The sequence below is a fragment of the Bubalus kerabau genome, chromosome 2 (assembly GCF_029407905.1).
Source record: "Bubalus kerabau isolate K-KA32 ecotype Philippines breed swamp buffalo chromosome 2, PCC_UOA_SB_1v2, whole genome shotgun sequence".
In the NCBI taxonomy this organism is placed as follows: domain Eukaryota; kingdom Metazoa; phylum Chordata; class Mammalia; order Artiodactyla; family Bovidae; genus Bubalus; species Bubalus kerabau.
The window spans coordinates 134518014-134789663 of record NC_073625.1 but is presented as its reverse complement, the minus strand read 5'-3'; the positions used below and the strand labels follow the sequence as shown (position 1 = coordinate 134789663).

The 271650-nt window shown below is 39.9% G+C and overlaps 1 protein-coding gene, 2 long non-coding RNA genes and 1 other non-coding gene across 5 annotated transcripts; 1 reads left to right on the top strand and 3 right to left on the bottom strand.

Annotated features, from left to right (window-relative positions):
• Positions 1-36439: 36439 nt before the first annotated feature.
• On the bottom strand, positions 36440-256973 carry LOC129643856 (uncharacterized). Of its 2 annotated transcripts, none has more exons than XR_008710543.1 (3): positions 256893-256973; positions 206024-206048; positions 36440-36599 (listed from the first exon to the last, which is right to left on the bottom strand). It is a non-coding gene; the product is annotated as an uncharacterized LOC129643856 (long non-coding RNA). The 2 variants fall into 2 exon arrangements; XR_008710542.1 differs by lacking the exons at positions 206024-206048; positions 256893-256973 and adding exons at positions 56127-56219; positions 84415-84480.
• Positions 157005-198488, top strand: KCNMB2 (potassium calcium-activated channel subfamily M regulatory beta subunit 2). The gene is made up of 4 exons (XM_055569000.1): positions 157005-157060; positions 179512-179682; positions 182625-182820; positions 198204-198488. Exons 1-4 carry the CDS (start codon positions 157005-157007, stop codon positions 198486-198488), a joined length of 708 nt encoding a protein of 235 aa, XP_055424975.1.
• A 512-nt stretch (positions 256974-257485) lies between the features above and the next one.
• LOC129643854 (uncharacterized) lies at positions 257486-264085 on the bottom strand. The gene is made up of 3 exons (XR_008710541.1): positions 263943-264085; positions 263198-263289; positions 257486-257637 (listed from the first exon to the last, which is right to left on the bottom strand). It is a non-coding gene; the product is annotated as an uncharacterized LOC129643854 (long non-coding RNA).
• Positions 264086-268857: 4772 nt separating this feature from the next.
• Positions 268858-268930, bottom strand: TRNAG-UCC (transfer RNA glycine (anticodon UCC)). The gene has a single exon. It is a non-coding gene; the product is annotated as a tRNA-Gly (tRNA).
• Between the last annotated feature and the right edge of the window lie 2720 nt (positions 268931-271650).

The following is a 271650-nucleotide window of genomic DNA, read 5'->3' as shown; positions in this document are numbered from 1 at the left end:
GGCATCCTGCAATCCTCTCCACACCAGGTTCTCATCCCTCACAATGTAGCTCTGCCTGGTCTCCTTCTTCACAATTCCTTTCTCAGTCAGGCTATGTGGTCAGTTCAGACAGATGGTAAATTTTACATTCAGATACACATTCTGTTTCTTTCACACACATATCATTCATCCTTGAGTTCATAAGGCCACATTTAAACGTTTATATTTTGGTGTAAAATTATTTTTTAGTTCATTATCATTATAAAAATCACTGGTAAATGTTCTATTATTAAAAAAACTTTGGTTTTAGCTCATTACCTACTCATTCATAGTAATTAGTATCAGAAACAATTATTATTGCTAGGGGTTCATAATTATGTTCAGAGAAGGCAATGGCACCCCACTCCAGTACTCATGCCTGGAAAATCCCATGGACAGAGGAGCCTGGCCATGGGGTCGCTAAGAGTCAGACACGACTGAGCGACTTCACTTTAACTTTTCACTTTCCACTTTCATGCATTGGAGAAGGAAATGGCAACCCACTCCAGTGTTCTTGCCTGGAGAATCCCAGGGACAGGGGAGCCTGGTGGGCTGCCGTCTATAGGGTTGCACAGAGTCGGACACTACTAAAGCGACTTAGCATAGCATAATTTTGTTGATATTGTTTTTTTTAATTTTTTTTATATTGGAGTATAGCTGATTAGCAATGTTGTGATAATTTCAACTGAACAGTGAAGAGACTCGGCCATACGTATACATGGATCCATTCTTCCCCAAACTCCCCTCCCATCCTGGCTGCTATTTATCACTGAGCAGACTTCCCTGTGCTCTACAGTAGGACCTTGCTGGTTATCCATTTTCAATATTGCAGAGTGTACATATAGATCCCGAACTCCCTATCTCTTCCCCTCATTCCTCCCCTTTGGCAACCACAAGTTTTACCTTTAAGGCCTGTGAGTCTGTTTTGTAAATAAGTTTATTTGTTTGGTTTCTTTTTAGATTCTTCATATAAGGGAGTTGACTTCACTGTTTTTGAGATACAAAAAGGATATTCCATTTGTACACCTCATGTAGTTTGTAGTTTGTTCATTTTTACTGAACTACAGTAATACTGGACTTCAGGCTTAAATTAGATATAATAATTCATTGTTTGAGTATTTTATGTGATTTATAATCTGTGACTCAGATATGACAGTAAATCTGTCTCATTTCTTCCCAATTCTCCAACCCCAAGCTAGAGTCACAGCAAATTACTTCTCACACAATATGTTCCTTCAATTTAAATGAAATATGTTTTTCAGAGGTATCATTTAAAATGCAAATAGAGGGACCCATTAATTAATTGCTGTATGAGATCACTGTCAGGGACCTAAAAATATACATGATCAGAAAGAAAAACTCCACTCCCTCAGCCTCTTGGTACCTGACGCTTCCAGTGTTGTATTCAATTTCAGGTGGAACAATTATGCAAAACTTGCCTAGTTCAGTTCAGTCACTCAGTCATGTCTGACTCTTTGTGACCCCATGGACTGCAGCACGCCAGGCTTCCCTGTCCATCACCAACTCCCAGAGTTTACTCAAACTCATGTCCATTGAGTCGGTGATGCCATCCAACCATCTCATCCTCTGTTATCCCCTTCTCCTCCCACCTTCAATCTTTCCCAGCATCAGGGTCTTTTCAAATGAGTCAGTTCTTCACATCAGGTGGCAAAACTATTGGAGCTTCAGCTTCAGCATCAGTCCTTCCAATGAATATTCAGGATTGATTTCCTTCAGGATGGACTGGTTTGATCTCCTTGCTGTCCAAGGGACTCTCAAGAGTCTTTTCCAACACCACAGTTCAAAAGCATCAATTCTTCAGCTCTCAGCTTTCTTTATAGTCCAACTCTCACATCCATACATGACTACTGGAAAAACCATAGCTTTGATTAGACAGAACTTTGTTGGCAAAGTAATGTCTCTGCTTTTGAATATGCTGTCTAGGTTGGTCATAGCTTTTCTTCCAAGGAGCAAGTTTTAATTTCATGACTGCAGTCACCATCAGCAGTGATTTTGGAGCCCAAGAAAATAAAGTCACTATTCCCATTGTTTCCCTATCTGTTTGCCATGAAGCAATGGGACCGGATGCTATGATCTTAGTTTTCTGAATATTGAGTTTTAAGCCAACTTTTTCACTTTTCTCTTTCACTTTCATCAAGAGGCTCTTTAATTCTTCTTTGCTTTCTGCCATTAGGGTGGTGTCATCTGCATATCTGAGGTTATTGATATTTCTCCCCACAATCTTGATTCCAGCTAGTGCTTCATCCAGTCCAGCGTTTCTCATGATGTTCTCTGCATATACATTAAATAAGCATGGTGACAATAAACAGACTTGATGTACTCCTTTCCCGATTTGGAACCAGTCTCTTGTTCCATGTCCAGTTCTAACTATTGCTTCCTGACCTGCATACAGGTTTCTCAGGAGGCAGGTAAGGTGGTCTGGTATTCCCATCTCTTTAAGCACCTGAGGAAATCATCTGGGGCCTCTTTCCAAGCACCATCTTTCTCTATCATTAGGGTCTCTTCTGAATATTGTTTTTTATTTTCCTCAGGACAGAATTTTCTTGTGACATGCCAGTAGTTGTTTTTCAGTTGCTAAGTCATGTCCAATTCTTTGTGACCTCATGGACTGCAGCATGCCAGCCTTCCCTGTCCTTCACCGTCTCCTGAGTTTGCTCATATGGGTGAGCAGAAGTATATTATGATACAAGGATGGTATGGTGAGAGGTATCTCATGACACAGCAGAACTGTCACTGGAAGAGGACAGGGGAATATGTTCTTCATCAATATCTAATAACATTTAAAGGTTACTCAGTGACATTGTGGAGAAGGCAATAGCAACCCACTCCAGTACTCTTGCCTGGAAAATCCCATGGACAGAGGAGCCTAGTAGGCTGCAGTCCATGGAGTCACGAAGAGTCCAATACTTACTTGGCGACTTCACTTTCACTTTTCATTTTCATGCATTGGAGAAGGAAATGACAACTCACTCCAGTGTTCTTGCCTGGAGAATCCCAGGGACAGGGGAGCCTGGTGGGCTGCCGTCTATGGGGTCGCACAGAGTCAGACACAACTGAAGCGACTTAGCAGCAGCAGCAGTGACATAGATCTTTAGTTTCCTCATCTCAATGATGAAATTAGAGAAGTTGAAAATGTCTGAGGTTCCACACCATCTGATTCTAATAGTCTTTGGGCTGGTGAATGTGAATAATCTAACATAAGTAAAATGAAGATCATACAGGGAGTGTTTATAAAGAAACCATTAAAAAATTCATAGCCGGAAACTGGGGACACTATTCAGTCACAATGATGATAGAAGAACCCCAAGGCTCATATGAACCCTGCAGGTGGTGATTATTTTCCATCTCTGATAAACCATTATTCCCCCTTTCTAACATCTTATGGGATCTTCTACTTGGAGGTTCTATAAGATGGACTTTAAATTTGTGATGTCCTACAGTGCTTTCAGCATTTCTGTTGGTTCTGCTCCTTCTACATTCTCTGTTTCTAATGAGGGTTCCCAGCACTCTCTTAGCGACACAGCTTTGAAATGTGTTAGACTCCTCTCTGTACCTGAAAATTCATCCAAACATGGCATGATCCTGTTGGTTTTACTCCACAGGTCCTTACAGGGGTGCCATTTGCATCATCAGCAGCTTGTTACAGCCCTCATTGTGGATTTCCACAATACCTTACTTAACTCTTTATCACTTTCCTTTCTCTTGCAGCCCAGTCTGTAAATGGCCACCAGAATTGTTTTCCAAAGGGCAGGTCAGAGCCTATTATTCTTAAACACACTCAACTGTACCCCTTAGCCTCTACATAAAATTCAAACTCCCTAGACTGGTTTTGATCCCCACAAACTGATTTCAACAAAACTTTTTTTGTTTGTTTTTCATTGTCATCACTCTATATTTGTCCTGTTCTTATTCCCTTCTAGATAGCCTTCACCATTATCTCCATACGCCTAAATCTACTCTTAGGTCAAGGCACAAATCAAGTGCCACCTCTCTTCTAAAGCTTTTTCATATCCTCCTGCTGGAAGCAATCTTTTCTACCTCCTAACACCTACAGTGTTTAATCTATACCTCTCTTATAGCACTTCTCACTTTTATGTTAAAATATTAAAAAAAAAAAACTTCTGAGAAGAATGTAAATTCCTTGAGCAACTAATGTAGTTAGTTATACGTGGTTATATATGTTGTGGCCCCAGTTCACATGTAGATTTAAGTTAAGTGTTTTATTGGAGGAGACAGATACCAAAAAAGTTACATTTCATCTTGGAAGTATATTGGAAAGAACATATGAATTAGACAGTTTAGATGGGCTATTCTCTTACAGACTAACAATTGTTGTAGAACACCTCCCATACAAGCCTTCTAAAATGAGACTGCTTGGTCATTTATTTATGGCCCTTTCCAAGATTGGAGCTCTTGTTGAGATTTTTTTTTTTAATGTCTGTGAATCCAAGTAGCATCTTACAATATTCTTTTCTCATTATGACAAAGCAAGGTCATGTTAGAATAATTCTGGCTGATGTGTATTGATCTTTTATTGTGTACCATACAATATACTAAAGTCTTATTATGTTTATTTAATTCTCACAGCAATCTGATGAGATCAGATGATTTTTACTATTTTTCATATGGGAATTTTGAGGCACAGATTTGGTGAATGAATTGTACAGGGTTAAATAGCTAATGGGGGTTTCCCCAGTGGCTCAGCAGGTAAAGAACCTGCCTACAGTGCAGGAAACAGGAGACATTGGTCAACTCCTGGGTCAGGAAAATCCCCTGGAGGAGGAAATGGCAAGCCACTGCAATGTTTCTTGCCTGAAAAACCCAAGGACAGAGGAATTTGTAAGGCTACAGTCCAAAGGGTCTCAAAGAGTCAGGCATAACTGTGTAGACATGACTGGCTGACTGACTGAAACAGCTAATAAATGGAAATCCCAGAAAGTAATCCAAAGTAACTTGACACTGGAGTCTATCCATTAAATCATTATACTACGCTGCCTCTGGTAGAGAAGAAAGAATACTGGGGTGGAGTTAGACAGCTATTTAATTCTGCTGTTACCACTGGTTCTGTGATTTTGAAAAACAAGCACTTATCCTGTCTGAGACTCACTTCATTGTCTATAAAATGGTTAAAATAACACCTACTTGGCAGACTTCTTAATAGAAATAAAGAAGAAAACATCTCTGTAACCCAACTCCAGGTTCCTCACCCTCAAAAGTAGCATTGCCCTTTGGGAAAAAGAGCCTCTTCTCAACCTAATCCTAAATTGTCCATTTTCCTGCTGCATGTTCCTTCCTAACTCCCACTGACATGAGTCATCACTAACATCTAAGGCCTCCTGGAACATTAAAAAAAAATGGGACTCACTATAGCACCTTCATAGCTATATCTACCACTTAGTTCTATAAAGTATCAGAAGAACCTTTGAAACTGAAGTTTTTCACTATTTTCTGGTCAAATTTTTTGTGTATCCTACAGAATGTTCTCCTGTTATTTCTGTATAAAATGAGGGATGGAATCAGTGAACGGTATGAAGATATATTAACCTCATGGCTAAGATTTCCTCTTGCAATTTTATATTGCAGTGTCTAGTATGATGCCAACATAGAACAGATGTTCAATAAATATCAATTGCCTTGCCTTGCCCTAGAAGGAAAATGTACCATGTAATACTGAAATATTAAAAAGGAAAAAAATCACCACATACTCGTTCACTTTGTATATTGCAATTTATTACAATCCAATGAAACGGGCACAAGATGCAACTGTTGTTGATAACCCTCAAATGGCTTGAAAGTTTTTTCCTTTCCTTGTTAATATATATTTGAAAATTCATTTGGATTAAGATTTTAATATTACTTACAACCAAAAATTAATTCCCAACTCACAAAGCCGAAGTGCTCGTTCTTCAGAACAATACAACATATCAGTTTGTCCTTTATGGATGGCTCTTTGGGGGCTGTAACTAAAAACTTCTCACTAAATACAAGGTCACCTAGGTTTTCTCCTATGTTTTCTTCTGGAAATTTTTTAGCTTTGAGTTTTACATTTAATCTATGATTCACTTTGAGTTAATTTTTGTGAAAGATATAAATTCTGGGTCTGGGTTTATTTCTTTGCATGTAAATGTTCAGTTTGTCCAGTAGTATTTATTGAAAAGACTACCTTTTCTCCACTGAATTGTCTTTGCTCTTTTGTCAAATATCAGTTGACTATATTTGTTTAAGTTTATTTTTGGGCTCTCAGTGTATTTATAGATATCTAGATATACCTTTATTTCACCAATATCACACTGTCTTGATTACTTTAACTTTACAGTGAGTCTTGAAATCAAGTAGTGAAAGCCCTGTTCTTCAGTACTGTGTTAGTGATTCTAGGTTTTTTGTCTTCTCATATAAACTCTCATTAGTTTGTCAATATCTACAAAATAGCTTGCTGGAATTTTGACTGGTATTTTATTAAAGCTATAGATGAAATTGGGAAGAACTGATATCAATCCTGAGTCTTCTAATCCTTGAACATGGAACATCTATTTATTCAGATTTTCTTTATTCATCAGAGTTTTGTAGTTTTCCACATAACAGTTTTTGCATATATTTTGTTACAGTTATACCTAAGCATTTCTTTTTTTTTTTTTTTTTGGTTGTATATTAACTAGTATGAGTTTTCTATATTTTTAAATTAATTTGTTTATTGCTGGCATATAAGAGATAATTGGTTTTTGTGCATTAACCTTCTATCAGCAACTTGGCTATGATCACTTATTAGCTTCAGGAGGTTTTTGGACAATTCTTTGGGATGTTCTGCATAGACAAGCATATCATCTGCAAAGAAAGTTTTATTTTTTCCTTCCTGCTGCTGCTAAGTTGCCTCAGTCGTGTCCGACTCTGTGCGACCCCACAGACGGCAGCCCACCAGGCTCCGCCATCCCTGGGATTCTCCAGGCAAGAACACTGGAGTGGGTTGCCATTTCCTTCTCCAATGCATGAAAGTGAAAATTGAAAGGGAAGTAGCTCAGTCGTGTCCAACTCTTAGTGACCCCATGGACTGCAGCCCACCAGGCTCCTCTGTCCATGGGATTTTCCAGGCAAGAGTACTGGAGTGGGGTGCCATTGCCTTCTCCGTTTTCCTTCCTAGACCTTCCTATTTTCCCTGCCATCCTAAACTCTAGACCTTTAATTCTTTTTCAGGTCTTATTTCAGTAGCTAGGACTTTTCAGTAAAATGTTGAATAAGACTGGTAAAAGAAAATTCTACCCTTGCTCCTGATCCTAGAGGGAAAGCAACTGATTTCTCATCATTAAGTATGATATTGTATATTTTCTGTATATATTCCTTAGCAAGTTGAGGATATTCTCTATTCCTAGTTTACTGAAAGTTTTTTTCATGAGTGAAAAGATATTTTTAAACACTCAAACTTCTCTCTTAACTCTTATTTTTTCATCTCTGTATGTTTCCAAATTGTGCTTACTTATCCATTTTTATTTTTATACACTTGGTTTCTAAAATGGTATAATCAAGCCATCTGGAGATTTTTTTTATAAAACTTAATAGCTGGGATTTTGCCCCCAGGTAAAATAAATTACTGAAATCATGTATAATAATATACAGTAGTTTATTCTAAGTATCTCTAAGATTTGTTTGAGGAAAATCAATCAAGATGGAGCTTCTGGTTTTTACAAACATATGATTTTCAGCAAGTCAATGCTGTAGAAATACATACATGGGATAACTTTGATGTTGAGATTGTGAGACTCAAATGATGAAAATAGTCTCCAAGTAAAAAAGAAGAGATTTCTCCTTTTTAAAAAGAGTTTACTTACACATGAAAAATAGCAGTCTAACAGGTTGAATGTAGAATTAAAATCAGAGTTGGGACTTTCCTGGCGGTCCAGAGGTTAAGACTGTACACTTCTACTGAAGGAGGCATGGCTTCCATCTCTAGTCGGAGAACTAGTGTTCCATATGCCACATGGCCACAAGAAAATATAATAAAAAAATAAAGTAAAATCAGAGTTCTAGCCAGATTCATTCATTAGGCAGTTATAAAAGCTTGGACAAATCATCTGACATCTCTCGGGTTCTGAGGTCTCATTTGCCAAGTGCAACGACAATAACACGTACCACCAACCACCACTGTGTGCTTCCGCCTCATAGCATCACTTCAGGGCTGACGGAGATGGTGGCTGTGAAACCGCCTCTTTGTAATGTTGAAGCGCAGCAGAAGGGAAAGCATTATTATTATTAGAAGTGTAAATTAGGAAGAAGGAGTTCTGACATTCTCTTATCAAATTTTTACACTTAAATTCCATCATTAATACAGTTACACTTTCTAGGATTTCAAGTTTTTAGGTGAACTTCACTGCCAGGATAAAAATTATTCAGGGTGATCAAGACACTAAAGGTTGATGTTTTCAAAATGAAAGTGAAAGTCACTCACTTTCTTTGTGATGACTTTCCTTGCATTGTCGACTCTGCAACGCCATGGACTATACAATCCATGGAACTCTCCAGGCCACAATACTGAAATGGGTAGCCTTTCCCTTCTCCAGGGGATCTTATCAACCCGGGGATCAAACCCAGGTCTTCCACATTGCAGGCAGATTCTTTACCAGCTGAGCCACAGGGCAAGTTTTCAAATGTATTATCAATTATAAGCCTGGGCAGATCACATTGGCATGCAAATTTCAATTTGTGTCAGTTTGTCTTATTTGATCTACTTTTTCTCCAGTCAAATGAGGTGACTGTTCATTTAGAAGAACTCACAGTGGTAGGTTTAAGTCAGAAGATCAGAAATTTGGCTCTGCTAAACGATGTGGAAATAAACTGCTTTAGCTTTTCCCACTCATGCAAGGCATTTGACACAGCAAGTTATTTGCAGAGTCAGTTATCCCTTCACATAGTTGACACTGAGCTCCAACCACATGCCAGGTACCATGCAGGACATACAGAAATAAAAAGACAAGGTCTCCCTGTACATATAGATCATGAAATATAACTCAGCAATAAAAAGGTAAAAACTACTGCAGGCAACAACCTGGATGAACCTCAAGGAAATCATGCTCAGTGAAAAAATGCCAATCTCCAAAGGGTATCTACTACATGATTTCATGGAATAATGTTCATGAAAAAATGTAATCACAGAGTTGGAGAATGTATTAGTGATTGCTAGGGGATGGGGATGGGAATAGAAGGGATGGAGTGACTATAAAAAGGTCACATGAGAGGGTCTTGTGATGGTGGTACATTTAAGTATCTTGATTGGGATGGTAGTTACACAAACGTGTGATAAAGTTATGTAGGCTATATAAACACATCCATGGGTACATACATACACAAGTGCATGTATAACTGATGGAAACTGAATCAACTCTAGGGATTGTACCAATGTCAATTTCTTGGTTTTTATATTGAACTATATATAAAATGTATAAAATGCTAACATTAGGGGAGACTGGGGGAAGCGTTCATAGGACTTTCCTGGACCTTTCTTTGCATTTTTTTGTGAATTTATAATCATTTCAAAGTATTAAGTTCAAAAAAGAGAAGATCCCTTTAGAATATACAATACCAAGAGTGAATGATAATGTAAACTATGGATTTGGGGTATTTATGATGTGTTTACGTAGATTTATCATTTGTAACAAATGTACCACTTTAGTGAGTGATGTTTATAATGAGGGAGGTTGCGTAATGTGTAGGGGTAGGGGATGGTCAGGAAATCTCTGGTACTTTCCTCTCAATTTTACTGTGACTCTAAAACTGCTCTCTGTTGTTGTTCAGTAGCTCAATCGTGTCCAGCTCTGTGATCCCATGGACTGCAATGCTCCAGGCTTCCCTGTCCTTCACTATCTCTCAGAGTTTGCTCAAACTCACATCCATTGAGTCAGTGATGCCATTCAACCATCTCATTCTCTGTAGCCCCCTTCCCCTCCTGCCCTCAATCTTTCCCAGCATCAGGGTCATTTCCAATGAGTCGACTCTTAAAAAGGCTCAATTTTTAAAAACATCAAAAGGAGAATAGAATTTTGTGATGTGAGAATTACAGGAAATTTAAATGTTAGCAATCATAATAAAGTTTTATTGGAACACACATACACATTCAAAGAGACAAAGGTCCCTCCCCTCCAGGAGTTAAAAGTCAGCTCTTATCAGTCTCCTTGGCTTGTAGGAACCAAAAATTTCCAGTAACAGAAAAGGCTCAAATGTTCATCCCTCCAGCCTCACCCTCTCTGGGTCATACCATGCTATTTCTGAGAGCCCTTCAGGGGCTCCTCACACATGCTCCCTTCTCCCTTAGCAATCTCCATTGCTTATCGAGTCACCACTGTCTACTTCTCAGATCTAAGTGCCATCATCCCTGAAGAGCTCAGACTTTGTCCATGGACCTACTAGCAGGATAGGCTACTGTCTTCACATCCCACACCTCTACACATCCAAGCAATAGCCTTCTCACAGACCACTTCCCCCAGTTCACACCAGCATGTAACATACACCCGCAAGTGTGTCTACCAATTCCACCACTTTGCTGACTGAATCTGATTGTCAGTTCTTTAGGGTCTGATAGGAATGATAATACCCAAAGTGAAAACAAGTACTTAACTAGAGTACCCAATCAGGGAAGCCATCCAAGAAGACAGGGCTTGACTGAGACATTCAGGTAAGGGAAACTCTTCAGGGAGAAAGGAGGCAAGAGAGAATTTCAGGCAAAGGAAACCTGTGTGATAAGACACTGAGAAAGCACACCGTGGCCATGAAAGGGACACGGTGCATCATTGGAGTATTGATACTGGGGGAGCCCAGGTAGAGATGAGGACTAAAACTCAGCCCTAGTGATTTCCAAGGCCCATGTCCCCTGTGTTGCCATGTGACTGAGGAGCATGCTCAGACACAACTTCACGAGTACCACTGTACTCTGTCACATCTAGGACTTACATCCAAATTGAGATGTCACATCCATCTAGATCCATTCGAACCAGCCTAATATGGCAGCCCATCCTCAGCACGAGAGCAGCAGTGAGAGTACTGAGACTGAGAAAAGACTGCTTTCACTCCAGTGCACTCACAAGCTGGCCTTAAACTAAATGCACGTGTACGTGTGCCTCACCAGCTTTACCTCTTGACTTTCTGTTGGTTTCTGCTGTGGACCCACCCTTCTTTCTACACTCTATTCAAAGCAAAGCAGCAGACAAACATGGTGTTATATAGGCCTTGGAACCAGATGATCTCAGTATGAGCCATACTGAGTATGATCTCAGTATAAACTACGTCCTTTACAAGCTATGTGCATTTAGTAAGTTCATTTTACTGGGCTTTATTTTACCCATCTGTAAGATGGGGATAAGAGTCTTTCACACAGGACTCTCCTTAAATTAAATGAAGTACTATAAGTGAAAATGCCTTTCATGGGGCTTTGCCCCCTAAGAGAGATGGTCTCGTTTTTTTTTAGAATTTGGCTTTTCTTTTTCTTTTTTGTTCCTGTTTTGAATGTAGCATTATTTACTCACTGTCCAAAGAAATTCCTCTTGAATTGCTATGTAAAACAGAATACGTACATAATTAGGTTCACAAGCAAAGTGAAAGAAAGTGAAAGTGAAGTTGCTCAGTCGTGTCCGACTCTTTGCGACCCCATGGTCTGTAGCCCTCGAGACTCCTCCGTCTATGGGATTTTCCAGGCAAGAATACTGAAGTGGGTTGCCATTTCCTTCTCCAGGGCAAAGGATGAGCTAAAATAAATGTTTACTGAGCACTTTCTCTGTGCCTGTATGTGGCCTCGTCAACCAGCACCACCCTTTGAGATCACTGTCATTGTTACCCTCACAGGAGAGGATTGAGAGCTCAGAGGACCATAGAGATACTGTGGATGTTGCTTAGCTTGCCCTGTGGGCAGATTGCTTTTCTTTTTCTAATGATAGTTCCTCTCCCTCCAAAGGCAAGCTAAGCTCTCAGAGGTACCGTACCTCTGAGCTCTCATTCCTCTCCTATGAGGGTGACAAGGACAATGATCTCAGAAGGTGGTGCTGAGACTTCCCTAGTAGCTCAGATGGTAAAGAATCTGCCTGCAATGCAAGAGATCTGGGTTTGATTCCTGGGTTGGGAAGATCCCCTGGAGAAGGGAATGGCAACCCACTTCAATATTCTCGCATGGAGAATTCCAGACTGAGGAGACCAGCGGGCTACAGTCCATGGAGTCACAAAGACTCAAACACAGCTGAGTGACTAACACTTTCACTTTTACTCCTTTGCTCAAGATCCAAGGTTCTCACATGTTATCTTACTACAGCTCATATTTGAAAATCTCCTAAAGCAAACCTCTGAGAAGTGGTTTTAGTGCCTCTTTTAGTGCCAGTTGTCTCTTTGGGGGGAAAAGAACATCTGTGGGGTGGGGATCACTAATTAAGACTGGTAAGGAAGAGCAGCCAATGAAGGGGCAACATCAGCCTAGCTACCTCTTTAGATCACTGGTGTAGAGTCACACCAGGAAAACCCTAGAAGCCAGTAAAGAAGGACACTTCAGAGAAAGAAGGAATTTTTTTATCCAGTCACTGGTTAAGGGTGCACCTACTAGAGTAAAATGTCACTTCTTAATGGAACTTCTGTCCTGCTGAGCAAGCCCATAGGGAATACACAGTTGCTCACAGCAAGCAGTTGGAAGTTGTGCCCTGAAATGGTAAGAGAGGGGATTAGGGTGAAACACTAAGCATGAAAGGGTCTGAAAAACACATGTGTGTCATGGTAATAAGTCTTAGTGTGTACATTTACCTTCCATAAGAAGAAAACTCAGTATATATTTGACAACTCTAAGAGCAGCTTTTCTGGCACATTTGGGGTGGGGAGAACACCAGGTGTTTTATGGGGTCCTCCTGGAACCACATCATGAGGACACATATTTTTTCCAGTAGAAGTAAGGCAGGCCTCCATCTGTGGCATCCATCTGCATGCATTAACCTGCATCCAAAGTTATCATCACTTTCAAAAGAGACTTTCTGATAGGAGCACAAGAAAATGTGGTTTGTATCACAAAAGGTGACAATGTCCAGAGAAGTGGGTCTGGGAACATTTGTTTCCTGAGGGCATCTGTCTCCCTGCCTAGATGATAGTCCTGGAGAGACAGTTTCAAGATCACAGGGAAATCAAACAGCTGTAGGGCAGAGCCCAAGGCACATTACCACCTGCGCTGGGCTGTAGTCTCTATTAAGAATCTGAAAACAGAAATGGATCTGGCAGTAGCTCTCTATATGTAACACAAGTTGTAATGAATAATCACGCAGGTTAATTTTTTCCTCTGAATTATAAAGCTTGGTTTAACTCCTGACTTCATTTTGGCCCAGATGTAGCATAATTTAGCTGCACAGGTCAGAGAAGAGTAGACTGAGTCTCTGAGGGGCAGATGGCATCTGATCTGACTTAAAGGAGAATGGGAAGGAAGTAGTTTGGGGATGGTGGGGTGTAGTTCAAGGAGATAGTAACATTCGCCTTAAAGTCAGGATCTGCTATTGTGCTTCAGCAGCTCCTGCAGGCCAGCAGATTGGAGCATTAGTCAGATAGGCCTGCAGAAGAGAGAGTGGAGGGAGCACTCTCTGGAATCCATCTTCCAAGCTACAACTCTGAATAGCAAGCTAACCGCGAGTCAGGCTGTTAATGAACTTGGTCTGGCCATGGTGACAAGAGTTCATTAGAGAACATTTATCCTCCACTCAAGAAGGAGAAAAATGACTTTAATAAAAACTATGCCAGAGCCACAGATACATGATCTTTATTAAAAAGGCATTTTCAGTAGTAAAATTCATTACACAGTCATATAAGTAATCTGGATCCACCTCTCCCTTCACTATGTTATTGTTGGAAAATGCTAGTAAGTTTTAAGGAAAACAAATAAGATCCTACAGCCATACTGTAATTGAAAATAGAAGTAATAAAAAATATAGCTATAAAGTATGTTTATATTTTGATTCTTCTGGGTCAATTTATAATCTATCAAGATCAAAGTCAAGGCCCATCCTGTCTTCTGATGAATTGTTCTGCACTGCATGTATACTGATATCCATGGAAGAATAAACTAAAAGGAGAATATTCTTCTCAGGCAACTAAAGTTTGTAACTTATATGCTTTTTCTATCTTTCCCTTTTTATATTCTAGAAATAGACTCAAGGCAAAATTTGGAAACCAAAATGAATGAGAAAATAAGAGTACATCGGGATCTGGCAATGTCTTGTAGAATCAAAACAATCTGAGTTAAAATCTTAGTCCTACCACTTTAAAGTATAGAAAAATTGTTTAAACTCTCTGAACCCAAGTTTAATCCATTTATGAGACACAAATGAGAACGCTCACATCAGAGTGCTTTGAGGATTAATTGAGAATATATATTATTTACCTATAGTATGTTTGGGGCTTCCCTGGTGGCTCAGATGGTAAAGAGTCCACCTGCAATGTGGGAGACCTGGGTTTGATCCCTGAGTTGGGAAGATCCCCTGGAGGAGCGCATGGCAACCCACTCCAGTATTCTTGCCTGAAGAATCTCCATGGACAGAGGAGCCTGGCAGGCTATAATCCATGGGGTAGCAAAGAGTCAGACATGACTAAGTGACTAAGCACAGCACAGCATAGTATGTTCAGTGCCAATACTTTGGCCACCTGATGCGAAGAACTGACTCATTGGAAAAGACCCTGATGCTGGGAAAGATTGAAAGCAGGAGGAGAAGGGGACGACAGAGGATGAGGTGGTTGGATGGCATCACCAACTCGATAGACATGAGTTTGAATAAGCTTTGGGAGTTGGTGATGGAAAGGGAAGCCTGGCATGCTGCAGTCCATGGGGTCGCAAAGAGTCAGACATGACTGAGCAACTGAACTGAACTGGGCTTCCCAGGTGGTGCTAGTGGTGAAGAATCCACCTACCAATTCAGGAGATGCAAGAGATGCAGGTTCAATCCCTGGGTCAGAAAGATCCCCTGGAGTGGTGGTGGTTTAGTCACTAAGTCATGTCCAACTCTTGCAATCCCATGGACTGTAGCCTGTCAGGCTCCTCTGTCCATGGGATTCTCCAGGCAAGAATACTGGAGTGGGTTGCCATTTCCTTCTCCAGGGGATCTTGCTGACCCAGGAATCAGATCTGGGTCTCCTGCATTGCAGGCAGATAATTTACCAACTGACCTATGAGTAGGAAATGGCAACCCATGCCAGTATTCTTGCCTGGAAAATTCCTTGGATGGAGGAGCCTGGTGGGCTACAGTCCATGGGGTCACAGAGTCAGACATGACTGAGCACACTGTGTTTAGTGCTTAAAGACAGTTAAGTAGGCTTAACTTCATGTTGTTTTGGATGACCTAGTCAGTTTATTCAAATAAGCTTTACTGGACATCTAGCATGTAAAGTTTTAGGTTCTGGGGATATAGAATTGAACAGTATGCACATGATCCTGACTGCCTTAAAGTAGAGAAGATAGTCATTGAGAAAATACTTACTAACAATTCATGAAGAAAAAGCATCTTGTTTTAAGCTGTATGATTAAAGACATAGTGACCTATTATTATTATTTTCAGGCATAGAAGTATCAGTAATGCTTTAATATAATAATATATTAAAATAACTAATTCCATTATACAGTATACATTATTTTTTCTTGTCTTTGTTTTCCTTTTTGACTTCAAATGTACAAAACTGAATTAATCATATTTCTCAGTTCATGACACATTCTAAGTACATACAAGAATCTGTTTTTTCACTTAACCTCTATCAATACTCCCATTCCTCTCTTCATCATAGGCACTCACTCTAAATTATTTAATATGTGTCCATTCACGCCATTTCTACACATTCAATTAGAAATAGATGTATTCTTAAAATATATTGGGTTGGCCTAAGAGTTCATTAACAGTTTCCATAACATCTTATGGAAAAACTTGAACAAAATTTTAGGCCAACTCAATACATAGGGTTTTTCATATGTGATATACTTAAAAAGTATTGTTAAACATAAGTTGTTTCTTTGTCCACTTAACACTCTTCTAGAGAGAAGTATTCCTGTTTTCACATTAACCTAACTTACTACCAAATGCTGCTTAGTATTCCATAGTATGCACAGATCACATTTTATTGATCTGTTTCCCTAGCAGTGGGCATCTGAGTTGCTTTCCCTCCTTGCTGCTATAAGCAATGTGACAAATAAACACCATCACATCATATATCCTTATGAATCTGTTAAAGAGCTTCTTGGTACAGACACATTTCCAGGCATCAGATTTTGCACACTCAGTGTCACAGATGGATTGCTGTATCATTTTCCAATTCTCCATATCCTTGCCAAAGCATTGCATTATTTGATGTGCTAATATTTATGTTATCTGATGGATAGAAAGTAGTATTTCATTGCTTTTTAAATGTGCATTTCTCTAAATAGTTGTGATATTGCTCACATCTTATCAGGTAAATTATATCCCTCATTTCATGGCACATAGTTATCCCACCTTCTGAACAACATTGCTCATGCTTCTAAGAGATTTCCTGCCATTTCTGACTAAACTGTAATTGCCTATGTGGTTTAGATGTTAGTATTCCTTGTCTATTTTAAACTTTGAAAAACATTGCTCTTGGCATGTCATCTTCTGATAATTTGCCTATGGATTATATTCATTCAAAATAATCCATGTTATGATATAAGTAAACCTCTCACCTTTGCCCTTTATGTTTTAAGCTCTGGTCTCGTTTAAGACATTCTTCCCCCCTGAAAATAAATAGACAATAACTGCATATTCTCAAACACTGTCATATAAAATACTTTTATGTTTTTACTGCTTGCATTCAGAACTTATTTCAAATAGAGCTGTTTTTACATATGATGTAGGTAGGGACCTAACTTTTTTTCCATTATAATGAGCTAATTCTCCCAACATCAGCTATAAAATCTGAGATAATCCATGAGATTAGTTGGAATATTTTCCCTTTTATTCTATTTTCTAAAAATATTTCCATAAGTTAGAAACTACCTCTTTCTTGTAAGTTTTGTCTCATTTGTAAAATAAGCTGAACCTACAGACTGTAGGTTATAGGTCCAGACAAATCTCTTTTTTTCTTAGGTCAATTTTAGAATTACATACTTTTCCAGAAATGCATCCATTTCCTTTCATTTGACTTTATTGGCATGCAATCATTCATTATATACTTTTATTTATTTTTAATATATCTTTTGTCCTGATCTTTGAACTTCAAGTATTTTTATCTTCTTTAAAAATTAGTCTTACCATAGGTTGGTGTCTCTTGTTTGTCTTTTCAGTGGTCTTTTTTAAGCACGCTTATAAAGTACTTTAAACTGAAGGATAGTAAAAGTATCTCATGTCAACATATGAAGGACATAGCTAAAACAGTATTTATAGGAAATTTTATCATTTTTAATATATTTATCATAAAAAAGAAGGACTGAAAATTTAAACTGAACATTTCAACTCAAGGGAATAATATAGACGACCCAAAGAAATAGGAGGAAAGAAACAGTAAAACTAACAACAAAAATCAATGGATATAGAAAGACAACAAGAAATAGTGAAAATCAATAATTTATTCTTTTTAAAATGCTTTTACATATGTGATATTTCTTGAGACATGACTTTAAACTGTAGACCTGCAGTTGGACTTAAAAAACTCAGATTTTTGTTATTTGCCTTCACTGTTTTTTTTTTTGTTTTTTTTTTTAAATATTGAGCATTTAGTTGAGGAAAACCATAGAGGCAAAGATACTTCAATCAGCAAAAAGTAAAGCTTTATTTCTATTCTTATTGAAAGATGGTATGAAAGTGAAAGTGTTAGTCGTTGACTCATGTCCAAATCTTTGCAACCCCATGGACAGTAGCCCACCAGGCTCTTCTGTCCATAGAATTCTCCAAGCAAGAATACTGGAGTGGGCCACCATTCACTTCTCCAGGGGATCTTCCCAACTCATGGATCAAACCTGGGTCTCCTGCATTGCAGACAGATTCTTTACTGTCTGAGCCACTAGGAATGTCCCTAGAAGATGAATACTTATTTAAAAGACTTGGCTCTGTGTTCAGTCCTGTTTGGTTCTGTCACTTCTTCGCTAAAGAGACTTCAGGCTCTTTAAGTCTCAGATTTCTCGTTTGCAACATGAAGAGGATAATGGTTTCTACCTCAGAGAGTACTTATAAGAATTAAATAAAATTTTAAAAGTAGTATACAAAGTGCTTAGCATAATATTCAATAAATGTTAGCTCTCTGTGGGTCTTACCAAACTGTATTATATTTAAATACCCTCTTCCATGAAAAAGAAAACCTTGGACAAACTAAGACTGTATACTTGAGTATTAATTTTAATTCTCTCATAAATGTGATCACACTGTGTAAATAAGAATATACCCATATCCAGTCTTCAAGTGGTGTAAAGCAGCCTCAAACCATTGGTGAGAAATTCAATGACAAAGAGCTGATGCAGCATAAGTTTAAACCACAGGTAGAGAGCTGAATGAGAAATTACACATCCCAGGTTCAGTCCACATGAAGTGCTGAGAAATTGAAAGGGACTGCTTTTTAGAGCAATTGGAAAAGAACCACATACCTACAAAGGCAAGTAGAAACCTTCCCTTGATTGATTTTCCTTTAAGTTTCTGCAATGTTTTCTAGAGTATTCTCAGGAAAAGACAGAACAAGAAGAGAGAAATGGGGAAATGAGACAGCCCCACAAAAGAGGTGACAGTGTTGTTGTTTACTGGTCCAAGGACAGGGGTTTCCAGAGAGGCAGGGAGGTTCAGTCCCTGGGATCCCGACAGTACCAGCTAAGAATGCCCTGCTGGGTGATCCTCAGCCCCAGAAAACATGTTTAGAAGCAGATGCTTCAGTCCTCTGAGACTCTCCTGCAGAGCCCCATGCTGGAGAGTTATTTCTGTAAAGCATGAGGAGCCTAGACTTCTCAAATTTCACAACCTGCCATCAGATTCACTTTCTTTACAGGGAAACAAGGTCTGCATCCCAACAGCTGTCAGTCCCCTTTAACAGGAGATGGAACAGTCACGAAACCTAGCGGGACTGGCACATTCTCCACAAAGGAGCCTGCAAAAGGCATACTCTTACCTTTTTGAACATGGCAGGAAGCGTCCCATATCCAGACATGTAAATATACTACAAAAATGGTAGAAAGTGCCAACTAAGACCTCTATTATATTACGTTAATATAAACGGGAATCTCTGTATAATTTCTTCTGAGATATCTTCGTGGTCAACTAAATGTGAATGAAACTCTATTTCTGACAACTACACTCCAGCAGGAATGAAAGTTAAGAGTTTCAGAACTGGTTCTGCAGGAACAGGCAAGTTCTTTTTTTTAGTAGGTTAATGAGCATTAATGCTAATAAATGTGGAATTAAAATGATATTCTTATAAAGTGAAATTACCTGAGAATTCATCTGAATAATGGCATTATATAATAGCATATGTCAAAAATGTGTTCATCAGTCTGATAGAAAAGGTGACAGGGTGTTCTCACAACTATCTCAACAATGCTGTAGTCAGCCAATATTAAGTCTCATGTGTAGAGCTAAAATAGCATATATCAAAATGATTAAAACATGCCTTCCTTGAAGTAAGAGAGACAAGAAGCAGGCACAGCTGGGAAAAAATTAAAAAGTACTCAGTGAAACCCAAACGCAGACTTTATCTAGTTTACACTGAGCATCTACTGTGCACTGGCCCTCTGCTTGTCTGCAACATGCTCTCTGTCTCTCGGTCCCTCACCCGTCACTCCAACCCCACAAAATGCAAAAAATAAGGCTCCCAGTGGGGAAGCAACTTGCCCAAGGCCACACAGCCAGGATGTGGCAAGGCACTTACTGATTCCAAGGCCTATCTACTTTCCCTCTGCTATGCTGCCCCCAAAATGGCCCACGGCACACATGACAGGCCTGTGAATTCATTTGTCCAGATTCCCAGGTTTCACAGCTCAGTGCTCTGCATCCTTTGTAAGAGTTGTTTTAGATGCTAGTCCTCAGTCCCTCCAGCTTGGATTCACGGTCTCTTGCTCTCAGCCTAGGGCTTAACCTTTGGAGTTGGACTGTTGTTGTCCAGTCACCTAGTTGTGTCTCTTTGTGATCCCATGAACTGCAGCACGCCAGGCCTCCCTGTCCCTCACCATCTCCTGGAGTTTGCCCAAGTTCATGTCCATTGCATCAGTGATGCCATCCAGCTATCTCATCCTCTGATGCCTTCTTCTCCTTCTGCCCTCGATCTTTCCCAACATCAAGGATTTCCAGTGAGTCATCTGTTCACATCAGATGACCAAAATACTGGAGTTTCAGCTTCAGCATCAGTCCTTCCAGTGACTAGTCAGGGTTGATCTCCCTTAAGATGGACTGGTTTGATCTCCTGCTATCCACGGGACTTTCAGGAATCTTCTCCAGCACCATAGTTCAAAGGCATCAATTCTTTGGTGCTCTGCCTTCCTTCCTTTCAGAGCTCTCACAACTGTACATGACCACTGGGAAGACCATAGCCTTGACTATTTGGACCTCTGTTGGTAGAGTGATGTCTCAGCTTTTCAACACACTGTCTCGGTTTGTCATAGGTGTCCTGCCAAGAAGCAATCGTATTCTGATTTCATGGCTGCGGTCACCATCCACAGTGATTTTGGAGCCCAAGAAGAGGAAATCTGTCATTACTTCCACCTTTTCCCCTTCTATTTGCTATGCAGTAATGGGATGCCATGATCTTAGTTTCTTTAATGTTTAGTCTTAAACTAGCTCTTTCACTCTTCTCCTTCACCCTCATCAAGAGGCTCTTTAGTTCCTCTTTGCTTTCTGCCATTATAGTGGTATCATCCACATATCTGAAGTTGTTGATGTTTCTCCCGCCTATCTTGGTGGACTGACCTGGGAACAAACCCCACCTCTCACCCATGTGATGTTGTTTAAGCTATATCATCTCTCTAAGATTCGAGCTTTCTCCATTTTATAATGGAGACAGCAACACCCACCTCATAGGAGTCCATTTTAAAATGAGGTAACTTGGCACACAGAAAGCTTTCCACCAATGCATGAAGGAGCCCATTATGATGGTAGCTCTCATCAGCTATGCTTTTGCTCATAATTAACATTTTGATCCATACTTTCCCAAGTTGCTGACCTTGGCCTGCCCCCATTTCACCATTACTTCCATCTTGGAACTAGTACTTTTAGAACCCAGTTCTAAAAGTCCAGGAAAGAGAAATAAGTAAAGCAAGAGAAGAAAAATAAGAGGATGGGAAGAGAAACAGCCATTATTGGCTTCAAAACCTAAGATCTTTCCCAAAATGCCACTTTTCTGGCCCATTTCTCAGACTTCCAAAGTATACACTCTAAGAAACAGGTTTTCCTTCTAATATCATCAGTAAGTTGCTAGCCTTTTCATCACTGAGGAAGTTAGTCAAAGCCATCTGTTCATGAGTGAGAAGTAGACCTTTCTTATTGAATCAAGATAAAGTTACCCCTTCTTTATAGCCTGCTCTCCTTTTCTCAGGCATCCAACTGGAAGGTCCACCTTACCAATTACTCCAGGGGACTTTTCTAGGGCTTGTGCTGATCCCTTTCTTCTGTTGTTTTCCCTTTTCCCTGAACATTTGTGTCACATTCTCCAGTAATGGTTCAAAAGCTGAGTTACTTCACTGATTAAGTGGTGTATGGTTGGTTGCAAGCCAATCTAGATGGAATGCATGCCAGCCAATGAAAGGCAAGCCCAGGGGCCATGCTTTCTGCTTTCATTACTTCACCCCAAGCCTCCTATAGCTGGTACATAGCGTGAACATAGTATATTACTCTGTTGATGATGCTCAAAACAATAATAAACCTAAAGGACTGTTCAGACAACTATACCAAAGGCTTATGATATGCCCAGAGGTTATCCTCTTGAATTAGGATAACCTCACTAAGTCAGGTGCGCACAGTGCTGAGTGAATAGGAATCATGCTTGGCAGACAGCTTCCACCCCATCAGACCACTGCAAACACCATGTTACTTCTTCAGATGCATGAGTTTGGGCCTCAATGGAAATCTAATAGTGAAATGAAGGACCCTCAAAAGTCATATATTTCCCTCTAGTCCCTATTCCTGCTAAAGGAGCTTTGCAAAGCAATGAGCTAAACCTTAACATTTCAAATAGCAAAGTCCGTTCATCCGTGAAGCACTCACTCTGGAATTCTGTACATGTTTCCAGCATGGAAGCCAGATCCAATGTGACAACTGCCAGGTGAAAATCACAGAAGCATAATATTATACAATTTGATTTCAAGGCAGAATGTTCTGAATCCTCAGGTTGCCAGCCAGACAAAACATCTGTGAGGAATAAATCCACATTGAGACATGGAGGTTTCTCACCTTTAAATATTTGGATGAATGTTATGAACTCTGAAAGTTAAAGCTTTCAACATGTTCCTAAAAACTATCATTCTTTAAAGTTTAAATTTCTCCAAATAGCAATATTAGTTGTTTGGCATAATTTCATAGAATCTTACAACATTAGATCTAGTATATTCATGAGATATTATTTGATGAAACTACCTTTGTTTACAATAAAGATATTAAAACTTCAGTTCAGTTCAGTCGTTCAGTCGTGTCCAACTCTTTGCCACCCCATGAATCGCAGCACGCCAGGCCTCCCTGTCCATCACCAACTCCCGGAGTTCACTCAGACTCATGTACATCGAGTCAGTGATGCCATCTAGCCATCTCATCTTCTGTCATCCCCTTTTCCTCCTTCCCCCAATCCCTCCCAGCATGAGAGTCTTTTCCTATGAGTCAACTCTTCGCATGAGGTGGCCAAAGTACTGGAGTTTCAGCTTCAGCATCATTCCCTCCAAAGAAATCTCAGGGCTGATCTCCTTCAGAATGGATGGTTGGATCTCCTTGCAGTCCAAGGGACTCTCAAGAGTCTTCTCCAACACCACAGTTCAAAAGCATCAATTCTTTGGCGCTCAGCTTTCTTCACAGTCCAACTCTCACATCCATACAAGACCACTGGAAAAACCATAGCCTCGACTAGACGGACCTTTGTTGGCAAAGTAATGTCTCTGCTTTTGAATATGCTATCTAGGTTGGTCATAACTTTCCTTCCAAGGAGTAAGCGTCTTTTAATTTCATGGCTGCAGTCACCATCTGCAGTGATTTTTGGAGCCCAAAAAAATAAAGTCTGACACGTTTCCACTGTTTCCCCATCTATTTCCCATGAAGTGATGGGACCGGATGCCATGATCTTTGTTTTCTGAATGTTGATCTTTAAGCCAACTTTTTCACTCTCCACTTTCACTTTCATCAAAACGCTTTTTAGTTCCTCTTCACTTTCTGCCATAAGGGTGGTGTCATCTGCAGATCTGAGGTTATTGGTATTTCTCCTGGCAATCTTGATTCCAGCTTGTGTTTCTTCCAGTCCAGCGTTTCTCATAATGTACTCTGCATATAAGTTAAATAAGCAGGGTGTTAATATACAGCCTTGACGTACTCCTTTTCCTATTTGGAACCAGACTGTTGTTCCATGTCCAGTTCTAACTGTTGCTTCCTGACCTGCATACAGACTTCTCAAGAGGCAGGTCAGGTGGTCTGGTATTCCCATCTCTTTCAGAATTTTCCACAATTTATTGTGATCCACACAGTCAAAGGCTTTGGCATAGTCAATAAAACAGAAATAGATGTTTTTCTGGAACTCTCTTGCTTTTTCCATGATCCAGTGGATATTGGCAATTTGATCTCTGGTTCCTCCGCCTTTTCTAAAACCAGCTTGAACATCAGGAAGTTCACGGTTCACGTATGGCTGAAGCCTGGCTTGGAGAATTTTGAGCATTACTTTACTAGCATGTGCGATGAGTGCAACTGTGCAGTAGTTTGAGCATTCTTTGGCATTGCCTTTCTTTGGGATTGGAATGAAAACTGACCTTTTCCAGTCCTGTGGCCACTGCTGAGTTTTCCAGATTTGCTGGCATATTGAGTGCAGCACTTTCACAGCACCATCTTTCCAGATTTGAAATAGCTCCACTGGAATTCCATCACCTCCACTAGCTTTGTTCGTAGTGATGCTTCCTAAGGCCCACTTGACTTCACATTCCAGGATGTCTGGCTCTAGGTCAGTGATCACACCATCTTGATTATCTTGGTTGTGAAGATCTTTTTTGTACAGTTCTTCTGTGTATTCTTGCCACCTCTTCTTAATATCTTCTGCTTCTGTTAGGTCCATACCATTTCTGTCCTTTATCGAGCCCATCTTTGCACGAAATGTCCCCTTGGTATCTCTAATTTTCTTGAAGAGATCTCTAGTCTTTCCCATTCTGTTGTTTTCTTCTATTTCTTTGCATTGATCATCAACTGAGGAAGGCTTTCTTATCTCTTCTTGGTATTCTTTGGAACTCTGCATTCAGATGCTTATATCTTTCCTTTTCTCCTTTGCTTTTTGCTTCTCTTCTTTTCACAGCTATTTGTAAGGCCTCCCCCAGACAGCCATTTTGCTTTTTTGCATTTCTTTTCCATGGTGGTGGTCTTAATCCCCGTCTCCTGTACAATGTCATGAACCTCAGTCAATAGTTCATCAGGCACTCTATCTATCAGATCTAGGCCCTTAAATCTATTTCTCACTTCCACTGTATAATCATAAGGCATTTGATTTAGGTCATACTTGAATGGTCTAATGGTTTTCCCTATTTTCTTCAATTTAAGTCTGAATTTGGCAATAAGGAGTTCATGATCTGAGCCACAGTCAGCTCCCGGTCTTGTTTTTTTTGACTGTATAGAGCTTCTCCATCTTTGGCTGCAAAGAATATAATCAATCTGATTTCGGTGTTGACCATCTGGTGATGTCCATGTGTAGAGTCTTCTCTTGTGTTGTTGGAAGAGGGTGTTTGCTATGACCAGTGCATTTTCTTGGCAAAACTCTATTAGTCTTTGCCCTGCTTCATTCTGTATTCCAAGGCCAAATTTGCCTGTTACTTCAGGTGTTTCTTGACTTCCTACTTTTGCATTCCAATCCCCTATAATGAAAAGGACATCTTTTTTGGGTGTTAGTTCTAAAAGGTCTTGTATTTCTTCATAGAACCATTCAGCTTCTTCAGCGCTACTGGTTGGAGCATAGACTTGGATTACTGTGATATTGAATGGTTTGCCTTGGAAACGAACAGAGATCATTCTGTCATTTTTGAGATTGCATCCAAGTACTGCATTTCGGACTCTTTTGTTGACCATGATGGCTACTCCATTTCTTCTGAGGGATTCCTGCCCGCAGTAGTAGATATAATGGTCATCTGAGTTAAATTCATCCATTCCAGTCCATTTTAGTTCGCTGATTCCTAGAATGTCTACATTCTCTCTTGTCATCTCTTGTTTGACCACTTCCAATTTGCCTTGATTCATGGACCTGACATTCCAGGTTCCTATGCAATATTGCTCTTTACAGCACTGGACCTTGCTTCTATCACCAGTCACATCCACAGCTGGGTTTGTTTTTGCTTTGGCTCCATCCCTTCACTCTTCCTGGAGTTATTTCTCCACTGATCTCCAGTAGCATATTGGGCCCCTACTGACCTGGGGGAGTTCCTCTTTCAGTATCCTATCATTTTGCCTTTTCATACTGTTCACAGGATTCTTAAGGCAAGAATACTGAAGTGGTTTGCCATTCCCTTCTCAGTGGACCACATTCTGTCAGATCTCTCCACCATGACCCGCCCGTCTTGGGTTGCTCCACGGGCATGGCTATAGTTTCATTGAGTTAGACAAGGCTGTGGTCCTAGTGTGATTAGATTGACTAGTTTTCTGTGAGTATAGTTTCAGTGTGTCTGCCCTCTGATGCCCTCTTGCAACACCTACCATCTTACTTGGGTTTCTCTTACCCTGGGCGTGGGGTATCTCTTCACGGCTGCTCCAGCAAAGCGCAGCTGCTGCTCCTTACCTTGGATGAGGGGTATCTCCTCACCGCCGCCCTTCCTGACCTTCAACGTGGGATAGCTCCTCTAGGCCCTCCTGCGCGCTTATGCAGCCCTGACTCCTTGGATGTGGGGTTGGTCCTCCGGGCCGCCGCCCCTGGCCTCCAGCGTAGGGTAGCTCCTCCCGCTGCCGCCCCTGGTCTCAGGCTTGGGGGTGTTGGGTAGCTCCTCCTGGCCGCCACCTCTGACCTCTTTCGCAGGGTATCTCCTCTCAGCCGCCGCCCCTGACCTCACACTTGGGTAGCTCTTCTCAGCCGTTCCTGCGCCGTCGCAGCCTGGCACTCTTAGCCGCTGCCCCTGACCTCCGACATGGGGTAACTCCTCTTGGCCGCTGCCCTTCGGGCATGGGGTCCTTCCGGCTTCTGCCCCTGACCTCGGACATGGGGTAGCTTAGAGAAACATAATTTATCCAAGCTCATCCAGTTAGCCAATATCAGAGCGAAGATGTGCTTCCAAGTTTGTCAGTCCCTGTGTTCCATAGCTCAGCAGATCTGCACATAATGTAAACCACATGGGCTTTGTGAACAAGCTACTCAACTTCTATGGGAATGTGTAATTCTTATTTCATAGGGAAATTATGTTAATTAAGTGAGACCGTGGAAGTAGCACATGGCCCATCACAGTACTTTATAAATGGTAGTTATTGTTAACTTCATTATCATTACAGTTATTATCCAACCTACAATTTAAGTCTCACACAATTTCCTGTCATGAGCAAGCCCGGTTGTATTTTTAGGAGACCCCCTTTGAGCAGTGAATGGAGCCTGCAATTTATGTTCCCACAATTATCTAGAGTTCCAACAGGTCTGGCACTAGTCTCTTACCAAGCTGCAGCCCTCCTCCTAGCCTACAAGAGAGCCTCATGGACTCAAGAAAGACCATAAGGTCTTTCTTGAATCAGAGAGCTCTGAGTCTTAAATCCAATTCTGTCACTTATTACATGGTAGACCTTGGATTAATTACTTAATTTTATGAGCCTCAGTTTTCTCCTTTCTTAAGTTAAGAAATTTGCATTACAGAGTGTGTAAAGAAGACTAAATAAAGTAATATAATGAAATCACCAATAGGGCAAAGTAGATCATTCCTAACTTTATTCTCCCTCACAAGAAGAGCAACTAACAATTATTCAAGTACAAGACAATCCTAAACACAGCGGGGAAGGTGAAGCACCCCCGGCCACACAGAGACCAGCAGAGACTACACCAGAAGGGTAAGACAAGCAGCCACACGGTGACCAGATTGCCCCTCCCCCAGGCCACCGCAGCACCCCATGGAGAGATCGCCCCTGAGCCTCTGGTTCCTCTAGTGGGAAAAGAGAACCCAGGGGGAACAACCATCCTTGGGGTCAGTTGGCGGGAGCCCATGTTCTGATTTCATGTCACAGGGATTGCAAAGAATCTTCAGGCTCAATCTCCAGGAATCCGACTGTGAGTGAGAAGGGTAGAGGGGCTTGCAACAACCAACATGTGGGTCATGGCTGACTGAGTTCACACCTGCAATGCACAAGTAGTAATCCCAGTCAGTGACTTTGCTCATCTGCAGAACCAAATCAAGGACACACTCTGACCAGGAAATTTGGCAGGATGCAATATGCCTTATTCAGATCCTCAAAGGGAGAGTTTATCCAGCCCTAGAGCCTGGCTTGCCTTTTCTTATTGTTATGGAGTTCTCAAAACAAGAGACAATTCATTGGAAAAGATACTGATGCTGGGAAAGATTGAGGGCAGGAGGAGAAGGGATTAACAGAGGATGAGATGGTTGGATGGCATCCCCAACTCAATGGACTTGAGTTTGAGCAAACTCCAGGAGACAGTGGAAGACAGGGAAGCCTGGCATGCTGCAGTCCATGTAGTCACAAATAGTTGGACACAACTTAGTGACTGAACAACACAAGAGCCTGGTTTGCCCACACCCAGACAAAGAAGCTGAGACAGAACCTCACCCACTGTGGAAAATGTTTTCTAGCCCCTTATGACCAGAAGGGCTGGTGGCAACTCCTGGAAGCTATGTGGCCCAGTGGTGTTCCAGCCAAAGGTGGGCAGGCAGAGCTGATAGCCCCCTAAGCAAAGCCAGTACCGAGGTGGAGGGTTCACATGCTATGCACAGGACTAATTTATAGCTAAGGCTAGCCAAGGCTGAATGTAGCTCCTGGAAGCTTTCCCAACCAAAGAGCCTATTGGAAATTGAGAGCAACCTGGAACAGCCTCTCCCCTTTGTGCCCTGGCTGAGATACAGTCCCATTGCTATGAAGAATGTCTTCAGGGCCCATCAGATCAAAAGAGCAGCAACTCCTGGAAGCTGTGCAGCCAAGTTGTTCTCAAGACTAGAGAAAGTCGGGAAAGCTGATTATTTGCAAAGAAAAGCCAGTGGCTCTGTTCAACCAGGGAACCTGAGATGTAGGTCAGCTTGAGTTAAGATAACAACGAGATTTACAGGCTTTAGAGCTGCCTCCCTCACTGTGCCCAGGCAGGGAATTTGTGGCCCCACAGGTTGGTCAATACAGCTTTCAGCCTGTCCGACCTAGAACTTAACCAGAACACACAGGAAACTGTGTAGCATATTCAACAGCCCTACATACAGTGGTATTTGAACAGAGAGCACAGTCTGTGGCCTCCCTCACCTGCAGAGCAAAATCAGTGGCCTCACCTGACTAGGGAATTCAGTACACACTCAGGTCCAATTTGGTTCCCCAAACAATGAGCTGTACAGGACCTGGGTCCTGTCCTGCTGCCCTGACAAGGAAGGGAAGCTAATTCACATCCTATCTGCTACTAAGCATAGTACTCCAGCCCCAACCATCTAGTACACCTGACCAGAGAATCCAGACTACTAAAAAGCACATCGTCCAGCCTGACTTGGGTAGGGAACAAACCAGCAATTCTGTCCAGCTTCTCTTAGCCAGAGGCACACCCACCATACCTGTCCTTAGAGCTCAAACAGTGGCCTATTCTCAAAACGGACAATAATAGCAGGTCCCACCTGCCCAAGGTTATTACCAGCAGATACACCCAGGACCGCAAACTGAATTGACTGGTAAAGAACAGTCTCTGCCAAAGCAAATGTGCCAAGTCTGGAAGAGGAGACTGATATATCAGATGTACAGGTAACAACATGAGGAATTAAGGATGCGCACAAAAAAATAGGTAAATATGACACTGCCAAAGGAAACTAATAAAGCTCCACCAGCTGCCTCCAAAAAAATAAAGGCCTATGAACTGTTTGACAAAGAATTTAGAGCTTCCTCTTAAAGAAGTTTAGTAAACTATATAAAACACAGACAATTAAATGAAATTTGGAAAACAATGCATGAACAAAATGAAAGTTTGACAAGAAAATAGCAGCCATCAAAAAATAAATAAATAAAACAAACAAACTTTCAAAAGTAGACTTGACAATGCAAAAGGAGGAGTCAGCAGTTTGGAGAATAGGAATTAGAAATTGCCCAGGCAGAAGAGCTAAAAGAAAAAAAGAGTGAAAAAGAGTAAAGAAAGTCTATAAGAATTATAGGACACAATGAAAAGGAATAATGTTTACACTACGTGAATTCCAGAAGGAAAAGACAAAGAGAATGGAACAGAAAGTATATTTAAAACAATTATGGGTGAAAACTCGCCAAACCTAGGGAGAGAAATGGACATCCAGATCCATAAGACCCAAAAGATCCCAAATAGGCTGAACCCAAATAAGGCTACACCTAAATATGGCTACACTGAGACAGATTATAACTAAATAGTTAAAAGTCAAAGACAAAGAATTTTAAGAGCAACCAGAGGAAGAGAGAAGTTATATAAAAGGGAACCCCATATAATTATCAGAAAATTCTCGACAGAAACTTCCCAGTTCAGTAAAGAATTAAATGGTATAATCAAAATATTGAAAGAAAATAATTGTCATCCAAGAATTTCACACACACAGAATCTATCTTTCAGAAACACGAATTAAAATCTTCCTGAACAAACAAAAGCTGAGGGAGTTCATTATCACCACACCCACCTTACAAGGAGTGTTAAAAGGAGTTCTTTGAAAGGAAAATAGGAAAAAATTGAGCCCAAAATTAGCAGTAGAAAGTAAATAATAATGATTAGAGCAGAAATAAATGAAACAAAGGATAGAAAAACAATAGAAAAGACAGTCTGTTCAATAAATAATTCTGGAATAATTGGATATTCATATATAAAAGAATGAAAGAGTATCTATATCTTACCACTCACAAAAATTAATTCAAAGTGGATTTAAGACTTAGATGTAATATCTGAAACCATGAAACTTCTAGAAGAAAGCATAGGAATAAAGCGTCTTGGCTTGAGTCTTGGTAATGATTTTTTGGATATGACCCTAAAGCATAAGCAACAAAATAAAAAATAAGCAAATGGGACTACATCAAACTAAAAAGCTTCTGCCCAGATGAAACCAAATACAAAATGAAAAAAACTCCAGAATGGGAAAAAATATTTGCAAACCATATACCTGATAAGGAGTTAATATTCAAAATATATAATAAACATACAATTCAAAAGCTAATAGTGATAATAATAATAACCAAATTAAAAATGGGCAAAGGATCTGAATAGACAAGTCTCCAAAGAAGATATACAAAAGGCCAACAGGTACATAAAAAAGATGCTCAGCATCAATAGCCATTCAGATCAGATCAGTCGCTCAGTCGTGTCCGACTCTTTGCGACCCCATGAATTGCAGCACGCCAGGCCTCCCTGTCCTTCACCAACTCCCAGAGTTCACTCAGACTCACGTCCATCGAGTCAGTGATGCCATCCAGCCATCTCATCCTCTGCCGTCCCCTTCTCCTCCTGCCCCCAATCCCTCCCAGCATCAGTCTTTTCCAATGAGTCAACTCTTCACATGAGGTGGCCAAAGTACTGGAGTTTCCATTAGGGGAAATACAAATTAAAACCACAATAAGATATCACCTCCTAGACTGTCCATTGTCAAAAAGATGAGAATTAACAAATGTTGCTATGGATCTGGAGGAAAGAGAATGCTTGTGCGCTGCTAGTAGGGTTGTAACTTGGTATAGCCACTATGGAATACATTCTGGAGGCTCCTTAAAAAATTAAAAATATAACTACCATATGATTCAGCAATTCCACTTCTGGGAATACATCCAAAGGAAACAAAAACACTAGCTTGAAGAGATATCTGCACCCCCATGTTCATAGCAGCATTATTTACACTAGCCAAAACAGAAAAACCTAAATACCCACTGAAATTGTGGTATCTAGACACAGTGAATTATTTTTAATTGAAAAATAATTGCTTTACAATATTGTGTGGTTTCTGCCATACATCAGCATGAATCAGACATAGGTTATACATACGTCCTCTCCCTCTTAAACCTCCCTCCCACCTCCGATCCCATCCTATCCCTCTAGATTGTCACAGAGCCCCGGCTTTTCCCTGAGTCATACAGCAAATTCCCAATGGTTATCTCTTTTACATATGGTAGTGTATATGTTTCCATGCTACTCTCCGCATTCATCCCACCTTCTCCTTCTTCCCACCCCAGGTCCATAAATCTGTTCTCGATGTCTGTGTCTCCACTGCTGCCCTGCAGATAGGTTCATCAGTACCATCTTACTAAATTCCCTACATATATACATATATATATATACACACACACACATTAATATACAATATTTGTTTTTCTCTTTCTGACTTACTTCACTCTGTATAATACACTGTAGGTTCAGCCACCTCAGTAGCAGTGACTCAAATGTGTTCATTTTCATGGCTTAGTAATATTCTAACTAGATACAATGGATTATTATTAAGCCATAAAAGACAAGGAAATACTATCATTTACAACATAAATGGACCCTGAAGCCATTATATTAAGAAAAGCAAATACTGTAAGATCTCACTTACGTGTGAGATTTACAAAAAGAAAAAAAGAACCAAACTCATACAGAAAGGGATCAGACTTGTGGTTACCAGCAGCAGACAGTAGAGGGAAGGAGAACTGGAAGGAGATGGTCAAAAGATATGAACTGCCAGTTACAGATGAACAAGTACTAGAGATATAATGTACAACAAGATGAATATAGCTAACACTGATGCATAAGAGATAGGAAGGCTGTTGCATGTAAATTCTAAGTGTTCTCATCACAAGGAGAATTTTTTTCCTTTTTTCTTTTTTTTAAATTATATCTAAATGGGAAGATGGATGTTTGCTAAAAACCTACTGTGGTTATCATTCTACTATATATATATATCAGTTCAGTTCAGTTGCTCAGTTCAGTTCAGTTGCTCAGTGGGTCCGACTCTGCAACCCCATGAATCGCAGCATGCCAGGCCTCCCTGTTCATCACAAACTCCTGGAGTTCACCCAAACTCATGTGCATTGAGTCGGTGATGCCATCCAGCCATCTCATCCTCTGTCGTCCCCTTCTCCTCCTGCCCCCAATCCCTCCCAGTATCAGAGTCTTTTCCAATGAGTCAACTCTTCGCATGAGGTGGCCAAAGTATTGGAGTTCCAGCCTCAGCATCAGTCCTTCCAAAGAACACCCAGGACTGGTCTCCTTTAGGATAGACTGGTTGTATCTCCTTGCAGTCCAAGGCACTCTCAAGAGTCTTCTCCAGAACTACAGTTCAAAAGCATCAATTCTTCAGCACTTAGCTTTCTTCACAGTCCCACTCTCACATCCATACATGACTACTGAAAAAACCATAGCCTTGACTGGACGGACCTTTGTTGGCAAAGTAATGTCTCTGCTTTTTAATATACTATCTGGGTTGGTCATAACTTTCCTTCCAAGGAGTAAGCATCTTTTAATTTCATGGCTGCAATCACCATCTGCAATGATTTTGGAGCCCCCAAAAATAAAGTCTGACACTGTTTCCACTGTTTCCCCATTTATTTCCCATGAAGTGGTGGGACCAGATGCCATGATCTTAGTTTTCTGAATGTTCAGTTGTGTCCAACTCTTTGCAACCCCATGGACTGCAGCACATGGATGTTTCCCTGTCCATCACCAACTCCCGGAGTTTACTCAAACTCACATCCATTGAGTCGGTGATGCCATAGAACCATCCATCCTCTGTCATTCCCTTCTCCTCCTGCCTTCAATCTTTCCCAGCATCAGGGTCTTTTCCAATGAGTCAGCTCTTCGCATCAGGTGGTCAAACTATTGGGAATTTCAGCTTCAACATCAGTCCTTCCAATGAATATCCAGGACTGATACCCTTCAGGATGGACTGGTTGGATATTCTTGCAGTCCAAGGGACTCTCAAGAGTCTTCTCCAACACCATAGTTCAAAAGCATCAATTCTTTGGCACTCAGCTTTCTTTATAGTCCAACTCTCATATCTATACATGACTACTGAAAAAACCATAGCTTTGACTAGATGGACCTTTGTTGGCAAACTAATGTCTCTGCTTTTTAATATGCTGTCTAGGTTGAGAATACAGCTTTTCTTCCAAGGAGCAAGCGTCTTTTAATTTCATGGCTGAACCATCTGCAGTGATTTTGGAGCCCCCCAAAAATAAAGTCTGCCACTGTTTTCACTGTTTCCCCATCTATTTGCCATGAAGTGATGGGACCGGCTGCCATGATCTTCATTTTCTGAATGTTGAGCTTTAAGCCAACTTTCTCATTCTCCTCTTTCACTTTCATCAAGAGGCTCCTTAGTTCCTCTTCACTTTCTGCCATAAGAGTGGTGTCGTCTGCATATCTGAGGTTATTGATATTTCTCCTGGCAATCTTGATTCCAGCTTGTGCTTCATCCAGCTCAACATTTCTCATGATGTGCTCTGCATATAAGTTAAATAAGCATGGTGACAATATATAGCTTTGATGTACTCCTTTTCCTATTTGGAACCAGTCTGTTGTTCCATGTATATATATATATCAAACTATATATATATATATATATATATATATCAAATCAACATGCTAAGATGGGAACGTGGGAAGATGGATGTTTGCTAAACATATTATGGTCATCCTTCTACTATATATATTATATTATATATATAGATATATATATCAAACCAACACATTTAAACATATACAGTGATGTATGTTCATTATTTCTCAATAAAACTGAGGGGAAAAAAAGAAAATAATAATGCATGCAAAATGCTTAATAAAATAGTTCACAATGGTGGGCACTCAATTAAATCACCATGATTTTTATTATGATGGACCTTCTATCACTGTAATAAGACTTCTGTCTTGGGTTCTGAATTTTACCGTCATGACTGGAGCTCTGACGTGAAGTCTCATCCACGTGGCTAAGTCTAAGCTCTCATCGGGGCTGGCTCTTTCTCAAGAAGGACAATGTAGAACCAGGAAACAGTTACCCACATGACTCAGAATAATAAAAGCTGTGAATTCCAGCAGCCATGTCTCTCACAGCTGACAAAACTCTCTCCTCGGCCAATGCAGTAGTAATAGTTTCTTAGCCCATTCAGGCTGCTGTAACAAAATACCATAGACTAGGTGGCTTATAAACAACAAAATGTTGTTTCCCCCAGTTCTAGAGGCTGGAAGGCCCTCTTCTGGGCTACAGACTTCTCGTTGTGTCCTCACATGGCAGAACAGTCTAAGGAACTCTTCACAGGCTCTTTTATGGGGCACTAATCCCAATCTTAAGGATAGAGCCCTCATGACCTAAACACCTCCCCATCCCACTGTTATTTTCTACTCTGTAGCAGGTTAAGTGTTAAATATCTTTGTTACATAATCACATTCTCTAAAGGAACCTGTGAGCTGGTTTGATGAATCCCATTTTATTGATGAGCAAACTGAGGCTCAGAGAGGTTAAAATGACCAGCTCAAGGTCACAGCAGTAGTAACTAGTAACTGGCAGGGTCAATACTCTAATGCCTGCTCACTTGTCATCAGGCCTGTTGCCTTCTATATATATAGTGCCTGACACTCATGGGTCAAGTCACACCCACTCCCAACATCTTGCACTCCCTATACTGAGGCCCCGTGAGATCCATAGTAACCTGATTCCTCAGACAGATCATTCCGTCATCCTCTAATAGCATTACATCATCCTCACAAGGTATTATGAACTTACAGAGCTCTATGTCAGGGGTCAGTGATCTTTTACTGTAAAGAGCCAGACATTAAATATTTTAAGCTATGTGGGCTACACAGGGTCTGTTGCAACCACTCTACTCTGCCACAGAGACAATATATACACAGATGAGCATGGCTGTGGTCCAGTAAAACTTGACTTACAGAAACAGGCAGCTGGCTGGATTTGGCCTGTAGGCTGTAATTTACTGACCTCTGCTCTCTATGCTTAGTGTCTCTGGACCATAAGCACCAGCATCTTGTGGGAGCTTATTGAAAAGGCAGAATCTCGGATATCACCCTAAATCTATGGAGTCAGAATCTGACTTTTCAGAAGATCCCCAGGTGAATCACGTGCACGTTAAAGTTTGAGAAGTTCTGCTCTATTTGTCATCAGCTCACTGACTGCCGCCTGTAGTCCAAGCACTGTTCCAGTTGCAATCCACACTTGCTCTAAAACGCTCACAGCATGGCAAGGTGGCTGCTACTGTCCCACTTTACAGATGAGGAAACAAAAGTTCAGAGAAATTAAATAAATCAAGAAGACAACAGATGGCACTGAGATTTATCTAGAAATTAATTTATTTATAGTCATCTCAAAAATTGTCACACAGAAAATTTCAGAGACACAAACTCTGAATTTGAATAAATATTGCTTTCATGAATATGGTCACAGGTGTATTTATTCTAAGGGATGGAAAATAACACACACTCACAGAAATAATTTTCTACTCTTATAGATAATCCTTAAAATAGCATACACTTGAGCAAACTATTCCCTTCACCTACTGCCCTTTACTCAACTTTATCTAACACCCTAAACTCTTCAAAGGGCCATGTCTACTTAGGTAGTATTTTATGTATTTTTATATTGATTCTTTTTTCTAATGTCTCAAATTTTATAAAGAATTTGAGCTAACTTAGAGACACAGATAAAATACAAGATAAAAAATGAAATAAATGATGATGCAGATTATTGAGGGCTGTAAAATATGCCCAAGGATGAAGATTGTGTACAAAATGCATACCATAAGGCCCTGTATATTTTCCATGGTATTTTACTAAAAGAAAAGAGTAGCCAAGCTTTATCATCTGTTCCATAATACAAAGAGGCTACACTTGGAAACACTAGCCTATCAAGCTATCATTTAACTTCTATTTGCTCACATATTAAAAGCAGATAATAATATCTCAGAGTAAAGATATCAAATAAGAAATATAAAAACATTGTATTATTTCACTCCAAATTTTAGTGACTTTTTAATCCTTATAATAGTTACTGATATAAAATACAATATCAAAATAACTAAGATTTATTGATTTACTCATTGTGTTAAGATCTCTGAATGATCTCTTTGAATCATTACAACAATCTTAAATTTCTAAAATTAGCTTTATTTAAAAATGATAAAATGGGCCTAAGAAAAGTAACTTGGTCTTCCAGTGTATCAGGAAGGTATTGCTGTGTATACCACCACCCCAAAACATAGTGGTTAAAATCAATAATTATTTGTTCCCAGTTCTTTGGGTCAGTGGCTTGGGCTGGGCTCAACTGGTATGGTTCACCTCTGCCCCATGTGGTCTGGCTGAAAATAAAAGTGAAAGTGTTAGTCACTCAGTCTTGTCCAACTCTTTGCGACCCCGTGGACTATAATCTGGCTGGGCTCTCTGGTATATATCTAGGCGAAGCGGGACAACAGAGCCTCTCTCCAGGTGGTCCACGTGGTCTCTCATCTTCAAGGAGGCTAGTCCAGATGTCTCCATTTGGCAGAAAAAGGGATCGCAGTGAGCAGCCCCAAAGTTTCAATGACTAAGCAGTCTTCCAACCTCGTTTATATCACTGATGTCCCAAGCCTACGGTGAATATGGGATAGAACTCACAAGGGTATGCACACAAGAGGCATGATTCCTTGAGAGTCATTACTGTAATAGGCTACCTTTGTTGTTATTCAGTCACCCAGCTGTGTCTGACTCTGCAACCCCAGGGACTGCAGCACACCAGGTCTCCCTGTCCCTCACCATCTCCCAGAGTTTGCCCAAGTTCACATCAATTGAATCAGTGATGCCATCCAGCCGTCTCATCCTCTGCCACCCTCTTCTCCTCCTGTCCTCAATCTTTCCCAGGATCAGGGTCTTTTCCAATGAGTCAGTCAGCTGTTCACATCATGTGGCCAAAGTACTGGAGCTTTAGCTCCAGCATCAATCCTTCCAATGAATATTCAACATTGATTTCTCTAAGGATTGACTGGTTTGATCTCCTTGCTGTCCAAGGGACTCTCAAGAATGAAAAAGGCTACCTTAAGCAGCAAATAAATGAATGTTCTCTGTGTGGCCCTGAGACACTATAAATTCACATACCCTGTTCTTAATCACCCCACCATGCTTGCCTTCAAGAAAATTCCCCCTCATATTCTCTAGATGATGTCAATGTCTTTATTAATTCCTAAGCTGCCACCTCCTGCAACATGAAAACCTAGCTGATCTCACCTCTAAGTGATTTCTTTCTGACAGAGCTTCCATGAATCTCACTGTAAGTTTCACAAAGTACAAATTAAAGACAGATTATTTTTCACTCCTTAAGTCATTAATATTATTAGAAAGTGAATTCAACATAATTGCTCTCTAGGGACCTAGCTCATGCCAAAAGTGGCATCAGTGCATTAAAAGACAACAGTGTTACCTCACTTTGTGGAACACTTTAACTGTCAACACAGGACTTTGAGAGAGAAAATGCTTTTGGGCTTTCCATGGGCATCTGGAATGCTGGCCACATGAGAGGAGGTCGGGTTTGGAAAGTCACTCAGGAAACAGGGTATGGAGAGCTTGATACGCCACACTAAGGACTTGGGGAACTTTAATGAGAGTAAAGAATGAATGACACCATCAAAGTGGTATTTTAGGAAGATCACTCAGGCAACAGAGGGAAAGGTGGATTCCAGTGATCAGAGACAAGCATGGAGAACGATTAAGAGGTTTTACAGTTATCTGGGTGAACCCCTGTAAAAACTCGAGACCAAGTAACAGAGAGGATGGCTCTGATGTCAGACAACCTGGCCATACACTCCCTGTTTGCTGCAGATGTGGTTTTTTAAATCAGGAATGGCTGGATAACAGAATCATGGTAGTGAGGTGGAGAGGAAGAATACAAAGATTGATCTGTTTGCTCCATAACTATTAGGAATCCTTTGTACACAGAGGATTGAGAAAGGACTCCCCATACCCTGAAATTTATGTCCTCTACTGCCCTTAATATAAATCTTCCACAGTTAAAATTAAAAAAAAAAAAATTGCATTGTCATGTAAACAACATGTGGCATCCTTCTTGGAGAAAAATAATGGAAGAAAATTAATGTAGCATTAGATTAAGCTCTGTTAGTGTAATTATACAACGGCTGTCCTAAAAAGATATGTCACGCAGACAATCTTTACTGTCACAGAGGACAATCTACACAAAAAGAACAAAGGAAATAATTTTAATAAAACATTTTGCCCTGAGCAAGAAATGTGCTTCATGTATCATACATGAGAAGGCATAGTTTGCTATAAAATGGAACTGTGACCTTGCCTAAAAGGGTGTTCATTACTTAATGCTACAGAAAGTAAATTAATGGACTTCCAAAAGATGTAAAATTCATTCTGCTTTGTGGATGTGTTTGCTGACAGGGGAGTTTAGGAGCAATCTTTTCATGTGATTATTTAAACAAAGAGCTTCAAGGAATTCTTAGCAACCTTTCGAGTTTCACCAAATGGCATTTCTTACAAAAGGATTCATCTGAGAGGAAGACCCACCTTTGAAAGAGTTTATTAACAAGGAAATATGGGTTCATGTGCCACCTACAAATTCAACAATTTATGCTATAGCTATCTTCTTTTAGGTTTTTCTAATCAAATTCAACATTTGTTTGTTTGTTTTAAAAAAAAAAAAAAAAAAAGGAAGCTGAGTTGTGAGCTGGCAACCCAGGAAGTGAATTGATTCTTTTGAAGCATTGATTTGTACTTCACCAAGTCCGAACACTTTGTGTGACATTAAAGCTCTTCTTTATATATGTCTCCTTATCTTGTTTTCCTATCAGTCAAAACCACATCATCTTATAGTTGCTTACCTTATTCTCACAGGCCATTTTACCACTTATAATTGCGCTTACGTCTCATTAGATGTTCTCAATGACCTTGAGGTTAGGAAGAACAAATATTGGTATTTTCATTTGACATATGAGCAATTTTAGCTTCAAAGTATCTAAGTGGCTTGCTTAGTATCAGGAACTTATCTGATTGCTAAGCAATAGAGCAGCAAACAAGACAGGCAAAGTTCTTGCCCTCAGGGAGTTTGCCTTCTACAGTGAGAGTACACATAAATACACGAATAAATAAATATGTAATATAATGTCAGGAGAATTACAACTGGCAAGAATGCGACCACACGCGTCACCTGTCTCAGGCCTGAGCTTTTCTTAGCATCCATCTCTGTGTGCATGCATAGTCACTCAGTTGTGTCCAACTCTTTGCCACCTGGCTTCTTTGTCCATGGAATTTTCCAAGCAAAAATACTTGAGTGAGTTGCCATTTCCTACCCCAGGGGATCTTTCCAATCCAAGGATCAAATGCATATTTCCTGTGTCTCCTGCATTGGCAGAAGCATTCTTTACCTGGGAAGCCCAGCATCCATCTCTCATTAGAAAAATTATACAGTGACTGTCCTAGTACAACATTCACTATTAAGCATTTCTAAAATGGCAACCCACTCCAGTGTTCTTGCCTGGAGAATCCCAGGGGCGGGGGCGCCTGGTGGGCTGCCGTCTATGGGGTCGCACAGAGTCGGACACGACTGAAGCGACTTAACAGTATGACTCCAGCTAATCCCACTGCCCAGGGGACAGCTATGTAGCCCTCTACATTTTAGCCCTACTTGTCTATTCAATGTGGATGTTTAGGTGTCATCAGGGAGCTGCAGACCAGGGAAGTAGATGTCAGTGTTCCAGAAAGGTTACTTAAAATGTGGCTTGTGGACACTAGAGAATGGCGATTACGAGGCATCAGTATGGTTCACTGAGAACACGTCAGACAAGCCACAGCCACACTACTTGCATTTGCAGTAAGGTCTTGAAATAAAAGTAAAGATGAAACTAGAGACATGCTGTGTCTACATTAAAAGACCCACCCCAAAGTCCTTTTTTAGGAATCAGGTTGACGATAAACATATAAATGAAAATTTCATGAAGACCCTTAGTGAAATAAATGTGTAAATGAAACATTTTTGTGGAGAAATGTGCCTTGCATGGCAATAAAGTTAAGTGGGTTTAAAATTAGCTAAATAAACCTACCTAAAAATCATGGTCCAATGCTCAGCTCACAGGGCGGCTGCACAAGGGAAGGTGGCAATCCTTGATCATAGTGTTTTCAGTAATTATTTAAATGAGAATGTCAACATAAATCACATTTTAAAAGGTTGAGAGGGAAAGCTTATGTTCACATTGAAAGGAAATAATCAGAATCTTATTCCAGTGCTAAGTGGAGATTGTCACTCCATTCCAAGACATGTTTTAAATGCCATCAGGACTTACTTAGTGTGAAGGACGGCAGAGGCGAGGCATGACCCCTCCCCTTGGGGGCTCCTGCGAGCAGCCTCTGCGGTCCCACTGCTTCCGCACTACCACCCTTCATGGACTGCTTGTGTCCTCCCCAAAATTCATATGCTGAGGTTCTAACCCCCAGCACCTCAGGACTGACAGTATTGAAAACAGGACCTTTAAAGAGATAATTACATTAAAATGAGGTCATTAGGGTGGGCCCTAATCCAATCTGACTGGCATCCTTGTAAGAGGAAATTAGGACAGAGATACGCACAGAGGGAAGATGGGAAGACACTTAGAAGACGACTGTCTACAAGCCAAGGAGAGAGACCTCAAAAGAAAATACCCTGCCAACACCTTGATTTCAGACACCCAGCTTCCAGAATTGTAAATTTCTTACAATTGTTTAAGCAACCGTCTGTGGTTGTTATACCAACGCTAGAAAACTAGATACCAAAGCTCCATCAGAACCTCCACCATCTCAGGCCTCTGCCCTCAGAGCCTCACTCCTATAATATTGACTTTCCTGCCCAAACTTCCATTCCTCTCCCTGCTCCAGTGTTTCTGTTTCCCTGGCAGACAGAGCAGCTGCCTTCTGGGAAATAATTACTGTAAGGATTATCAATGAAGAAAGGTCCTCCTTTGCTCCTGGAATCTTTTAAGGAAATAAAGAATATATCTGTTTTCATATAAAAGCAATACGATATACAGATTAGTCATGCTGAGGTCAACTAACTTATAAATATCCATAACATAACACAACCCATTTAGAAAATTTGCAAACTCAGTTGTCTGTTCATTTCTTCAACATGCGTTTATGGAGCCCTTACTCTGCACCAAGCCATTTGCTAGTCCTTTTCACATTTATCACGTCATAGAAGGAAGTGTGAGGGCATGTCAAGAGGAAATGGGGACAGGCCAAGCCTTCCAGAAACAGGAAGCTGGCTCAAAGTCACAGAAGGGTCCCAGCATCTTCAAAGAGGAGAAAGAAGTTTGCCGCAGCTGGAGTAAAACGTGTGCTGAATACGGGAGCAGGACATGAGGCCAAGAGATATATTGGTGTGGTGTACAAGAGCTTTTTCTGCCACACTATGTGGTTTTGGGTTCCATTCTATACATAATGAAGAATCAATAGATAGTCTTAAAGGAACACAGGACGTGATTACTTTTAAAATTATAACCCTAGCAGAAGTGAGGTGAAATGGAGGTAGAGAAGTGTCAGAGGGCTAAGTTCTCAAGTTCTTTAGAAACTGAAATAATGAATCTCATTACTATGAGGTCCTAAAGTTATGAATCTGTGCATCCATCTAATAGAATTGCTTCAGTGTATGCATCTGAACCGCAACTTCTACATATATATGTGTGGTCATTTTGTGTATTTATGAGCTGACCTGAGCTTAATTCAATTCATCAGCACCAAAAATAAAGCTATTATTGCTTTTAGCAACTTACTGCAATTGTCCCTGTCTGCTGTTCCTCAATAGCAAGCGATTATAACATTAAATGGTTTATATATTACTATGATTTTAAAAATACTTAAGACTTTATAAAACAGCACATGTCCATTACCAAATCACAGGGGCAGAAGGTTCATTTTTCCTTCATAATGAAGCTCTCATCTCTAGAGGCCCAATTCATGAAAAGATATTTACATAGTTTAGTGAGGCTTTTTTCTCTTTCTTCTGTTTTTTTATGAGAAGAAAAGAGAAATAGGGAAGGAATCGAAATCACATGGAAAATTAAAGCCAAGGCAAAAATGAAATGAAAATCCTTAATGATTGGTAGAGTGAATTGGCTGAGTGGTGCGGTACAAAAGAAGGAAATCACAGGGTCTTGCAGGAAAACCTCTTTCAAACATAAATGAAGATGGATGGGCACGTGACCCACAGGGGAATTCAGTCCCGCTTCTTATTTTATAAATAGTAACTGTCACCTTTTGTTGCATTCCCAAAATAGCTTGCATGTCGCTAACAGAAGAGAACAGACAAGCAAAGTGTATCCTGGCAGATTTTGTCAATGAAAATAATTAACCTTCAACAACAAAAAAAAAAAAGAGAGAGAGAGAGAGGAGAGGCGGGAAAGTGGGGGAAGAGTGTGGAGGTTGTGAAGGTGGCAACTAAGAATATTCAAACAGCAATCCTAGCGCCACTGCAGTGGCCATGTGGGGTTACAGCTTAGTCATGGGGACACCCCTGTAACTCAGCAAACGTGACTGGGCCCTCCCTGTGTGCAAAATTCTACACTTGATTCAGATATGAATAAGAGGCACTTCCTGCCTTCCAGGGACTCATCATTGACGATAAGTGATTATACAAGAATATGGACACCTATAATACAACAGGATATGGGATGCATCATAAGACATAAAAGCATAGGGTTCTAGGAGTCAGAGGTAAAAAGGAAACACTCAGATGATTTGGAAAAGTATCAGGGAAGGAGTCATGCACGAGTCCTTTCCCACTTAGAGGATGAGTAGGACTTGAATACAGAAGCTGAAGGGGATGAGCCATAGAGGGAAGCAACATCCCAGGCAGAGGATCAGGTACGAAGAGGAGCAAACCCAGAGATAAGAAAACCAAAGCAGATACAGCCAAGGAAAGTCTTCTTTGTAGGCAGCCAGAGTAGATCTTGCTGATTTTTTTAGATTAGAAAAAAAAAAGAGTATTTCTTTGGAAGAGAAGAATGAAGTTAAGCTTTCCCACAGAAAAGTTAAGTACAAAATGGGCAACCACCCTCCTCCATCCACACACACTGAGCCAGTAGCAACACCGCTGCCAGTACACACTAATTTGGCAAAGGAAAAGAAAACAAATCTCCAACAGATTCTCAAAACAGTGTTTAAAATCCTTCTCCCTCCCTTTGAAGCAGAGTAATTCTTCATTGGTGGAAAGAAGCACCATCCTGTTCCCTGTAGGATGTTAGCAACACCTCTGGGCTCTACCCACTGGACACTGACACCAGGGGCAACAAAGAACTTCCAGAAGGGAGGGGGACTGAAGAAGTCAGGGATAATAAATAAAGTAAACAAAGGGAAAATCTTAAACTAAGATTCCTTGGAGGTATAATGATAATAACAACAACAACTAACAGTTTTAGTGATACATGCCAATGTTTTAGGAGAAGGAAATGGCAACCCACTTCAGTGTTCTTGCCTGGGGAATCCCAGGGACGGGGAAATCTGGTGGGCTGCCATCTATGGGGTCGTACAGAGTCGGACACGACTGAAGCGACTTAGCAGCAGCAGCCAATGTTTTAAATTCTTCTATATTAATACAGCGTGTTGGTTGCTCAGTCGTGTCTGACTCTTTGCAGCCCTATGGACTGTAGCCCACCAGGCTCCTCTGTCCATGGGATTCTATAGGCAAGAATATTGGAGTGGGTTACCATTCCCTTCTCCAGAGGATCTTCCTGACCCAGGGATCAAACCTCAGTCTCCTATATTGTGGGAAGTTTCTTTACCTCCTGAGCCACCAGGGAAGCCCAGGTGAATTTAAAATTAGTTGAATAAACCTACTAAGCCTGTGGCCCAGGGTTCAACTCATGGGAGGGATGTACAGCAGAAGGCCTCAATTGTTATAAAGTAGATACAATTAATATCCCCATTTTACAGGGGATAAAATTAAGGCCATGTACTTTGTAAGTTCTGAACCCAAGATTTGAACCAGATCATCTGATTTCTAGCCCAAAAGTTTAATCTCTCTGATGCATTGCTTCCACTGTAAAGCAGTGGATTGAGGAGGTGATGAGGTTTGCCCAAAGTCACCCATGTGGTAATAACTGTTGTGTGGCTAAAAGCTAGGTCTTCTGACTCACTCTTCCATGTTTTTCTACTGAAAAAGTGCTCCAGGGATGTGCTCACAGGAGATTGCTTCCTCCTCCTGGGAGACCTGAGTGTAGGGGAGGATGGGGCCAGTAAGAGGTAACAAAGGAATGGCCTCTGGAACAGAAAGCAGTTTCAGGTTAAATCTGAACCCATATTAAAAGAATTGACTCCTAGAAGTGACCGCACCTCCCCCCCACACACACACACATGCAAATACACAGGCTACAAGGAAATAGAGCACATGGTTGATACTGGTTTGAACTTGTAGAAATCTAAAGAGCTCTAGCAAGAGTCAAAATGCCCATATTATTTCTCAAAAACATTTAAACCCATTGAAAGAAAAACATTTTCATGATTACAGTCCAATTCAGGGTAATTTCACTAAAATTCTAATCTAAAATATAAAAAGACGCATTTTCAGTTGCTTTGAAGGATGACATAGATGTTTTGACTCTCCCTTAATTGTGCAACCCTGTGACATTTAGAAAGAGAAAGAGGGCCGAAACCACAACCACTGCCCAACCTCTGGAGAGGCAGGCTGCCTGCACCTGACGGGTGCTCCCGTCTGCGAGGCAGAGAAGATGAGCAGCCCGGACTCATTATCTCAGCCCGCAGTGTCTCAGAGTGGCAAGCTGAGTGTAGGGAGAAAACACAGAATACAGACAGAAGGTGAAATTGATGATCCACAGCACAGTTTTCTGGTCAATCAAAAGGGGCTTAATGAGGAGCAGAAAAGGGCTGCATTGCATGAGGAACTGTACATTTTAGTTCACCTCCCCCAGTTCTGTGTATATCCTGGTTGCCCTAAAAACCTAGAGCCCTGGAACAGTTATGTGCACCTTTATGAAACAGTTGTTTCTTGCTTATGAGCATTTATCATATCTGTGTGCTCTGGTTTAATCAATGTGTGATGTAATAGTGTAATCACTGACAACAGCAGCAGGAATTGGCAACATAACTTCAGCTCATTGGGTAACTAGGGAGACAGAGACATTGCATCTCATGAGCCACAAGTACAGAGGGGCAAACACTTTTGGCCAAGAGACCTCAAGAAGTCTGTTCTACAAACAGAAAACAGAATTGTTCGTTTATCATCTCTCACTGGGCATGTTACCACATCACTGGAGACCAGAATCAGCTTGCTCCTGATACCCTTTTTCTCTGAAGGACTGTCACACAGTACTGGGTGAGGTAGAATCATGTCACTCAGGAGATAACCCAGTCAAACATAAAGTTTTATTGCTTTCATGCAAGTAGTTAAATTTTACTAAGCATTATCCATGCACCAGGACTATACTGACCACTCTATCTGTGCAGCTTTACCTTATTAACTCTTTACCATATCCCGGTTCAATCCCTGGGTGAGGAGGTTCCCCTGGAGAAGGAAATGGCAACCCGCTCCAGTATTCTTGCCTAGGAAATCCCATGGACAGAGGAGCCTGGCGGGCTGCAGTCCACGGGGTCACAAAAGAGTCCATCACGACTTAGCAACTTAACAACATAAAGAAGTGTTACTGCTGTCCCATTTCATAGATGAGGAAATGGGCTCAAGTGTCTCTTCCAGGGATGCATGGCTAATGAGAGTCAACTGGGATTAGAACCCAGGTATGTCAGACTTCAGAATCAGTGTTCTGAGCATCTGTATGGCTGTGGTGCCACCCTCTGAGACTACTGTGAGTAGTGATAATGTCTTTGTCCTTAAAGAGGTAGCTGGGTTAGGAAGACAGATTTTACTTAAAAGAATGACTGCAATCTACTGCTAACTTCATAGAGCACAGAAGATCTTACAGAAGTATAGAGAAGAGGTACCTGATCCGCACAAAGGTCTGTTCTAACGTTCTTGTTGTTCAGTTGCTCGGTTGTGTCTGACTCTTTGCAACCCCATGGACTGCAGCACACCAGGCTTCCCTATCCTTCACTATCTCCCAGAGCTTGCTCAAATCCATGTCCATTGAGTCAGTGATGCCGTCCAACCATCTCATTGGTCACATGATTTCATGTACCCATAGTAACCTACCACAGTGAACATTTGCCTTCTGCATGCTGAGGAAGCTGAGACTGCATTCTAATCTAATGTTTTCCATATCTTCACTTAAGTTTGGAGAATTCTTTAAATTCTTAGCAATATTCAGTTTCTGAAACTCCTCTCCTCCAATGATGTCCACCTTCCTGTCTCAGCCACTAGCTCCCAGGTCACACCTCCAGTCATATCCTTAGCAAAAAATGAAACCCATAATCTAAATTTGAAGTATCTGACTGTGTGACCGCTGACTCCAGTCTCTCTACCTCATTTCCTCTTGCACTTTGCTAAAAACCATTGGTGGTACCAATATCTACAGTCCATTGTTCATACTGTCCTTTCCTTGTCTCTTGCCTCCTTCCTGTCCTTATTTTACCTTCTATCTTGCCAGCTTAAAGTCCACAACACATTATTTTTCATCCTTCCCTTGCATGCATACTCAGTCCCCTGCCCTCACATACTTCACCAGTCTTGGCAAAACCTCAAGCCTGATTAAATTCAGCTCTCCACTTATTTTGCACTTGTACTGTGCCCTTGAAAATAGCTGGATACAAACATACAACCATGGAAAATAGTCTCACTTTGTATTCACAACCATGAACCTCACTTGTGTCTAAGGGTGAGCATATCTGGTTTCCCTAACCTATTACCAAGTATAATATTCTTTTGATTCATATTTTATAATTTCTCATATCTCCAGCCACTACTCTTGCATTTACACTCTCAGCTCATGATTTTAACTCCTACTTCAATAGAAAACAGAAGCAACCAGGGACTTTCCTGGTGGTCTAGTGGCTAAGACTCCATACTCCCAATGCAGGGGGCCCAGGTTTGATCCCTGGTCAGGGAACTAGATCCCTCATGCCACAAATAAGACCTGGCATAGCCAAATATATAAATTAAATGTTTAAAATTAAACAAAAACAAAAACAGAACCAACCATGAGAGAACTCCTTCAAGTTCATACTTAGCATCTGTGGTCCTGAGTCCAGCTTTCTATCTTCTTACTATAGATTAACTGTCTGAACTCCTAAGAGAGGCCAAACCCTCACTTGGGCACTAGATTCCATGCCCACCCAAGATAGTGCTGCAACACTGCATCAGTAAGTTTTTCTTCTCCACAGAACCTTTACTATCAGCATAAAGGCGAGCTACTCGTCTTCAATCCTTCACGAGTTCTTCCCTGATTCCACCTCCCTAAAGCAACTGCCTTATTTTTCTGTCTTTCTTTACTATACAGCTTCTTTTAAAGTCTGTCTGTTCACTCTCTCCAATTCTTCTCGTCCCTGTCTTTCTTAAATTCACTTCAATGAGACTTTTGCCCATTTAACTCCACCAACCGTTTTCATCAAGTTTACCCAGACCTCTATTTGTTAGATCAAAATACCCATTCTCAGGCCTCATTTTATTTCCATCTCAGAAGCATGTGACACAGTTGATTTCATCCCTCCCTCCTCTTTTCTTCACTTGCTTCAGAACACCATGCTCTTCTGATTTTCTTTTTACTCCATTAAGCACTCAATCTCATTTATTTATTCCTCATCTCTCCAACCTCTTCTTTTCTCTTTCTACACTCACTCCCTGGATGTCTTAACCCTATGTCATGGCTTTAAATATCTTTTATATACTCCCAGCTCCTTATATTTCTACCCCAGACTCCAGACTCATAGATCCAGTATGACGCCTCCACTTGGGTACCTAATGTATATCTTAAACTAAACATTTTGAGTTGAAGACCTGATTTTCCTCCAAACCTATTTCACCTACACTTATTGCTTCTTAATTAACGGTAACTTCTCAATTGCCCAAGTCAAAAGTTTAGAAGAGCTCCTTGCTTCCTCTTTCTCATTTCCTTCACCTAATCCATCATGAAGTCTGATTGACTTTACCTTCAAAATAGAACCAGAATCCAACACCACGGTTTCCACCACACTAATCCAAGCTGCCTTATCTCCCACCTCAATTACTGCAGGTCTTTTTGCTTCTAACTTTTCCCACTATAATCTCTTACCAACAGGGCATTTGGAATGACCCTGCTAAAGGGCAAGGCAGGCTCCACTGTTCATGGGATTCTCCAGGCAAGAACTCTGGAGTGGGTTGCCATGCCCTTCTCTAGGAGATCTTCCTGACTTGGGGATAGAACCTTTATCTTTTACATCTCCTGCATTGGCAGGGGGGTTCTTTACCACTAGCACCACCTGAGAAGCCCCAGCTCATGACACTACTCCTCAAAATGCACCTCTCCCAAAATAGAAGCCCAAGTCTTTATGATGGCCTTCCAGACCCTTCACAATCTGGCCACCACAACCTTACCTCATCTACTGCTCTCTCCTTGCTCGTTCCAGTTCAGCCACCAGGACCTCCTTGCTGTTCCTAGAACAGGGTGGATGTGTTCCTGCCTTGGGGCCTCTTTTGCCTGCTGCTTTCCTTGCCTAGAAAGCTCTTCTCCCAGAATTCCACATGGTTCACTCCCACATTCTCAGCGAAGCTTTCTGACCACTGTAATTATACTTGCAACTCCTGCACTTCCTATCCTCATTTCCTACCTAATGTCTCCTTAGAACACTTATTACCTTCAACTCTAACATATAACGTGTATTTTCTTTAATAATCATTAAGACAGAAGGGAAGCTCCAGGAGAGCAGAGATGTATATTGTTTTGAGTCCTTGGCATAACAGGTCTGGCACACATATTCAGCAGATATATTTTAAATATGTTGAATGAAGGATAATATAACTTGAAATAAGATTTTGATTAATTTTTAATGCACTCATCAGCACGTCCTGTTATAAACGTCATTGGTATTTAAAAGCCTAATGAGCCTTTTAATAAGCAGTGGTGAAAAGTCTAGTGAATTTAAATTACAGAGAAGTAAACACCACCTAAAACTTGTAGAAACTCATGAGAATTAAAATAATAGAGTTATTCCTCTAGGTTCAATTGAGCTAATTACCAGCAACCATGTCGCTGAGGGCACTCTAAGAAGAACAAGGTGAAGTCAAGTTTAGAAGGCTGTACTGCCAGTTTCCCACCAGGGTTTTCTATAGATGTCAGGATTTCTGACACACCTCCTTGGAGTAGAGTCAGGGAAAAACCCAAGTAAAGGTGAATTCAGTAAATCAAGACTGAAGGTTAGCACTGAAGCACTTTTTCCTTAGGTATTAAAAAAAAAAGTCTGCTTTGAAAAATACAGGAAAGCCTTGATCAGAGTTCACACGTTTTCTTGGAAAAACATATATAAAAGTGAGACTATTTACTCTGCTCTAGACCATTACCTGATCTTTCTATGTGATACTACATGGCCAAAGTATCCACTAGAGGATGCCCAACGGTGGCCGGTTGGAGGGTCTCTTAATTATAATACTGTTTACAATTAGACCAGTTCTGTAGAAAACAAGGGAAATGGGTAGAAGTAGCATATGTGTTATTGGAGAAAGAAATGGCAACCCACTCTAATGTTCTTGCCTGGAGAATCTGAGGGATGGGGGAGCCTGGTGGGCTGCCGTCTATGGGGTCGCACAGAGTCGGATACGACTGAAGCGACTTAGCAGTAGCAGTAGCAGCAGACCATTTCTGGGGATAAGAGAATAGTCTCAGTTTTAGGCATCCCATTAATAGCAGAGACAAGAGTATAAATCAGAGCATCCACAGCATAATTAGGAAACAAGGACTGATACTGAAACTTTCATACCAAGTGGCTGGAGGAGTCTCTGACCTCCTGTCAGACACGTAGCAGCATGCTGGTTCTCAGGACCCTCTCATGTGGAATAACCACAATAATCATAATATCAACCATTTATTAACTACACATTATGGGTCAGGTCCATTAAGTACTTATATTTTCTCATAAACGTTCAAATCATATTATTTCCATTATAAAGATAACAAAATTTCAGTTCATTTCAGTCACTCAGTTGTGTCTGACTCTTTGCGACCCCATGAATCCCAGCATGCCAGGCCTCCCTGTCCATCACCAGCTCCCAGAGTTCACTCAACCTCATGTCCATCGAGTCGGTGATGCCATCCAGCCATCTTATCCTCTGCCGTCCTCTTCTCCTCCTGCCCCCAATCCCTCCCAGCATCAGAGTCTTTTCCAATGAGTCAACTCTTCACATGAGGTGGCCAAAGTATTGGAGTTTGAGCTTCAACATCAGTCCTTCCAAAGAACACCCAGGACTGATCTCCTTTAGGATGGACTGGTTGGATCTCCTTGCAGTCCAAGGGAATCTCAAGAGTCTTCTCCAACACCACAGTTCAAAAGCATCAATTCTTCGGCACTCAGCTTTCTTCACAGTCCAACTCTCACATCCATACATGACCGCTGGAAAAACCATAGCCTTGACTAGACGGACCTTTGTTGGCAAAGTAATGTCTCTGCTTTTCAATATGCTATCTAGGTTGGTCATAACTTTTCTTCCAAGGAGTAAGCGTCTTTTAATTTCATGGCTGCAGTCACCATCTGCAGTGATTTTGGAGCCCCAAAAAATAAAGTCTGACACTGCTCCTACTGTTTCCCCATCTATTTGCCATGAAGTGATGGGACCAGATGCCATGATCTTCGTTTTCTGAATGTTGAGCTTTAAGCCAACTTTTTCACTCTCCTCTTTCACTTTCATCAAGAGGCTTTTTAGTTCCTCTTCACTTTCTGCCATAAGGGTGGTGTCATCTGCGTATATGAGGTTATTGGTATTTATCCCGGCAATCTTGATTTCAGCTTGTGCTTCTTCCAGCCCAGCGTTTCATTCTGCATAAAAGTTAAATAAGCAGGGTGACAATATACAGCCTTGACGTACTCCTTTTCCTATTTGGAACCAGTCTGTTGTTCCATGTCCAGTTCTAACTGTTGCTTCCTGACCTGCATATAAGTTTCTCAAGAGGCAGGTCAGGTGGTCTGGTATTCCCATCTCTTTCAGAATTTTCCACAGTTTATTGTGATCCAAACAGTCAAAGGCTTTGGTATAGTCAATAAAACAGAAATAGATGTTTTTCTGGAACTCTCTTGCTTTTTCGATGATCCAGCGGATGTTGGCAATTTGATTTCTGGTTCCTCTGCCTTTTCTAAAACCAGCTTGAACATCTGAAAGTTCACGGTTCACATATTGCTGAAGCTTGGCTTGGAGAATTTTGAGCATTACTTTACTAGCGTGTGAGATGAGTGCAATTGTGCAGACTCTGAGCATTCTTTGGCATTTCCTTTCTTTGGGATTGGAATGAAAACTGACCTTTTCCAGTCCTGTGGCCACTGCTGAGTTTTCCAGATTTACTGGCATATTGAGTGCAGCACTTTCACAGCATCATCTTTTAGGATTTGAAAGAGCGCAACTGGAATTTTATCACCTCCACTAGCTTTGTTCGTAGTGATACTTTCTAAGGCCCACTTGACTTCACATTCCAGGATGTCTGGCTCTAGGTCAGTGATCACACCATCGTGATTATCTGGGTCGTGAAGATCTTTTTTGTACAGTTCTTCTGTGTATTCTTGCCACCTCTTCTTAAATATCTTCTGCTTCGGTTAGGTCCCTACCATTTCTGTCCTTTATCGAGCCCATCTTTGCATGAAATGTTCCCTTGGTATCTCTAATTTTCTTGAAGAGATCTCTAGTCTTTCCCATTCTGTTGTTTTCCTCTATTTCTTTGCATTGATCACTGAGAAAGGCTTTCTTATCTCTTCCTGATATTCTTTGAAACTCTGCATTCAGATGCTTATATCTTTCCTTTTCTCCTTTGCTTTTCGCTTCTCTTCTTTTCACAGCTGTTTGTAAGGCCTCCTCAGACAGCCATTTTGCCTTTTTGCATTTCTTTTCCATGGGGATGGTCTTGATCCCTGTCTCCTGTACAATGTCACGAACCTCATTCCATAGTTCATCAGGCACTCTATCTATCAGATCTAGTCCTTTAAATCTATTTCTCACTTCCACTGTATAATCATAAGGGATTTGACTTAGGTCATACCTGAATAGTCTAGTAGTTTTCCCTACTTTCTTCAATTTCAGTCTGAATTTGGCAATAAGGAGTTCATGATCTGAGCCACAGTCAGCTCCCAGTCTTGTTTTTGCTGACTGCATAGAGCTTCTCCATCTTTGGCTTCAAAGAATATAATCAATCTGATTTTGGTATTGACCATCTGGTGATGTTCATGTGTAGAGTCTTCTCTTGTGTTGTTGGAAGAGGGTGTTTGCTATGACCAGTGAGTTCTTTTGGCAAAATTCTATTAGCCTTTGCCCTGCTTCATTCTGTATTCCAAGGCCAAATTTGCCTGTTACTTCAGGTGTTTCTTGACTTCCTACTTTTGCATTCCAATCCCCTATAATGAAAAGGACATCTTTTTGGGGTGTTAGTTCTAAAAGGTCCTGTAGGTCTTCATAGAACCGTTCGACTTCAGCTTCTTCAGTGTTACTGGTTGGGGCATAGACTTGGGTTACTGTGATACTGAATGGTTTCCCTTGGAAATGAACAGAGATCATTCTGTCGTTTTTGAGATTGCATCCAAGTACTGCATTTCGGACTCTTCTGTTGACCATGATGGCTACTCCATTTCTTCTGAGGGATTCCTGCCCACGGTAGTAGATATAATGGTCATCCGAGTTAAATTCACCCATTCCAGTCCATTTGAGTTCACTGATTCCTAGAATGTTACATTTACTCTTGCCATCTCCTGTTTGACCACTTCCAATTTGCCTTGATTCATGGACCTGACATTCCAGGTTCCTATGCAATATTGCTCTTTACAGCATCGGACCTTGCTTCCATCACCAGTCACATCCACAGCTAGGTATTATTTTTGCTTTGGCTCCATCCCTTCACTCTTTCTGAAGTTATTTCTCCACTGATCTCCAGTAGCATATTGGGCACCTACTGACCTGAGGAGTTCCTCTTTCAGTATCTTATCATTTTGGCTTTTCATACTGTTCATGGTGTTCTCAAGGCAAGAATACTGAAGTGGTTTGCCATTCCCTTCTCCAGTGGACCACATTCTGTCAGACCTCTCTACCACGACCTGCCCATCTTGGGTGGCCCCATATGGCATGGCTATAGTTTCATTGAGTTAGACAAGGCTGTGGTCTATTACCAAGGCTCAAAAAAGATAATCAGCAGCCTAAACTCACCCAGCTAATCTGAGAGGAGATGAAGATCCAAACTCAAGTCTCCAACTGCAGGTCTATGTGAATGCTCCTATACTAGGCTGGAACAGGGGTTTTGAGAAAGCACTCCATTCAATGGAGAGGAGCAGGTTAGAGAAGCAGGCTGGCACTGTGACAGGACTCCGATCCCAGTAAGGAACAGGAGGCCACCTAGAGTGCAAATCTGGTCTGAGAGCCTGAACACACTTAGTGGTTCTAGTGACAAAACTAGTTGGGTGAGAACAAATGACCAAGCCTGCAGGCCAGTTTTTGGCAGACAGAGAGGGGGCCAGGCCATGGAGACACAGATACACAGAGATGGATAGAGTAGGCAGGGACCAACAGGAAGGCTCCTTGATTGCTCTCCTCTCTCCTTAACCTTCAAATTCTGCCTTCACATCCTCCTCACCATTCATTTTTCTCCTCCAGCTTCAGCCACTCCCTCCAGGCTCACCCCATTGCTTCTGCAAAAAGAGGGTCTTGGGCTATTTGGTTTGATTGTACCATCTCCCTCCTCCTTAGGAGACCCCTAGGCCTCCCCTGACTTCATCAAATATTCTACCCTAAGCTCCAAATTTTCCACTGGCGCCCAGGTAACAATAACCCACAAACAGAACATACCCACTTGAGGGAAAAGTAACCCCTCGCAGCAGATGTCTTGAAGGCAGTCCCTGAGGCCTGGCACACAGATCTGAGGTAGCAGAGTCCATATGTTTATACCCTAAGCAATCTCCTCATGGTTTGCCTGGCACTCACTTATTCCTCACCTTTCCACACCAGGGATAGGTAATACCTCTCATATGTTTAGCATTTTACAGGTTACAAAACACTTTCAGCTGCATCACCTCACTGAATCCTTCCAAGAGTGTTAGAGACATTATCCCCCAGGTCAGATGAAGAAATGGAGATTCAGAAAGGGCAAGAGGCCTGCCCTGGTCAGCCTCAGGCAGCAGTCAGACAGAGCCCAGAGCCAACTGCCCCCTTCACCACAGCCAAGAGACTGGCTCAACCCATCAGAGAAGAGAAGGCTTCTTCAGTCCAATGTCCATTTCCTCATGACATAACCTTTTTTCCCATCAGTATAAGCAAAACCAAGTTAAACAAAAACAGTTGCTAGAACTCTGGGAGTGGGAAATCAAACTCTCCTTGGCTGACATTAATTCACGATCCATGGCTCAGGGATTTTTCTCTATCCTCCATTTATTTGTAGTAGTTTTATAAATGATATTGATTTGTTGTGTGAAAACACTGGGAGCCATAAGAAGAAAATTTACTTGAAGGACAACTTAAGACTCTGGACAACAAAAGAAATCGCAAGAGTGAGGACAATGAGAAGGACAAGACATAAGAAGACAGAGGAAGGGGCTCACACACAGAAAGCCCAGAACCTGCAGGAAGCTGGGGCAGGACGTGGCCCTCTCTCTTCCTGGGAAGCAACCTGTGTTGGCTCAAACGAAGCACCACAGTCCCCCTTCCCCACCCCTGGCTTCATGTGCTTTGTCTTCCAACCAGTAGCTCTGAACTTCATTTCCCAGCCTTCTCCTGAAACTCCTGGCCTGTGGTCTATACACCACATAGAGAAAACAAGAGTTTATCAGAAATTAGCCAGAAAAGGCATAGAAAGAAGAAGAAGGTGGGGGAAAAAAAGATTAATATGTATATTCTTAAAAGAACTTAAAACCTAAAACTGAAATGGAGCTTCTTTTTGTCTGTCTTCACGGAATAGGAATGGCTGATCAAAATAGGGGTGCCTTGGGAAATGTTTAGAGCAGGCTGATCATCTCATCCCTGATGTAAGTCTACAACACATGGTCACCAGCACATGAAGACACAGAAGACCTTCCCCACTGGGATTCTTCTGACTGTATCAGAAAGACAAAGGGCAGAAATATATGCAAACATTTTTTGTGTTTTATGTGCAGGCACTTGAGTGGGGGAGGTGGGAGGAAGAGGGACCCACATGTCCTAGAATAATGTAGGGACGTGTAGCATTCTGTTACCCTAGGCTTCCCTCAGTCACTGGCATGACTGTGACTTTCCCATCACCTTACAAGGCTCAATTTAAATAAGACCTATTGACCTTTCCTGACCCCCTTTCTAAAATAGATCCTTCCATCATTCTCTGCACAGCACCATGTCTACACCTTTCTTAACACTTAACAATAAGCTGTAATGGTTTTGCTCATGTATCAATGTGTCTGTCGGCTTGCTCCCCCAAAAGATGTAAGCTACATTAGCGTGTCTACTTTCATTACTAATGTGATGTATTATTAAGTAAGGGCTCATTTTATACCAGTGGAATGAATGAATATTAAAATCTCTAGCACAGTGCCTGATTTTCACTAGATATTCCATAAACCCAAGTTTTCCTCTTAGAGCCTACAGTCTATTTGGGTGTATGGACACAAGGAAATACAATTCTACACAAGACAGACTGAATATCATGCTGGTTTAGAGCTAACCTAGGTGGCCCAGTGGTAAAGAATCTACCTGCAGGAGACACAAGAGATGAGGGTTAGATGCCTGGGTCAGGAAGATCTCTGGGGTAGGAAATGGCAACCTACTCCACCATTCTTACCTGGAAACTTCCATGGACAGAGGAGCCTGGAGGGATACAGTCCATGAGTTGCAAAGAGTCAGACATGACTGAGCACACACAAACACTTTGATACTGAAAAGAAAAGAACAGGTGGTGTGGATTACATTCCAGGTCAAGGAGTGGCAGGAGAGGCAATAGGCACATTTCAGGATCTCTAGAAACAGAGGGAAGCCATACCCAAGTTCATGCTCACCTGCTCTGCCCCATTTGACCTCTGTAGTTGACAGGTAAAACAGTAATGGCCAGAAATTAAAACAAAGGGGCCAAGAAATACCTACAAAAATGTTAAGATCTGAAAACTCCTTGGTGCAGTAAATCCTGGGCTGTGCCCTCACTATTTCAGGGCTCCCACCGTTCTATTTTGGTGTATATTTCCTTCATTTGTTTCTGACAAGGAATTGAGGCAAGGTGGCTTCAAATGCCCCGATTCATAGATGCTCTACCCTTAGAAACATCATCTAAAGATACAGCCTCCCCAAGTATCTGGAGGAGGGCATAGAGTCTGCCCTGGCCATGCATCAGTGAGGAAGGAAGGATAGGACCCACTCCAGGCTGCAGGAGACCCTGAGGAGCCCTGAAGCATCGCCCTGCACACAACTTAGCAGCTGACTGTTGCTACCCCCCACTTGCTCTCTTTCTGGAGTGAGACTGTGCATCTTCCCCATTCCCAATAAAGTTGAGGCAAAGCCTGTGGGAGGGAGATAAGGTCAGAGGGACCTAGAGATGACAGAAGGGTTGTGCCTTTCTTATTAATCCGACTCTGCCCGCGACTGCCTAGTGAGGCCCCAGAGGTCTCTTTAAGGCCTGTCTGGCTGAAGCACATTTACTCCAGAGCAGCCCATGTCTTCCAGCTTGTGTTGACAGCTTCTCCACATCCCAGCTGGGCTGTCTGGAGGCAGGCTGTCGCTCACTTGGGCTGTTCTTTATCCAAATCTTTTTTTTTTGGTAAGAGTTTTGTTTTGTTTTTTATGATTTGGGGAGTTGAAAAGGCAAGAAAACAGAAATAACTAAAATATTTTATATTTTACTGAAAAAAGAAATATTAGAACCCAGTTCCAATACCAGTAATTTTTTATTTCTTTTGACTCCTGAAGCTACTGAGGTTGTTTCTCTGACACCTCTCCCCTCTGTGCTGGCATTTATACATATCCAATCTAGGCATCCAAAATTCTCCCAGTTTTGCTCACTCCTCATTTAGCTATTTTATCAGGGATTCATTCCGTAATTCTCACCTTTCCATTCTCTTGGCAAAAAAAAAAAAAAGTGATTCAAGGAAGAAAGCAATAACAGAGTGGGAGTCTAAAAACTGTGTTAGACTATCTCTTGGGAAGGGGGCCCAGATGCCTTCTACAGGTGATCTAGGAACCCTTGAAGAGTCTGAACGACCGTCACTGAAAAATTTTTAGGCTGCCTAGTATTCCTGGGGATAGGATTGAGCCAAATCAGTAGAAGGTCCTCAAAGTAGATTTGGGCTATTCTAACAGTTAGAGCTCCCAGTTGCCTCATAAGACAACACGTCCCATTGATGTTCAAGAGCTTGCTAGAGCAGTGGTTCCTGAACTTTCATCCCTATTGCAATCTCTAGGAACTTTAAAAAAATATATAGACACTACTGTGATACCCTACCTCAGACACAGGACAAAATTCTTGGAGTTAGAGGCAAGAGCAAAGAACTTTGTATGAGAGAAAACATACATTTAAGGCCTCTTCCTTAATAAGAGAGTTACTTAATAAGAGGCCCTCTTACTTAAAAGAGTTACCAAAACTCAGAGCTTTGGTTTTTTTAATTAGGAAAATGTAACTAATAATGCCAACTTTACAGAGTTGTTTTAAGAAGTAATAATGAGCTATATGTGGCTCAATAGATGTTACTTTTAAAAATAGCTAATTCAGTTGATGGAATTCACATATAGACGCTACTATGGAAAAGACTCTGATGCTGGGAGGGATTGGGGGCAGGAGGAGAAGGGGACGACAGAAGATGAGTTGGCTGATGGCATCACTGACTCAATGGATGTGCGTCTGAGTGAAGTCTGGGAGTTGGTGATGGACAGGGAAGCCTGGCGTGCTGCGATTCATGGGGTCGCAGAGAGTCGGACATGACTGAGCGACTGAACTGAACTGAACTGAGGGATGATTCAAAAGCCTGACCACGTCTGTAGATTTAATAAAGGTCTCCAAGAAACAATGGTCCTTTACTTGTCTAACCCAGTAACAGCTGATAAATGTGTTTTCAAGTCAAGTACAGCACTTTACAATTCATAAGGCATACACATGGTTTCATTTCGATTTTGGTCCTTACAATAGCCATGAAAGGTAGGAAAGATAATGTTATGCTAACTTTACACAGATAAAAAAACTGAATATTAGAAAAACTAAGCAATTTTTACAAGGCCACACCACTAGTCATCCAGAGATCCTAGGTGAGAAGGAATTTATACCACCCAATGCCTGCTGCTGCTACTGCTGCTAAGTCGCTTCAGTCGTGTCCGACTCTGTGCGACCCCATAGACGGCAGCCCACCAGGCCCTGCCGTCCATGGGATTCTCCAGGCAAGAACACTGGAGTGGGTTGCCATTTCCTCCTCCAATGCATGAAAGTGAAAAGTGAAAGTGAAGTCGCTCAGTTGTGTCCGACTCTTAGCGACCCCATGGACTGCAGCCCACCAGGCTCCTCCGTCCGTGGGATTTTCCAGGCAAGAGTGCTGGAGTAGAGGGGCTTTTGTCTCCATTACCCTAGGCTTTGTTGCCAGGCAGTGGTTTCAGAGGCTTATTTCTTGCCTTCCTCAGTAGACAAGAGACTAGAAACTATATTTTATGATTCATTATGCCTCCCATGTTGCTTGTTTTACATACAGCAGAAGCACAATTAATATATGTTATTGGAATTAATTCACAGATTGGGTTTGAAGAGAATAGTGCTTTTTCATCGGGATAACCCCCAATGTGGGACTTGAGACTCTATCTCACCTCCCTCTATGTCTCCAGGGCTTTTGATTCTAAGGTTGGTTTAAGTCTCTTTTTTCCTTAACCATTTACACTGGGCTCATCACAAGGCCTGCTCATTCTTCCGCTGTAGCACTTACTCGGTGTCTCCCATCTCCAGAGTCGTGTCCCTAGAAGCTCCTACCATTCTTCTCCATTGCTCTGGTCAAATAAAAGGACAGGGAACAGATCTGTGTTTGAATTCCTAATCTTCCCTCATTAAGTTAATTTGGGGTAAATTACTTAGCAGCTTTAAACCTCAATTCTCCCATCTGTGAAATAATATTTATATACCAAGGTGGTTGTGAGGATTAAGAAAGATAATGGACCAGTGTGCCTGGCAAAAATCAAGGCACAATAATGATTATCAGGTATCTCTTCCTCTCTTCTGGTGGTTTCTGCCTGGAAATTTTTCTAGGCTGCGAAAGCCACAAAAACACAATCCTCAAGTACAATTTTCATTTTATCACTTACCTATTTAGATCTTTCTTTCAGCATCTCCTAAGTAATATTCCCCTCAAGTTCAATCTTTAAAGCAACACTGTCAAATAGAAGTATAACTAATGCAGGCCATAAATGTAATATATATGTAATTTTATATTTAAATATTTGTAAGTAAATTTTCTAATAGCAACATTAAAGAAAAATAGAAATAGCTGTGACTAATTTTTATTATTTTATTTAATGTAATATATCAAAAATATTATCATTTTAACTTATAATCATATAAAGTTCTTAATGAAATAATTTAAATTATTTTATACTAAGTATTCAAATGCAGGTATGTGTTTTATGCATACAGAATATCTCCATATAAATTAGCCACATTTCAAGTGATTAATAGCCATAGGTGACTACTGGCTATCATATCAGACAGAGCACCCTAAACTTCAGTTTAACCTTTGTGCACTAACTGCTTTCTCTTTGCTAATGACCCTGATTTCACACTCTTATTTATTTATCTGCCTGATATGATATTTATTTATTTATCTGCCTGACATGATGTATAAAATAGAAAGTCCTAATGATGCTGCCAGAAAACTACTAGAGCTCATCAATGGACTCAGTAAAGTTGATGGATACAAAATTAATACACAGAAATCTGTTGCATTTCTAAACACTAACAAAAATATCAGAAAGAGAAATTAATGAAACAATTACATTTACCATCATGTCAAAAAGAATAAAATACACAGGACTAAACCTACAAAAGATCTGATCTGATCTTATAGTTTTTGGAGTACAGGTCTTTCACCTCCTTTTGTAGGTTTAGTCCTGTGTATTTTATTCTTTTTGACGTGATGGTAAATGTAATTGTTTCATTAATTTCTCTTTCTGATATTTTTTTGATGAAAAAAAATTTTTAAACTATAAATAGATGGAAAGGCAATTGTGTTCTTGAATTAGAAGAATCAGTATTGTTAAAATGACCATACTATCCAAAGAAACCTACCAATTTCATGCAATCCCTATTAAACTACCAATGGCATTTTTCACAGAACTAGAACACAATGTTGTTGTTTTTTTTTAATTTGTATGAAAACACGAAAAGTTACAAATAGCCAAAGCAATCTTGAGAGAGAAGAATGGAGCTTGAGGAATCATGCTTCCTGAATTCAGACTCTGCTACAAAGCCACAGTAATCAAAACAGTATGGTACAAGCACAAAAACAGACATATAGATCAACGGAACAGCCCAGAAATAAGCCCATGCACTTATGGTCAATTAATGCATGACAAAGGATAAAAGGATAAACAATGGAGAAAAGATAGTCTCTTCAGTAAGTGGTGCTGGGAAAATTGGACAGCTACATGTAAAAGAATTAAATTAAAACATTCTCTAACACCATATGCAAAAAAAAAAACAACCTCAAAATGGATTAAAGAACTAAGTGGAAGACCAAATATTATAAAGCTCATAGAGGAAATCATAGGCAGAACACTCTTTGGCATAAATTGCGGCAATATCTTTTTGGATCCACTTCCCAGAGTAATGAAAATTAAAATAAGAACTAACAAATGGCACCTAATTAAACTTAAAAGCTTTTGCACAGCAAAGGAAACCATAAAGAAGATTAAGAGACAACCCACAGGATGGGAGAAAATATTTGGAAGCAACGTGACTAACAAGAGATTAATTTCCAAAATATATAAATAACTCATGCAGCTTAATATCAAAAAAACAAACAACCCAATAAAAAAATGGGCAGAAGACCTAATTAGACATTTATCCAAAGAAGATAAATAAATGGCCAGCAGGCACAAAAAAAGATGCTCAATGTCACTAGTTATTCAGTTCAATTCAGATCAGTTCAGTTGCTCAACTGAACTGTCCAACTGTGTCCAGCTCTTTGCAACCCCATGGACTGCAGCACACCAGGCTTCCCTGTCCATCACCAACTCCCAGAGCTTGCTCAAACTCATGTCCATCCAGTCAGTGATGCCATCCAACCATCTTATCCTCTGACGTCCCCTTCTCCTTCCGCCTTCAATCTTTCCCAGCATCAGAGTCTTTTCAAATGAGTCAGTTCTTTGCATCAGATGGCCAGTGTATTAGAGTTTCAGCTTCAATATCAGTCCTTCCAATGAACACTCAGGACTGATTTCCTTTAGGATGGACTGGTTGGATCTCCTTGCAATCCAAGGGACTCTCAAGAGTCTTCTCCAACACCACAGTTCAAAAGCATCAATTCTTCAGTGCTCAGCTTTCTTTATAGTCCAACTTTCACATCCATATGTGACTACTGGAAAAACCATAGCTTTAACTAGATGGACCTTTGTTGGAAAAGTAATATCTCTGCCCTTTAATATGCTGTCTAGGTTGGTCATAACTTTTCTTCCAAGGAGCAAACGTCTTTTAATTTCATGGCTGCAGTCACCATCTGCACTGATTTTAGAACCCAAGAAAATAAAGTTTCTTACTGTTTCCCCATCTATTTCCCATGAAGTAATGGGACCAGATGCCATGATCTTAGTTTTATGAACGTTGAGTTTTAAGCCCACTTTTTCACTCTCCTCTTTCATTTTCATCAAGAGGCTCTTTAAGTCTCCTTTACTTTCTATCATAAAGGTGGTGTCATCTGTATATATGAGGTTATTTATATTTCTCCTGAAAATCTTGATTCCAGCTTGTGCTTCATCCAGCCCAGCATTTCTCATGATGTACTCTGCATGAAAGTTAAATAAGCATGGTGACAATATACAGCCTTGACGTACTCCCTTTTCCTATTTGGAACCAGTCTGTTGTTCCACGTCCAGTTCTAACTGTTGCTTCCTGAACTGCATACAGATTTATCAAGAAACAGGTCAGGTGGTCTAGTTTTCCCATCTCTTTCAGAATTTTCCACAGTTTATTGTGATCCACACTGTCAAAGGCTTTGGCATAGTCAGTAAAATAGAAGTAGATGTTTTTCTGGAACTCTCTTGCTTTTCAATGATCCAAAGGATGTTGGCAATTTGATTTCTGGTTCCTCTGCCTTTTCTAAATCCAGCTTGAACATCTGGAAGTTCTTGATTCATATACTGTTGGAGCCTGGCTTAGAGAATTTTGAGCATTCCTTTGCTAGTGTGTGAGATGAGTGCAATTGTGCGGTAGTTTGAACTTTCTTTGGCATTGCCTTTCTTTGGGACTGGAATGAAAACTGACATTTATCCAAAGAAAATAAATAGATGACCAGCAGGCACATGAAAAGATGCTCAATGTCACTAATTATTAGAGAAATGCAAATCAAAACTACTACAATGAGGTATCACCTCACACTGGTCAGCATGATCATCATTTAAAAATCTCTATATAGTAAATGCTGGAGAGGATGTAAAGAAAAGTAAACCCTCTTACACTTTTTGTGGGAATGTAGATTAGTGAAGCCATGATGGAAAACAATTGGAGGTTTCTTAAAAAACTAAAAATAGAGCTATCATATGATCTTGCAATTGCATTCCTGAGCATATATCTGGAAAAATTCTAATACAAAAAGACACAAGCATGCCACTATTTATAGCAGCACTATTTATAGTAGCCAAGACATGGAAGCAACCCAAATGTCCACCAACAGACAAATGGATAAAGATGTGGTGTGTGTACACACACACACACACACACACACGAATATTGCTCAGCCATAAAAAGAATGAAATTTTGCCATTTGCAGCAACATGGATGGACCTAGAGATTATCATATTAAGTCAAGTAAATCAGACAGAGAAGGACAAGCATTGTATGATGCCACTTACATGTGGAATCTTAAAAAATGATACAGATGAACTTATTTACAGAACAGAGACAGACTCATAGTTGTGAAGAGCAAAGCTGTGGTTGCCAGTGGGGGAGGAGGGGTGAAGGAAATAGACAAATTAGGAGTTTTGGATTAACATGTACACACTGCTATGGGCCTCCCTGATGGCTCGGCAGTAAAGAATCTGCCTGCCAGGAGATGTGAGTTCAACCCTTGGGTCAAGAAGATCCACTGGAGAAGGAAATGGCAAATTACTTCAGTATTCTTGCCTGAGAAATCCCATGGACAGAGAAGCCTGGTGGGCTACAGTCTACAGGAGGGAAGAGTCAGACATGACTTAGTGACTAAAAAACAATTAATAGGATAGATAAGCAACAAGAATCTGTTGTATAGCACAGGGAACTATATTCTATGTCTTGTAGTAAACTATAAAGGAAAAGGATCTGAAAAATAGGTACACATATATATTTATAACTGAATCACTTTGCTGTACACTTGATATGAGCATAACATTGTAGATTATCTATACTTCAAATTAAAAAACACATTCTCCCTTTCCTACCTAAATAAATATATAAATCCTTCACCCATCTGGATGGAGCTTTCTCCTTCCACTTATACTTTTTCAGTACCTTGAATGATACTCTAGTTTAGCCCAATAAACTCACACTTGAGAATGCTTCTTCCATCAACTCTATGGAGTAACTATTGTCTTGTGACATTGAGGCATAGGGCTGCTGCCGCTGCCAAGTCGCTTCAGTCATGTCCGACTCTGTGCAACCCCATAGACAGCAGCCCACTAGGCTCCTCTGTCCCTGGGATTCTCCAGGCAAGAACACTGGAGTGGGTTGCCATTTCCTTCTCCAATGTATGAAAGTGAAAAGTGAAAGTGAAGTCGCTGAGTCGTGCCCGACTCTTAGTGACCCCATGGACTGGAGCCTGCTACGTTCCTCCGTCCATGGGATTTTCCAGGCAAGAGTACTGGAGTGGGGTGCCATTGCCTTAGCTTTTGAGTGGTAGTACCATGAAAAAGCAGCTGGAGATCAAAGCAGCTATTGCTCATCCTCACAGAACCAGCCAGTCACATTAACACTGGTTCCTTTTTTAAATTAAAAAATTAATACGTAATACTTCAGTCACCTTGCTTTTGCTAAACATCATCACATTGCCTCACAGGGCTGTTGGCATGCAGGTGGGAAGATTTCTGACCCAAAGTTATTAACGCCAAATCTAAATAGTCTTTCATTTCCTCAGTGTGAAGTTTATCAATAATGTCCCCGTAATCTGGCAAGTCCTGTCACTTTTAAATAGCATCAGTTTGAAGAAATAAGCCATGATACATAGAAAGCAAGAGAAGAAAACCTAGTTAAGCATTTAATAGCTCAGTCAATATTTTCTACATAATCTATTCCTTACCTTTTTAAATCAGAGATAAGTGCCACACAAGTTGCAAATTCTGGTTAAAGCAGAAACTCCCCTAGGCTTCTTGGAAAAGTACTGACCTTCATGACTCTATGTTCTTTTGAGCTTATTATTATGATATATAATTTAGAAACATAATTTTAAAAACACACTACCTTACCTTTAACTAATGTTCTCCCATAATCCATTCCTAAGCATTTAATCATGTTAGAGACAGAGAGACCTTGATATTCCCATGCTTCTGCAAATAGGAAACAATCACTTTTTAGTAATACCTCTTTAGGTAAGTCCCAGTTTCATATTTGTATAGGGTGTACAACTTTTAATTTGTTCATCTTTAATCAAAGAACTTTCTTAAAGTACAAATTATCAAAGAGATAAAGCTAGGGACCAGGGAGATTCCCTCATGAATCAGAGTGATATCTAGAAATACTGTATCTGTTTAGTCCAGGAAACCTTATATTTAAAAGAGGAGTAAAGTATATCCCAACCAACTGCGGATCATGAATTTCTACTGGAAAGAAGTACAGACAACTTTTTATTTAAATGGCAACTGACTCCAGTACTCTTGCCTGGAAAATCCCATGGATGGGGAAGCCTAGTAGGCTACAGTCTGTAGGGTCACAAAGAGTTGGACACGACTGAGCAATTTCACTTCACTTCACTTTAACCATGGAAGCAAATTAGCAAGTGCTCCTTATATGGAGTCTGTGAATAGATTTGGATGCATGGGAATATCTCTTGAGCATGTTTGATTTAGGAAAACAAATACCATCCAAGGACAAAGTGGCCCAGTGGAGGTGGCTAAGGATGCCAAATGCCAAAAAGCTTGGCACCCAGGAATCTGCACAAGGACGCTCTTAGAAATGGAAACTAAGAGACCTTTACATCTTTGGCTGCAATTGTGGCATTTTCCAAAATTAAGGCAGTGACACTAAAAAAGGGTTGACTCCTGATTTTCCTCTGGATGATGAGATTTAACTGCATGGCTAATTTGGAAAGTCAGATCAGATTTTCTGGTTTATGGCCTGATAAAAGGAAGATTAATGTTCCTATCCAAAAGTTTCTTCATTGATTCTCATCATACTTCTGTAATAAGCTTTGGTGTGTTTGTGAGTCTGGAATTTCTACATGGCTGCACAGTGGGAATCAAGTAGCTATTACAAAAGAAAGACTTTTGCAAAGATAACATGAAAGGTAAGACAGTATCCAGTGGCATGCTGAAGCTCCCGCTGTTTGTGGAAATTAGAATAATGCTTAGGAGTCATAAGCATAAAATAATTAGAGGAGGAGGAACAAATAACACTGAATAATAGGGAAGAAGCTTCAAAAGCTGTGGAAGTAACCATGTGTTTGTAAAATAAAGTTTGACTGCAGAACCTCAATATTTATTATTTACTTTGATGACTGCTGTTTTTATTCCTGAGCAACCAACACAGAATATTAGGAAAACATGATTTTGGAATTTTTAGTATTCTTATTAAATTACTTTTGTCTTATCTGAAAATACCCTTAAAAGGAAAACCCCACAAATACTTGGAAATAGAAGATTTCTATAAACTACTTATTTTTAAATAAACCTTCTTCCTAAAGTGGAAACTATTGATACAGATGAATATAATTGGAAGGAAAAATATCTTTGCCTGACACAAATGAAATCTTACTGAGACATTTGTGTCTACTATTGACACAGTAGCTAAGGTAACTCAATCAATTAAAGTTTGGGTGATATTCCTGAACTTATTAATAAAATATGAAAGAGGGAAAGGGATTAAGTTTAGGGTGAGAAAGATTGGGAATTAAGAACTAAGTGGGTTACAGCAACTCTCTCCTTTGCTTTTCACATTACAGATAAGAATTCTCAAAGCCCAGCAGTTTTGAATGATGAAGAACTAATGAGATTCTAAGTACTCAGGTGAAAGATATTTTATAGGACAACAATTTGAGAGTTAAAGTTATGACATAAATTTTGCTACTTCATTTCTAGAATAAATAAAATTTATGGCAGCTGCTAAACTCCGAATTTTTAAAATTCTAGTATAGAATCATATCTTTCTGACAACTTTATGGAATTTGTCATCAAATCTTATTGATCTATATGACCTCAGGCTTCAAATTAAGTGAGAACACAGTAAATAACATTATTTTAATGAAAAAATATGATGATGCTTTATAGAGGGAAGAACACATAGAACTAGAAATTGCACAACTTGTATAGCATAAAAACAGGTAAATGTGTTAACTGTGAGGCTTAGAACTCCCTAACAATGCTTTTGCATTTATAACTTGTTCTATTATATCTCGAGAGTACATATCTCAGAGATCTGTAATTATATTGTCCTAATTACAGGGACAATGAAAAGAAACCAAAAAAGTTACCTAAAGATAGAATTTGGAATGTTTAATTTTGTTTTTTACTATTGAACTTGTAGCTCAAATTTTGCCTTTATAAGATTTATTTATATTTGCGTAGTCTTTGATTCTTGTGGAAGGGACAAAAATTGTTGAATATGAGAAAAATAGAGTAAGACAAGTACATCTGGTGAACTCCCCTCATGTTTTTTTCAAAAAAATGTGAATATTATGTATATTATCTTTGCTTTCAGTGTGTATCCTTATTTGAACAGTGAATGTTTCAGTCTTCCACATGTAAAAAAAAATACTCTGTAAGATTTTAAAAATATAAGAAACAGAAAAAAGGAACCTTTAGCTCATCATCAGTTTTGGCTTAAGTCAAACAAAAGTATTCAGAACATTATATTATTGTCTATTACAAGGCTTTAAATGAAGTAACATTCAGAAAATCCTAAGAATATAAAGAAAAATATATGAGTGTAAAGAAAAGAGTATATAAAATAATATAAAGTGTATAAAAGAGTATAAAGAAAATACTTTGCGGCATATTACAGAGTACAGGATGGGTTGGATGAAGCACAAGCTGGAATCAAGATTACCAGAAGAAATACAATAACCTCAGATATGCAGACACCACCCTTATGGCAGAAAGTGAAGAGGAACTAAAGAGTCTCTTGATGAAGGTGAAAGAGGAGAGTGAAAAAGCTGGCTTAAAATTCAACATACAAAAATGAAGATCATGGCATCCAGCCCCATCACTTCATGGTGAATAGATGGGGAAACAATGGAAACAGTGACAGACTTTATTTTCTTGGGCTCCAAAATCACTGCAGATGGTGACCGCAGCCATGAAATTAAAAGATGCTTGCTTCTTGGTAGAAAAGCTATGACAAACCTAGACAGCATATTAAAAAGTAGAGACATTACTTTGCCAACAAAGGTCCGTCTAGTCAAAGCTATTGTTTTTCCAATAGTCATGTGAGAGTTGGACCATAAAGAAGGCTGAGCATCAAAAATTGATGCTTTTGAACTGTGGTATTGTAGAAGACTGTTGGAGAGTCCCTAGGACTGCAAGGCGATCCAACCAGTTAATCCTAAAGGAAATCAACCCTAAATATTTATTGGAAGGATTCATGATGAAGCTGAAGCTCCAATACTTTGGCCACCTGATGCAAAGAGCTGACTCACTGGAAAAGACCCTGATGCTGGGAAAGATTGAAGGCAGGAGGAAAAGGCGATGATAGAGGATGAGATGGTTGGATGGCATCACTGACTCAATGGACTTGAATTTGAGCAAGCTCTGGGAGATGGTGAGGGACAGGCAAGCCTGGCATGCTGCAATCCATGGGGTCACAAAGATTTGGACACAACTGACCAACTGATCAGCAACAATAGGGTTCATGTGGGGTTCCCAGGTGGCACTAGTGATAAAGAACCCACCTGGCAATGCAAGAAACATAAGAGACTTAGGCTGGATCCCTGAGTAGGAAAGATGCCCTGGAGGAGGGCATGGCACCCACTCCAGTATTCTTGCCTGGAGAATCCCATGGACAGAGGAGTCCCGTGGGCTACAGTCCATAGGGTCGCAAAGAGCTGGACACGACTGAAGCAACTTAGCATGCACTCATAGTGTACACATATATTCTTATAGTGAATTTGTGACATTTTCTCCTCCAAAATGGTAGTAAAAAATATAGATTGACCTGATAATGGTAAGCATCTTGGTAATCACAGATTTTTAAGAAATATCATTTTTTCTCATTTATTGTGCTTTGAGTAGTATCCAAAGAAGATATGCTTTACTAGTAACAACACATTGGCATTTGTATTGCATACCACTTTAAAAGTTAAAGAATGTAGTCATCCAAATGATCTTATTTGACGCCCAATGCCTTGGGAAATGCCCTGGGCTCCTATCAGTAGTCTACAGTGAAATATTACTGTGGAAACAAAAGGAAGAAAAGATGCATTAGGGGCTCCAGTAGAGGTTGAACCATTAGCTAAACTGTAGCTGGACCTTATAAAGAAAACTCATATGTTGAAAAAAGTTGAAAATATCTATTTATTCAAGTCTTTTCATTTTTTATTGCTTTCTTCTAGGCTGCTGCACTGTCATTATTAAAGTCTTAAGCTTAGCTACCCAGGTTTCCATGAATAAATTTTGATAGGCATTAGGGAAAGCCCCTGTTGTAAGAGTGGTAAGCACATGCTACTTAAAATGTAGTGTTATTGTCATTCTGTGCATGTTTAGATTATACAAATTTGAAATAATGTGACACAGAGAATATTAGTGGTTACTTTATTTACAAAATTGCATATAATGAAAATCTATATTTTTAAAAATCTGGAACCACACAATTTCAAATTTAGCAAGCCAAGTGAATTATAGGCTTATTAAGCTTTCACCAAATGGCATTAATAATTGATACTCTTTGCCAAAATCATGTGACCCATGTTCCTGTATGCATTAAAACTTAGCTAGATAATTCTGGTGACTATTTGGCTGTTATCTTAACAAAATTGCATATAATGAAAATCTATATTTTAAAAAATCTAGAACCACACAATTTCAAATTTAGCAAGCCAAGTGAATTATAGGCTTATTAAGCTGTCACCAAATGGCATTAATAATTGATATTCTATACCAGAATCATGTGAACCATGTTCCTATATGCATTAAAACTTAGCTAGATAATTCTGGTGACTATTTGTCTGTTATTTTAACATTCACTGTTATGATTATATGATTCTTTTTTATATACTATAACAATGTTTCTAATCATTCATCAAATCACAGTGTTAGTGCGAAAAAACAAAAACATAATAAATCACTTTGAAAGAAAGGTCAGGTATGCTAAAGCTCTTTAAAGAAGGACAAGCAAAGAGCCAACAAACTATAAGCTGCTGATTTAGGAGAGAGAGATCAAATAATAGATGATTATATATCTAGATATATAAAAGCAATTCTGAAGGGGGAGGAGGAGTGGCAGAGAAAGAAGAGGAAGAGGAGGAAAATGCAGAGGACAAAGGAAAACAGTAAAGCAGGAAGAAGAAAACAATGGAGAAGGAGCAGGGAAAGAGGAAGTAAGGGAGGAAATGCCATAGCAGTTGTAGATTTCTGTGCTTTGACAATTCACTCTCCTTCTTTACACTTAATAATCTGGAAAATTAGCCTTGTATTATTCAAAGCATGTATTATGCAAAGTCTTTAAGAACATGCCACTCATAAAATATGATTTCCCTTTGTAAAAGAATTCTATCATATTCAGCCCTATGGATAGTTCACCCACAGAAAGATTTAATGCTCACATGGTAGACTCAAGGACAGAACGAAACTTAAAGGTCATCTGCTCCAACCAATTTGGGGCAGTATATGGAATCTCCTCTAAAACATACCCCCAAAGTGATCAAAACAATCCAGAATCTACAGGGTCTATTAAAAGCCTTTGAATTTGCAAAGTATTTTCATGTGCATAAACTCATTTAATTGTCACAATTATTCTGTATAGTCATAATTACATTAATTTTACAATTAAAAAAACTCACTCAAAGTCCCAAAGAGTTTGTATTGGCTGCTTGTGGATACAAAATCAGCTAGAAAAAGACCAGGTTTTCTGACACCCAATTCAATACTTAGCTCCTGTCAATTAAATAATTCCACTTCACTGTCTAAAACATTTATCAAATTTCTTTTAAATTCCATTTTATGCCTCAACCTTAACCGGTAAACAATTTTTTTTTAAGTATACGGATAATCTCTCTTCCAGTTTATCATCCTCTCATCCAGGTGGTTAATTGTATCACCTGACTCCTGGAATTTAAACGTTCACTGAGAACAGTTATATAGCCATGCAGTGCTAGCCCAATGCCCTCCTTTCTCAAAAAGGAAACATAGCTTCAGGGAGGTGAAGAACATTTTTTTCATGTCATCACATGATGTTTCCTCACAGAACCTAAGAGTTCACAATATTCTTCCATATCCAATGGGACAGGTTTAGGAAGAGACATAGATACCTCCAGCTAATGGTACTCCCGATACAGAAACGAGAGCTCCCTTATTTTTCCACCTCATTCTCAACCACAGCATCCTCTTAATGAGTAGAGTTTCAAAAAAAAGAAAAGAAACCTAGGAAATTGTTCAAGTTTTTAAAATACTCAAAGTCTTAAAGCTGTAGAGAGTTTGCTTGGTTGAGTGTGACATTGAGTCCCACTGAGCTGTATTATAAGGGCCAAAGATTCTCCCTATAGGGTTTTACTGTGACAGCCAATCTAAGCTCACTCAATTAACACTGCTTACATTCTAGGTGGATTTTTTCAAAGCAAAAATAGATTTACTCTGATGATTTTTCTTTTAAATTCTAATAGCATTGATTTCTAAATAAGTACCAAAAAGTACTGAGAAGTGTTAATCAAGGACTATGAACCTAGCCAGAGTGCATCGTTGTCTAATCTCTGTGCACAGAAGCAGCTGGATGTAGGGTACACCGAGCACATAGTCCTTCCTTGCTGAATGGATCTAATTCCAGTGCCTGATATAAAGTGGGTGCTTGGCCATTTTTTATTCTTGCTTTCAGTTTTACCCTACAACTTTATCTATTTTAAAAATATAGATAGATATAGATTGGTAGGGATAACCAAAGATTTGTAGACTAAACAAAAGAAGGTAGACAAAGAAGAAAGAATGAAGAGAAGGTAGACAAAGGTAGTTACTTATACATACAGCCTTATCCCATTAAAGTTTTAAGGTTGCCAAGAAGAATATGAAAAAGGATGACTCAACAGAAAAGGAAGAAGGAAAATGAGGAAAACAAAAGGGATAGAGGATCAGAAAATAAATAAAAGAGACAAAGACAATGAAGTCTGGCCAATAATAACCATTTATTAAAGGGTTCTTGTTTGCTAGGTACTGAATACTCTACATTCTTACCTCTACAGATATTTGTATTCTCATTTTGTGCAAGAGGACAGCGGAGTTGGGCACAAGGTCACAGAGCTCTAATGTTTTTGGAGTTGGGAGTTGCCTATGTGCTTTCCACCATTCCACTATTCCCAAAGCTTTTAGGAAAACAAAGAAGTGGTTGGAAGAAAAGAAATAATGGAAGAATAGGAAAATATCTAGTTCTCTATTTGTGCCCCTTTTGCTTCAAGATGATCATTTCAGTTGAATGATTATGTAGGGACCCCAGTAAGTCCCCCTCAGGTGCCCTGAAAAAAACAACAGCCGTTCAAGCCCATTGTTTATGTTGAAATTTACAAAGAAAACAAGGATTTAATCCCAGAGGGAAAACCTGTTTTTTTTTTTTAACTAATGGCAATCAGTTAACATTGGGCCAAAATTTAACATTGGGCCAAAATTGTGGGAAAAAAAATAAACAAAAGCTTTGAGTCACATGAATATATAAACATTCTCCATAGGTCTTGTTCATAAAAACATGTATCTACTCACATGAGGGTATATATCTTGTCTCTTCCACATAGACCATTGCTAGCTGCAGACCCAAGCTCTTTCTAAATAATAAATACTTCAAAAGTAATTAATCTATGAGTAATTCCAAGCTTTTATTATAAGATGTTAAAGTGAAGAATAGAATGGTTTGAATGTGACATAAATTAACACAAATTTCCAGAGTTTTAAGCCCGAAAAACATTATTTGGTAGGTCTCTGGTATATTGCTAAGCAATAAAGAAAATGCTTTCCTTTATAGACTATGGACATTATGCTCTGAAGAAGAGAGTCTTCTCAATTTATAATGTTGGAATTTGAAAAATGTTTCTTTAGTCACTCATGAAGTGCTTTTATATTTAATTTTATTTAAAATCTCCATCTTTCATAGAAAACAACTGAGTTTCAAGTGCCATGATAAAAAGTGACATGCCCTATGCTTAATTTGCTATGTAAATTACACTGTCAAGTAAATATTCTCTCACAGTTCAAAACAGGGAGTCCCCAGGGAGAGAAGGCAACTAATAAGAGAGAGTCTCTTTCCTGTTTTATGCCATTTATAAAATATTTTGGGCATCACCCCATGCAAACATTCCAAACTGAGAAGCATACTCTGTTCCAAAGCTATCTAGGCCAGAACTGTCCAATATGATGGTCATTAGCCACCTAAGGCTGAAGTAATTAAATTAATTTTATTTCACTTAAGATTCTGTAGCCTAGTCTCATTAGCCACGGCTTAAGTGCTCAGTCTGAGCCAAATGTGGCCACTGTCTACTATATCAGTCAGTGCAGGGTCATAGAACACTTTCATCATTGCAGAAAATGTATCCTGGACAGTGCCACTCTAAATAAATATCCTCCCTTCACAAAGGTGAAAACTTTTTTTAATGGTACCTTTTCAGAAAGGAGAACAAAAAAATCTATCACTTTTCCTCCTTTCCAAGAATTTAAGAATGTGAGACTCAAATGTTTAACAGGCTTTCTCAAGGTCACAATACCAGTTCATGAGAGAACCAAGACTCAAGTCCTCCTCTCTTTATCATGTTCAGTCCCAATCCATTCACAAGACCTTTTCATTTAACGTGAACATGAACGTGAAGTCGCTCAGTCGTGTCCGACTCTTTGCGACCCCATGGACTGTAGCCTACCAGGATCCTCTGTCCATGGGATATTCCAGGCAATAGTACTGGAGTGGATTGCCATTTCCTTCTCCAAGGGATCTTCCCAACCCAGGGATCGAACCTGGGTCTCCCGTGTTGTAAACAGACGCTTTACCATCTGAGCCACCAGGGAAGTCATAGGCTAGGAATAAATGGCTTTCATTTAAGGCTAGGAGTAAATGGCTCTTTTGAGTGGCTACAAAAATTTCCAACCCGCATCAGTTCCTGACTTCTATGAAACAAAACTTCCACAGGTCTCCAGCCTCCTTCATTACTATTCTCACCTCCCTGGGCACCTACCACCACCATCCTTCTCCCCTCTTCAAACTCAAATCCAAGTTGGCACAAAGTCTCCTTTGATCTCCTCTCAGGCTTCCCCGGTGGCTTAGACAGTAAAGAATCCACCTGCAATGTGGGAGACCTGGGTTCAATCCCTGGGTTGTAAAGATCCCCTGGAGGAGGGCATGGCAACCCACTCCAGTGTTCTTGACTGGAGAATTCCATGGGCAGAGAAGCCTGGCAGGCTGCAATCTATGGGGTCACAAAAAGTCAGACATGACTGAATGACTAAGCACAGCCCCAATGTTCTCTAAGTCAAAAAGCTATGCCCTTTTCCATAAATCCATGGTCCCAGGTCTCAGAAGAGATCCAAACTTCCAACCCCAGCCCTCAAGCTGAGGTGCTCATCCAATCTTTTCTGGGGAACCCATCCACAGAGCCTATACAGCCCCTCTGCTGCTGCTGCTTCTGCTAAGTCGCTTCAGTCGTGTCCGACTCTGTGCGACCCCATAGACGGAAGCCCACCAGGCTCCCCTGTCCCTGGGATTCTCTAGGCAAGAACACTGGAGTGGGCCGCCATTTCCTTCTCCAATGCGTGAAAGGGAAAAGTGAAAGTGAAGTCACTTAGTCGTGTCCAACTCTTAGCGACCCCATGGACTGCGGCCTACCAGGCTCCGCCGTCCATGGGATTTTCCAGGCAAGAGTACTGGAGTGGGGTGCCATTGCCTTCTCCATACAGCCCCTCTAGTACCAACCAACTCTAAAGCAGAGACATGCCCTGAGTCCTTGGCCCTTCCCCTAGCAGTATCCATATAGAGCAGTTTCCTTGGGCATATTCCTAGGTGATCAATTCTGAGCCCTAGCCCCGTGACAGCCATGCTGTCACTGTGCAGAAGCTTCTTGGGAGTGGGAGATATTGTCCTGCCGTGGGCAGAAACCTGTCAATAATCAAGCTGGACTCATCTTCAGGCTATCCTATAGGCTAGGAGTGGCCTAACTAAGAGTCCATATCAGGATGGTGAATTCTTGATGGTATGTCATTGTCTACTTTCAAGTAATATAAATAAGACAGTGGATTTTATTTTTATGAAATTTATGACTTCAGAAATGTTCAAATTAATCACACAAGGAAGAAGGTCTGAAAGTAAGCCCCAGATGCATATACCTGCAAAAATACACATATACTACAGAAGAGTTACAATGTTTATATTGGGGGAAAGACCAAAAAAGAATGCTTTTTATAATTGTCTATAATTTTTTTGCTAACAAAACCTTTTAATTCATATTATTCATTCCTATGTTCTTTGAATTATTATTTAGATTTAGCACACCTAAAATAATTATAGCTAAAAAGAAACACAAAAATCCGAGTCAAAGCCATGTCCTCTTCTAGAAAATAGAATGCCAAGTACCTTGGAAGCAATGTTAAGAGGAAAAGAACCCCACCTCCCTTCTTCCAAAAAGAGTTTACATAAACACAGAAACAGAGGGGCAGAAGTACAAATGTGGAAGACATGCTTTGACCTTGGTTCTACCAAGTCCCTTCCTCCACCACCCACGTGTCAGGCCACAGGAGACACATTTAAGTATTTGGGGGGAGAGGGGAATGTTGGCTCACTCGTCAGATCTCTCAATCAGTTGTCTGTGGTTGAATACGAATATCCACTCCAAGATACCCACTAGTCAGCGGCCTCCTTGCCTTTGATGTTGACGGCCACAGTCAGGAGGCATTTGCTTAGTTCTCAAATCACCAGCTGCTTGATCTGCAGCAAAATACTTATAGTCCTGGAGATTCAGTGCTTTTATTTGTAGCAAGATCATGATAATTCCAACCTCATAGGATTTTTTTAGTAATTAAGTGAAATAATATATGCAAAGTGCCTGGCACACAGTGGGGCCTCCACAACAACAGCTGCTGTTCCTTTTGTGATTCCATGCTGCCCTTTATATGGCGACATTAGCAAACCTCGCTGACATGGTTTTTTTAAGTGCTCGGAAACGACCATATTTAGAAGGTCTACACCATTTCCAAATGGGTCCAGATGAAAATTGCCTAGACACAAGTTCTGGCCTTGTCTCCCTTGTCTTTCTAACCTCAAACCTTCTACTCCCAACCCAGAACAGCACTACTGTGCCCAAGGGAACTTCATAAAGGATGAGGTTGTTCTTTTCTGGCTTGTGGTCCCTATGCCAGGCCCAGACTTCTTCCCTTAATGAACAAGAACAAATCTCTACTGCTAAGTCGCTTCAGTCGTGTCCGACTCTGTGCGACCTCATAGACGGCAGCCCATCAGGCTCCCCCATCCCTGGGATTTTCCAGGCAAGAACACTGGAATGGGTTGCCATTTCTTCTCCAATGCATGAAAGTGAAAAGTGAAAGTGAAGTCGCTCAGTCATGTCCGACTCTTAGCAACCCCATGGAGTGCAGCCTACCAGGCTCCTCTGTCCATGGGATTTTCCAGGCAAGAGTACTGGAGTGGGGTGCCATTGCCTTCTCCGGAACAAATCTCTAAAGAACCCCAAATCCTACCCAGCTCTAATGGCTAACTTGCTTTCCCTACCTCGCAACCCCCCAGTACTCTGCATGTTCACACTTTGGTCCACATAAATGCTGCTGTATCCGCAGGGAGACTCCAGGCTTCTCTCCACCCAAGAGGCCTCACTGTTCACAGTCATTCAGGATTACAGAGCGAGCACACCTAGTTTTTTCTATTTGAAAGTGGAGATACAAGGAGAAAGATCTGAGCGAGAAGGTTACTGGCAAGTAGTCTGGATTTCCAGTGACCAATCTCAGGGTCTCTGGTATGAAATGATAGCTTAGAGCTGAGTTGAGGATTGCTGAGATGATAATTTAGAAGCACTTGGTACAGCGCCTGGCACATAGTAAGTTCCAACTAAGCGACTGCAGTTGCTCTCAGTATTAATTATTACTGCTGTACTACCACCTGGAAAAATCAGAGGAATTGCTACTATTGCAGTTACTACACTGGAATGCTCATGGCCAAGTAGAGATGGCAAAGATAAGAACCTCATGGCTCCTCCCAAACACTTGTGCCAATTCTGCAGTAAATATGATCAGCATCAACACTCAGCTGCATATTAAAATCATCCAAGAGCTTTAGAAAATCTTGGTGCCCAGGTTATATGCCCCATACCAATTGTCAAAAACTCTAGAAAGGGAACCGGAACCCAGACATCAATGACTTTTAAAGGTGATTCTAATGTGTAGCCAAGTTGAAAACCATAGTTCTAATGGCTGCCTTAGGAGGGTAATACCCTTATTGGAATTTCTACAAACTTGTGTTTATAACTCTATTATCATACTAGTCCCCTTCTAGGTAAATACTTTTAGGTGCTCCAGTGAATATGTGTACCCCCACAAGACTACTCCAAACCAGGGACTATGATTTATTCATCTTTGTAACTCCATAGGCAATGATGCATAATCATAATAATGATGGTATTCAGCTTTTGTGGCACACTAAATAACCCTGCATGCCTCACATTAGGCTATAGTCTTCACAAACATCTCTCATTTAATTCTCACAAAACCTATGGGGTAAAATGCTATTGTTAGCCTCAGTTTACACCTAAGAAAATCGAGCCACTCATGGGTTAAGCAACTTGTTTGAATGGGTAGTCGGACTTCAGAGGCTATGCTCTTTCCCATTAAGTTACAGAAACCTCAGTGTCACAAAGTGGGCATTTACCAACAAAATAACAACATTGGTAACAGTATCACCCACACTTATCGAGAGCTCCCTCTGTACCATGAACTACTTTGATCCCTTTAACTACTTTATTTCATTTAAGTCTCACACACACACACACACACTATAAGACAGATCCTACTATTATTCCCTTTCATGAGGAGGAAATGGAAACTTGGTAAGAAGTTATATAATTTCAAATGAGTTCATTCAGGATAAGATAGGGATTTGAACTCAAGTGTGTCTGATTTCTGGCTCTTAATGGCTAAACAATACTGCATTTATTTGTTAATTCACCAACAGATGAATGAAAGGACAAGTGAATAAGTGAATGAATGAATGATCTTCTTAAGTCTCTCTCTATCCTTGCCTTCTTTATCAACATTCTCAGCAAGCCTGCCTGATTTATGAGAAGCTTAACTCCTCTTGTAGGTTAAAGGAGGAAAAAATAGCAGTGAACTAGTTCTATCTGAGGGAGGAGGAAAGGGAAATCAACACGGAGGAAATGAGTCTCTGCAAATTCCCAAAGATTTGGAGCAGAAGCCAATTTGTTAGTTTGCAAATGAAAGTGCCGTCTCCGCTTTTCACTACTCTGTTTCATGCCTTTAAAATTTAAACAGGAGGCTGAACATCTGCTATGTGTATTGGAAAATCAGAAGGGCTGTGAACACTAAACAGAAGATGCACTGGATATTTTCAAATGTTTCCAGTTGCTAAGCAACACACTTCCTGCTTTCCAGGCACCTTAGTTAAGTCACCTGCGCTTCAGCTCTGAGGATGTCTTGAATTAAACTTCCAGCCATAGGCTGTGATACACGAAGTATTGAAACAGAACCACAATAGAGGGCATTTGATTTTATACCATTTTTCTGAGACTTGTTGCTAGCAGCTATCACTGTCAGTGCTGAATCAATAGCAAAAGACAGGTTAACACAGTATTTTTTTTTTTTTTAGAAACTCAGTTTTTTATACAGTAAAACTCCTTAACGCAATGAAATACCAGGAAGGGCATTTCTGAAGTAGTTTAAATATAAATTACGGAATATTTTTAAATAATAGAACTGTGTTCATTTGGTCAAGTTCATTCATTTCAAATGAAATGACAGAACTGTGAAGTAAAAATTGAATTTTGGTGAGAGTTCAGAATTGTTTTTAATTAACACATTAACAACCAGTCTAAGCAATTCTAGTACTTGTTTATCAGTCGCCTCAGGATTTTATTTGTACTGCTCATTCAAGCAATACATGTAGATCTTATTCCATCTTCACTACAATTCTGGGAGAAAATATTTCAACATTTTTACAGATAAGATAGCTAAGACTATGTGGATAAGATCCCTGTCCAGAATTCATAGTTGGGTCCCAAAGACTTTTAAAGGAGCTGAGAATAAAAAGCAATTTCTGCCCTGTGCTTGATCCCAGCCTACACCCTGAAAACACAATTACCTTTTCTGGTGCCTGAAGCCTGCCCAGAGCCACAAGACCCCAATCAGTCCAAACCAGTCACCTGGGCCTTGTCAATGCTTTGTCTGTTCAGTTTCCTAGCCCTAGTATATGCCCCCAGGGATCTGAAGTAATATAGTTAAACGAAAAATACCATTGGCATGAATTATATGAACTCGATGACAACTTCAGGCCATAGGAATAAAGTTGGGGCCAGCTCCACCTCATTCACGGAGGTAGATTTTCACAGATCCCCGGATTCCAAATTATAATCACTTCTGAACTTCTCATTTCTTCCTTTCCCCATCACAGTCCCTTAGGCACTGAAATCCAGATTAGGGAAGGAGACAGAGCCTAGTCAGGGACTTAGGGGAGAACCTTATCAGATGGACATGATTCTCAGGTTCCTCATTGCAAACCTCAATACTCTACATTCTAGATTTGCATGCCACCAAGAGGAAATCTACCCTGTGTTTCTCCCTTGTTTATGTAAAGTGTTATAACTGGGCCCAAGACCAGGAGACAGATTGTTTTCACGGAGTTCCTAATGCAATTAAGTGTGTGTGTGTGTGTGTGTGTGTGTGTGTGTGATTAAGGCAACAAAGAAAAGCCATTTTGCATATGAAAGCTATTCAAAACATTCAAATTTTTCCTGGTACTAAATGCAGTAGGGAGCAAAGTTTGAAAGTTTTCAATCTTTTCTGAAGATCTTGCTTATTTTATTTTAATATTTAGACCTCCTTTTAGGTATTATAATTCAGTCTCTTTTGTCTCTGCTGAGGCCCTGGCCTTCAGCTGCTTCCTCTGTTATATCCATTATGCATTCACTTATTTAACCCATATTTCATATTTGTTGAGTACCTACATTGCACATGGAGAAGGAAATGGCAACCCACTCTAGTACTCTTGCCTGGAAAACCCCATGGATGGAGGAGCCTGGTGGGCTACAGTCCATGGGGTCCCAAAGAGTCGGACACGACTGAGTGACTTCTCTACATTGCACAAGGAGCTGGGGCCCAGTGATGAACTAAATGGACCTGGGTTCTGCCCTCTCAGAGATTGCCATCGAGGGGACATTAATTGAGCACCACTTACTGAATACCAAGAATGATGCTAATTGCATTATTTCATTAGCTTATTAAGTTTTCATTGCATTCAGTCCTCACAATAACCACATGAAGTGGATATTATGATTAATCTCTTCTTACAGAGCAGAAAACTGAATCTCTGAGAGGTGAGGAAAGGGCGCTTGTCAATAGTAAGTCAAAATTCAAACCTAGGTCTTTCAGAGCACAGACACTTAACCACCAAGCCATTATGCCTCTATGTGTATGGCAATTTGTACATATTTTAATTGTGAAAGTTAAAAACCATAGTACAAAAAAAAAAAAAAAGAAACCCTCTTAACATCATGCCTGGCATATAGTCTGCAGCAGTTATTTTTATTCTCTCATCTTGCACAGAGAGAATGTAACTAATCCTGAGATCTCCCAAACTTATATCACAGCCATGTCATGTCCCCTTGCTAAGTCCCAGACAGTCTTCCTTTTGGCCTGGCCCTGTTTCTCCTCTCAAAACAGATTCCCTACTTCAGACCTGCTGCTGCTGCTGCTAAGTCACTTCAGTCGTGTCCGACTCTGAGCAACCCCATAGATGGCAGCCCACCAGGCTCCCCTGTCCCTGGGATTCTCCAGGCAAGAATACTGGAGTGGGCTGCCATTTCCCTCTCCAATGCCTGAAAGTGAAAAGTGAAAGTGAAGTCGCTCAGTCGAGTCCAACTCTTAGCGACCCCATGGACTGTTGCCCACCAGGCTCCTCAGTCCATGGGATTCTCCAAGCAAGAATACTGGAGTGAGTTGCTATTTCCTTCTCCATCAGACTTGCTAGTATTCTAGTATTTGGTCTACACTGGACATAAGCTGCAGTCCTTGCCTGGAGGGGTTCACTAGGGATGTAGACCCTCAAACAGGTATATCATAAGTGCTCCTCTAGACTCTAGACTCGACCCTTGTGCTCACAGGGTAGCGGGGCAGTGGAGAGAGCAGCTATTTCTTTCTAAGACAACTGGGGAAGGCTTCAGAGAAGAAGCAACTTTGAACTAGGTCTTAGAGGACCAGTGGGAATTTGCCAAGTGAAGACAGAGGAGGCCACTTGGAACATAAGGAAAAGTATGTGTAAGGATGCAGACAAGGGAGAAGGCATGATGTGGTTATGAAGGAGGACCAGTGAGCAGGAGTGAGTAAACCAAATTTGAAAAGGTAGGTTGTTGCAATGCTATCAAGAAGGGTCTTTGGGGTTAGACGAAAGAGTTTGTACTCATTATCCTGCAGGTGGGCAGTGTCACTCCAGTGGAGGCTTCTCAGCAGCAGTGACCAGACAAGATCCAGTTTACTAACATCTAACGTCTGTCAGCATGTGGCAAGGCTTTCGCACTAGAGGCAGGGCACCTCTCTTTTTGAGAGATTGAGAAGAGATTGGCCATGGACATCACAGCCAAACCAGAGTCTTCTGTCTAGAAATAACTGCTGCTTTCTGAAACTCTTCATCTCTGATTCTGAAATTCTGTATGTCTGCCCTGACATTTCTATAACACTGAAGATAAAAAAGTATTTGACCACTTTATTTATTTTGGACATAAATTACAGAGATTTTTGAAGGTTCCAACCTATTTTTTCAGTTTGAGAATTTAAAAAAGAGAGAGTCTGGGGCTGATCTGAATAACGACTTGTGTTCCCAAGAGCGTTGTGCTTTGGTAAGCAATGTTGGCTGATTATTGCCTCATGCGTTTCTGGAACAGCTGCCTGTCTCCTTTTAGAGCTCTATTCTAGGGGGATTGCAAGAGCCACAGAAGAGAATTTAACTCCTGAATACTCAGTTCATTTGGGTAGAAAAGAGATGAAAGAGCAGTGGTACAGTTGTGATTATTCATTTCAGAAAGTTGGTGGTTTTTTGAGGCAAACAGTAAAAGCTCCTTCTGTGGACTCAAATGAAAGTTTTGTGTGAGCAATTCCTCTGAAGTCCACCTGCTCAATATTTTGATGTATGTCTGCCAGTGTCTTTGAACCAATTTGATTTTCAGCGAGGATTCAGAATTTATTTCAAGGAAGGACAAGTTAAGGCCTGCATCACTGAGCTGTCTTTCTGTTTTCTGAGTCCTACTATAAATCTAGTTTATTTGGAAAACCACACCACGCTCCTGTGGTTGGATTTATTGCCACATCCAGCAAGAAACCAGCTTTCACTCATTTAGAGATTATTAAACACTACATACTTGGCTTTCTTTAGATGCTCTGTGTATTTAATCAATGGAATTTAGTTTCCTACCCACTTCTAATTTTAATCACATGATATAATAAAGGGCTCTAGACTTAGTAAACTTCCCTTTCATGGTCAGATGACAACTAAACAGGACTGACCAGGACTCTGCATGAACAGAAGCTAAGATTTTGCAGGAAGCAAGACAGAGGTTGACAGCAGTCCTATGGCCCTGATTGAGGTCTGGAAGGGATGTTGGAATTATCTACCCCTCTCCCATGCTATGGGCTTCCCAGGCGGTGCTAGTGGTAAAGAACCCACCTGCCAATGCAGGAGACATGAGAGATGTGGGTTTGATCCCTGGGTTGGGAAGATCCCCTGGAGGAGGGCATGGCAACCCCCTCCAGTATTCTTGTCTGGAGAATCCCATGGACAGAGGAGACTGATGGGCTACAGCCCATAGTGTCCCAAAGAGTCGGGCACAACTGAAGAGACTTAGCAGGCACACTCCCACTCCTTATAACCATTCTCTACAGCCCTCCTCTCCCTGCTTAGGTGTCTGTTCTTAGTGCCAGTTGTTCTCCACTGAATGCACACATCCCTCCTCCCCAAATTTACAATTCAACCAGCTCCCAGTGGTTCTTCCGAATTAACCATGGACTACTCATTCCCAAAGAATGGAGCAGATCATTCTTCAGCTTTCACTCACATACTTTAGCAATGATCTTGCATTTCTTCTACATTTAATATTTCTGGCATTGCTGAATGCTTAGATAACAAGCAAAATAACAATAGTATCAAATATTTATGGAGTACTTATTATATGGGCTTCCTTGGTGGCTCAGGTAGTAAAGAATCTGCTTGCCATGCAGGAAACCTGGGTTCTATCCTTGGGTTGGGAAGATCCCCTGGAGAAGGGAATGGCTATCCACTCCAGTATTCTTGCCTGGAGAATTCCATGGACAGAGGAGCCTGGCAGGTTACACCATGGGGTCGCAAAGAGTTGGACGTGACTGAGTGAACAACACTATTACATGTAAAGGGCATGCTAAATATTCACATGCTATATCATTTTATTTCCCTCACAACAAACTTACAAGCTAAATACTGTTAATCTCCCCCATTTTGTTGGTGAGAAAACTTAGAGAAGTGATTCATTGATGGTCACAGAACAGGTAAGTCAGAACCAAAATTAGAACTTATATTTCTTAATACCACAGCACGTGGGATCATCTCAGAGGTGAGAGGTTTTCCCAACACTTGCATTTTAGTTACTACAGGGAGTTCAGCTCTCTCTGGACCAGGTTGCATTTGACCGAGTCAGAGGCTAAAGAGTTTGCTCCCAGGCACATGCCCTCTCCCTTCAGGACTGGCTCATAGAAAGAGAAGAGCTCATACTCACAGATAGTAGTAGAGTCAGTCTTTTTCTGTAGGCATTGCTTTTAAAAACACAAAACACTACTTTTTTGGAAGTTAAATGAGTAGCTTGTCAGACTCACGTTGGTGTTTTGGGGCAAATTTCAGTAACTTAAAAAAGATGAACTATTCAAGTTCCAACATGTCTAACCTAATACACACACACACACACACACACACACACAGACTTGTGTGTGAGAGGCAGAACCAAAATTAGGACTTATATTTCCTAATATAAGGGTTCACACTCCCTGGGGTTTGCTTCAACTAACTCCCCCAGCCAAAATTGGACAACTGAGATTAAGATTCCCTTCTCTTCACATTAGGCAAGATAACTGGCTTCCATGCTTGGGAGATAAGACAGCTTCAGGGAGGTAACCTCTCAACAAACACAGTAAACCCTCATACTGATGTGTCCCTTTAGGTCTTACAAAGACAGCATTATCAACTTATTCAGCAAGAATTTATTGAGTGTTTGCTGTATGTCAGGCATTCTCCACTAAGGGGTGCAAAGATGAATAAGAAAGCCTTTGTCAAGGGACAAAGGTTAGTGATGGGAACTTACCAGGAACCGAAAGGAGAGTGAGAAGTTCTGTCGGCTCTGGCATCTTTGGTTACAAAAGAGGCAACTTGATCTTCAATGACTCCTGAGGATCAGAGGTGAGAGCATTACTCCCCAAGCCCTCCATCTTCCAGTGACTTGTTCCACTTCCACCACTTATTTATCACCAATAAGTGAATATGTCCCATCCTTTATTTAAGTAAAGTTTGCCTATACATTTTTCCTTCAGGATTACCTTTATTGTTTCTAATTGTCTGCCTTTCTAACTGCAGTCTGTATTGTGAGCTCCTCTATGAAAGCCACTCTCCTCCTCTTTTCTGGATGTGCTAGATCAGAGCAACAACCTCTGGCCAGTTACCACTCATGTACCTGGGATATAATAGTGTCTTATTGGGCTGTGCCTGGAAAGGGGTGTTTTCCTATTACTTCCTCTCTTGCTTGTAGGTGTAGTTTTATTGCACTGTGTTATATTAAGGTAAAGAAAAATAGCCTTGCCAAGTACCTGAGATTTTGTCTGTCTGTTTATCTGTCTATCTAACCTACCTAATTTTCCCCCATGAGAAAGAAAAGTTTTCCCTCATAAGTTAGATAGGCCTATAAGATTAGGAACATTTTTTTTTAATCTGTTGCCTCACTCTGGAGTTAAAAGATCAGCTTTAAAGCCAGTGTGAGCATTAATGACTGTGCTACCTAAGGCAACGCATTCAGTCTTTCCTGGCCTCAGTTCTGGGTCTGAGACACAGGATTGAGTGAGTTCTAAATTGGAATACAGTGGACAATTGTTTCAGGCCACAGGTCAAGTTGGGACAACACCAGGGCTTAAAAAAGGCCCTAGGGTTTATCCTCTGCCCCACACCACCAGAGAAAGCTCACCAGAAAATAGCCAGTATACTTTAGTCTGATATGCTTCTCCGTATCACTTGGGCATTTTGCTGACCTAACCAAATAAATGGTCCTACAGACATCATGGGCTTCCCCAGTGGCTCAGAGGTTAAAAGAATTCACCTGCAATGTAGGAGATGCAGGAGAAGTGAGATCAATTCTTGGGTCGGGAAGATCCCCTGGAGGATGAAATGGCTACCCACTCCAGTATTCTTGCCTGGAGAATCCCTTGGACAGAGGAGCCTGGCAGGCTACAGTAAATGGGGTCACACAGAGTTAGGTAGATACGACAGAAGGGACGGAGCATACATGCACACACAGACATCATAGGGACACAAATTTCTTCCTGCCTCGTGCTAAACTCATAGACACGGATGTGGGATCCTGAGTGTTATGAGACCGATCCCTTCACAGAGGCAGCCAGGCCTCCAAATGGCAGTTCAACTTGAGCTAGGGACCTCCAGCAGCAGGGGAGGGTCCCTGAGCTGAGGGGCTCTCACAGCTTCCCGTCCCGCCCATGACTGTTTCAGAAGCATCACTGCAGTAGGCTGGGCCTAACCAGTTCTTTCCAGATCAGGGCTGCTTATGGAGTACAGAGTGTTACAGCTTAACCCAGTTTCTCACATGTTCAACGCTCGCTTTATTCTTTCTCGTGAGTCACAATTCTTGAGTGTCAACACACTCTTCTTTCAGCATACCAAATCCTGCATGAGGGAGGGCTGGCGTTGTTCCAAGCAGGCCAAAGTCATGGGTTCTCTCTCGCTGATGTCTTTTAACCACAAGGGAGTTGCAGGATCTTTGAACATTTCTGTGGATGTATTTCAAGATTCTTCTCTTCAGGCTCCGGCAGTTCCACAGTTTACCTTGATCCCAGGTGAACAGGTTGGGAGAGCCTGTCATTATGACTCTTACGTGGTGCTCTGGGCTTCTGAGCCCCTTCACGAGTGATTAATGCTGCTCTCCAAGGGCAGGTGGTGGCATTTGTCTTCACTGTGTTCTTTCTCCAAATTTGACTTCTTTTTCTTTTTGACTCCTTTTTTGCTTCCAAAACATGTTTTCCTCCAGTGACTTGGGAATGTGTATGATTTTCAAACAGAACAAGTTCACAGTTTTTATTTTCTTCTGTTCAACATCAAAACACCATTGTAAACTGGAGACATAAAGCAGATTGATCAGCTTCTACAGCCTTTATGTCCAAATATTTCTCTTTTTTCCTTATGTTTTAAAGGCATCAGATAGTAAAATTGACTCTTTTTTTTTTTTTTTTTTTTTGGTGTTTCATTCTATGAATTTTATCATGTCTATTGATTCATGTGGGCTTCCCAGGTGGCACTATTAGTAAAGAACCCACCTGCCAATGCAGGAGACATAAGAGATGCAGGTTTTATCCCTGGGTCAGGAATCCCACTAGCAGGCTACAGTTCATAGAGTCACAAAGAATCGGACATAACTGAAGCATGCACACACATGCATTGATTCATGCCACTACCATCATAATCAGGACAGAGTTTCCTTAACCTGTTACACTTTTATTCTCAAATCTTTCCCGCACCTCCTATATGACAACCACCATCATATAGGATCAGCTTTCCCAGAAGACATGCAAATGGAATTATACAGCATGTAATCTCCTGAGTCTGACATTTCCATTAGCCCAATGCATTTGAGATCCATTCACTTTGTAGTATGTTTAAAGAGTTTATTCCATTTTACGGCTGTGTAGTATTCCATTGTATAAGTGTACAATAGATGTTTATCCATTACCTTCTGAAGGATATTTGGGTAGCTTCCAGTTTGTGGCAATTATAAATAATTTGCTATACTAATTTGCATATAAATCTTTGTGTGGACGTGCGTTCATTTTTTCTGGGATAAATGCCTTAGAACACAATTAATCAGATCACATGGTAAATGTATATTTAACTTTATAAGGAATTGCCATTCTAAAGAAAAGAGTGACTATACCATTTAGCACTCATACTAACAGTTTACAAGAGTTCCAATTTTCACTCATCCTTTCAAGCACTGAGTGTTACTGTCAGTAGGTTTCAATTTTAGGCATTTTAATAGATGTGTAGTGCTTCCTCACCTTGGTTTTAATTCACATTTCCCAAATGGCTAATGATGCTGAATATCTTTTCATGTGTTAGCTTTCCATCTTTATATCTACTTTGGTCAAATATCTGTTAAAGCCTTTTGCTCATTTTAAAAATTGTTTATTTTCTTACTGTTGAACTTTGAAAGTTCTTCATAAATTCTGAATACAAGTCTTTTGTCAGATATGTGATGTGCAAATATTTTCTCACAGTTCATAGCTTTTATTTTCATTCTCTTAAAAGAGTCTTTGCAAAGCAAAAACACTGAATTTTGATGAAGTGCAACTTATCAATTGTGGTGTCACATCTAATAACTCTGTTTACTTCTAGGTTACAAAGATTTTCTTCTGGTTTCATTTTTTTTCTGAAACTTTATAGTTTAATGCCATGAGTTTAGATTTATCATTCATTTAAAGTTAACTTTTGTATAGAGGAATGAGGTTTAAATTTAGTTTCCTTTTTCTGCATGTATATGTCTAATTGTTTTAATGCATTGGTTGAAAAGACTATCCTTTCTTCATTTAATTGTCTTTGCATTTTTGTTAAAAAAAAAAATCAGTTGGCCATGTGGATTGATTTCTGAATTCTCTACTCAGTTAGTTCCACCTGTCTATGTGTCTATCCTTTCACTAATACCACACTGTCTTATTACTATAGCTTTATGGTAAGTCTTAAGATCCTCTAATTTTGTTTTTCACCTTTATAATTGTTTTGGCTACTCTAATTTCTTTGCCTATTTACATAACATTTAGAATCAGATTGTTTATATAGTTAAGATATTCTGCTAGGATTTTGACTGGAATTACACTGTATCAATTTGGGGACAATTAGCATCTTTACTATATTGAGTATTCATTAACACAATATGTCACTCCATTTATTTTTGTCTTCTTTGAATTCTTTCACCAATTTTTTGTATTTTGCAGCATACAGAACAGGTATGTGTTATTTAGAAGAATGTTTCTAGTTTCCAAGAGTTTGGAGATTTTTCTGATATCTTTGTGGTATTGATTTCTAGTTTAATTCTGTTTTGGTCAGAGAACATACTTTGTATTATTTCAATTCCTTTCAGCTTGTTAAGGTTTGTTTTGACCAAGAATATGGTCTATATTGGTGAATTTCCCATGGATACTTAAGAAAGAATATTTCATATGCAATCACCAGGTTGGAATATCCTATACATGTCGATTAAATGTAGTTGGTGGATAACACTGTTTAGGTGTTTTATGTCCTTGCTGATTTTTTGTCTACTATGTCTATAGATTACTGAGAGAGAAATTTGGAAATCTCAAATAAGAATTATGGATTTGTCTGCTTCTCCTTTAAGTTATATCATTTTTTGTTTCATGTGTTTTGGACCTTCTAAATAAGTACGTCATCACATTTAGAACCACTAGTTCCTCTTAGTAAATTGGCCCTTTAATCATGATGTCATTACTCTTTACCCCTGGTAATTTACTCTGCTCAAAGGTTTACACTGTCAGATATTCAAATAGCCACCCCCATTTTTTTTATTAGTGTTTAAATGGTAAATCATTTCCCACTGTTTTATTTTTAACCTCTCTATATCATTTTGTTTAAAGTAAGTTTCATATAAACAGCGTGTAGTTTGTTCATTATTTTTTAACCCATCCAGACAATCTGTGTCTTTTAGTTGGTGTATTTACAACTTTTGCATTTAATATAATCATGGTGAAATTTATCATTTGTTTTTTGTTCATTTCCTCTATTACTCATTTCTTTTTTCCACTCCCTGACTTCTTTTGAGTTATTTAAACATTTCTAGTGTTTAATTCATCTAATGTGTTTTTATTATATCTCAGTATAATATTTTAGTCATTATTCTAGGGATTATAAATACATACTTCTTGTAGTCTATATAGAATCAACTTTACTACTTCAAGTGGGATGTAAAAATCTTACTACCATAGAAGTCTCTTTATCCTTCCCCTTTCTAACTGCTTTATCTATTATATCTACACTCACTAAAAACTTCAATGACGATATTCTAATTTCTACTTTCAAGCATCAAGCATATTTAAAGAACTCGGGAAGAGAAGAATAGCCTTATATATTTACTATTTTTGTTACACTTTCCTCATTCCTTATGTTCCACGTTTCCTTCTGGTATCATTTCTCTTCTGCATCTATAGAATTTCTTTTCATTCTTTCAGAGTAGATCTGCCACCAATAAGTTCTTTCTTTTTCCTGAAAATGTTTTTATTTCACCTGATTCATTCCTGAAGGATATTTTCAGTAGTTATAGAATTCTAGGTTCACAGGCTTTTTCCCTCAAATATTTCCTCAGATAGTCTCTGTGAATGTGTGTGCATGCATGTGCATGCCCAGCCACTTCAGTCGTGTCTGACTCTTTGCGACCATATGGACTGTAGCCCACCAGCTCCAGGAGAATCCCATAGCATTCTCCAGGCAAGAATGCTAGAGTGGGTTGCCATTTCCTCCTCAAGGGGATTTTCCAGACCCAGGGATAGAACCCACGTCTCCTGTGTCTCCTGCATTGCAGGCATATTCTTTACCACTGAGCCACCAGGAAAGCCCAGAGAGTCTCTAATATACACTAAATCTTAAGAATGTTGAAATTGCTTTTAGGGACCCAGAACCTGTTCCATTTTGACTTCTTATCAAAAGAAGATATATATTGAATAGATATTCAAATATAGTATGTCTTTGTACTTCTACATTTGCCCTCAAGAACTTAGAGTAGAAAAGCTGCCATAGCATATATAAAATGTTCACTTATGATGAGCTATTGAGCCAACATAGCTCAAAATCACAACCTGTCACTGCTTTCATTAATTTGGTCTTTCACAATTAACTAAAAAGACATACTGACTCTCTTATTACAGTTTCAGTTCTCATTTCACTTGATTTCCCCATCCTGTTATAATCACACTGGCATCATTACCCTGGCTAGAGACCACTAGTTTACAAGTTAAAATAATCTTCATTAATAATATCTACCATCTCCTCCCACATTGGGCTTTGAATTAAATAAAAATTCATAAGCTAATCATAGCAAAACTTTTGACTTTAGATATTTATTGAAATAACAGGTAATAGTCATATACTTTTTTTGAAAGACCAAGAAAATATCAGTTCTAGCTTACATTATATCTTTAACTCCATATACTGTCCTCAAGATATATTTCTCCCTTGTAAGTTGAGATTCTTACCTGGCCTCAAACACCTTCCTCAAATCCCTCCTGCCCCATTCACCTCAAGAGTTTCAGTTTGGTCTTTAGGACTCAAGTCAAAATGTCACCTCCTTAAGAAGGTTTTCCTTCACTTCCTCTTTACCCACTGTGGTAAGACAGAATAGTAGCTCCCACAAAGATGCCCATGCCCTATTCCTGGGAACCTGAAAATATGTTACTTTTCGGATGACATCACCCTTATGGCAGAAAGTGAAAAAGAACTAAAGGGCTTTTTGATGAAAGTGAAAGAGGAAGGTGAAAAAGTTGGCTTAAAGCTCAACATTCAGAAAACTAAGATCATGGCATCTGGTCCCATCACTTCATGGCAAATAAATGGGGAAACAGTGGAAACAGTGGCTGACTTTATTTTTCTTGGCTCCAAAATCACTACAGATGGTCATTGCAGCCATGAAATTAAAAGACGCTTACTCCTTGGAAGGAAAGTTATGACCAACCTAGACAGCATATTAAAAAGCAGAGACATTACTTTGCCAACAAAGGTCCGTCTAGTCAAGGCTATGGTTTTTCCAGTGGGTCATGTATGGATGTGAGGGTTGGACTATAAAGAAAGCTGAGCACCGAAGAATTGATGCTTTTGAACTGTGGTGTTGGAGAAGACTCTTGAGAACTCCTTGGACTGCAAGGAGATCCAACCAGTCCATCCTAAACAAGATCAGTCCTGGGTGTTCATTGGAAGGACTGATGTTGAAGCTGAAACTCCAATACTTTGGCCACCTGATGCGAAGAGCTGACTCATTTGAAAAGACCATGATGCTGGGAAAGATTGAGGGCAGGAGAAGAAGGGGACAACTGAGGATGAGATGGTTGGATGGCATCACCAACTCAATGGACGTGAATTTGGGTAAACTCTGGGAGTTGGTGATGGACAGGGAGGCCTGGAGTGCTGCGGTTCATGGGGTTGCAAAGAGTCAGACACGACTGAGCGACTAAACTGAACTGAACTGAACTTCATGTCAAAAGGAACTTCTCAGTTGTGATTAGGTTAATGACCTTGAGATGGGAGATTATCCTGAATTATTCAGGTGGACTTAGTCTAACTACATGAGTCTTTAAAATTAGAGAAACTTTCCTGGGTCAGAGAGGTACAACATTGCCAGTTTTGAAGATGGAAGAAGGGATCCATGAACCAACACATCTGGGCAACCTTTAAAAGTTGGGAAAGACAAGGAAAGGGTTCTCTTCTAGATAGGAATGCAGTCCCGCTGACATCTCAAATATGGCTCAATGATATCTGTATCGGACTTCCAACTTACAGACTATAAGGTTTATATTGTATAAATTTGCACTGTGTTATGCCACTAAGTTTGTGATAATTTGTTACAGCAGCAGTAGAAATCTGATACTAGGTTGGGTTAAATGTCCCTTCTATAACCTTTTTTACTCTCCACACATACTGCTAATAATATGTACATGCACCTATCATGCAGTATTGATAGCACCTGCTTGCTTGTCCTCTTGTAACAGACTGTGAATGCCTTGAAAGCAAGTATAGGTCTTATGTGGAATGTGGTTAAATGTGAATTCATTCATTCATCACACAAAACAGCTACTGAGTCATTCCTTCACACCTGGGACAGATTCTGATAATGACAATGAATATTAACACCACTTTTTCATTCCAATCCTTCTCCTGCCTATGATTTTTCATTAAAGAAATGGAACAGGAATCAGGCATAATAAAGATGGGTGACTTCACCCAGATGTGGACCCGAATGACATTCATAGCTTTAGATCCAGCAGCCAAAGGACATTAAAGACATACTTGTAACCACAAAATATTTCCAGTGAATCAGTGAGGTTATTTTGGGAATAGTCCAAGGAGAAGGGGGAGAAACTGAAGAAAGAAAATGCAACTGCTTATTTTCCCACAAAGATTGTCAGGCAGGAGGCATCAAGCAGTGTTACCCATGACACCATCAGACAGATGACTATTTCTAAGCCAAGTTATGAATCATGTTATTGCTGTCCGTCCAAGAAGCAGAAGCGATGAGACCGACTTTGGAATGAATTTGTGTGCTTGTTGGCTTTTTGCAAGAGGCACCGACCAGTCGCCTCTGTCATCACCAGGTCTAGGAGTGCTCAGCTCTCTTTCATCCACTTTTTCCCTCTTCACCTGCTATACTTTTAAAGCAGGAGAATGCCTGCCTCCACCCCTAGTTGCAATTAAAATCCTTGAAGTGACATTTTTAATAGGGATATGAAAATGAATGTGAAAGTGCTAGTCACTCAGTTGTATCCAACTTTTTGCAACCCCAAGGACTGCAGCCTGCCAGGCTACTCTATCCCTGGAATTCTCCAGGCAAGAATTCCAAGAAAAAGAATTGCCATGCCCTTCTCCAGGGAATCTTCCTGATCCAGGGCTCAAACCCAGGTCTTTCACATTGTGGGCAGATTCTTTACCATCTGAGCCACCAAGGAAGTCCTATAGGGATATACTCTACCTTTAAAAAATAATATATACACTTCAGACTTTGCATCTCACCCTTTATTAAACTGAGAACACTCCTGGAAAGTTACCCAGGAATGTAATTCCTATTTCATCATTTGCACCTATCTCATTCTCCTGCAAGCTTACCTAATCTCCTATTTTCAGCCCTGAGAATCAAGGAATCAAATATATAGGCCTGGTTAACTCTTTTGAAGAGGGGTTTGTGTGTTACTCTGGCTTATCACATAATTTTCCAGAAATAAAACATAGGTATCTGTTTGGTGCTAGGTTATAAAACCTTTCACAAACACTGCAAAAGGAAATAAATTCTGGTCAGATTTGTTAACCAAGGGGACACTAAGACATAAGGGCGGGGGGAAAATCCCTTGGTACTGTATTTTTATTGAAACTGACCCCAATGTGGCACAAAGGGAGGGAGTGAGTCAGGCCAAATATATCATGGTGTCTAGGTCTCATCAACTCCTCCCAGACTGTGTTTCGTGTACTGTAAAATCAATTTGGTCCTGGTTTGCAGTATTGATTAGGAAGGTGGCTGAAATGATTGTGTCTTCCAGACTCAGTCTCAGCAACTACAAGCAGACCAAAATCCAGTCAGGTATTTCATTAATTCTCTACCTTTTTCTTCTACTTTTTTTTGTTTGTTTGTTTGTTTAATCTCCAGCACCACCCATGATCTTGAAGTCCCTTATCTCTTTCTCTTTCTGGGTTCCTGCTGTCTTGACTTATATTTTACGTGGTAAGATTTTCAATTAGCCCAGTGCTGGACCGAAGTCAGCCAGGTCAAAGATTCTTTCAGAAATTCCTTTCCCTAATAAATAGGCTGATAAAAATACCACTCTTGGAATATTACATTTTTAATCTCATGTCCAGGCATATTTTATGCTTTTTTTATCCCAACTTGTTAATGTATTTGTCTCAAAGGCTGTGGAGACCATCTCTAAATGGTGGTCATTCCCAGACACTTCCTGGGAGATATCTTGGTTTTCCCATCTTAAAGATTTTGCCGTTTGTGCCATGTGGCAATCATAATGAAGTAGATTATGCTGCGATTTTTTAAAAACCTAAAATCAGAGTGTTTTATTACTCATGCTATATGCCCCTTGCTGGTCGACGGCGAAGGGCTCTCACTATAGTCACGGGGGTGAAACCCAGGCTGACAGAGCAGCCGCCATGTCATCATTACAGTGGAAAGGAGACCTTTAGAGTCTCCCACGGACACATATCAAATGCTCCAGGCCTGTGTGACACATATCACTTCCATTCACAACTTACTGGCTTCAACCAACCATAAAGAAATGAGGGAGCGCATTCTACCCTTTCCAGTAAGGTAGAGACTGAAAATATTTGACAATGATAATGACAATCATGTGCTGCTGTAAGAATTTATGCTTTGATGTAGCCTCTTCCTTGATCCATAAATTATCAAATGCATACCTTGCCCATTGTACAAGTACTTATCATAATAACTTTTGAGACATCTTAGGTAATTGCATATGTTGTCAGAATATATTATATGTTTCTGTTTTTTCTTTCTGTTTCTCTTTCTCCATTGTCACTTTTCCCAACACACACACACACCCCACCCCATCTAACTTTCAACTAACTGCAAAAGATTCCTAACTAATCTCCTTGTTTTCATCCTTGTCCTCCAAAGGCCACTTCCTCACATAGCACTTGAGTGTTTCTTTTCACAATATAAATCAGATCAAGTCTTCTACCTAAGACCTTCTAATTTCTTCCCATCAAACAACAGAATACAAACTCTTTACCATGGCCTATGAGAGCTCCACCCTGTCGACGTCTTCAGCTTCACATTTCACCATTTGTTCTTGCCAACCTGCTCCAGCCACAATAGTCTTCTTTTTGATCCTCAAATAAGCCAAACAACTTTATGCATCCAAATGTTTGCATTAAGACTTCTTCTGTTTAGAATACTCTCTCCCCAGTTCTTCGCATGGCTGACACCTCTTGCCACTCAGGTCTTATATCAGTGTATCACCTACAGAGACTATCCCTGATCACACAATCTAAAATAGTACTCCCTCCAATCAGTAACTATTATTCATTCAGTTAATAAATATTTAAGTGTCAACTATGTGCTAGATAATATTTTAGATATTTAGATATATTCATGAAGAGAAAACAAGCATGCTTTCTCCAGTGGCGGGGGGAGCGATATACAATATATAGTAAATATATTAAATAAGTATGTCATACATTTTTTTAAAAGATCGGAGAAAAGGTGGAAAGGGAGGAAAGAAGGGGAGAGAGAGACAGAAGGAGGAAAGGTGGGAAGGAAGGAAGGAAGGAAAACAGACCAAGGCAGGAACATACTTGAATAGGCTCCTGCTGGCCAAAGATAGAAAAATATTGAACACCACTGTGTTTAAATTCTGCCACTTCAATATGATTTGTACCTCAGGGTAATCCAAGTTTATAATTAAACTGCGAGAAGAAGTTTCTCCCTATAAAAATACTTCAGCTAATCAATAAAGCAGGAATGATAGAATTTGAGTGTCACCCTGCTCCAGGGTTTCTGTCTGAATCTTTGTTGTGGGAGCCATCTTGGGCCTTATGCAATATTTAGCAGCTTTTCTGGCTCTACTCACCAGATGCTGATAATTGTCTCCAGACATTGCCAAATGATCCCTGCAAGGAAAAATCACCCTGCCTGAGAACCACTGGTCTAGGAAACGAGTATCAGAGGCAGTTTACATGAAAAAGTGAGAGTTGGACAGACATTATGTGCTTTCTGATGGAAGTACAAAATAAAACCTATAACATAATCTTTGTTGTTAGACACTAAAACACAACCTCATTATTTATAGATTCCATGTTTATAATTTTGCCTACTCACAAAAATGTGTTTGTAACCCCAAATCAAATTAATGCTTTTGCAGTTATTCATGGACATTCACAGGGTAGCAAAGTATTTGAGTCACCTGACACAGAAGATCCGGCCGAGGTTAGACAAGGCTGTGGTCTGCTTTCTTGTTTCAGTTTTCATGACTGTGAACAAGAGGCCTTTCCACGGTCAATTTAGTGTCACATTTTCATACTTTTTGTGGGTGATTTTCCTATTCAAAACAGCCCACAAGTGTAGTGCTGATGTGACTTATTGAGAAAATACATTTGTTAGATATGCTTCATTCAGGCCTGACATAGTATTAATAGCTGTGGGCCTTGAGTTCAATGCTAATGAATCAACAACATTTATTAAATAAGATGCCTTTAAATAGAAACACACATAAACAAGGTTATGTATTGACCAGTTGATGAAAATCTTGTGACCAGAGGCTCACAGAATCCTAACTCAATCTGGCATTTCCCTGAGGAGCAATGGTTCAGTGGTTATTAATTCAGTGTTCACAGCAACTTTATAGAACAAAACTACCCAAATAATGAGAACCGACTGTATAACAAATGTAATTATATGATTTTGTATTTCCACACTTTGATCTTGTAGAAACTAATTTTCCAGTAGGCACTTAATGTTGTCCTTAAATAGCTATCTAATCCATGTATATAAAATACATCATACATGCACTTATAAATCGGAGAAGGCAATGGCACCCCACTCCAGTACTCTTGCCTGGAAAATCCCATGGACAGAGGAGCCTGGTAGGCTGCAGTCCATGGGTTTGCTAAGAGTCGGACACGACTGAGCGACTTCACTTTCACTTTTCACTTTCATGCATTGGAGAAGGAAATGGCAACCCACTCCAGTGTTCTTGCCTGGAGAATCCCAGGGACATGGGAGCCTGGTGGGCTGCCGTCTATGGGGTCACACAGAGTCGGACATGACTGAAGCGACTTAGCAGCAGCAGCACTTATAAATGTATATGTAATGCTTACAAAACAAGTTATTCTAAATCATAAAAAAACAACAATTTACTGAATAACAAAGTTATATGACTCTGGACTTTCTTCAGAATAATCTGGGGAGTTGAGCAGTGGATAAGGGTAGATGAAATAAGACTGGTTATAGTTGAAAACCATTGAAATTGGGTGATGATATATGGAGCTTCATTATACTCTACTCCTGTAAATGTTTAAAATTTTTCCATAATAAAAAAGTTATTAAAAATAGAGCAAAAATAAAATAGGGATTTCAGGAAGCAGTCATCAGAAGTTAACAATTTTGATTAAGATGGTAGGATAGGTCTTGTAGAAAAGATGATGTGTTTTTAAAAAATGAGAAAGTTGGCCATATAGAGAGTTGGAACAAAAGCAATTTCAGCAGAAGGAACAGTCAGTGCAAAGGCTGTGAGGCAAAGTATATCCTATATATTCAAGGCGTTGCAAAGAAACCAATGACCAGTGAGTGGAATAGAGTGAGCAGAAGGAGATGACACTGGAGAGGTGATGAGAAGTCAAACCAGTCCTTGTAAGGGCTTTGACTTTTATTCTAGATTGGCTGGGCAGTCACTGGAGGATCTTATGCTCATCTGGCCTCTGTTCATTCTAAACTCTAGACTGTGAGGAATCTGAAATAAAAGCAAAGAGACCCAGAACATTGCAGTAATCCAAGTTAAGAAATGACAGTAACTAGGGCCATGGGTGGTAGCAGTGGAAGTAGTAATAAGTGGTTGATTCTAGGTATATTTTGAAAGTAGAGTTAACAAGAGGACCAAACAATTGAGTGTGGGAGATGAGAAAAAGAAAGGATCAAGATTTTAGACTTCAGGACCTACACTTGGGGGCCATTTTAAACAGCAAAATCACCCAAGAAAAGTACAAAAATGTGACACTCATAAACTCATGTGGAGAGGAAAATATTTGCAAAATACAGATGTAGCCACTGTTAGAGATGATTTAGTTATGTCCAATAAAATATTTACATGAGTACAAATAAAATGTGCTGTTTGTTCCATGTATGCTGCACACTTAACACATGTGACACATTCTTTCAATACTCGCAGCGTATCTGAGGCTCAGGGGGTCAAGAGGCTTCTCCTGAGACACAAGGCAACTCAAGACAGAGCTCAGCTGCAAAACCAACCTTTCTCTGGGCACCAAGAAAATGCCTTTTCCAGAATAACTCATTTGTTTGAAAATTAGTATTTTAAGTATGGCAAAGAAGAGAACTTTCAATTAATAAAAACAATTAAATAGGAATACCCATCTCATGCCAGATAAGAGGACTCAGTACTACTTAAAAGATAGCTTATTTAAAAGAGTTAACCACTTATATGCCACAGGGCCACACTGAATATTGACTTTGGACATTAAAAGGTCCTGCTTCCAATTCTGCCCTTGTTTTGCTAGTCTAATACTCACACACTCACGCCCACTCAGGCTTGCTTGTCTTTCTCATCAAAGAACAGCCTGTACTCTCCTTTCTGGATCTTGCCACTCTGCAGCTAAAGACAAATGTCTAAGACCAAGCCCAGAGAGCTGCAAAAGCACCTGATACAATACCAGCGGCTCATCCACCTCTGCCCATGGGAGGGCTTGATGGATGGCTCTGTGTGACATTCAGAATGGGCACCAACTGTCAGGAAAAGGGTTTTGAACAGAGCCTCTTGGATACACAGACTAGGCAAGTTCCTGGTGGACTTACATCAGTTGTCAAGAATAAGTTGGAAGTTCCGGGAAAGGAATAACATTAACAAAGTATTAAAAAAAAAAAAAAAAACTAACCAAGAAAATGTAATATTTTAAATTAATTGATGTATTGGTACCAGACAATAAACTGTGATGCTTGAATGTCCCTGACCAGGTAATTATAAAAAAGTTTGTAAAATGATGACAGAAAGGCTGTCAGCTATTACCAAAGGATGGTAGGAGCTGAGGTAAGACCCGGCCCCAGTTTATTCCCCTCTCCAAATCTGTTACCAAATATTGTTACAGTAATAGCATTATGGCAAAATTTAGCTCCAACTCTGCTCCCAAATCAGGTGCCCAATGGTTCTAAGCATTTTGCATTTCAGAATGCAGGACACTAAAAGAGCTTTTCTTTACACTGTAATGAACTACTCTCTAAAGACTTCAATTTAGGTCTCAAACTTCAATTTAGGTCTCAAACTTCTTTATCACAACTTTCTAGGAATTGTTTCTACAGTCATTACAGTACATTGTTAGGGGGACAAAAATGAGACTAACAAATGACAATTTTAAAACTTGTCTGTGACATAAAACATTCACTCAACAATCATTTGCTGCCTAAACCCCATGTACTGGGCATAGTCTGGACACCTAAACAACAAATGTGACTGTGATGTGGTCCTTGCTCTCAAGGAGTTTCCAAAGTTGTGGTGGAAACAAAAAATTACAATTTTATATGAAAAGAACTATAATCGATTTAGGCATAGTGTGCCTCACAGAAAGTGTGAGTTGAGAGTGATGCTGATGTTGGAGATGACAGGATTATTCAGGATTAAATTATAATTCTTCTACTGGGTACATCTCCAGTCCCATGACTTTTGCCAATGAAACCCAAGATGTTCACATTGAGGAGGGCTGTATAGTATGAAATATCCACATTTGCTGATAAAACTGATAGTAAAAACTCAAGTAAATGCTTACTGATTGAGTTGCTACAAACTGGCAATAACATCTTCCCACCAAGAAATCAAAGTACACTGGTGATTCTATTGATCAATAAAAGTCAAACCACTGGCATTAATTCCTTAGTATTTAATCTCTCCTTCCCAACAAACGCTCCCCTCCATCATTCCTTATCTTGATGAATGACACCACCACCACCCAAGACAAAAACCTAGGAGTAATACTGACAGTCTCACTCTCAGTCTTTGTCTCTAATGCAATACCAAGTCTGCCCTCCAATTTCACTCCCCACCTCTTGATCCCAGCCACCGGGACCACTGGCCTTATAACCTGTCTACATCCACTATTGGTCCTCCTCCATCAGTCTATTCTACTTTTTAAAATCTGTAAAACTGATGTTTTCAAAATTCAAATCTGATCTAACTGCTCACTTGCTTAAAACTATGACTAACTCCCCATTGCTTTCAGAATTCTGTCCAAGACCTTCAACATAGCCCCAAAGTCCTATGTGATCTGGCAGCTTCAAGCTGTACCACCTCTTCATTGTTTGCACTATAACCCACTGGTATTCTCCAGCTTCTCCAATAATCCAAACTTAACCCTGCTGCAGGGGCTTTTCACAACTTCTTTCCTCTGCCTAGAACTGCTGCTGCTAAGTCATTTTAGTCGTGTCCGACTCTATGAGACCCCATAGACAGCAGCCCACCAGGCTCCTCTGTCCCTGGGATTCTCCAGGCAAGAATACCAGAGTGGGTTGGCATTTCCTTCTCCAATGCATGCATGCATGCTAAGTCGCTTCAGCGTGTCCGACTCCGTGCAATGCTAGGGACAGCAGCCCACCAGGCTCCTTTGTCTACAGGATTCTCCAGGCAAGAGTACTGGAGTGGGTTGCCATTTCCTTCTCCTATCTAAACCCAGCCTTACTTTAGACCTCAAGTCCCATTTCATTTCCTAGGAAATTTTCTCTGGCTCTTCCTTGTAGAGCTGCCCTTCCTACTTCCTAACGCTTTCCCTTTCACAACCCTCAGTGCGTCCCTTCACTGGAATATAATGTCTGTATCAATTACAGCTTCTAATTTTACACTTGGTGATTATTTGAATAATATCTGTCCCCCGTCCTCCCCAGACTGTAAGCATCATGAAGTCAGGGACCATATCTAGCCCATGGTATGCCTACAATAAATATTTACTGAACCACTCTGTCTCTCAACATATGGAAGGTGATGAAAGCTCATGGCAAGTTTTAATACACAATTTCCAGTGATCAATTGATATGCAATAAGTAAAAAGTCATAAGGTATATGGTGTGTGCATGAGGGGGCCTCTTGATTAGAAAAGTGTCCTTAGATAATAGAAAAAAAAGTTATACATGCATGCATGTTGGGGAAGAGGAGTGCAAAAGAACTGAGGGCCAGCTACTTCTATAGCCTATGAGCTGGGTGACTTTAGGATATGTCACTTAACCTCTCAATCAGCTTTCTCATCTATAAAACTAGAAGTAAAAGCACTTCCCTGCCCACCTCACATGACATGTTGAAGGAGAAGCTTCTATGTCAAAGTAAAAGATCTCTACAAAAGTAAGAGGCCATTATCCTATATCAATGGAAATATTATCTTATTTTCACTCTTTGAATGTTTCAAACCATTTGCCTCTGGGGATAACTCCAGATATTTTTTCCTTGCAGAGCTAATGACTTGTCCTGCTGGACAGTCTAGGTCTGACCAAATTTTCTGGTGAATCACCGTGGCTGGTGGGAGCTCTCCATAGGGCAGGTGCCACTTCACAGGACATTCCCCTTTCCAAGCATTCAAGAGTGACTGGTGAATACAGTTTCTGAAGGTGGAGAAGCTAAATCTTTCTGACCTCCAAACTCAGACATTCTTTGGAAAACAGAGTGGTATTGAAACAAAGTCAAGAGGAATGAAATGTTCTTAAAAAGAAATCAAATTCAAATGCTTACAGAGACAGGCAGATAGGGTGAAAGGCAACCTGGGTTAGGGGCTAAAGACACCACAGCACACTGGATAAGAGGGGACTACATAAAATATTGTCCAAACCAAAGAGAAGAGGGATGTTATCCATAATTATGCTAAGAAAATTGGCATCAACCAGGCTGTGCCAGGCAAACCAGGACATGCAGTCACTCTGACTAGGCAACAGGACTGCTCGGCTCCAGTTAACCTCAAAACTCCAAACTACTATTGACAACTATTCCCATTTTTCAAAAGAATCTGTTTCTTTCTTTTGGAAGTCCAACTTTTAGAATTTGAATTTTTGTGTAAATTTTTCTTATTTGAAATGTTGATTGATAACAATTTTTTTTAACACTAAGTATACCACACAAAACATCTATTTAGGCAGCCAGCTGATGACCTCTGTCTGTATTTGCTTCATCATTATTCACCATCATCACCACTCTATTGTTCTACAAAGAGAACCATGTCTGTATCACCTTCTGCTGCAGAGAGAATCTTTGGTGAACACATTAATGAGCAGGAATCTGAAAAGAACCTCCCAGCCACCCAACAGATGCTCTCATAAGTACTACCTCTTTTAAACTATCCAATATTGTGGGGTAGGAATTCTTAATATCCTCCACTTAACAGGAGAAAAATCAGAGGCTTGATGTAACAAAATGATTTATATTTCTCAAAGAGCAGACCTGGGATATAAAGTCATCAATTTTTCATAACTAACAAATTTAGAAGAACTTAAAAGGATAAGAAGCAGAAGGCTAGAGAAAAGAGTAGTGTTAAAACAGGAGTGAGAGAGAAGTAATTTTAACTGTCAGGCAAATAACTGGGTCTTAGCATTTGCTGAATGAATGAACATATTTGTAAATTTTCAGTTTCAGTGCTGGCATCTGTCAAGTGAAAGAAAATACATTTGAAGTTAGATCACTTATATTTGCACATCATCTTCACTGTGTACTAGAATGTGAATTTTGGTAGATATTTAACATTTCCAACCTCCATCCTTCACCTATGAAATGAACATAGCATCTCCTTAGAGGATTGTTTTAAGACATAATTGGAACAGTATTTATTAGAGGACTTGAATAGTGTATGGCACATAGGAAAAAAGTCAATGGATGTTTCCTTTCTCCTAGTCCTCTTGGAAGGAAAGAAGATATCCCTTGTTTTTCTTTTCCTATTGATTTTATTAGTTTTGTACAAGCACTACTTACCTCCATCAAGTGTGCATGCATGCATGCTAAGTCACTTCATCATGTCCAATTCTTTGTGACCCTATGGGCTGCAGTTCTCTCCAGGCTCCTCTGTCCAGGGGATTTTCCAGGCAAGAATACTGGAGTGGGTTGCCAAGCCCTCCTCCAGGAGATCTTCCAACCCAGGGATCGAACCTACGTCTCATGTCTCCTGCACTGGCAGGCGGGTTCTTTTACCACTAGTGCCACCTGGTGAGTCTCTATCAAGTGTCAGGTCAGGTCAGTCACTCAGTCGTGTCCAACTCTTTGGGGTCGGACCCCATGAATCACAGAACGCCAGGCCTCCCTATCCATCACCAACTCCCGGAGTTCACTCAAACTCATGTCCGTCGAGTCAGTGATGCCATCCAGCCATCTCATCCTCTGTCGTCCCCTTCTCCTCCTGCCCCCAATCCTTCCCAGCATCAGAGTCTTTTCCAATGACTCTTCAACTCTTCAGCTCTTCGCATGAGGTGGCCATCAAGCGTATCTCTATCCAAATCTTTTTTATTTACTTTCTTCCCTTTAACTGAATCTGGTTTGCCCCTAACAGAGCTTCCCTCTCTGCCTTCTTCCTTGAAGGCTTTTTGCCTCTGGGCTGGAAGTGACAGGGTAGGAGGTTAATATTCTCCAGGCTCCCCATTGCTGATTTCAGGTGAAGAGTACACACTCTTCATTCATCTATGAGACTGAAAGCCCTTCAAGAGCTAGACTGTATCCTACTGATGGTCCAACACTCCACTCTGGGGTGTGGCAGGGGAGGGTTTCACCATCAGTATACAATCAGTAGATGTGTGCTGAGTGACTGAACTTGTCTTACAAACTATTTAAATCCTTCTCTTATAAATCCCAAGGATAGGCTAGATTTAGAGTTGTCCGTTAATTATAGAGAAGTTCAATATTAGTGGGTAATTAATAAGGACCGTCCAGTTCTTAAGCTTATTATGTGGAAGAATATACGTATGTTTTAAGAAATTCATCTTTCTTAATTATTGTAGATGCACTGATTTATGGATATGATGGATATAAAGAGTCTAACCAACTGTTAATATCCATCATAAAAATACATTTTACTAAGGAATAATAGCGTTGAAAGTCATAGAACACCTTATAATGGCAATTTCACTGTCAGTACGTATTTCAGAGAGTATAGCCATTAAAACTATTCTGCAGTGAATGATAAGGGAGATCAGTTACATTAATTTTGGAAGACTCAAATGCTACTCACATTCATAAAACCTCTAAAGGAAGAGCACATTCTTCCAACAAGGTGGGGTCATTATCAGAATGGTTTAGCACCTGCATACCCAGGTCTCACAGTGGAACTGCTCTCATCTGATGCTCATTCCACGCTTGTATAGTCAAGATGGTGGCAAAGCAAATAACTCTCATGACAGTGGATGCTCCTCAAAATGTACTCCCATTTGGCCCCTGACACATCACTACCCTACACATGGGCATAATGATCATTTTCTGTTCAAGGTGAAAATGAAAGCAAAATTTTATATGGCTGCTTTGTTTAGATTTTCTGAGATTGGAGCGAGGATGCTACTAAAGCCCCATTCAGGCAGATCTGTCACCAGAATAATTAACATCTTCCCATTGATAACAGAGGCTCATTCTCAGAGCCTCCCTGCACAGCAACAAGGCAGTCAATGAAACGCCCTTGTCGATGGAGCAAATGGGAGTGTAATGGAGACTGCCAAAAATACCCCTGAAGTGATACAGGAAGACAAACATAGCTGAGGTACTCAGCAGATGGCTGGGGAAGAGAGAATCCATGAAAGGGTTTTGAGCTGATGGCCTCACACACCTTGCGATACTTTTTTTAATATGGCTGTGGGGCGCCATCTCCCATCAGTGTGCTCTGGGATATGCTGGCCAAGAAGTATCCAACCCCGACCTGACACAGGGGACTGGGCAGTTGGGAGGAAGGCCCTGGGCCTTGTGTAGGTGTGTCTCACCTATGTTGAACCTGTGTGGCATTCAGGGCAGGGTACACTTTTGGAACCTGGGGTTCTTACAAGAAACAGCATTTCAAGGGACTACTAGGACCAAGCCTGGTCTGCAGATTGAGTGGTAGTCCTTGAGGGAAAATAAAGGGAAGATAAAACTTTAGATGTGACTACTGTGTGCTCCACAGAGGTGCAGCAGAGAGTGCAGAAAGGCAGTCCAGGGGGCTGTGGCCATATAAGGCACAGTGTTCTTCCTCTCAGCACATGCCCTATCCCCAAATTTCCAGCCCCGACTAAGGAGTTACAAGTGTCTAAATACATTAGCATAAAAAACCAACTTCAGAATTATAAACATAAATGTGTACAGTTATTATCAAGATAAAAACAAACAAAAATTATAACAGCAAACTATCAAAGCCACATCAGCTTATTGGATGATATTCACACCCCCACATCTCTACTCCAACACTCCTTCCCCATCCTCTCTTTATAGCTCCATCCTCCAAGGTTACAGAGGCTCAGAAACTCAGAGCAGCAGAGCTTTCTCATCTTCTGAAATTTCCCCAAGAAAAAACAAACATAGACTCTCAAGTGCCACTACAAGTGACAGGAATCCCTAGGCTCCTGCTGTGCTGACAAAATTCTGCAGGCACAAATGGACTTGGTCAGAGAGGGCCCTGGTTACTGTAATTCTTTAATGGTGATATTTTCCAATCACAGCATCGCAGAGATCACCAAATTCCTCTGACAGGAGACCATTCTGACAGCAAACTGTTTAAGTCACCCCCAGAGTGAGGAGGGGGAAACAAACACAAAACACAAAAGCCTGCACAACAATACAGCCTGAAAGGCTGGCTTTTCATTTACTTCTCTCTCTGGAGCTCATGGTGCTATAAGCTTCAGCATTAAATTTTAAGCATTTAATGCCTGAGGATCAAGGGAAAGCCAGAGAAGTGTTCAGAGTCATCGACCGCTGGTCTTGCTGTGAATTTTCAGCAAGGAAAAGAGGGGCATTGCTTGAAGAGAATGCAACATTGGTCAGAATGCAAAGCATCTATTTCTGGAAATTTGTGAAATGATATCAACTGATTTTAGTTTGGAGTGTACAGACATGTGACTCTTGAGAAGGTCAATATTCACCAGAATATGATTTGCTGTAGTGATAGAAGTTAAATCTTATTTTAACTACCAGCAGGGATGGAAAGAGACTATGATTTCTTTGAAATTACTATGGTTAGAATGAAATACACTTAATATAGCAAGCTAATAACACAGTATTTCACATGAAATGAAGCTATAATGGGCCTTTTATGGTTAGGCATTATGCCTGATAAGTTGTTGACATGATAAATATAAAATAATAACCTTAAATGTCTTTTTGCTCTCTTAGTCCTTCAAGTGAAAGCAATCTAAATGACTTAGTTTTGTGCCTATGATACACATTTTTGGTTTTCTAGCAGGAGGTCCTTTTCTGTAACTGTATAGACTGGTACACAAAGAACTAGTCTTTAAAGAAAGAGAATAGTTACATCAATCAGAAGAAAGCAATGATACTTTATATTTCTCCAATGTTTCACAGTTTTTCACTCATTCATTCACTGAGTATTTTAACTCTTTATTATGTGCTATGCTAAATGTTTGGAGAAGGCAATGGCCCCCCACTCCAGTACTCTTGCCTGGAAAATCCCATGGATGGAGGAGCCTGGTAGGCTGCAGTCCATGGGGTCGCTAAGAGTCAGGAACGACTGAGCGACTTCACTTTCACTTTTCACTTTCATGCATTGGAGAAGGAAATGGCAACCCACTTCAGTATTCTTGCCTGGAGAATCCCAGGGACAGAGGAGCCTAGTGGGCTGCCGTCTATGGGGTCACACAGAGTCGGACACGACTGAAGCGACTTAGCAGCAGCAGCAGCATGCTAAATGTTAGATGGGTGGTGGTGATTGAAATAAACTCATCTTTATTTCTATGTAACAAAAACCTTTCACATGTCCCAGAGGAAAAAATAGAACAAAAGTTGACACCCCTTGGCTCAGTCTCATCGACTCCTGTTTTTTGGTGTTGTGCTTAGAAGAGAAGCTCCTTGGAGTCCTCTTATGAAAGGGACTGATTCCTAGAAGGACACAGGGATTTTGTGGGATCCCAAGAACAGGGGTCACAAAGAGTCAGACACGACTAAGCCACACATGCACATTCATACACACACACACACACACACACACACACACACACACATACACACACACAGGAGCATGTACAGTCAGGCTTCCTAGGACCTATAATTGGACCCAGGGCAACCATGAATCTCCACGAGCTTATTTTGCTCTCTCTTTGTAACATGTGTCAGCCACCTCGAGGGCTCAGCCACTCTGCTCCTCTGCTGTGCTCTCCTTTTGTTGGGACACATCAATCATGGGAGGCAGTAGAAGACAGTGATCCACAAGTCCAACAGCCCGGGTGACAATGCCAACTCTGCTACTTACTAGCTGTGTGATAGTGAAGGTATCAGTTAACCTCTCTGTGCCTTAGTTTCCTCATCTGTAAACTGGAGATATTGATAGAACCTATATAAAGTTGTTGATTGTTCACTGACATATATCTCATAAAGCACTTAGTATAGTGCTTCTCATTAAACAAAAGTTGTGGCAATAAACACTGACTTAGGATTTAGTCAGACATGACTGAGCAATTAAGCACAGCACACAGGATTTAGTGAAGTGCCAAGCTCTGTTTTTAGGATTTTCCATATGTTAATTTATGTAATCCTCACAGCAACCTTATGGTGAGAATACTACGATTATCTTCATTTTACTGACAAGAAACCAGAGCTTTAGAGCTGACAAGAGTCCGCATCTATTTCATTCCAAAACCTGGGGTCTTAATGACTGTGCTAACATAGTAGCAAGACTAAGAGTCTTGTCCTTGAATCTATAAAACATTTTCTTCATCTCAATGTTCCTTGATTGAGGAGCTCATAACTTCCACTCACCTTGACTTCTCTTGGCCCTGATTCTATTTAAGGGCTCTACTCCATGTTACCTATTTCAGCTCATCTTTTCATGACAAATCCCCTCAAGATTTGTTAAACCACCTTCTGTCAGTGTCTATTCTGGTCCCGTTGGCTCTGACTGTAGGCAGTGAGGTTATTTGGTTCAAAAAGGACCAGATAGAAGGGGTTGTGGGCATGGTATGGCTGATACTTCTAAAGTACCCATTCTATGGATACAATAAAAAAGGTTTTTAAAAGTCTGGAGACTGACTCGAATTAGTCTGTTAATTATCACTGAAGTAGGACTCCAATCTGGTATGTCTTGACTCTAAGACCAGTGAACCTTCCATAATTCCTCTGGGATATGTCTCTCTGTGTATATGGAGGCCTAATTCTGCCTAGCTAGGAGCCATCATTTTACTCAAACGTGACTTCAGCCAAAATGATGTTCAATAACAGCAAGTAAAAAGAGAAAAAAACAACAAATACTTCAGTTATTTTCATACACTGGAGCTTAATCCACTGTAAAAGTACATTGCTCACCTAATACAATAAATTTTCTCTGGTAAATATTTGTTCTTTCTCCCTTATGATTCCTATATCAAGATTTCCTGCTTAGGTACTAAAGAAAGAGAAACTTTTTATAGCTCTATCAACACACAATTCTTGCCAGCTCAAACATTGCCAGATGCCATTTTGGGGAGGGTAAGGAAGCTACAGGGATACTAAGAATCCCAGAATAATTTGCACAAATTCAAAGTTTAGAAAATAAAAATGATGGCTTATGAGTGGGAGTAGGGAGTTGGGCAGTGTGGAGTACAATCTGTTTTCCTAGTCCTCAGTAGAAAATTTGTTTATAGTTTGTTTATACTGACTTTCCATAAAGAAATTGGACTTTAGTGTATATACACTTTCTCCCAGATCTCAAATGTTTTGACCTTTATGCTTTTAAGAGTTTTGGATTAATGTTCACAAACAGAAGCTACCTATTAAAACTGAGAATGAAGTATCAAACTTGAAATTACCTTGGAACACAAAACTATTTCTTAGCTATCCTGAGGCCTTCTGTCTTGGTGACACCATGTCCATTATACTGAAATATTGACTGAGACTCGTCCTCTGCTGGGAGAGGTGAGACAAGTACGTATTTTTAAGAAACTCAACAACCTAATTGTTGCTGACAAGAAATAATGATTGCAACAAACCAAGAAGACCTTAGTTTAACCAACGGATGGTTCCCTGTGACCTCAAGGATAATAAGAACTTTATTAATGACTTTCCTAGTGGTGGAATCCTGTTTATCAAATTACCACAGGGTGTGAGTGCATGCATGCATGCTCAGTCACTCAGTCATGTCCGACTCTGTGACCCCATGGACTCTAGCCCACCAGGCTCCTCTGTCAATAGAATTTCCAGGGAAGAATACTAGAGTGATTTGCCATTTCCTTCTCTCAAGGCTCTTTCCAACCTAAGGATCGAACCTGTGTCTCCTGTTTGGCAGGTGGATTCTTCACCACTAAGCCACCTGGGAAGCCCCACCACAGAGGCAGTATGGTCTAATGAAAAAAGCAAGGCCCCAGAGTCTGATAAGCCTGAGTTCAAATCCTCCATTTGGCATGGTTCTTCCTCTGACTTAGTTTTCCTTTCTGAGTTTTAGCTTCTTTATCTGTAACAATTGGGATGTTAATACCTATCACACTTGTCCTGGAAAATACATATATTAGAATGCCTCGAGAGAAAAAGAAAGTAAATAAAGGTTATTTCTTTCCTTCCTTCCTTCATGAGAAATTCCTTATAAAACAAATTTCCACTACGACAGGGCAATTTAGCATCATTATATCTAATCTCAATTTGTAATACCTAGCACAGAGCTGTAAGAAATTTGTCCTAAGAGGATTTCTACAATGACAGTTCTAATCCAACTTACTCAAAAGATGGTTGCAACTTGTCCTCCAACCTTTCTATATTTTCAACAAGGTAAGTGAGGATGTTTCTAAACACCTGTCTGCTGGTTGAGAGTGAAAACATCATCTAGATACTTTCTGTACCATCTGGTCATTCTCAGAACAGTCCTGTGGAGGGGGGATACTGAAGTCTTTGAAGATCTGATGCTGGCACTCACTAAAAATGTTCATAATTTGCATCTAGGAAATGCTTAAAGCCATAAACTTGGGTAATTAACTAACTTGGCATTGCTCAAAGTTCTGAGTGCAGAGAATTAATTAAAAGCAGCATTTCAAGTGTTTGCAAGGGGTAAATTGGGATGAAATTGTGACAGCCGATTTGAACAGATTATAGATGTGTCAGAGCAGAGGTGTCTGAGAATTATTTCTAACCTCTGGAAAGCTGATTAAATTTACCATCTCAGCATTTTCTTCTGCCTTTAATTTGATGATGACACCCAGAGTGACTATGTAAGCCTACAGAGTGGGGCTTTGTCCCATGAGCATAGGTGTGAAAATCACAGTGGACTATAGCAGAGCTTTCTCTGAATTCAACACATGTCTTCAAGAGGCAATGACTCTTAGCCCCAGGACATGTGTTTTAAGAAGCATTCAAATAATATTAGCTGTTAAACTTTTAAATGCCAACCAATCAGCAAACATGCATCAAAGAACTAGTATTGTTGGGCACGGAGGCAGAGACACAAAGAGAAGATTAGACATATCTTTATGAAAGAATAAGTAGGCAGACATTGTTATTGTTCAGTTGCTAAGTCCACCCTAAGTTTTTGTGACCCCATGGACTTCAGTATTCCAGGCTCCTCTGTCCTCCACTATCTCCTGGAGTTTGCTCAGATTCATGTCCATTGAATCAGTGATGCTATCAACCATCTTAATCTGTACTAAATTGGTACTGAGAGATGCATCCATTATATACTTTTAGAACACAGAGGTGGGTACACTTACTCACAGCTGAGGAAGTCACCTGGAAAAGAGGTCAAATGGGAATTAAAATACTTCATTCACTTTGCTATTAAGATCCCATGGTCTTATTAGTATATAACCTTGACCAAAAAAATTTTGGAAAAATAGGGCATGTAGGCAATGTAGAGAACTTAAGAAGGGAAGGAAAAGGAGATAGCTTTGGTATTATTTTTTCCAAAAAAAGAAGATGAAGTAGGTGATTATGTTATAACCTCATGGCATTATGAGATTATTATTTTGTTATAATCATAAAGCATTATGTCAGCCATAATGTGGCATATAGTGGCAGCCATCAGCAAAACACCCACTGCTCAGTTAACTCAGCTTCTAAACACTTTCCACTGATGGGGGCAATAGAATGACCCATTAGCCATTACAGTCTGAAGGGGAAATCCAACAGCACCTTATTCCAGGGTCTGGTACAGGAAAGAGTTTACTCACAAATTTAGCTCCCCACTGGCTCAATGAGTGTTTCAGGAGTCACTGTGGAGGCTCTCCTTGTCGTTTGACATGCACTGCCCAGAAGGACCCAGAAAGACCTTAGAGTCCAGTTTTCTGGTAAGAATCCTGACTTCACACTGCTTTTCAGATGGTGGGAGTTTATGGGTTTTCTGTTTGACAGAGCCTCATTAGGTAACGAGAGAGGGAGCCCTCCTAAAGAGATTAATAGTCAGTGATTCCCCAGTGTAACTTCCTCATCAACTCCAGCAGACGAATTAATTTCCTGCCTCATGTAATGCTCATGTTCTTTTAAACTCTGGATGCATCCACCATGGCACTGCTGTCTCAATGGATCTATTTGTTATTTTAGGGAGGAGTAGACACATCTGCCCCAGGACAGAAAAGCATTACCACCTACACTGCCTAGAAGCCCTATCTAGTTGCGCATGACTGGTTTGGACAACTTGTGTAATAAATAGCTTGTACTTTTTTGCCTACTAGGAGTATGGAAGCCATTCACTTATTCCCCAGTCATTGTGTCAAGAAATATTTGTTCATTTTCTACTATACTTCAGGGCTTCCCAGGTGGCACTAGTGGTAAAATGCCAGGGATGTAAGAGATACAGTTTCCATCGTAGGTTGGGATTCCCTGGAGGAGAGGATGGCAACCCACTCCAGTACTCTTGCCTGGAAAATCCCCACAGACAGAGGAACCTGGTGGGCTACAGTCCATGGGGCCACAAAGAGTCAGACATGACTGAGCTTCTAAGTACCCCCGCCACACACACACACACAAGACATCATCATCATCATAACTCTTCAAAATGAAAAGCACTTAGAAGATACTGTTAAATAGATTATTTGCTCTAGAGTAACTGGAAACATAGTGAAGCTACCTGAAGGTACTACAGGAAAGAGAGGAAGAGGGATGTTCTTTTGGGGAGTATTCTAGAATTAAACTGCACGTGTGTTTTATTGTGGGAGACTGGATGACTCAGGCCAAGTCTCAGTCAAGTAAAATGATGTGCCAAAGAGTTCAAGCATAAAGCTAACCAATCAGTTGTTACCTCTATTGAACCTGAACTGTGCATCCAGTGCTTTGCAGATATTACTTCTCTTAGCCCTCATAGGGATCATTGGAAGTAGGAATTACAGTTAATAGCTTTCTTTTGATCCGCTACACAAGCATATGAAATGGTAGAAGCAACTTTGACTGAAGTAGCTCAGTCGTGTCCAACTCTTTGCTACCCCATGGACTGTAGCCTACAAGACTCCTCTGTCCATGGAATTTTCTAGGCAAGAGTACTGGAGTGGGGGGCCATTGCCTTCTCCAGGGGATCTTCCCAACCCAGGGATCGAACCCAAGTCTCCTGCATTGAAGGCAGACGCTTTACCATCTGAGCCACCAGGGAAGTCCCTAGAAGCAACTTTAGAGTCAACTAAAGCTCCACACATCGCTAGCTCATATTGTAAGCTTACCAAAAGTCTATAGTCTTTATGGGGAAATCAGTCCTACACATTCAGAAAACAAAAAAAATACAGAACAACTGTGCTAAGGTACGTAGCTACGAAGATGAATTTTTTCTGAAGTTTAAGAATCTTCCAATGTATTATGGAAAAGGCATATTTACCACCCTTAGACATAAAATAAGTGACAGAGGAAAATCATAAACACAGAGTATTAGAAATAGCAATGATTTCTAGTTTGGAATAAACAGGAAATAACATTTGAGCTCACTTTGGCTGGGAAATAGATGGGGAAACAGTGGAAACAGTGTCAGAGTTTATTTTGGGGGGCTCCAAAATCACTGCAGATGGTGATTACAGCCATGAAATTAAAAGACGCTTACTCCTTGGAAGGAAAGTTATGACCAACCTGCTGCTTCTGCTGCTGCTGCTAAGTCGCTTCAGTCGTGTCCGACTCTGTGCGACCCCAGAGACAGCAGCCCACCTGTCCCTGTGATTCTCCAGGCAAGAACACTGGAGTGGGTTGCCATTTCCTTCTCCAATGCATGAAAGTGAAAAGTGAAAGTGAAGTTGCTCAGTCGTGTCCGACTCTTAGCGACCCCATGGACTGCAGCCTACCAGGCTCCTCCGTCCATGGGATTTTCCAGGCAAGAGTACTGGAGTGGGGTGCCATCGCCTTCTCCGTGACCAACCTAGACAGCATATTAAAAAGCAGAGACATTAGTTTGCCAAAAAAGGTCTGTCTAGTCAAGGCTATGGTTTTTCCAGTGGTCATGTATGGATGTGAGAGTTGGACTGTGAAGAAAACTGAGTGCCGAAGAATTGATGCTTTTGAACTGTGGTGTTGGAGAAGACTCTTGAGAGTCCCTTGGACTGCAAGGAGATCCAACCAGTCCATTCTAAAGGAGATCAGTCCTGAGTGTTCATTGGAAGGACTGACACTAAAGCTGAAATGCCAGTACTTTGGCCACCTCATGTGAAGAGTTGACTCATCGGAAAAGACTCTGATGCTAGGAGGGATTGGGGGCAGGAGCAGAAGGGGATGACAGGATGAGATGGCTGGATGGCATCACCGACTCGATGGACGTGAGTTTGAGTGAACTCCGGGAGTTGGTGATGGACAGGGAGGCCTGGCGTGCTGCGATTCATGGGGTCACAGAGAGTCGGACATGACTGAGTGACTGAACTGAACTGAACTGAAGAAAATTAAATATTTTAACAGATGGAGAAGGGAAGGATTTTTTTCCAAGAAGGCAGGGTATGTGTCCTGGGGACATGGGGGCATATGATCCATTTCAGGAATGACCAGTGGCCTAGTGTGGCTACAGCATACAGGGTTAATAAGGACGTACGATGGGAGATGAAATCCAAAGAGCAGATTGGGGCTCTATTGTGGAATGCATGAACCACCATGCTAAGAAGTTTATGGTCTATCTTGGAGGCAATCTAGTGCCATTAATGGCTTTCTACGGGAAGGGATATTATCAGATGTGCATTTTATAAACATAAGTTACAGAAGGGAAAACTGGAGGAAAGACTGGGGTAAATACAGGTCATAGACTGGGATGCCAGTTAGGAACCTATTACAGTGATGTTATCTGAGTTACTAAAGTTAATGACAGTCAGAGTAGAAGGGAGAGGATATCATTGAGAAGCACTTAATGGGCAAGATTTAACCACAAATTGAAGGACAAACTGAAGATGAGCCTATGCTATTTAGCCTAGGTACTAGATAGAGTTTAATGAGAGTGAAGATAAAGTCCATGAAGAATCAGCTTGGGGCACAAAAGGTAACAGATACATAGTCTTTTAGGGAGGAGATCACAGTGGGCTGAACCAGCAGTCAGAAGACATCCAGAACTGGCCTAAATGCTGTGACCCTATGAATGAGAGCAAGAAATCAGGGACGTTTTGTTCTAGTTCTCCTACAGCTGAACTTACATTTTATATTAAGTCTGATCAGCTCTGGTCAGGTGCTTGCTCCCTGTCTGTTACTGAACTCCAAGATCAAAAGTAGAATCTTTAGATTTCTTTCCCCCAATATACTGTAGAGTGTCCATTGTAACCCTATAGTAATAGTTATGTCTGTAGCAAATGCAGTAATGACTTAAACTTATGAAGTACTTGACACATTTAAAACATTTGAATGTTCATCACTTGTTCATTCAACAGTCTACCATGGGAGGTGACCACGGGGATTAAAAGTGTGTGCTCTGGAGTAAGGCTGCCTGTGTCAGGCTCTGCCACACACTCACTGTGTGACCTTAGGCAGGTTACATAACTCCTGTGTGCCATTCTCTCTTCTCATCTGTGAAATGTGTATGATAGTAATGTGATGATGACTGAATGCGTTAATTCATATAAAGCATTTAGAAGAATGCGTGGCACTAGTAAATGTTCACTGTCATCACTTTCCATAGGGCATGCTGCTGAATGCTTTGAATAGCCAAGGAGTTTTTCAAGGCAGAGACTCCATCATGAAGAATCTATAAATCCTCAAGAACTTACTTATCTTTGTATCTGATTCTAATACACCTCTGCATTCACCATCACCGAAATACTTAGAATATTTACGTTGAATAAAATACTTTGAACAAAATGGACACATCTAATAAATACTCGCTAATGAATTTATTATATGTTCAAAGACAGAAATGCTCATAAAATGCCAGTGGAATTTAAAAATAATGATTACTCTTTTGAGGACCACAAAGCAGGCTGCATTGGTGCTGTGCTCTGATGAGTGAGATTTGATATTATGTCACATGTCCCCAAAACAGTCAGGGGATATAGATAGAGTACATTCTATAATCTGAAGTTGACAGATGACATTTTGCTGTGACAAAGCATGAAGGTGAAGTGACTGGCCCAAGGTCATACCACCACGAAGATGGAACCTGGTTGGTTCCATCTATTCAGGCCTGCCTAAAAAGCCGCAGCAGCCTGATGAGCAGGTCTGGCCCTCATTCTGCATTATGGGCTACAATCAGACTAACCAAAGTTCCTCTCCCATGGCCTCTGCCTAGATGGCCATTGCATACCCTGTGTTCAAGCAACTGCTTTGCAGCCATCTCTGGTGATGAAATTAAAGCCCAGCACAGAGCAGATGGGCCATTTTTCCATTCTGGCTGGCACACATTAGGCTCCCTCTGCATCCCAGAGATGCTAATGCCAACAGCAAGGAAAGGAAGCATGACCAATGGCTCAAAGAACACCACTGCTGCACGCTCAGAGGCAACGTCAGCAGCTCCTCCACCAGCGAGGCAGCAACAGGAGATGTGCCTGAGTGATGCAAAGCGGGGCACCCAGTAAATGCTCCATGACAGAGCCTGACATTTAGAAAAGAAAAGGATTCAAAATAGCCATGATAAATACCATATAGTGAATTTCTTCACACTTGTTTTTCAGGTTAGCATCATTTTTCTTCTCTATTACATAATTGGGGTGGGAAGCACAATCACCTTTCAGGTTTGGACACTCTAAAAGTCATAATGTTTGAATTTTTGTTTAGAGTTTAATGTGGAATTGGAAAATGCATATTAGTATCTTAGAAATATTTTGTCTTTTGTTTGTGGCCATTTTAATAATAAAACATCAAAAATCTTTACCCTCAGTTAGATTACGACCACCTTTATGTATCAAGAAAGTACAACAAAATGTCAGTGCTGTTGCTGTGCTATTTTTGGTTTTGTCCAAAGTACTTCAAAAATTGATTAATTTACAACTATAACACAACCTCCTTCCAAGTGTCATGCCACACTGTTGTTAAAACTAGAGAAAGTCCTCAAAATTAGCCTCATGCCTAAAGTATCATATTTCAAAATTTTAACTGCAGTTCATTCTGAGTAGTAGCTTGTCTTTCTTCCTCTATTTTCCTTTGTACATACCAGTATTTGCTAAAGTTTCTTCTGTAAGAAGAAAATAAATTTAAGGAAAAGAGCGAAACAAAGACACTGGATGGAAGAGTATAGAAACTAAGCAAGGATGGGTGAAACTGGCTATTGTGCTATGCTGCTTTAAATAGCAAATCTAATTTCTAAATAAAACTATTTTTAATGCAAACACTTCCTTAGAGATATGTAACAAGTAGGAAAAATATGCAAATATGGGCCATCAAATAAAAAGATGCTCATAAAAAAGATATTTAAGGTTTACTTTTTTATTGCTCATACCACTTTCTGATCAACGTATCATCTAATAACCTGACCCACTAATTAGGATGTACACCATTTGAAATTCTGGGCTTTAGAGCCTTGGCCTTAAGACATTGGCTGATTTCTTCAATCTTCTGAATTTAATGAAAAAGGGAAGATATGAGACCTTCAAGGTAGTACGAAGTGAAGTGAAGTCGCTCAGTCGTGTCCGACTCTTTGCGACCCCATGGACTTCGACCAGAGAAGTCTGGTGACTCAGATGGTAAAGCATCTGCCCACAATGCAAGAGACTCGGGCTCGATCCCTGGGTCTGGAAGATCCCCTGGAGAAGGAAATAGCAACCCACTCCAGTACTCTTGCCTAGAAAATTCCATGGACAGAGGAACGTGGTGGGCTACAGTCCATGGGGTCTCAAAGAGTCAGACACGACTGAGTGACTTCACTTTCACTTTCAAGGTAGTATACCTTCAGATAATTAAACTGAGATGTAGGCATTTTTCTGGATCTGTATTAACCCTGAGTCTGAATGCCCTTTGACTTACTTTTAAAGAAAATTTTCAAGTTTGGACAGAGACTCTAGAACCAAATCAAGGTGAGTGAGACTCTCGAGTGATGCTCTTTGATTCTCCTTCCTCGCCCCTATGACATCAGAGTTTCAAGGTCACTTCCTGTGGTGCTAGAGCACTAGCGTATATGCTGCTCAAGCTGGCATCTAGGATACATAACAGAAGTCCAAGATTATGTTTTTAAAATCTCAGAAGAAATAAAAGTATATTCATCCTATGCAATGCCATTTCCCCATAAGTCTTTCTTAATGGTATTATTTACCTGAGTCAACATTTCCAAACAGTCTAGCCACATCACAGGTGTTCTAGTTTTGATTCTGCAAAGCAAGATAGCTCTTCCTGTGGGCAAGAAAGCCATTGCAGGGCAAATACAGTCAATATGGCTTATCATTATAACTTTTTTTTAACCCAATACACACCACTTGTGTCGTTGATCTGTTAAAGTAATTCTGCTCATCTGTGAGGAGTAAAATGTGTTAACCAGCAGAGCACAATGGACAGTTTCACTTCATTATGTTTATGCATTCATTCAACAAGCATTTTTACTGAGAGCCTACTAGACATGGGGAAAAAAACAAACACTGAAGAAAAGCTATAAAAAAAAATACATTGACTCTCTGGTTGAAAAAGTTTTAGTCACTTAGTCATGTCCAATTCTTTGTGACCCCTTGAACTGTAACCTGCCAGGCTCCTCTGTCCATGGATTTTTCCAGGCAAGAATACTGGAATGGGTTGCCATTCCCTTCTCCAGGGGATTTTCCTGACTCAGGGATCAGACCCAAGTCTCCCACATTGCAGGTAAATTCTTTACCATCAGAGCCACCAGGGAAGCCCAGTTTATGTTTTGAGAAGGATGATCAAGAAAAAAATTTAATAGTAGAAAGCAATTTGAGTAAAAAAGGAAAAGCAAGTGGCCTCTTAGAGGTGTGGTGACTCAAAGCTTCCCCAGGGACATGATATTGATCTGAATACAAAAAGACAAGAAGGATTAAACCAAAGTAAGAGCCAGGGATGGAGCAATCCAGGCAGAGAGGACAACATGTGTAAAGGCTCCGGGGAGGCTTGGCATGTCCAGCAGACTGGGTAGAGAAGAGTGGGACATGATAATGGTAGAGAGAGCACACGGGGCCTATAAAGAGTTCAAATTCAAGACCAATGGAAAACTATTCGCAGATTTAAAACAAGAAAAGGCCTATTCTAATTTCCCCTTGTAAAATATCTTTCTAACTGCTGTAAGGTGTAGATGGTAAGAGGAACATCAAGAAAGCAGAGATACCAGCAATGAAGTTATTACTGCAGTCCAGTTGAGATAAATGTTGATAGCTTAAACCATGATTATAGTAGTAGTAACAGAAGAAAACTGGTTAGAAAGATACTGATGATAGAAACAGTGGAATGTGGAGATAATCTGGATATGGGAAAGCATGGTAGAGTAGAGAAAGGAATCAAATGTTAGTCTTAAATTTTGACTTGAGAAACTAGAGTCTGGAGCTCAGGAGATAAATTTAGAGATATAAATTTAGGAGTTGCTTAGCTATAGATGGCATTTAAAGCTGTAGAACTGGATAAGGTCATCTAGGAAGCAAAGACTGAGAAGCCATTTCAACATTTGGAGAACAAATGGAGACTGAAGAGCCACCTAAGAAAACTGAGAAGAAACTATCAGACAGAAGAAAAACCAAGAGTGTGGTGTTATGGGATCCTAAAGAAGAGAATTGCTCCAGAAATAAATACAGTACTCAACTGTGTTGAGTGCTGCTAAGAGCTCAGGTGAATTTAGAATAAAACCTATACACTGGATCTGACATGCTTATTATTATTATTTATTTATTATTCTTTATTATTAATTATTATTACTTCTAATAATAATTAGAAATCATTATTGACATTGACAAGTTTCAGTGAGAGATGGGAATTAACATCCAAATGGAGTATATGAAGACTGAATGGGAAATGAAGAAGAGAAAACCCTAGGTCTACCCAATTCATTTGAAAAGTTTTACTGTGAAGATGAACAGAAATAAGGAGTTAATTAATGGGAATTAGAGAACCAAGAAATAATTTTTTAATATGGAGGATTCCAAAATCCTGCTGATTGGAGTGATCAAGTAAGAGGAAGGGAGGTGGAGAATAACTTAAGGAGAGAACTCTGTCAAAAATAGGAGAGAAGAGGATCTTGAGTGAGAATAAAGGGGAAAATCTTGAATGGTAGCAGGGCAAATGTTCCATGAAGAAACACAGAAAAGGTGAGAACAGATGCCAGCAGATGTGTAGATAACGGGGGAAAGGCAAGATCATCAGTTAGGGAACCGGAAACTGGGAAGTCTGACAAGAGAGGTGAAGATCTGAATTGTTTCTAAGAGAGAGAAATGGAACTCACTAGGGAACTGTAGGTGGTGGTTGATGCTGTTTGAAATTTAGTCATTATTTAATGTGAAACCAGTACATCAGCCTTTGTGATTGTCTTTAGTAAAGTTTGCTGTCACTGCACAGAAACAGGAAAAAAAAAAAAAAGGATGCTGCTTTCACTTAACACTGGAGTTTAGTCTGACAAATACAATGAAGGAAAAGTGAGGCAACGTAGTTAAGGAGTTCTGCGGGGAAGGAGTATGGCCTCCTAGGTGGCGCTAGTGGTAAAGAACCTGCATGCCAATGCAGGAAACGTAAGAAACGTGGGTTCGATCCCTGGGTCGAGAAGACACCCTGGAGAAGGAAATGGCAACCCACTCCAGTATTCTTGCCTACGGAATCCCCATGGGCAGAGGAGACTGGCGGGCTACAGTACATAGGGTCAAAGAGTTAGACAGGAGTGGAGACTGAGCATGCATGCATGGGGAGAGGACATAGTAAAGACCAGGAAATCGATTCAGGTAACCACAGAGGTAAAGGGAAGAGATGGAGGTTGACAGCTAATGGACTAAGGCAGTGTCACTGGATGAGGGACTCAATAAGATTAAAAGAATTCATTGCAGAGAGACTCTTAGAATAAATAAGCTTCAAAACTGTACTTATTGACCAGGGAGTAGGATTCTCAAAGTCAAGATTTCTAAGATGGTGCAATTACTGGTGATGATAAAAATTTAAGGGTGTGACCATGAAAGTCAGTGGCTGAGGTGAAGAAGAAGACTAGATTATACCTTTTGATTCTCAGCAATTTCTTATAAGGGAATCAAAGCAAAAACACACTGGGGAATGGTGGAGAATATCTTCTATTTGGAAGTAGGAATCTAGCGATCATGTTATACTTCTATATTCTAGCAGCATGACTTGGAAATCCCCTTAGTGCCTCAGTTTTATCATCTGAAAAATGGAACTAATCATGACTAAGTTGACATTCACAAGGTTATTGTCACTTTTAAATAGAGTAACAGATATCAAACTCATTTTAAACTATGGGATCACTGTAAAATGCAAGTCATCATTTGGATTATTTTATAGGTAAGGAAACCAGGCCTCAAGAAAACTAAATGATCCAGGTTAGACAGTAAATGAAGAATTAAATTCCCACTATTTGACTCATAGTCTACTGCTCTTTTCATCAAACCATTTTGCCAATCAAACTCAAAATCTAACTCCCATTTGCTAAAAACAAATGATTTTTATATACTTGAATCTTTGTGTAAATAAATTCACTGAATTACAAACTGATTTTTCATGAACTGTGAGCCAAAGCATAGACATCCTTAATACCCTACCATCACAACATATTACCTCTTAGGGTCAAGGAATGAGGATCAAAGCACTATCTTGAGCATTAATGTGCAATGTAGATCATCATAAGGCTGATGTGCATGCAAGAGCAATCCACCTTATCAATGCTGGGAGTCTTCCTGGGTTTGCATTACCCAGAATGACATCCATATATTGAAGCTAAACTTTAACAAAAAACAATGAATAAAATCTCGTCTTGGCCCAGAGCATTGTATTAGCCATAGGATAAAATGGATATAGAAGCAAAGCATGTATAAATAACTATTTAACTCAGATAACTGAACCTGTCTAAGTTAACCATAATACTCCATGTGACTCCATGAAAATTAATCAATGGGAACAATAAACTAAATTTAGAACAGCAAGAAAAAGAAAGAGTGTATTTATTGTTCTCCTTTCACATCTGGAATGAATAATGTAGTACGGGAATCCTGACTAAATTACAGTGTGTGTACATCCGACTAAAATTGCACTCTACTACTTACAAATAACCCTTTGCTAATCAGGTAATGGTGGTCGTGCCCTCTTATAAAGTAAGCACCAAAGAAAAATAATCATCCCAGAGTGTGAGACCAGGGATTTACCTCTGGAGTCCATTCTTTGTTTCCTAAAGTGCACTGCTGTGGCTATAAGACCCTCACAAGTGTTATCAAATATACACTGAAAAGAGATGCCTGCCATCTACTAACTACTGTAGCCACATCCTTAAGAGATGGGCTGAGTGGAGACTTGTCACAACCTTGCTCATTTTCTCTTTTATAAAAGAAACCCGCCTCCCACTTCTTGTTGACTTTTTACATTCTACCTTTTTTTATTTTTCTAAAGGGAGCATGAGAGGTGATAAGAAAAGGACACTCACTTTAGTAAACAAGATTCAACTTGCCTCCTACACAACCTGTCAGCAATTTTCCACCCACAACTCCACCCACTTCCTCTTCAGCAAAAGGAGCCTGAGTCAGGCTTCTAGACCTGCTCTGCTAGAATCTGGGTGGGTGTGTGCACACATGTGGTGGTACAAGGCTGAAGTTGTAATCTTTCTGGATTTATACAAGGAAATGCTTTCATTAATCACTTGTCTGTTCCCTATTCCCCAGAGAGAGCCCCTCAAAACTTCCTATTCTCTACCTTCTCCCTGTTCATCAAGCCTTCAATCCTGCCTCTGCTCCTCTCATGTCTAAATGCCCTTTCCCCTATTTCTACTGAGAAGATGGCAGTTCTAAGACACAAAGTACCCTTATCTTTCCTATCCAAATATTCTTTACCTTCTTCTGTCCCCTTCTCCTTCCCTCCTTCCTTCCCCAACACAACCTCCCTACAATACACCTAGGCTTTTCTTCCTTTCCACATCTACCTCAGTATATCTTCGCTCCTCTCTTCCTCTCCAAATGTTATTGAAACATAAAGTTTCATCTCAAATCCCACCTCCTGTATAAAATCTCCCCTCACCTTCCCTGACATCTCCCTCTTCCAGATTCCAATTAAAAGTATGTTTTATAATAGTGATTTGGCAATTAATTTAACTGCTTTGTGACAATTGCATTGTTATCTTTCATTGTTATATTTCTTTATTTATTATTTTATTTCTGCCATGTCTATCCATATATTGCAAAAAGAAGCACACACCAAAGTCTTAAAAGTAATTATTTGTGTAAAACTCAAAGAAATGTCAAAGGTAGGAACTTACTGTACAAGGAGCCAGTGCCTGAAATATCCTCTTCATCTATCTACAACCCTTGTAAGTAGGACTAGAGATTAGGTCTTATTTTTAGATTCAGGATCAGGGGCCACAGCTAGGACCACTGTTCCCCATGCACCTTATCTTCCTTCTCACCCACAAAATCTCAGTCAAGACAAAACTGATTATCTATTACCCAATGCCTGTGGTTGTATGCAGGTCTGTGTCTCTTTAGCCCTGAGAAGATGCATACACACACACTCCACATTGGGCCAATCCATCAGACAAGACTTTTTTGTCCAGACACTTTCTCCTTTGATCTGGTCATTTGCTTCACCTCAGGCTGCAGTGTCTGCGTCCACTTTGGCTGATGCTCAGTCTGGCTCCTGCCAAGGATAATCCTCTATTATCCACTGCACGCAGATAGGAATCTAAGTACAGACAGATCCCTAGAACAGTTTATTCAAAGATTTTTCAGCAACCCTTTATTAAGCACCTGCTCTGTCCTGGACCTCCAACCTTGATGCCTGAGTCATCTGCTTCCCCACAACAGTGGTAGTCCCTCTCCTAAGGTAAGTTTTTCCCAGTCGCTGTTAAAGTGCTGCACTCAATATGACATCAAATTTGGAAAACTCAGCTGTGGCCACAGGACTGGAAAAGGTCAGTTTTCATTCCAACCCCATAGAAAGGCAATGCCAAAGAATGTTCAAACTACTGCACAACTGCACTCATCCCACACTCTAGCAAAGTAATGCTCAAAATTCTCCAAGCAAGGCTTCAACAGTACATGAACCGAGAACTTCCAGATGTCCAAGATGGATTTAGAAAAGGCAGAGGAACAAGAGATCAAATTGCCAACATCTGTTGGATCACCAAAAAAGCAAAAGAGTTCCAGAAAAACTACTTCTGCTTTATTGACTACACCAAAGCCTTTAACTGTGTGCATCACAACAAAGTGGAAAATTCTTAAAGAGATAGGAATACCAGATCACCTTACCTGCTTCCTGAGAAATCTGTATGCAGGTCAAGAAGCAATAGTTAGAACCAGACATGGAGCAACAAACTGGTTCCAAACTGGGAAAGGAGTACATCAAGGCTGTATATTGTCACCCTGTTTATTTGACCATCATGCGAAATGCCAGGCTGGATGAAGCACAAGCTGGAATCAGGATTTTCAAGAGAAATATCAATAACCTCAGATATACAAATGATACCACCCTTATGGTAGAAAGCAAAGAGGAACTGAAGAGCCTCTTGATCAAAGTGAAAGAGGAGAGTGAAAGAGTTGGCTTAAAACCAGAATTTATTTTCTTGGGCTCCAAAATCACTGCAGATGCTTACTGGAGCCATGAAATTAAAAGATGCTTGCCTCTTGGAAGAAAAGCTGTGACAAACCTAGACAGCATATTAAAAAGCAGAGACAATATTTTGCCGACAAAGGTCCATCTAATCAAAGCTATTGTTTTTCCAGTAGTCATGTATGTATGTGAGAGTTGGACCATAAAGAAAGCTGAACACCAAAGAATTGATCCTTTGAACTGTGGTATTGGAGAAGCCTGTTCAGAGTCCCTTGGACAGTGAGAAGATCAAAAGGAAATCAGTCCTGAATATTCATTGTAAAGACTGATGTTGAAGCTGAAGCTCCAGTACTTTGGCCAACTGATGCGAATAACTGACTTACTGGAGAAGACCCTGATTCTGGGAAAGATTGAAGGCAGGAGGAGAAGGGGATGACAGAGGATGAGATGGTTGGATGGCATCACTGCCTCAATGGACATGAGTTTGAGTAAACTCTGGGAATTGGTGATGGACAGGGAGGCCTGGCGTACTGCAGCCCATGGGGTCGCAAAGAGTCGGACATGACTGAGCGGACATGAACTGAACTGAGCTGCCTTAGTTCGTGAGTTTCTGCCTGACCCTACTTCCTGTCCTTCCCCAACTCCATAGATTGAGACCATCACAGACATCCCAGACTAGTTTGCTCCCCACTATGTTTTCCATCATGAAAACTGCAGCACCCTTAAGAATTTTGAAGTCATAAAATCTTCCAAGCAGTTGGAAGACTACATACTGCACTCTAAACACCGACCTCCAATCAAAGAAAGAATGTACAAATGGTTTGAAAAAAAAGGTATATTCAGTATTTTTTTGTTTTCTGTAATATGCATCATCAAAAATAAACCTTGACAGAATTTTCTAGGTTGACAAGGTGTTTTGGGTTCCTGGACTCAATTTCCAAACAAGGAGTGTGTGTATGGTCGGGGTCGGGGGTGGTGTTGGGGCGGTCCCCACACAATGCTAAGCAATTTTGGACATCAGCAAGGTGTCCTACAATTCAACTCAATTATGACATTATCTACCTGGAGATTGCATCAGATTCCACAGGTTCAGAGTTAGTCCTACAAGAGTGTCTCCCACATTCAGATGCCACTCAGAAGCCTGTGCTTCTGACAGACCAGCTACAGAATGGAGGTTCCAGCAACCTCCTCTTTGGCAACTCAGTACAGATGCCAGTTGCAAACTCAGGCTGTCACCTGTATTTCTGACCAATTCATTATAAATCAGGGGTCCCCAAGATCCCTTCTGTGGATTCATCAAGAAACATTTTGCTTACTAGGTCACTGGTTTATTGTAAAAGGACATCAGGAACAGCCAGATGGAAGAGATGAATAGGATAAGGTATATGGAAAGGGGACAGAGCTCCTATGGCCTCTCTGGGCACCACTGTCCCCAGTCTCCATGTTCACCAATCCAGAAGTTCTCCAAACACCATACTTTTGGGTTTTTTATGGCAACTTCATTACGTCAGCATGATTGATTAAACCATTAGTAGCAGTATTAGTCACCCAGTTGTATCTGACTTTTTTCCACCCCATGGACTATGTAGCCTGCCAGGCTCCTCTCTGAATTAAAATGGACTGGAATGGGTTAATTTAACTCAGATGACCATTATATCTACTACTGTGGGCAAGAATCCCTTAGAAGAAAGGGAGTAGCCATCATAGTCAACAAGAGAGTCTGAAATCCAGTACTTGAATGCAGTCTCAAAAATGACAGAGTGATCTCTGTTCATTTCCAAGGCAAACTATTCACTATCACAGTAATCCAAGTCTATGTCCCGACCAGTAATGCTAAAGAAGCTGAAGTTGAATGGTTCTATGAAGATCTACAAGACCTTCTAGAACTAACACCCAAAAAAAAAGATGTCCTTTTCATTATAGGGGACTGGAATGCAAAAATAGGAAGTCACGAAATACCTGGAGTAACAGGCAAATTTGGCCTTGGAGTACAGAATGAAGCAGGGCAAAGACTAACAGTTTTTCCGAGAGAACGCACTGGTCATAGCAACCTCTTTCAACAACGCAAGAGAAGACTGTACACATGGACATCACAAGAAGGTCAATAGCGAAATCAGATTAATTATATTCCTTGCACCAAAGATGGAGAAGCTCTATATATTCAGCAAAAACAAGACTGGGAGCTGTCTGTGGCTCAGATCATTACTCCTTTTTGCCAAACTCAGACTTCAATTGAAGAAAGTGGGGAAAACCACTAGACCATTCACGTATGACCTAAATCAAATCCCTTATGATTATACAGTGGAAGTGACAAATATATTCAAGGGATTAGGTCTTATAGACAGAGTGCCTAAAGAACTATGGACAGAGGTTCATGACACTATACAGGGGGCAGTGATCAAAACCATCCCCAAGAAAAAAAAATGCAAAAAGGCAAAATGGCTGTCTGAGGAGGCCTTACTAATTGCTGAGAAAAGAAGAGAAGCTGAAGGCAAAGGAGAAAAGGAAAGATATACCCATTTGAATGCAGAGTTCCAAAGAATAGTAAGGAGAGATAAGAAAGCCTTCCTCAGTGATCAGTGCAAAGAAATAGAGGAAAACAATAGAATGGGAAAGACTAGAGATCTCTTCTAGAAAATTAGAGATTCCAAGGCAACATTTCATGCGAAGATGGGCACAATAAAAGACAGAAATGGTATGGACCTAACAGAAGCAGAAGATATTAAGAAGAGGTGGCAAGAATACACAGAAAAACTATACAAAAAGATCTGAGTGACCCAGATAACCACTATTGTGTGATCACTCACCTAGAGCCAGACATCCTGGAATGCAAAGTCAAGTGGGCCTTAGGAAGCATCACTACAAACAAAGCTAGTGGAGGTGATGGAATTCCAGTTGAGCTGTTTCATATCCTAAAAGATGATGCTGTGAAAGAGCTGCACTCAATACGCCAGCAAATTTGGAAAACTCAGCAGTGGCCACAGGAATGGAAAAGGTCAGTTTTCATTCCAGTCCCAAAGAAAGGCAATGCCAAAGAATGCTCAAACTACTGCACAAATGCACTCATCTTGCACGCTAGTAAACTAATGCTCAAAATTCTCCAAGCCAGGCTTCAGCAATATGTGAACCGTGATCTTCCAGATGTTCAAGCTGGATTTAGAAAAGGCAGAGGAACCAGAGATCAAATTGCCAACATCTGCTGGATCATCAAAAAAAGCAAGAGAATTCCAGAAAAACAACTACTTCTGCTTTATTGACTATGCCAAAGACTTTGACTGTGTGGATCACAACAAACTGTGGAAAATTCTGAAAGAGATGGAAATACCAGACCACCTGATCTGCCTCTCGAGAAACCTGTATGCAGGTCAGGAAGCAACAGTTAGAACTGGACATGGAACAACAGACTGGTTCCAAATCAGGAAAGGAGTACATCAAGGCTATATATTGTCACCCTGCTTATTTAACTTCTATGCAGAATACATCATGAGAAATGTTGGGCTGGATAAAGCACAAGCTGGAATCAATATTGCCAGGAGAAATATCAATAACCTCAGATATGCAGATGACACCACTCTTATGGCAGAAAGCGAAGAAGAACTAAAGAGCCTCTTGATGAAAGTGAAAGATGAGAGTGAAAAAGTTGGCTTAAAACAACATTCATAAAACTAAGATCATGGCATCAGGTCCCATCACTTCCTGGCAAATAGATGGGGAAACAATGGAAACAGTGACAGACTTTATTTCTTTGGGCTCCAAAATCACTGCAGATGGTGACTGTAGCCATGAAATTAAAAGACGCTTGCTCCTTGGAAGAAAAGCTATGACCAACCTAGACAGCATATTGAAAAGCAGAGACATTACTTTGCCAACAAAGGTCTGTCTAGTCAAGGCTATGGTTTTTCCAGTAGTCATGTGTGGATGTGAGAGGTGGACTATAAAGAAAGCTGAGCACTGAAGAATTGATGCTTTTGAACTGAGGTGTTGAAGATTCTTGAGAGTGCCTTGGACTGCAAGGAGATCCAACCAGTCCATCCTAAAGAAAAGCAGTCCTGAATATTCTTTAGAACGAATGAAGCCAAAGCTGCCAATATTTTGGCCACCTAATGGGAAGAACTAACTCATTTGAAATGACCCTGATGCTGAGAAAGATTGAAGGCAAGAGGAGAAGGGGATGACAGAGGATAAGATGGCTGGATGGCATCACTGACTCAATGGACATGAGTTTGAGTAAGCTCTGGGAGTTGGTGATGGACAGGGAAGTCTGGCATGCTGCAGTCCATGGTGTCGCAAAGAGTCAGACATGACTGAGCAACTGAACTGAGCTGAACTGAGGCTCCTCTGACCATGCGATTCTCTAAGCAAGAATACTGGAGTGGATTGCCATTCCCTTTTCCAGAGGATTTTCTCGACCCAGGCAGATTCTTTAGCATCTGAGCCACCATTGAATCCCAATTGGTCATTGGCAATTGATCCAACTTTTAATCTCCTCTTCTTGGAGGTAAGGGGGTGGGGGGTAGGTCTGAAATTTCCAAACCTCTAATGGAAGTGTTGGCAACCAGTCCCTATCCTTAAGTGAAAGTGAAGTCGCTCAGTCGTGTCCGACTGTTTGCCACACCATGGACTGTAGCCTATCAGGCTCCTCTGTGAATGGGATTATCCAGGCAAGAGTACCGGAGTGGGTTGCCATTTCCTTCTCCACGGGATCTTCCCAACCCAGGAATCGAACCCAGGTCTCCCACAGTGTAGGCAGACGCTTTACCATCTGAGCCACCAGGGAAGTTTTGGCACACAGCCTATGCTTAGGTGTGTGCCAAAAGTCACCTCATTAACATAACAAAAGACACCTTTACTACTCTGTCACTTAGGAAATGCCAAGGGTTCAGGAGTTCAGTGCCAGTGGGGAAGAAGATCAAATATCTACTTTATATTACAAATCACAATATCACACAAGACTAGTCAGAAACAGAATGAAAAGCACTGCAGGAGGCATGGATTTTAAAAGGTCAAGAAGCTTTACCCTCAGGATACCTGCTTTGCCATTTTATTTCTCTAAAGGGAGCTCTACCTTTACTAGGGAGAGACAATGAGCATGTATTAATATTTCTGAGGCAGTAGTTCTGCATTTTTTCCTCATTTATCCCACTGACCTGTGTCTTGGTGGTGGTTTAGTTGCTAAGTCATGTTCAACTCTGCAACCCCATGGTCTGTAGCCTGCCAGTCTCCTCTGTCCATGGAAATTCTCAGGCAAGAATACTGGAATCCCTCTCATATAAACAAGGAGAATAATAAAAGGATCCCATCTCTAGTTCACAGAGCAAATAAAAAGCTAAGCCAGACTCATCAAATTCAATGCTTCTAATTTTCACACATTTATTTTCACACAAGTGAAGCCTGAAAGGGAAGAACGCCCAATGATGTACTAACATTGAACAGCAAGGGGACAGCGGTATCCAAAGTTTCCCAGAGGGACTCTCTAACGTTCAAAGGGAAACAAACCCAACAGCACCACCGATCCCTCCCCTAAGGAAGCCGCGGTTACGTTTACACGATCTGTGAACACTGAACATACCTGCAGGAAAATGTTGAAATGTAGCCTGCCACTTGCGGTGCAAAGTCTCCTTCAGTTTTCCAAATTCACCTTCCTTAATTGACCTTATCAGTTTAGCTTTTCACCCCTGGCATGTGTGGCCTCTAATGTATTTTGAATGCCTTGGAATCATTTGATTTTTTGACCATTATTTTCCTATTACAGAATATATCATGTAAATGGATTTTCAGGTTTACTACAAGTAGAGAAGGCTTGCATGGCTTAATGAAAGTATATTTTTATCACGTCTTGAATTTGTCCTTGAATATCTGCTTCTTTTATCAGCTCACGGAGAAATGGAAAAGACCAGGACCTCCTTGCTGCAAGTGGTGGTAGGGGAGAGTAGAAGCAGGGTCTGACCCAGCGGAAGGCCTGCAGGATGATGCCATTTATGCAAGGCATGAGACCCAGTATGCAGTGAAAATAATAACTATGGGCAGAGGCAACAAGTACAACAACTGCTGCTGCTGCTGCTAAGCCGCTTCAGTCGTGTCCGACTCTGTGCGACCCCATAGATGGCAGCCCACCAGGCTTCCCTGTCCTTGGGATTCTCCAGGCAAGAACACCGGAGTGGGTTGCCATTTCCTTCTCCAATGCATGAAAGTGAAAAGTGAAAGTGAAGTCGCTTAGTCACGACCCCATGGACTGCAGCCCACCAGGCTCCTCCGTCCATGGGATTTTCTAGGCAAGAGTACTGGAATGGGGTGCCATTGCCTTCTCCGAGTACAACAACTAGGGTATCCCAAAAGGTGAACAGAGTATGTGAATTACAAATCCACAGTTAGTGATGATACTTTGAAGTCCAGCAGGAAGGCACAAATTATAGAAACATTTGATTTGGTAAAAAAGGTGATTCTCCCCAAATTAATCCCCAAATTCAGAGAAATTGCCAACAAAACACTGATTTTTAAAACATAAATTTAGCAAGCTGCTTCTAAGCTTCATCTGGAAAGATAAATACCAAAGAATAAATAGCCAAGACATTTTTGGTGGGGAAAAAATTGATGCACTAGTTCTCCCACATATAAAAATATACCATAAAGGTACTTATCAAAACTTTATTGATGCCAGAATAAGAAAATTACATAAATGGACTATTGTATGGTTTAGAAACAGATCCATGTATTATATAACATTAGTCTCTGGTAAATTAGCATTTAACAGAAAAACATCTGTCTGTAACTCACTGGGTAGGTTATACAATTTATTGTCCAAATCAGGACAATTTGAGAGTGAAGGGAAGTTACCAATGAGATGCTGGGACAACCACCAAACATTGGACTAAACCACCAAACATTGAGTGAAAGTCACTCAGTCATGTCTGACTCTTTGTGACCCCATGGATTGTCCATGGAATTCTCCAGGACAGAATACTGGAGTGGATAGCCTTTCCCTTCTCCAAGGGATCGTCCCAACCCAGGGATTGAACCCAGGTCTCCTGCATCACAGGCGATTCTTTACCAGCTAAGCCACAAGGGAAGGCCATCATGGACTGGACTGCCCTATGCCAATCCAGACACATGGTTATGGAGCTAAAGATAAGGTTGTCCCTGCATAATTATTAATAGCTCCACAATTCATTCTCAAAGGTGTTCCAATTTGGGCAGTAAATCTTACGGTTGCTCTAGTAATAGGGTCCTGGTCACTAGGCAGGTATTTAAGAACCAAGCCCCAGGCTCTCAAGGAAGCTATGACAAGAAGAAAGCAAGTCCCCAGTTCACACACTGGAACAAATGGTAATATTTAGTTTACATCTATGGGAACTGAGAGAGAGCAATCAAGGCAGAATCCTAGTTTTGATGACTTAGCAATACAGAAGACAGAGCATCAAGGATACTTGACATTGAATACCAAAGTTCTGGTCAGGAGAGGCTGCCTCAAGTCAGAAGAAACTAGAAGGTAAAGACCAAGATTGGCACTGTGCAGGGGCAAGGAACCAGACAGGGCCTAGCACAGCTTTTGCTTTATTACTTTTATTTACCTTATAAGTATTACAAAATTTTAGTGAAATTTTTGAGACAGACTGGCCAAGATTTTTCATCAACGTTTTTAAAAACCACCATAAAATGGTTCTCAGTATAAAAGTGAAAGAGGTTAAAATAAGGTAAAATATGTGAATGTGTTGCAGAGGACTGCTAAGACTGCCAATACTGACCATATATGTGTTATTATCACTGAAATCTACATGCAATATTTATTGCTAGACAATTCTACATACATTATGGTATTTAACCATAACCACCACTCCAGGTTAGTTTTGTTAGCTTCATCAAGCAGAGTAAGCTAAGGCTTCCAGAAAAGATACCTTATACCATTGGTCAGTGGCAGAGCCAGAACTGAGGTCTGACTCTTAGCCTTCATGTCTTGTTGGTATCAATGTTACTCTTTGTGTAGATGAATAGAGATGCATAAAAACACAGGGTATGTTCAACAGACACACTTGGGAAAAACAAATTACACAAAATCTAGTCAGAGATTTTAAGAGCATACATACTCATTAAATTATAATTATCTGTTTGCTTGATAATTTATGTGTTTACCTGATATGAGCAAAACTGCATTAATCAGCCTCATCCGTGCCTCCTCTTGTTTTTACACACTCCACAATCCACTCTCAGCAAATCCTGTCAGCTCTACCTTCACAGTGTTCTCAGCACCTCCACACTACCAATACTGCTCCATGAGTCTGTCATCTGTTGTCTTGACTATTTCTACAGCATCCATACAGGACTCCCTGCTTCAATCCTTGCCCTCCACAGTCTGTTCTCAGCACACCAGGCAGAGTGACTCCAGCAACATCTACATGAACCATGTCTCTCCGACACTCAAAGTGCTGTAACAACTCCCCATTTCACTCAGAGTGAAAGCCAAGGCCTGACCACTGCCCACTAGCCCCACAGTGATCTGTTGCCTCTTAACATTCTAACTCACCTCCAACCACATCCTCCAAACTCACTTTGCTGCCGTGCTGTTCCTCAAAAATAACAGTACATGATCATCTCAGCATGTTTACACTTGCCATTCTTCTGCCTTGAATGTGACATCTCTTTATTTTTTGTGTGCTTGCATTGCTAAGTCGCTTCAGTCCTGTCTGACTCTGTGCAATCCTATGGACTGTAGCCTGCCAGACTCCTCTATCCATGGGATTCTCCAGGCAAGAATTGGAGTGGGTTGCCATGCCCTCCTCCAGGGGATCTTCCTGACCCAGGGATCGAACCCGCATCTCTTATGTTTCCTGCATTGGAAGGAGGGTTCTTTACCACTGGTGTCACCTGGGAAGCCTCTCTTTATCTCTTAAACCACTGGCTAAATCATGTATCACCTCAAGTCTGTACCAGCACACCAGCTTATCATCGAGGTTTCCCTGACTGCTGTAAATAAGTTATCAACCCCCTCCTCCCATAGCATCACACACCTCACTCTGCGGAACATTCTTCCAGGCGCTTACCACCAATTGACATAATATATATACAGTCTTCTTTATCTTACCTCTTAATCTGCACTTGGATGTGTTAGGTTGAGCCACATGAAATTACCATTTGCACAGGTCAAAAATGACTATCTACAATTTCATTTGGTTTAATAATATCTTTGTATGTGTGCGTATGTGTGTGCATGCACTCAGTCATATCCAACTCTTTGCAGCCCCATGGACTGAAGGCCACCAGGCTCCTCTGTCCATAGAATTTTCCAGGCAAGAGTACTAGAGTGGGTTGCCATTTTCTCCTCTAGGGGATCTTCCCAACCCAGGGATCAAACCCATGTCTCTTGTATTATCTTCATTGGCAGGTGGATTCTTTACCACTAGCTCCACCTGGGAAGCCCAGTCTGTTTTATTCTCTGCTAAATTCCCTTACACAGATAATAATGTCTTACATACACATAACATTTGCTCAAAAAATACTTATCAAAAAGTTATGTGATTGAGGCAAATTGTAAAGAACTATAGCATACAGGAGTAGTCAAGTGTCTTATCTAACTGGTAGGAATCACTTTCCATCTTAGCTCAGTTTGGTCCTTGGTCACCATCTCCTGTGCCCACCCAAATCAGGGTGCCGGTCTGCCCTGAACCCTCTTGTGGTTTCTTGGGAACTCAAAGCCAGAGGCAGCCATACCATATGTCTCTGTTACTTTGTAGACTTCAAAGCTCTGGGTCCTGTTGACATTTTCAGAAAAAGAAACTCTGTTACTTTTGCTGCTGGTTCTCCTTGCATGTTCCATACATGCAAAAGGGAAACCTGGCACCAGCAAGGGCATCTTCAGGCCCCGGGCAGGCTCCCAGCTCCACCAGTCATGCCTCTCTTCTGAGGGAGGCATAGGAGCAAGAGAAAAGGCCTAGGGTCTTCCCTTTCTGCTCCCTTCACTCAGGCTTAGAGAGTCCTGGTTTCCAGTCTTAATACTTATGAAACACATTTTATTTTCTTATTTTCTTTTATTTATTCTTAGCTATTTACTCCTCTTTTTGCTTTCTTATAATCACTATGACCTTTCCATATTTGCATGAGTGATCACATCTGTATAGTAGTAAAAGCTCAATAATCTCAGGCTACTATTCTCCCCTTTTTGAATTTGAGTTCAGAATAATTAAATAGGCTTCAGCCCTTTGTTCAGCCAAGTGTTTTTTTGGTTGTTGTTTTTTTTGTTTTGTTTTGTTTTTTGTCAGAACAGAACACTCTTACCTTCAGAAAAGTGTACGTGATTATTACTGGATGCAGGGAGGAGAATGTACATGTTGTGGAAATGACTACAATGCATGTTCACTGCCTCTTCCTCTTCACTCTTCTCACTAATCCATTCTCCAGATCAATTTCCCCACTGGGGACTCTAAATATGCACTGGGCACATTCACCTGGAAGTTTATACCTCATTTTCCTTTACTGAAATAATTGCTGAGTTGCATGAGGTAAAGAGTTCCCCATTTGCTGGGTCTCACTTACAGAGGGAAAGTCATTAAATCTTCATTTCCACTACAAAGCAAATGTTCAGAGTGCCTCTATTCAAAAATATTAACTCAACTTTTTTTTAGGATAGGATTTTCTGCTTCAATTAGTCCAAGCCTTCACTGCCACACCTTTCTTCACACTAAGCCTTGGGAAGAGAGAAAGTAAAAGAAGTAAGGGTGAGCAGGATAGGAAACAGACCTCCAGAGCTCTTATTATGTCTGTCTTAGTCCATTCAGGCTGGTATAATAGAATACCACAGACTGGGTGGCTCATACATAAAGAACAGGAATGTATTTATCACAGTTTTAGAGCCTGGGAAGCCCAATATCAAGGTGCCAACAGACTGGGTGTCTTGTGAAGATCCACTTCCTGAGTCACGGATGGGCCGTCTTCTCACTATATCCCCCCATGGCAGAAGACCTGAGGGAGTTCTCTAGGGTTTCTTTTGCAAGGGCACTAATCCCATTCCTGAGGTTCCCAGCCTATGACCTAATCATCTCCCAAAGGTCCCATCTCCTAATATCATCACCTTTGGGGTTAGGATTTCAAGGTAAATTATAGGGGGACACAAACAGTCAATCCACAAAAATGTCTTGGGTCCCTGTTCCTAGATCCCCTTGTTTCCATCTTGAGACATTGGTTAGATCTGGAGAGTCTGAGGAGGAAAAGACCTGAGGTTCAGGGAATAAGGTGATCCAAAATGGCGGCTCTATGAGAAGTTACACAGAAAGGAGCTCTGATCCACTGTTGAAACCCTCTGCTCTCATTTGTAGTTCAGGAGAGGTGTAGGCAAGAAGTGATTCTAGACGTGCAGGACCTTCCTTTTCTCCATTCAAACTTGGAGCAGCTTTACCATCATTTTCTCCCTCATTGTCATTAGAATGTTACTTGTGCAGTCACGTCCCACTCTTTGCAATCTCATGGTCTGACATGGAATTTTCCAGGCAAGAATACTGGAGTGGTTTGCCATTCCCTTCTCCAGGGGATCTTCCTGACCCAGGGATCAAACTCAGGTCTCCTGCATCACAGGCAGATTCTTTACCATCTGAGCCACCAGGGAAGCCCCATTGTCTTTAAGGGTATATCCAAAATTAGCACAAAGTAGGGATAATAGCTCAAAACTATACAAACATTTTATTGTCATTTTAAAACTTAGGACAATTTTAAAGGTCAAAAGTATATTCCTTCTGTCTGCCATCTCAGTATTTTCCTTGTCTCTTTGGCCTTAATTTTGTCTAGAAGCCCTTCACTAAGGTAGCAAGATTTCAACTTCCAGGAGCTAACAGGTCTTCCAGAACCATCCTCAAACAAATGCAGGTAATAGAACTGCTTTCTGAACCAGGCTCACTTTTGTCTCTAACATATAATGCCTGCAGCCTGATTCCAGAAATGCATCCAAAGTTCAGAGACATAGCATCTTTGACTTTTTGGAGCAAGAACTAATATTCAATTCACACAAGAACAAGAAGGTTATTAAAGATGGTCAGAAGTTCACCAATTACTATTTCTTGCCAATTCACCAAGTTCATTGTTATGCCTATGCACTCGATTTTTTTTTAAGATTTCCCATGTTCCTGATACTGGCCAAAAACAGGAAATTAAGCCTTCACCTATAGTGTAGTATCTGATACCTTGTACATTCCTAACAAATATTATATAAATGAAGGTTTCAATAAAAGAAAACCCTACAAAACCTGTTTAAAAGATAAAGAGAATACATTTTTTAGAAAGGGTTTCGAAGAGGAATGATCTAAGACTCACATACTAAATAAAATAGAATTTTAACTCCTACTTTTCTGAAACCTAAATTTCCTGTATTTCATACCAAAAATATTGGATTCTTAAAACAGACATTCTTTTTCTTGAGAGGTAATCACTTACCATCATCAGACATATCATTTATATCAAATGGTCACCCTGCTAGAGTATGTGGGGAACATTTTGAAACGATGAATAAGGCTCTTGTCAAACATGTTGCTCCTTATGTAAATACAAATTCATTTACAACTGACAAGGCAATGAAGAAAACTAGAATCATTTGCTTGAGTTTTGACACAAGCAGACATCAAGGGCAGCTCAGGGACTTCTCCTCTTGTCTGCACCTGCCCCACCTCCTGAATTTCTGCATACATCCAGCGCCTGCTTCCCTTTCTCCTGGGTGTTGTGCTTGGGGTTTTCTTTACCATTCTCAGTCCTTCCTCACTTTCCCCCTAAATCCATTCATGCACCCCTGTCCCAGAGCACCACTCCTTTCACTATATTCCCCATTGCAGTTAACGATGCTACCATCCACACACTCCCCAATGAGAAACCTCGATATTGTTTTTATTTTTTTTATTTTTTATTTTTTAACCCTCTTACCATCACTTTTTCTCCATTTCATCCAATCAGCCACCAAATCCTGACCTTACATCTTCCAAACACTGCCTGGATTTCCTAATTCTCTGTTGTCCCAACTTCCTTCAGCTCTGGCTTGGTTGATTGCCATCACCATTTAATGTCATGTTTATTATTTAATTCTGCTTCATTTAACCTCAACACTACCTTCAGAATGATGCTTCCTAAGGCCCACTTGACTTCATATTCCATGATGTCTGGCTCTAGGGGAGTGATCAAACCATCACGATTATCTGGGTCATGAACAAAACTAGTGGAGGTGATGGAATTCCAGTTGAGCTATTTCAAATCCTGAAAGATGACACTGTGAAAGTGCTGCACTCAATATGCCAGCAAATTTGGAAAACTTAGCAGTGGCCACAGGACTGGAAAAGGTCACTTACATTCCAGTCCCAAAGAAACGCAATGTCAAAGAATGATCAAACTACCACACAATTGCACTCATCTCACACATTAGTAAAGTAATGCTTAAAATTCTCCAAGTCAGGCTTCAGCAATACATGAACTGTGAACTTCCACATGTTCAAACTGGGTTTAGAAAAGGCAGAGGAACCAGAGATCAAATTGCCAACATCCACTGGATCATTGAAAAAAAGCAAGAGAGTTCCAGAAAAAACATCTATTTCTGCTTTATTGACTATGCCAAAGCCTTTGACTGTGTGGATCACAATAAACTGTGGAAAATTCTGAAAGAGATGGGAATACCAGACCACCTGACCTGCCTCTTGAGAAACCTGTGTGAAGGTCAGGAAGCAACAGTTAGAACTGGACATGGAACAACAGACTGGTTCCAGATAGGAAAAGGAGTACGTCAAGTATATTGTCACCCTGATTATTTAACATATATGCAGAGTACATCATGAGAAAAGGCTGGGCTGGAGGAAGCACAGCTGGAATCAAGATTTCCGGGAGAAATATCAATAACCTCAGATCTGCAGATGACACCACCCTTATGGCAGAAAGTGAAGAAGAACTAAAGAGCCTCTTGATGAAGGTGAAAGTGGAGAGTGAAAAAGTTGGCTTAAAGCTCAACATTCAGAAAATGAAGATCATGGCATCCAGTCCCATCACTTCATGGGAAATAGATGGGGAAACCGTGGAAACAGTGGCTGACTTTATTTTTCTGGGCTCCAAGATTGCTGCAGATGGTGATTGCAGCCATGAAGTAAAAGACGCTTACTCCTTGGAAGGAAAGTTATGACCAGCCTAGACAGTATATTAAAAAGTAGAGACATTACTTTGCCAACAAAGGTCCATCTAGTCAAGGCTATGGTTTTTCCAGTGGTCATGTATGGATGTGAGAGTTGGACTATAAAGAAAGCTGAGTGCCAAAGAATTGATGCTTTTGAACTGTGTTATTGGAGAAGACTCTTGAGAGTCCCTTGGACCGCAAGGAGTTCCAAACAGTCCATTCTGAAGGAGATCAGTCCTGGTTGTTCATTGGAAGAAGTGATGCTGAAGCTGAAACTCCAATATTTTGGCCACCTCATGTGAAGAGCTGACTCATTTGAAAAGACCGTGATGCTGGGAAATATTGAGGGCAGGAGGAGAGGGGGATGACAGAGGATGAGATGGTTGGATAGCATCACTGACTCAATGGACATGGGTTTGGGTAGACTCCGGGAATTAGTGATGGACAGGGAGGCCTGGTGTGCTGCAGTTCATGGGGTCACAAAGAGTCAGACCCAACTGAGCAACTGAACTGAACTGAAGATCTTTTTTGTACAGTTCTTCCATGTATTCTTGCCACCTTTTCTTAATATCTTCTGCTTCTGTTAGGTCCATACCATTTCTGTCCTTTATCGAGCCCATCTTTGCATGAAATGTCCCCTGGTATCTCTAATTTTCTTGAAGAGATCTCTAGTCTTTCCCATTCTGTTGTTTTCCTCTATTTCTTTGCACTGATCACTGAGGAAGTCTTCCTTATCTCTCCTTGCTATTCTTTGGAACTCTGCATTCAAATGGGTATATCTTTCCTTTTCTTCTCTGCCTTCAGCTTCTATTCTTTTCTCAGCAATTTGTACCGCCTCCTCAGACAGCCATTTTGCCTTTTTGCATTTTTTTTCTTGGGGATAGTTTTGATCACTGCCCCCTGTATAGTGTCACAAACCTCCGTCCATAATTCTTCAGGCACTCTGTCTATAAGATCTAATCCCCTGAGTCTATTTGTCACTTCCACTGTATAATCATAAGGGATTTGATTTAAGTCATACCTGAATGGTCTAGTGGTTTTCCCCACTTTGTTCAATTTAAGTCTGAATTTGGCAAAAAGGAGTTAATGATCTGAGCCACAGTCAGCTCCTGTCTTGTTTTTGCTGACTGTATAGAGTTTCTTCATCTTTGGCTGCAAAGAATATAATCAATCTGATTTTGGTGTTGGCCATCTGGTGATGTCCATGTGTAGAGTCCTCTCTTGTGTTGTTGGAAGAGGGTGTTTGCTAGACATCCTAGAATATGAAGTCAAGTGGGCCTTAGGAAGCAAACTACGAACAAAGCTAATGGAGGTGATGGAATTCCAGTTGAGCTATTTCAAAGCCTGAAAGATGATTCTGTGAAAGTGCTGCTCTCAATATGCCAGCAAATTTAGAAAACTCAGCAGTGGCCACAGGACTGGGAAAGGTCAGTTTTCATTCCAATCTCAAAGAAAGGCAATGCCAAACAATGTTCAAACTACTGCACAAATTCACTCATCTCACACGCTAGTAAACTAATGCTCAAAATTCTCCAAGCCAGGCTTCAGCAATACGTGAACTGTGAACTTCCAGATGTTCAAGCTGGGTTTAGAAAAGGCAGAGGAACCAGAGATCAAATTGCCAACATCTTCTGGATCACTGAAAAAGCTAGAGAGTTCCAGAAAAACATCTACTTCTGCTTTACTGACTATGCCAAAGCCTTTGGCTGTGTGGTTCACAATAAACTGTGGAAAATTCTGAAAGAGATGGGAATACCAGACCATGTGACATGCCTCTTAAGAAATCTGTGTGCAGGTCAGGAAGCAACAGTTAGAACTGGACTTGGAACAGCAGACTGGTTCCAAATTGGGAAAAGAGATACGTCAAGGCTGTATATTGTCACCCTGCTTACTTAACATATATGCAGAATACATCATGAGAAAACGCTGGGCTGGATGAAGCACTAGCTGGAGTCAAGATTGCTGGGAGAAATATCAATAACCTCAGATATGCAGATGACACCACCCTTATGGCAGAAAGTGAAGAACTAAAGAGGCTCTTGATGAAAGTGAAAGAGGAGAGTGAAAAGGTTGGCTTAAAGCTCTACATTCAGAAAACTAAGATCATGGCATCCACTCCCATCAGTTCATGGCAAATAGCAGGGGAAACAGTGGAAATAGCGGCTGACTTTATTTGGGGGGGCTCCAAAATCACTGCAGTTGGTGACTGCAGCCATGAAATTAAAAGATGCTTACTCCTTGGCAGGAAAGTTATGACCAACCTAGACAGCATATTAAAAAGCAGAGACATTATTTTACCAACAAAGGTCCATCTAGTGTAGGCTCTGGTTTTTCCAGTAGTCGTGTATGGATGTGAAAGTTGGACTCTAAAGAAAGCTGAGTGCCAAAGAATTGATGCTTTTGAACTGTGATGTTGGAGGAGACTCTTGAGAGTCCCTTGGACTGCAAGGAGATCCAACCAGTCCCTCCTAAAGGAGATCAGTCCCCAGTGTTCATTGGAAGGACTGATGTTGAAGCTGAAACTCCAATACTTTGGCCACCTGATGTGAAGAGCTGACTCATTTGAAAAGACTCTGATGCTGGGAAAGATTGAGGGCAGGAGGAGAAGGGGATGACAGAGGATGAGATGGTTGGATGACATCACCGACTCCAAAGACATGAGTTTTTGTAAACTCCAGGAGTTGGTGATAGACAGGGAGGCCTGGGGTGCTGTGGTCCATGGGGTCACAAAGAGTTGAACCTGACTGAGTGACTGAACTGAACTGAACTGTACCTTCAGAGTAATATTTCAAGTATATAAATATGATCATGTTGCTTGTTCTCATTTAAAAAATGTGTCATGAATTTCAAAATAAAAAGTTTTTTGAAATGCATTGTAGGACTCCATCATCTTCAAGATGAAGCCCAGGACCTCTTCATGGCCTTTACAAAGAAGGATCTGACTCTTGACTTTAAATTTCCTACATGGGAGATCAGCCCTGGGTGTTCTTTGGAAGGAATGATGCTAAAGCTGAAACTCCAGTCCTTTGGCCACCTCATGCGAAGAGTTGACTCATTGGAAAAGGCTCTGATGCTGGGAGGGATTGGGGGCAGGAGGAGAAGGGGACGACAGAGGATGAGATGGCTGGATGGCATCACCGACTCGATGGACGTGAGTTTGAGTGAACTCCGGGAGATGGTGATGGACAGGGAGGCCTGGTGTGCTGCGATTCATGGGGCTGCAAGGAGTTGGACACAACTGAGCGACTGAACTGAACTGAACTGAACTGAACCAAGAAACAACCATCCCAGACAAAAATTTAATGTGATCTCAGGATATATAAATAGAAGGAGGTAATAGGTTTGCCATCCTCAACACTAACCAAATGACACTATATGCAGAAAAACAGAATTTTACATTGTTTAAGAGGGAAGCCTCTGAATGTAGGCTGCTGGAATTCATGTCCTGTCTCCTCTACTTTCAGCTCTGTGACTTTGAGCAAGTTATTTAATGTCCTTATGTTTTAGTTTCCTCATCAATAGATAGGAATAAGATTATCTGTCTTATAGAGATTTTGTAGGAACTAAATTAGGTAGAGTGCTATTAAATAATAAATTTTAGTATTCTGATGTATGTGGTACTTTAGGAGAAACATTAACTAATGGAGCATAGCCTGGGAAGGTGACTAAAATAAAAAAGACATTGAGTCATGTCATGTGAAGAACAGTTAAATAAAATGCAGTACATAGTGAAGAAGTGTTGGCAGGATAATAAACTGTACTAAAACATCTGGAAAACAATCCAGAGTGTAGACTCAGGAACAATAGTGGAACTCTATGAAAATAGACTCCAATTCAAATTCTGGAAACACTTTCCATTAGATACAAATGTCCATTGATGGGAGGGGTTTTCTCCAGAGAAAATGGGTTCCCCAGCAATAGAATTGTTTTGGTTAATCAATAATTAGATAACTCCTTGTTTAGAATATTCTAATGGGATTGAAGCACTAGATAGAAGGGAGAAGAATAATTTCTAAAGGTCTTATGAGTCTCAGATCACAAGAGCTTAACCTATCAGTTGATAGTAAGTAGGTGTTTCTAGAAATTAATTATTTTTGGTAAATTGTATAAAGCATAAATATCACTAACATCAGCTTAAACATTGCTCTTTGGGGTCGAAAAGAGTCAGACACAACTGAGCAACTGAACTGACCGTCAGCTTAGGTTGATTTATCATCCAGTTTCCCTCATTAAGGGCTTCCCAGGGGACTCAGTGGTAAAGAATCTGCCTGCTAATGCAGGAGGTGTGGGTTCCATCCCTGGGTCAGGAAGATCCCCTGGAGGAGGAAATAACAACCCACACCAGCATTCTCACTGGGAAAACCCCTTAACAAAGGAGTCTGGAGGGCCAGTCCATAGGGTCATAAAGAGTTGTACACAACTGAGTGACTGAGTAGGTTAGCATGTTACCTCAATAAACAGTGCTGTGTAAACTCAAGGTCTAGCATATTCCCCAGTATCTGAGACAACCTTCCTGGCCCAAGATTCATAATGGGCAATTCTAGCCAGATGTCCTCAAGTGGCAGCTATCACAGCTGCATTTCCCTTTATTTCTTACAAAGTTCCTTAAACAATGACAATTTTCCTTTGCTACCACTGGCTTGCCATGCTTATTTTCATTCACTGACATGTTCTGAAAGCAATATAGCAAAAGTAAGTTTGAGAAGAACTTTACTTTGACATTACATATCAGTTTAAATAGAATGAGAAACTTCAGAAACAAAGAAGTGAGTCTTCTCTTGACTCTGACACAACTTGAAGCTTTGCGATAAGTCCATTAAAAAGAGCTATTTGAGTTCCTTCCACGTGCTCAGTCACTTCAGTCATGTCTGACTGCGACCCCATGGACTAGCCCAGGCTCCTCTGTCCATGGGATTTCCCAGGCAAGAATACTGGACTGGGTTGCCATTTCCCTTCTCCAGGGGATCTTTCTGACCCAGAAATCAAACCCAGGTCTTCTGTATTGCAGGCAGACTCTTTAACATCTGAGCCACCAAGGAACCCCAATAATTTCATTTTAAAAATAAAGAAGCAGGCTAAGTTATGCTTAATTGCCAACTCAGAGCCACATGGTCAGTAAGGAAGAAGGCAGAGAGTCACACAGTGACCAATAAAAATGGAATACGCTTGCCTCCTGGTCTGTGTTAGTTGTGCCACAAACATCTCCTTACTGTTCTATGCTCTCTCTCTGTATCATTTACCCAAACAAGCCTCAAATCATCTCAAATGTTTAGAGTAGGGGAGGCCTGCTTGTTGTTCTCCATGGTCCCAATCTCAGAAACACACCAAGACCAGTCTTTAAATCTGAGTATAAACCTAGATGTTAGAGTTTGTACTTGTACCTCATTCTTTGACCTGGATTTGCCTTGACTAGCAAGTTAGGACGTCTCCCCCATGTAGCTAGCACTCAAACTCAAACTCCTGGTACCTGACACTGGACTCTTCCTTACCAATGCCAGCACAAGAGAGATGTTATAATTTAATCCTTAGTTTTCAGCCAGCATGACAAGGCACACTGAGCTGTAACTGATTGTGAATGGCACAGCATCAAAGTTAGTACATAACTGAGAGTCTATGCTGCAACTTGACCTTCAGAACTTGGTACTGCCCATGCAGTGGAGTCCAAGAAAATTAATGTCATGAAGGGAATAGGACCAAGAATCACTACTTTAAAAGAAAGGCTCATCTTATATTGATACTTAAGAAGCAAAAGGCAAGGGCAATGATGAACCCCAGTGCACCAATTATCAACTCCTCCCAGACTTGGTTTTCACAGCTCTTCACACTACAGTTATATAACATGGACTCTCCACTTCAAGAACTTCTGACCTCTCACCCAGCCACCACATACTATCCTCACATCAATGAGCCTATTCAATTGCCCTTTTCAGAAAGTCTTCCTCTTCTTTGGCTTTCAACTCCCCCTGCCTCCAATTGTTGGAGGTAGGTATTACAATCTTCATTTTTGCAGATAGGGAAGTTGAGGTTCAGAGATGTTGATTAACTCATTCCATGTCACAGAGCAAGGAAGGAAGGAATGAAAATGAGAGGTAAAAGCAATTCCATCTGCCTCCCTGTTCTTGCTGCCTCTTTCCAATTTAGGGATAGGCAGGTGGGTTGAAGAAAAAAACAGGATTCCAAATTCTGTCAGTCACTCATTTTCTTAGGTGGTTTATCTTAGGCCCATAGGTTCTTAGTGCATAATGTAGAACCCAAGATCTTATATGCTACAAAACATAGGCAATGGGAGGCTTTAATCAAACTTCTTCAAGGTATTTATATTATTTATGGGGCTTTCTCGGTAACTATATTATCATTACATCAGGCATTTTCCAGACAATGGTGAAAACTTAGGTTTAAAAGAGGACTAAATATTTAGTTTAATATTTGTAAGAGTCTTTCGCCACAGAATCCAAGCAGTAAGAATAGGCTTTTCTTCAACCTGTATCCATCAAGAAAGAGTCACTATTCCTATTGCTGAAAGTTTTTTTTTTTCCTTTTATCTTTAAATACAGGCCTTTCCACTAGGTCAAAGAAGGATTTAGAATTTAAAATATATTTTCCTTTGCCTGCTTAGTGCTTTCTGAATTGTAAAACTTTCTTTTACAATTAGATCCATTTGCCTTTTACCTGCAGCTTAAAAAACTATCCAAGAAAACTAAAATAACCAAGTCTCAATATTGACATGTGGCCTAGAATATCTCTGATAGCTCTTTCAACTTTAAAAGGCCAGTATTCAGACTTCTCTGGATTTTGTTTCAAATCCCTTCAGTGAAAATAATGGTCTTAATTTGGCATATTAGATATATTAGAATATTTAAGTAAATAAACATTTATATACATATAAACAGATGGCTGCCAATAGTGCCAGATTACTTATTTTAATTAATCCTCACACAACAAATTTTGAAGGTTGCATTAGTATTCCCACTTTATAGATAAGGAGATTGAGACTCAAAGAAGGTAATTAACTTGCATCCTTTAATATTAATAGGAAAAGAGCGGAGATAGAGTTTGAACTCAGTTTCTTCTGCTTCCATAGTTAATAATTTCTTTTTTTAAGTTTGCTTTACATTTTTTTTTAAATTTTTATTGGATTTCAGTTGATTTATAATCTTGTGTTGCTTTCAAGAATACAGCAAAGTGAATCAGTTATGCATATACATATATCTACCCCTCTTTTCTTCTGAATTTTTAATTATTTTTAATGGATAAACACTTATTACCCAAAATTTTGAAAAGTATCAGTACAGAACAGTACAAAAAGAGAAGTAACCCCGGCCCACAATTCTCATCCCAGCCACTCAATTCTCCTCAGAATCAGTGATCAATTTCCAGTATATTCTTCTACACATATTTTTATACAAATGCAAGCAAATGTTTTATATTTTCCTTCTTTTAATTCAAATTAAAATTAGTATTCTAGTATTAGAATTATATTAATCTAGTATTTAAATTATTAATATTAAGCACATAAAATAAAGCTTGGAAGCAAATCTTAAACACATATTTTTTGAAAAGCAATGAGATAACTCTATCTCAGATTGCTACATATCAGTGCAGAGAAAGAAGAAAGAATTTCACTAACTTATGAACCCAGTGTATTCTGACCCTATACCCTTAAGGGAGAAATGTTTTAAGGATAAAAAGAACTGTAAAGAAATCTGAATTTTACTTATTTGTTTCTTGTTGGTAGTGGAGCAGGGTAGTTATTCTAAAACTATTTTGAGTATATTGTAGAATAGAGAAAAATAAACAAACTAATGTAATTGGAAATCATAGGTTATCATGTGAGAGAAGGAGACATAGATATGAGAAAAGTGGGAAAGAAAAGCCTGTTCTGCTGGATTAGAATATTATGGACTGAACATTTGTATCCCCCCATTTATATGTTAAAGCCCTAACATTCAAAGTGATGGTATTTGGAAGATTTCCCTGGTGGCTCACATGGTAAAGCGTCTGCCTACAATGTGGAAGACCCAGGTTCAATCCCTGGGTTGGGAAGATCTCCTGGAGAAGGAAATGGCAATCCACTCCAGTATTCTTTCTGGAAAATCCCACGGACAGAGGAGCCCGGTAGGCTACAGTCCATGGGGTTGCAAAAAGTCGGACACAACTGAGTGACTTCACTTTCACTCTTTTTTTAGATTCTTTTCTCACATAGATCATTACAGAGTATTGAGTTCCTTGTGCTATACAGTGGGTTCTTATTAGTTATCTATTTTATATGTAGTAGTGTGTATATGTCAATCTCAATCTCCCAATTTATCCCTCCCACCACTTACACCCTGGTAACCATACTTTGTCTCCAACATCTGTGACTCTATTTCTATTTTGTAAATAGGTTCATTTGTACCATGTTTTCAGATGAGAGCATGAGTTTTGGAGTTGGACAGACTTGGGTTGAAATTCTGACTCCACCACTTAACAGCTATGTGACCTCAGAAATTTACTCCCTTTTCTGAATATCAGTTTCCTCTCCTGGTAAATAGAAAGAGCTCTCATAAGGGTTACTGTCAGAATTATATAAAGCAATGCATATAAATGCATTATTTATATGGATCTAAAGAAATACTTCTTACCTTTATGTTTATTATTATCATTTCTAGTTTTTCTCTATTAAAAGCTCCTATTATAGTTTATCCTCCTTGATTTTTGCCTGAAACAGAGCAAGAATTGACCCACATTCACCAAGAGGAGATGGATGGTTTCAGCATAAATATGTCATTTGTACCAATCTAGCAGACACGTGTGAGTTGTGAGCAGGTTTTCTCACCCCAACTGTGTATGTGTGATGCCTGATAGAGAGAATATTTAACAATTAAAACTGGTTTTAAATATGTAACATGAAGAAAATCAAACTGAACATCAGATGTGGTTATCCACTTGAAAAGTTCATTAAGAAATGAATTATTGTACAGTGGAATAATTAAGACCACGAAGAAATGTATTTTCCATTTCTGCATAGAACTTTTCGAAAAATGAATTAAACAGAAGAGCCATTGATTAATATGGCCAATTTGGAAAAAAAAATTTTTTTCTCCAATTTCCTCCAAATTGAAAACACTATTTGCTGAGTGTCTACTCAATGCCATTCAGTATTTTAAATCAGCTGTATGGCAATTCTTTATGATATTCGTTCAGTTCAGTTAAGTTCAGTTGCTCAGTCATGTCCGACTCTTTGCGACCCCATGAATCGCAGCACGCCAGGCCTCCCTGTCCATCACCAACTCCCGGAATTCACTCAGACTCACATCCATCGAGTCGGTGATGCCATCCAGCCATCTCATCCTCTGTCGTCCCCTTCTCCTCCTGCCCCCAATCCCTCCCAGCATCAGAGTCTTTTCCAATGAGTCAACTCTTCGCATGAGGTGGCCAAAGAACTGGAGTTTCAGCTTTAGGATCATTCCTTCCAAAGAACACCCAGGACTGATCTCCTTTAGAATGGACTGGTTGGATCTCCTTGCAGTCCATGGGACTCTCAAGAGTCTTCTCCAACACCACAGTTCAAAAGCATCAATTCTTCGGCACTCAGCTTTCTTCACAGTCTAACTCTCACATCCATACATGACTACTGGAAAAACCATAGCCTTGACTAGACAGACCTTTGTTGGCAAAGCAATGTCTCTGCTTTTTAATATGCTATCTAGGTTGGTCATACGGAGAAGGCAATGGCACCCCACTCCAGTACTTTTGCCTAGAAAATCCCATGGACAGAGGAGCCTGGCAGGCTGCACTCCATGGGGTCGCTAGAGTCGGACATGACTGAGCGACTTCACTTTCACTTTTCACTTTCATGCATTGGAGAAGGAAATGGCAACCCACTCCAGTGTTCTTGCCTGGAGAATCCCAGGGACGGGAAGCCTGGTGGGCTGCCGTCTATGGGTCGCACAGAGTCAGACACGACTGAAGCGACTTAGCAGCAGCAGCAGAAGCAAGTTGGTCATAACTTTCCTTCCAAGGAGTAAGCATCTTTTAATTTCATGGCTGCAGTCACCATCTGCAGTGATTTTGGAGCCCCCAAAAAATAAAGTCTGACACTGTTTCCACTGTTTCCCCATCTATTTCCCATGAAGTGATGGGACCAGATGCCATGATCTTCATTTTCTGAATGTTGAGCTTTAAGCCAACTTTTTCACTCTCCACTTTCACTTTCATCAGGAGGCTTTTGAGTTTCTCTTCACTTTCTGCCATAAGGGTGGTGTCATCTGCATATCTGAGGTTATTGATATTTCTCCCAGCAATCTTGATTCCAGCTTGTGCTTCTTCCAGCCCAGCGTTTCTCATGATGTACTCTGCATAGAAGTTAAATAAGCAGGGTGACAATATACAGCCTTGACATACTCCTTTTCCTATTGGAACCAGTCTGTTGTTCCATGTCCAGTTCTAACTGTTGCTTCCTGACCTGCATATAGGTTTCTCAAGCGGCAGGTCAGGTGGTCTGTTATTCCCATCTTCTGAAGAATTTTCCACAGTTTATTGTGATCCACACAGTCAAAGGCTTTGGCATAGTCAATAAAGCAGAAATAGATGTTTTTATGGAACTCTCTTGCTTTTTCCATGATCCAGCAGATGTTGGCAATTTGATCTCTGGTTCCTCTGCCTTTTCTAAAACCAGCTTGAACATCTGGAACTTCACGGTTCACGTAGTGCTGAAGCCTGGCTTGTAGAACTTTGAGCATTACTTTACTAGCGTGTGAGATGAGTGCAATTGTGCAGTAGTTTGAGCATTCTTTGGCATTGCCTTTCTTTGGGACAGAATGTGGTCCACTGGAGAAGGGAATGGCAAACCACTTCAGAATTCTTGCCTTGAGAACCCCATGAACAGTATGATATTCATTACTACTTCGATTTCCTTGATGAGAAAAAAAATGAGGCTCAGGGAAGTTTAACAATGTATTTAGATTATATAATTAGTACATTGTGGAGCTGTAGTAATTAGGGAGGGATTTCAACCTGAAACTAATTTCAAATTTCTTTCAGTTACACCCTGAGATCATCATTTCTGATAGCTGTTATGACTGTAAATGTGATGCAAAACTTATTTCATCGCATGACATGCATAACAATCTTATACTAAACCCCATACCCACACTTGTCTGACTAGTCTGTCTAGATACACCATAAGCATCATAGAGAATGGTCATGCAGTTGTGCTCATCACTATATCTCCAACACCCAGGCTCAATGCCTGCCACAGGATTACATCTTCAATAAATATTTGTTGAATGAAGAAATGAATGCTGATTTAACTGAAAGAATAGAGTGCAGCTCCACAGTCATCCTTTCACTGGTGGCACCCTAAAGGTTGGGGAGTGCAAGGACAGAGTGTTTTGTCTGCACTTAGTGTTTTGTCTTAAATTAGTGATAGAATGGAATGGTAGAAGCCCAGATCCTCCAGATGGCTGAGCTCAATGAGCCAAGTTACTAGCAGGTTAAAAAACAGGTACGTTATTTAACTTGAGCTGTGTCCTCCTGAAACAGAAATCAAGCACATCACAATTACATGAAAAAAAGTTGGTCCACGTGCATGACAAAAGTTATAAGTGACTCCCACACCCATCTCCAGGCAGAGGAGTCCACACGTGGTCAACCAGCTATTAAGAAACAGCCTGCACTAACAATTCAGAGAATCATTCCTATCTGATCCTTTTCAAAGAGGCTACAATGTTCAGTGATAAACTTCTTTACCTCTACAGATGAAGAGCAAGTGGAACTATTCACTCAGTCTTCCAGGCATCAAATAGGGGAGAAAGGTCTTTAGATTCCTGTTGTGAGACATTGTCAAAAGGCTATTCAGTAGCACTTGCTAGTCCTTCAGATGGTAACATTTAAGGTGTGAACAGAGAAATAGGAACCCAACAAAGAAATGGAATAAGGAACTCGGGAGTAAGAAAGAGAACCAAGTGAGCATTGCTCTTTAAGTCAAGGTGGTAACACATTTTTACCACATTTTTAGAAGGAAACAACCAAAAATATCAAATTTGGCAAACTGAGAGAAATAACAAATTCAGCAACCTTATTTAAGGCGTGGAAAGACAAGAAGCTATTGGACAAACCCACTGGGAAGTTGTAGCACCCTTAGAAAGAGCATCTTGGGTATAGTGCAAATGTCGATGTATTATTCTGACTCCTCCATGAACTATCCTTAGAAGCAGAAATGGGTGGCTTGGTGCCTGCACATGGAACACACTTACAAATGCTGTCTAACAGATACTCAAATGACTTAATTAAAACAAGGTATAGTAGTTCACTTTGGAAGAAAACAACATTCCAAAGATATTTAAAACTGCTCTTAATAAGAAATACCAATGTTTTCTAAATTAAATCACTAGGTCTAAAATTATCACCCTATATTTGGCTTCTCCCTCCAAAGGCGCTGGAGCCAAAACAACTCAATTCCCGGGGAGGACATATAATTTGCCGTCTGCAAGAGATAAAGTCCCATGTTAGAAGCATTCCTAAATTTCTGTGCTTCAAGTGACCTTTTAAGTTGCTGCTGTGATGTCATTAGTGTTACAATTTTACACAAGATTAGACATGTAATTAGGTGTTAAATAGTTCCGCTGGCTCCTGCTTGCTATTTAATAAAGCAGAATGCATTAAGAGCACCCCATATGCATAGCTCAAGGCCACTGACACTAAAAAACTGCATCCACTTGGCTCTTTCCCTGCCTTGCATGCCACTTGTCCTTGCAGCTGTTACCTCGAGGCTTCGGTGCTGACAGGAAATGAGAAGCCACGGCACAGTATCACTCATAGAACTGTGACTCTCCAGCTGAAGCTTCTAGAAGCAAGGGGAGTCTCCATAAAGAACTCAGGTGAAACCAGAACCTGAGAATTTTTAGCAGAGTTTCCCACCTTGGCTGCACATCAGAGTCACCCAGAAAGCTTTTTAAAAAATTCTGACCCCAGGGACCCACCCCTAGAGATTCTCACTGGTCTGGTTTGAGATCTAGGCACCAGGATTTTTTTAATTCTTCCCAATGATTATATTGTTCAGCCAGTGTTCAGAGTCACTGCATTTATGCTCCTTTGGCTCAAGATGGGTATCAAGGTGACTGAGGAAGTATAATACTTCAGATTTCATTATCTCAATACCTCAGAAAATTGTTTTCTCTCTGCCTCTGACCAGTAAGAAAAAGAAAATCAATAGTCTCAATGTACAAGTACAAGGCTCCTTAATTAGATTTTTTTTACAAAAAGATAAATCTAATTCACTACTCATGAACAAGGGGGAAAAGAAGTAAACTAATGTTTAGCATGCACCTTGATTTACTCAAGGTACTTTTGCATCGTTAACTTACTAATCTTCCAAGCACCCCAGAAAGATAAGTATTATCATTCCCCATTTTTACAACTGGGGAAACCAAGACACCGAAATGTTACACTGACTTGTTCAAAGTCGCACGGTCGGTAGGTGGTGATGCCAAGAAGCAAACAAACATCTGACTCTCCTGCTCACATTTTCATTACAATATGCTGTCATTTCTAAAGAAAACCTTCCTGAATGGTAGTTCAGCAAGTAATAGAAACTTTCTGTCCAAGTCAACAAAAGAGACAGAGGGAGGGGCTTCCCTGGTGGCTCGAGGTAAAGAATCCACCTGCCAATGCGGAAAACATGGGTTCCATCCCTGGTCCAGGAAGATTCCCTATGCCTCAGAGCAACTAAACCCACGTGCCACAAATCTAAGCCTGAGCTCTAGAGCCCAGGAGCTGCAACTACTAACGCCTGAGCACTCAGAGTCTGTGCTCTGCAACAAAAAAAGCCACCACCATGAGAAACCCACACACTGCAACTAGTATAGCCCCTGCTCACTGCAACCAGAGAAAGCCCACGCACAGCAACGAAGACCTAGCCGAACCAAAAATAAATCTATTTTTTTAAAAATAAGAGGAGAGAGAGAGAGGCAGAAGGAGCAGTACAATTAGGAGAAGGAAAGTGAGGAGGTAGGGAATGGGAAAAAGGAACCCCATCCTGAGCTCAGGAAATGACCTGGAATGAGGCAGCAGCTCGTGCAGCAGTAGGGAGCCACAACACAGGAGGCCAATGTCAGAACCTATGGTCTTGTTACCAAGCAAGGGCCCATACAATGGCACCAGCTTTTGAGAAAAGAAAGCGCTTTGTTGTGAGGTTGACCAGCAAGAAGACAGGAGGCAAGTCTCTCAAATCTGTCTCTGAGATCCAGGGATCAGGGTGGATTTTAAAGGGTTAGGAGAATTGCAAACTTGGAAGCTGATTGGCTATTTTCCAGTCTATAGAAACTCCTAGTACTGCTGGAAGCCAAGTTTTCCTTACTGAAGGACTTCTTGCTTCATAAAGGGCTCTGGTGGCAACAGTTTTATTCTTTGAGTTCCAGAGACTGAAGATTCTTGGCTCAGGGTCATCTTGAAGACCACAGTTTCCATCCTGCACATGAACAATGCCGTCTCTATAAAATAACTGCAGGTTTGATTAATCACCAACCTGCTTTAAGGAAGCAAAACCAGTTTAAGCTGGTCAGTATTTCATGTGCCATTTTGGTCGTACTTTCCAACAACAGATACTTAGATGTCAAGGCAGGCAGTGAACATGACCAGTGCATCACTGTGGGTCCTGCATTGTGCCAAAAGAGGGCATAAGACACAGCCCTGCCTGGAAGGCCCACAGCATTGCTCTACCAGAGGTGGGTACCAAGAACTGGGAGCCGGGCTGAGGAAGCTGTTTGTGGGGGTGAGAAAAAGCTTCACAGAAGAGATGACACCTGAGATGGCCTTGGAAACAGAGGAACTCATTTCCTCTCCTTCCTCCCAGCAGGAAAGGGAGGCAGAAGGGAAATGTGAGCTGAGTCAGAGAGGTAGAAACCCACCAAGGTGTATGCCTGAGAAATGGAAAGAGGCCCTCTATAAATTCCTGAGGCAAAGAAATTCTTACATTCTCCCTGATTCCTGCTTTCATTCAAAGCTGAGATTATGTCTTTTAGGGCATCTGGTTTTCAGACCATACTCACCTGCAATCATATAGTCGAGGCTCAGCCAGGTTCACCCCAGTTCCTGGTCTTTGGATGACAGAATTCGTTCCAGGTTTCCTCCCCCTGACCTCAGCCCCAAACGTCCACCATTACAGGCCTCTTTTCCATACTAGGATTCCAAATTACAAAATTTTATAAAGTGGTTTATTTGTCTCCATATCAGTTTTCTAATTACAATTCAAATGAGGTGTTCCTTGTCTTATAAAGTGAACAGAGTTAATTACTTGAGACGTTCAGGAGAGCTGCCTTTGAGCTGAGGGACCCACCAAACCAACTCCTGTTAACATATTCTGGGTGTTTCTTTGAAGCCTGGAACTTTTTTCAACCTCCACAGGACCTTTATACTGTTGTCCTTAAAGCTACTCATTTAATTTTAATTAACAACAAACTTAGCAGGTTTTAAATAACAGTTTGTAAAAGGAAACTGGGGTGGAGAAACTCCAAATCCACTTCTTAGGATAAGCTGAGGAGTCATTAAGTCCTTTCCAACAATCGTTAGACAGTTAATTAGAATAAGTATACCTTTCATCTCTTGCCTTCTGTATCATCTTCAAACAGCAGCGCAAGAGTGCAATGCTGAAATGGCACATAGTCTGAAAAGCATTGTTAAGTATATTAAAATCACCACAGCCCCTTTCACTTGGAATAATTTCAGATCATTTATAATATGGATGGTGTGTCTATTAAAGCCTGGCTTATAACTAGTAACAGGATGGTGGGAGCTCAGCAATTAATTGCTTTACCTGAATTCAAAATATGCCCCTTTTTTTTGTCAGCTCCAACCCAACCCTTGAGGAATGACTAAAAAGATCAGAAGATTCCACCAGAGTCAGTGTTGAAATACCTTCCTGAAGGTTTAAGCCAATCTTCATTCTTATAAAGTAGGTCATTTAGCTTACACGGTGGCTCAGGTGATAAGAATCTGCCTGCAATGCAAGTAGACCCGGGTTCAATCCCTGGGTCAGGAATATCTCCTAGAGAAGCGAATGGCAACTCATTGCAGTATTCTTGCCTGGAGAACTCTATGGACAGAGGAACCTGGTAGGCTATAGCCCATGAGGTCGCAAAGAGTCAGACGCGACTGAGCGACTAACACACACACACACACACAAATCATTCTTATTTCTTAAAGACTGTCTGGGCTTTCCTAATGGCTCAAAGGTTAAAAAATCTGCCTGCAATGCGGAGACCCATGTTCAGTCTCTGGGTTGGGAAGATCCCCTGGAGAAGGAAATGGCAACCCACTCCAGTACTCTTGCCTGGAAAATGCCATGGACAGAGGAGCCTGATGGGCTACAGTCCATGGGGCAAAGAGTCAGATATGACAGAGCAACTAACACTTTTACTTTCAAAGACTGTCTAGTTCTAATAACAAATTTAATTCCTATTCTACCTTATGTGTTTTAAAGATGTTCAAAAGGAAATTTAAATAACTTTAAATGTCCCAGATCCCAGAGCTAAGCAGATTCAACTTCTAAATCTTTTTGAAACTGTCCAGGGTATCCATTCAGGTGTATCTTTTCATTCCTATCATTCATCCTGAGAAACCAAGGGTAGAAGTATTATATCTTGCATCTATACTGCTTGTCAAACCCCAAGCACTTCCCATGGCCTCTGTTCCTTCTATCTCTGATGCTGACCCAAGGGTTACAGAAGGAGATCTATTCCCAGACCTATTTCCGGGAAGTCAGAACACAATGATTTAAATACACTTTAATTCATCCTTCAATGTACTGAGTCACAAAATTTTGAAGCTGAAAAGGATCTCAGAGGTTATCAGTTTCAAACTTTTCATGTTACAGATTAAAAACAACTAAGCCCCTGCAAAGATAAGTGCCCTTCTCAAGGCCACACAGCTAATTAAAAGAAAAAAAAAAAAAAAAAAAACCTAGGCCAATAACAACCACTGATTCTGAGTATATGCTCTGGGTCCTAGGTGCTTCGTGTTTCCTCCAGCAATATCAGCATCATCAAGAGCCTACTAAAAATGCAAAATCTTGGGCTCCCTCCCTAGACTCACATGAATCAGAATCTGCATGGTCACAATACCTCCAGATAAATCCTGTGTACATTGAGAATCTCTGGGCTAGACTATAATGTATCTTTCTCCAGAAAGCACAAGGATTGGAGACAAGCAGACATGGCTCCACCTTTTCTAAATGTGAGCAAATAGCTCAGTCCCCTAAAAGCATCATTTGTAGCCTGGAAATAATAGCATTATCTACGTTGAATGGTTTTCAAAATATAAACATCACATAGATATTGGTATACACATTTCATGACACATACATAGATAATATATGCAAATTGCCTGGCATGTAGTAGCTAATATAGTGTGTGCATGCTCAGTCACTTCAGTCATGTCTGACTCTGCAACGCTATGAACTGTAGCCTTCCAGGCTCCTCTATCCATAAGATTCCTCCAGGCAAGAATATTGGATGGATTGCCATGCCCTCCTCCAAGGGATCTGCCCAACCCAGGGGTGGAACCCAAGCCTCCTGTGTCTCCTGCATTGCAGATGCATTCTTTACCCGCTGAGCCACTGGGGAAGCCCAGATATAGTATATAGTACTTAATATCATTTCCAGTCTCATGCTTACCAATAATATTACGCTCAACCTAAAGGAAATCCATGAGTGACCACGCATTCATGAAGGAATCACCTTTCTTCCTTTTCTATATTTATTAAATATCATTTTAACTTTTATATATGTGACTAAGAGTGTTATGATATTTCATATTTCTAAATTCAAGATGAAAGAACTAATCCCCAAACCATGTCATAACCAAAAGAACACAACAATCTTCTAACATCTTGACTCCGGATCCTATAAACCTGGCCCTTAGGAGCAGTGACTATCTGCTGCCACTGATGCCATGATTTTCTCAGAGGCTCAACTGCAAGGGATGAACTTTCAGCTTTGGCAACAGCAGAACACATTTAAAAGATGATCTGTCATCACTAACACGTCACATCTGTCAGCATCAAGGAAAACAGCTTGAAGAGGAACAGAGGAATAGAGCCAACCCTGAACCAAAACTTTGGAAAAATATAGAATGCTAAACTGGACCAAATATAGAGAGTTCCCTGCTGGTCCAGTGGTTAGGATTTGGCACTTCCACCACAGGGGACACAGGTTCAATCCCTGGTTGGGGAACTAAGATCCCACATGCTGCACAGAGTGGCTAATAAATAAGTAAAACTCTACCAAATTATATTTTTGGAGGAGACATCTTGGAGGGAATATGATAATAACATCAATTAGAAAACATGTTTCCCTAAAGGAGTGTCTCTTCATCCTAGCAATGCATTAGAAACAACTAGGAAGTTTAAAAAAAAAAAATCTGAATGCACATTTTTGAGGGAGAGATCCAGCCTTCAGTATTTTTTAAGATTCCCCTTTGACTTAAATGCACAGCCAGAGTTGAAAACTGCTGCCCTACAGCAAGAGAAACCTGGTCTTATTTCAGATGGTCAATCCACCGAGATTTATTGGTGCTATTGATACAGAGGGGTTACCTAGGGGACACTAGTGGTAAAGAATCTGCCTGTCAACGCAGAAGACACAAGAGACATGGGTTCAATCCCTGAGTTGGGAAGATCCCTTGGAGGAAGGCACGGCAACCCACTCCAGTATTCTTGCCTGGAGAATGCCATGGACAGAGGAACCTGGTAGGCTACAGTTCAGGGTGTTGCAAAAAGTCAGACAGGACTGAAATGACTGAACAGGCATTGATACAAAGTTCCCCAAACTTTAAGTAATGGCTTTAACTTCAGTGTGTATCTCTTCTAGGTCTTTTCGCCACTCCTCCAGGACTTCCACCGTAAGGAAAGAAGCCCCTGGACCAACATCCTCTAAGATGTTTATATGGACCAGTGGTCGGACTTCTTCATCTTACAGACATGATGAGAAGAGGTAAATCACTGGGACTCAGGAGGCTTTTTGGAATCATTTAACCAGAATACACAGAAAGCCCACCAAAGAGAAAGCATTAGGCAACTGAGCTTTCTATTTTGTGAGTGTTAAGGTAGAATGGGCTCTGGGTTGAAGGAACAAGGTTTCAGACACTTTGGCCTTCTCCTCCTTGTACTCTCCATGCTCACTCCTTCTACATAGCTTTGCAAAAGCTGTTGCCTGTCAGAAATGCCCTTTGGTGGTGGTGGTTTGTGGTGGTTTAGTCGCTAAGTCATGTCTGACTCTTGCGACTTCATGGACTGTAGCCCGTCAAGCTCCTCTGTCCATGAGATTTTCCAGGCAAGAATACTGGAGTGGGCTGCCATTTCTTTCTCCAGGGGATCTTCCTGACCCAGGAATTGAACCCAGATTTCCTACATTGCAGGCAGATGAAGGAAGCCCAAAATGCCCTTTACCCCTGCACTTATACACACACTGGTCTCTTGGTTACTTCTATCTCTGTCTTTGGATACCCATTCAATCAAACCTCCCAATATCCTCTTGACCAGCACAAAATTTGTGTTTTAGTCTCCCTTGAATTTTCACCTCCTACCGTCATACCTGGCACATAGTAGATGCTCAATAAATACTGAGCTTAAATGATGAAAATTCTTCAAGGGACTGGACATACGGCAGGGAAGGAAAGCAAAAACTAATAGAGAATGAAAAAAGGATGGACACGTCCAGGGAGCCTTCAAACTCCTTGGAAAAGTAGCCTGGCATTGGGGAGAAATGGGGAGGGGGGTAAGCAAAAAGATTAAAGGGCAAAGGCAGTGTTAATGAAAGACAAAATGACAATTATTCAGTCCAACCCAGTCTTCTGCCTTGGAAATAAATGCATTCACAAACTTCTCTGGCCATTTTGAATATTTGATTTCTCTTTTTTCTTCTGTGTCTTTTTCTTATTGACCTGGTGCTGTTTCTTGGGTTTAGTGAAGCTAAATTTTAAACACAATTGACTATACAAATATACTGCAACTTAAGCAAGCCTCATTTGCCTGCAGAATCTGATAAAAATTGATAAATGGCATTGGGCACAAGAAAAAGGACCTGCAGGAGGTTTACTTGAGTGTAAATTCTAATAACTGGTACTTCTATTTTTCCTTTTAAAAATATATATTTCCCTACAGATAAAATCCTTTTAAAATTCTAAAAGCAATATTCCTCACAATAATTTTGTATTATAGCAAAAGTTTGGAAGCAACTTTAATATTCACCATAGAAAATCTCTTAAATAAATCATAGAATGTAATATGTCACTTAGCAGCTCAAATTGTTTAAGCATAATATTAACTGACAATTCAAGTTGAAAATTGCATACAAACTATAATTGCAGCCACAAAAAATATATATATACGTGGGAAAAAGCATGGAAGTAAAACTATGTTTTCTACTCCTCCATTTTCCAAATGCTTTTTAATGTTATATTATCTTAATTATAGAAAAAATAATGATATGATGTTTAAGTAAAATTACAGCTCAGAAGGCAACTAGTGTTTGATCAAAGTCTTGGTACTCATCATGAGAGAAGCAGATCAACTGAAAATTTACTGTCTTTGTTCATCACTAGGTTTTCACATGGTTTTTCTCAATGCTTAATCAAGTTATTTTTCATTTGCTTTCAGGTAGCTTAGCTGAATCATCTTTCAGCAAGACTTTTACAATAAGACTAAAATTTGATGTATTATTTTTAAATTCCACATTTTGTATAAAATTTCCTCATTTCTTAAAAAAAAAAAAAAATGTCACTACCAGTGATGGTGTGGAAGGCCGAGTTTTCGGCGCCCTATAGGAATGCTGTGACTTTCACAGCCAGTCCTCAGATTTTGAAGGTTTTATCAGAGCAGGTGGAAGCATGGTGCATTTGTTTCACCTTTCATTTATTCTCATTGAGTAACTTAATTAAATATATATTGCTGTCTATATAAATTTTACAAGCAAAAGGATTAATATTTAAGAAGCAATTACTCTGCACTACATGTTTTCATAAACTGTCTCTTCTAATTTATAAGATAAGGATTATTATGCCCATTTTACAATTGAGGAAGCTGAAGATAAGAGAGTTTAAGTAAACTTCCAAGAGTCCAACAACTAGCCAGTGATTGAATCACGATTTAAACCCAAGGGTGCACTCTGTCCCCTTCACCCTATGGCTTAGCTAGGCCCTTATCAAACATGAGACAGCCAGAGCAGCAGTGAACAGCTAAGCCCATAGGGGAAAACACTGTCAGAGTAGAGTTGAAAACTGTGTATCAAAGGAGATAATAAATATGCTAACATGATATATTGGCTATATTTGTGGAATTAAAAGGAGCAAATAATTAGCTTCATTTTCTGCACAAATTAGATTCTATAAAATTCTTAAATCACTACTTTCATGGTTTTATTTCCAGAGCATGATTTCAATAATCATGGGATTTAAAATAATTAAAATATTGACTATAAGTAAATCATTTTCATCAAGCTTTATTTATGGGATGAGGATGTCAAGGTTTATGAAATCAATCTGAATGACTTTGGCCTACAAAGTCAAAGACAAATGGAACAACAGCCAAAGAATACAGCAATAGAATCTGGCACTATGCCAGTATCCTTAGTTTGATGTTGGTTCATTTGTCTATACCTCTTTCTTGACCACATCTCCATTTTCACTGCCTAATTCATAGACTCTTGTAGGACAAGACTCAAACAGCATGACTTTAAATGGCAGCTATTGCTCTGCTTAATTATCTTGGTGGCAGTAGTCATGGTGATAAGGAAGCCAATGATGGCTGATCATAAATCTAGATAATCAAGGTCCTCAAGTTAATTACTTGGAAATAAATTAACTAGGTTATCTGGAACTACTGCCCATAACTGCTTGTAATAATTCCACCCTCAGTTTCTTATCCTGCAAACCTGGCCTCTATACATCCAGCTTCTCCAGCTACGTTCCCCCCAACAATCCCAGGGGCCAGGCTCTCCACACTGCCTGTTCTGAGACCAGAGCCAAGCCTGTCAGGATATCGGCTTCCCTAGGATTCCTCAAGAGATAGAACATCAGGAAACAAGCTTATAGGCAGGCAGAGCAACTAAGTGGAAGGAAAAGTCCACTGAAAATTTTGAAGCCTAATTTTTATGGTTCAAAGGAATCTGAAGTCAACTTTACATGTTTTTCAAAAATGTAAATTTTTTGAATTATTTTAATTCAAAGCCAGTCCTGTTTTTGTGATCATCTGCTATATGCAAAATACTGGTTTCTATCCTTGTGCTTCATTTCACATGCCCAGCAATGTGAAGGAATACTTTTCCTTCTTTGATCAAATTTCTTTGTTGGGTGAGCCAATGTTATTCTCTAAATTGCAGGAAGCAAAATAAAGTTTTGCTTTAAATAAATAGAGCTACAGCAAAATAAAGTTACAGCAGTAATAACTATTCGAGAGAGGTTATTGACTAAGGATATTACCACTGAGTTCATAAAATATTCTTTGGATTGCTTCTATTAAATGTTGAATTAATATAAAGTAACATTTATCACATGCTAACATACAGAGAGGGCTTTCCAGGTATCGCTAGTGGTAAAGAACCTGTCGGCTAATGCAGGAGACATAAGAGACTCAGGTTCAATCCCTGAAGATCCCCTGGACGAGGGTATGGCAATCCACTCCAGTATTCTTGCCTGGAGAGTCCCATGAACAGAGGAGCCTGGCAGGGTACAGTCCATAGAGTTGCAAAGAGTCAGACACAATTAAAGCAACTTAGCACGCACACAAAACATACAGAGAATGATGACAAAATAAACATCTGAATACCCTTCACTAAGATTAAAAAATAAAACAACTGGAATTTTTGAAGCCCCTGAGGATGCTTCCTAAACTGCATCCCCCTCCCTGCTCCAGCCCCCACCCAGAGATAACCACCCTCCTGTTTATTATTCCCTTGCTCTTCTTCATGAGTTAATCACATCTGAATGCTTAAACAATACATTGTTTACTTCTGAATGTTTGAAGACTTTATACAAATGGAAACATACCATATGAATTGTTCTGCAGCAGGCTTTTTTCACTAAACATGATCCCATGATTTATCAAGTTATCAGTGCTGATGTGAGTAGCTGTAGCTCATTCTGTCTGCTGTGTAGTATGCCATTATATGAAGATACCACCATTTATTCATCCAGTCTACTGCCCATAGATATTAGTGTTATTTCCAGTTTTGTACTGACAATGCTGCTGTAATACTTCTTGTGCATCTGCCTTTGTACATATATACAAATATTTCTTAGGCTGTACACCTAATGGAAATAGTTGGTTCAAAAGTATGCACAGCTTCTACTTCACCACACAATGCCATTGTTTTCCAAAGCAGTTGTAGATGTGATTCCGTTGTTCTCGAGTTTGGGTGTGTTCAGTTCAGTTCACTCGCTCAGTTATGTCCAACTCTTTGCGACCCCATGGACAGCAGCATACCAGGATTTCCTGTCCATCACCAACTCCCGGAGTTTACTCAAACTCATGTCCATTGAATCAGTGATGCCATCCAACCATCTCATCCTCTGTCGCCCCCTTCTCCTCCTGCCTTCAATCTTTCCCAGCATCAGGGTCTTTCCAAATGAGTCAGTTCTTCACATCAGGTGGCCAAAATATTGGAGTTTCAGCTTCAGCATCAGTCCTTCCAATGAATATTCAGGACTGATTTCCTTTAGGATGGACTGGTTGGATCTCCTTGCTGTCCAAGGGACTCTCAAGAGTCTTCTCCAACACCACAGTTCAAAAGCATCAATTCTTCAGTGCTCAGCTTTCTTTATAGTCCAACTCTCACAACCATACATGACTACTGGAAAAACCATAGCTTTGACTAGACAGACCTCTGTTGGCAAAGTAATGTTTCTGCTTTTTAATATGCTGTCTAGGTTGGTCATAACTTTTCTTCCAAGGAGCAAACAACTTTTAATTTCATGGCTGCAGTCATTCATACATCTGCAGTGATGTTGGAGCCCCAAAAAATAAAGTCTGTCACTGTTTCCATTGTTTCCCCATCTATTTGGGATGGGACCAGACGCCATGATCTTAGTTTTCTGAATGTTGAATTTCAAGCCAACTTTTTCACTCTCCTCTTTCACTTTCATCAAGAGGCTCTTTAGTTCTTCTTCACTTTCTTCCATAAGTGTGGTGTCATCTGCATATCGGAGAAGGCAATGGCACCCCACTCCAGTACTCTTGCCTGGAAAATCCCATAGACGGAGGAGCCTGGAAGGCTGCAATCCATGGGGTCGCTGAGGGTCAGAAACAACTGAGTGACTTCACTTTCACTTTTCACTTTCATGCATTGGAGAAGGAAATGGCAACCCACTCCAGTGTTCTTGCCTGGAGAATCCCAGGGACAGGGGAGCCTGGTGGGCTGCCATCTATGGGGTTGCACAGAGTCGGACACAACTGAAGTGACTTAACAGCAGTATCTGCATATTTGAGGTTATTGATATTTCCCCTGGCAATCTTGATTCCAGCTTGTGCTTCATCCAGCCCAGAGTTTCTCATTATGTACTCTGCATAGAAGTTAAATAAGCAGGGTGGCAATATATAGCCTTGACATACTCTTTTCCTGATTTGGAACCAGTCTATTGTTCCACGTCCAGTTCTAACTGTTGTTTCCTGACCTGCATACAGATTTCTCAGGAGGCAGGTCAGGTGGTCTGGTATTCCCATCTCTTTAAGAATTTTCCACAGTTTATTGGAAAATTTTTAATTTTTATTTATCCAGAGGATATTGTGCTTTCAATTCCCATTTTTCAGATTAATAAGATCATGTGTACTTCCCTAGTTCTTTTCTGTGAAGTGCCTGTTCAATAATGTGGCCCACTTTTCTACTGAATTTTTGTCTTTTTCTTATTGACGTAGAAATTCTTTATAAAAGCCTCTATTTTCTTTAATTTAAAAACTTAATAGAAGATAGAATGATAACCATAGAGAATGGCTGAAAGCAAAATGAGAGAACTGGAAGATAAAGTGAAAGAAATATCTCAAAATCCAGAGAGAGAGTATAAAGATATGGAAATCATAAGAAAAAGGATCAGAGTTACATGTGAATAATAAGAGTTCCAGGAGAAGCAAAAGAGATGGAGGAGAGAAATAGCAATATGACTTCCTTTCCTGACAGTATAGTAAACCAAATACTGAGACCAATGCTCCTGCAGCAATAATTTAAAATGCTTATTAATTATAAAAAGGGGCTTCCTTGGCTCAGTAGTAAAAGAATCTGCCTGCAATGCAGGAGCCACAGGAAATGCCGGTTCAATCCCTGGGTCAAGGAGGATCCCCTGGAGGAGGGCCTGGCAACCCACTCCAGTGTTCTTGCCTAGAAAATCCCATGGACAGAGAAGCCTGGTGGGCTACAGTCCACAGGTTCGCAGTCAGATACAACTGAAGTGACTGAGTACGCATGTACATACATAAACTATTAAAAACTTTTGTTAAGTCCCTGTTAACATTTTGTCTGTTTATTGTCTACAAATAGCTTCTTCCGTTTACTTATATTTTCACTTTATGATATCTTTTCATAGACAAAAGTTCTTAATTTTAGTATGATCTCAGTCAGCAAATTTTCTGAGCATTCTGAAATCCCTTCCTATCCCAAGTTCAAAAGGGTAGGCTCCGGTACAGGTAATTTACATACAGCCATAGGTTTGCCTCTCACAACTAAATCTTTAATCACCTGAAGTTGATTTTTCTTTGTGGTGTGAACTAGGCACCTCTTTTTTTCTGTATGGGAAACCAATTGCTCAGCACCTTTCATTGAATAGTTTTTCCTTTCCACAATGATCTAAAAGTACACATGTATCATGTATTAGGTTTCCACACACGCATGGATATGTTCCTGAATCTCTATTCTGTCCCTCCAGTCATTCTGTCTACCTCAGACAAACACCACACCGGAGCTTACCAACTTTAGCACAATAATGCATCTTGATTTCTGGAACAAAAGTCACCCACCTTGTTCTTTTGTAATCAGGATTGTATTTGCTATCCTTAGATGTTTGCACTCCCATATAAATTTTTAGAATTAGCTTGTCCAATCATTCCTACCCTACTTCCCAAAAAACTCTTATGATTTCTTATTGAAATTTTATGAAAGCTATTAATTTGTGGTAAATTTCTGTCTTTATGTCACCATGTCTTTCTCTGAATATGATTCTTCAAACAATTTGTACAATATAGGTAGAACTTACCTATAAATCATCAGAGCCTGGTATTTCTGTTTTGAGGATATTTTGTATTGATTCAATTTCTTAATGATTTAGAACTATTCAGATTTTCCAGCTATTTCAAAGCAGTGTCAATAAGCCATAAGTTTGTTAGAATTTCTTTATATATTTGAGTAAAAATTTCCTATATATTTGAGTAAATTATATATCAAAGTTTTAAAATATCCTGCTTTAAAGTTGTTTTTAATATCCTCTATCATCTTTCTAATTCATTCTGTATCTATATCTTTGGTTTTTAAATGCCTGATATTTGAGTCTTTTTGAGTTTTTTATTCTCATCAGAGGTTTGTCCATTTCATTAGTCTTTTCAAAAATTAACCTTTGATTTCATTGATTCTTTAATATAATGCATCTTTTATTCCATTTATTTTTACTCGTGTTTATTGTCTTCCTTAAACTTTCTTTTAATATATTCTATTAATCTTTTAATAACTCCTTACGTTGGATGCCTAGCACATTAATTTGCAAGCTCTCTTCTTATCTAATATAAACATCTATGTAGTTCTAGATTATGTAGTTCTATCTGTTTTGCTTTAGCTGTAGCCCACATAGTTGATCTATATAGGTTTTCTTCTCATTCAATTCTAAACAAATCCTAATTTCTATCATGTTCTATTCTATGACCCCTAAGTTCTTTGGAACTATATTTTTATAATATTTTTAATTTTAATTTTAAAATTTAATATTAAAAATTTTTTAATATTTTTATTTCCATATGTAGAGTCATTCTAGCTATTTTTAAAATTATTTCTACCACTGTTGCACTGCTGCTGCTACTGCTGCTAAGTCGCTTCAGTCGTGTCCGACTCTGTGCGACCCCATAGACGGCAGCCACCAGGCTCCCCCGTTCCTGGGATTCTCCAGGCAAGAACACTGGAGTGGGTTGCCATTTCCTTCTCCAATGCAGGAAAGTAAAAAGTGAAAGTGAAGTCGCCCAGTCATGTCCGACTCAGCGACCCCATGGACTGCAGCCCACCAGGCTCCTCCATCCATGGGATTTTCCAGGCAAGAGGACTGGAGTGGGGTGCCATTGCCTTCTCCAACTGTTGCACTAGAGCCAAATAATGTGGTCAACACAAAGTCTTTTCTCAAAGGCTCTTTAGGTTACAAGGATATCCTATCTTATGCGAATGATTCACATAATCTTCTATTCCTTCTATATTTTTCACTAAAGAATTGTATCAAATGTAATATGTTAATGGATCAGGTAAAAAGAAATGAGGATTAGATATTAAAGTATCATTGGGAAATTGATCTGGTAATTTAAAGGCAGGAGTAAAAACAAAGAACTTCTACTTTTGTTTCCATAATTTTACTCTCATCATTATTCTCTTATCCATAAAGTACTAAGACTTCCTGTGAATTAATAAGCTGACAATAATAACATTAGGTTCATAAACAAAACCCCTTATGTTAATTTTTATGACTCTATTAAGCATGACTGTCATTTGTTCCCATGAGCACATTTCTCCCAAAGGAACATATACTTTAAAAGAATGAAAACAGAATAATAATTAATCAAATTGGACCATATAAATATATACCTACTAGTTCAAAGGAAAAAAAAAAAAAAAAACCATGAGATCTGGAACTAGTAGAAGATGAGGTTATACACACATCTCAAAAACACAGAAGACTTTGGCGGGCAGAAGGCAGAACAATAGCTGTTTGAACCCATGCCACTCCCAGCTCTACCGTATGAAATGACAGACTCAGTGCTCCTGGGGCAGAGATACATAGCAACTCTGCCTCTTTCAGCTCAGCTGGCATTCAGCAATCCATTTCCCCACAGATTCACTTCCTAGTGCCTAACAGAAGGCACTTTTCCTTGAAGTCTGGTAACTAAAGCTCTCAGTGCCATTGAAGTTTGACATTTTTCTAGAAGGAATACTAAATACATTAGCAGTAAAATGCAGTGGGCACTGATAGGAAGAGAAAAGCCAGGAGTCTCTTCTAGCCATGGTTCTCTGATTTATTTGGTTTCACTTGGCCATGGAGCCTCCCTGTGCTGGCTGCCTCACAACCTAAGCATATTGAAGCCATTTCTAGCCCACCGAAAAGGGAAATACTTTGTGAGTATAATAAATGCAAGAGACTGAGCTTACAAAGGTGAATGCATTCTGGCTCTCACTTCTTGAGCAGCTCAATATTCACTGGGCCAGAGAGGCATAAATATAAATAGTGTGCTAAGTATTATGGTTATTACGGTTATGTTTCTGAAGGGCCTCCCTCAAATACACATATTTCTTTATTCACACCTTCCTTCCTTTGGATCTAAACTTTCGTCTCCTCTACCACCCCTTTTTTTTCAACTCCTCTTTATCTAACATCAGAAATGCTGGGAGAGCTTCAGAACCAGTCTCTTAGCCTCCAGATATAAACCAACCCAAACGGTCAACCACACTAACATGAGGCATCTTTCTAAAGAAGCAGATCCCAACCTCTTTGGCACCAGGGACTGGTTTCTTGGAAGACAATTTCCCCAAGGACTGGGAAGGTGGGGATAGTTTGGGGATGATTCAAGTGCATTATATTTACTGTACACTTTATTTCTAATCTAACGTCACTGCTGATCTGACAGGAGGTTCAGGTCTGCAGCCTAGAGGTTGGGGACCCATGTTCTAAAGTGCAACCTAATTATATCACTCTCTTACTAAATTCTTCTAGTGGCTCCTCTAACTTCAGAAGACATATAAGACCCTTTATCTCTGAACCCTGCTTATCTAATGAGTTCACTACCTGTCATCCTCTACCCACTGAATGCTGGAATCCAACCACATTCAGCTACCCTATTCTCTCACATTCTGTCTGGATACTATTCACCTTATCAATTGTTTGCTCATTGGAGACTTAATCCAGTCTCTTACTGGACCCTTTAACCATCACCACTTAAACCAAGTCATGGCCACATTGGTTTTATTAAACATAAATTAAAACCATTTATGCTCATAAATCACAGTCCTGAGTCAATAAATCCATCACCAATCCACCAGTTGCCCAGTTCAAGGAATGCCCAATACAATGATAGCCATTTTGCCAAATATTAATCCATTTGCAAATTGACCTTTTTGGTGAATTTATCAAATTTAGTTATGTACCAAAAACACATTTCTATGGATTAGCAGGGACCAAAAAGGCTTCAGGGAACCCAGATTTGGGGCCTTCAGACCCTCTGTCTCTCAGTCTCTGCAATCATTGTCCCTCGGTCTCTCTGCCTCTCTGCCCTTCTGTCTGTGTTCCAGACACCCTCTGCCTCCAGGCTCCCCTGTTCTCTGGTCTTCCTCCCCTTTCCCCACCCAGCCATGCCCTACTGCTCTCTGTGTTCTTTGTTTCCTTTCCTCTCTGCCCCTGGGTTTCCCTCTCTCTAGGATCAGCAAGTTCGACTGCATTATGCTGATTCTGCTCTTCATTTTACCCCCAGAAGAGGGTCGCACCTGCTTTATCCGGATCCCTCCTGTTTCAATAACAGGACAAGAGCAGAGACAGATAAACATTTTGTTATAAGGACAAAACTGTTGTTGTTCAGTTGCTACGTCATGTCCAACCCTTTGCAACCCCATGAACTGCAGCACACCAGGCTTTCCAGTCCTTCACTGTCTCCTGGAGTTTGCTCAAACTCATGTCCATTGAGTCAGTGATACCATCCAATCATCTCATCCTCTGTCTCCCCCTTCTCCGCTTGCCCTCAATCTTTCCCAGCATCAGGTTCTTTTCCTTTTTTTTTTTTTTTTTTTTTAGTTGGAAAGATTTTGATGATTTTTATTCAAAGTGTACACTGTTTTGAGGTCCACTAGAGAAATTTCTGTGACAGTTCAGTATCATAAAAAATGTGATCTCACCTCAGTAAATGATTTGTCATTTTAGATACCAGGAGTTCTGCAATTTATCGTCTTTCTCTCTCTTTTCACTTTAATGTCTTGAAATCTTACTATCTTTCCACCAAATGTTCACCCCCTCTTCTAGCCACCATTTTGTTTAATCTTTTGGCATGCATTTTCACATAGTGATCATCTGGCTTTTTCTGACTTTTGTACTTTTATTTTGTCCCAATTTCTACATTTATTTCCCTCACATATATACACATACATTTTTTCAAGACAGGGAGTAAATGCATACGCACATAGACAAGTTTGAATAGAGTTCAATTTGACTCTCAAAGTTCTATAAGAGGATCATAGTTAGAGTTGTCCCTGGTTTGCTGATGAGGAAACTGAGTGCTGATTGATTTAACCAAGGCCACCTGCCTGGTAAAAATTTCTAGGTCTTTGAATTTCAATTTCACATTCTTAAAATCACCACATTACCCCTTTCTGGAGCTAACTTTTGAAGAAACCATCCGATTGAAGCCTCTTAACAATGGCACTCCACTCCAGTAGTTTTTTTTTTTTTTTTTTTTAAGCTTATTACTTAACTTTTTATTTATTTATTTTTTTTTTTTTTATTTTATTTTTAAACTTTACATAACTGTATTAGATTTGCCAAATATCAAAATGAATCCGCCACAGGTATACATGTGTTCCCCATCCTGAACCCTCCTCCCTCCTCCCTCCCCATGCCATCCCTCTGGGTCGTCCCAGTGCACCAGCCCCAAGCATCCAGTATCGTGCATCGAACCTGGACTGGCAACTCATTTCATACATGATATTTACATGTTTCAATGCCATTCTCCCAAATCTTCCCACCCTCTCCCTCTCCCACAGAGACCATAAGACTGTTCTATACATCAGTGTCTCTTTTGCTGTCTCGTACACAGGGTTATTGTTACCATCTTTCTAAATTCCATATATATGCGTTAGTATACTGTATTGGTGTTTTTCTTTCTGGCTTACTTCACTCTGGATAATAGGCTCCAGTTTCATCCACCTCATTAGAACTGATTCAAATGTATTCTTTTTAATGGCTGAATAATACTCCATTGTGTATATGTACCACAGCTTTCTTATCCATTCATCTGCTGATGGACATCTAGGTTGCTTCCATGTCCTGGCTATTATAAACAGTGCTGCGATGAACATTGGGGTACTCGTGTCTCTTTCCCTTCTGGTTTTCTCAGTGTGTATGCCCAGCAGTGGGATTGCTGGATCATAAGGCATGTCTATTTCCAGTTTTTTAAGGAATCTCCACACTGTTCTCCATAGTGGCTGCACTAGTTTGCATTCCCACCAACAGTGTAAGAGGGTTCCCTTTTCTCCACACCCTCTCCAGCATTTATTACTTGTAGACTTTTGGATCGCAGCCATTCTGACTGGCGTGAAATGGTACCTCATAGTGGTTTTGATTTGCATTTCTCTGATAATGAGTGATGTTGAGCATCTTTTCATGTGTTTGTTAGCCATCTTTATGTCTTCTTTGGAGAAATGTCTATTTAGTTCTTTGGCCCATTTTTTGATTGGGTCATTTATTTTTCTGGAGTTGAGCTGTAGGAGTTGCTTGTATATTCTCGAGATTAGTTGTTTGTCAGTTGCTTCATTTGCTATTATCTTCTCCCATTCTGAAGGCTGTCTTTTCACCTTGCTAATAGTTTCCTTTGATGTGCAGAAGCTTTTAAGGTTAATTAGGTCCCATTTGTTTATTTTTGCTTTTATTTCCAATATTCTGGGAGGTGGGTCATAGAGGATCCTGCTGTGATGTATGTCAGAGAGTGTTTTGCCTATGTTCTCCTCTAGGAGTTTTATAGTTTCTGGTCTTACGTTTAGATCTTTAATCCATTTTGAGTTTATTTTTGTGTATGGTGTTAGAAAGTGTTCTAGTTTCATTCTTTTACAAGTGGTTGACCAGAGTTCCCAGCACCACTTGTTAAAGAGATTGTCTTTAATCCATTGTATATTCTTGCCTCCTTTGTCGAAGATAAGGTGTCCATATGTGCGTGGATTTATCTCTGGGCTTTCTATTTTGTTCCATTGATCTATATTTCTGTCTTTGTGCCAGTACCATACTGTCTTGATAACTGTGGCTTTGTAGTAGAGCCTGAAGTCAGGTAGGTTGATTCCTCCAGTTCCATTCTTCTTTCTCAAGATCGCTTTGGCTATTCGAGGTTTTTTGTTTTTCCATACAAATTGTGAAATTATTTGTTCTAGCTCTGTGAAGAATGCTGTTGGTAGCTTGATAGGGATTGCATTGAATCTATAGATTGCTTTGGGTAGTATACTCATTTTCACTACATTGATTCTTCCAATCCATGAACATGGTATATTTCTCCATCTGTTAGTGTCCTCTTTGATTTCTTTCACCAGTGTTTTATAGTTTTCTATATATAGGTCTTTAGATTCTTTAGGTAGATATATTCCTAAGTATTTTATTCTTTCCGTTGCAATGGTGAATGGAATTGTTTCCTTAATTTCTCTTTCTGTTTTCTCATTATTAGTGTATAGGAATGCAAGGGATTTCTGTGTGTTGATTTTATATCCTGCAACTTTACTATAGTCATTGATTAGTTCTAGTAATTTTCTGGTGGAGTCTTTAGGGTTTTCTATGTAGAGGATCATGTCATCTGCAAACAGTGAGAGCTTTACTTCTTCTTTTCCAATTTGGATTCCTTTTATTTCTTTTTCTGCTCTGATTGCTGTGGCCAAAACTTCCAAAACTATGTTGAATAGTAATGGTGAAAGTGGGCACCCTTGTCTTGTTCCTGACTTTAGAGGAAATGCTTTCAATTTTTCACCATTGAGGATAATGTTTGCTGTGGGTTTGTCATATATAGCTTTGATTATGTTGAGGTAGGTTCCTTCTATTCCTGCTTTCTGGAGAGTTTTGATCATAAATGGATGTTGAATTTTGTCAAAGGCTTTCTCTGCATCTATTGAGATAATCATATGGTTTTTATTTTTCAATTTGTTAATGTGGTGTATTACATTGATTGATTTGCGGATATTGAAGAATCCTTGCATCCCTGGGATAAAGCCCACTTGGTCATGGTGTATGATCTTTTTAATGTGTTGTTGGATTCTGATTGCTAGAATTTTGTTAAGGATTTTTGCATCTATGTTCATCAGTGATATTGGCCTGTAGTTTTCTTTTTTTGTGGGATCTTTGTCAGGTTTTGGTATTAGGGTGATGGTGGCCTCATAGAATGAGTTTGGAAGTTTACCATCCTCTGCAATTTTCTGGAAGAGTTTGAGCAGGATAGGTGTTAGCTCTTCTCTAAATTTTTGGTAGAATTCAGCTGTGAAGCCGTCTGGACCTGGGCTTTTGTTTGCTGGAAGATTTTTGATTACAGTTTCAATTTCTGTGCTTGTGATGGGTCTGTTAAGATTTTCTATTTCTTCCTGATCGAGTTTTGGAAAGTTGTACTTTTCTAAGAATTTGTCCATTTCTTCCACGTTGTCCATTTTATTGGCATATAATTGTTGATAGTAGTCTCTTATGATCCTTTGTATTTCTGTGTTGTCTGTTGTGATCTCTCCATTTTCATTTCTAATTTTATTGATTTGATTTTTCTCCCTTTGTTTCTTGATGAGTCTGGCTAATGGTTTGTCAATTTTATTTATCCTTTCAAAGAACCAGCTTTTGGTTTTGTTGATTTTTGCTATGGTCTCTTTTGTTTCTTTTGCATTTATTTCTGCTCTAATTTTTAAGATTTCTTTCCTTCTACTAACCCTGGGGTTCTTCATTTCTTCCTTTTCTAGTTGCTTTAGGTGTAGAGTTAGGTTATTTATTTGACTTTTTTCTTGTTTCTTGAGGTGTGCCTGTATTGCTATGAACTTTCCCCTTAGGACTGCTTTTACCGTGTCCCACAGGTTTTGGGTTGTTGTGTTTTCATTTTCATTCGTTTCTATGCAAATTTTGATTTCTTTTTTGATTTCTTCTGTGATTTGTTGGTTATTCAGCAGCGTGTTGTTCAGCCTCCATATGTTGGATTTTTTAATAGTTTTTCTCCTGTAATTGAGATCTAATCTTACTGCATTGTGGTCAGAAAAGATGCTTGGAATGATTTCTATTTTTTTGAATTTACCAAGGCTAGCTTTATGGCCCAGGATGTGATCTATCCTGGAGAAGGTTCCATGTGCACTTGAGAAGAAGGTGAAATTCATTGTTTTGGGATGAAATGTCCTATAGATATCAATTAGGTCTAACTGGTCTATTGTATCGTTTAAAGTTTGTGTTTCCTTGTTAATTTTCTGTTTAGTTGATCTATCCATAGGTGTGAGTGGGGTATTAAAGTCTCCCACTATTATTGTGTTATTGTTAATTTCTTCTTTCATACTTGTTAGCATTTGTCTTACATACTGCGGTGCTCCCGTGTTGGGTGCATATATATTTATAATTGTTATATCTTCTTCTTGGATTGATCCTTTGATCATTATGTAGTGACCATCTTTGTCTCTTTTCACAGTCTTTGTTTTAAAGTCTATTTTATCTGATATGAGTATTGCTACTCCTGCTTTCTTTTGGTCCCTATTCGCATGGAAAATCTTTTTCCAGCCCTTCACTTTCAGTCTGTATGTGTCCCCTGTTTTGAGGTGGGTCTCTTGTAGACAACATATGCAGGGGTCTTGTTTTTGTATCCATTCAGCTAGTCTTTGTCTTTTGGTTGGGGCATTCAACCCATTTACGTTTAAGGTAATTACTGATAAGTATGACCCCGTTGCCATTTACTTTATTGTTTTGGGTTCGAATTTATACACAATTTTTGTGTTTCCTGTCTAGAGAATATCCTTTAGTATTTGTTGGAGAGCTGGTTTGGTGGTGCAGAATTCTCTCAGCTTTTGCTTGTCTGAAAAGCTTTTGATTTCTCCTTCATACTTGAATGAGATCCTTGCTGGGTACAATAATCTGGGCTGTAGATTATTTTCTTTCATCATTTTAAGTATGTCTTGCCATTCCCTCCTGGCTTGAAGAGTTTCTATTGAAAGATCAGCTGTTATCCTTATGGGAATTCCCTTGTGTGTTATTTGTTGTTTTTCCCTTGCTGCTTTTAATATTTGTTCTTTGTGTTTGATCTTTGTTAATTTGATTACTATGTGTCTTGGGGTGTTTCGCCTTGGGTTTATCCTATTTGGGACTCTCTGGGTTTCTTGGACTTGGGTGATTATTTCCTTCCCCATTTTAGGGAAGTTTTCAACTATTATCTCCTCAAGTATTCAGGTTCTTTTCCAAAGGACAAAATAAAACTGTACAAATAAAACAATAGAAACTTCAAAAAGATATTAAAAATTCCCACCAAAAATCAATGACTGTATTCTTATGAATAGTTAAAAGAAACAAATTTTTGTTAATTGATAAAGTTGCCAAATCTGTCAAAGTAGTCAACGTGAAACTTGCCACAAGAATTTCAGTGATGCTAAAATGTTAGCAAAACAGCAAATGACTCTAAAAAGGACTTGGGAAAAAAAAATCATTATACATGGAAAGGTTCCCAAGTGAAATGCTACATTTTTGCTATATCTATTAGAAGAATATATTCATACAGAGATTCAAAAAGATACATCTATGAATATATTCATAAGAATATGTTTATAAAGAGAATAAACCTCCCTAGGAAACTTACTTAGCTTTAAAAAAAAATCAAACAGATCTTAAAATACTGTTGAAAAGAACATATTTATAAAAAGAATATAATTGAATGTACTTTTAAAATATCATTTAAAAATATTCATAAGAAAATATATTCATATTGATTTACTATACTTAAAACAATGCTCGTTAAAATAAGTCTTTTTCAAATCTGTGATTAAGTGGGCAAATTATTCATTTAGCAAAGTAATCCTTCAATAAACTGGCAAATGGGTTAATCTTGTACATCAGCCATTCAGTAACCAAAACTTCATCAAACTGGCCCCTAGCATATTGACTTGCTTCCCTTCTGTACTCACTATAAGTCTCCTTATGATGCATTGTAATGACTGTGTCTCACCCAACTCCCTCAGGACATCTTATTCACTTCGTATTCCCAGAACTTGGCAGAGAATGTTTCATCTTATGAAGACTAAAATGTTGACAAATGAGTAAACAAATGAATTAATAAATGACCTTTACCCCACCTTAACCTGAAGTTTTCTTCCTGCAGGCTAAATACCAAGGTAATCTGAATTTAAATGGGTAAGCCCAATGAGAAAAAATATTTTTGCACATTTCACATTTTATGTCCATGTTTGTAGATGTACAGCCTCATAAATAATTTGCTTATGAATCATAGGAATAATATGAATCATAGGAATAATATCAGACTTTAAGCTTCTAGTCAAATATGGAACTTGAAATAAAATCATATTGTGTTGACTATTGCTTGGGGTAAAAATACAGCTTTATTGGACAATCAAAATTTATATGCAAAATATTTTGTTATACTTGAATTTGCCTTGTAGTTTTACGAATAACTCACATTCTCCAAAAGGATTTGGGCAGGATGCTCCATATACATGTAGAAAAGACTGCACATACGTGCTATTCATTGTTGCAAACATGTTTAAGTGTTGCTTTGTATTCACCATATTTATTCATGGTTCAGGATGAACCATGAAACCACAACTGCTCCAACAGAGCTTAAATATACTGCTTTTCCAGGACATACCAAGGCTAGATTTCCTTTAGACTAACAAATTCAAATTCCTGCTCTGTACCTGCTGTTGCATATCCCTCATATTTGAAACTGATTTTGTAGTTGTGCCCCATACTCATCATTCCTCCTTAGAGGTCTACTTCAGTAAACTCTACTAACCTTCTCTTATTTCTCCCCCAACCCGCTCGTAAGTAGATTCACAGAGAATAGACACAAAGGGTCAAAGAGAGATGAATTATCCACTCTGTTAGTAGTGGCAGTGTGTGCGAGTATGCTAAGTCACTTCAGTTGTGTCCAACTCTGTGCAACCCTGTGGACTGTAGCCCACCAGGCTCCTCTGTCCATGGCATTCTCCAGGCAAGAGTAGTGGAGCAGGTTGCTATTCCCTTCTCCAGGGGATCTTCCCGACCCAGGGATCAAACCCATGTCTCCTGCAGCTCCTGCATTGCAGGCGGATTCTTTACTGCTGAGCCTCCTGGGAAGACCCCGTAGTGGCAGAGTTAACAACCAGTATAAAAGGCTTCCTTGTATGAAGCATGATGTTAGGCATGATACCCAAAATATAACATCATGTTCCTTCCCCCAGCTCTGAAGACAACTCGACATGGGAGGGGCACCTCACTAACCCACTTAGTCTCAGACAGTGGACACTCCCTCCCAACCTGGGGCTTATAGAAGGCCGCTTATACCAGGCCTGAACAAAGGCAAGTGCAAGAGGATAGGGAAAGGATTGTGCCACAAGATCAATAAACAGTGATCTTCAAACCAACAAAAGGTAGACAGGGCCTCTGACAGTCAGGATCTCATCTATCTCACCAATCAGATCAGTCACTCCTCACCTGAACTCAGGACACTATGTCTGTCAGGGAGAAAATCTATAAATGAACAATCAGCCTCTCCCTTCTTAGCCAAGGCAACAAAAGTCCCCTCTTTGGAATCCTGAAGAACAGGGAAATAAGGACCCCTACTGTAACACCCTCTACCATTTCCCCAGTCATTCAAACCAAGTTCTTGAGCATAAATCTAAACTATACCCTTTTTTTCACTTCCTCGTCATCCCCTATATTTTATCAGTCACCAAGTCCGAAAGTTTTGTCTCGTAGATATTTCTCCATACATCCTTTTCTCTCCATCTGTCCCACCTGATTCCTACATCGTGGCCTCATCATCCTTTGCCAGCACTGCAGCAACAATGCCCTAATTCTTCTTTCTGATTTAAGTCTGGTTCTGTCTTTAATCTAATCTCCACTCTTCAGCCAGAGTGATCATTCTGAAACTCAGTTCTGTCATGTCACCCTCTATCAGCTTCCCATTAACTAAAGGGTAAAAGCCAAGCTCTTTAAATGGGCTACAAAAGCTCTTCATAACCTACTACCTTTCCAAAATTACTTGCCCCATTTTCGCTGTCCCACACTCATCCTACTAATGGTAAAACTGGTATGGTTTCTGGCAGCCAGCAAGTTGTTGTAAATCTCCATTCTTTGTTCATGTGACTTCTGTCTGAAATGCCTTTGGCTTCATGTCTCATTGGGTTAACTCTGATTCAATCTTGAATATTCTGTTTAAGGCATTTCTCCTCCAGCAAGGCTTCCCTGACCTCAATCCTTGCTCCCTGTCCTCATCCCTCAGGCTGGGAAAATTATTCCTCTTCTACACTCACTCTGTGAATGGCTCTGGCACTGAGTTTACTACCCTGTGTCGATTTTTTTTTTTCATGTCGGTATTCCTATTGGGTAAGGGCCACATGCCCAGTAACTAGAGATTACTAGCACTCAAAATAAGTTTGTGGACTATGTATTTTCTATTGCTTCAAATCATTCATTCATCCTTTAACTTATCCATTAATTCAATTATCACTTACTGATGAATTTCATGAGTATGTCCCATCTCACTCACCCAGGTTCATTTTGCTGAATAATATCCTGATTTCCCAGATGTGTTTAGCCTGCGTGGAAACCAATCATTTTCCCTCTTCTCTACACATTCCAAAGCATGTGAAGAACATTTGTTAACTATTTCCAAATTGTGATTTGTTTTTAAATTACCCATTTGAATCATTTTTATATGCTTCTTGTTCTAGTGACAGAACTGACTGATTACTCTGCGTCTTTTTATGGGTATAGACTGGCATAAGTGATGCAGTGTAACAGCCTACTATTCTGTATCTGAGACTGTGCTCCCTCCTTTCTGGCTTCACCTGCAAGAAATTCAAATCTCAGTATAGTCATTAGAATTAAATACATGTTGATAAATAACAACAGGGAAGTAACATCAGTTTATTATTTTACAGTAGGTCTTTGAAGCCATTCAGACTGCCTTTTCTTGTTTCGAAGTCCGGCTTTAGATGAATGGGCACGGATTTTTTTTTTTATTCAGGTTCATAGAGAATAAAGTTTAAGAGCTTTCATATAAATCTTATATTTTCCAAATAAAATCTCAGAAAAGAATGGGGAAGCTTAGGGAATGTGTGGTGGCCAGTCTGTGGAAGTCAGAGGCAGGGCAAACCAGCTTGTCCAGAAGCACTGGGCTTGGGAGCTGGAGAGTAATGAAAATGATAGGCTCTCAGAGCTTCTTCCTCACCCTCTCGATGAGGAGAAAGAATGGCCAAGAGTGACTGAGAGTAGGGAGGAGCTGGGAAGACATGGCCATGAAAAGACGAGGAACAAAGGCCTCTATTCAGCTATGATCCTCCTACTACAAAGGACCCACTCCTCGAGGAAAAAATTTGTATAAACTATATCATGAAGAAAACTTTTAAATAATAATGACAATAAGCTAATTGGTTAATTTTTTACTCCAGTAACCAGATTGATATGTGTGTGTGTTAGTCACTCAATCGTGTCTGACTCTTTGCCACCCCATGCACTGTAGCAAACCAGGCTCCTCTGGCCATGGGATTCTCCAGGCAAGAATACTTGGGTGGGTTGCCATTTCCTTCTCCAGGGGGTCTTCCTGACCCAGAGATCAAACCCAGGTCTCCTGCATTGCAGGCAGATTGTTTACTATCTAAGCCACCAAAGAAAATTAATATATACTCTTCCTTAAACACTTTTGGAGACATGCTATGTGGGTGCTCTTACCCTTCTATAGGGAATCAAAATATCTTAACAACCAGCCCAGAATGAACATGCCACCAGAATGTATGCCTGCTGTTAACTCCAGTAAGGCCATCCTGGAGCATGAAGCTGAATAGAAGCCCCAAATATACATACAATTATACAAATAACAGATATCTCTTTCCTCCTCTGCAAAGTTCCACATTGGATTCTAGTTCTTTTTCAAGCAAGCAGAGTGACTTGTCATGAAAATTTGAAAGGAAAATCTGAAGTCTGTCTCATGCATGTTGACTTTTCATCTGAGGATTAAAATAAAAATGGCATAAGAGTTTTTTCCTTCATTTTCATCATTCTATCTGTCCTCCTCTCTGTTCCCGGGCCCTGAAAACTGGCCACTCCCCCACCAAACTCAGTCCTGCACCCTAAAATCCAAAGCTCCCTTCTCAAAACAGAAACCGGAAAAGATCCCCATGGCTCCTTGGTCTCCTGCCTTCCCAGAATCCCCGCTTCCTGCCTATACTTTTCCCATCTCTCTCCCACCAGCCAGCACCTCCAGCAATTTTTCACTTCTTTTCTGCCTTCTCCTTCAGACCTACTTTCAAATTCAACCCTCCACTAAGAAGCTTTTTACTTCATTCACTCCTTTGCCATTCTGTCTTTTAGGAATTCTTTGGAGAAGAACAGCAGTTTGGGATGTTCTGATGCCCATGTCATAAAGCTGTAGCTCCCCACACCATCTTTATATGGGAACATTTGTTAAATACTTCAAGTCAGTCATTCTCCACCTACTTATGTCATCTCATTTAGCCATAACAGTGTAGTTACACATTATATCCACTTTTCAAGGAACTAGGAATTAGAAAGAATAAGGAAGTTGTAGAGCTCACACAGCTAGTAAGCCATGAAATCAGGTTTCGAACTAGGAGACAGTGACTCCAATCTGTTTTGTTCTTTTAATCATCGAAAAATTTTACAGATAGTAATAAAACTATCCAAACTTTTTGAGTCTGGCCTTGATCTGACTGACATTTTTGTAAACTTGCTTAAATGTTTACCATACAAGAAAAGAAGGCTGGGTCGCCACTGGACGTCTCCACATTTCTAACAAATCTCAAGTCAACAGAGCTCTAAGCAACCCTATGCTTAAGAATGTTAACCAGAATAAATTCTGTCTATTACTACTGAGGGAAAGTAAAACATTAAGTTGATAGTTTCCTGATATATGTTGCCATTTATTTGAAGTAATGTTCCATTAGGTATTAGGGCTATAGAAAGATCAGTGATGATCAGCTGGGGGTTGGCAAAGGAAACAAACCCAAAGCATTATCTAAACAACTGAGGGCACTGCTTTCTTTCTTTAGACTTAGAAAAAAGAAAAAGTATTGACAGCTAGACATACACCCCAAGTAAAGACGGGAGACTTGTTTCTGCTCAGGGTTGGGCGTGTGTATGTGTTGGGATGCAGTGGTCACGTGCTGGGGTCCAACTGCACTCAGGCAGGTTTGGAGGGCCCCTCTCGATTTCTCTGCCTTGGGAAGGCCTGTGCAGAGACTTATTCTTTAGGGCTGTACTGACTAACTGTGAACTTCATGTAAAACTGTATTATTTTCAACCTCAGAAATATTTACCAAAAAATCAGGGACCACGACCTCCTGGACAAAAGGAAAACTGTCACAGCGCTGAAAGCAGGAGAGGACCGGGCCATTCTCCTGGGACTGGCCATGATGGTGTGCTCCATCATGATGTACTTTCTTCTGGGAATCACACTCCTGCGCTCATACATGCAGAGGTAACACCCCTGGGGGCTTGGGATGCTGTCTTTTGTCTTCCTTCTCCATCCTCCCACACAGCTTACCAATTCCGAGGTCCTCTTTCTTACCTTCTTTGCTATGAACCACTTAGAGCAGTGCCTGGCACATACTACTGTCAATGAAGTTATCTAATAATAATGATAAAAATAGCTCTATGTGTAAACCACCTACTATGTGCCAGGGACTTGCCATACATTACTTTTTAAATTTTCACAACTATTCTATAAGGTAAGTATATATATACTCATAAAATTAGCAAAATTGAGGTTCAAGAAAGATCTACTATGCAGTGTCATTATTGTTGTTCAGTCACTAAGTCATGTCCAATTCTTGCAACCCCATGGACTGGAGCCCGCCAGGTTCCTCTGTCCATGGGACTTCTCAGGCTAGAATACTGAAGTGGATGGTCATTTCCTTCTCCAGGGGATATTCCTGACCCAGGGATCAAACCCAGGTCTCTAGCATTAGCAGGCGGATTCTTTACTAGTGAGCCAGCTTTAGTATTTGGCAGGAAGAGCCAAGGTTCAAACCTACATCCTGTTAATTTCAGAATCCCTGTTCTTGGCTCTTAACACCTCTGTCCATTCTCCACCCGCGTTCCTTTTCCTCCACAGCCCTCTCTTCCGTCACCCCACACGCTAGCAGTTCTCAGCTGCACATTTCAACTTCCTGAGAATCTTTTTAAAATATTGACAACCAGGCCCCACCACCATCATTCCATAATGTCAGATTTAATTGGTCTGGAGTGGGACCCAGTCACCAGTAACTTTTAAAGTTCCCCAGGTGATTCTAACAGGCTGAAAAACACTGCTATGCACTTTTTAAAAATTAATGATCTAGTTTTATTGGGAGATAATTGCTTTACAATATTGTGTTGATTTCTGCCATATATCAACATGAATCAGCCATAGGTATACATACATCCCCTCCCTCTAAAATCTCCCTCCCACCTCCTACCTCATCCCACCCCTCTACATTATCGCAAGGAGCTCAAATCTGATATTCTTTGCACTTTCTAAAATAACAGATTTTGAACTTTTCCTATTTAAGTATTTCCCCTGGGTTTACCACATAGATACAGAGACAAACACTGAGTTGGCACGTGTGTTCCCCCTTAGTAAGCCACGAAACTCCCCAATGTTTCTAGCTGTTATCCATATTGGACACTGAGCATGGGAAAGCCCAGCATTGCTTAACTAATCAAGAAAGTCTCATGATGCTTCAGTTTAAAAAAATGAGGCCCTTTCAAATGAAAATCTGAGGTTTCAATCCAAAAGAGAATCAAACCATTTTGTGGCATTCATTTCCCCACTTAAATAAATACTTTCATTTTAGAAGCAAAATCTAGTTGAAACACAGTAATTTGCTAAAATTAAGGCATCATCTTTCCCATTTATGGCTGCTCTACTCTGTTTCTTTGATGCTTTCAGCTCTACTCCTTCTCAGTGAAGGCATGGATGTCTCAGGCCACAGAGTTCACTGATTCGAAAACCGTTTTCCAATACTCACAAATGCTTAGCACCATCTAAGACTTTTTTTTTCTTCCTTGTATAAGCAAAATCTGACCACTCAAGTCCCCAGAAAATTTGCCACACCAGAGGGGGTCAGGGCTTGAATCCTGGCTCTGTACAAAATTGGACATGAAAAGGGGGCCCTATTAACACACATCCAGCAAAAAGAAGAGCTATTAATCTGCAAAGAAACGTGCTATTTTCTAATCACTCTGGTAATCAGTTTATATCCAGAAGTGAAACATCGATTTTGGGTACATTACTTCCTAATCACAAATATTACTCTTGATCATAAAATTATAAATAGTTTAGAATGAAAAGCTGACCAATGGGCAGCTCGAGGGGTTTTCTTCGTTTGTTTGTTTAATCTTTCTACCTGAGAGGTCTCAGGACATGGATAGGAATCCGCTAAGCTCATATAATAGCCTCTTTTCCACTGTGGGGAAGCAGTGCAGTACCACACAATGGGCCTGGGCTTTAGAGAAATACAGGACTGGGTGGAGTCACAATTTCCACCACCTAATAGCTATGTGTCCTTGCATGCATTTGACTTCTCTGACCGTCAATTCACTCTCCTTTAAAAGAATTTCATATCCAACATATAAGACAAAAAAGATAATGTATGTAAAGCATCAATTAGGATGAAAGGGGTACAATAACTGATGGCTCTTGGTATAATCAAAAGGCGAAGTTATCTTTTCTCCATTTTTAGGAAGACCTTAAAGAAATGCATCATTGTCCTTTCACCTATCGCACCAGACCTTAAGCCCCTCCAGTTTTCCTTCATCTCTCCTCCCCTTCTCCCTTACCAAATCTTCTCTGCCTGCAAAGTAGGCAGGCATTGTGAGGCGAGGACCAAGGCATGACAGGAAGCAGGTTACAACGTAGAAATGCAGGGTGGGTACAGGCTCTGATGTAAAAAGATGCTGCCTTACCCTTACTGGTGAATTTTATAAGGAAAAAAATCTAATTTAAATCAAGCATTGGAAAAGATGATACTATATTTGATAGAAATCATTGGAAAAGTTCTCAGATGCCGGCAAAGTTTATCTACGTTTATATTGTAGTTAGCTTGTGGCTTAGCTGGTAAAGAATCCGCCTGCAATGTGGGAGACCTGGGTTCAATCCCTGCGTTGGGAAGATCCTCTGGAGAAGGGAAAGGCTACCCACTCCAGATTCTGACCTGGACAATACTATGGACTCTATAGTCCATTGGGTTGCAAAGAGTTGGACATGACTGAGCAACTTTCATTTTGACAAAGCTGCTCTATGCAAAGGCATACATGTTACAAGTAGGTTGTATTATAGATTTGGAAGATTCTTCAGGTCAAGGAACTGACAAATGATCTCCTCTGCTTCCAGTTTCTGTGCCCTTGGCATCTGTTCTTACTCTTCTCCTCTCTATGTAGTGTATGGACCGAGGAGGCTCAGTGCACCTTGCTGAATGCGTCCATCACAGAAACATTTAACTGCTCCTTCAGTTGTGGTCCGGACTGCTGGAAACTCTCTCAGTATCCCTGCCTACAGGTGTATGTTAACCTGACTTCTTCCGGTGAAAAGCTCCTTCTCTACCACACAGAAGAGACAATAAAAATCAATCAGAAGGTAGGAGCTTGGCACACACTGCATCTCGTTCACCCTCATGTAGCTCCACACCAATTCATCTCTCTCTGTAGTTCCTCTGTGCCAGCATTTCAAAGCAAACATGCCACTACAAAGTCGACCCTGCCTCATCCAGTCACAGAGTTCATTGCACTACTTGACTCTTGCTTGAGAAACATTTATTTTCTGTGCAAGTCATGGTCAAACCAGTCCCCATTGTGTAGCAGTGAAGATTTAGCCTTTACATCCATTTAGAAGGGTAAACATCACATCCTTATTGATACACAAATAGATTAAATTTTTCAAAGCAAATGTGCAGCTTAATCGGAGTTATATAAGCAAAAAAACAAAACAAAACAAAACAACAACAACAAAAAAAAAAAACCCAACAGGTATTTGTCATATACCTGGGAACCATGGAGTTAAACTGTATTTTGCTTTCCCAAGGTCATTGTCACTTAGTTCTATGGTCTTGGAGATGTAACTTAACCTCTCTGAGCCCCAGTATCTTCTTCTCTAAAAACATAATAACAATGACCATCTTGCAAGGTCATTGTGAGAATGAGAAAAGAGTACAGAGAGTGCCCAGCAAAGCACAGGCAAGACCTTCAACCCATGGTCACAGTACGTGTGCCTGTGCCTAATTCTTCACATATGTTAGGTTCATCGAGGCTGAATTTTCCAGCAATAATATATTCAAGTGCACCTGTTAAATGTTTAGTATCTCTGCATTAAAGCTGCAAATAAAACTTGCATTTAAAAGGTCTGGGATAACCAGTAAAGTGTCAGCAGAATCAATCTGCCATTATCAATTTTAAGTTAAATACATTGTGTTTTCGATTTATGGCAGCAGTACTTTTATATGCCAAGACAACCTGATGCCATTCTCTAATAGGACAATTGGCCCTCGTCACCAGGATCAACTCTCATAACTCTAGTCTTTCTTGTAAAAACTCTACAATTATCAGCAGTTAAATGATACAGATTATATGTATTGATAAAACTCAATAGCTGTGGAGCATGGTACTAGAACATAGTATTTGCTTTCTGATTAACACAAATAAGGAAACCCTTGCCTTTTGGTTACATTAACTTTAAAGAGTTCTTGCAAATATCTCTGAAGACACAAGGTCAGCTCTGATTCCTTTCATTTGTGGAAAAGAACATAAACGATACCAGTCTTAATCCTATTCTACAAATATACATAGCTAGTTCTCCCACAAAATGTGTGTTTTTCGAGATCCCTCAAGTCAAGTTTTTAAATAAAAACTGACCTGTAATTATGGATACTTATAAAATTCTCAAATCTCCAAGAAACTGAAAATTGGCCAAAACTGAATAGACATGAAAAACTGAGACATATTTCCATTTTCTTGTCTTGATGTTTTATTAGTACAGCCCTGTGAATGCAATATGTAAGCTATAAACTGGGAGTGAAACTATCATAGAAAGTCTCTGCTAAAATTTTAGAACCAGTATTTTGTCTGCTGTCAGCATGATATTAGGTCATTGTTTAGTTTATTTACCTTGTTTTTAACTGTGAGACATGCAAGAAATGAAAAAGTGCAGCTTAAGCACCTATAGAGATCCCCTACGTAATTACTATGAAAGCAAAGAAATAAAACATGTCCTGCACTGCAGGAAATCAGAACCTTACGGTTCTGATGACTAACGCCATCAGAAAGCACCTTCTCATTCATTTATTGGCATTTTGACTATCTTTTTTTGTATAATGTCTGTTCAAGTCCCTTGTTTTCTATTGAATTGATTCCATTGGATTGTTTCTTCTTAGTACTCATTATAGGAATTCTTTAAATCTAAATGCAAACCTTCCTTGATTGTTGTATTGCAAATATCTTCTCTGGATATGAAATGTCATCTTTTCACTTTCTTAATGATGTATCTGAATGAAAGAAGTTTCTAATTTTAGTGCAACTGAATCTTGTCCTTGTCAATATTTATTTTTTTCTTTTTTCCTTTCTTTCTTCTTTCTCTTCCTCTTTCTTTCTTTCCTTTTCTTTCTTTTTTTCAATCGTTTGACTGTCCTGCTGTCTGTTTAAAAAGTCTTTACCTGGAGAAGGCAATTGTACCCCACTCCAGTACTTTTGCCTAGAAAATCCCATGGATGGAGGAGCCTGGTAGGCTGCAGTCCATGCGGTCGCTAGAGTCGGACACGACTGAGCGACTTCACTTTCCCTTTTCACTTTCATGCATTGGAAAAGGAAATGGCAACCCACTCCAGTGTTCTTGCCTGGAGAATCCCAGGGACAGGAAGCCTGGTGGGCTGCCGTCTATGGGGTCACACAGAATCGGACATGACTGAAGTGACTTAGCAGCAGCAGCAGCATCCAAAAGTCATAAAGCCATTCTCCCAAATTATCTTCTAGAAATGTTATTTTTTTTCTTTCACATTTTGAGTACAATCTGCCTGGAATTGATTTTCATGCAAGAGTCAAGTTTCTAGATTTTCTTTTTATTCATATGGACAATCATTTGCCCAAGTCCATTTATGAAAAGACCACCCTTTCCTCACTGGATTATTTTTATGATTCCATTTTCCCCTCTATTTTCTTGGAAGTTATCTGTTCTGTTACTGCTCTTTTAGTGTTTAACTAGTCATTACAACTTGAAATCTTGACTAATAAAGGTTATTAAAACATTTTACCTTCATTTATTCTCTTTTCAAGTTACATATCATCATTTTTATTCTATATGTACCTTAAGCCCTTGTAGATATTATATTGCTTTTGTATATGCTGCTGCTGCTAAGTCACATCAGTCGTGTCCGACTCCGTGCCACCCCATAGACAGCAGCCCACCAGGCTCCCCCGTCCCTGGGATTCTCCAGGCAAGAACACTGGAGTGGGTTGCCATTTCCTTCTCCAATGCATAAAAGTGAAAAGTGAAAGTGAAGTCACTCAGTCGTGTCCAACTCTTCGTGACCCCATGGACTGTAGCCTACCAGGCTCCTCTGTCCATGGGATTTTCCAGGCAAGAGCACTGGCGTGGGGTGCCATTGCCTTCTCCGGCGTTTGTATATCATAGTTATCTATTTAGTTGCGCCCCCATCATTTTCCGTTTCCTTATTCTTCATTCCTTCTTTTATCTTTGGTCTTTTATCTGGATCATTTTTTTCTACTTCCTGAAGAACATCCTTTAATATTTAGTACAATATCTTCTCTAAAGAAATCTCTGAAAGTATTCATTTGTCTGAAAATATTTTCGTTTCATTCTCAAAGTTTCTATTCATTGAGTTTATAATTCTAAGTTGGCTGTTTTTTTGTTTCTGTACATTGAAAACATTCCATTGTCTTCTGGTAAGAATTATAACTATTTGGAAATCAGCTCTCAGTCTAATTGCTACTTCTTTGAAGGTAATCTTGGTCTGCTTTAAAGATTATTTTCTTTAATTCTTCACAGTTGAACTACTATTATGTGCCAAAGTGAACATTTATTTCTATCTTGCCTGCTTAGTGTTCCAAGGGCCTCTCCTGCCGTTCCTTGATGTTCTTTGACAATTTTAGGGGGTCTTCAGTCATTATCTCATCATTATTTCCTCTGCTCTCATTCTTTCCTGCTTCTCCTTTTTAGACTCCAATGGACCATGTTAGGCATTCTCATTATATCCCCTGTATAACTTCCTGTCTCTTTAGTATTTTTCCCTCCTTTTGTCTCTCTGTGCTTCTTTCTAGATATTGACCTATCTTCTGATTTGCAATTCTTTCCTCAGCTCTGACAAATCTATCATTAAACCCATAATCCATTGAGCTCTTAATTTCTCTTACTGTATTTTTCATTTCTAGAATACCTGTTTCAACCTTATTTTATACTTTCTAGTTTTCTGCAATATTCTAATTTTTGTCTTTTAAATTCAACATAAAAAGTAAAATTGTAGTTATTTTAAAGTTTATTTTGTTGACTTCAAGAAATCTGAAGACCCTATGGGCCTCTTCTGTTTTTTGTTTCTTGATTGTTTTCACACTGCATTGTAATGTCTGGCTATTTTTTATTAGATGTCAGACATCATATCTGAAAAAATATTTATAAAAACAATTTTAAGCCTAGTTTGATGTCATGATGTCATCTTTTCCAAAACTTATCTCCATTTGCTTTTGCAAGGCCCCTAGCTACAAATCATGATCACCTCATTCTGACTACATAAACTGAAATATTCAAGTTTGAGCTGAAGTCCCTGTGAGGACCTGTCTTCTTCAGGTTGACCATGATTCCTAGGATGCAGCCTTGAACTGTTCCAACCCAAGTGAATATGGGCCCACACTGTGAAGAAGGCTGAGCACCAAAGAATTGATGCTTTTGAACTGTGGTGTTGGAGAAGACTCTTGAGAGTCCCTCAGACTGCAAGGAGATCCAACCAGTCCATTCTGAAGGAGATCAGCCCTGGGATTTCTTTGGAGGGAATGATGCTGAAGCTGAAACTCCAGTACTTTGGCCACCTCATGCGAAGAGTTGACTCATTGGAAAAGACTCTGATGCTGGGAGGGATTGGGGGCAGGAGGAAAAGGGGACAACAGAGGATGAGGTGGCTGGATGGCATCACTGACTCGATGGACGTGAGCCTGAGTGAACTCCAGGAGTTGGTGATGGACAGGGAGGCCTGGCGTGCTGCAATTCATGGGGTCGCAAAGAGTTGGACACAACTGAGCGACTGAACGGAACTGAACTGAACTGAATGATAATTCCTACCCCTAGCTCTACAAGGCTATCAAAAATTCCATCCAGCCTTCTGGGATCTCAGTCCCTTTAGAATCAACAGACACTCCAAGGGGAAAGGTAACACGGAACAGTAGGCTCACCTTCTTGGTCCAGTGATTCTTCACTCTCTGGTTAGCTGTCCTCTGCCTTTGATTAGAAGCATAATACATACATTGAAAATACAGTTATTACCATGTCAAAAGGTCACTAAACCATGATCTTAAGGTAGCATGAGAAACATACAGAATATTCCTGGGGAGAAAATTAAAATATTCTCCATCTTCACCTCTCCTTCCTATTACTATTCCCCAAGCTCACCAAAAATAGTAACCTTTCCTATAGTTACCAAGGAATGGGCATGGTTTTACTGATACATAAGGCACACTACTGAAAATGTTTGATTTGAGACAACAGGAGGCAAAGAGATATCAGTCAAGCTTTCTGCTTCTTTATAGAATGAGATTCAAAAGGATTTTATTTTTAAATTTTCACACTCTCTCATATATTCTTTTTCTTTAGCTTTTAAGCCCAGTGAGCAACCTCTTGTCACTAGTACAACTGAAGCTGCTTAAGCTGATAAGCTGGAATGCTCTGGTGGAGCAACGGACTGGCTAACAAGCTCTAGGAGCTGCAAGTAGGTTCAAGGGCCCCTGCCTCTCCTGGCAACAAGGCTGCCACTGGGATCATAAACAGTGGCTGAGTATTGATTCACTGTGGTTGTTAAACTTCTCAATGCTGATCTCCTTTGAGAGGTTAAAACTTTGTTTACCTACCAGGGATCCCCCAAAGTGCCCATCTGGTTTAAGAGAATATTTCAAATGAATTTTTGTGCAAAACCAGAAAATATATCCATTTTTGATATGTAGTATAATACTATATGGGCTTCCCAGGTGGCACTAGTGGTAAAGAATCCACCTGCCAACGCAGGAGACGTAAGAGACGGGGATTCTATCCCTGGGTCAGGAAGATCCCATGGAGAAGGAAGTGGCAACCCACTCCAGTATTCTTGCCTGGGAAAATCCCATGGACAGAGGAGCCTGGAGGGCTACTTTAGGGTCCATAGGGTTGCAAAGAGTCAGACACAACTGAAGCAACTTAGCACACACACAAGCACAATACCATATTATATACATGTATGTATATAATTATAATAAGGAAGACAGCTATTCTGAGTGGAGAATAACTTGTATGAATTAGCCAATTATTTAAAGCTCCAAACTCAACATCACCCCTCATTTTGTCACCCACTCTGAAGCTTTCTGGTTTCCCCACATGCAGAGAGTATACATATTTGGACCAGAATTTTTCAACCTCAGGACTACTAACATCTGGGGTGGAATATTACTTTGCTGTCTGTGAGAGAAGGGTGGAGACCTGATTTGTAGGTTGTAGGACGTTTAGCAGCATTCCTGGCTTTTACCCCCTAGAAGACTAGTATCGTCCTCCTCCACGTGTGACAACTAAAAGTCTCCAAACAGTGCCAGAACCACTGCTTTCAATTTTGTTTAGCTCTTATCTTGAATGCTGGGAGATTCTAAAATTTTAATCAAAGCTTGTAAGCACTGAGTTCCTCTGCACAGCATTTAGTAGGATAAGGATAACAGGGAAGAAAATAAAGTGAGGTTGAGAATCTACATGAGAGAAAAAGAGAGACCCACATTTATTAAGTGTCTATCATATACTATGTGCCAGCACTATGCTGAGAACTTTACAAAGATCATCTCATTTAATCCTGACTAAAACCCTACTCCTAAAGCAATAATAGCCATATTTTATCAAGAGCTCACAATATGCCAGGCACTGTATAAGGCTAAATATTTTATATGAACTCACTTGTTAAATGCAGCAGCAATCCCACGTATTAGGTACCACTACCATCACCGCTTCACAAAATGAAGGTGAACTCAGAAAATGAAATAATTTTTGCAAAGTCACACATTCACAACTTAGGTCTGAATTAAAACTAAATCTCTTTACCTCAGCATGATATCTCTTAAAAAGCAAAACAGCACATTCTCTTGAGAGAGTAAAGATAAGAGCTTTAAAAATTATAAATTCTATGAAATATTTACCCTTCTGATGGTATATTTTAGTGAATAGGTGAGAATCCACGCCATCCCATCATATGTCAAGAGGTGTTTAGGATCAGGTAAAAGGCCATGAGCAAGGAAGAGAACCATCTGTGTTCCCCAGGGACAAAACTGTATACCCAACACCAGTTTGCACAGAATGGATATTAGACAGATGTGCACCCTGCAAAGAGAGGGGGGAAATGTGCCTGGAAATTTGACATACGACATCCCCATAATTAGGACCTTAAACTTAGGAATATTTATTGGATATTTGCTGAAACTGCCTGTGTACCATAGATTCAGAAATGATTCTGTGATTGACCAAATTTAGTCACTACTCACCAAAAGTGAATTGTTGCACAGCTAAGGGCATCTTTATGCAGAAATGGAGGGAAGACTGTTACCACAAACAGCTTGCACTGAGCATCAAGAAGAAAAACCTGGAAAATGAACCTAATTCTTTCCATTGCTGAGAAAGAGGACCAGGGTGAAGGGCAAGGTCAGACTTGATATCTGACTTTCTCAAGGCCTAATTGGACATATCATGGACCTGAATGCTCCCCAGTTCAATCTACTGTGGTTACTGACTAATCCTGAGGGTACACACAGATCCTATTTCATTAGTGAATTTCCTGGGTCTTTTAAGCTTCCTGTCTACTCCACATCAAGCAGAAATGCCATAACAAATGTAAAAGCTCTGGGAAACACAGAAAAGGAAAACCTCTCTTGAGGGACCTGTGTCTCAATGCTGCAGGAAACCATATCACATAGCAGACTGTGAATACTGTTTTCCTCTCCTCTGCGAAACATTTCAAACAGTCCCACTTGCCAAAATCAAGCAGATACTACAAATGCAAACTTAAACTCTACACTAGATTTTGTGAGATTCACTTTTTTTTTAATTTTATTTTATTTTTAAACTTTACATAACTGTATTAGTTTTGCCAAATATCAAAATGAATCTGCCACAGTTTTTAAAAGTCTCAAACGGGAATGAAAATAACATCCCAGTTTACTCTCTCATCTCCTCTGTCCATCACTAGAGTTCAAAGAATTCAAAAGTTCAGAATATCCCTGTGGGTCAGAGTGCTCCAAGACAGACAGTTGGGCATCTCTACATCCTTTTAACGTAGGGATTATGTCCCCTTCTCCAGCACAGAACACAAAGCCTGGCACACCATGTATGCTTAATAAACATGTATACAGCATTCATTGTTTGAGGACACTGAAGAAGTCCTATCTGACTTCAGAACCAAGAATATTTATGTTTCACACAAGCAATGCTTTTGTTTATATCTCATAGGCATTGTGAACTAGCATGCCCTAGATACCACAGAGTTCTGAGAGCAAATTTGTGGCCCACCTCAGTGAAGTGTAGAGTCTCCCTTAGTGGCTCAGAGGGTAAAGAATCTGCCTGCAATGCAGGAGACCCAGGTTCAATCCCTGGGCTGTGAAGATCCCTTGGAGAAGGGAATGTCTACCCACTCCAGTATTCTTACCTGGAGAATTTGATGGATGGAGGAGCCTGGTGGCCTATAGTCCATGGGATCCAAAAGAGTCAGACACGACTGAATGACTTTCACTTTCATGTCCCTTTCTGCAAAGTGTAGAGTTTTTACTGAGAGCCTTTTCAGCCTCATTGCTGTCCCATTTCATTCCTCCCAGCTTTGTCCTATTTCTCTCTAATGATCTGTTTCAAATTGCTTATGTTTTTCATGCCTATGCCCAGCATGCAACCTGGTACTTTAGAGGTACTCAAAAAGTATTCATTAGATTTCATTAAACTTAAATCCTCTCTGAAATAAGACACTGCCTTTTTAATAAAAGAACAAATGGAGAACAAACCCTTTCCCTTAGGTGATCTTGAGAATTGACAGCTCCCTTCCTACTGTCATAAGGGAAAGGAGGCTGACCAGTGAGGCTGTCCAGCCAAACATCCCCCTCTTACTGCCCACACTCATCCCCATGGCTTTTATTTTTGGGTTGAAGGCCTGTCACTTTTTGCTTCACACTTGCCTAGTGAAGCATGTCTAAGCAAACACCCAACAGGTACTCTCTCAAAACTTCTGTCCATCATAAGAATAAAAATAACTCTATCCATGTGAAAGATTCTGGTAAGGGAGGCTAAGAAACAAAAACTTTCATTTCTTTTCCAAAGAACGGGAGAGGAGATGCAGTTGCTGGATCTTTGTTGGAAGGGAAAGGACAGTCAGAAGAAGGTGACAGGACCCAGGTTTCCTCAGCTGGAAGATGAAAGGTCATGCTGTGGGGCCATCTCTGTATTTTCAATACTAAAGAGAATTTAAGAGATCGGGGAAAGTACATAAGTTTATTAACAGAATTCAGGATTGAGAAGAAAGATATGAGTCTAAATCTTCCCCGGAATGGCTGCCTCAGAGTTTTGCTAGGTTTCTATAGTCATAGTGTTAGTTGCTCAGTTGTCTCCAACTCTTTGCAATCCCATGGACTGTAGCCCAACAGGCTCCTCTTTCCATCGAATTCTCTAGGCAAGAATACCGGAGTGCGTATCTGTTCCCTTCTCCAGGGGACCTTACCATCCCAGGGATCAAACCCAGGTCTCTTGGCATTGCTTGAAACTTCTTTACCATGTAAGCTACCAGGGAAGCCCCTCTGTAGTCATATGTTAGGCACAAAAGAAGGGCCTATAGCCATGTTAAAGGAAAAAAGAAAAAGAAAGAAATATATATATATATATATATATATATATATATATATATAAACAAATTTTAAGTGGTATGCAAGTGTCTTCAGTTCAGTTCAGTTGCCCAGTCATGTCCTACTCTTTGCAACCCCATGGACTACAGCATGCCAGGCCTCTCTGTCCATCACCAACTCCAGAGTTTACTCAACTCATGCCCATTGAGTTGGTGATGCCATCCAACCATCTCATCCTCTGTCGTGCCCTTCTCCTCCTGCCCCCAATCCCTCCCAGCATCAGAGTCTTTTCCAATGAGTCAACTCTTCACATCAGGTGGCCAAAGTACTGGAGTTTCAGCTTTAGCATCAGTCCTTCCAAAGAAATCCCAGGACCTATTTCCTTTAGAATGGAGTGGTTGGATCTCCTTGCAGTCAAAAGGACTCTCAAGAGTCTTCCCCAACAACACAGTTCAAAAGCATCAATTCTTTGGCGTTCAGCTTTCTTCACAGTCCAACTCTCATATCCATACATGACCACTGGAAAAACCATAGCCTTGACTAGATGGACATTTGTTGGCAAAGTAATGTCTCTGCTTTTGAATATGCTGTCTAGGTTGGTCATAACTTTCCTTCCAAGGAGTAAGCGTCTTTTAATTTCATGGCTGCAATCACCATCTGCAGTGATTTTGGAGCCCCCAAAAATAAAGTCTGACACTGTTTCCACTGTTTCCCCATCTATTTCCCATGAAGTGATGGGACCAGCTCAACTGGAATTCCATCACCTCCACTAGCTTTGTTCGTAGTGATGCTTTCTAAGACCCACTTGACTTCACATTCCAGGATGTTTGGCTCTAGGTGAGTGATCACACCATCATGATTATCTGGGTCATGAAGATCTTTTCTGTACAGTTCTTCTGTGTATTCTTGCCACCTCTTCTTAATATCTTCTGCTTCTGCTAGGTCCATACCATTTCTGTCCTTTATTGAGCCCATCTTTGCATGAAATGTTCCCTTGGTATCTCTAATTTTCTTGAAGAGATCTCTAGTCTTTCCCATTCTGTTGTTTTCCTCTATTTCTCTGCATTGATCTCTGAGGAAGGCTTTCTTATCTCTTTTTGCTATTCTTTGGACCTCTGCATTCAGATGCTTATATCTTTCCTTTTCTCCTTTGCTTTTCACTTCTCTTCTTTTCACAGCTATTTGTAAGGCCTCCCCAGACAGCCATTTTGCTTTTTTGCATTTCTTTTCCATAGGGATGGTCTTGATCCCTGTCTCCTGTACAATGTCACAAACCTCCGTCCATAGTTCATCAGGCACTCTATCTATCAGATCTAGTCCCTTAAATCTATTTCTCACTTCCACTGTATAATCATAAGGGATTTGATTTAGGTCATACCTGAATGGTCTAGTGGTTTTCCCTACTTTCTTCAATTTAAGTCTGAATTTGGCAATAAGGAGTTCATGCGGTAGTTTGAGCATTCTTTGGCATTGCCTTTCTTTGGGATGGAATGAAAACTGACTTTTTCCAGTCCTGCGGCCACTGCTGAGTTTTGCAAATTTGCTAGCATATTGAGTGCAGCACTTTCACAGCATCATCTTTCAGGATATGAAATAGCTCAACTGGGATTCCATCACCTCCACTAGCTTTGTTTATAGTGATGCTTCCTAAGGCCCACTTGACTTCACATTCTAGGATGTCTGGCTCTAGGTGAGTGATCACACCATCGTGATTATGTGGGTCATGAAGATCTTTTTTGTATAGTTCTTCTGTGTATTCTGCAAGTGTCCTATATATAAAATTATTATTCCTATGTTCCTTTATGTTATATATCATGCACTCTAAAATAAAATTTTTCCTAGACCACACTTTCCATCAAAAAAGAATGATTTAAGAACTCCAGGATTTTTATCTTTTCAATCTACATTACATTTTTCCAACTAAGCGTAGATCACTTGCTCAAATTTTCATTTGTTGAAATGCATTCTACATACTCCAAACTAATCACATAAATGATGAAATCATAAGATCACTAAATCCTTCCCCCAAATTCATACCAGTCTTAGAAACAAACGCATGGCTATACTTTGAAGCAGAAATCTAGAATCCTAATGTAGGGTTTAGCATAATGTCAGATCTCTTTGGACACAAAAACAAGGAACACGTGACAAGAGTTACCAAACAAGTCTGTTCCTGTAGTCATTTTACCATCCTTAAAGTTTTTGTTCTTTACTATGGGGCATGTAGTTAAAGACTTTATGGATCATACAAACAAATGGGACATTTCAATAAAAAATTTATTAGTAAAAACTTATTGAGGCTTTATGCATATTCATAATTTAACCCTCATACACCCCTGCCAGGAAGCCTCCTGGCATCAATATATACAATTATTAATTATATATAACATTAATTAATTATATATAACATTAATAGCTTAATATATATATTATATATATAGTATAACCATATTATATATATATATAAAGAAGTTGATTCTGAGGAATCAACAAGCCAAGTAACTTGGTTATAGAAAAATAGTAGCACAGTAACCAGATCTCCTGATGACATGTCAGGGGCTTGTTATACTACCTCATACATTCACAAGCACAAAATGTCTCACCAATAATAAAAGCAAATGAATTATTGACATATGGTAGAATTTCCAGGGATAATATTAGTCTAGTGTGAGGCAATTTATGTGTGCTGAAAGGTGGAGGGTGGCATGGTTAGAAAAAGCTAAAAGCACAAGAGCAGAGGAATCTTTTCTCCACTAGTAACGTGGAGCTACATTTCTAAGTGCCACTGGCCATGAGGACCCACATCCAACCATATGGGACACGCCTTATCTGGCTAGTCCAAACACTTGCATTTGAGACCTTGATGGCTTCAAACTTTAATAAAGCAACTTCTCTATTACAGCCTTGCTAAATGGTCTCAAAAATAATTTATATCTCATTGTATCTGGAAGAATCTTATGTAGTGACAAAATTATTGTCATTGGCTATAAACATTTATCCAAATAAATTTTAAAGTCAAATCAATTCACAAGAGCATAAGAAATGAAAAAAACTCTATTTTTAATGGAATGCCATTTTTATTGAAATCATTTCAATAACTTAGTACTGTTAGCCACTAAAACTACTACTATAAACTCTCTTGGTGCCAAAATATAAAGAAGCCTGATGCATTTATATTCTAAAGTGGCTCATTTTTAATTCAACCACAAATGTCTTTAAATTTTTTTAATGCTTTCCGAATCAAAGCATTAAAAAAAATTATAGACATGATCTGGGCAGCTCTAAAGAAGGAAAAATATAAAGGTATCCCCTTATTATTTTAAACCCTTTTGATCCAGAAAGCATCCAACTGGTAGAAAATTTGTTTCACAGCAGTCATAGGCCAATTTTTATACTAAGTTATAACTCGCTGAGAAATTCTGCTTTCCTGGGGACACTTTCAGACCCTTAATGTTGTGCTAGCACCAGGTCTCTGCAGTACTCACATTTATGAGTGTACTCACATTTATTCTTAGCTGATTAAATCTGAAATTATCAACCAGCCCTTGTATGAGAACATTGAGCCTTGTTTACAATGAATATCAGTATGCACATTCTCCTTTCTTAACTAATTGCAGAATCTTCCTGATGTTTATAGAGAAATAATCTAATAATTATTGCACAGTAAAAAAAAATATTGAGGTGCCAGAATACCCACTAAATGGGGGGAAAGTGAAAGTGAAAGTGAAGTTGCTCAGTCGTGTCCGACTCTTTGTGACCCCATGGACTGTAGCCTACCAGGCTCCTCCCTCCATGGGATTCTCCAGGTAAGAGTACTGGAGTGGGTTGCCATTTCCTTCTGCAGGGGATCTTCCCGACCCAGGGATCGAACCCAGGTCTCCCGCATTCCAGGAAGACAATTTAACCTCTGAGCCACCAGGGAATCAGGGAAAAGAGTCATTCAAACATACTCCATTAGCAAAACTCATTCCATTTCTTTTGTATTTCCTTTCCATGAAATATACAAGTCTAAATTGGTGTCTGGAATTCCAGAATCCTGCCCCAAAGCTTCCATCAGTGTCCCTCGAAGTTCACCAACAGCTCATCTCATCTGTGTCTATTTATACAGTCCTATGAGTTGTGTACAGTACTGTACAATCCTAGGAGTGCCAGTGACACTGTAAAAGTCATGGTTGTCAATATTTAAATCACATCTTATAAACTGGTAATTTCAGTAAGATATATGGGTTTTTTTCATGAAGTCAGTGTAGTATGACAATTTTTCAACAGAGAATAACAGTGTTTTAATGATGCAGCATAGTTTTCTAATTCACATTAAAATAACCAGTTCATCAGCAATCTTGTCACTAACCATCTTAATTCAGATAGATCAATTAAATTAACCATTTGATAATGCGTATAACAAGGAATAGGAATTTTTTTCCTATTGGGAGGCAATAAAAACCCTTTTTTACCATAAAGAGGGTAAAGACTTAACTAAGGCCCACGTATGTCCCAGAGAAGTGACTTAAATCACTTTTTCCTAACTTTTTTAAAAAAATAGATTCATTGTTATATCAGTTTTTTCACTGCTCATTTACAGACCAAGGAAGAGGGTCACCAAGATTTCATCTCCTCAAAGACTGCTTTTTTTTTTTTAAATTGGAGTATAGTTGATTTACACTGTTGTATTACTTTCTGTTGTATGGTAAAGTGAATGAGTTATACATGTATCTACTCTTCTTTAAGGTTCTTTTCCCATATACATCCTTATAGAGTATTGAGTAGAGTTCCCTGTGCTATATAGTAGGTCCTTATAAGTTATCTGTTTTCTACATAGTAGTGTATATATTTCAGTCCCCATGGTTTCCTACATCTGTAACTTTATTTCTGTTTTATAAATCAGTTCATTTATACCATTTTTTAGATTCCACATATAAGCAATATCATACAATATTTATCCTTCTCTGACTTATTTCACTCAGTATGCTTTTTAATTTAGGAAAATATATGCAAAAACATATCTATAAATAATAAGAAGAAAAACTACAAAGTTCCTTAATTCCATCTGTACCCAGAGAAGAGGGAGAGAGAGGAGAAAGAGAAAGAACAGGAAGAGGGAAAAGAGGGGGAAAATATCATCGGGAGGGGACAGGGCAGAAAAGGGAAAGAGAGATACAAAGAAAGAAATCAAAGGATATAAGTACGTAGGAAAAAAAGAGAGGCATATAGAAGAGAGACAGCAAGAATGGTAATAGGTGAAAAGATCAAAGAAAAGATATTTTAAATTCTTAGATGAGTGCTAGTTTAAGAGTAAACTGAATTAATTCTGCTTTATTTGTCCGTGCTTTATGGAAAAATTTACTTTGTCAGTGCTAACTAGGCATGAACTATTTATCACAGCTCTTCAACTATTCAATATCCCTACACTTTCCAAGATTCATTTTTAGCAACTCATCAGGGGTATAGTTGTCTTCTTGGCCAAGGTGATTTGACTGCAAATAATCAAGCCAAGCCAAAAAAGACAAGCGTAAACTACTTTCCCTGAGAGAACTGGAAGCTTTTGATATTACATGGACAGTTGTGGACAGATATGATGAAAAGCTGACTCTATTCTGTGGAAAAGTATATTCAATGGAGAATAACACCATGCTTAGCTGTGGCAAAATTAATCCACTTGAGTTATTTGATTTTAATCAATATTTAAACTATATGAATGAGCTATCAAAGTACATCTTGGTCAAATACCTTAAAGCATTGTTTTAATTAGTGTGTGAGTTCTCAGAGTTTCTGGAGGCACTAGTTTGAATATATATTTTTTTTTAAAAATCATGTTTATTTCACAGATCATTAAGTTGGCCTCTACACCCCTCCTCATACCAGATACACACACACACACACATACACACAGTATTTTCTGGTGACAGTTTATCTCATTTTCCACAGTGCTCCTATATACCTAAGTGTGGAAAAAATTTTGAAGAATCCATGTCCCTGGTGAATGTTGTCATGGAAAACTTCAGGAAGTACCAACACTTCTCCTGCTACTCTGACCCGGAAGGAAACCAGAAGAGTGTCATCCTAACCAAACTCTACAGTTCCAACGTGCTGTTCCATTCACTCTTTTGGCCAACATGTATGATGGCTGGGGGCGTGGCAATTGTTGCCATGGTGAAACTCACACAGTATCTTTCCCTGCTCTGTGAAAGGATCCAGCGGATCAACAGATAAAATCAAAGTGGATGAGATCATTTTCTTTAAAGCTCAAATACTGTTTTCTTTCATTCTTCACCAAAGAACCTTAAGTTTGTAATGTGTAGTCTGTTATGAGTTCTTTAATATATTCTTATACGTAGAGCAATAATGCAAAAGCTGTTCTATATGCAAACATGATGTCTTTATTATTCAGGAAAAGAAATAACTGTTTTTTGTTGGTTGGGTTTTTTCTTAATCTTGGTTCAATGCTGGAACTAGTACTTCCTTCTCTCCTTCCGCCAAAATCGGGCTCAGTTATTTATTTGCCAAGCTTCATGGAGGAACATAGGCAATATCAATGGGACAAGATCTGTGCTCAGAGTTGTCAGATCTCTTGATATTTCTGCAATATTTTTTGTCATTCATTGTTTACTAAAGCTGCAGCCAAAAATATTTTTTCTTTCCTTACTCTAAACTGAGCCCTGTAGCAAGCGAAGGGACCAGATTTCCTAACTAAAGGATGTTGTGCGTTTTCTTTGTATTTCTACCATATCACTGTAAAAAAGAGGGGATTCCCAGCAGCTATTTTTTTCTTTTATTACTTTATACTCATAACTTTAGATTTTTTAACTGATTTCCAAAAAATAAGCTGTTTTCATTAACCAATTCTATAATCTCTTCCTGTGATTTAATAGAAAATGAACAGAGCCCTTTTCCATGTAAGACCCTGCTACTGTGTGAGAAGCTAACATTTACCAGGAGTTTCATTACCTGTGAACTGACAATGTTGAATACAATCCAGGAAAGTCTATGTTAGTAAGATATTTGTGTGAAAATCTTTATTCCATTTCAATTGAACTGTTAGAATTAAGATCTTACTTGCTGGTCAAGACTGGTGGACTGGTTTCAATGGATAAATCTATCATGGCAAATTAACATGTTAGAATATTGCTTTTGAGAATTCATGTTTAAATTAATGAGTATGTAGTCTCTCTTTCTGACAAGTATACCCCACTGGGATTTTAAAATTATAGCAGAGAATATTTGTCTCATCTACATGCTTTACTTTTCTATTTACAATTCTCTTTTTTTGTTGTTAGGTTTTATACACAATTTTTCCCTAACACACACTTAGACTGAATAACAGATTTAAAGGAAGCTTTTGTTCACACTGCCATTCACATTGTGTTTGGAGTCGGGAGGGGGAAGGAAAATGAGAAAATGGTTTTAGACAAAAACATTCCATCTTTTATTTAACATCAATATCAGAAGAAGAAGAACAAACATCTGTCTTTCTCATCTATATTTAAGTACCTTTTTATATATAAGTACCTTTTATAATCAAGGTTTTCTAGGTATTGCAGAATTTTACAAATCATATGTGTGGAATGAACAGTGAAACTAACCTGATGAAATAGAAAGGATTCTGAGATATTGTAATTCTTAGTTTGATTTTCAAAAACAAATCCATAGGGTATAATCAGGACTTCAAATGTGTAACCAAAACTTTTTTAAAAAATCCATTACATTGGAAAGATTTCACTACCTCTTGCATTCTAAGTTGATAAGCCCAAGGTAGTCCAAAAACCTATGATTCACTATTTTTAAAGTTATTTTGGCTTCCCTGATGACTCAGCAGTAAAGAATCTACCTGCAATGCAGAAGACCTGGGTTCAAACCCTGAATTCAGAAGATCCCCTGGAGAAGGAATGGCAACCCACTCCAGTATTCTTGCCTGGGAAATCCCATGGTCAGAGAAGCTCCTGGTGGGCTATATGTGACCCATGGGATCACAAAGAGTCAGACATGACTGAGCAATTGAGCAAAGAGATTATAAAGAACATTCCCTTTTTAACTCTCAAACACATACACATGATATTATAAATACTTGGAAAATATGATGGAAAACTCAATTCTGAGTTTATCTTAAAAACTTAATTCTGACGATAATAGAGAAATCTTTGTGACTACAGAGCTAAAAATTTGTAACCTTTAATGCATCTTGGGCTCCCTTCAAGTGATCCAAGAGTGAAATACATGCAAGTAAAATTATTAGGTGAGTTAATTTTTCTTTCCCTCTGAGATTTTTATTAAAAATTCCCAACTGATGTATCAGATAAGATTGTAGAAATCTCAAAATAATGACACCCAGAAGAAGTTAACTAGTGCCTTCTTGAATTCCAATAAAGGAACAACCTCTTGGAGTAACTTAAATATATACAAAACTAAATACTCATTATTAAATGAGAAAGAACTGAGGCTAATAATGTTTTAAATGCTTTGCATGTGTTAAATAACTTAATCTTTATAACAATCCAATTAAGGGAGCACTATTATTATCCCATCCTACAGATGAGAATGTTGAAGCACAGAGATATTTTAAGTAACTTCCCCAACAGATACTAGGATGAGAAGTGAGAAAATACCTAGCTTGTAGCTTTCGAATTGTGGCAATCATTCCCGTGGCTTTGGAGTTTTTCAGATAACACTCACAAAGTTTGGAAGGGAAGCAGGACTGAGCAGACAATTTTTAAGCTGAACCTGTTCTATCCTTTCACATTTGCAGCATAAGGAATACTACAAAGTATACCATTGACTTCTCTCTTAAGAATTACTTTATAATCAACTGGAAGGGTCAACATAATAGATACCAAAAAAAAAGCAGAAAACAGGTCTTTAATCCGCATCAGTGTGGATAATATTAATATCTACAGAGGGTTGGTATGAAGCTTAACCAAGGAAGGTATAAATTAAATGCTTAGCACTGTATATAATTTATAATAGATGCCTGCTGCTGCTAAGTTGCTTCAGTCGTGTCCAGCTCTGTGAGACCCCATAGATGGCAGCCCACCAGGCTCCCCCGTCCCTGGGATTCTCCAGGCAAGAACACTGGAGTGGGTTGCCATTTCCTTCTCTAGTGCATAAAAGTGAAAAGTGAAAGTGAAGTCGCTCAGTCATGTCTGACTCCTAGCGACCCCATGGACTACAGCCCACCAGGCTCCTCTGTCCATGGGATTTTCCAGGCAAGAGTACTGGAGTGGGGTGCCATTGCCTTCTCTGATAGTAGAAGCCTACCAAATGGCAATTATTACTATTAATAGTAAAATGAAGAAGTCATTTAACAGTATAACCTTTAGTAGTATATGGTCTCTTGAATTTGTTGTTGTTGTTGTTCAGTCGCTAAGTTGTATCCAACTCTTTGCAACCCCATGAACTGCAGCACACCAGGCTTCCCTGTCCTTCACTATCTCCCTGAGTTTGCTCAAACTCATGTCCATTGAGTCAGTGATACCATTCAACCATCTCATCCTCTGTCATCCCCTTCTCCTTTTGCCCTCAATCTTTCCCAGCATCAGAGTCTTTTCCAATGAGTCGGCTCTTTGCATCAGATGACCAAAGTATTGGAGCTTTAGCTTCAGCACCAGTCCTTCCAATGAATATTTAGGGTTAATTTCCTTTAGGATTGACTGGCGTTAGACTCGCTTAAAATGTCATTATGCCCAAAACTCACACTAACGCATAATCCTTAGCAGGGATTCTAATCCTTAACAGGGATCATCTAGCAATAGGGACAGTTACTACTTGAATCCTATCAGAAATGAGATAGGTTACCAGCTAATAAGACAATGCTAAATGTTCTTCTGATAACTTTTTGAAATCTGCCTCCCTGTATCTACTCACTAAATCCACCCGAAACCAGATCAACACTGCTATAACTAACTTATTCTACTAGTATTCTTTTATTTAAAAATGGAGGGAGGGTAGGAAAGAGCAACTTCCATTTGCTTAGAATATAAGATCATGGAAAATAATTCAGCCAGAATTAGGACATAAATAAAAATTTATAAATGTAGCATAAATGACATCAATTTTAAAAGGTTAATAATATAATCATTAGAACCTAAGCAATCACAAATGACTTAAATTGATAAGCTAGTCAAACCCTTTAATGTCCATGTGAATATTATTCTTACAATGCCTCTCAAGTATGAATAGGCCTTCTGAAAATTAGCACTATTTGAAATTTTACATTATGTCCTTATTCAACTGTGTGACAACCAAACTAAGTTATCTAAGGAACCAGATTACTTAGGAGAATAGATGTTTTCCTAACAAAATATTGCTACAATTGCACCATGGGTTCATCTTGGCTAGGGCGTCATTCTCCAGTGCAATGCCAAGGAATTGAAAGGAAATGTCAATCTCTGCATTTTTGATAATGACTTTATGAGCAAGTGTTTCATTTAGGTAGGAAAAGAAGTTGTTCTCTCAAACAATACAATCATTTAGTTAGGGCTTCCAGACCTATTCTTTAGCCAAGTTCTAAAACAAACTTAATCCCCAAACTCTTGCAAGTTGTAATATGACATATTTCCAACATAGTATGAGATCCAACCGTAGAGGAAGTTTCAAGGTCCTCTGCACAATCCCACCAGCTATTAGCACAATTAGTAGTACCAGAAATTTTTGTAGGTAGAAGTCACAATGTCTCTTCATAAAAATCTCTCCCTCACACTACCTCTGTCTCTCACTATTTGGCTCCCTCTCTTTCTCTCACCCACTTCCCCTATTCTCTTAGCTCTATTTCTTCTCTTGTTAAATCTCTGTACACAGCAAAGATGACCCCCTGCAATTACATGTTCACAAAATCCCTTGTGGTTATAATCAAAAAAGGAGAACCATACTCAAATTTTACTTCACAATTTTTCTATGAATCTTCCAGTTATGTCATAAATTGTTTTAAATTCTAATGTTCACTCAATGAGAGATACGGGAATATTTTGGCTTCTATCTGAAAGGTTCTCTTAGGGGCAACTGATATCATCCTAAGAGGAAAGAATTAACAGGAAAAAGAAACTAGTTTAAAAGAAAGGATATGGGGAAAGGATATTTGGAATTAGAAAAGCTAATGTAAGCAACTATCACTATTCATCAGTTACTAAAGAATTTCTCTGTGTTTTTCTTAAGGGCCTTATGCTTCGGGGCTGATGAATACCCATTTAGACTAGCACAGATTCTGTTGCCCCATTTATTCCTTGTTTTGGAATAAATTCATTCAAGGAGCATATGAAGAGACACAGAGACAGGTTCTCCCTACCCCTTGGGTTTCTCACACATCATAACATTTAAGCTAACAGTTCCTTTTCAGACCGTGCAGTGAGAGAGCTGGTCACAGAGACATCAACAGGAAGCTTCACTCACCATCTGCAATACTACTGTGAATTCAACATCTAGACATTCATATGATACCCTCAGCTTAGGCCCACCCCAATTCATCTACCTCCTCCATTACAGTGTCATCAAAGCTCAGCTGTTTTATTTGCTGTGCTAAAACCCAGCAGTTTGTGAGGCAGCTGCAAGCCCTGACACTTAGCTCCTTCCCATGGTGAGCGAACGAACAGGCTGTCCTGTTGCCATCCTTGAGCATGACAGAGGCATCATTTCAAAACAATTCACAGTGTCTGTCTCCAACCAAAAGCACTCAGCTGCTGTGGCCGACATCTAACAATGCTGAGAAGAAAGCCACGTTCAGATTAGGGACTCAGACTTACATGTAAAATATAGTCTTTCCTTTCCAATAATTGTGACAGACACAGAATTTGGTGCAATTGCTACACTTAGGTCCATTTCTAGAAAGTCATAATCAGCTGGGAAATTTCAACTTCCTAGAAAAAGAGAGCACCCTAAATACAGCTTGGGCAACTGTTGATGGAAATCTCAGGAGCCAGGTCCAGCTCAGCCAGTCAAGGCCACTCAGAGCAAACCAGTTTTGTGTTGTGTGCATGCTTAGTCACTTCATTCATGTCCAACTCTTTGCGACCCTATGGACTGTAGCCCCCCAGGCTCCTTTGTCCATGGGATTTCCCAGGTAAGAATACTGGAGTGGGTTGCCATGCCCTCCTCCAAGGAAGCTTCCCAATCCAACGGTTAAAACCACATCTCTTACATCTCCTGCACTGGCAGGGGAGTTCTTTACCATTAGCACTACTGGGGAAGCCACCTGGGTTTTGTGTTAACACCAACAAAAAAAAAGCCTTCCAATTCTCAATTTCTTTGAAAATGTCATGATATCTGACTGAATAAATAACACTTTGAATACTAAGAAACCCTCAAGTTATCCTGGCAAACATCCAAAACTATTTAGAGGATTCCACTTGGTATTTGTGAGAAGTCCCACGTCCAAATCATCCAACAGTGGAAATCAGCAACTCTCTCCACTTTTAAGAATGAAGTATTTTAATAGTTGAGTAGCCTCAGAAACTTCCAGCATTTACCACTAAAATCAATTAAAAAAAAAAAAAAAACACCCATGGAAATTGGAACAAAGGGGCCCTTTGAAAGATCAGGTAGAGCCAGCAATTTACTTTACCTCTGATATCAGTGTAGTTTGTGATCCCTGAAGAGCAGCCACTGGGCAAACTACAACCTACCTTCACATGGGCATTCCTCCCATTTCCATTTCCATTTTGCAGAAAGTAGGAAATCAAACCCAGACCAGCCCTGACACTGACAGGCATCAAGGCCTGCTAAAAGGAAGGGGTTCTCATTCAACAATAGCATATAGACCAGCGTGATGTTCTGCCTTTACTTAGGAAAACTTACATCCCAAGACATAGGGATGTTACAGCCAAGTTTGCTGCTGTAAATGACTGGGATCATGGAGTGAAATGACCTTTAAGTCTGTTTCTCACGGTCATCCCCACACCTCTTATGCTTCAGCCATCTAATCAATGTTCATCCCTAAGTTCCCAAATTCTTTCACACCTCTGGGCTTTTGCATCTACTGTCTCCTCTGTCTGAGACTCCCCTCTCTGATCTCTCTTCTTTTATCCATCTGGCTAACTAATAATCACTCTTCAAGATTTATCTCAAACTTCGTCTGTACCAGGCGATTCAAGCCCAGGATAGGTGCTTAGCGTCTATGCTTCAATAACATCCCACTGCACCCCTCTATAATAACAATTATCATACTACATGATAGTTGTAGTTTATTTTTCTATTACCCCTAAAAGATTCTTGAAGACATGGATTTATTTTATTCATCTTCATTTTGAGTGTATATTCTCAGCCTCTAGTCTAATATAATTCCTGGCATATAGGAGGGTGCAATAAATGTCACTTAAATGAATAAACAATTAATTGAATTATTATTGAATAATAAAAAGTAGGCAAATTAAGCAGATTTCTCTGTATTGTGATTTGAAAATCTTCCCATCAAAAAAAAATAAAATAAAACCTGAAGAGCCACTACTAGAAATCAGTATGTTTAACTGCAGATTCTTGTGACCTGGCAATAAAATTGCAGATGGCCCTGAACAACAGTCTTTCTCAAAAATTCCTCATCACACAAAAGTACCCTAGAATCATCCATCACCCCAGAAACCTAAGAGCAGGGCTATGGAAGAACATAAAAGGTAAGTTCTGATAAGAGATAATTAGTCTTACATTTACAGAATGGAATAACACCCAAGAGGGGGAAGGTCTAAATAAATGATGAGTATTCAGGCTTTGGGAACATTCAGACCTGAGTTTGAATCCTGGTTCTATGAGATTTGGGGAAATGTATTTACCTTACTCGTGCATCAGTTTCTTCATCTGGAAAATAGCAATAGTAACATGAGATAGTAGCGTAATCAAATCATAAGATTAAATAAGATATATATAAAATGCTTATCAAAATGTCTAGCACATAATAAACATTCATAAAATGACAGCAATTGTTTTATGATGATTACTAATAAAAGGTACAGACTATTATCATTTTTATGACCGGGCACTGGAAATTTTGAGCCAAAGGATCAAAAAATGGATGCAAGTTAAGTAATGAAGATTAAGACAAGCTTCATCTCTCTTACAATTCTCCCAGGACTACAATTTTTCCTCACCACTCCCAAGTGAAACCTCATAACTAAGGTCAGTTCCTGGGAGATTTGAAAGCTTTCCTGTCAACAGAGGAATGTGGATGGGGAGTCAGAGATTGATTTGAGATGTTATATCACATGCTCCTCATCTTCTTTGGAGGATAAATCTCCGTAGAAGATTCCTGTTCACTCTCCCTAAGTGGTAAGAAAAGGAATTCAGTCCTCATATTGAACCTCATCTAGGTAGTGTGTGAAATTCCAGAAAACTTCTTTGAAATATGGGCATAAGTGGCTGAGCAAACAAGCATGAGTTTAAGGGCTCCAGAGAACTACCCATAAAGAAAACGAGGGGTTCAGGGCAAGATGCAGAGGAGGCGGTGACTTTGAATGTATACGCTTAAACCAGAGGCACTGGTAACGAGACCATATTCAAGGAGCTGAATCCCAGTTCCTGTCTCTTCCTAGAAAAGAATGGAAAACTTGGCTCTAATTTAACCACACACTTATCCAAGTATATTGATATTTTTGCACAAAAGATTACCAGGCACTTACTTTAACTTGAGGCTAAAGACAAAAACATGAAACATCAACTCAGAAAATGAAAATGTTGTTTATTCCTTACTTTCTGTCTCCAATTTCCAGAAAACTGGAAAGAATGAGAAGAAAATGACATAATATGTGGCTAATAGCATCACACTGGAAACATTTTTATCCCTCCCCCCAACCCCACAAAAAAAAGGATGTTTATAAGTAGAATACTTCCTGCCCTCATAAAAAATAATTTATGGATATCCCTGGTGATCCAGCAATTGAAACTCCATGTTTCCACTGCAGGGGGTATAGGTTTGATCCCTGGTCCGGGAACTAAGATTCTTCATGCATCAGGGCCAAAAAGTAAATAAATTAATTAAATTATTTTCAAATTGTATATTCAGGAGGTCTGGTGTGGCAGGCAAGAACCATACTGCTTAAGATGTCTATATACAGATACACATTTCACCCTTCTGAAAGAAATAGCTTATTCAAGTATTACCAGTTAGGGCTCATCTGCTTCCTAATAAGTCATTATCATGTAGTGACTCTACTCCAGGCTATTTTATTTATTTATTTATTTATTTATTTATTGGCCACATGGCATGTGGGATCTTAGTTCCTGCCCAGGGATCAAACCCATGCCCCCTGCAGTAGAAGCATAGAGTCTTAACCACTGAACCATCAGGGAAGTCATCTGTTCTAGGCATTTTAAAGGGAGAAAATCAAGGAGAAGGTAGAGGACAGAAGTTCCATAAACTGTTTCTTCTCACAAATAAATCATCATCTGATTCTATCACAATTAAACCAGAATAGCAAACTCTGGTATTCAAAGAAAAGGTGATTGTTTCTCTGCCTAAAATAAAACCACTAATATACTCAGACATCAGCAAAACTGACTGAAAATGTTAAAATAGCAGAAAACTGAAAAAACACAACACAGAGGATGCCCTGCCGTTGTCTGGGATCATTCTCCCCCCATCCCTTACCATATGCTTAAAAAGCTGGGAAAGCAAATTGCCAACCACAGCATAACACGACAAGCCCCCTTATGCTCTCTCTCCATGAGCTGCTCCTTCAGTCTGTTCAGCTAAGTTCTGGCTGCAGCGGCCCCAGGGATTTTATAAGGGCTTGACACATTTATCCATGTGTCACATTGTCTGGGTTTTCCCCCAGATAGGTAAAATATACAACAAATCATGTAATAAAATATGCCACAATCTGTCACATTTGCAACATTTCCAAACGTCAGTGTTATCTCCCTCACAAATAAGAGAGGGAAGTATGTTTTTTCCAAATCTAGCCAAGGATGGTTGTGTTCTCTGGAACTTTCCCGGTGGTCCAGTGGTTAAGACTCCATGCTTCTACTGCAGGGGGTGTGGGTTCAATCCCTGGTCAGGGAACTAAGATCCTACATACTGTGCAGCATGGCCAAAAAAAAAAAAAAAAAAGGAATGGTTGTGCTCTCTGTATTCAAAGGCTGTTCTGTGGCAGGATCCTTTCCTGGCATGACTTACAGTACTATTTGGGGAGCACTCTCCCCAGAGCATAAAAGCAGGAAGAGAAACCTCAGGAAGATTTGCTGTGGTCATTGAAGATGTCCAGTGAATAAATGTGAATTATGACTGCCTAAAACTTAATTTTACAGAGGTTGGGTGCTTAGCACATGGTCAAAATTAATGAAAAAGGAGACAACCATCATGACAGGTGACGCAGGAATGAATGGACCAAGAAAAATGACCATGCGGTAGCCGAGCCTAAGAATTCACCTGCAAAGCAAGCACTGCTTTGACAAATGAGATTTGATGTCATCTATGCCTGTGTCCAAATCACTATGTTAAATATTTGTCAAATTATCAGTAAAGCAGTATACAAAATACAGAAGGGAACATTATACATCATGATTTGACACATGTCAGATTTCCACAATGTAACTGAGATATATACATAACAGGAAGAAGATACGATGCCCTCTTTTTAAAAAGCCATTTGTGGAGAGGTCCTGTATCACTTGATGTAGACATACAGATACATTTGGGAGGGACAGTGTGGTGTGATAAGAGAAGCACTGGACGTGGAGCCAAAGGACCTGTTCCTTGCCTTAGTTCTTCCCCTTTCCAGCTAAGAGACAAGCCACTGAGCCTCTCTCTGTGTCTTGATTTGCTTCCTCACAAAGGTGTTAATGAAAAAAAAAATACCTTTTCTCTTCACCTCAGATGGTTATTATGAAGATCGAATGAGATAATAAGTGTGAAAACATTTCATATACTTGACACGGCCTTTTTTCCCCCTTTCCCAAGGAATTCCATCCATGCCGATGGCTTTACAATCTTCAAACATGAATTAATATTTCAAAATTTACACACTTAGTTGTGGGCTCTTTCCTCAAAGTCTCAAAGCTCTGTCTTTGTTTGGCTCTGGATATCTCCACCTGGGGAGTCTTCAAGCATTTACAATTCAGTATGTCCAGTGGAAATGGCCCTCTTTCTAACCCCCGCCAAACACTCCTGCTCAGTGCGCCCCAGTCCTGCCTGCCATTCACGCTGTACCCCTTGGTCTTTTTGGCACATGACCTCACCACGCAGTTTCCATGTTGTGCTGACCCTATGTGCTAAGCATCTGTCGGGTCAGCCCCTTCTTTTCTGTCCACACTGACACTCCCCTGGTAGTTGCAGCCTCAGAATCAGTCTTCCTACCACCAGTCTCTCCACTGCCCCCACCTCACCTTCTTTACACCAGAAGGAACTTTTACAAGTGAGTATCTGATTATATCCCAGCCTGAGTAGAACCGTGTGATGACTTCCCACCACCTTTGTGATAAAGGTCAAATACCATGACTTGACCGGCAAGTGGTTCATGAATTCATCCCAGGTTGAATTTCATTTCCAGGCCCATCTTCCCCTACCCACATCCCACTCCCCAGGCCATCCTGTTCTAGCCATAGTGAGCTATTTCTTCAAACCCACCAAATTTTCTCAAGCCTCTGTGCCTTTTTTCTTGCTCTCTGCCTAGCCTTCCTCCTAGTGTCAGCAGAGGGATTGGTAAGAGCATGGACTCTGGAAACTGAAGGCCTGAATTCATACCCTATCTCTGCCCTGGGCATGACACTTGTCTTCCTTGGGGTTCAGCCAGAAGCAGACTCAGAGACAAAGAGCCAGCAATTTATTTGAAGGTTCAGAAAATACCAGTAGGGGAGTGAGGAAGTGAGAAAAGGAAAACAGATCTCCTTAATAAAGGGGATGCTATCAAACCAGCTACTTCAGTGCATGGTTTATATCTTATCCTACAGGGACACTCTGAGAAATAGTGAAGAGCTCTTACCAGTCCCATCACCGAATAAATTCCCTCAACTTTCCTCTCTGTACCTTCTCTTTGCCCAGGAGCTTTGCTGGTGTTAGTCTCTGCATGGTTAGGCTGATGTGAGACAGAAGCAGAGATTAGAGTGGCGTGACAAATCACGAACTGCCAGCAGCCACTAGACACAAGAAGAGGCAAAAAAAAAAACAAAAAAACAGATTCTCTCTGAGTCTCCAGAGGAGTACAACCCTGCCAACACTTTGATTTCGTTCCAATGATACTGATTTTGAACTTCTGGCCTCTAGAATTGTGAGGGAATACATTTTTGTTGTTTTGAGCCATCAGGTTTTTGGTGATTTGTTATAGCGGCTAAGGACTCTAACATGCATGCACATGTTCATACAGCACTTGTATTTGTTGTTTTTCAGTTGCTAAGCTGTGTCCGACTCTTTGCAACCCCATGGACTACCCCACACCAGGCTTCCCTCTCCTCTGCTGTCTCCCAGAGTTTGCTCAGATTCGTTCCATTGAGTCGGTGATGCTATCTATCCATCTTATCCTCTGCTGCCCCCTCTCCTTTTGCCTTCCATCTTTCCCAGCATCAGAGTCTTTTCTAATGAGTCAGCTCTTCACATCAGGTATATAAAAAAATATAAAACTCAAAGAAATTATTTTAGGACTAGAAAATTGGCCATGGGATCACAGAAAGAGTGGGATCTTTGAATTCAGGCCAACTTGAGCTCTAATTCATGCTCATCACTAGCTACATGACTTCAGAAAAATCACTTAAATGCTGAGTCTCAGTTTCCTCCTCTATGAAATGGAGTAATAATTCCTACTGTGGTAGGCAAAGCAATGGCTCCCAAGACGTCTATTTCTTAAACCTGTAACCTGTGAGTATGCTATAGTACATACAATGGGGACTTTGCAAATGAGATTAAGTAAAGGATTATGAAATGGAAAGATGTTCCTAGATTTTCCTGGTGGGCCCAGGGTAATCACAAGTTTCCTTAAAAGAGAGAGGCAGAAGGGTCGAAGTCAGAGAATTATGACAATGGAAATAGGTCAGAGAGACTGAGATTTGAAGTTGCTGTGTTACCAGCTTTAAAATTGGAGGGACAGGCCCCACACAAGGAATACCGGCAGTCTTTGGAAGCAGGAAAAGGCAAGGAAGTGGGGTTCTGCCCTGGAGTGTCCAGAAGAAATTAAGCTCTGGCAATGCCTTGATTTTTAGCCTGGTGAAACCCTGTTCAGACTTCTGACCACCAAAGCTGTAAGCTATCCATGTTGCTTTAAACTGCAAATGTGTGTGTGGTATTTGTTACAAGAGATATGGGGAAATAATATACCTTTCTATCAGAGTTATGAGGATTAAAAATGTTCTTTTAATTATGGTAATATTTATTAATAGAAGTGACTATTTTAAAAAATAATTTTGGGAAGTAACTTATCTATACATAAACAGTCTCTGTAAACCAAAAATACTTCTATTCAACTGTTCAGATTTTCAAAAAGTCAAAAGCACAGAGTTCATTTTTGTGTATTCAATTCTCCATATGTAGAGTAGATTTCCTTTCCATGTGTCTCCAGAGGGTTAGATATAGTATCAAAAAATATTTTCTTTAATTTCCTGGCTTCCTGACCTTGAAGTCCATATTCAAGGAAGGCCTTTGGCCAAGAAAATTGAATGACCTCTGTGCATATTTTAGTTTTTATCAAAAGGAGACAGACCCAAAGCTTATTTTTTTTTCCTGAAGGTTTGCCAAGTTTTCTTTGAATGTAAAAATTATCTTCATTTTGTTCAAGAAGCCATTATCTCTCAAGTTTCATGCAAATGAATGTACATTCTAGAAAGATGCAGTAAAATATCCATCTGACTTCTACCTACACTTAACCTTCTATTCCCTAGTCTCTTTGGCCATCAGTATATTTCTAACATTCTGTGGCTTATTTTGCACCTATACCCGATGTATCAGTCATCAACTGAGCTCTTATTTCCCCTCCAGAACCCCTCTTCTCTAGACCCTCTGCCAAACTTTATTGCCAGTCCAAACTCTCGATAAATTCCCCTACCTTCTCTCTCTGTTCCTTCTCTTTGCCCAGGAGCTTTGCCAGTGTTATTCTCTGCAGGTTCAGGCCCTTCAGGATGGCTGTCCTCTTGCTCTCTCTTCATCTCCTGCTTGACCAGCCCATGCTTCACTCACATGACTACCCAATCCTCTTAGGTATAAACAGGGGTGTCACTCCAGGACCTTCAGAGTAAGATTCCCCCATCCAATAAACTGCTGATGTCTCTGTCACTGTTTCTAGGCTGTTTTTTTAATCTCCAGACTGGGCAACTACAAGGCTTGCAGGACTGAGGGGTGCAACCCAACAGTCTCCTAACTGCCATTTAGATGCTTGGTCCACCATAAAATCATCCTGTCATCAGCCTGGTCTGTGGGGCTCAGCTATTTATCTTGTCTTGTGCTCATCTTCCATTGCATGTGCCATGGCAACTGTTCCAAGTCTATTTTCCTCTACTAAGTGGTTGAACACTCAACATTTCATTCTCTCAGAAGACAAATTCACCTCTGAGTCTTATTCTGCAGATTACAGCAATCTAGTTGCTAGATTTTTCATGCCTGAAAAGGCACGCTTGATCAAGGGCCTTTTCCTTTCATCATTTTGTCTTCACTCTCCTCTAACATCTCCATTAATCATACTTTATTCCAGCACCAATATTTTCCTTTTCAGTTACTGTTTTATTTGGCAAATAAATATTCTCAAGTGTTTCCTATTCTTCAATCACCTTTCCCTTCTTTCTCAAAAATATCTAAATTTACTATTTTTTTCCAGAGTTCAAGTGAACATCTAGTTCTCTTTATAGGGATGCAAGGAGATCCAACCAGTCCATCCTAAAGGAAATCAGCCCTGAATATTCATTGGAAGGACTGATGCTGAAGCTGAAACTCCAACACTTTGGCCACCTGATGCAAAAAAACTGACTCATTGGAAAAGACCCTGATGCTAGGATATATTGAAGGCGGGAGAAGAAGGGGATGACAGGGATGAGATGGTCGGATGGCATCACTGACTCAATGGATATGAATTTGAGTAAGCTCTGGGAGTTGGTGATGGACAGGAGAGCCTGATGTGCTACAGTCCATAGGGTCGCAAAGAATCTGACATGACTGAGCAACTGAACTGAACTGAAATAAATCATGTAGCACTACAAAAATATGTCATCTGAGAGATTTAAAGAGGTCCCCCATACTGTAGGAGGGTATTAAATAAAACAACTTTCAATAATTAAAAATGAATTAGTTCAATCCAGTTACAGTATCATCCTTCAGCTTAAGGTGCTCTGATATTAACTAATATGGCAGCAAACATGATCCTGAAAAGGAATCCTGCCGCCAATCATCTTGCCTCTTCAATACAACGAGAATGAACACAGAAGAGAGTTCCTTTTAACAACAGCTCTCACCTCAAGTCCTATCCACCCCCGTGGCCTGTGACATTCTCCCCTGAGGAGAGATGTTGGGATTCAATGAGATTCTGTCTCAACTGGGACAAAAAATGAGTAATATGGAAAACATCCTAATATCGGGTTATTAACAATGAAAGTACCTGAAGAATCTCAGTTGTTTAGTTTCTCAGTCATGTCTGACTCTTTGCAACCCCATAGACTATAGCCTGCCAGGCTCCTCTGTCCATGGGATTTCCCAAGCAAGAATACTGGAGTGGATTGCCATTTCCTCCTCCAAAAACTTACTATTTTTAACAGTTAATATTTGTGAATGCTTCTTGTGGGCCCAATACTATGCTAAGGATTAATATGCATTTTCACATTTATTCATTCTGAGGTTGGTACTGCTTTTAGTTCATCAGTACAAACAGGAAAACTGTCTTGGAAAGTTTAGCTCATCAGAAACAAAACTAGTAAACAGGGAATGTGGATTTGAACAAGAACTAGCTAACTGAAAATGCCTGGGCTGAACCACGCAAAGCCTCTTCCTCTGACTGCCCTTCCTCTTTTCAACCCACTTCAGCAGCATGTGAGAAGCCCAGAGTATGACCTGTGCATAACAAATATGTAAAGCATAAAAGAAACAAATGTTCAAACAGCCAGCACCAAGGATAATGCACCTATTCAAACTAATTAGCCCTTGTTACTTACAAAATTACTTTACAATGTAAATTTCTGTCTGGTTCTTCTCTGAGTTTATATTTATGTTGAATGTGGCAGATATTTTCTTTGCTCTCACCTTAAGCAAGCCTAGTTAAATCTGTTTTCCTGCCTAATGTCTCAGATAACACCCAATGGACTGACCCCAACAAATTGTTGCTTTTGTTCAGTCACTAAGTCATGTCTGACTCTTTGCAGTCCCACGGACTGCAGCACACCAGGCTCCTCTGTCTTCCACTATCTCCTGGAGTTTGCTCAAATTCATGTCCCTTGAGTCAGTGATGTTATCTAATCATCTCACCCTCTGCCTCCCCCTTCTCCTTTTGCCATCAATCTTTCCCAGTATCAGGGCCTTTTCCAATGAGTCGGCTCTTTGCATCTGGTGGCTCAAGTATAGGAGCTTCAGCTTCAGCATCAGTCCTTCCAATGAATAGTCAGGGTTGATTTCCTTTAGGATTGACTGGTTTGATCTCCATGCAGTCCAAGGAACTCTCAAGAGTCTTTTCTAGCACCAGAATTAGAAAGCATCAATTCTTCAGCACTCAGCTTTCTATACAGTCTAACTCTCACATCCATATATGACTACTGGAAAAACCATAGCTTTGACTGGCAAAGCATCTTTGTTGGCAAAGTGATGTCTCTGTTTAGATTTGTCATAGCTTTTCTTCCAAGGAGCAAGCATCTTTTAATTTCATGGCTGCAGTCACTGTCCACAGTGATTTTGGAGCCCAAGAAAAGAAAATCCGTCACTGTTTCCACTTTTTCTCTTCCTATTTGTCCTGAAGTGACGGGACTGAATGCCATGATCTTAGTTTTTTGAATGTTGAGTTTCAAGTCAGCTTTTTCACTCTGCTCTTTCACACTCATTAAGAGGCTCTTCAGTTCCTTTTCACTTTCTGCTATTAGAGTGGTATCATCTGCATATCTGAGGTTGCTGATACTTCTCCCGGCGATCTTGATTCCAGCTTGTGATCCATCCAGCCCAGCATTTCTCATGATGTACTCTGCATATAAGTTAAATAAACAAGGTGACAATATACAGCCTTGACATACTCCTTTCCCAATTTTATATTAAGCCAAACTGTAATAATCCAGGAGATAGTGAAGGACAGGGAAGCCTGGCATGCTGCAGTCCATGGGGTTGTAGAGTAGGACACAGCTTAGCAACTGAACAACAACCAAACTGTAATAAAGTGATGTTTATTAAGTTGGTGAGCAGTTTTATCTGCTCATTTTTTATTAAAGGACTTACATTCTCCTGCTCTGGTTCGGGAGAAAAGAAACATACCCTCCTGAGCCATGGACAGAAACACAATCTTCAGTACATTATCCAACAATATTCTCAAAATTATCAGGGCTTTTGTTCCCAAGAGTCTCCCTCAGCTGTCACTGGGATTCTCACAGCTGTGGCGCCAGTGTTGGCCCCCAAAAAGAACCCAGTGAAGAAAGTCACAGGAATGCATATTTAATTAAGCTGTATCTGTTCTATCCTTTCCAAACTTTGGCAATGTCCCCTTTGATAACCAGATGAAATTATAATATTTAACTTTACCTTTGTGTATTTGATAATCTTAAGTTGTGGAAAAAGAAATATAGAAACCAACATGGCCACCAATTCTGTTTTGGGTTTTTTTTTCCCTGTAGATGTGGGTACCATGAGTAAATGTGTTCATAGATAATTTTCCCACACACACCATAAACTTGGAAATCAAAAAATTCAGGTCACTTTCTGAAAGTTCATCTAGTTAAATCAACACATAATGGGAGGAGACAGAGTTGCTCTTCTAAAAACAGTTATGTAAAAGTTTTGGTAGTAAGAATGTATCTAAACAAAGAAGACACTAATAGAAGTCAGTGGTGAGCAGAAAAATGCTGGTTCCAGGAGGCAAACCTGGAAGCCTGTGTTTAGTACTAGCCAGGAAAAAGAAAACTGCTCAAGCAGAACATTCTGTACCTTGAAGAATGTTTGCTATCTGTTTAGGATTTGAGAAAATTCAATTCCAATATGACCCAACTGAAATGAACTCCAAGACCACTGATCAGCCTGCTTCCCCATAAAAGTTTTCATTGTTCCTTTTATTTCCCAGCTACCCCAAAATAAAGAATGTGAGTGCCTTGGATTCTTGGATTGAGATATAAGATCACTCCCATTCATACAAAGGGATGAAGCTTCATGGTATATTAATAAGTTTGCATTCTGTTTTATTCATTATGCCCCTGCTAGTGTGATGTTTATCCATCTGTGGGGTATTTGTGAAGCCCAGTTTATATATAACTGTAAGACTGAGGTTCACAACCTAAGAGACCTCCAAGGTGGTCAGCCAGTTAGCTGCCACCCTGCCTGGCTCCCAGGCTACCTGCTTTCCTCTTTAAAACACCAGCAATGGGCTCACATACAAGAAACAACAATCAAGTTTGGTAGGTGGCCATTACCAAATAATGTAAAAAAGCCATGGTTCTTATTTATACCAATATCTAGTGATAAACCATATAGAAAAATATCCCTTTCACAGTGACAAAAAAGATAAGCATATAGCATGTATAAAGAAAATGATAAAATTTAACCAACAGACATAAAATAGTTTATTTAAGAGAGACTATGTTCTTGAATGAAAAGATTTATTAGAAAGAAGTCTTAATAAATTAATCTATAAATTTAATCTAATTCCCATCAAAGTCAAAAGAATTTGGGGGAACTTGACAATATAATTCTGAACTTCTCATAAAAGAATAAACTAAAAAACTATTCAAGAGAAATTTGAAAGGAAAAATAATACCAGAAGGCTGACCCTACCAGATGGCAAATATGCAGCAATTAACCAGCATAGTACCAGAGTAGAAAAAAAATAAGTGAATCAATACAAAGTCCAGGAACACATCAAATATTCAACAGAGATGGGAATACAAATTAATAAAGAATAATGATTTTAATGAATGGCATTGGGATAACTAGCTATTAATTTTAGGAAAGCTTATACAGTTAAATCACCATTTCAAGACTTTAAATAAGTTCTAAATGGATCCATAATTTAAATAAAACTATAAAAGTAGCTGAATAAAATTGCTTTTATAATTTTATTTTATTGCCATGAAACACTTAACATGAAGCCTACCCTTTTTACAAAATTTTAGGCGTATAATTCACTGTGTGTTAACTACAAGTTCAATGTTGTGCAGCTGATCTCTAGAATTAATCCATCTTACTTAACTGAAACCTTATGCCCGCTGATTAGTAACTCTGCATTTCCTCCTCCTCTTAGCCCCTGACAACCACCATTCCACTCTTTGATTCTATGAATTTGTCTGTTTTAGGTGCCTCATGTAAGTGGACTCGGACAGTGTTTGTTTTTCTGTGACTACTCGTTTCACTTAGAAGAATGTCCTCATCATTCATCATGTTGTCACATATTAGTTTCCTTTTTCAAGGTTAAAGAGCATTCTATTGTATATACATACCACATTTTCTTTATCCATTCACCTGCCAATGGACATGTGAGTTGTATCCATTTCTTGGCATTAAAATTTTACACTGCAATGTACACGGGAGTGTTAGCTCTTCAAGATCCTGATTACAATTCTTTTTGGATAAATATCCAGATTTTGATTTGCATTTCCCTCAAGCAGTTAGTGACATTGAGCATTTTGTCATATAGCTGTTAGCCATTTGTATGTCTTCTTTGGAGAAATGCCTATTCAAGTCTACCTCCATTTTCTAATTGGGTTTTTAGGTTTTTTGCTATTGAATTGTAAGGGTTTCTTATATATTTTTAGATCTTAGCCCTTTATCATATATAGTTTGCAAATATTTTCCCTGAACCCACAGGTTGTCTTTTCACCCTGTTGATTCTTTTCCTTGCTGTGCAAATATGTTTAGTTTGATATCAAGCTCAGTTGCTCAGTTATGTCTGACTCTTTGTGACCCCATGGACTGCAGCCCACCAGGCTCCTCTGTCCATGGGACTATCCCAGCCAGAATACTGGATCAGGTTGCCATTTCCTCCTCCAAGGGATCTTCCAGACCCAAGGATCGAACCTGCTGACTTAGATCTCCTGCAGCTCCTGCATTGGCAGGCAGATTCTTTATCCCCGAGCCACCTGGGAAGCCCCTTAGTTTGATGTGGTCCCATTTATTTTGTCTTTTTGCCTGTGCTTTTGATGTCATATTGTCATTGACACAACCAATGTCTTTAAGCTTTTCTCCTTTTTTTTCTTCTAGGAGTTCTACAATTTCACATCTTAAATTTAAGTCTTCAATTTTGAGTTGATTTTGTGTATGGTATAATGTTAGGATCCAATTTCATTTTCACATGCTCTTACCTTTATTATTTCCTTTCCTCCACTAACTCTTGCCTTTGTTTTTCTCTTTCTAGCCCTTTGAGGTGTTATTTGAGATCTTTCTCCTTTTTTTGTAGTTGTCTGTTTCTATAAGCTTCCTTTTAGTCCTGTATTTTTTGCATCCCATGGTGTTTTTGTGTCTGACTCTTTGCAACCCCATGGACTGTAACCTACCAGGCTCCTCTGTCCATGGAATTCTCCAGGCAAAAATACTAGAGTGGGTTGCCATTGCCTTCTTCAGGGGATCTTTCTGACCCAGGGATCAAACCAGGGTCTCCTGCATTGCAGGCAGATTGTTTACTCATTTTCATCTTTTCCAATATATTTTCTAATTTCCTTTTTGATTTCTTCTTTGGCACAATGGTTGTTCAATAGTATATCATTTAATATCTGCACGTTTGTGAATTTTCCAGTTTTCCCTCTGCTATTGATCTTTAGTTTCATTACATTATTGTTAGAAAAGATATTTAGTATGACTTCAATCTTCTTTAATTTGTAAGACTTTGTTTTTGATCTAATGTGATCTATCCTACAGAAAGATCCATGTGAGTTTAAATAGAATGTGTACTGCACTGCTTCAGAAGACTCTTGAGAGTCCCTTGGACTGCAAGGAGATCCAACCAGTCCATTCTGAAGGAGATCAGCCCTGGGATTTCTTTGGAAGGAACGATGCTAAAGCTGAAACTCCAGTACTTTGGCCACCTCATGCGAAGAGTTGACTCATTGGAAAAGACTCTGATGCTGGGAGGGATTGGGGTCAGGAGGAGAAGGGGACAACAGAGGATGAGATGGCTGGATGGCATCACTGACTCGATGGACGTGAGTCTGAGTGAACTCCGGGAGTTGGTGATGGACAGGGAGGCCTGGCGTGCTGCGATTCATGGGGTCGCAAAAAGTCAGACACGACTGAGCGACTGAACTGAACTGAACTGAACTGCACTGCTGGTGGATGGAATGTTCAATATATGTCTATTAGATCACTTTAGTCGACAGTGTTGTTCAAGTCCTCTGTTTCCTTATTGATTTTCTGGCTGGATGTTTTATCCATTATTGAAAGAGGGGTATTGAAATACCCTATTATTATTATATTACTATCTGTTTATGCAAATTCAGTTCTATCAATGTTTATTTCATACATTAAGGTACTCTGATTTGGGGTGCATATATATTTATTGTTATATCTTCCTGTTTGTATCTTCCTTGTTGGTTGACCTTTTTATCACTATATAATGATGATCTTCTTTGTCTCTGGTTACAGTTTTTTACTTTAAGTCTATTTTTTTCTGATGAAGTAGTCATCCCTGCTTTCTTTCAGTTACCGTTTGCATGGAATATCTTTTACTACTCTCCTCTGTCAGCCTATGTGTGTCATTAAATCTAAAGTGAGTTTCTTACAGACAGTATATAGTTGGATCTTATTTATTTTATCTGTTCAGCAATTTTGTGTCCTTTCATTGGGGAGTTTAATCCATTTAGTATGATTTTTGGTAGATAAGAATTTACTACTACCATTTTTTGCTTCCTGTGGTACTTTTACATTGTGTTTTGTTGATTGCTTTTATCGATATGCTTTAACTTCTCTCTTTTTCTATTGTGCAACTTCTATAGGCATTTTTTGTGTGCATGTATGTTTACATAAATTATTGGGGCTTATATAAATTATTTCATAGTTATAACTGATGTTAATAATTAACTATAATTATTTCATAGTTAAGCTGATAATGACTGAAGTTCAGTCACGCACAAAATCTCTATACCTTAACTTCTCCCCCACACTATGTATTACTATTGTCATAATTTACACCTACTCATATTGTATATCTTTTAACACAATTTTAGTTCAAGTTATTTTAAATATTTTGCCTTTTAACTTTTATACTAGAATTTTATATGTTATGCCAAATGCCATTATAGAAATACAATATTCTATATATGCCTATATTTTTACCTTTACCAGCAAGTTTCTTATGCTATAATGTTGCTGTTTAGCATTCTTTTATTTCAACTTGAAGAACCCCCTCTTGGAAGGCAGGTCTAGTGGTAAAGAAATCCTTAGCTTTTGTTTCTCTGGGAAAATCTCTCTTTCCTTCTTAGAGAGTGAATAAGCATCCATAATGAGCAATTATTAATAATTTTGTCTAAGCTTTTGCAAGAATGGATATACGATAAGATCCTCAAGGAGCTTCAGTTCAGTTCAGTTCAGTTGCTCAGTCGTGTCTGACTCTTTGCGACCCCATGAATCGCAGCACGCCAGGCCTCCCTGTCCATCACCAACTCCCGGAATTCACTCAGACTCACGTCCATCGAGTCAGTGATGCCATCCAGCCATCTCATCCTCTATCGTCCCCTTCTCCTCCTGCCCCTAATCCCTCCCAGCATCAGAGTCTTTTCCAATGAGTCAACTCTTCGCATGAGGTGGCCAAAGTACTGGAGTTTCAGCTTTAGCATCATTCCTTCCAAAGAACACCCAGGACTGATCTCCTTCAGAATGGATCGGTTGGATCTCCTTGCAGTCCAAGGGACTCTCAAGAGTCTTCTCCAACACCACTGTTCAAAAGCATCAATTCTTCGGCACTCAGCTTTCTTCACAGTCCAACTCTCACATCCATACATGACCACTGGAAAAACCATAGCCTTGACTAGATGGACCTTTGTTGGCAAAGTAATGTCTCTGCTTTTTAATATGCTATCTAGGTTGGTCATAACTTTCCTTCCAAATTTTATCACGCAATCAAGTTATTCACTTTATTTAATTAATATATGTCCTCTTTTCATTTAAGCCCTTCTCCCTCTTTCTGTCTTCTGATGACATTAAGTTCAACTGATCAGCATCTTCATAAACACCCTTATTGAAGCCAAGCACCAAATCACCTCCTTGAACCCACTTGATTGTCTCAAAAATAAAGTTTCAAGTTTAAATAAAAAGGGGACAATAGAAGGAGTTCTTCATTAACAATATGTAGAAATTAAATCAGTTTAATATTTACTGCACAACTACAATACATGATTAGGACACTATGCTCCTGGTTTTAGAGGTCCATCCAGAGTTTATGAAATACGTTCATGACTAAAGTGTGTGTCAAAAATAGGCATTAAATGGTACCTATTAATTATTAACATGATTTGAATTAATTCTTTCCCAAGAATATTACCTTGAACAGTGCTTTATGCATACTAAGAATTCATTAAATATTTGAAGATTAAAGTTAGGGAAGGGTGGGAAATAAGAAAAAATAAAACAAAGGCAATTTTTGCCTTAGACATGAGCTTTCCAAAAAACAAGTACAACCAAACACCTCCCATGCTGAAACCTAGTTTTCTATAAAAAAGGGTAATATGATCATCAAATTTGAATTCTCTGCACCACCTCTAAGAATATGTCTCAAGTCACATTTAACTGAGCGACAAGTCAAGCTTTAGGATTATGTACTCAGGAAAAATCATTAAATAGGATATCAGAAATCAAGTTTATGTAATTGAATTATTTGTCTCACTTTATAAGAGAAAGAAAAATTAAGTATTAAAAATGAAAATGATCATACACACAAGCTGACCCTTCTCCTGGTATCATTTTAATGTATTCTTAGTTAAATCTATTCAGTGTGAATTGTAAGGTTCAGCAACCTACAGAAAATGATACACTGGAGAAAATTCAAAAAGAGGTGGGACAAAGGTAATCACTTCAAGCAAATTGTCTATAACTTGCTGAGCTTTGTCCCAGTCATAAAAGCTAGATTTATGTAAAATGGATCTCACTGAGAGCTCTTTCTTTTGCTGGCATTTTGTGTCCTGCCACCTAATTTGTTAACATATGGTCTGAGTGTTGGACGGTTCATGCCTAGAAACTCAAAAATATGTTATGTATAAGAAAAACAGAATGGCTGTGATCTTGATGCAGAACATGTTGCCATCTATTGTTTGTCAGAGGGAAAGAGATGAAAAATTCAGAATCTAAATGAATAAGATGAATTAGTATCCTGGTGGCATTTGCCTCATAAACACTCTATTAGAAACGGGGAAACAAGACAACCCATCAAGATTTTTTAAAAAGAAAAAAAATGTAGTTAAAAATTATTTATAACCATAGAAGTTTCTGGATAGGTTTCATTTGAAATGAGAGATTTAAGGATAGAGATGTTTAAAGCTTCTGGCTTTTTTAGTGATTGGTGGAAATTGCTTTTTAGCAAGTGCTGAAAACCAGAGAAATTAAATTATACTTTATAGTTTATGACAAACCCTCCAAAATGCTTCAAGAGAGTCCCCAGCAAAGACAGAGAATATAAGCTCCATGGGGACAGAGGGTCATATACCTTTTTTATCCACTGTATCCACAGTGCCTAGAATCATGACTAGAAGAGAGGAGGTATTCAACAAATTCTGTTTAATTTTTATAGGATTTAATATTACATAGCAAGGGTAAGGAGAAGGCAATGGCACCCCACTCCAGTACTCTTGCCTGGAAAATCCCATGGACAGAGGAGCCTGGTAGACTGCAGTCCATGAGGTCGCTAAGAGTCAGACATGACTGAGAGACTTCACTTTGACTTTTCACTTTCATGCATTGGAGAAGGAAATGGCAACCCACTCCAGTGTTCTTGCCTGGAGAATCCAGGGACGGGGGAGCCTGGTGGGCTGCCATCTATAGGGTCGCACAGAGTCGGACACGACTGAAGTGACTTAGCAGCAGCAGCAGCAGAGGCAGGGGTAAATGTGAGGTTCCTTAGTCCAAAAGCAAAAAGAAAGGAATGAATGAAGAGGGGAAGAAGGGAAAGAGGAAAAGAAGGAAGAAGAGGGATGGAAAGAAGAACCATTTCTTTCACTGAACAAAAGAAATAAGTTAAATACTGTGCAGTTCATAAAAATATACTATCAACTCAGTCAACTCTTCAGGAATTAATTCTACCTCAGTTATCATGGCTACTACAGTGTCTGACAGCTCTAAAATGTTTTGAATTATGTAATAAACTGCAACACAGTAAGAAAAATAAGACAGTGGCATATAAATCTTTTCCAGTTGTAATACTTTCAAACTGAAATATGTTTTGAAGTATTTATTTCATTATTTCATCTTAACTCTAGTTAATAAGCTAATTTTCCATGAATTCTAAGTTGGTAATATGTATATCTAATACACCATGGAGAGAAGCCAATAAATTACATCTTTTTTTAAAAAATGTAACACTTTCACATATGTTTTCCAAATTTAAAAAGCATCATGGAAAAACATAAAGTAATTTATCTGGTAGACTCAGTTACATTTAGTTCAATTCAAGGAGAAAGTTGAAGATTTTTGTGTTAGTATATGAAGAACTTCTGTTTTCAGCATTATTTGCCTTAGATCTGTAACCCCTGGCTACCATATTCTTCTTGTCAGTGATGGCCATCAAAAAAAAAGGTGACCCTCTCAAAAAAAATTTTTTTTTCTTGTACAAGTAGAATATTCACCTTAAAAGACTTCCTTTAAGTGCTAACATCCTGAAATCAGCTTCTTTATCCTAGAATCAGAAGTCCACATTCAAATCTATCCTCCTTGTAGAGTTGCTCTCTGGCTATTGATAATTACAAGAATCGATTAAAAGCATAATTGAAAAAGTATGCTTGTTTCTAGTACAAATTCTTCATTAGACACTGGTAGTCACTCATCAACAGGCTTCTCAGCTGGGGCTAGAGTTAAAGAACCAGCCTGTCAATGCAAGAGACATAAGAGACGCGGATTCGATCCCAAAGTCGGGAAGATTCCCTGGAGGAGGGCATGGCAACTTGCTCCAGCATTCTTGCCTGGAGAATGCCATGGACAGAGGAACCTGGCAGGCTACAGTCCACTGGGTCGAAAAGAGTCAGACACGACTGAAGTGACTTAGCACACATGCAGTCATTCATTACTTTGTCCTGTTATCCCAAGTCCCCACAGTGTAGGTGGCTTGCCGACATGGAAACAGGGATGACGAGTTGATAGATTTCTCCCAGAGGCAAAGGTGCATATTGCCCCAGAGGATGCAATCTGTAGGTAGACTGAATCCACCTCTTGTTTTCAATTTGGCTACCAAAAATAATGAACTGCCACACTGAGCCTTTCTTCTAAACTTCCAGAAGTCACCTTTTCTTCACAATATGAGGCTTCTCTCCATGATAAAGAGCCTCGGGATATTGCAAGAGGAATTACATCAGAACCGTGCCACCTGTGGAAGGGGAAATCTGAGAGGTCAAACAATGCTTCACCTTTTGAATCTCCTCCCAGGCTTACCCAGATCTACAGGAAAAATAGAGGTCTGTCCCTGGGGATATTTTTAGGGAGCCCTCTGAAGAGCTCTCCCACAATGTACTCCACACCCCAAAAAAGCTTCTTCTCATGAACTGCCAATAACTAAATCTCTTTGATGGAGAAAAAAATAGGAAAGAAAGCTAATATTTAGTATGTGTTCTATGGCAGGTATAGTATACCCTACCACATCAATCCTTATAACAACATGAAGTAGACATTCATTGTCTTCATTTTACAGCACAGAAGACAGACACTCCAAAAGAACTGAATACCTTCCCAGGTTCACATGGCTGGTAGGGGTAGAGTCAGATTTCTTCATCTAGACTTATTGTGTAATTCCACCCTATCCCATAGGGCAAGGTAACATGATATGTCCATGTTAAGAAAGAAATGCCTGGAAAAAAAAAGAAATGACTAATACATCATTTTTCCTTAAAAGCAGGTTTTAATAAGATTAAAAAAAAAAAAAAGAAATAATACTTGGTGACCATGAGTCTATAGCTCAGACTCAGATATTAAAGGACTCTTGGAGCCCTAGGACAATCTTCACCTGTTTTTCATAAATATATCTGTAGTCTTGGATACAGATACAAACACAATTGTGTTGAAAGAACATATTCTGTTGCAAGTGGTACTAGAGTATAAGGATAAAGCATGAATCATACTCAAATAAGACAGGTAAATTCTAGGGTCAAGGTTTTATTTGCTTCAGAAAAGACCAAAAATTTGGTCAGTTCAGTGTACCTGGGATTGTCCTAGGCCTAAATTAAAGGGTTAGGGTGAGGCAGAGGAAGTCAACACAGACCATCCTGGCCCTTTGGGTCCTCACAGAGCTGTCCAATGGAACTTTCTGATGGGAATGAACTGTATCTGTGTTATCCAATAAAGTAGCCGCTAGTCACATGTGGCTACTGAGTACTTGAAACATAACTAGCACAGTTGAGAAAATGAATTTTTAATTGTATTTAACTTGAAATTATTGAAATTGGAGTAGCCCTATATGGATAGTGGGCACCATATTGGACATGTTAGCTCTCACAGTCACATGGACCCTTGCCTCCTCACGGCATCCTTCCTGATCTATCTTCAACCCAAGCCAGACTCAGACCCAAAAGACTGGCCTGGGCTGGACCAAGATTGGCAAGTATCACTAAAAAGGAAAGATGTGGAAAAAGAGGAAAAGCAGAGGAAGCATTAACAATCTCTGCTTCATTTTCTTTCTTCAAGTCCCTAAAATTGCCAATTCAGTTTGACATTTTTTGAGCAAAATTTCAGTCAGTGCAGGAATGAGCAGGACAGTTTTGGCCTAGCAGTGGCAAAACCGATACTTGAGTCAAGAGATGCTAGCCAGGCAAGGAATGCTGGAAAAGACCCACGTGTGAAAAAGCAAGAAGTGAAAGCAAGCAAGGCCTAGATGAAGAGTTGAGAGTAGATTAGCAAGACCAGAGCATGAGCATTGTTAGGGGCCGAATTGCGTCCCTCTAAAGTTTAGACATTGACATTTTCACCCCCGTTGCTCAGAACGTGACTGTATTTGGAGACAGCACCTTTAAAGAGGTAATTAGGATGAAATGCAGTCATTAGTAATGGCCCTAATTTGATAGGAAAGGTTTCTTTATAATAAAAGGAATTTGGACACAGAGGGAACACCATGAGAAGACATCTCCAACTACAAGCCAAGGAGAGAGGCCTCAGAAGAAACCATCACAGCTGGACACCTCATTCTTGTGCTCCTGGCCTTCAAACCTGTGAGAAAGTAAGTTTCTGTTGTGGCAGCCCCCCAGTCTGTGGGATTTTGTGATGGAAGCCCTAGCACACTAGCATAGGCATTTGCACAGGGAATAAGCCTAAGAAGTCAGTCTGGGACCACTTCATGACTTTACGTCATGCTGAAGAACTGAAGATTTATCCTGAAGCCACTGAAGGCTTTTTTAAACAGGCAAGTGACCTGATCTTGCTTCCACTTTTTAAGTTTATTGTGTGTGTTGAGCTTAAACCTGCTTTGACCCTAATCATCTGCTGATATTTGGCTTGCTAGCTTCCAGACTCAATTCTGATTTGACTTGAAACATTCTACGACAGCAGGTACAGCTGCAATAAAACAGTTATTCTTTTACTCTCTAATATTTGTCACAGGTCAGGAGACAGCCCTGTCTTAATATGTTTTAAAAGCCTGTACTTGCTGCACCTGGGTCAGACAAGATTATTTCATATCCACTGAATAAAATTCCCTAAGTGCCTAAGTGACTCTGAGGTAGAAGGAGTTCAGCAAAAGGGGAGACACATTAACTCTTTCAGGTCACTAGGCTACCATTTAATGCATTATTGTAAATGTGCTCTCAAATAAATAACAGTTTGTAAGAGGCATTGAGACAATTAGCCTCCTTAAGCTGACTTAAATTAAAAAAAAAAGGATGACAGGCAGTGCTGAGCCATATGCTGGATGACTATGATGTAAGGAGGCTTTAAAATAAAAATAGACTGGAAAATTTATATGCAAATGAGTACTGTCATCTTGGGAGTCAATTTGCTTATTCCAAAAACCCTTCTGGTTACTTAAAATACTTTAGAAACCCTCCTTCTGGTCCTGCCTTCAGAGCTGGGTGGTGAGACCTTCAGTTCTCAGGTCTTTCTTGAGATCCATCTAGAGTCAACATAAGGGAGAATTTGCTCCATCTGGGAAGCAGAAGATTCACCCTGGGCTTCCTGGGGGCAGAGTCATCCTGAGCTAGCACAGCCATGCTTTTAAGGGGATAGCTGCACCTGCATGTGGAAACTGGGCAGAGATCCCTTAAAGAATAATGAGCCCCAGTGTTTACCTGGCATCTTCCACCATGTGTTGCTTTTTTAATTTTCACAATAACCATGCCTTTGGGAAGGCCAGGTGCTGAGAAAGAGATAGGAGGATATAAAGAGGTTTCCTGAACAACAGGATCATGGCTATACTATGGCACAGCTGTGCCTGATGGGAGAGAAAATACTACTCCTGAATCCCTAACTGCCAGCCAATGAACAGAACCCACTGTTCCCAACTCATGCTTTTCCTGTTCCTTGACTCTCCCCCTTACAGGTTCCTCCAAATATGGTTGTCCTCCTTTCTGTGCATGCTTACAACCTGTTTCTTCTCTCAGATCAAGCCAAGTGTTACTTCCTTTATTAAGTCATCTCTGAAGTCCCGATCAAGAAATAACCCAAGCTTTCTCTAAATTCCCCTAGCCTCTCTTTTGTCCTTACAGTATGGTCTTTCATAGCCTTCTACCAAAGAGTGAGCTTCCTAAAGTCAGGATCTCTGTGCCATTAATTTTGGTACCCCCAACTCCTAAAGCAATGCCTAGAACAGAATACAAAAGCTTCTCAATCAATGAAGAAAAAAATTCATAGTAGTGTCAGTGTCTTAGTTCAGTCTATGATTAAAAACAAAAAGATACCATGGATTGGGTGGGTTAAGCAATAGAAATCTATTTCTCACAGCTCTGGAGCCTGGAGAGTTTGAGATCAGGGTGCCAATATTGCCAGATTCTGGTGCAAGCCTCTTCCTCGTCTGCAGGAGGCCATCTTCCTGCTGAGTCCCCGCAGGGCAGAGAGAGATTCTCTTCTTTTGACTGTTGGATTAGTTGCTCAGTCATGTCTGGCTCTTTGCAACCCCATGGACTATATCCCTCCAGGCTCCTCTGTCCATGGAATTCTCCAGGCAAGAATACTGGAGTGGGTAGCCATTCCCTTCTCCAGGCGATCTTTCCAACCCAGGGATCAAAGCCAGGTCTCCTACATTGCAGGCAGATTCTTTACCATCTCACCCACCAGGGAATCTCTTCTTATCAGGGCACTAATCCCATTCTTGAGGGTTCAACCCTCATGACCTAATTACCTGCCAAAGACTCCATATCTTAATATTAACACAATGGCATTATGCTCCATTATACATTTTTTTTTGGGGGGGAGACATAAATATTCAGTCAAGGTAGTACTCTCCAATTATTAGCATGAAGGATACGAACAAACTATGATAACATAAGATCAAGACCCAGAAGGACAGAAGCAAAGGGGCAGATCAAGCAAAAATGCCTTGAAGCCAAAATAGTATGGCACAGATTCTGAATCAAAGAAGCAGGCATACGCCAAGACATGCCCAAACCAGGACTGACCAACAACAGAGTGCAGAACACAGAAATCAAGGAAAGTTTAAGGACAAAGTTAATTTCTACTTCAGGATCCAAGCCCCTCTGTCAGCTGAAAGACATGTTAGGAGTTAGCTGTGCCCCAAATGTCACCTTTAAGTTAAGTCACTTCAGTCGTGTCGGACTCTGTATGACCCCATAGACGGCAGCCCACCAGGCTGCCCCATCCCTGGGATTCTCCAGGCAAGAACACTGGAGTGGGTTGCCATTTCCTTCTCCAATACATGAAAGTGAAAAGTTAAAGTCGCTCAGTCGTGTCCAACTCTTAGTGACCCCATGGACTGCAGCCCACCAGGCTCCTCCATCTATGGGATTTTCCAGGCAGGAGTACTGGAGTGGGGTGCCATTGCCTTCTCCTTTATATGATGGTTATTTAGAACTTAGAATATTATTTTCCCATAGAAAGAATGCTAACATGGAAAAAATTTACCCAGACAGCCTGAAATTCTATTTAATTCATAACACACCTGAAGGACACAACAAATAGAACTATTTCAACTACAATTGGTGACCAACTAAAGAATAATAAATGCTTTGAAAACTAAGGGGAAGTTTCCAGTTTGGACTAACATGGAAAAAGTCCATTGTTTCTTTCATGAGTTACAACTAAAAACTCTGGAAACAAATCATAAAGCAATTATCTAAATGCTGAAACATTAATAGAATATTAAATGAGCAGGGAAATCAAATTTGAAGAAAAATTAATATGGTCGGTCATGAGTTTCCTAGAGTTTTCTTTTCCTTTGCTTTATCTCCTTATTTAAACACTAAGACAGCCTGAATCAAAGGACTTCATAGCAAGTTTAAACAGAAAAATCTCCAAGAGAAACCTCTTTCTGGCTAGAGGACAGTGGATGAAGCTGTTATTGTTTAGTCGCTAAGTCATGTCGAAATCTTTGCAACCCCATGGACTGTGGACTGCAGCGTGCCAGGCTTCTCCATCCTTCACTAACTCCTTGGGTTTGCTCAAACTCATATCCATTGAGTCAATGATGCTATCTAACCATCTCATCCTCTGCCACCCCCTTCTCCTCTTGCTCTCTATCTTTCCCAGCATCAGGGTCTTTCCCAATGAGTTGGCTCTTTGCATCAGGTGGCCAAAATATTGGAGCTTCAGCTTCAGCATCAGTTCTTCCAATGAATATTCAGGGTTGATTTCCTTTAGGATTGGAGGTGGGAGCCTATATGACAGCGTGCATGCTAAGTAGCTTTAGTGATATCCAACTCTTTGTGACCCTACAAACTGTAACCCGTTCAGGCTCCTCTGTCCATGGAATTCTCCAGGCTAAAATACTGGAGTGAGTTGTCATGCCCTCCTCCAGGGGATCTTCCTCACCCAGGGATCAAACCCGCATCTCTTGTGTCTCCTTCATTGACAGGCAGGTTCTTCACCACTAGCACCACCTGGGAACCATATGACAGAAGGTGTAGGGAAAATCCCCATTTTTTCTTTCTCTCAACTCCTGGCCCTTCCATAAAGCAAATCCAGACACAGGCAGCAGCCTCGTGGCAGGCGCAGTGCACAGGCCCCTAAAACTCTAAGAGAAAAGTCTTTTCTTTGACTGGAGAAGCTTGCAAGTAAGGTTGATGTGCTCTGAATAGTATAGGGAGAATCCATGTCATTTTTCTGTCTTTCTTCTCTTGCTATTTCACCTCTCAGGCAGATTTGGTTGAGGGAAATGTATGACAGTGCAGGGAAGAAAAAGTCCCAGCTTTGCAGCCAGGAAATTTTAATAAAGGGTATCTTAGAACTGGAGGATTTGGGAGCTAGAGAAAGGAGAGAGGACTGCCCCCTACCCCACCCCAGCCTATGTGCAACGTTCTGGGCTCATGCATGAACTGTGCATGTGTGGAACTGATCCAAAGCAGAATAGCAAAGGCTTTGAGAATGCACCTAGACGGGCTAGGTCCCACACTGGCCCCTTGATGGAACTCAAGCAGAACTTGCTCAGGGCTCCTCCTCCTATACCTTCCAGGGTTGGAAACACTGGAAAGGCTCTGAAAACTAAGCTGACATCAAATTCACAGCCCACAAAAGATGGATTGCCACATGCTGTCTAAACTAAACTGAACCAGGTTGACGACTTTCTCCAGAGAATTTGAATATAACCCAAAGACCCAGAGTCTCATAATACAATATTCAAAATACCCAGGACACAATACAACATTATTCAAAATCTCAACAACTCTCAAGGCAAAAAACAATCAACAGATGGCAATCCATGATGATGATACTGGAATTACCAAACAGAGGCTTTAAAGCAGCTATTTTATGTTCCATGAAGAAAGGGCTGCTGCTGCTGCTGCTACTAAGTCGCTTCAGTCATATCCGACTCTGTGTGACCCCATAGACAGCAGCCCACCAGGCTCCCGCATCCCTGGGACTCTCCAGGCAAGAACACTGGAGTGGGTTGCCATTTCCTTCTCCAATGCATGAAAGTGAAAAGTGAAAGTGAAGTCGCTCAGTCGTGTCCAACTCTTAGCAACCTCATGGACTGCAGCCCACCAGGCTCCTCTGTCCATGTGATTTTCCAGGCAAGAACACTGGAATGGGGTGCCATTGCCTTCTCCAGAAGAAAGGGCAAGCTCTCTCAAATGAATGGAAAGACAGAAGTATTCACCAAAGAAATAGAAACTATAACAAGAGAAATAAATGCAAATTTTGAATTAAAGAATACATTAACTAAAATCAAATATTAATGAGATGGACTCCATAGCAAAACAGAAAAATAAAGAGTGAGGGAACTTGAATATAAATTGATAGAAATTATCCAATCTAAACAACCGACAGTAAAGAAAAGAGAGAATGTGGGAAAATGAACAGAGCTTCAGAAATTTGTCAAACCATCTCAGATTTCTAGTATTCAGGACATTGGAGTAACAAAAGGAAGAAAAAAAGAATGAAGAAAAATATTTTCAGAAACAATGGCTAAATTTTTCCTAAATTTGGTGAAAGAAACTATATAATCAAGAAGCTCAGTGAACCCCAACAGGATACACTCAAAGAATAACAATCCTTGATACATCATAATCAAATTGTTGAAGACTAATTTTTTTCAAGTTCAAAAACATTTGAAAAAGCCAAAGTAAAAAGGGTTAAATACAGGGAAACAATGAGCCAAATGACTAAAAATTTCTCCTCAGAAACCAAGGAGGACAAAATACAATGGAACATTTTGAAAGTAAACGAACTACCAACCAAAGAAAATATCCTTCACAAATGAAGGGAGGATGAGAGATATTCTCAGATGAAAGAAAACAATGAGAATTCAGCAGCAGCACACCTGCTCTAAAAAGAGGCACTAAAAGAAGATTTTCAGGCAACAGGGAAATCATAATAGAAAGAAACTGGGAATTTAAGAAATAAAGAAAAAATTACAGAAGTAGTAGATATCCAACAATCAACAGAACTAAAAGAAAAACCAGGAAAAAGTATGGAAGAACTGAACACACTACTAGATTGATTTAACTGACATTTATCAAACATTACACTCAACAGAACATGAAACATTCACCAATATAGACCATTTTCTACTTTGTGACATGAAACATAAGAAATGTAAAAGAACTCAAATTATACAAAATATGTTGCCTTACATGATGGAATTAAACTATAAATCACAACATAGAAGTTTGAAAAAAATCCCCAAGTATTTGGAAGTTAAACAGTATACTTTTAAATAATCCATGGTCAAATAAGAAGTCTCAAAAAAAATTAGAATATATTTTGAATTAAATGAAAATACAACTCATCAAAATTTGAGACATACAGCTAAAACAGTACTTAGAAGGGAAATGTATAGTATTAAATAAATTTAATATAGTATTAAATAGAATTAAATATTAATAATAAATTAATATTAGAAAAGGACAAAGATCTCCAATCAATAAAGTATACTTCCACTTAAAAATTAGAAAATAAGAACAGACCAAAACCAAAGCAGGAAGAAGAAAAGATTATAATACCAGAAACCAATGAAAGTGAAAAAATTAATGAAACCAAAAGTTGGTTCTATAAAGAAATCAATACAATTGATAAGCATCTAACTAAATATTAATAGATCAATTTTAAAAAAGAAAAGGTACTAATTATTTATATCATGAATATAAAAGGATGTTTCACCATAAACCTGAGAGACATTAGAAGAAAAATAAAGGAATACTAAAAACAACTCTATAGCTGTAAATTCAATATCAAAAAAATCAATGCAATTCCTTGAAAGATTCAAATGACCCAAAACCTACTCAAAAAGAAATAAATAACCTGAATACCCTTACATCTACTAAAGAAACTGAATTGGTAATTTAAAATCCTCCTTACAAAGAAAACTCCAGATCCAAATACTTTTACTAGTGAATTCTACCAATTGATTTTTTCAAAAGATACAAAGGGAAATTCAATGGAGAAAGAATAATCTTCACCACAAATTGTGCTTTAACAATAGACATATATTTAAAAATAAAAAAACAGAGGAAACTTGACCTATATTTCACATTTTAATCCAAAAATTAACTCAATGTGCATCATAGATCTAAATGTAAAACAGAAAACTGTAACACTTTTGAAGAAAACACAGGAAAAAATATCCTTATGACCTTGGATTACACAAAGAGTTTTTAGATACATCACCAAAATAATGATCCATTTTTTAAAAAGTGATAAATTAGTCTTCATCAGAACCAAAACCTTTGCTTGGTAAAAGACATTATCAGGAGAATGAAAATATAAGATACACACTGGGAGAAAATATTTCCATATCACATACATAACAATGGACTTGTTTTGAGAATACATAAAGAACACCAAAAATTCAACAAGAAATAGGCATAAGATTTGGACATTTCAGAAAAGATGTATAAATGGCAAAAAAAAAAAAAAAAGAGTAAATGAAAAGATGCTCAACATCATTAGACATAAGGGAAATGCAAACTAAAACTACCCAAAGATAACTACACTTCTAAGAGAATGATCTGTTTGTTTTTTTTTTCTTTTTTTTAAGCAACTGGAACTCTCATACACTGCTGATGGGAATGTAAAATGGTGTAGCTACCTGGGAAAACAAATTGGCAGTTTCTCATAAGGTTAAACATACACTTACTACATGACTCAAGTTAGAAATTCTACTCCTAGTATTACACAAGAAAGCTGAAAACTTACTTTGAAAACAGAAAAAAAAAAAAAAGAAAAAAAAAAAACACCTTTAATACATGGTTTTGAATGTTTTTAAAAGTTTTAAGGAGTTTTAATACATGATCCAGCAGGAGGGAATTTGGTAGAACAAGAGAACTTTTCTATATTCTGCTTGTGATGGGGTGTGTGTGTGTGTGTGTGTGTGTGGGCACGCTCAGTCATGTCCAACTCCTTGTGACCCTATGGACTGCAGCCCACCAGATTCCTCTGTCCATGGAATTTCCCAGGTAAGAATACTGGAGTGGGTTGCCATTTCCTATTCCAAGGGATCTTCTCAACCCAGGGATTGAACCCATGTCTCTTGCATCTCCTGCATTGGCAGGCAGATTCTTTACCACTGCGCCATCCAGGAAGCCAAGGTATGTGATTTTTCTAAATTCCTTAATTAAAAAATAAAATATTATGTAATAAAAACAAAGGAAATAAACTTCAAATGAAACAGATCCTCTACTTGTCTCACCCTCACTCACTTCAGCATTAACAATTCCCAGAAACAGATTTGAACATCATTTTAGAAAGAGGGCCAGAATAGGGAAGGACTGATCTGGCCTTTCTGAACTCTACATCTCTATATTGTTATAATAAAAGATCTCTCCAGCTCGTTTACTCTTTTTCTTGCTAAGTCATTTCAGTCGTGTCCGACTCTGTGCGACCCCATAGACGGCACCCCACCAGGCTCCCCCGTCCCTGGGATTCTCCAGGCAAGAACACTGGAGTGGGTTGCCATTTCCTTCTCCAACGCATGAAAGTGAAAAGTGAAAGTGAAGTCACTCAGTCGTGTCCGACTCTTAGCAACTCCATGGACTGCAGCCCACCAGGCTCTTCGTCCATGGGATTTTCCAGGCAAGAGTACTGGAGTGGGGTGCCATTGCCTTCTCCGACTCTTTTTCCTAATAGTCCTTAAATGAGGACCAGAGGGCCACTGTCTCTAAAAGGGAATGAAGAAAAACTGACCTTGTTTGCATGGGCAAATCCTTCCTAAATTGGCTATTTTTAAATCAAGTCTATATGACAAACTGTATTTCTTTCACTGTACCTGGCAAAGCTTGACACCATCTAAATAAAAATGAAAAAGATCTATTGCTTCCTAAACAACTTCACAAAATTCTCTCCTCTCATGTTGGTCCCAAATTGAATAGAAATGCTTCTATTTATTTTTCAACCTATTGTATTTTATTTCTGGAAGTTACCAAATTTTGTCTTTGAATGAGTAGGATAATTGTTTTTTGGCTTTAATTACTTGCTTTTTGTGTTAAAAAGTCATTTGTGTGCCTGCGTGTCCTATTGTATATCTGACTACCTCAATTTTGCTTGCTTATAACCACAACTGTCTATTATACAGAAAAAGAAATTGTTTTCTTTTTATTGTCTTAAATAGATTTTGTAGTAAAATCAGATTTCCTTGGCCTAAAATATTTTACTGTATTGTCATACCACTGAATATTTACTGGGTACAACCTTTTAGAATGGATTAAAAAACACTGCCACAATAGTTGTTTCAGCTAGCCTGAGTGCTCTAAAAATTGACATTCTTAACATCTCTCCAATATGAAACTTCAATCTACAAATCAATCAGAAGCAGCTTGGGTCAGATTATATCATCTTTCCCTTAGATCTTGCAAAAGCACAGAGCTGATACACTGTGAAACAGACCTTAAAAAAATACAATAGAAGTTATTTCACTTGACATTAACTAAGCAGCAAAACCTAGAGGGAAAAATAAAATCTCTCTCTAAACCTCACACACATATGAAAGATAATACTTCAAATTTATAAGACATGAAGACATTGGCTCAAATATAAATATTGAGTTAGAATGTAGAAAGCCATTACTAGCACTGAAAAACAATGGGATATACTGGGAAATAGTTGCAGAAAAAAGTATATAACTGAAATTGCCACTAAATCTTTCTTTTTTTATTAACATACTAAGCTTAGTTCAGTTCAGTTCAGTTCAGTCACTCAGTTGTGTCCGACTCTTTGAAACCCCGTGAACTGCAGTATGCAGGCCTCCCTGTCCATCACCAACTCCTGGAGCCTACCCAAACCCATATCCATTGAGTCAGTGATGCCATCCAACTATCTCATCCTCTGTCATCCCCTTCTCTTCCTACCCTCAATCTTTCCCAGCATCATGGTGTTTTCAAATGAGTCAACTCTTCACATCAGGTGGCCAAAGTATTGGAGTTTCAGCTTCAACATCAGTCCTTCCAATGAACACGCAGGACTGATCTCCTTTAGGATGGACTGGTTGGATCTCCTTGCAGTCCAAGGGACTCTCAAGAATCTTCTCCAATATCACAGTTCAAAAGCATCAATTGTTCTGCACTCAGCTTTCTTTATAGCCCAACTCTCACATCCATACATGACTACTGGAAAAACCATAGCCTTGACTAGACTGACCTTTGTTGGAAAAGTAATGTCTCTACTTTTTAATATGTTGTCTAGGTTGGTCATAACTTTCCTTCCAAGGAGCAGGTATATTTTAATTTCATAGCTGCAGTCACCATCTGCAGTGATTTTGGAGCCCAGAAAAATAAAGTCAGCCACTGTTTCCACTGTTTCTTCATCTATTTGCCATGAAGTGTTGGGATCGGATGCCATGAAGTGTTGGGATCGGATGCCATGATCTTAGTTTTCTGAATGTTCAGCGTTAAGCCAACTTTTTCACTCTCCTCTTTCACTTTCATCAAGAGGCTCTTTAGTTCTTCTTCACTTTCTGCCATAAGGGTGTTGTCATCTGCATATCAGAGTTATTGATATTTCTCCCGGCAATCTTGATTCCAGCTTGTGCTTCATTCAGCCCAGCGTTTCTCATGATATACTCTGCATGTAAGTTAAATAAGCAGGGTGACAATATACAGCCTTGACGAACTCCTTTTCCTATTTGGAACCAGTCTGTTGTTCCATGTCCAGTTATAACTGTTGCTTCCTGACCTGCATACAGGTTTCTCAAGAGGCAGGTCAGGTGGTCTGGTATTCCCATCTCTTTCAGAATTTTCCACAGTTTATTGTGATCCACACAGTCAAAGGCTTTGGCATAGTCAATAAAGCAGAAATAGATGTTTTTCTGGAACTCTCTTGCTTTTTCCATGATCCAGCGGATGTTGGCAATTTGATCTCTGGTTCCTCTGCCTTTTCTAAAACTAGCTCCAATATCTGGAAGTTCACAGTTCATGTATTACTGAAGCCTGGCTTGGAGAATTTTGAGCATTACTTTACTAGCGTGTGAGATGAGTGCAGTTGTGCAGTAGTTTGGAGAAGGAAATAGCAACCCACTCCAGTGTTCTTGCCTGGAGAACCCCAGGGATAGAGGAGCCTGCTGGGCTGCCGTCTATGGGGTCGCACAGAGTCGGACACGACTGAAGCGACTTAGCAGCAGCAGCAGCAGCAGTGCAGTAGTTGGAGCATTCTTTGGCATTGCCTTTCTTTGGGATTGGAATGAAAACTGACCTTTTCCAGTCCTGTGGCCACTGCTGAGTTTTCCAAATTTGCTGCCATATTGAGTGCAGCACTTTCACAGCATCATCTTTTAGGATTTGAAATAGCTCAACTGGGATTCCATCACCTCCACTAGCTTTGTTTATAGTGATGCTTCCTAAGGCCCACCTGACCTAACATTCCAGGATGTCTGGCTCTAGGTGAGTGATCACACCATCGTGATTATCTGGGTCATGAAGCTTTTTTTTGTACAGTTCTTCTGTGTATTCTTGCCACCTCTTCTCAATATCTTCTGCTTCGGTTAGGTCCCTACCATTTCTGTCCTTTATTGTGCCCATCTTTGCATGAAATGTTCCCTTAGCGTATCTAATTTTCTTGAAGAGATCTCTAGTCTTTCCCATTCTATTGTTTTCCTCTATTTATTTGCACTGATCGCTGAGGAAGACATTCTTATCTCTCCTTGCTATTTTTTGGAACTCTGCATTCGAATGGGTATATCTTTCCTTTTCTCCTTTGCTTTTCGCTTCTCTTCTTTCACAGCTATTTGTAAGGCCTCCTCTGACAGCCATTTTGCTTTTTGCATGTCTTTTTCTTGAGGATGGTCTTGATCCCTTTCTCCTGTACAATGTCACGAACCTCTGTACTAAGCTTAGAGATGAACTGAATCAATTCTTTCCCTAAATCAAAGCAATAGTTTGAAAGGCTATTCTTGGTCTTTGAAAACTGACAGGCAGGAAGGTCAAAGGCAAAGCACTTGCTAACTCTCTGTCCCCTCATCTGCCTCCTGATTCCACTTTGGACATGTCATCCTTCTTTGTGTCATCACCTCAACCTCAGGATGTGCTCAGAAATCAGTTCTTTCGTTGCCCTGTTACTCTGACAGGTTCTTCAGTTACCTCACTGCATATCCATATACAGCATGATGTTCAATTATCAAAAATAATATAACACAATTACCACTCAGAAACAGCTATTTATTCATTCACTAATTTAAAAAACAAGTTTTGAACTGGTTTTATGTATGTCCCCTCTGCCAAGAGCTAGAGATGTGAGGATGAAGAAGACAGAGGTAATTCATGTTCTCAGAGACTGTAAAGTCTGGTATGTAAAAGGCACTTTTATTCATTTTGATATTTGGCAAAACTAATACAATTATGTAAAATTTTAAAATAAAATTAAATTAAAAAAAATAAAAACTGCACAAATAATTGTTCGTTGTGATATACATTCTGAAATAAAAGTGCAGGGTGAACTGAGTCTATAACAGAGGGACTCCTCTGTCCGGGAAAGCTAAGAATTCCCCAAAGAAATAACATTCAACAAAGTGTTAACTATACTGTGACCTGAAGAAGGAGGCAGGTGGAAGGAGAAGCTGAGCACAGATCAGGGGAGGAGGAAGCAGAGGGAACTAAGTATCAAAAAGTTGACCTCTGTTATCTTACCGAATATGCAAAATGAGAGCTTGACCCTATAGTCATAAGAAATACGTTTCTGACCCAGCTGTGCCACTTAGCTGACATATGACCCTGGGTAATTCACTTAATCTTTCTTATCTTCAGTATATTCATCTATAAAATGTGGATAATAGCTGTCCTAAAAATTTCACAACGTTGAAAATACCTTCACTTAGCATATCAACTAGCACAGAAAATAAATTCCACAATTTTTTAATGAGTTCAGTTATAATTCCTGCCAACTTTTGTATAGGCAGGAAGGCATAGAGCATAAAAAAGCCAGGCATATAGCTTTTACTTATTGCATTCAATTGGTTCCAGGCTTCCAAAAAGGGCAGGAGTTCCCAATCTTTTTGGCACCAGGGACTGGTTTCATGGAAGACAATTTTTTTCACAGACCAGGGGTTGGGGGGTGGGTAATTTCAGGATGATTCAAGAGCATTATTTTTATTGTGAATTTTATTTCTGTTATTATTGCATCAGATCCACCTCATATCATCAGGCACTAGATCCCAGAGGTGGGGGATCCCTGATATAGGGTATCCTTCAGTTGGGAGATAATTCACCTTCAAACCTTTATCCTTTCTTCTTAAGTGGTGATTATTAGTTTTTAAATGAAGACAGGACCAAAGAACTGTCATAAAAGAGAGGTATTTAAAGAAAGTAGACTTCTTTCTAAAAAATATGTATAGTATAATTTTAGATTGTCCCATGGCCAGGACACTATAATTTTAGATTGTTCCAGGGCTTCCCAGGTGTCGCTAGTGGTAAAGAACCCACTTGCCAATGCGAGGACATAAGAGATGTGGGTCAAGCCCTGGGTCGGGGAGATCCCCTGGAGGAGGGCATGGCAACCCACTCCAGTATTCTTGCCTGGAGAATCCCATGGACGGAGGAGCCTGGAGGACTATGGTCCACAGGGCCACAAAGAGTCAGACAGGACTGCAGTGACTTAGGACATACACCTGCGAGGCCAGGAAGCCTTATGTGTCCAGGCTATTCTGAATCTCGAGTATGAGAGACTATCTGCAAAGAAAAGATAGTAGAAGTCACGCACTCTATAATTCACATGTTTTCTAGATTTAGATTGATGATGCAAATCAAGGAACGCTAGTTAAGTACCAAACAGCAGATCTATGGTAGTGATAAACTTAAGAAACTTCAGCTGTGGCCTTGACACAAGATACACTTAATGGATTGATATTCCTCCATCCAAATATTGATTGAAAAAGCTCACAATAATTATGACAGGACTAAAGAACACATTTACCTGTCCACGGGCCAAGCTTCCAAAAGACCAGAGGACACAGTCAACAACTCAAAGTAACAGCCACTACAAGAATGAGGCAATGAAAAAGCTACTAGTTTTGAAAGGCAGATGTATCCTTTTTACCTCACCTCAGTAACAACATTAAGCTTTTTGCTTTGAATTAAAGATTCAAAATTTCTTTCTGAGTGACTGGCTATTTCACAAAAATTCCAGAGAGATAAGCCTTTCATCTCTAGGTGCCCAGCCTGAATCAGTATGTCTGAAATTTACTACCATTTAAAAGCCAAGTGTTGACCTGTGTGAAATGAAAGGTTACAGAATATAATGCCACACAGGCAGGTTTCAACATCTCAGGGTGACATTTGAATCAACGATGCAATAGAAGAACTGGAAGGAATGCAGAGGGTTAAATTGCTCTGAGTGGGTATTTATTTTTAAAACAAATACCAGAAAGAAATTTAACAGGCCATAATTGCACACTAGATGAATGGAGAAGGATTATTTGATGTTTCAGAGACCACATGACTCACTGTCCGGGCACCAGCTGTGCCGAGCTTTGTACAATGTTTAATGCATGAGACCCCCTATGGACACACATGCTCATGTGTGCTCACTCTTATACACACACACCAACTCAGAGAACCCAGTTGTTCTTTTCTCCTCCGTCCATGGGATTTTCCAGGCAAGAGTACTGGAGTGAGTTGCCATTGCCTTTTCCATCTTTTCTTCCTAGTGACTCATTATTTTTTTTAAGATCTTCTCTCACTTGTAACATTCTGACTCTTCTGAACTATAAGAGTGACATTTCAGCTATTATATTACAAAGAAGAATGAATCAGGAAAAACAAGAAAACCTAAGACCCATCTTGATCATTTCATTATCCTCTTAAAAGGGGGCTTCTACCTCCACATTGTTCCTCTGCATCAAAGGACCCTGATGCTTATCTCAATAGGTGGGAGCCACTAGAAAGAAAGGCTGGTAGAATCTTGTCACGGAAAAGCCCATTAACAATTCCCAGGAAATAAAAAGAGAATCTGGGTAATAAAGTCTAACCTTTTCCCTTTCTTCTGTGCTTCCTCTATTTCCACTTGCTCAGAGGGAAGTGCCTGCAGAAGCCTCACCTAGGGCACTTCAGACCAGAGTTCCTGGTCAGAGAGCTCTGAGCCCAACTTCTCAGCTGGGAGCCATGTGCAGAAGTGCTGCACACGACACCATGAAGACCACAGCTGCAAGCAGGCAGAGAGGCTGTGCGGGACACCTCAGCCCCGAGCTGGTGGGCCACATGCAGGAGCGCTGAGCACAGCACTGGGGTTCAAGATGGGGGCCGTATGCGCTGACGCTGCGCCCAGCACTGCAACCAGAGCCCTGAGCAGCACACCTACGCTCACCCTCTCAGCCTCTATAAAGCAACCCCATCCCACCACTGGTCGGGGAGAGCCTGTGATCTACAGCAGGAGCCTCCACCTCTCCATTCTCTGATCAAAGGCTTTCCTTTGCCTCAGAACCAAACTCAGGCTTGTTCTACTGGCATGAGTGACACCAGGCAGGAGGATACTTGTTGGCACGAGACTCAAGAATGTCAGTAACTCCTTAGCCGATGGGAAAGCATTGAACTAACAATACGTTCAGGCTCACCCCTGTTTCACTGAAACCACTTTTTGAATGAAATACTCCACTAGATGATAAATACTCCACTAGATGATATCCTTGGGCCTGATTCTGTCACTGCTTTAACTGGCTGAGGAGAGTGAGTTCCCCCCAGCCCCTACCCCGACCTCGTCCCCATCCTATATTGTAAGACCTCTGAAATCTCCACCTTCCTCAGAGCTTATCCAGCTCCAGGATGCTGGCCTTGGGTACCCAGCCCTCTGCATTACAATTCAAGCTTTCCACTTTTTCTTCATTGCATCACTCCCATGCTCAAAGAAGTCTGATAGTCCCTATCGATTTTTACTAGATCAAGCTTAATTTTACTGACTTTCAAGGTCTTTCATAAATGATGTCATCCCACCTGGTCAGCCTGCTTTATCACAATTTGAACAGCTCTAGTCCAGCCCATCCAGAGAAGGCAATGGCACCCACTCCAGTACTCTTGCCCGGAAAATCCCGTGCATAGAGGAGCCTGGTGGGCTGCAGTCCAAGGGGTCGCTAAGAATTGGACATGACTGAAGCGACTTAGCCGCAGCAGCAGTCCAGCCCATCACTTCATAGTCGAGATAGCTACATTGGTTCCTAAGATTTTTCAAATCTGTATCCAGAGAAATGTTGAAAATGTTTCTCACGGACTAGTATATTCCAGTTGGAAAACTTTGTAGTGATGTTTCAGTGATGGAGATAATAATTACAAGTCATTTTATTTTATTTTTTTTTTTTTTTTGTGAATAATAATAGTGGTTTATTCCAGAAATTTGTGTTGGTTTTAAAAATGAAAACATATCAATATATTCAGTAACAGAATAAAAATGACATGTAATTATCTCAATAATTATAGACACAATATATGTTGAAAATTTTCCATTCAGTACATAAACTGACATCAGATAGAACTGTTATTTCCTAATACTGCATCAACAAAGAAAAAATCTTCACCAAATGGTCAATAGGAAAGAAAGGATAAACTGAGATGCAGGAGAGACTTGGAGTACAGGGTATAAACTCAGAATGTTTAAGAGCTTGGGCGACTCAGAGTCATCGGGAACACACAGTTGCAAGGATTAAAATACGGACAAAGGGTTGTGGGAAAGTAACACTTAGGGAAGGTATAGATGGGGAAGCCATGGTTGGTGACATTGTAAAAGGAGACTGTGCCGGCATCATAGTCTAAGAACACCCCAACTCGGCGAGGGGGCACTGTCATGGATAAGAGCAGGGAAGTGGACGATTCCTCGTAGGCTCTACATTCATGCTTGTGATGTAATACAATCACCCAGTACCCACTTTGAGGCTGGTATCGGGAGTAAACATTCCGATTGTTTGCAAACTGGTTGAAAGAGAAAGCAGGTCCCATTGAATCACTGCACACCCCCAGGATCCAGTCAGTCTTCTTGGCCACATCTACCTCCCAGTAAAGTTATTGTTTGACATGTGGATCAAAGAGAATAATTTGACTATTTAAAAGTAATTAATTAGTTGTAAGAGGATGTTTCTTTTTAGATAACGTAATAACCACCAGAATGAGTTTATTATTTGAAATATATGCTGATGGGAATTAAATAACCACAAGTAATCTTTAACAAAACAGCTTTCAAACTTTAGTCAAGATCAGAATCTCTTGGATGGCTTGTTAAAAACACAAATTCCCAGGCCCTCATCCCCACAGAGTTTGTGAATCAGCAGCTCTATAGTGGGAACAGAGAATTTCCACATTTAACAAGCCCCCAGGTGACACTGAGGCTTCTAGTCAAGGGCCCACACTTTGAGAACCACTATGTGTGTGTGCGTATTAAGTCACTTCAGTCGTGTCCGACTCTCTGCGACCCCATGGACCACAGCCTGCCAGGCTCCTCTGTCCATGAGGATGCTCCAGGCAAGAACACTGGAGTGGGTTGCCATGCCTTCCTCCAGGGGATCTTCCCAACCCAAGGATCAGACTCAGGTCTCCCAAATTGCGGGTGGATTCTTTACTATCTGAGCCACCAGGGAATCACAAGTAAACATCTTCTATATTGTTTACTCATATGATCTCATAGTTACAGTGAAAACCTAAGAGGTTGCCATTACTAATGTATGTATTCTACGGATTAAAAGGGTGAGTAACTTTGCCAGCGGAGAAGGCAATGGCACCCCACTCCAGTACTCTTGCCTGAAAAATCCTATGGATGGAGGAGCCTGGTAGGCTGCAGTCCATGGGGTCGCTAAGAGTCGGACACGACTGAGCAACTTCACTTTCACTTTTCACTTTCATGCATTGGAGAAGGAAATGGCAGCCCACTCCAGTGTTCTTGCCTGGAGAATCCCAGGGATGGCGGAGCCTGGTGGGCTGCCGTCTATGGGGTCGCACAGAGTCGGACACGACTGAAGCAACTTAGCAGCAGCAGCAGCAACTTTCCCAGAGACATGGCTAGTAAGCGGTGGAGAAAGCATTCTAAACTAGGCAATCAATTTCAGTCCTGCATGTTTCATCACAAGCATTTTATATGTATTGATTCTGAAAGTGTCATTTCAAATAAGTAAACAGATGGGTTCCTTCTATGGACACAGTATCTGTCTCTGGGATAAATCAGGAACAACTTTGAAGCCAGCATTAAAGGGGACACATTATTCAAACAAAAATAGAACAGTTACCTAAGCAGATACATGAGGATTAGTCACCAGCATCTTTCTTTAAAGTGAAAAAAAAAAAAAAAAGCCCAGCTTCCCTCCACTCTGAAGCTCTTTGAAAGGCAACCCTACATCCTCAGAGACTAGCGATGACTTAGACATTTTTGCTACAAAGAAATAAACCCTCTCCACACACCCATTCCCTCCACCCCCCAAAAAAAACTGACCTCTGCACACTTTTCCAGGCTTCAGTAGTTTTTAAAGCTTCCCAGGTGATTCCAATGCACAGTGAAGTTCGATATCAGCACTACAAAGCACCTGCTGGATCTCTCCAGCCCAACTTGTTGATCTCTCTGGAAATACAGCTTTGATCCATTCATTCCATCAGTGCTCTCTGGACCACTGACTCTGCTGAACCCTCTGAGCCAGCCTCTGTCTAGTTGACACAGACATGAGTTCTCTCTCATAATCCATATGCCCCTCTCCAACATTTCCAGCCTTCTATAGGATGTAGTGGGTCTCTGATTTTGAGGACCAATGTCAGTTCAGTTCAGTTCAGTCACTCACTCATATCTAACTCTTTGTTACCCCATGGACTGCAGCAAGCCAGGCCTCCCTGCCCATCACCAACTCCTAGAATTTACCCAAACTCAAGTACATTGAGTCCATGATGCCATTCAGTCATCTCATCTTCTGCTGTCCCCTTCTCCTCCTGCCTTCAATCTTTCCCAGCATCAGGGTCTTTTTCAAGGAGTCAGTTCTTCACATCCAGTGCCCAAAATATTGGAGTTTCAGCTTCAATATCAGTCCTTCCAATGAACACTCAGGACTGATCTCCTTTAGGATGGACTGGCTGGATCTCCTTGCAGTCCAAGGGACTCTCAAAAGTCTTCTCCAATACCACAGTTCAAAAGCATCAATTCTTTGGCACCCGGCTTTCTTTATAGTACAACTCTCACATCCATACATGACCACTGGAAAAACCATAGCCTTGACTAGATGGACCTCTGTTGACAAAGTAATGTCTCTACTTTTTAAAATGCTGTCTAGGTTGGTCATAGCTTTTCTTCCAAGGAGCAAGCATCCTTTAATTTCATGGCTGCAATCACCATCTGCAGTGATTTTGGAGCCCCCCAAAAAATAAAGTCTGACACTGTTTCCACTGTTTCCCCATCTATTTCCCATGAAGTGATGGGACCAGATGCCATAATCTTAGTTTTCTGAATGTTGAGCTTTAAGCCAACTTTTTCACTTTCCTCTTTCACTTTCATCAACAGGCTCTTTTGTTCTTCTTCACTTTCTGCCATAAGGGTTGTGTCATCTGCATATCTGAGGTTACTGATATTTCTCCCAGCAATCTTGATTCCAGCTTGTGCTTCATCCAGCCCAGCATTTCTCATAATGTACTTTGCATGTAACTTAAATAAGCAGGGTGACAATATACAGCCTTGACGTACTCCTTTTCCTATTTGGAACCAGTCTGTTGTTCCATGTCCAGTTCTAACTGTTGCTTCCTGACCTGCACACAGATTTCTCAAGAGGCAGGTCAGGTGGTCTGCTATTCCCATCTCCTGAAGAATTTTCCATAGTTTATTGTGATCCACACAGTCAAAGGCTTTGGCATAGTCAATAAAGCAGAAATAGATGATTTTCTGGAACTCTCTTGCTTTTTCCATGATCCAGCGGATGTTGGCAATTTGATCTCTGGTTCCTCTGCCTTTTCTAAATCCAGCTTAAATATCTGGAATTTCACAGTTCATGTATTGTTGAAGCCTGGCTTGGAGAATTTTGAGCATTACTTTACTAGTATGTGAGATGAATACAATTGTGCAGTAGTTTTAGCATTCTTTGGCATTGCCTTTCTTTGGGATTGGAATGAAAACTGACCCTTTCCAGTCCTGTGGCCACTACTGAGTTTTTCCAAATTTGCTGGCATATTGAGTGTAACACTTTCACAGTATTATCTTTTAGGATTTGAAATAACTCAACTGGAATTCCATCACCTCCACTAGCTTTGTTTGTAGTGATGCTTCCTAAGGCCCACTTGACTTCACATTCCAGGATGTCTGGCTCTAGGTGAGTGATCACACCATCATTGTTATCTGGGTCATGAAGATCTTTTTTGTATAGTTCTTCTGTGTATTCTTGCCACCTCTTCTTAATATCTTATGCTTCTGTTAGGTTCCTACCATTTCTGTCCTTTATTGTGCCCATCTTTGCATGAAATGTTCCCTTGGTATCTCTAATTTTTCTTGAAGAGATCTCTAGTCTTTCCCATTCTATTGTTTTCTTCTATTTCTTTGCACTGATCGCTGAGGAAGACTTTCTTATTTCTCCTTGCTACTCTTTGGAACTCTGCATTCAAATGGGTGTATCTATCCTTTTCTCCTTTGTTTTTTGCGTCTCTTCTTTTCACAGCTATTTGTAAGGCCTCCTCAGACAGCCATTCTGCTTATTTGCATTTCTTTTTCTTGGGGGAAAAGACAGGTCTTGATCCCTGTCTCCTGTCCAATGTCACAAACTTCCATCCATAGTTCATTAGGCACTCTCTATCAGACCTTGTCCCTTAAATCTATTACCCACTTCCACTATATAATTGTAAGGGATTTGATTTAGGTCATACCTGAATGGTCTAATGTTTTTCCCTACTTTCTTCAATTAAGTCTGAATTTGGCAATAAGGAGTTCATGATCTGAACCACAGTTAGCTCCTGGTCTTGTTTTTGCTGACTGTATAGAGCTTCTCCATCTTTGTACGATTATACAATTATTTCTATTTATCATGGTAACTGGGAAGACTGGCAAAGGGAATCAGAGTATTTATTCCAAAAAACATATCCCAGTAGAGGAGAACTCTACTTAATATGAAAACGCTAAGTTTATGGCACCCAGGCTTGTTTTAAGCCACATTTAATAAATGTCTCTTTATGATAGATCCTGATTCTCTAGAGTGGAGCTTAAAACATTCAAAAATATGCATGAAATGCTTAGAGTTTCATCTATTAATGGCACCTACCCTTCATTTTTATATACCAAGTATATAACATGTAGACTCTGCCCTTTTCTAAAAATAATTTGAAGAAATATGTATATTAAGCCAAATGGCTGAAATTGACATAAAGTAATGATCATTAATCATGTTAAAAAGATGAGAGAAAAGTCAGCTAGGAATTATGAATAAGTGACTTAATTTCTGTGAGTATTAGATTTAGTTCTGAGCTTTATGGCAAACAATAAAAAAACAGAGAAATATTTGCTAATACTAATTTCACTATACAGAAGAAGAGAGGGAGGAAGGGAAAGAAGAAGGGAGAAAGCACATTTGAAAAGACAATATCTTGTAATTAAATTCAGGATAAATTAATAAATTAAATTTATCATCTGTCCGTGATCCTCACTCAGGAGACAGTTTGTCCCGTAACAATCGACATGTTTTTCAACTTTAGCTCCAACCTCTTTGGACTGTCACTCATGGCCTGTGATGAATATGCAAACCATCCTTATCTAAAGCATAGAGAATGATTAATTAGCTAATCATCCTTCCACACTGCCAAACATCAGCTAATATTATGGTTTTCAGTACATTAATATTTATTGTATATGACTATAAATTAATGCAGCCAATTCAATAAAAATTAGTCATATCTCAATGTTCCCAACTAAGAACTAGAAGTATGTTTTCCTGATCTCTTTCTCTCACAATTGTTTACAAAAGAGACATATTTAAAGTACATCAGGGCTCTATGGAATTCCTCAGTTGAAGGAAAAAAATCCTTAGTTCTAGAATAGTCAGTGAATGAAAAGCTTTGACATACTGAATTGAAAGTCAGTTCCAAAGAAATAACGAGTAAAAATTGTTCTCTGTAACAATATGAAACATGATCACGTCAATGTAATGTCTACCTGGCACATAACAGATACTTAATATGTCAGTTCATTTCGGTCGCTCAGTCATGTCTGACTCTTTGTGACCCCAAGGACTGCAGCACGCCAGGCCTCCCTGTCCATCACCAACTCCCAGAGTTTACCCAACCTCGTGCCCATTGAGTCCATGATGCCATCTAACCATCTCATCCTCTGTCATCCCCTTCTCCTCCCACTTTCAACCTTTCCCAGCATCAGGGTCTTTTCAAATGAGTCAGTTCTTCACATCAGGTGGCCAAAATATTGAAGTTTCAGCTTCAACATCAGACCTTCCAATGAATATTCGGGACTGATTTCCTTCAGGATGGACTGGTTGGATATCCTTGTAGTCCAAGGGACTCTCAAGAGTCTTCTCCAACACCACAGTTCAAAAGCATCAATTCTTCACCACTCAGCTTTCTTTATAGTCCAACCATCACATCCATACATGACTACTGGAAAAACCATAGCCTTGACTAGATGGACCTTTGTTGTACTCACTTTAAAAATGTTTTAAAGTCTGATTAAGTTATTCCAGGCTAACCCTAACCCTAATATCTTATGCAGAAGACACCAGGTTGCCAATACTTGTGGCTGGACAGCAGAGCAGCAGCATCACCACAATAGCCAAATTCTAACAAAATAGTATATGTATTATGTATTTGAACCAATCTTTTATCACTTAGTAAATAGAGTAAGCCCCAAACACCTAGCAGTGAAATCAGTATGATTATTAACTTCATTGTGCAGTTAATGTAATAGTAATATTGGCAATGCCTCATAGGAAAGATAACGTTTTGGTAAAGTTCGGAAGGAGTATGCTGTTTAAAACCAGCATGAATGCCCTGTGCTAGGACTCACAGCCAAGGCTTCTAGCTTATAATAGTAAAATGTATTCTCATGTTAGGCAGCAGGTACTTCCATCCTTTAACCTGCTCTGTGAAAAACGTTCCATGGTCAATAGGCATATACTTAAATGCTCCTCGTAGATATTTATGATACTCATTAGCTTTGATGTTTAATATCATTAACACAGCATTTTCTAATTTCATTTACCCTGAAACCTTCCACACACCAACACCAACCCATCAGCATTCCACAGACCTGCAGAACCTACACTGGGGAAAATGTTTGTCTCCTGATATTGTTTTTAACCTACTTATCCTGGCACTATCACTCAGAGCTGCTTACGAAATACGTGAAACCCTCCTCCACTTGATGGACTTTCAAGAAACTGAAGATGGCTCCCACAGTCCTCCAGAACCCTCCAGAGGCTGGCTGCACGTAAGCTGAGCATTCTTTTCTGAAGGAAGGTGGCAATGTGGGTGTAAAGGAAGGAAGAATTAAGTGGAACCCCTAGTGATTTTAGAGGCACAAGTGATGTTTAAATCTTGGATCTCTCTGGCACACCCAGAGAGATTCACAAAAGATGACACCACAAAGAGAAGTCTTCAGAGTCAGTTGGAGGTCCTGTAAGAAGCCCACTGAAAAATCCAACAATCCTCTGAAAGAAGGAGGGGTGAGGATACTCCTAACAGTGGTTTTGCAGATTAATTTATTGCTTCTGGAAAAACCAGTTTGGGAGGCAGCACCTGTTATCTTCTATACTCTGAAGACCCAAGCCAAAAGAGAAAGGAAAGGAGATCCTGACTGATATTCAAGTTGGGTTGAACATTTCCAATGGCTGTTTAATGAAGAGGAATGTTTCAAAGAAGGGTGAACCGGTCAACTCTAAAAACTTTTATTCAGTATTAATGAAAAGGAATGTTGAATTGCATGGCATGAGCTAAACAGAAATGTGTTTGGGGGAAAAAAAAATCTGCTAGTGTTTTCTTCTTTGTAGATTTTTGCCCTAGCTGCTCTGAGAAATTTCTAAAACCATGTGTAGCTTTGCTACTTTTCAAGGAGGTGCAAAGCAAGGAGGAAAAAAAATAAAAATGAGTTTTATAAATGAAGGGAAGGTTTAGATAGGAAATATAGCTTAGAATTCTAATTGGAGACTCTCCAGACCTGTGCAAGGCTTTTACAAAGCTCTTGATGGATTAGTTCTATAGGTCACGTAATTTAAAACACGTAAGGTAGGGTATATGACAGTAAAATTTCTTGAAAAAACTTTGTGTCTGAAGGCAGGATTCTTTCATTTGAGAATAACAAGAAGTGCAGGTGAACTGTAAAAATAAAAGACCATTTGGAGTTCTTTTAGACTTTACCCTGCAGCAAACCAAATAAAATTAAATATTTAATGAAATCTCAGTCTAAGCCCAACCAAAGCAAGCAGAAAAATGCCAAGATGGCTTTTAAACTTAATCCTTAACCCTAGGTCACTTACCCAGGGAGATTGCTGATGGTGTGACAAGTGAGGCAGAGGAAAAACTAAATTCTGGGGCCATCCGGCTCATGCATACTTAAGGCTACAGTACTGCATCAAATACATTTTAACCCATCACAGACTACATTGTCCAGGAAAGGCTGACTGATGCAGTGGATGGGTAGAGACAAAGCAGTGTATGAGAAATTCTGACTTATTTTCGTGTTGTGCTTTTAAGGCAAATATTAAAGTTAAAATAACAGAAAAGAAAAACAACTTTAAAGAAAAAAAAAACCTCATACCCATTCAAAACCCAATTGACAAAAGGGAGAGGGAGGGAGAGAAGTCATTATTAATGGCCCCCTATAGAAAGCTCTCACGTGATTTTTCCCTTTGGAGTAATGAAAGAGCCTTGTTCACCAGACTCCTTACCAACACTCCAGTCCGAGGTAACCCATTTTTCACATCACAGTTGGTGTGCTCTTATAAACCTCAACATAATCATTTCCTTGTCTAAAGATCCTTGTTGATTTCACTGCCTAGGAGTCAAGTACCAACTTGTTATTTGGGCATTAAAATCCTTCTCAGTGTTCCCTTGTCCCAATTCTCCAGCCTGGACACTTGCCACGTTGCCCTCTCCCACATCCTCACCATTCATCCAATGAATACTCTATGCGTATGAACTTCTTACCTCATGTCTCATACCTGAGCTTTTGTATCCATCTTTCTCTCTTCTTAGATTGCCCTCCCTCCAAGCCCTCCCCTGGAAATTCATTCATTGATCCAAATTCTGTTCAAGTGTCATCATTTCTTTGGAGCTTTACCTGGCTCTCTTGAGCCAAATTAATTGCTTCCTTCCTGTGCCCCAGGGCACCCTTGTCTTAAATAGGAATAGATGAAAATCATGAAGTACTTACTAGAGGCAAGGCACTGTTCTAATCACTTTTACTCAATTTAACCCTTGTTTAATCTTCACAGTCCTAGGAAGCCAATATTATTATTACTGTCTGCATTTTCCAAATGAAAAAAACGGAGGCACAAGAGGCTGAGGGCTTTGACTAAGATCATGCAGATGTGGAGTAGCACAGGATTCTGACACAGGCAGCCAAGGCATTCACTCTTGAAAGAACCACCATGTCACCAGCAAGACGAAAGATCCTGGGATCAAGCTGGGAGCAAGTCGAGGTCTCAGGCAAACCAAAGGGGTTCCCTGAGGCAGGAGCAAATTAAGATTGTTTCTCATCAAACCTGAGAAAATAAGCAGGACCAAGAATTGAGGAGGAAAGGAAGCCAAAGGAGAGATGTACAAGTTCTCCAAACAAAGGGCTAAGTGCAAAGGGCAGAAACTGAGCTCTAAAATCGGAGCCAGGAAGCAGGCTGATTCAGAAGCAGGAAAATGTTTATTCACCCTCTGTCCCCACAGCTAAGCCCTGTGAACTTCTTTTGTTGGAAAAGGTGAAAATAAATCTAGTTCCTAGTGTGCTTCAAACTTTCTGTGCGAGAACCAGGCTCCTCCTTAGAGTATTGCTTCATCCCCCAACTCATATTCTGGAGGTCAAATCTTGAAGTGGTCTTAACTCAGAGGAGCGTGGATCACCCAGCCTCTTAGCAAGACCCCCAAAATAGTGTAACCAGGACTGAAGTCTTTTTGCTTTAGAAAGTACAGACTACTGACGTGTAACTAACACTAGCTTACTCATCATTTGCTCATAATCTATTTTTCATTTCAGGTCAGAACATAGTGAAATATCCTCAGCACTAATTTTTCTTCCCTCTATTGCCCCAGTCTCTGCAAGACTGCTTTTTTCCTCTGGAGGGCTTAAAACAAACGGAAAAAATTTTTCAGAACCCACCCCAAATACTGTTTTCACATTGAAATCTTCCTTATTCCTTCCCTAGAAATGAGTTTTCTCTCCTCTTATCTCCTAGTATGCATTCTTTGTACAAATTCAAGTCCTGACTGGTTGTAATTACATTCATTTCCCAGGGTAGCTACCACTAATATTAGCAGCTATCATTTTTTTTCTAAAGAACTTGCTAAATGTCTTTACACATATTATCTCATTTAACACGGTATGAAAGAGGTAGCCTGATCCCCATCATACAAATGAAGAAACTGAGGCATAGAAATGTTTATACACTAGTACGAAACAGAGGGTTTCCCTGGTAGCTCGGCTGGTGAAGAATTTGCTTGCAATGTAGGAGATGCCAATTTGATTCCTGGGTTGGGAAGATCCCCTGGAGGGGTGCATAGCAACCCACTCCAGTATTCTTGGCTGAAGAAGCCCCATGGACAGAGGAGCCTGGTGAGATACAGTCCATGGTGTCGCAAAGAGTTGGACATGGCTGAGCGACTAAGCACAGCACAGCACAGCAAAAACCAGAACTATTTAATACTCGAGCTGGCTGTCTACTAAGTAGTAGTACTACCCTACAATTCCCAGCCTCTATGCAGTTAGCCAGTGAGTTATGAGCAGAAAGTGCTTACCAGGTTGTACTGGTAAGAATCTGCCTGCCAAGCAAGAGATGCAGGTTCAATCCCTGGGTCAGGAAGATCCCCTGGAGAAGGGAATAGCAACCCACTCCAGTATTCCTGCCTGGAGAATCCCATGGACAGAGGAGCCTGGCGGGCTACAGTCCATAGGGTCGCAAAGAGTCGGACACGACTGAAGTGACTTAGCACTTATGCACACATGAGCGGAAAAGATTATGAGCAGATGACAATGATGTGTGTCACTTCTGAGCTGAGTGAGGCATATAAGAGTGGCAACCCTGGCAGCCATGAGTTGAGGGGAGATGACAGAATCTCAAAAGAGAGAAATCCTGGATTCAGATGACATAAAAGAGAGTTACTGTGAGGTGTCCTGAGACAAGCACTAAACTTTCTGAATGCAAAAAACAAACTTTAGTGTGTTAATCCCCCTAAGACTCCAGAGATTTTGTGGGTTTGTTGTTGTTACCATAACCTTGATTATACAGAGTCCAAATCCTACATTCACAACCCTAAAACTCTATCCCTAACTTCTAAGCCCTAATTACTTCCACCTTACCTTTTCAGAGCACTTATCAATGTGAAGCAGAGGAGAGAGATGAGAAAATAAACACATCTAAAGGCACCCTTTCCTCAGTAGAGGCATGGGAATAAAATGCTTGTGAAGCAGCTAAAAGGAAACCATGAGGAATTTGAGGACAACTTCACAACACATCAACAAAACCAGTGTTATGAAGGATTTCACAGACTGATGTGGAGCAAGAGAAGAAATGGATTGCAAAAGAGTTGTGACATTATTCTGCTCCAATAAAATCTTCCCCCTTCTTGCCACTCACTCTAAATTTACATATTGGATGCAACTTTAATAAATGTCATGATACATCAAAGATTGCCATACACTGGAATACCAGCCTCCCTAACAAAGATTTTATAGGGCCACAAAACAGCCTTTAGAGGAAGCATGTGTTCGCTCATCTATTTCAGGTAGTTTTGACTTGTTCTTGGTAGACTAGAAAAGTGAATTTCCTTCTCTCAGTCCTTTTGAAATTAGTCATCTTCCTCTCCACATCTTTCCAACGTATTAGCCAAAATGATCAGTATTCTCTCCTTCTAGCAATATTAAAGTTGGAAATAGCAAATGTGCTTACCTTCCTCCCAGCAATTTCAACCTAGCAATTTACACTGTGGCACTAGTGGTAAAGAACCCACCTGCCAATGCAAGAGACATGAAAGATGCAGGTTCGATCCTTGGGTATGGAAGAACCCCTGCAGGAGAGCATGGCAACCCACTCCAGTATTCTTGCCTGGAAAATCCCATGGACAGAGGAGCCTGGTGAGCTACAGTCCATGGGGTCGCAAAGAGTTGGACACAACTGAAGCAACTTAGCACATACACACAATTTACACTACTCACACACATCCAAATATATATACATATATGCCCATGGCAGTATTCTTTATAATAGCGAAAAACTGAAAACAACCTGAATGTCTATCAACAGCAGACTGGTTATATTAGAATATTTTCCTGCAAAGGAATTTATAGTCTTTAAAGTGATTTTGTAGCTCTAGATTTATTGACAAGCAGGTATCTATGTCAGCTTTGTGAGTGAAAATTTAGATTATAAAAATACTTGTATTGTGATTCTATTTATGCAGAACTGTCTGCCTCTCTCTGTGTGTATATATATTTATTTTGTTTGTGAATAGAGAAGGCTTAAGGGCTTCCCTGATGATTCAGCAGTAAAGAATCTACCTACAATACAGGAGACAAGGAGACCTCTACGTTCAGTCCCTGGGTTGGGAAGATTCCCTGGAGGAGGGCACGGCAACCCACTCCAGTGTTCTTGCCTGTAGAATCACATGGATTGAGGAGCCTGGCAGTCTACAGTCCCTTGGGTCGCAAAGAGTCAGAAACAACTGAAATGACTGAGCATGCATGCACAGAGAAGGCTTAAAGGATATACTCCAAAATGTCAATAAGTTCTCTCTTCTTAGTAGGATTTGGAGTATTCTTTTACTCTTTTATGCTTTTCTGCACTGCTTGAATTGTTAAATGTTCACCTAGTATATTTATAACATTAAAAATGATAAAAACTGCTTTTATTTGGAGGAAAATGTCAAGACTATTTATAAGCTATCACCTTCCACCTAACCTTAAAGCACAAAGTGATACTAATTCAGAGCAACAGTTTGCTTTCCAGAGATCAGGTCTGCCTACAGTTTCCATACTAAGAATGGTACCCTATCATTACTCTGACACTGTTATGATTTAAATGTGCATTGGAAGTTAATTTATTCTTTGACAAGTGTTCACATCAGAATCTCACATTCAAATGTAAAAGTGGATTTGACAGAGAAAAGACATATAAATTCATTTCAATAAAAACTTTAGCTTTTTAACTTCTTGTGGCAGATCTGAAATTCCAAAAGTGATAAAGGTATTCAGGCTCTGCAGAGATCTCCAGTACATATGGGTAGATGTCTTGGCATCATTAAGTCACTGGCTGTCAGATAAAAAATAAAAACCCTAAACTGTATCTGTCAATACCCCCAAAACTATTTCAGGCAAGATACTGTGAGTTATGATTTTCTTATTTTAAGCCTCTCTGACCTGGTTAGTAGAAGTTTTGTCAAAAAGGAATTTCACAAAAGGCAGTCAAAATATACTGTCAACCCTCCTGTTTACAAAACTGATACAAGGACCAGAATTTAATAATAAGATTCAAAGAGTGAGAAGGTGACAGTAAATGGTGTAGGGCTTCAAAATTTTAATAAAAATTTTTAGTAAAAATTATTGCTAGATAATAAAAATCTGTTGGATCAATGCTGTCATGGGGATATTCCACCAGGAGATGCTCTTAAGAAAATTTAATGTTCAAGCCCACCTCTTGAACATATTATATTCTCAATGAAAGTGTGCTGAATGACTGAATAAGTGTTCTGTGTAGGTCAGCTATGCTGCTATAATAAGTGCATCCTAAAATTTCAATTGTTAATACAACACAGATTCATTTCTCTCTCAAGTCATGGTTCAGTGTGGTTGAGGGACAATTCTGAAAAGTTCTTATCCCAGTAATGACTCAGTGATCCAGGATTCTTCCATAATGTGGCTCCTCCTATGGGCTACACAGCTTCCAAGATTGCCACAGAAGGAGAGACGGTGGGAAATCAAAGTCAGGGTTTATGGATAGACAAGAAGTGGTATATACCATTTATATTCATGTTTGTTAGACTAGAACTCAGTGGCTTGTTTTCCCTTTGCTGCAAGGAAGGCTGGGAAATGTAGTCTTTCTGTTTGCCCAGGAAGATAAAGCAAATTTGTGAGCAGGCCATATGCTGACTTTTTTACATTAATTATTTAGATGATAGTCTTTTTAGAATATATTTTGCTAGCTTGTTATCTTAAAGACAATAAACATTACACTTTCATTTTATGCCAAGTTTATAATTGCAAGCATTACTGTTATAAGCTAACATACACACCTGGAAGTTGCAGTCTTTCTTTTCCCTTCTCAGTGCTCCCACAGTTAGTCACATGTGAACTTGATAATGCCTCACTCATTCAGCCTTTGCTTGGATTCCCTACATCATCAATCACCCAGTCTGAGTCCTCACCCACAGTCTCCTAGGAGATCTCTCTGATTGCACCCAGATCTGACCTAACCAACAACTAAACCATTCCATACACTGCCACCAAATGAATGGTCCTAGAACACGCTTCAACCTCCACTGAAGCAACAAGCCTTCCTTATCCTAAGGCATAACACTTTCTCCCTTTACCTTTCCAATTGCCCCTCGGCAATAAAGTTAGGTCCAAACTCTTAACTTCCATAAGCAGAGGTGGCTATCTAACGCTCTGATCACCTTCTTTAACATTCTATTTCAGCCAATTGTTTTACATTTACTTCCTCATGACATTGCTCATTCCATCCTTCCCATCTGAGGTACCCTCAGCATCTTATATAATTACCTATGTTCTACACAACCATTAACATTCTGTTTTAGTCTCACATTCTGTATTCATTAGGTAACATAAGCAGCCGTGACAGAAAAACACCAAAGTCTCAATGGTTTAACACAACGAATGTTTATTTCTTGCTCTCATTAAGTCCAAATCGGGTGTTGTCAGGTGGCTCCCCTCCAAGCAAGGATTCAGAAACCTAGGAACTCAGGCTCCTTACAGCTGATTTCTCTGCCATCTTTGACACTTGGCTTCCAGTGTTTAGTGCTACAGAAAGAGAAAGCACATGGAGTATCATATTTAGAGGTTCTATGGACTAGTTTTGCAGCCATGAAATTAAAAGACACTTACTCCTTGGAAGGAAAGTTATGACCAACCTAGATAGCATATTGAAAAGCAGAGATATTACTTTGCCAACAATGGTCTGTCTAATCAAGGCTATGGTTTTTCCAGTGGTCATGTATGGACGTGAGAGTTGGACTGTGAAGAAAGCTGAGCGCCAAAGAAATGATGCTTTTGAACTGTGGTGTTGGAGAAGACTCATGAGAACCCCTTGGACTGCAAGGAGATCCAACCAGTCCATCCTAAAGGAGATCAGTCCTGGGTGTTCATTGGAAGGACTGATACTGAAGCTGAAGCTCCAATACTTTGGCCACCTGATGCGAAGAGTTGACTCATTGGAAAAGACCCTGATGCTGGGAGGGATTGGGGACAGAGGAGAAGGGGATGACAGAGGATGAGATGGTTGGATGGCATCACCGACTCAATGGACGTGAGTTTGAGTGAACTCTGGGAGCTGGTGATGGACAGGGAGGCCTGGCATGCTGCAATTCATGGGGTTGCAAAGAGTCGGACATGACTGAGCGACTGAACTGAACTGAATGGACTAGTACCGACAATGGCACCCTTCATGGCTGTTAATTTCCCACTGGCTAAAACTTAAGGGGCTTCCCAGGTGGCTCAGGGGTAAAGAATCCACTTGCCAGTGCAGGAGGTGCAGGTTCCATCCTGAGTCAGGAAGAGCCCCTGGAGAAGGAAATGGTAACCTATGCCCGGATTTTTGCCTGGAAAAATCGTATGGACAGAGGAGCCTGGCAGGCTGCAGTCCAAGGGGTCACAAAGAGTAGGACACAACTGAGCAACTGAGAACACATGCAAAAGCTCATTTACACGGCCACATCTAAAACTGCAAGAGTGTGCGGGCCCAGGAATGAGAAAAGGGGGATTTGATAAATAGCCATTAGTATCTGTTTTATTTGCTTAGACTTCTCTCCTGGAAAATCCAATTCTCTTCATAATTCCTCTTTCCTCTGAACTTTTCTATTACTTCCTGGTACCATATGCTGCTGCTGCATAGACTGTGGTAAATTGGGCAGGTTTTTTTCACTTTTGAGATATTTCCTTTCCACATCAACTAAACTTTAGGGGAGAATCTCTGCTAAGTATTTTTTAGTATCCCGGCTATTAGAACAGTGCCCAACTCACTATCTTAAGACTTCAACAGTGTTGAATGATGACAATGACAATAGTGCCCTTAGGAGCTTCTAAGATAAGCAAGTCATATCCCTGTACACCGAATGGCCCAGACTGCTATGCACAGGAAGTCCTGGCCCACTCTTTTGTTTTTTCTTTCCTTTTCCCTGTAGAATCTGTCTGCCAATGCAGGAGACTTAAGAGACACAGATGTGATCCCTGTGTCGGGAAGATTCCCTGGAGGAGGGCTTGACAACCCACTCCAGTATTCTTGCCTGGAGAATCCCTTGGACAGAGGAACCTGGTGGGCTATAGTCCATAAGATCACAAAGAGTCAGACACAACTGAAGCGACTTAGCATGCACACATAGTCAAATTTCAGACCCTGGTTTTCATGGCCTCCAGCATATTTGCTTCTCCTTACTCTACTTCTAACTTACTGTCTCCAATCTGCTATTCAGCGTGTTTTAAATCTTAGCAGTGGGAAACTTTCTACAAATAAAATTATCCATGAAACCACACAAAGGGAAAAATAATAGCTGAATGGTTCATGTTGTGACAGGTGGGGCACTGGCTCACTTAGCAGCTGTCTGGTTCCAAGGAGATGCTCAGTAAACATAAGCTCCCCTTCTTCTCCTCTCTTTGTCTTAACATGACTATTTGCTCACTGAAAAGCACTCCAATGGACAAACTTCACTGAGATTTCTTATTAATGGCACAAAAACTATTAATTTTCTCAGCAATTCACCTTTACCGCATCCCAACCCCATCCCCCCAAAAAAAGTGAAGACGATGAATAGGAAAAGAATTTTGAAAGCTCTGTGAATAATAAAACTCATAGTTGTCATAGACATAGCAGACTTTTCAATAACATCCCTGTTTTCCCCATGGAAATTCTCCATCCACAAGTAGCTCACAAAGCCTCTTCTGTATTAAATGCCACATGAAAACAAAGGCACAAAACTTTCTCAAAGTATCATCTTAGAGAAATATGACTAGTCCTAAATGCTCATTCAAACAGCCTTCAATGTAACTGCAAACATCTCACTCTAAAAGGAATTTAAAATAGTTGAGTCATATATTTTTAAGCAAAAATGACACTATTTTATATGTTAAAAAAAAAAAAGTACAGTGTATGTGTGTTAGTCGCTCAGTCGTGTCTGACTCTTTGCAACCCTATGGACTGTAGACCACCAAGCTTCTCAGTTCATGGGATTCTCCAGGCAAGAATACTGGAATGGGTTGCCATGCCCTCCTCCAGGGTCTCTTCCCAACCCAGGGATCAAACTCATGTCTCCTGTGTCTCCTGCATTACAAGTGAATTCTTTACTGATGAGCCAACTGGGGAAGCCCACTAAGGTCTATAGGTTTACTGATAAGTTTCATGTGTCAAAATTGATATGACTATATACATTAATGTTTATAGTATATGTAATTCTGAGTTTACTTCTGTTCCCCTGGGCCATCATTTTGCTGTCATCTTTGATTAAAATACCTTGAATTAAATGTTAACTGAATATAGTTTAAAACAAGGTTTCTTTAAGCCACACTGACCTCTAGAGATATAAAGGGATTTCAAAGATGCTCAAGTGAAACCAAAATGCACCTTCACAAGATCAGTGTGAATATAATAAAAGGATTTATTTTGGGACATAAGGATGGACTATCCTCTGAGCTCTGTGCTACACTCCATTGACTAAGCATACTGCATTGCCTGTTATTAAATTTTACTGCAAAGAGGAAAAGAAAGAGACAAAGAGAAAGACTAGAGCTAAAAGGAACTTGAAAATAATTGAAATTGTTCAAATGTATGTAACGGAAAAGGCAGTGAACTGTGTATCCTGAGTTCTGGTTCTGTTTCATTTTCATAATACCTATGTGACCTTGGGCAAACCACTTTTCTTCTGAGGCTTCATTTTCCCACCAGTTAAATGAGGGTTTGAGCCAAATTCTGTGATACTCTGTGCTAAATGCAAGCTAAGAAATGCTAACAGTTTATTTTCTCATCTTTAAAAAATTACCGATCCACCTTAAAAAAAAAACACTTTCTATTAATGACTCAATAATTAGATTGATCAGGGTAGTATATTACTGGTGAAGATTAGTTTCCAAGGACTGCTGTAACAAAGTACCACAAACTGGGCAGCTTAAAAAACAACAGACATTTTTTTTCTCTCACAGTTCTAGAGGCTAAAAAGTCCAAAATCAGGGTCTCAGCTGGGCTCTGAAACTCTGCTCAGCTCCCTCTGAAACTCTGAGTAGAATCCTCTCTTCCGTCTTCCTAACTTCTGGTTGTGGCCACCACTGTTGGCATTCCTTGGCTTGTAGCTGCCTCTCTGTTATCTCTTCCCCTCTGGTCATAAGGCATTATCTCTTCATCTCTCTTCACATCATCTTACCTTATCTCAATAAGATGCCAGTTGTACTGGATTAAGGGTTAATCCACACTAATCTGGTACGACCTCATTTAATTTAACTAATTACACCTATAATGATTCTAGTTCCAAATAAGATCATGTTCTTATTTGGTATTGAGGTCAGTCCTTCAACATATCTTTTGAGGCACATAATTCTTTAACAGTAGTGATAGGGAAAATATATAGTCAGAGAAATGACAGCTTTAAAAAAGAAGCAATGTCACTTGCAATTCGGGTCACTTAAAGGACAGGATATGTGTAATGAATTGCTTCCTCCCGAACGATGGTATCTTTACAGAAAAATCCCATGGCAAGAAAATATGTATTCAGTGGAGAAACAACACAACCTAAGTCTAGCAGAATGGCTCAGACAAGATCCTGACACGGTATCAGTGAATATAAGAGTAACACAAGGTGGCTATGCTTCTGTGTAACAGCTCAAACTATAACCAAGGCATCTGAAGAGTCGTCCTGCAAAGGTTAATACCATGAAGAACCACTGAAATCAAACCTTGCAATTCTGAGTCAAGAACATTTTTAAGAAAAGTCTGTACTTTCCTCTTAAATTTTGATAAACGAACAGGAAATATAGAAGATAATCCTAGGAAACCTTGTCATGCCAGATAGCAAGCTCATTATCAAATACTAACTGAGGTCATGTCAACAGAACTCAAGAGCCAACATGAAGGAATTTGCCCTGGCCAAAAATGGAAATTGGTGCATCAGTAAGAAAATAGTACAATGGGTTAAAACACATCAAATTCATTTAAATCCTATAAGTCCCAATAATTCTTAAGGGAAAAAAACCTTTACTGGTCCCCTTGGTCAATGATAGAAAGCCAACTCATTATTTTTAAAACTTGTAAATAAAGAGAAAGAATCAAATATTGATTCTGCCTTTATTACTCACTGTTTTAACCAGAGTACACAAGAGGGTATTTCTCTTTAGAGAAGTATTCTAGCCAGTAAATGAAAAGAAATGATATAATATCACCACTATGTAACTCCTGATGAACTAAAGAATACTGAGAAGTACAATAAGGACACTGCTTAGAAGTATTTCTAAATATCAACAAATTGTATATATTCAACATGCCCCACTACCAAAGGTAAGAAAACACCACAATATTAAGAATGTGAACAGGATGTAAACACTTCAATGCAGCTAAGTGATTGAACATGTTATTTATCTCAGCAGATTGTTCTGAATGAGTAAAAAAAAAACAACAACAACCTGTGAGCCACATACTAGCTACACAATATAATTGTGAAAACTGGTTCCTTATACCCAAATGAAAATAAAATTTCACCAGTACTAGCAATTTAAGACAGAGAAGGCAATGGCACCCCACTCCAGTACTCTTGCCTGGAAAATCCCATGGACGGAAGAGCCTGGTAGGCTGCAGTCCATGGGGTCGCTAGAGTCGGACACGACTGAGCGACTTCACTTTCACTTTTCACTTTCATGCATTGGAGAAGGAAATGGCAGCCCACTCCAGTGTTCTTGCCTGGAGAATCCCAGGGACGGCGGAGCCTGGTGGGCTGCCGTCTATGGGTTTGCACAGAGTCGGACATGACTGAAGCGACTTAGCAGCAGCAGCAATTTAAGAAGGGATTCACACACACATACACACACAATTTTTTCTCTCACAGTTCTGGAGGCTAAAACTCCACTAAAGAAAATACTGCAAAAGTAGCCTCAAAATGGGTAGGATGAAGAGGGAAATTAAACAACAGGAAACTATACAAATTACACAAACCTCTGGGAGACATTAAGCAGAGGAAAAAAGGGAATTTGAAGGATATAGTCAGAGCCAAGGATATACCAGAACCCAGCGGGTACAATCATCAAACCAGCAAGAAATATTGATGAGGAACAGACAGCCACCACTCCATGCATTCCCCTGAAGTGAAGCCTGTCAAAGCCAGTCTCCTACCTGTTCTCACACAGATGCCAGTCAGGATCCCCACTCCAGGATGACTCATGCCCCAGCAGAGAAGCCTGCTGTAGCTGCATGGTCGTCAGTCACTCGTGGAACAAGAAATCTAAGTTTAAGAATATTATTTACAGAGACAAAGGTAGCCAATAAAGAACTAAGCAGTATAACTGAGGGAGAAGAGAGAAGTGGTAACAGAGAAGAAAAGAGAATATACTAAGCAGAGGGACAAGTGGAAAACAAGAGCGAAGATGGTTCATATTTAGGAACTGCAAGGTGTTCAGCAATGTTAGGGTTTATAGTGTAAAGAAGAGATTGATGAGCGATGATGAGTCTAGAGAAGAAAGTAGAGGCCAGAGCATTACCTCATACTAAGGAAAGTTTCAGCTTTATTCTGAAAGTTCCAGCTTTCCTGTTGGCTGTGGTAAACAACAACAACAACAACAAAAAAACAACCCTGCCTACCAATGTAGGAGATATGAGACACAGGTTCGACCCTGGGTTGGGAAGATCCCCTGAAGGAGGAAATGGCAACCTACTCGAGTACTCGAGTATTCTTGCCTGGAGATTTCCATGGTCAGAGGACCCTGGCAGGCTACAGTCCATAGGATCACAAAGAGTCATACATGATTTAGGGACTAAACAACAAGTGAAAGCTCTAAGCACTTTTAAACACAACATAACATGGTTCAATTTGCATTTCAGAAGCATGATTCTGGCTTCTGTAGATTTCTGGGGAACAAACCTGGAGAGAGGGAAACCACTAGGCAGCTGCTGAAATCATTCAGGAACTAAAGATAAATCAATTGCTAAACTGAGACAGTGGCAGTGGGCCTGGAGGAATATTTTTCAACTTCAGAATGCATCCAAGTCACCAGGAGGGCTTGCTAAAACAGTGGGTCCCTTGGGGCCTCAGAGTTTCTCACTCGGTGTGTATGAGGTCTGTCTCAAGAATTTGCATTTTTAATTAGTTACCAGGTGATGCCGATGCTGCTGGTCCAGGGACCACACTGAAAACAGTATTTGAGAGTAAGCAGGAATCCCAGACCAGACACCAACGCTGTGTGTATATGGATGCTTCCCCACATCAACAAGCAACTCTCAGGTGCCAGCAGAGTGTCTGAGAATTCAACTCAGTTCTGACACTCTCTACCCAGAGATAGAATCAGATTGCACAGGTAAAGGGCTCAGTCCCACAAGACTGCTGTCCCCTTCAGATGCCAGTCACAAGTCTATGCTGATACCTATACTTCTGACTGACAGGCTATCAATCAGAGGTTCCCATAACTTCAGGTTCAATTAACTTGCTAGAATAACTCACAGAACTCAGGAAATGTTTGCTTACTAGATTACCTATTTCGTCTTAAAAGGATAGTAAAGAGCAGGAATCAATAGCCAGATGAAGAGATCAATAGGGCAAGGTCTCAAGCAAAGGAGCATCTGTCCTCGTGGAGCCTGGGACCGGGCAGAGTGGCATGCAGAGGCATCCTGGTCCCCTGATGTGGAAGCTCTCCTAAAAAGGGACCAAGACACTTTCCTCTGCAGTTTTTATGGCAGTTTCATTACATAGTCATGATTGACTAAATCCTTGGCCAATGGTGATTGATTCAACCTCCAGCCCCTCTTTCTTCCCTGTAAAGTAAGGGTAGGGCTGAAAATCACAACCCTCTCATTTCTGCTGGTTCTTGCAGCAACCAACCTCACTCCTTAAGTGCTTCTAAAGGTCATGGCATTCACATAACAAAAGACATCTTGTCACTGTTAACACTTAGGAAATCCCAGGGTTTGGGGAGCTGTGAGCCAGAAACTGTGAACAAAGACCAAACATATATGAGAAATAAACTTTGGTCATCTAAAATGACCAAACAAATATTTCTTACAAATCACAGCATTACAGAGAGCATGTAAGAAGTAGAATCAACAATACTTGGTGACTGACTGGATGAAGACATTGAAGAGAGTAGTCAGGATTCTTCCCAACTTTCTAACTTGGGTAAATGGGAGATTGTGGTGTCAGTCATCAAGGCAAGAGGAATACTAATGAAGAATATATATTTGGTGAGATCATGGGGTTATAAATACAAAGAGATCCATTTGAACACATAACAAACTTCACGTTCACATTGGACACCCCAATGAATTTTAGGACAGGTAATTTATATACAAAAGGACATGAAAAGGAAGATATGAGTTAGAAATACAGATGTAAGAAGCATCAGCATATAAATGATAATTAAAGCCATGAGGATGAATATGATTTGCCATGGTCAATAAATACTGTGAGAAAAGAAGAGGATAAAATCTTGAGGAACCTAAAATTTAAGAAAAAGAGAACTGGCACTACTAAGCCAACTGAGACAAAGAGGTAGAAGATCTGCCATGGCTACATTGTTTGTGATATCAAAAGACTAAAATAATCAAATGCTCATCAATATGGGGTTGGTTAAATAAATCATGACCCTCTCTACAGTAGAATTCTTTGCATCTATAAAAAACGGAATGAGTAAGTGCTTTTGCTAACAATAGAAAATATGTCTTAAATACACATATGTTTTGGTTTTGTGAAAAAAGCAAATTGTAGAATAGTGCATGTAATGTTGCTATCATTTAGCTGAAATGGGGGGAAATGCATGCACATGATTATATAGTTGCTGGCATATTCACAGAGTACCTCTGGAAAGATGTGCAAGAAATTTGTAACCTAGAGGAAATGTAGTGGGGAACCTAGTAAGTAGGAGATTGAAGATCCAGGGCAGAATTTCAACCCAAAGGCCCAAATACCCTATAAGCTACCAACTATTGGCCAATTGTAAAGATGGAAGCATCAGAACCTGAGGTTATTAAATATTTAAACTATTAATACAAAAATAATTCTTCTTATTTAGATCTCATGATCATCTAACAACATTCTGAAACTTTTCCCACAGAAAGAGAATTCATTCTATATATTGCTGAAATTGACTTGACAATCATATATTTTTATACAAGTTAATCATTGGCATTCTACTATGGCTTTCCACACCTGTCTCTTGTGCGTTTTGTGAACTTGAGGCAATACCCATGGGTTCAGTCAGTTGATGACAGAGAGATTCTGAGTCTACAGAGCTAAGAACTAAATCCTAGACTCGGTTAAATTAACCAAGGTGTATTCTACCTTATTAAGTTTCTTGACAGTGATTTGTCTCTCCTGCCCACACTCCAATAGCCCTATGATGTAAAATTCAAATTTTCAGAGGAAAAAAATTTGTTTGCAATACTTCTCATCTTATCTTTATGGTATATATTCCATTGACTGATACCAAATTTACCAATCTACCCATGAATTCCATATGACTGTGGCCTTCAACCTCTTCCAGCAGCATCCATGCCCCTCCCCAATTAAAGTTCACCGGTATCATTCATCAAAATGTTTCTTCCTACCATAAACAAAAATCACATCATTTAAGTAGATTACACTTGGCAGAATCCACTACCAAACCATAAACTTCTGAGGGAAAGATGCTTTATTCCTCTTTGTATTCCTAAAAGATAATACAATACCCTGTACATCATAGACATTCAACACATTCACACTGAATTAGATTGAATTCCCTGCTAATGTATTACCTGCCCAGATAAGGTAATTACTTAACCACTTAAATCAAAGGTCCTTACAGAATTCTCTTTCAAGTGTGACCTCTAATTTGTAAGGGAGATATTTTTGCCTGGGGGCCTTTTGACACCCTTCAAATGTAATCATAGGTGAAGCTATTTAACCTATTTATGAAATCTGTTCAGATAATATACTGCTATCTAGCAAGGTCAGAAAGTGGGTTTTCTCTTCCAGTTAATAGAGAATCTCAACATACATGAAATATAGAATGATATTTTCTAAATTAAAATTTGATTTTTAAAATATGCTACTGTAAGATGATGCCAAGTAAGATGTAAATTTTCTCTGAAACTGTAAGAAGGTGTTTGCAAACACTACATAGAGAAACCAGGCATGGGGAAAGCAGACCCAGGTAGCTGAGTAAGCCAGGTTCAGCCCCTCAACCACAGCAATCCACACAAGTAGCAAAGAGCTCTACATTTTTTTGCCTAAAATGGTGGTTTCAAATATGTATTCATTTTTAAAAGGCTTTCACAAATTATTTTTTAGTTTGAAAACTCATTTGTTTAAAATAAGACAGTAATTTCATGCTTCCTCAGATCATGATTGTCAGTTTCTCCACTATATCTGCCCCAAAGTAATGGAGCAATGAAGTGACTAGCATGTTTGCTGAAAACTCATTACATACATGGAGAAGGCAATGGCACCCTTCTCCAGTACTCATGCCTGGAAAATCCCATGGATGGAGGAGCCTGGTAGGCTGCAGTCCATGGGGTCGCTAAGAGTCAGATGTGACTGAGCGACCTCACTTTCACTTTTCACGTTCATGCATTGGAGAAGGAAATGGCAACCCACTCCAGTGTTCTTGCCTGGAGAATCCCAGGGGCAGGGGAGCCTGGTGGGCTGCCGTCTATGGGGTCGCACAGAGTCCGACATGACTGAAGCGACTTAGCAGCAGCAGCATTATATACAATGTGATTTTTTTATGGTAGTTAGTAATCCCACTTTCTTTTACCTCCTTTCATAGTGGTGACTATGATGGAGAAAAAATGGAAACACTGAACAGGCTTTATTTTCTTGAGCTCCCATGTCACTGCAGATGGTGACCATAGCCATGAAATTAAAAGATGCCTGCTGCTTGGAAGAAAGGTTATGATAAACCTAGACAGCATATTAAAAAGCAAAGTCATCACTCTGCCTACAAAGGTCCATCTAGTCAAAGCTACGGTTTTTCCAGTAGTTATGTATGGACATGAGTACTGGACCGTGAAGAAGGCTGAACACTGAAGAATTCATACTTTTGAACCATGGTATTGGAGAACTCTTGAGAGTCCCTTGGACTGCAAGGAGATCAAACCAGTCAATTCTAAAGGAAATCAACCCTGAATATTCATTGAAAGGACTGATGCTGAAGTTGAAGTTTCAATACTTTGGCCACCTGATGGGAAGAGCCAACTTATTGGAAAAGATCCTAATGCTGGGGAAGATTGAGGGCAGAAAGAGAAGGGGGTAATGGAGGATGAGATAGCTGGATGGCATCATTGACTCAATGGACATGAGTTTGAGTAAACTCTGGAAGATAGTGAAGGACAGAGAAGTCTGGCGTGCTGTAGTCCATGGGGTCGCAGAGAGCAGGACATGACTGAGCAACTGAACAACAGCAGCAATAGCAACAGCAGTTACTATGTATTCTGGATCATTTATGTTACTCTTCTGTCTTCTGGCATCAAAATATAAATAACATTCACAGTATTCTGTAGAACACAGAACCTGGAAAGATCCTCTCCATAGTCTAAACTTATGAAAGGGTAATCCTCCAGCAAAAAATCTCAGAGCAATTTCTAAGTATTCAAAGTCACTTCTCTTTTGCCAGAAAAATGGAAACTCCAGGTCTATAAGTATTGAATAATATACATTTTTTTATCTTACTCAAATAGATCTAACTCTAGAGAACTAACTGCAAACCTTAGTTCTTTTACAAAGAACTAACTGCAAACCTTAGTTCTTTTACAAAGATGTAAAAGGTTACCTTTTTTTTTATTGTGCCCTGCACCATGTGGGATCCTTGTTCCCTGACCAGGGATCAAACCTGGGCTCCCTGCATTGGAAGTGCAGAATCTTACCCACTGGACCACCAGGGAAGTCCAAAGTCTACATTTTATGTATGAAAAGAAATCCAATCACTTCTCACTGGAGATGAATAAAATACCAGCATACTAAAGCAGAGAATGAAAGAAGAGCCATCACTTGGGAAAAGATGACAGTGACCTGTGGAAGGAGGCAGAGGAGATTTAACAAATCAGATCAGTTCTATCTTAACTACCAAGATTCCAAAATTAATCTAGACATATATTTCTGAACTTATCCTCAGTGGGATTTCATCTCTGCTCCCCTATATTTTCACTTGATTGGGACATTATTGTCAGAACATAATAGTCTCATCTGATAAACTATGTTTTAATTATGTCATCATAGACTGTTGGAAAAGATTTGCTACTCTGCTTTAGTCACATTCAAATAACTGCCAGTAGTATTTAATACACTGTAAATATTGCAGATCATAACCTTACCAAAATAATCCTTATGCAGCCAGGGAGAGAGGACCATCACTGAACCATGCTGTGCATATATCAAATGCCTTGATAGAGTAATAATGGCCTATTAATCAGAGCACAGGTTAAATGGGCCCACCACCTGCTCTACATCAACATTAGTATTCTGATAAACTCTTTAAAGAAAGAGAAATGTCACTACCATCCCACACAAACTCAAGCTTCCAGAATGAAAGACACTAGGTCAGTTTTCATCTATTTCCATATAGTAATAACAGTCACAGATTTAAACAACTTGAATCTAAACCTAAGTACCAAAATAAATCATGGGCTCCCAGCATTAAAATACTGAGTCCTGTTTTTTAAAAACTAAATCTTTGAATGTTTACATCAGCTAGACAGTGTACAGTTTACTGACTTGTGCCTTACTGTGAACACACAGTCAACTATGACCAGTTTTAATCTTTACAATTTCTCCTGAGAGAAGATTTTTGGGTCCTTAAATGCTAATGGGAAAGACATTATACTTAACACACACAGTATTAACAACATTTAAGAACTTTCTTTATCGCTATAATAAAGAAACTAATATTTTATTGTTGTAAAAGACTAATTCATGTCTTCAGCTGTGAACATGACCACACAGCGTCCCTCCATCCATACAAATGATTCTATCTGGATATCCGTGCAGCAACTAATTCATCAAAAAGTTAAATGGGTTTAAACTTTCAAAAGAAGGATATAGATTTACTCCCTGCATACCTCCTTGATGTTTTAATTATTATTTATACTTATTGAGCAGTATATATTTAATGGGACTGAGAAATCAGAATTAGGAGCTATGATCTGAAATCTAAAGTTTCTGGATCTGCTTAAAAGTCATAGAATTCCAAATTTGGAGGAAATTCAAGTCTAACTACCTCACTTTAAAGGCACACACACACACACACACACACACGTGTGTGTGTGTGTGCATGCTCACTTAGTCATGTCTGAATTTTCACAACCCCATAGGCTATAGCCCTCCAGGCTCCTCTATCCTTGGCATTTCCCAAGCAAGAATACTGGAGTGGGTTGTCATTTCCTTCTCCAGGGGATCTTCCCAATCCAGGTATTGAACTCACATCTCTTGCATCTCCTGAATTGCCACCTGGGATGCCTAAATCAGGGAATTAACTGATTTTCCCAATATCCTACAGCTAGCAAGTTCAGTGAGGAACTGAACCCAGGCCTTCTAGCTTTTTCCACTAAGGGAAATAAATTCCTCAATATATGCAGATAACAAAACTATCTCCAAAATTCTTTCTAGTCTAACTTCCTAGGCTCTCTGGATAGGTTAAAATCTAGATGGTTCATCACCCTACTAAACACAATTAGGCCTTCCACTTTCTGAGTGGAACTGAGAGCAACACTCTAGCAATCTGAGTTCATGGTTGAAAACAACAAAAGACTTTAGCTGATTTAAGAAGGAAAACAATTTTTTAAGGATTTCTGGGTAGTTTCTAGAATCACCAGTAAAACATGGAGAAACAGGTTAGGAAAACAGACAGAAACAAGGGAAGTCTGATAGCAGCCAAGACCAAAACAAAAATGAAGTCTTAGACCAGACTGGTGGGGAGACCACCACAGCAATGCCAACACTCTGGACCTGTGTGTTTCTGCCCCTGCTGCCATCACCCTAGACTGGATTACCTACTGGCTTTGGTTATTTGCTTCAAGAACCCAAAAATAGTGAAAGTGAGGCCCTAGCTATGTGACTAGTTGAAGAACACACGTCTGGTCTTTTCAGTTTCTACCACGGAGTTTTGCCACAGGAATTCCCTATATATTGGAAGGGGTCAGGCTTCCCAGGTGGGGCTAGTGGTAAAGAATCTGCCTGCCCATGCAGGAGACCTAAGACATGCAGGTTCGATTCCTGGGTTGGGAAGATCCCCTGGAGGAGGGCATGGCAACCCACTCCATTATTCTTGCCTGGAGAATCCCATGTTCAGAGAAACCTGACGGGCAACAGTCCCTAGGGTCACATAGAGTCAGACACGACTGAAGCGACTTAGCACACACAGCACACACAGGGAGGGGTCAGGAAAGCTAACCAGCTAGCTAGACGACAGACTGATAGACACAAATAAACTCTTGTTTACAACAAGTGATGTATTTGAGAAACTTAGAGAAACACATCCAAGTCTACAAAAATTAAGGCACTCTAAAAGTGACTGAAAATGATCACTACACAATATTCCAACTCATCTCAAGAATTTAATAATAGTGTAGAGCCAACTTTAGCATTGCTTTCATATCCTTCTCTTTGT

Coding starts and splice junctions, on each gene's coding strand:
- KCNMB2 (XM_055569000.1), top strand. CDS start 157,005: ATGTTTATATGGACCAGTGGTCGGACTTCTTCATCTTACAGACATGAT. Junction 157,061..179,511: donor TACAGACATGATGAGAAGAG/GTAAATCACTGG, acceptor TTTCAACCTCAG/AAATATTTACCAAAAAATCA. Junction 182,821..198,203: donor CAATAAAAATCAATCAGAAG/GTAGGAGCTTGG, acceptor CATTTTCCACAG/TGCTCCTATATACCTAAGTG.